Raw genomic sequence first — 288,358 nt, 5'->3', positions numbered from 1 at the left:
CTGACTTGTGTCCGAGTTGTGGGAGCTTCCTAAGCCAGAATAGTCTGAATCTTGGGTTGGAGGGACTATACTTGGCCTCTATCAACTAGGTGACCCAAGTAAACAACTTTTATCTGCCCTATATGGCACTTACTGGCCTTGTTAGTGAGGCCTGCTTTCTGCAGAGCCTCAATGACCTTCCCTAGGGGGATCAGGTGATCCTGCCAGGTGGAACTATAGACAGCTATGTCATTCACATAAGCTGCACTAAAGGTTTCCAATCCAGCAAGGACTTGGTGCACCAACCTCTGGAAGGTGACAGGTGCATAACAGTGACCTGATAATGCCCACTAGGGGTAGAAAATGCTGAACTCTCTTTTGCTCCTGGGGTCAGACTAATCTGCCAGTACCCACATGTTAAATAAAAAGTACTCAGATATTTGGCTGCCCCTGGTCTGTCTATGAGCTCATCAGTTCTTGGAATTGGGTGTGCGTCAGTTTTTGTCACCTAGTTGAGGCCCCTGTAGTCTACAAAGAACCTCATATTCTTTTTCTCTCCTTTGGAGTGAGGCTTGGGGACTAAGAATACAGGGCTACTCCAAGGACTCTCAGAGGGTTCAATGACACCCAAATCCAGCATATTTTTTACTTCAGCTTGAATACTCTTTTTGACATGGTCTGACTGTCTGTAAATCTTGTTCTTGACAGGCAAACTGTCACCAATGTCCATATCATGGGTACATCAGTTTGTCGTTCCAGGTGTCAGAGAGAACAACTCAGCATACTGGTTGAGGACTTGTCTACAATCTGCATGCTGTTATTCTGTGACAGTGTCTAATAAGACCAGTCCATCCACAGAACCATCTTGTGGGTTGCTGGAGAGGAGATCAGGGAGAGGTTCCCTCTCATCCTCCTGTCCGTCATTGGTAACCATAAGCATGGTCACATCAGCTCTACCATAGAAGGGTTTTAGGCGGTTGACATGGATGATTCTGTTAGGGTTTTTGCAACTGCCTAGGTCAATTAAATAAGCGGCCTTCTCTTTTCTTTCAAATATGGGATAGGGCCCAGCCCATTTGTCCTGGAGGGCTCTTGGAGCAACAGACTCCAACACTCAAACTTTCTGCCCTGTTTGGAACTCCAACATAGCAGATTTCTGGTCATACCAGAGCCTTTGCAGCTCCTGGCTGGCCTGAAGATTTTTGCTGGCTTTCTCTATGTACTCAGCCATTCTTGAACGTAGACTTAACATAGGGTCCACAATATCTTGCTTGGGCTCTTTGTGAGGCTTCTCCCAGCCTTCCCTAACAAGACTTAGTGGTCACCTAACAGGGTCCCCAAAACAAAGTTCAAATGGAGAAAATCCTACTCCCTTTTGTGACACTTCCCTGTAGGCAAACAGCGGGCAAGGAACAAGGACATCCCATCTCCTTTTGAGCTTTTCAGGGAGTCCTCCAATCATGCCTTTTAGGGTCTGGTGAAATCTTTCAACCAGCCCATTGGTTTGTGGATGGTATGGGGTGGTGAACTTATAGGTCACCCCACATTCCTGCCACATGTGTTTTAAGTATGCAGACATGAAGTCTGAACGTCTGCTTGATACTACCTCCTTAGAGAACCCTACCCTGGTGAAGATACCCAGGAGAGCTTTGGCAACTGCAGGTGCAGTAATGGTCCTAAGGGGTAAAGCCTCAGGATACCTAGTGGCATGATCCCCTACCACTAGCATGTATCTGTGTCCTGATGCTGTTTGAGGGTCTAGGGGGCCAACAATGTCGACCCCTACCCTTTCAAAGGGTACCCCAACCACTGGCAGTGGCTTTAAGGGGGGCCTTTAAGTGCCCACCTGCTTTGCCACTGGCCTGGCACGTGGGGCATGACTGACTAAAGTCCCTCACATTTTGGAACATTCCTGGCCAATAAAAGTGGTTAACTAACTGTTAAAAATGTGGTCTCTGGCTGGCAGTCAGTTTGCACTCTGTCCAAGCAGGGACCGTCACTCCAGTCAGGAGAATGGAAAAACACATTTAGATAACCCCTGCTTCCCCCTGGGTAGCTTGGCACAAGCAGTCAGGCTTATCTCAGAAGCAATGTGTAAAGTATTTGTACCAACACACGCAGTAATACAGTGAAAACACTACAAAATGGACACCACACTAGTTTAGAAAAATAGGAAATATTTATCTAAATCAGACAAAACTCCAACATACACAAGTTAAAATACAAATTTGCAAAAGAATAAGAGTCTTACTCCATAGAAAACAATGGAAATGTCGAGTTTACACAAAGTACCTGGTTTGCGTAAAAAATAAAGCGGCACGGGCAAGCGTGCGTCAGAAAAGTCAGCAATGCATCTATTCCTTACTTGCAAGTGAGGTCGACTCCTCCGTCCACTCTGGCACAGATAGCTCATCAGGATATGCAGGCTACACCCCAGCACCCTTTGTCTCACTTTCTAGAGGGGAGTCACAACAGCCTAACTGTCAAACTGACCCAGACAGGGAATCCACAAACAGGCAGAGTCACAGAAAGGTTAAAGCAAGAAAATGACCACTTTCTAAAAGTGGCACTTTCAAACTAACAATCTAAAAAACAACTTTACTAAAAGATGTATTTTTAAATTGGGAGTTCAGAGACACCAAACTCCATGTTTCTATCTGCTCTCAAAGGGAATCTGTACTTTAAAGTTATTTAAAGGCAGCCCCAGGTTAACCTATGAGAGAGAGATAGGCCTTGCAACAGTGAAAACTGAATTTAGGACATGTAAAACACATCACTACATGTCCCACCTTTAACATACACTGCACCCTGCCCATGGGGCTACCTAGGGCCTATCTTAGGGGTGCCTTACATGTATAAAAAGGGTAGGTTTAGGCCTGGCAAGTGGGTACACTTGCCAGGTGGAATTGGCAGGTTAAATCTGGACACACAGGGACTGCAGTGGCAGGTCTGAGCCATGTTTACAGGGCTACTAATGTGGGTGGCACAGCCAGTGCTCCAGGCCTACTAGTAGCATTTGATTTACTGGCCCTGTGAATAGTAAATCAAATATGCTAATCATGGAAAAACCAATTACACATAGAATTTACAAAGGAACACCTGCACCTTAGCACTGGTCAGCAGTGGTAAAGTGCCCAGAGTACCAAAAACAGCAAATACAGAGTCTAGCACACAGTCATAAACTGGCAGAGGCAAAAAAGACAGGGGAGACCACAACAAGGATGCCAGATCTAACACGTGTCCCTCTCAACGGAAAGTGAGGAGAACTACTCTACCACATGGGAGTTCTCACCACTAAGGCGGAAGATTCTGGACAGATCTTCAGCATTGGTGTTTTCTGTTCCAGGGTTGTGTTCCACCGTAAAGTCCATCCTCTGTAGGGAAATAGACCACCTCAACAATTTTGGATTCTCAAGCCTAATTTGCATCAACCATCTCAGTGGCCTGTGGTCGGTCTGAACCCGGAGGTAAGTCCAAAATAAGTAGGGTCTTAGCTTCTTCAGTGCCAAGACCACAGCAAAAGCCTCATGCTCAAATGCACTCCACCTACATTCCTGGGGAAGTAACCTCCAACTGATGAAGGCTACAGGCTGAACCTAGGCTCTCTTCGTTTAGCTGTGATAACACTGCTCCAACACCATGCTCTGAAGCATCAGTCTGCATGACAAACTCCTTGGAAAGGTCAGGTGCCTTCAGCACGGGTGCCGTGCAGATGGCTGCCCTCAGGGTATCAAAAGCCGTCTGGCAAGACTCAGTCCAGATCACCTTACTGTCAGGAATAAGGCTGTGAGCAGTCCAGGACCCGCCCCGACCTCTGCTTTGCTTCTTTGCGGTGCATCATGCGCGCCGCTTGTCATCCCCGCTTGCTCCAGAAGTGGTCATCAGCGTCGCCTGCCCTGTGGAAAAGCTCATGTAGCTGCAGGGTTAGGACATTGGTGGACAAAATGCACTTATCAATGACATTCTATGAATGGACTACAACTCCCAAGTTTTTAGAGGCAGGAGTCATCTTGGGGTGTGGCAGGCCTATGAAGCCCAGCCACACCCAAGCACACTGCTCACTATTTTGAAGACTTCTGTGCAGTCGGACCTTGTAAAGAGTTCCTCTGAGGAAAGCGGATTTCCTGCATGAGGAAAGCGCCCTTGGCACGACAATCAAAGCGCTTCAGGCCACACAAGTAAAGCACCCTTGGCACGACAATCAAAGAACTTCAGGTCACACGAGTAAAGCGCCCTTAGCACGACGATCAAATAGTTTCAGGCAAAATTAGTAAAGCGCCGTTCGACACAACGAGCAAAGCGCTTCAGGCAAAACAAGTAGAAGCGCCCCTGGCATAATTAGTAAAAGGCTTCATTCATGACAATCAAAGCGTTTCAAGTTCAATTAGTAAAACTTTTCAGGCCTCTGTTGCAAATGTGAAAGTGCTTGAGAAAAGCAAGCTGTAGTTTCATTGTTTTTTGGGAAATACAATATGTGAGATACATATTTAAATCTTTGTGCATTTCTAGGCTGAGATCAAACGTTTATGTTATGAAAGCATAATTGTTACATGGTTAATATTCAGAGTATGATCATAGTCCAAAGCTCTTGCCATCCTTAGGTACAGAGATTGCAGTTTGTTCTTGTTCCATGATTCAAAGAAAGGGCTACGCCCAGTTCACAAAGCGTCTCGATCCGATATCACGGAAGCGCCTTTGTTCCAAAGTCTATTGGTGAGTTTATACTGTTATGAAAGAGTATATGCATATTTGTCCTAACCGTTTTCTTTTCAGATATCTCTCCCTGCAGTTCCCTACCATAATTCTCTTCCCCCCCGCCTGGCTTTATCAATACTCTGCGCTCTGATAGCTTTCTCAGTTGGTGATGCCAGGAGGTGGGCCTTGTGGTCAGCAGCGTGCAGATCCCAAAGAAAGGGCACTGTGACACTTTCTGGGCTGCTTCTTGGAGGTTAACTCAGTCAAGGGAGCAACAATGGTGCCATACCCCTGGACAAACCTCCTCTGGTACCCTGTGAGACCTAAGAAGGCTCTCACCTCAGTCTGGGTCTTGGGAGGCTCCAAAGCCAGAATGGTGTCAATTGTTGGCTGTAGGGGAGCACCTGGCCACTCCCCACCTGGTGTCCCAAGTACATCACAGAACCCTGCCCTATTTGGCACTTGCTAGCCTTAATAGTGAGGCCTGCCTTCTGCAGGGCCTCCAACACTTTGCAGAGGTGCTGCAAGTGTTCCTCTCAAGTGGAGCTGAACACAGCAGTGTCATCCAGGTAGGCGACACTGAAATCATCCAGTCCAGCCAATACCTGGTTGACCAACCTCTGAAAGGTGGCAGGGGCATTCTTCAAACCAAAGGGCATCACCCTAAACTGGTAGTACCCATCTAGAGCGGAGAATGCAGACCTCTCCTTAGCCCCCTCAGTCAGGGCAATCTGCCAATATCCAGACGTTAAGTCAAACGTGCTGAGATATTTGGCAGCCCCTAACCGGTCAATGAGCTCATCAGCTCGAGGGATGGGGTGCGCATCAGTCTTAGTGACCGCATTGAGTCCACGGTATGGCACCAGGAGCAGCAGCTTTTGGGACCAGGACCACAGGGCTGGCCCAAGGGTTACTGGAGAAGTCAATAACCCCAAGAGCTAACATTTTGGATAATTCATCCTTAATGTTGGACCTGACCTTGTCAGTCACTCTGTAAACCTTATGTTTACCAGGAGGACTGTACCCAGTGTCCACATCATGGGTATACAAATGAGTGACCCCTGGAACCAAGGAAAATAGAGGGGCAAACTGTCCCAAAACACTTGGCGACAGTCCCTCTGTTGCTCTGTAGTCAGGGAGGGGAAGAGATTCACACCCTCCACTGAACCATCTTTCTCTTTGGCAGACAGGAGGTCAGGAAGAGACTCACTCTCTTCCTCCACCCCATCATCTGTTGCCAAAACTATTGTTACCTCTGTCCACTCACAATGAGGCTTGAGGCGATGGACATGTAGGACCCTCAAAGGGTTCCTGGGAGACCGCAAGTTCACCAGATAGGCAACATCACTCTTGCAGTGCACTATCTCAAATGGCCCAGTGCACTTATCCTGGAGAGCCCTAGGCTCCAATGGGGCCATCACCCAAACTTTTTGGCCAGGCTGGTACTCAGGCAGAGTGCCAGTGCTTCAAATCTTCCTGGCTTGCCTCCAGGTTCTCTTGGGCGAGCTTCCTGAAGCGAGTTGTCTGGTTCCTAAAAGCCAGCATGTAACTGAATACATCCTGGGGGGGCTTACTGGAGGCTTTCTCCATGCCTTCCCTAACCAGATTCAAAGGTCCCCTGATAGGGTGGCCATACAGTAACTCAAAGGGGCTAAATCTGAGACCCTGTTGAGGCACCTCCCTGTAGGCGAACCAAAGTCATGGCAAGATGACGTCCCACTTACATCTCAAGGGCTCTGACAGGCCCATGATCATGCCTTTCAAGGTGTGGTTAAATCTCTCAACCAGACTGTTACGTTGAGGGTGGTAAGGAGTGGTGAACTTATATGTCATCCCACACTCCTTCCACAGAGACTTCATATAGGTTGATATGAAGTGGGTACCCCTTCCTTGGGGAACCCCATGCGGGTAAAAAAAAACATCAACACATGTCCCACCACAGGGGAGGTGATTGACCTCAAAGGAATGGCTTCTGGGTACCGGGTGGCATGGTCCACCAAGACCAGGATGAACCTGTTGCCCATGGCTGTCTTGGGATCCAGAGGCCCCACAATGTCAATACCAACCCTTTCAAAGGGGGTGCTGATCACAGGAAAGGGTTGGAGGGGAGCTTTACATTTCCCCTGCTCTTGCCATTTGCCTGACAAGTTTGCCAATACATACAGTGTGCAACTGAGTGCCTGAGCATTTGGGGCCAGTAAAAGTGGGTGACAAGCTGCTCAAAGGTCCTGTCCTGCCCCAAATGACCAGCTAAAGGCACATCATGAGCCAGACCCTGTAGGGAGGCTGTGAAGCACTGGGTAACACCAGCACATGGGCTGACCCAGGATTGGCAACCTTAGGCACCTGTATAGGAGGCCATCCTCCCAGTTAATCAGGTGTGAACCAGACCCCTTGCCAGACGCCTGGTCTGCAGCCTACTGATACAAACCCTCCAGAGTAGGGCATATCTTCTATGCCTCACACAATGCCTCTCTGGTAGGTTCCCCTTCCTGCTGCCACTGCGTCAGCTCAGGCACCCCCCCCCCCAGTTCAGCCACTTATCTCCCTGTAGGCTCCTGGGCATCCCCCTCAGGTTCAGCCTCCTCCAGCACTGTGGGAACTTTTGGAGTGGGTTTCCTGCACCCCTTACCCTTCCTCCTTCTGGCAGACACCTTTACCACTATTCAGGCTCCAGGGTCTCCTGATCATCCTGACGGGCTGCTATCGACTGGGTGGACACACACACCCACCTAGGGAGACCCAACATCTCCAAGTGAGACCTGCGTTCCACCTCTTTTCAAGGAGGATCTTCCAGGTCATTGCCAAGCAGATAATATACAGGCATGTTGAACGCACAGCTACCCTCAAGGAACCCAAGACCCCCTCCTCCCCCATTCAAAGGGAACCTGCGCCACTCTGCACAGGTGCTCTGAGTTATCTGCTGCAACTACTTGGTGAAGTACATGGGGATCTATCTGCTCTTCAGATACCAGGTGACTTCTCACAGTAGTCACACTGGCTCCTATGTCTCTCAGAGCCTCCACCCTCTGTCCATTGATGGTCACCGACTGACAGTACATTTTAGTATTCTCAGGCACTAGGGTTCGCTGGATCATATCACTGTCCCCTAGTGAGACAAGGGTCATCTCAGCTGGCTCCCACCCACCTGGAACCAACTCCTTCCCAAGCGCTACACTGGCCAAACCCTGTGACTGAGCACCAGTGGGTGCCTGTGTCCCCGTGGGGCATTTGGGGTATCCCCTCACATGACCCATCTGGTCACATGCATAACATTTGCGGGAACCCCCCTCTGCAGGTTTCCCTTTGGAAAACCAAGGCTTCTTTTCAACTGGGGGCTGGAAATCCTTACCCTGGGAACGAGGTTGGGGCCCTTTAGAGAACTCCCCCTGTTTGCCCTTTCCCCCCTTATTCTTCTGCCCACCCTTGGCATGGTCTCCCCCGTACCTCTTCTGGACTCTGGTGCTCTTCCAACGGTCTGCTTCCTGTGCAAGCTTCCAAGGGTCAGTCAGCTTGCTGTCAATCAGGTACTGGCGCAGCTCTGGACAACACAGACTATACAAATGCTCTCAAGCAATCAAATTGTACAGCCCCTCAAATGTCGTTATCTTACTGCCCTTCATCCAACCATCCAGTGACCTGCAAAATTAGTCAACACATTCCAACTATGTTTGGGATTCCTTCTTTTTGTCAGACCTAAACTTGTCCTTATACTGCTCAGGGGTGAGACCAAACCTTGTGAGTAGGGTATCCTTCATGATAGAGTAAGTGAGACCCAGAGGATCCCCTAAGGATGTCAGTGTATCTCTCCCCTCTACCTCAAAGTGCTTCCACAGACCCACTCCTCCCCCATGTGCTTCAGGGGCCAGATTCATATGGAGAGCAGACTCATGCCCCTTAAACCACAGATATATGTGATCCTCCCTCTTGTAAACCTTCACTAGTTCTTTGGGATGTGTACCCTTCTGTCAGGATGCACTGATGTACTGCTGCTACCATCTCTACTAGACTGGCCCCTTTGATCTAGTTCCCTCAAACTAAGTTTGTGAGCCAGCAGTATCTTCTCCTCAATGGCCAGTCTCCTCTCTTTCATCTCTCTTTGCATCCTAACCTTCTTTAACTCCAACTGGTGAGCCCTCTCTGCCTGTCTGTCCTGCAACGCTTCAGGAGTCAGACCCTTGGATGACATACTGCTACCTGCCTTTGAGACCCTCCCCCAGGCATAACTGGTACATCCACTACACCACTGTGAATACTCTGCACCTCCCCATCCTCATCCTCCTCCTCTGTGTGCTCCCCAGCTTCCTTGGCTGTCACCCAGGCCCTCAGTGTCATTTGCATCCCCTCCTTCCTGGTGGAGCTCTTAATGGGACAAGCAAGATCCTTATAGAACTGTTTCAATTGGGCAACTGTGAAACTTTCCAGTTTCCCTAACTCAAAAACAGCTCCAGCTGGTGCTTCTCCAGATTGAGACATGATGGCAAGTCAAAAGTGCAAAGTTCCAAGGCAGAAAAAAGCTTCCCAATGAGTTCAAGAATAAACAAAGATCACCAAAAATATGGAAGCACGAAAAAAGTCCAAAAAGAGCAAAAGCAAAACAAGTAGTATGTGGTCACGTAATGGTCTGCACTGAAAACAGTAGTGTACACTTAAACACTGTGGTGGTCATTATGACACTGGTAGTGACTGTTAAAGTGGCGGTTATACCACCAACAGGCTGGCGGTAGTTACCGCCAAATTATGACCATGGCGGTGATAACACCCATAGACAGCCAATGTGCCACACCAACCGCCGGAGCATAAACACCACCGACCACGGAGGTAGCCATCAACAGCCAAGGGGAAGACAAGGTACTGCACACCAAATTATGACATAGCAAACCACCAGGATTTCCTGGGTGGTACCAACGCCATCAAAAGCCTGGCAGAAACACATTACAGAAAACGAAAGATTCACCAACAGAGACACAGAGAAGATCAAGGCCGCCATGGAACCGGAACTTCAAATCTTCCCGATGTTCTTCTACGCATGCTCCACCTGGAACACCAACGCCAACAAAGATGACGACAATGAGTACAGCAGCCTAGCACACAAGGGAGGAAGAGAGGAAAAGGAGCATGACACACACACGCACAACACACACCAGACACACACAAACCATACACACAACCAGCTGCAGAGCAAAACCGGTCTCACAGGACACATGCCATATTAACGCAAGGACTACTGTTATCCAGAACTAATAGTGTAATTTGATGCAAACAGCCAACATATTGTCCATGTGACAAAATATACCTGAGTCACTGTTTAGAAAGGGCCAATGGCCAATCTAAAGTACGAAAGGCCCACATGGCCACAGGACACATTCCAAGGCCCTACTCGTTCCCATGATGTAATCCGCACTACACTGTGCAGGGGCATCATGTTGGGAATGGCTAGGCACCTCAGGGGGAAGGGGAGTGGGAAGCACCTCAGCTGAAGTGGGGAACTTGCCCACCAGTGCTGGAGGGGGCTCCTTGCCCATTTCACTTTGCTGGGGAGTGCAAGATCACAGTCTCTGAGTTGGGGTACTTGCCCACTAGTTCTGGAGGGTGCTCCTTGTACAACAGTCCCTGGGGGGTGGCCTACATGCCCTCTGCTGGAGGTGAGGGCTGCTGTGTCCCAGCTGGAGGGGAGTGCTGCTGTGTCCCAGCTGGAGGTGACGGCTGCTGTGTCCCAGCTGGAGGTGACAGCTGCTGTGTCCCGCCGAGTTTACACAAAGTACCTGGTTGGCGTAAAAAAAAAAGCTGCACGGGCAAGCGTGCGTTGGAAAAGTCAGCAATGCATCTATTCCTTACTTGCAAGTGAGGTCGACTCCTCCGTCCACTCTAGCACAGATAGCTCATCAGGATATGCAGGCTACACCCCAGCACCAAGGCGAGGGCTGCGTCCCAGCTGGAGGCGAGGGCTGCTGTGTCCTAGCTGGAGGTGAGGGCTGCTGTGTCCAGGCTGGAGGTGAGGTATCCTTGCCCACTGCTGTTGGAGGGGGTATCCCTGCCAGCCTCTGCTGAAGGCGAAGGCTGCTGTGTCCCAGCTGGAGGTGAGGGCTCCTTGCCTACTCCTGTTGGAGGGGAAACCCTGCCAGCCTCTGCTGGAGGTGAGGGCTGCTGTGTCCCAGCTGGAGGTGAGGGCACCTTGACCACTGCTGTTGGGGGGTGGGAGGGGCTCTTGCCTCTCTTAGTTGGTGGAGCGGGAACCTTCCCTTTCCTGGGTGGTGGAGTGGGATCCTTCCCTCTCTTGGGTGGTGGAGTGGGATTCTTTACTTTCTTTCCTCCCAGACTAGGATGTGCCTCCACTGTCTCCGTGGACTGTTTGGCTGAGGTTCTGGGCTGGGTTGTTGTGATCCTGCTCTTACAGGCAGGGAGGGGGCAGAGGGAGAGGGAAGAAGTCAAGTTGACCAAGAAAAGCTTTTTAGGGACGGTGGGGTTGGATGAGGGAGGAGGGATGGGAGTGGAGGTTGAGGGAGTTGTTGTTTGAGGTGTCTGTCTGCTGGACTTGGGTGCAGGTGCATGGGCAGTGTGCTGATGTGAGATGGATGGCTGTTGGGTGTCTGTGTGCATGCGTTTGTGTCTCTTAGGAGGTGGGGGGCAGACATGGTGGGAAAGGACTCAGGGGACATGAGGATGGATGTTGTGGAGGTGTCTGAAAGTGAGGTGTGTGTGCTGCTTGGTGTGGTTATGGTGGTGGTGGCTGTTGATGCAGTGCATGCAGGTGTGAGTGCGGATGTGACAGCGAGGGAAGAGGAGGAGGAGCAGGGGGAGACAGTGGAGGCAGTGCATGTTGTTGTGTGTGCTACTGTCTGTTGTTTGTGTGAGTGCTTGTGGCCTGAAGTGTGCTACCTGTGTTTGTCTGTGCCACTCTTGTGTGATGGTTTGTGTGCATGCTTGACTGTATGTGTGAATGGGATGGGTTGGGGTTGATGAGACTGGAACTGGGACGTGGCAGTTGGAGGGGGCACGGTAGGAACAGGGACAATGGCTGCCATCAGAGAGGAGGCTAGAACCTGGAACGATCTCTGTTGGGCCGCCAATACACAGTGAATGCCCTCCAGGAATGCACTGCATTGCTGCATCTGGGATGCCAGCCCCTGGATGGCATTCACAATGGTTGACTGCCCTACAGAGATGGATCTCAGGAGGTCAATAGCCTCCTCACTGAGGGTAGGAGGGCTGACTGGAGCAGGGCCTGAGGAACCTGGGGCAAAGGAGATGCCCACCCTCCTGGATGAGCGGGCACGGGCAACTCAGTGAGGGGCTACTGGGAGGGCAGTGCTGGTTCAGGGGTGGCTGCTGCACCTGTAGCTGGGGTGGTCCCAAAGGTGTCTGCCACCACCAGGGAGCTTCCATCAGAGGAGGTAACAGAGTCAATGTTGTCACCTCCTATCTCCACCTTAGTGCTCCCCTCGCCCTCTGTCCCAGTGATCCCTTCGGTGTCGATGGACTCTGCCTCCTGGGTCATGTGGGATGCAGCTCCCTCTGTCGCTGGTGCCCCTGCTCCTCTGCCAGATGATGCTAATGCACGCATGGACAGGATGACAGTACAAAAAAAGGTGGAAAGAGAAAGGGAGCACTGTGTCAATTGCAGCACCAGCACCACAGATGGCATTCAGATTACCGTCACACACAGGGATCAGGATTGAGCACCATGCATCACACTGACATTATATTGGCTAGGTACCACAGCAAGATGTGGGCCAGCCCCCGCCAACTGCACCCCTCCTGGGAGTCACTAATCCCTGTCTGACATGGAATGCAACCTAGCGAGGTTACTAGATTTAGCAATACAACCATTACCCTTGAGCTGGATCACGTTGCGATCTCTGATCTGGCATTAGGCGGCACCCACTGACACCCACCACCGGGTTTCCATGTCACCTACCAATCATAGTTGCAATGCACACTGTACTCACCCCCTTGTGGCTGCTCTGATGCCCTCAAGCACCTATCCAGCTCTGGATAGGCCACTGCCAGTATGCGGGCCATCAGGGGGGTTCAGGTTCCGACAGGCACCTCGCTGTTGTTGGGAGGCCATCCCCAGCTGGGCCTCCACGGTCTTCCGGGCCCAACGTCTCAGGTCCTCCCACCTCTTCCTACAGTGGGTGCTCCACCTACTGTAGACCCCCAGGGTCCGTATGTCCTTTGCGATGGCACGCCACAATCCCTTCTTCTGATGGGCGCTGACCTGCAGAGGAATTACAGACAGGAGGACACCATTACACATACAATCTAGCCTGTCACACATATGGCCCACAAATCCCCTTCCATCCCCATTGGCACACACATTCCCCAGCGCCCACCATGTACACTACCCTCAGACATACGACCCCCCCAAATGACACGATGCTTGCACTCACATCTCCATGCAACCTTGTCACATGACTCGTGCCCAAGGTGTACTCACCTGTTGGTCTGGAGGAACATACAGCTGTCCATACAGCTGCCCATACCGGGTAGGACCCCATCCACCAGACGCTCCAACTCCTCCGACGTGAAGGGCCATGGCAGGATCCAGACACAGGTTACAGCAGCACACACAGTGTAGGTGTTGTCCTGTGGAAAGTCATTCATCAAGTAAGGTTATGGACAGAAAACGGCGGTCACGTCCATGGTGGTGTACACTGTCACCGCTGCTGGTGATCCCCATTGGCCACAGTACTCCAAACAGCCCCATGCTATCCAATGAGGAATTGCACGGCAGTGCAAGACCGCCTTCCGCCATGACACACTACACTGGCGGAGTTACCTCACTTCCACCTGTCCCTACATACAGGACAGGTGGTTGCCATTTTACGGTGGTGGAAAATATTCAGATAATTGAGAACTGCGTAATTTCCGTATTTTGCACATACATTGCCATTCCCAATGTCCCATCACGTTACTGCTCTATGGACACTGATGTGGTGGTTCCAATGTTCGAATTGTGACAGCCTACTCACTCTTGTGTCCCTTAGATACCTACCACTGAGGTGGAATAGGAGGAGGAGACAAGCCCCCATGTACAGACCCCTTGTGAACTTGGCTACACTGGAGGAGAGGCACAGAATACGCACCTATAGACTGGACAGGGCCACACTCACAGAGCTGTGTGCTCAATTGGAGCCTGATCTGATGTCAGCTATCCGTCATCTCACTGAGATCTCCCCTCTAGTGCAGGTTCTATCACTGCCCCATTTCCTGACAACTGGTTCTTTCCAAGTGACAGTGGGCTTGGCAGCAGGAATGTCACAGCCAATGTTCTCAATCGTGCTGGCAAGGGTTTTGTCTGCTCTGGTGAAACACATGTGCAGCTACATTGCTTTACCCCCATGTGGAAAATGTGGCCACTGTGAAGGCTGGATTCTATGCAATGGGAATTATACCCAACATTATTGGGGCGACTGACGGTACACATGTAGAGTTTGTCCGCCCACACGCCAGAATGAAAAGGTGTTCAGGAATCGGAAGAGTTTCCATTCACTCTATGTGCTAATGGTGTGCCTGGCTGACCAGTACATCTCCCATGTCACTGCCAAGTATCCTGGGTCGGTGTATGACGCCTTCGTCCTGAGGAATAGCAGCATCCCAAATGTGATAGCACAACTACAGAGGCACAGGGTGCCGCTAATTGGTAAGCTTGACTCCCAACCCAATGTATGTCAGTGTATGCCTTCTGGTGTTATCCCCATACCATTGTGTAGGGCTAATTAATGTTTGTCCCACAGTACTTGCAGGTGACTCTGGCTACCCAAATCTATTGTGGCTCCTGACCCCTGTGAGGAATGCCAGGACAGGGGCTGAGAATCGTTATAATGATGCACATGGGGGAACCAGGAGAATTATTGAAAGGACCTTCGGCCTTCTGAAGGGCAGGCTCAGATGCCTCCATCTAACCGGTGTATCCCTGTGCTATTCACACGGGAAAGTCTTCCAGATAGTAGTGGCATGCTGCATATTGCACAACCTGGCCCTCAGATGACATGTGCCTTATCTGCAGGAGGAGGAGACTGGAAATGCCCCTGTGGCAGCAGTGGACCCTGAAGACAGTGAGGATGAGGAGGCAAAGGATGAGGATGTGGACAACAGAATATCAGTTGTCTGTCAATACTTCCAATGACACACAGGTGAGACAGTAGAACTGACCATTCCTCTGATTATTGATGTTTTCTGTGTGGCTGTAGCAGGATGGCATTCACTTCATTTGGATCTCTACTTTCTGTCACCTATGGCTTCTCATTTTGCAGATGTTGGTGATATGACAACTGTGTACTGATGTGATGACTACAGACAGATACAGGTCATGAACTGTATGCTATCACAGTGTACAGATCATTTGCACATGATGTGACTGTTTCCATTAATGCCCATTTTCATCACATAAAACACTATCACTCAGGTTGTGTTCAAGGGTGTTTATTGTAGTGCAAATAATTGACGGAAAAGTGCAATGGAATGGGGTGATGGTTGAGGAAAGTCCAGGGTATTGTTCCAGTCTGTTTGTACAACTGGTCCTCTGTCCAAGGGGCCATAGGAAGCGGAGCAAAGGCAGTTCAAAGTGGACAAGGTGGGACTCAAGGGGGACATTCAGGAGAGTCTCATTTCCTGGCAGTGGTCTTGGTCTTGGCAAGTGTCTCTGCCTTCCGTCTGGGTCGCAGGGAATGTTTGTGGAGTGGTTCACCTTCTGCAGGAGGATGGGTGCTGGTGGCCTGTGGGTCCTGTGGCAGGGCCTCCTGCCCACTAGCTACAGCGGAGGTGGTGGGCTGGTCAAAAGACTGGCTAGTGGTAGGAGCCCACTGGTGTGCGCTAAGCGACATTTACCGCCAATGTCATAATGAGGGGCTGTATGTCAAGTACAAATACAAGTCCAATCCTCACCGCTAATCACCAATGTTAGAAATTAGGTCTCTGGTTGGCAGTCAGTTTGCACTCTGTCCAAGCAGGGACCCTCACTCTAGTCAAGGCAATGGAGAAACACACTTAGATAACCCCTGCCTAACCCCTTGTATGTGTGCCAACACACAGTAATACAGTGAAAACACAAAAAAATTGAACCACACAAGTTTAGAAACATAGTCAATATTTATCTAAATCAAACAAGACAAAAACGACAAAAATCCAACATGCACAAGTTAAAATATGAATTTTCAAAAGAATAAGAGCCTTACTCCATAGAAAACAATGGAAAAGTTGAGTTACACAAAGTACCTAGTTTACGTCAAAAATAACGCTGCACGGGCGAGCGTGCATCAGAAAAGTCAGTGATGCGTCGATTTCTTGCTTGCAAGTGAGGCCGTGTGTCATTTCTTCTCCGGTCGGGTCGGCGATGCGTCGTTATTCTCCATTGCAAAAGAGAGCGATGCATTGATTTCTTGATGGGGCACCTCGGATCCGTGTGGGTTCACGGCAATTTTCACGCCCAGGGACGATGTGTGGGAAATCCAGCTGCACGGTGTTAGAAAACCGCGCTGCATGGGGTTTTCGTCGTTATCAGTACCCCCAACCTAAAGTATGGGGTTTTGGCACCACTACTTATATCCCTTTCAGACTTTGAATTAGGTAAACTTCAAGGGAAAGTCTCTGTTCTTCGCAAGATCCTGCCTTGCACAAGCCAAGCCCCAGACACACACCAGGGGGTTGGAGACTGCATTGTGAGAGGGCAGGCACAGCCCATTCAGGTGTAAGTGACTACTCCTCCCTCCACTCTAGCTAAGGCAGCTCATCAGGATATGCAGGCTATACTCCAACACCCTTTGTCTCACTGTCTAGAGGGGATTCACAGCACAACTGTCAAACTGACCCAGACAGGGAATCCACAAACAGGCCGAGTCACAGGATGGTTAAAACAAGAAAATGCCCACTTTCTAAATTGCGAGTTCAGAGACACCAAACTCCACCTTTCTATCTGCTCCCAAAGGGAATCTGTACTTTAATGTTATTTAAAGGCAGCCCCCAGGTTAACCTATGTGAGAGAGAGATAGGCCTTGCAACAGTGAAAACTGAATTTAGGACATGTAAAACACATCAGTACATGTCCCACCTTTAACATACAGTGTACCCTGCCCATGGGGCTACCTAGGGCCTACCTTAGGGGTGCCTTACATGTATAAAAAGGGTAGGTTTAGGCCTGACAAGTGCGTAACCTTGCCAGGTGGAATTGGCAGGTTAAATCTGCACACACAGACACTGGAGTGGCAGGTCTGAGCCATGTTTATAGGGCTACTAATGTGGGTGACACTACCAGTGCTGCAGGCCCACTAGTAGCATTTGATTTACAGGCCCTGGGCACCTCTAGTGCACTTTACTAGGGAATTACTAGTAAATAAAATATGCCAATCATGGAAATGCCAATTACACATAAAATGTACACAGGAACACTTGCACTTTAGCACTGGTCAGCAGTGATAAAGTGCCCAGTATACCAAAAACAGAGCCCAGCACACAGTCAAAACATGGGAAGCAGAGGCAATAAAAGACAGGGGAGACCACGCCAGGGATGCCAGGTCTAACACTAACCTACTCCAAATTTTGTTTGTCCCAGATGCCCTGCTAGGGGGATGTCACGGGCTGGAGTGAGGAGAAATTCTCTGAACTTCTGAGGCACTACCACCCTCCTGGTTCCACCAGGCTTGAGGTCTCTGGCCTCAGTGTACAGGAGCCCATCCTCCCAATACACCCCGTGGGTACCACTGGCATCCCCTAACTCTTCCTGTGCAGCTTGCTGCCTCAGGCCTTCAAGAGTGGGGCAGGTCCTTTGCCCCTGGCTCAGATCTTCCCTGGAGGGTAACTCTGGGCCCAAAAGCTCTGGGTGGTAAGGCCCATGCTCTTCAGGCTCAGTTTCCTCCAAGACGGTTGACTCCTCCTCCTGAGAAGAGGGGTCCTGATTTGAGATCGATTTTGAAGCTAGTCCCCCAGTCTTCTTGTGTTTTCTCTTGGGAGGCAGGTCCACTAGTTCAGGCTCCAGCTCTCCTTTTACCTTCTGAAGTTTGCTTTGTGCCCTTGTCTTGACACATGGCCACTCAGGGATCCCCAGCATTGCTGCATGGGTCTTCAGTTCTACATCGGCCCAGGGGGAATGCTCCAGGTCATTTCCAAGCAGGCAATCTACTGGGATGGATGAAGATACAACCACTTCTTTTTGCCCTACTACTCCCCCCCAGTCAAAGGTTACCATAGCCATGGAATGGAACTTTGTCTCATTGTCAGCAATGGTGACAGGATAAGACTTCCCTTGAGAAGACTCTGTGTTGTTTTTGTTTTGACTTCCATCTTTACCTTGGGGGGCTTTTTGGCCTCTTTCTTTTGGTCTCCCCCACCAGTGGTAGTTTTGGTCACCCTTATTTTGACCCAATGGTCTGCCTTTCTCCCCAGTTCTTGAAGGGAAAGTGGACCCAGGTCTACCAGACATTGATGTAGCCTATCACTGAAACAATTACTTAGCAGATGCTCTTTCATGAACAGGTTATACAGCCCATCATAACTGTGTACCTTGTTTCCAGCTAACCAACCACCCAGCAGTTTTACTGAATAGTCCACAAAGTCTACCCAGGTCCAGCTCTGTTTTTTTCAGGCCTCCCTGAACTTTATTCTGTACATTTCAGTTGTAAATCAAAGTCCTCAATCAGTGTAGCCTTCATGAGGTCATAGGATTTAGACTCTGTCTCCTTCAGCGTCAGGAGCCTATCCCTGCACTCTCCTGAGAATAACCCCCACAACAGTGTGCCTCAATGTTTCTTCTCAATTTCCCACCCAATGCGGTCTCTTTCAAAGGCAAAAAAACATTTTACTATTTCAACCCATTCAGTGAAGGGAGGGACAACTCCTTTTGGGAGTTTGGTGTTGAAAGATTTCTCTCTCAACATTTGTATGCTGCAACCAGAGATGGGTCCTAAGCCCAACTCTATTCTCTGTTTTTCTATTTCCAAGAGCTGACTCTTTAAGGCCAGTCACTTTGTCAGCCTGGCAATGTCCAGGTCTGTTTCTATGGGTGCTCTAGAGCTTCTGGTGGAAGAGGAGCTACCCTCATCCCCATTTTCCACAGGATCTTCTTTACCCACCACAGATGCATCATCTTCTCCATCTTCTGGGTGGGTATCTTTTTCATACCGGGCCATCAGAAACTTAAATTTATCTGCTCTGGTTTTTTTTTCAATACGAATTTGGTACAGTCTGCAGAGTCTCCTTAATTGGTCATAAATATATGCCTCATAAGGTTCCAGGTAGAATTCCTGGGTCTTGGTCTCTGCATCTGTCATTTTCATCTTACTAACATTGGGACCTTTTTAGAAATTTAGGATCCCCTTTGTGGATAGGCCAGCTAACGTAAGGACTTTTAAAACGTTTTGTTAAAGTTGTAGGGACCTAATCAGGGCACTAACAATTATTTTAAAAAATTGCAAAAAATGTTTATTCAATTAAAAACCCAAAATAATTAATTTAAGGCAATTTGGAGAGTTATCCGTGTGCTCACAAAATTGCCAAAGTGGTATCAGCAAATGCAAAGTCTTTATCCCACTGCTGATCCACCAAATGTAGGAGACTGGCCATCTATATAGTGTGCAAAGCTAGGCACACTGTGCAGGGGGTCCAGGCAACCACACGTTGGTTTACAGAGGTAAAAACTAGATCACCCAATGCTCTTATTTTTATGGTAGCTTGGTCGAGCAGTTAGGCCAATCTTGGAGAAGTACAAAGCATTTATTGTACTCACAGTATTAATCATGCAATCCACACATTCAAAGGAATAACTCGAGACCAGTTTATAAAAATACTTCAGATTTTTATATACGTTTCAAGACCGAGATTATGAAAATTAGTTAAATACTTTTGGAGCTATGGATTTTTTACGTTTAAGAAAAATAGTCTTTTTGTGCGTAATTATGCACCATGAGAATCAATGGAAAGTCACCTTGAAAAAAAATATATATAAAATCACACAATTGCTTTACCAAGTTCTTGTTTTGCAGGTTGGTCAAGGTCAACGGTGGGCACACTGTGCCAGCTGGAAGTGTTTGGGTGTCTCCCGATTCTGGCAGGAGCAGCAGGGAAAGGTCTCTGGAGCTGGTACAGGGCCACTGTGGGGGACCACTTGGAAAAGGTCTGTGTAGAGGTGGTTCTTTGGGATCCCCTTGGAGTGTTGAGGGCACAAGAGGTGAGGGACCCTTAGGGCACAGCAGGTTCTTCGCTGCAGGCCACAGGGCAGCCAGGTGCAGTGCCAATCGGTGAGCCAGGAGCTGCGCGCAAAGATGCCCTTTGGATCTGGAGGTAAGTCACTTCAAGGGTCGCTTGCAGGACAATGGGGGCACTCTGGCGGGAGCTCCGGGGTGTTCCTGAAGTCCCTCAACTCGGGCTTCCTCCTGGTCCTTTTTCATCCTGGTGTCCGATATCAGCTGACCAGTACCCAGGGTATTTGTCGGGTTCGCTACTAGAGAGTGCAGTGCCACCAACCTTGGCACACTTGCAGGGTTTGTCCTTTTATGGTAGTTGGTGCGTTGACGTGTCTGGCTGTGACTTCTGGTTCTGGAGTTACCCTCACTGGGTTGCTGGTTTCTTCTTTGTTGCAGAGTGGTACCTCCACTCTGGAGGGAGTTCTTGAGTGATTGGTGAAGTCTGGAGGTCCTCTGGGGTTCTTGAGGTTAGTCCAGAGTTCAGCAGCTCTGCAGCGGCGACTGTCGGGTCCTGGGTGCAGCAGGCAGGGTTTGTCGCCTTTTCTTTGTGCAGCAGGTCCACAGTTCTCGTGCCTTGGATCTTCTTGGTGCTGGTCTTCTTTGTGTGTTTCAAATCTGATTATCTGGTGTAGGGTGTCCACTAAATACTGAATTTAGTGGGCGTTTTAGGGGGATCCTGGTAATGTCCAATGGGACACTTACCTTTGGGTGACTACACCCACTATAGTGACCACTTCGTGTGGGAAGGGTAACTTCCCTATCCCTGATTGGCTATTTTCCTTTCATCTAAGATGGAGGAAAATGAAATGGAGGGTGCACCTCGCAGGCAACATCATAAGGGTGGGGCATACCAGGTGGGGCCACTTCCCCTACTCTTTGTGTGGTTTCCCGCCTTTGCTCCCACCAAAAGAGGGGGTTTGCTAAGGGGTTGGCCATCTTGTCGAGTTTCCAAGGCAGTAAGCCCTTTGAAGCTCGCCATCAGGGCAGTGCACATTCCTGAGGGAGGGGGTGTTAGCCCCTCCACCCAGGAAAGGCATTGTTTTACAAACCATAGAGACAGGGCTCTCCCCCAAGGTTTGTAGACTCAGTGTCTGGAGGTGGCAGGATGGATAGAACCAGTCAGCAACCATGCCAAGGTAGTTAGCTTTTGCAGGGGACACCTCTAAGGTGACCCCTGGTTACATTTAGGAATAAATCCAATACTGGTACCAGTTTGGATTTATCATTCTGAGTTGTTTGATACCAAACAACCCAGGGTTCAGAGTGGCCATCATGTAACTTGGAAACTCTTGTTGACCACTGTCCAGCACATTTATTGAAATGGCTGCTCTGATCACTGACTATGTCCCAGGTTTTGGCAAGGACCTTCACATATAATATGGTGCACCCTGCCTGAGGGCTGTCTTACCCATAGAAAATGCATTGTGTGGCGGACAGGGCACACAGGCAGTGTGCCATGTCGAGTTTGTGTTTTAGATTTGCACCAGGACACTCAGCCTGCAATGGCAGTGCTGTGTGCTTCTGGAAGCATGCCCCTAGAGTGTTGCACAATCAGTGCTGCTGCCATCAGGGGCCTACCCATAGTACCCCATGCCCTGGGTACCCAAGTACCCTTTTACTAGGGACTTCTAGTGGTAGCTAAGGGTGGATCCAATTGTGCCAATGCATCACAACAGTTTTAGGGAAAGACCTCTGGCCCAGGGAACCTGGTTAGCAGGGGCCCTGGGCACTATAATTTCTAGGCTACATCATCCATCAGGCAAAAAGTGGGGGCTAACCATGTCAAAAAGAGGCCTTTTCTCACAGATACCACATCACATTATTTTAGTCAAAGTAGGCTGTGATTTATATTGCTAAGTGTGTCATACGCAGATATAACAGGATATCATCTGCATACAGCGAGATAATGTGCACACTTGGGCTTTGGGGCTTGCCCTGCTTCCAACATTTTGCAGCCTACAGGCCCCTCAGTCCACAAAGGCCATCACTGGAGAGTAATCAGAGATGCTTTTAGCCAACTATCTAACGTGGAAAAAGTGCCTTGTGTGAGGTCGGAATGCAGCCATAAGTCTTGTCTATATTGGAGGTTATGGACATGTGAAGAAGGTTGGGTGCACTATGTGGCAAGTGTCTCTTAGGCACCAGTCTAGTAACCACCACTCTGGTGTGACTGATGCTCTAGTTGTGTGAGGGCCCCGTTTGGCCACTGTTAAAATCCCCACCCCAGATCGGTGGCACATTTAAGAGTGCAGCTATTTGTGGTTTTAGAGTTTGCAGGAATTCCCACTACGATGCACTTGGTGCCTACAACATGACTATTGTGAGTGCGTTGTTATATAGCAGACCATCTACAAAAACAGTACTTGCCACTTGAGTGAAATGAGATTTTGGGGGTCATTACAAACCTGGCGGTCGGTGTTAAAGCGGCGGTAATACCGCAAACAGGCCGGCGGAGAAAAAAAGGGAATCATGACCCTGGCGGAAACCGCCAACAAAGACAGCCACTTTAACACACCGCACGCCACTTCGGTACAGACAAGCAGCGTGGCGGTCACCGCCAACAGACAGGCGGAAGACAATGTACCGCCCATAGTATCACAACCCGCCAATCCGCCACCTGTTCCGGGGCGGATTCACCGTGGATAAAAACATGGCGGAAACAGTTTCTGCAATGTGAAAACGCTCACCTGAACACATCCCACAAGGAAGGAGGACACCATGGAGCCGGAATTACAAATCCTACCGGCCCTTGCATTCCTACTGATCTACGAAGACCAACGCCGGCGCCGGCGAAGACAACGGTGAGTACTGCACCTACGACATAGGGGAGGGGGGAGGCAAAAGTCAGGGGGACACACACGCAACACCCCCACCCCCACCCTCGCATATTACAACACACACACCAATGCATGTAGAAACATCACAGTAACAACCTACAACCCCCCCGGAAGAATCCAAAGACAAAACGAAATCAGTTCAAACATTGTAATGTATCAATATACATGTCTCAAATATATACAGATATATTATAAACTCATTCAAAAGTATATACATTACGAGAAGTAGTGCAGATATGTACATATCAATGTCCGTGCACCACTAGTCCAAAAATGCATGGGCGAGGCCCACACAAGATACCTTTCCACAAACAGAGAGAACACTGCCGGGGCATCAGAGAGAAATACAACAGGCACCTCAGGGGGAAGGGAAGAGGGGGCACCTCAGCCGGATGAGTGCAAAGCCAGATCCACAACGGGGCTCCATGCCCATTGATATATCCTGGGGAGTGCAAAGCCACAGTCTCTCAAGTCTCTACAGTGGGTGGCTTGCCCACTGGACCATCCTGGGGAGTGCAAAGCCACAGTCTCTCAAGTCTCTACAGTGGGTGGTTTGCCCACTGGACCATCCTGGGGAGTGCAAAGCTACCGTCTCTCAAGTCTCTACAGTGGGTGGGTTGCCCACTGTGCCATCCTGGGGAGTGCAAAGCCACAGTCTCTCAAGTGGATGACAGTCTCCACTGGTACTGGAGGGGGACTAGTGCCCAGAGTGCTTCGTGCAGCCCTGCCCGACACAGATGCGGGCCTGCCCCTTCCGCCAATGGGCCAGCGGTTCTTGAGATGAAGGGCCCAGTTCAGCGGTGCATGAGACGGCGGTGCCCAGCGGAGCGGTGCTTGAGACGGCGGTGCCCAGCGGAGCGGTGCTTGAGATGAAGGGCCCAGTGGAGCAGTGCTTGAGATGAAGGGCCCAGTTCAGCGGTTCTTGAGACGGCGGTGCCCTGTTCAGCGGTGCTTGAGATGGCTGTGCCCTGTTCAGCGGTGCTTGAGATGAAGGCCCCTGTTCAGCGGTGATTGAGATGAAGGGCCCTGTTCAGCGGTGCTTGAGACGGCGGTGCCCTGTTCAGCGGTGCTTGAGACGGCGGTGCCCAGCGGAGCGGTGCTTGAGATGAAGGGCCCAGCGGAGTAGTGCTTGAGATGAAGGGCCCAGTTCAGCGGTTCTTGAGACGGCGGTGCCCTGTTCAGCGGTGCTTGAGACGGCGGTGCCCTGTTCAGCGGTGCTTGAGATGAAGGGCCCTGTTCAGCGGTTCTTGAGACGGCGGTGCTCTGTTCAGCGGTGCTTGAGACGGCGGTGCCCTGTTCAGCGGTGCTTGAGATGAAGGGCCCTTTTCAGCAGTGCTTGAGACGGCGGTGCCCTGTTCAGCGGTGCTTGAGACGGCGGTGCCCTGTTCAGCGGTGCTTGAGACGGCGGTGCCCTGTTCAGCGGTGCTTGAGATGAGTGTCCAGGTCAGTGGTGCTTGAGATGAGTGTCCAGGTCAGCGGATCCGGCCATGGCATGGATGTCACTCGCCACCTGACATGTGGCTGGCGGGGCCTTCCTGCCCATCTGTCTGGTGGCTTGCGGGCCCTCCTGGGCTGCAGTACCCGGCCTGTGGGTGTCCTCCTGCCCACCTGGGACGTGGCTTGCGGATCCCTCCTGGGCTGCAGTACCGGGCCTGTGGGTGTCCTCCTGCACACCTGGGATGGGGCTGGTGGGGCCCTCCTGGCCAGCTGGCCTGCTGCCGGACTTGTCGGGCGTGCTGCCCTTCCCACCCTTCCCTGTACGCCTGTGGCCCTTTCCCACCTTTGGCGGTGTGCCAGGTGGCACCCGACTTCCTGCCGGAGCCAATGTAGGGATTTTGAGCCCTGGTGTCTTTGGTCTCTCGCGCCGGGCACTGGCAATCTTCGGATGCTTTTCCGGGGGTGGGCTAGCCGTGCCTTGGCTCCTAACTGAACTGGATGCCCTTGAGGGTGGGGGACTCCACAGTCCATGGCAAACAGTCTTTACAGGTCCCAGTTTTGTGGTGGCTGAGGTGCTGATTGGAGTCTTATGAGATGGACGGGGTGGGGGAGTTGTTGGAAAGAGGTCAAGCTTGGAAAAGAAAAGCAATTTGGAAAGAGAGGGATGGGTAGGTGTAGTGGGTATGGGAGTGGAGGAAGAGGATGTGGTTGTAGGAGTGTGAAGTCTGGTGTCTTTGGGTGCAGGTGCTTGGGCTGGAGGCTGTTGTGAGGTGGATGGCTGTTGGGTGGGTGGCTGCCTGCGTTTGTGTATCTTGGAAGAGGGGGTTACAGACACACTGGGAGAGGACACAGGGGACATGTAAATGGTAGTGGGGGTGGTGACTGCACGTGTGCGGAGTGTTCTGGTGGGTGTGCTGGTGATGGACGTAGTGGCTGAAGATGTTGTGCATGCAAGTGTGAGTGGAGACATCACAGGGAGGGAGGAGGGGGAGACGAGGAGGAGGGGGACACAGTGGAGGCAGTGGGTGTTGGTATGTCTGCATGTGGATGTTGCTTGTGTGAATGCTTGTATGATGTGTGGTGCTTATGTCTAGATGAGCTTCCCTTGGGTGTTGAGGTGTGTGCAGGCTGGTCTGATGGTGTGTCTGGGATAGGCAGAGGTACAGGGGATTGGGTCTGGGTGGAGGAAGTTGGAGGGGGGAGGCTAGAGACAGGGACAATTGCTGCCGTCAGTGCTGAGGCCAGAGCGTTGAACGATCGCTGATGGGCAGCCTGACCCGAATGAATGCCCTCCAGTTATGCATTACTCTGGTGCACCTCCCTTTCTACACCCTGGATGGCATTCAAAAGGGTATACTGCCCAACAATGATGGTCCTCAGGAGGTCAATGACCTCCTCACTGAGGGCAGCAGGGGTGACAGGGGCAGGGCCTGAGGGGCCTGGGGCGAAGGAGATGCCCACCTTCCTGGGTGAGCGGGCACGGGGCAAACGCTGAGGGGCTGCTGGGAGGGCGGTGCTGGTGCGCTGGGTGGCGGCTGTACCTGTTGTTGCGGGGGGCACAGATGTTGCCGCCACCACAAGGGAGCTCCCTTCAGAGGACGAGTCACTGACATCAGCACGAGTCCCCGCTGTGGAGCTCCCCTCGCCCTCCGTCCCACTGGTGTATTCGGACTCCGTTGCATGGCCCTGAAGGGCCATGTGGGATGCAGCTCCCTCGTGCTCCGATGCCACTTCTCCTCCGCCTGATGATGCTAATGCACACATGAACAGGAAGACCACAAAAAAGGGGGGGGGAGAAATAAAGACATATTGAGTGCATGCATTGGCGACACCGTTGGTGGAGAGGACAGACACAGAAGCCCCCTGCACTACGCCGCGCACTTGGGGTCCACTACGCAATCCGTGGGACATGGCCTACAAGCCTATGGACGACAACTACACACATAGATGACACAGGGCCATGGATACCTGTACTTGACACCCTACAGAGGTGGGGGGCGGGGGCACAGGGCCATGCCTTACGGAGGGGCCTAGCCTACAGAAATCGCCCTGGCCTAGGGATACCCACAGCCCTCCTCCCCCACCCAGACACCTCCACTGCGCGCAATGTCAGCAGAATGTATTTGTACTCACCCCCTTGTGTCTGCTGTGATGTCCTTACGCGCCCATCCAAATCGGGGTAGGCCACCGTCAGGATCCGGGACATCAGGGGGGTCAAATGACGACTGGCACCCCTCCTACGTTGGGAGGCCATCCCCAGCTGAGCCTCCGCCATCTTCCTGCTCCAGCGTCGGATGTCCTCCCACCTCTTCCGGCAGTGGGTGCCCCGTCTGTTGTGGACCCCCAGGGTCCGGACGTCCTTGGCGATGGCACGCCAAATAGCGACTTTCTGGTGGGCGCTGACCTATGTGACATGTACAGGGAGAGAAAAATCGTCATCACCTTCTGCATGCTCGATGTGAGTGGCCCCCCATCCCCACCCTTGCCATGTGGCACATGCTCTCATCTGTCGTTTGATGCATGCCTCAATCGCTCCCCTCCCCACCATCTTTCATCCACCCCACTCAACCCAGGCATTGCCCACTAAGCATGGTCCCTGTGTACTTACCTGTTGGTCTGGAGGACCGTAGAGTAGCGCATACTGGGGGAGGACCCCATCCACAAGTTTCTCCAACTCCTCCGCAGTGAAGGCAGGGGCCCTTTCCCCAGTCGCATAAGCCATTGTCTCTTCCAGACCGAGGTCACAGCAGCACTTGCAGTGTAGGTCCTCTCCTGTGGAAGATCAGGTATCGAGTGATTAAGCAGATAGAAAATGGCGGTCACGCCCGCGGCGGTGCGTACCGCGACCGCCGGCGCACATCGTCATTGGCTCCTGAAACCCATAGGTTTCAATGTTAACCAATGCGGCTTTGCGCCGCGGTCTTCGACCGCCTACCGCCACGGTGTGCCACGCCAGCGCATTGACCTCACATCCCACTGTCGCACTTCATAGGTCAGGCAGCTGCCATTTCAAGGGCCCACATGGCTTAATTTCCACTGTGTCACACATACCTAGGCCTTTCATCAACACTCATACAAACCTTTCACTGCATTGGGAAATCGTGTTATGTGCAAGCTGTGGTTACGTACCTGTGGGTTGATTGACTCTGTGCTCGCTGTTGTCCTACATAGGCACCGTCCGCTGGGACATGCAAGGAGATGGAGGAATCTTCCAGTGTACAGACCGCTGGTGGACCTGTCGACAATGGAGGAACGACATGTCATTCTGACATACAGGCTTGACCGAGCCACTATACAGGAACTGTGTGCCCAGCTGGAGCCAGACCTGATGTCACCCATCCGCCAATCCATAGGGATCCCCCCTCTAGTGCAGGTGATGTCAGTACACCATTTCTTAGCAAGTGGGTCATTTCAAACAACAGTGGCCATATCATCAGGGATGTCCCAGCCCATGTTTTCCAAGGTGTTGTCCAGAGTGTTGTCTGTCCTGCTCAGACACATGCGGAGCTACATCATTTTCCCTGAGGTGGGGGATTTGGTTACAGTGAAAGGAGACTTCTATGCCCTTGGACATATTCCCAACATCATTGGTGCCATTGATGGGACACATGTTGCTTTGGTCCCCCCCAGCAGGAGTGAACAGGTGTACAGGAACCAGAAGAGTTATCATTCCATGAATGTACAGATGGTGTGTTTGGCTGACCAGTACATCTCCCATGTTAATGCCAAGTTCCCTGGCTCAGTGCATGACGCGTACATCCTGCGGAATAGCAGCAGCCTGTATGTGATGGGGCAACTCCAGAGGCACCGGGTGTGGCTATTAGGGGACTCTGGTTACCCCAACCTGTCATGGCTACTGACCCCAGTGAGGAATCCCAGGACAAGGGCAGAGGAACGGTACAATGAGGCCCATGGGCGGACTAGGAGGGTGATCGAGCGAACCTTTGGCCTCCTGAAGGCCAGGTTCAGGTGCCTCCATATGTCAGGTGGATCCCTAATGTACTCACCAAAGAAGGTGTTCCAGATCATCGTGGCCTGCTGTATGCTTCACAACCTGGCTTTGCGACGCCAGGTGCCTTTTCTGCAGGAGGATGGTCCAGATGGTGGTGTTGTAGCAGCTGTGGAGCCTGTGGAGAGTGAAGAGGAGGAAGACGAAGAGGACAACATAGAGAACAGGAACACAGTAATTCAGCAGTATTTTCAATGACACACAGGTAAGAGTACACACCAGTATATTACATTTACTTAAAGACTCCTACCTCTCTACTGTCTGACTTTTTCCCCCAGTTTATGGTAACTGTGTTGTGACTTTCCCTTCTGTTTTCAGAGATGTGGGCCCCACTGCGTGACATCTGCTTTGTTTCCCCATGGACTACAGCTGTGTGACAGCGGTTTGTTGGCATCACAATGTGAATGAACGTGTTGGCACGGTCATGTCTAATACATTTGTTCTAAATCACAGCCAGACTCCAGATTGTTTTGTGCAATAAGGGTTTTTATTCAAGTGCTCTAAATTGGATGGGTGGTTGCAAATCGGTGAGGGGTGATGGTGGAGGATTGTCCATGGCAGAGTCCAGACTATCAGTATAACAGGTGCATTGTCCAAATGCCTGTGGGAAGTGGAGCAGGGGCAGTTTAAGGTTGGACAGGGTGACAATGTGGGACAGTGGGATGACAATCAGGGCGGTATCCTTTGCTGGCGGGGGTCTTGACATCTTACTGTGTCTTCTTCCTGGATCTCAGGGCCCGCTTGCAGGGTGTGTAGGAAAGTACCATCTTGCCTGGCATGTTACCCCCATTTTTCACTGTATATATGTTGTTTTAGTTGTATGTGTCACTGGGACCCTGTCACCCAGGGCCCCAGTGCTCATAAGTGTGCCTGAATGTGTTACCTGTGTAGTGACTAACTGTCTCACTGAGGATCTGCTAATCAGAACCTCAGTGGTTATGCTCTCTCATTTCTTTCAAATTGTCACTAACAGGCTAGTGACCAATTTTACCAATTTACATTGGCTTAATGGAACACCCTTATAATTCCCTAGTATATGGTACTGAGGTACCCAGGGTATTGGGGTTCCAGGAGATCCCTATGGGCTGCAGCATTTCTTTTGCCACCCATAGGGAGCTCTGACAATTCTTACACAGGCCTGCCACTGCAGCCTGAGTGAAATAACATCCACGTTATTTCACAGCCATTTTACACTGCACTTAAGTAACTTATAAGTCACCTATATGTCTAACCTTTACCTGGTAAAGGTTAGGTGCAAAGTTACTTAGTGTGAGGGCACCCTGGCACTAGCCAAGGTGCCCCCACATTGTTCAGGGCCAATTCCCCGGACTTTGTGAGTGCGGGGACACCATTACACGCGTGCACTACATATAGGTCACTACCTATATGTAGCTTCACAATGGTAACTCCGAATATGGCCATGTAACATGTCTATGATCATGGAATTGCCCCCTCTATACCATCCTGGCATAGTTGGCACAATCCCATGATCCCAGTGGTCTGTAGCACAGACCCTGGTACTGCCAAACTGCGTTCCTGGGGTTTCACTGCAGCTGCTGCTGCTGCCAACCCCTCAAACAGGCATCTGCCCTCCTGGGGTCCAGCCAGGCCTGGCCCAGGATGGCAGAACAAAGGACTTCCTCTGAGAGAGGGTGTTACACCCTCTCCCTTTGGAAAATGGTGTAAAGGCAGGGGAGGAGTAGCCTCCCCCAGCCTCTGGAAATGCTTTCTTGGGCACAGATGTGCCCAATTCTGCATAAGCCAGTCTACACCGGTTCAGGGGACCCCTTAGCCCTGCTCTGGCGCGAAACTGGACAAAGGAAAGGGGAGTGACCACTCCCCTGACCTGCACCTCCCCTGGGAGGTGTCCAGAGCTCCTCCAGTGTGCTCCAGACCTCTGCCATCTTGGAAACAGAGGTGCTGCTGGCACACTGGACTGCTCTGAGTGGCCAGTGCCACCAGGTGACGTCAGAGACTCCTTCTGATAGGCTCCTTCAGGTGTTGCTAGCCTATCCTCTCTCCTAGGTAGCCAAACCCTCTTTTCTGGCTATTTAGGGTCTCTGTCTCTGGGGAAACTTTAGATAACGAATGCAAGAGCTCATCCGAGTTCCTCTGCATCTCTCTCTTCACCTTCTGCCAAGGAATCGACTGCTGACCGTGCTGGAAGCCTGCAAAACTGCAACATAGTAGCAAAGACGACTACTGCAACTCTGTAACGCTGATCCTGCCGCCTTCTCGACTGTTTTCGTGGTGGTGCATGCTGTGGGGGTAGTCTGCCTCCTCTCTGCACTAGAAGCTCCGAAGAAATCTCCCGTGGGTCGACGGAATCTTCCCCCTGCAACCGCGGGCACCAAAGAACTGCATCACCGGTCCCTTGGGTCTCCTCTCAGCACGACGAGCGAGGTCCCTCGAATCCAGCATCTGTGTCCAAGTGACCCCCACAGTCCAGTGACTCTTCAGTCCAAGTTTGGTGGAGGTAAGTCCTTGCCTCCCCATGCCAGACTGCATTGCTGGGAACCGCGACTTTTGCAGCTACTCCGGCCCCTGTGCACTTCCGGCGGAAATCCTTTGTGCACAGCCAAGCCTGGGTCCACGGCACTCTAACCTAAATTGCACGACTTTCTAAGTTGGTCCCCGGCGACGTGGGACTCCTTTGTGTAACTTCTGGTGAGCACCGTTTCACGCATCGTCGTAGTGCCTGTTTCTGGCACTTCTCCGGGTGCTACCTGCTTCTAAGAGGGCTTCTTGTCTTGCTCGACGTCCCCTCTACCTCCTGGTCCAATTTGCAACCTCCTGGTCCCTCCTGGGCCACAGCAGCATCCAAAAACGCTAACCGCACGATTTGCAGCTAGCAAGGCTTGTTGGCGTTCTGTCGGCGGGAAAACACTTCTGCACGACTCTCCACGGCGAGAGGGATCCGTCCACCAAAGGGGAAGTCTCTAGCCCTTTTCGTTCCTGCAGAAACCTCAGCTTCTTCTGTCCAGTAGAAGCTTCTTTGCACCCACAGCTGGCATTTCCTGGGCATCTGCCCATCTCCGACTTGCTTGTGACTTTTGGACTTGGTCCCCTTGTTCCACAGGTACCCTCGACTGGAAATCCCTTGTTGTTGCATTGTTGGTTTGTGTCTTTCCTGCATTATTCCTCTATCACGACTTCTTTGTCCTTAGGGGAACTTTAGTGCACTTTGCACTCACTTTTCAGGGTCTTGGGGTGGGCAATTTTTCTAACCCTCACTATTTTCTAATAGTCCCAGCGACCCTCTACAAGGTCACATAGGTTTGGGGTCCATTCGTGGTTCGCATTCCACTTTTGGAGTATATGGTTTGTGTTGCCCCTATCCCTTTGTGTCCCCATTGCATCCTATTGTAACTATACATTGTTTACACTGTTTTCTAAGACTATACTGCATATTTTTGGTATTGTGTACATATATCTTGTGTATACTTTCTATCCTCTCACTGAGGGTACACTCTAAGATACTTTGGCATATTGTCATAAAAATAAAGTACCTTTATTTTTAGTATAACTGTGTATTGTGTTTTCTTATGATATTGTGCATATGACACTAATTGGTACTGTAGGAGCTTCACTCGTCTCCTAGTTCAGCCTAAGCTGCTCTGCTAAGCTACCATTATCTATCAGCCTATGCTGCTAGACACCCTATACACTAAGGGATAACTGGGCCTGGTGCAAGGTGCAAGTACCCCTTGGTACTCACTACAAGCCAGTCCAGCCTCCTACATTGGTTGTGCAGCGGTGGGATAAGTGCTTTGAGACTACTTACCACTCTTGTCATTGTACTTTTCATAAGAGAAAAATATACAAAACAAGTTCAGTGTGTGTACACATAACTAAAAAGTTTTGCATTTCCTCTTTTCACTCTTTTCTAAAGTGCTGAAAAGTACTTCTAAACTTTCAAAAAGTTCTTTAAAAGTTTTAAAAGTTTTTTTTTTCTGTCTTTCTAAAAAGCTCTGACAAACTTTTTTTTCTCTTTTTCTATCACTTTAACTCTTTCTAAAAATGTCTGGCACAGGCCAAAATGTTGATCTGTCCAAACTTGCATATGACCACCTTAGCTGGAAAGGAGCAAGGAATCTCTGTGTAGAAAGAGGTTTGAGTGTAGGGAAGAATCCTTCCTTGGAATTGTTACTTAACATGCTTAGAGAACAAGATAAGGCTAAAAGTGCCCCATCTGTTGAAAAAGTAGCTAATGGTTCCCAATCTGATCCAGGGACTCCCCCAGGAAAAGATTCAGGAAAGAAACTTCCAAGCCTGCCCATTACTAGACAGTCTAGCATAGTTGGTACTGATGTTGAGTCACACCATACAGATAGTGTTGTCTCACATCATAGCAAGAGCATTCATTCTCATCACAGTAGAAATGATGTTTCTGTCAGCCAAGCTGTTAGGGTGTCCTCTGTAAGGGACAGGTCTCCTTCTGTCCATTCTCATCATACTTCTGTTTCAAGACATGTCCCTCCCACCCACCCTGATGACAGATTGTTAGAAAGGGAGCTCAATAGATTGAGAGTGGAACAAACCAGACTGAAGCTCAAGAAGCAACAGCTGGATTTGGATAGACAGACTTTAGAAGTAGAGAAGGAGAGACAGAAACTGGGTTTAGAAACCCATGGTGGCAGCAGCAGTATTCCCCATAGTCATCCTGCAAAAGAGCATGATTCCAGGAATCTGCATAAGATAGTTCCCCCTTATAAGGAGGGGGATGACATTAACAAGTGGTTTGCTGCACTTGAGAGGGCCTGTGCTGTATAGGATGTCCCTCAAAGGCAGTGGGCTGCTATCCTATGGCTATCATTTAGTGGAAAAGGTAGGGATAGGCTCCTTACTGTGAAAGAAAATGAAGCTAATGATTACAAAGTTCTTAAGAATGCACTCCTGGATGGTTATGGCTTAACCACTGAACAATACAGGATAAAGTTCAGAGAGACCAAAAAGGAGTCTTCACAAGACTGGGTTGATTTCATTGACCATTCAGTGAATGCCTTGGAGGGGTGGTTACATGGCAGTAAAGTTACTGATTATGACAGCCTGTATAACTTGATCCTGAGAGAGCATATTCTTAATAATTGTGTGTCTGATTTGTTGCACCAGTAGTTGGTGGACTCTGATCTGACCTCTCCCCAAGAATTGGGAAAGAAGGCAGACAAATGGGTCAGAACAAGGGTGAACAGAAAAGTTCATACAGGGGGTGACAAAGATGGCAACAAAAAGAAGGATGGTAAGTCTTCTGACAAGGGTGGGGACAAATCTAAAAATGAGTCTTCATCAGGCCCACAAAAACACTCTGGTGGGGGTGGTGGGCCCAAATCCTCCTTTAATCAAAACAAAGAAAAGAAACCATGGTGCTATTTATGTAAAGTAAAAGGCAATTGGACAACAGATCCCAGTTGTCCAAAGAAAAGCACCAAGCCTCCTACCACTACAACCCCTACTGCTACACCTAGTGTCCCTACTAATTGCAGTGGTGGTGGGAGCAAACCTACTAATAGCCAATCCAAGGGAGTAGCTGGGCTCACTATTGGTAACTTAGTTGGGGTTGGCCTTGTTAGGGAGGCCACAGAGGCTGTGTTAGTCTCTGAGGGGGCTATTGATTTAGCCACCTTAGTTGCTTGTCCCCTTAATATGGATAAGTACAAGCAGCTACCCCTAATAAATGGTGTTGCGGTTCAGGCCTACAGGGACACTGGTGCCAGTGTGTCTATGGTCATAGAGAAACTGGTCCACCCTGAACAACACCTCCTTGGTCACCAGTACCAAGTAACCGATGCTCACAACAACACACTTAGCCACCCCATGGCTGTTGTAAATCTCAACTGGGGGGGGGTTACTGGTCCAAAGAAAGTTGTGGTAGCCACAGATTTACCTGTAGACTGTCTACTAGGAAATGATTTGGAGACATCAGCTTGGTCAAATGTGGAGTTGGAGGCCCATGCAGCAATGCTGGGCATCCCAGGGCATATTTTTGCTTTAACCAGGGCTCAGGCCAAAAAGCAAAAAGGACAGGGAAGCTTGGATCCTGGAACAATGGACCAAGTGCTCCCTAAAGCTAGGGCTAGTAGAAGCAAATCACTTCCTACTATCCCTCCCTCTACAGTGGATTCTACTTCTGAGGAAGAAGAATTTCCACCCTGTGCAGAACCTACACCAGAGGAGCTGGAAGCAGACACTGCTGAGCTTTTGGGTGAAGGGGGGCCTGCCAGGGAGGAGCTGAGTGTGGCACAGCAAACCTGTCCCACACTAGAGGGTCTAAGACAGCAAGCTGTCAAACAGGCTAATGGGGATGTCAGTGACTCTCACAGAGTTTACTGGGAGGACAACCTCTTGTACACTGAAGCAAGGGATCCTAAACCTGGAACTGCCAGGAGGTTAGTGATTCCTCAGGAGTACAGAAAGTTCCTCCTAACTCTAGCCCACGACATTCCCCTAGCTGGACATCTGGGGCAAATTAAAACTTGGGACAGGCTTGTTCCCCTGTTTCATTGGCCTAGGATGTCTGAGGACACAAAGGAATTTTGTAAGTCCTGTGAAACCTGTCAAGCCAGTGGCAAGACAGGTGGCACCCCAAAGGCACCCCTTATTCCACTGCCTGTGGTTGGGGTTCCCTTTGAAAGGGTAGGGGTTGACATAGTTGGCCCCCTTGACCCTCCTACTGCTTCAGGCAATAGCTTTATCTTGGTAGTAGTGGACCATGCCACAAGATATGCTGAAGCTATTCCTTTAAGGACCACTACAGCACCTGCAGTGGCAAAGGCCCTCCTGGGAATATTTTCAAGGGTGGGCTTCCCAAAGGAAGTAGTATCAGACAGGGGAAGCAATTTCATGTCTGCATACTTAAAGGCCATGTGGAAGGAGTGTGGTGTAACTTACAAGTTCACAACACCCTATCATCCACAAACAAATGGACTGGTGGAGAGATTTAACAAAACTCTCAAAGGCATGATTATGGGTCTCCCTGAAAAACTCCGCAGGAGATGGGATATCCTGTTACCATGCCTCCTTTTTGCCTACAGGGAGGTACCCCAGAAAGGAGTGGGCTTCAGCCCCTTTGAACTCCTCTTTGGTCACCCTGTTAGGGGTCCACTAACACTTGTCAAGGAGGGTTGGGAACAACCTTTAAAAGCTCCAAAGCAAGATATTGTGGATTATGTACTTGGCCTCAGATCAAGGATGGCTGAGTATATGAAAAAGGCCAGTAAAAACCTTCAGGCCAGCCAAGAGCTCCAGAAGCAATGGCATGATCAGAAGGCTGTTCTGGTTCAGTACAAACCAGGGCAGAAAGTGTGGGTCTTGGAGCCTGTGGCCCCAAGAGCACTCCAAGATAAATGGAGTGGTCCCCACACAATTGTTGAGAAAAAGGGTGAAGTCACCTATTTAGTTGACTTAGGCACTGCCAGGAGTCCCCTTAGGGTACTCCATGTCAACCGCCTGAAACCCTACTATGACAGGGCTGATCTCACCCTGCTCATGGCAACTGATGAGGGACAGGAAGAAGACAGTGATCCTCTACCTGATCTCTTCTCTTCCACAGAACAAGATGCTCTTGTGGAAGGTGTAGTTTTGGCTGATTGTCTTACTGCTGAGCAGAAAGACCATTGCATAAATCTCCTGGGTCAGTTTTCTGAACTCTTCTCTACTGTGCCAGGTACCACTTCTTGGTGTGAGCACACTATAGATACTGGAGACTGTTTACCTGTCAAAAGTAAGATCTATAGGCAGCCTGACCATGTCAGGGACTGCATAAAGTAAGAGGTGCAGAAAATGCTAGAACTGGGAGTGGTTGAGCACTCTGAAAGTCCATGGGCTTCTCCTGTGGTACTTGTACCAAAACCCCATTCCAAAGATGGAAAGAAGGAAATGCGGATTTGTGTAGACTACAGAGGTCTCAACCAGGTAACCAAAACTGATGCTCACCCTATACCCAGGGCAGATGAGCTCATAGATACACTGGCATCTGCCAAGTATCTAAGCACTTTTGATTTGACTGCAGGGTATTGGCAGATCAAATTATCAGAAGATGCAAAACCTAAAACTGCATTTTCAACCATTGGAGGACATTACCAGTTCATTGTAATGCCTTTTGGATTGAAAAATGCACCTGCCACTTTTCAGAGGTTGGTGAACACAGTCCTGCAAGGGCTGGAAGCTTTCAGTGCAGCATATTTGGATGATATAGCTGTCTTTAGCTCCAGCTGGGATGATCACCTGGTCCACCTATGGAAAGTTTTGGAGGCCCTGCAAAAGGCAGGCCTCACTATCAAGGCTTCAAAGTGCCAGATAGGGCAGGGTAAGGTGGTTTATCTGGGACACCTTGTTGGTGGGGAACAGATTGCACCACTTCAGGGGAAAATCCAAACAATTATTGATTGGGTTCCCCCTACCACTCAGACTCAGGTGAGAGCCTTCCTAGGCCTCACTGGGTATTACAGGAGGTTCATTAAGAACTATGGCTCCATTGCAGCCCCTCTTAATGACCTCACATCCAAGAAAATGCCTAAAAAGGTATTATGGACAGCAAACTGTCAGAAAGCTTTTGAGGAGCTGAAGCAGGCCATGTGCTCTGCACCTGTCCTGAAAAGCCCTTGTTACTCTAAAAAATTCTATGTCCAAACTGATGCATCTGAATTAGGAGTAGGGGCAGTCCTATCACAACTTAATTCTGAGGGCCAGGATCAACCTGTTGCTTTTATTAGTAGGAGGTTGACCCCTAGAGAAAAGCGTTGGTCTGCCATAGAGAGGGAGGCCTTTGCTGTGGTCTGAGCTCTGAAGAAGTTGAGGCCATACCTGTTTGGCACTCACTTCATTGTTCAGACAGACCACAAACCTCTACTTTGGCTAAAACAAATGAAAGGTGAAAATCCTAAATTATTGAGGTGGTCCATATCTCTACAGGAAATGGACTATACAGTGGAACATAGACCTGGGAGTAGCCACTCCAATGCAGATAGACTCTCCAGATATTTCCACTTAGACAATGAAGACTCATCAGGTCATGGCTAGTCTTATTGTCCTTCGTTTGGGGGGGGTTGTGTAGGAAAGTACCATCTTGCCTGGCATGTTACCCCCATTTTTCACTGTATATATGTTGTTTTAGTTGTATGTGTCACTGGGACCCTGTCACCCAGGGCCCCAGTGCTCATAAGTGTGCCTGAGTATGTTACCTGTGTAGTGACTAACTGTCTCACTGAGGCTCTGCTAATCAGAACCTCCGTGGTTATGCTCTCTCATTTCTTTCAAATTGTCACTAACAGGCTAGTGACCAATTTTACCAATTTACATTGGCTTACTGGAACACCCTTATAATTCCCTAGTATATGGTACTGAGGTACCCAGGGTATTGGGGTTTTAGGAGATCCCTATGGGCTGCAGCATTTCTTTTGCCACCCATAGGGAGCTCTGACAATTCTTACACAGGCCTGCCACTGCAGCCTGAGTGAAATAACGTCCACGTTATTTCACAGCCATTTTACACTGCACCTAAGTAACTTATAAGTCACCTATATGTCTAACCTTTACCTGGTAAAGGTTAGGTGCAAAGTTACTTAGTGTGAGGGCACCCTGGCACTAGCCAAGGTGCCCCCACATTGTTCAGGGCCAATTCTCCGGACTTTGTGAGTGCGGGGACACCATTACACTCGTGCACTACATATAGGTCACTACCTATATGTAGCTTCACAATGGTAACTCCGAATATGGCCATGTAACATGTCTATGATCATGGAATTGCCCCCTCTATACCATCCTGGCATAGTTGGCACAATCCCATGATCCCAGTGGTCTGCAGCACAGACCCTGGTACTGCCAAACTGCCCTTCCTGGGGTTTCACTGCAGCTGCTGCTGCTGCCAACCCCTCAGACAGGCATCTGCCCTCCTGGGGTCCAGCCAGGCCTGGCCCAGGATGGCAGAACAAAGGACTTCCTCTGAGAGAGGGTGTTACACCCTCTCCCTTTGGAAAATGGTGTGAAGGCAGGGGAGGAGTAGCCTCCCCCAGCCTCTGGAAATGCTTTCTTGGGCACAGATGTGCCCAATTCTGCATAAGCCAGTCTACACCGGTTCAGGGGACCCCTTAGCCCTGCTCTGGCGCGAAACTGGACAAAGGAAAGGGGAGTGACCACTCCCCTGACCTGCACCTCCCCTGGGAGGTGTCCAGAGCTCCTCCAGTGTGCTCCAGACCTCTGCCATCTTGGAAACAGAGGTGCTGCTGGCACACTGGACTGCTCTGAGTGGCCAGTGCCACCAGGTGACGTCAGAGACTCCTTCTGATAGGCTCCTTCAGGTGTTGCTAGCCTATCCTCTCTCCTAGGTAGCCAAACCCTCTTTTCTGGCTATTTAGGGTCTCTGTCTCTGGGGAAACTTTAGATAACGAATGCAAGAGCTCATCCGAGTTCCTCTGCATCTCTCTCTTCACCTTCTGCCAAGGAATCGACTGCTGACCGCGCTGGAAGCCTGCAAAACTGCAACATAGTAGCAAAGACGACTACTGCAACTCTGTAACGCTGATCCAGTCGCCTTCTCGACTGTTTTCGTGGTGGTGCATGCTGTGGGGGTAGTCTGCCTCCTCTCTGCACTAGAAGCTCCGAAGAAATCTCCCGTGGGTCGATGGAATCTTCCCCCTGCAACCGCGGGCACCAAAGAACTGCATCACCAGTCCCTTGGGTCTCCTCTCAGCACGATGAGCGAGGTCCCTCGAATCCAGCAACTGTGTCCAAGTGACCCCCACAGTCCAGTGACTCTTCAGTCCAAGTTTGGTGGAGGTAAGTCCTTGCCTCCCCACGCCAGACTGCATTGCTGGGAACCGCGACTTTTGCAGCTACTCCGGCCCCTGTGCACTTCCGGCGGAAATCCTTTCTGCACAGCCAAGCCTGGGTCCACGGCACTCTAACCTGCATTGCACGACTTTCTAAGTTGGTCTCCGGCGACGTGGGACTCCTTTGTGTAACTTCAGGTGAGCACAGTTTCACGCATCCTCGTAGTGCCTGTTTCTGGCACTTCTCCGGGTGCTACCTGCTGCTAAGTGGGCTCCTTGTCTTGCTCGACGTCCCCTCTACCTCCTGGTCCAATTTGCGACCTCCTGGTCTCTCCTGGGCCACAGCAGCATCCAAAAACGCTAACCGCACGATTTGCAGCTAGCAAGGCTTGTTGACGTTCTTTCGGCGGGAAAACACTTCTGCACGACTCTCCACGGCGAGAGGGATCCGTCCACCAAAGGGGAAGTCTCTAGCCCTTTTCGTTCCTGCAGAAACCTCAGCTTCTTCTGTCCAGTAGAAGCTTCTTTGCACCCGCAGCTGGCATTTCCTGGGCATTTGCCCATCTCCGACTTGCTTGTGACTTTTGGACTTGGTCCCCTTGTTCCACAGGTACCCTCGACTGGAAATCCATTGTTGTTGCATTGTTGGTTTGTGTCTTTCCTGCATTATTCCTCTATCACAACTTCTTTGTCCTTAGGGGAACTTTAGTGCACTTTGCACTCACTTTTCAGGGTCTTGGGGTGGGCTATTTTTCTAACCCTCACTATTTTCTAATAGTCCCAGCGACCCTCTACAAGGTCACATAGGTTTGGGGTCCATTCGTGGTTCGCATTCCACTTTTGGAATATATGGTTTGTGTTGCCCCTATTCCTATGTGTCCCCATTGCATCCTATTGTAACTATACATTGTTTGCACTGTTTTCTAAGACTATACTGCATATTTTTGGTATTGTGTACATATATCTTGTGTATATTTTCTATCCTCTCACTGAGGGTACACTCTAAGATACTTTGGCATATTGTCATAAAAATAAAGTACCTTTATTTTTAGTATAACTGTGTATTGTGTTTTCTTATGATATTGTGCATATGACACTAATTGGTACTGTAGGAGCTTCACTCGTCTCCTAGTTCAGCCTAAGCTGCTCTGCTAAGCTACCATTATCTATCAGCCTATGCTGCTAGACACCCTATACACTAATAAGGGATAACTGGGCCTGGTGCAAGGTGCAAGTACCCCTTGGTACTCACTACAAGCCAGTCCAGCCTCCTACAGGGTGGTTCTCCTTCTGCAGGGGGTGGGGTTCTGGTGGCCTGTTGGTCTTGTGTCAGGGCCTCCTGTCCACTAGCGCCGGCGGAGGTGGTAGGCAGTTTTTGGTCCATGCTAGTGTCAGGGGCCCTTTGTGCTGCCACAGTGTCCCGCAATGTGGTGACTACCTCATTCAGGGCCACTACGATGGTACCCATGGCGGAACTGATGTTTCTTAGTTCCTCCCTGAACCCCATATACTGTTGCTCCTGCAGAAGCTGGATCTCCTGAAACCTGTCCAGGACCGTCGCCATCGTCTCCTGGGAGTGGTGGTATGCTCCCATGATGGAGGAGAGGGCCTCGTGGAGAGTGGGTTCCCTGGGCCTGTCCCACCCCCTGTCGCACAGCAGCCCTCCCAGTTCCCCTGTTTCCATGGGCCTCTGTCCCCTGGACCGTCTGCCCACTACCACTGCCCCCAGGTCCCTGTTTTTGTTGGGGTGGTGGGTTAGCCTGGGTTCCCTGTAGTGGTGGACACACCGCTGATTGACGTGTCCTGGGGACAGAGGTATGGGCCCGCTGGGTGGGTGCTGTGCTGGTGTTTCCAGAGGGGGGAAGGTCTGCTGTGGCCTGTGGCTGTGTGAGGGGAACCGACTGTCCCGAGGTCCCCGATGGACCGCGCTGGTCATCTAGATCCAGGGAGACAGAGCTGCTGTCCTCACTGTGGGCCTCTTCTGGGGGTGGAGTGGACATTTGTGGACCCTCCTGCGCGGTGACCTGGCGTTCGGGTCCTGCAGGGGTATAAAAGTATGGTTATTGCATCTGTGTGTGCCATAGCGTGCAATGGGTGGGTGCCCGTGTACCCCAGTGCTGGCATTCCTTTGAGGGGGCTGTTGTTACGGTGGTTTGGGGGGTTGGGGGGTTGTATGTGTATGTGCAGTGGGCATGCTTTGGTGATGGGTGTCCATGCTTTGTGGACGCATGCAGGGCTAGGTGTTGGGATGAGTGGGTTGTGATGGTGAGACATTTGCAAGGAGTAGGTGTGATGGGGGTGGGGGTGAGGGTGGGGGTATGAGTTGGCATGCAGGTGGGGGGGGGATGAAGTAGTGAAGATGAGACTTACCAGAGTCCATTCGTACAGCTACTCCTGCGAGGCCCTCAGGATGCAGGATGTTCAAGACCTGCTCCTCCCATGTTGTAAATTCTGGGGGAGGAGGTGGGGGTCTGCCGCCAGTCCGCTGCACCGCGATGTTGTGCCTGGATACCATGGAACGCACCTTCCCCCGTAGGTCGTTCCACCTCTTCTTGATGTCGTCCCTATTTCTTGGGTGCTGTCCCACAGCGTTGACCCTGTCCACTATTCTGCTCCATAGCTCCATCTTCCTGGCAATGGTGGTGTGCTGCACCTGTGTCCCGAACAGCTGTGGCTCTACTCATACAATTTCCTCCACCATGACCCTGAGTTCATCATCAGAGAACCTGGGGTGTCTTTGCGGTGCCATGGGGTGGTGTGGGTGATGTGTAGGGTAGATTGTGTGGTGCTAAGTGTGGTGATGTGTATTGTTGTGTTGTGTGAAGTGCGTGCAGTTATTGCTGGGTGACAGTGAATAGGGCGTCTGGGTGCTCGGATGTCTTTTCTCGGTGCGTGTTCATGAATCTCTAAGAGTGGAGGTTTGTGGGTGATGTGGGTGTGTATTTTATATTGTATTGGGTGTGTGGGAGTGTTGTTTGTTTGTATGTGTATCAGGTGTGTGTATTTTGAATTATCTAATGTGGTAGTGTTTTGTAAGAGTGTGTGTATTTTGAGCGCGGCGGTGTGTACCGCCAATGGAATACCGCAGTTGAAAGACCGCCGCGTGGATTCGTGTGTCGTGATAGTGTGGGCGTATTTCTGTTGGCGTGACGTGGAGGTTTGGTCATCGCCAGTTTCTCGCTGCCCTTTGGTGTGGCGGTCTTTTGTGGATGTCTGTATTTTTGCGGTTTGCCTGTTGTGGGTCAGAATGACCGTGGCGGTGTACCGCGGCCGCGGCGGTGTTATGGCAGTCTTCTGAACTGCGGTAAGCGACTTTTACAGCCGAGGTTGGAATGACCACCTATATGTTTTGTTCAGTTTAGCCGCCTATTGGCTTTGACATGGCATTAGCCATTACATTTTGTATTCAGCTCAGCTGCCTATTGGCTTTGACATGGCATTAGCCATTACATTCTGTATTCAGTTTAGTTGCCTATTGGCTTTGACATGACATTAGACATTACATTTGATATTTAGGTTAGCTGCCTATTGGCTTTGACATGGCATTAGCCATTACATTCTGTATTCAGTTTAGCTGCCTATTGGCTTTGACATGACATTTGACATTACATTTGATATTTAGGTTAGCTGCCTATTGGCTTTAACAATGCAGTTGAGACATTACAGATGTCTGTGTTTTTCCAAGCTGTGTTTTTCCACAAGATGGACCAAGCTGTTTTCTTCACACCAGACCTTAGCTGATAAGAGCACGTAGATTTTGTGTTTACCTTGCAATCCAGTCTGAGAACGAGGAGCTCAGGAGAACTGGCCGCTCTCCAAGGTTCTTTGGTTCTCACACTGAGTTTGCTTTTAAGGATGACTCTGGGCTACAGTGAGTTAGATTTGAATCTGCTTGACTTCAGACGGGAACTAGACGTCAGTTGCCCATCTCCCGTTTGGGTAGAGAATCTCTTTCTCGCAGGTGACCGGAGTCATCAACTTGCGGACCCCAGAAAGATGAAGCTGAATATAGGACCTACTTGCCCATACGGTGATGAATTTTGACTTTTATGCTGTGCTTTGCAGTTATGCTATAAATGTCTTCACCTATATTTGCTGTGTACATTGCAACTGAGAAGTACTTTGATATATTTTGCTTTCATTGCTGCGACTACTTTTGAATGTGTGCTTCCAATCTACTAATTTTGTCTCTCAGGAACTTGTGGGTGGGGGAGAATTAACAACAATAAATGTTTTCTTTAAACTCAGAAGTGCATTCCAGAGAGGTTCTGTAATCTCGGATATGAGATAAGAGGGAAAGCAGAACATTATGGCTTAGTCGTCAGTTTTGCGAGTCAAATTATAGATTTCTAAGTGCACAATTTAAAAGTGTAATTGTTTTTTGTCGTTTAGAGAATTACAGAAGCATGGCAGACCATGTTTGAAAATGCATGTGAAGTTAAACTGCCTGATGGTGCTGTGAGAAACATGTTTTGTTGCTGTGATAAAGCATATTTAGAAAATGTGCCTTTTGAAAGCAATGATGTTCCTTTTGTTTTTGACAGAAGGGTTTGGATACTTTTATCTGCTTACAGAAAAATGCAGGAGCGATGTAGGCAGTTAGAACATGAAAATAAGAATTTACGTGAGCAAATTAGCCAGAACACATTAATGCAAGATAATGCTGAAATCTATACGTATTCCGTGTGTACTGGGCATAAAACAAAATACCCCTCAGTTTTTGGCAGTTGAAGTGCATTCCTTAACTGATAACACGGAGAACAGAGCTCAGAATGTTATTGACAGACCGCTTCTGCAAAGAAAAATGAATTACATGGCAGAGGTACCGTCGCAAAATGTGCAGTTACTGGCACATGTAAAACGAAAGATTTTAGAGTTTCTTACTGTTTGCACTACACCGAGTTTCATTTGCTTGTTTGATTTTTGGAAACAGTATAGCCCTCATCTGAGTGAAATCCTAACACTTTGGTATAAAGTCACTAGGAAAAAATATAAGCAGCTGCGCGCTTGTGATTTGGCAAATGAAATAATTCAGACTTTAGGTTTCTGCGCAGTGCAAGAGGGAAACACTGATTTACATGTAAATCAGGAACAGGGGAAGAAAAGAGTGCCCCGGCAAGACAGGGCTAGAGTCACTGCAGCCCTACATGAACAGGTGTCACAAGCCCCTTTCCAGGATGTGGAGAGGGTGCAGAGAGTACCACAGGTAAAAGAGTCACCAGTGAAATTGAGTGCACCATTTGAATTCGTGTCCACTGAGGATAAAAAGCATGTTTGTTTGACTAATGATTCATTGACTGAAAAGTTGTTTTCTAGCACAGGAGAAGGAACAGTGTTGTACAATGTGTGTCAGACTTTAAAGCAAGAGCTGCTTGAGATGTGTCGTTTTTACACTGATTCTTGGTTCACTGCCAATGGTTTAGCCGTTTGGTTTTCCCCATGGCTTGTACATAACTGGTTCAATTCCCTTGCAGATGTTAAAGAGAACAATTCAGAGTCTGAAGTGTCCACCCAGAATTATGACTTAGTGGGGATGGCTAAGTGGGTTCACCGGAAATGTGGACACCTGGGAGAAAAAGCCACTTACAGGTGGGCAGAGATAAGAGAGATGCACATTCCCCTAGATTTGATCAAAACTGTGCAGCACGCACAAGAGAAATCTGTCCCACAAACAGTCAAAGATCAAATGGAGAGAGGAAAGTTACCAGGACAGATATGGCAAATTGATCAGGTTTTAGGGGGAGTGATTGCTGAAGATTACCAAGGAGAAATCAAAATTATGCTGATAACTGGAAAATAATCTGATTTATTAATACAAATTGGAGACAGAATGGCCCAACTTGTCAAAAGTGCAGTGAATGGAGGTTTGGTAAAGAAGGAGTCTGCCCCAGCACTTCTGACAGTGCAAGAAAAGGGAAGCTGTGGTGCAGCAGATAAAAACCTCAGTGCTGAGGTGTGGGTTGAATCCCCAAATGACCCTCCAGAACCTGCAGAAATTATAACAAAGGGCCCCAAAAACGTCCTGCTGATTATAAAACAGGGAAAGGAAGAGGAAGGGCACATTTCAGATGACAAATGTTATTTGCAAGAAAAGTCATACTTTTTTCTTTTGCAGATCCTACCACGTTTCGCCACTGACCATGAGTGTGCTGTGTGGTCTCCCTTCGGGTGTGTGCGTGTGGGGTCGGGGAAGGGACCGAACCCCCAACCTGAACCTGACTGAGTAAAGTACAAACACCATGGATCCATTTTGCGCAAATGGCGCCTTCAGTTCAAGTTCAACTTGTTTGATTACATTCTTCCACTGGAACTAAGCAACCTTAACAGTTAACTGTCTGTGTTTTTTCGTGTAGAACTCTGACTTTCGCCAGCCAACCTTTCAGGTGGACCGTGCACCTTTACATGAGTAGAACTCATGCTACATCAAATTGCTATTTTAGAGACACTGTTCTGTGTAGATGTATCTGATGTGAAAGGTTATGAGATCAATATGTTAATCTACTTCCATTGCTTTACAGTGATTGCTTTTATCATTCAAGTCTGATTTGCTTTTAATGTTTTTTGTGTTGATATTAGTGGTTTTTTGTTTTTGTTTGAAATAAGAGGTATGTGAAACAAAAATTCATTGGTCATAGGGTGGAATGTGATGCTATTAATTGTGTTTGCCCAATTACTTTGTGTTTCACCACTGCGCATATTAGTTGCTCAATGTTCACCAGTAGCACATTATGGTGGTCATTACAACCCTGGCGGACGGTGTTAAAGCGGCGGTAAGACCTCCAACAGGCCGGTGGTAAAAATTTTGGAATTACGACCGTGGCGGAAACCGCCAACAAAGACAGCCACTTTAACACTCCGACCGCCACGACGGTACAAACAAACAGCGCGGCGGTCACCGCCAACAGACGGGCGGGAGACAATGTACCGCCCACACTATTATGACAGGCCAATCCGCCACCTTTTCCGGGGCGGATTCACCGTGGATAAAAACACGGCGGAAACAGGCATTTCGAAGGAAAAATGCTCACCTCTACACACTCCACGAGGAAGGAGGTCACCATGGAGCCGGAACTTCATATTCTCCCTGCGCTAGTCTTCCTGCTCCTCTACCAGGAACACCAATGCCGGCTGCGAAGACCACGGTGAGTACTGCACCTACGACATAGGGGAGGGGGGAGGGAAAAAACAGGGACACACACACGTAACACCCCAACCCCCACCCTCACCCACTACAACACACACACCAATGCATATCTATACACATTACAGTAACACCCCCCACAACCCCCCGGAAGAATGCAAAGACAAAAGGAAATGAGTGTAACTATTGTAATATATCAAAAATCAGTAAGCAAAAAAAAAAAAAATATATATATATATATATATATATATATATATATATATATATATATATATATATATATATATATATATATATATACACTATTAACAAAATATACACCACGATTAGTAGTCCAGGTATTGCACCATTCATAGTCCGTGGACCACTGGGCCCAAAATGCATGGGCGAGGCCCACACAAGATACCTGAACATGACGGAGAGAACACTGCAGGGGCATCAGATAGAAATACAACAGGCACCTCAGGGGGAAGGGAAGGGGGGGCACCTCAGCCGGATGAGTGCACGACGCCAGATCCACGAGGGGGCTCCATGCCCATTGATGTATCCTGGGGAGTGTCAAGCCACAGTCTCTCAAGTCTCACAAGTGGGTGGCTTGCCCACTGTTCCATCCTGGAGAGTGCAAAGCCACAGTCTCTCAAGTCTCTACAGTGGGTGGCTTGCCCACTGTTACATTCCGGGGAGTGCAAAGCCACACAGTCTCTCAAGTCTCTACTGTGGGTGGCTTGCCCACTGTTACATCCCAGGGAGTGCAAAGCCACAGTCTCTCAAGTCTCTACAGTAGGTGGCTTGCCCACTGTTACATCCCGGGGAGTGCAAAGCCACAGTCTCTCAAGTCTCTACAGTGGGTGGCTTGCCCACTGTTACATCCCGGGGAGTGCAAAGCCACAGTCTCTGAAGTCCCTACAGTGGGTGGTTTGCCCACTGCTGCATCCTGGGGAGTGCAAAGCCACAGTCTCTCAAGTGGATGCATGTCTCCACTGGTTCTGGAGGGGGACTGGTGCCCAGAGTGCTTCATCCTGTGCAGGACAGAGGTAGTGGATGCTGTTCTCCACTGGTTCTGGAGGGGGACTGGTGCCCAGAGTGCTTCATCCTGCCAAGGACAGAGGTAGTGGATGCTGTTCTCCACTGGTTCTGGAGGGGGACTGGTGCCCAGAGTGCTTCATCCTGCCAAGGACTGAGGTAGTGGATGCTGTTCTCCACTGGTTCTGGAGGGTGACTGGTGCCCAGAGTGCATCACTCACCGCGTGACGGTCCCAGTTGTGTCACTGCCCCTGCCGCTCATGGGCTAGCGGTCCTTGAGTTGGCGGGCCTTGCCCTGTTCAGGGCTGCTTGCCTTGGCGGTCTCTGCCCTGTTCAGCGATAATTGCCCTGTTCAGCGGTGCTTGCCTTGGCGGTCTCTGCCCTGTTCAGCGGTGCTTGCCCTGTTCAGCGGTGCTTGCCTTGGCGGTCTTTGCCTGTTCAGCGGTCTTTGCCCTGCTCAGCGGTGCTTGCCTTGGCGGTCTCTGCCCTGTTCAGCGGTGCTTGCCCTGTTCAGCGGTGCTTGCCTTGGCGGTCTTTGCCCTGTTCAGCGGCCTTTGCCCTGTTCAGCGGTGCTTGCCTTGGCGGTCCCTGCCCTGTTCAGCGGTGCTTGCCCTGGCGGTCCGTCATTGCCCAGCTGGGCTGTGGCTGGCGGTCCTTCATTGGTCAGATGGGCTGTGGCTGGCGGGGCCCTCCTGGGCAGCTGGGCTGTGGCTGGCGGGGCCCTGCTGGGCAGCTGGGCTGTGGCTGGCGGTGGCCTCCTGGGCAGCGACGATGGGGCTGGCAGGGCCCTCCTAGGCAGCAACGATGGGGCTGGCGGTGGCCTCCTGGGCAGAGACAATGGGGCTGGCGGTGACCTCCTGGGCAGCGACGTTGGGGCTGGTGGGGCCCACCTGGCCAGCGACGATGGGGCTGGTGGGGCCCACCTGGCCAGCGGGGATGATGGCGGTCTTCTCCGCCGTGCTGCTCCTCCCAGACTTTGCAGGTTTCTTCTGCCCCTTCCCCACCTTGGGAGGAGTCACAGCTGAGTCCACACTCCCCCCGGGACCCCTGTGAGCTGCTTGGCTGGCTGGAGTCTTCCCCCTCTCCCGCCGGGCACTGGCCAACTTCTGGTGCTTCACAGGGGGCTGTGCTGTGGCTCTGTGACAGACTGGCTGGCCTGGTGGCCGGTGCACTCAACATACCTGTGACAACAGGCACCACTTGTCCAGGAGATTTTGTGGCTGAGGTGCTAGTACGGGACCTATGAGTTGGACGGGAGGTGGTGGGAAATAGGTTAAGGGTGGACATGAAAAGTTGTTTGGAGACACTGGGACGGGTAGCTGGAGGGGGTTTGGGAGTGGAGGAAGAGGTGGTGGTTGTAGGAGGTGTACGTTGTGTGGTTTTGGGTGCAGGTGCATGCGCTGGAGGCTGTTGTGAGGTGGATGTATGTTGGGTGGGTGTGTGCCTGCGTTTGTGTATCTTAGGAGGGGGCGTCACAGACACACTGGGAGAGGACACAGGGTACGTGTAAATGCTAGTGGGGGTGGTGACTGCACGTGAGCGGGGTGTGGTGGTGGGTGTGCTGGTGTGGGACGTAGTGGCTGTAGTGGTAGTGCATGCAGGTGTGAGTGGAGACGAGACTGGGAGGGAGGAGGGCGATGAGGAGGAGGGGGACACAGTGGAGGCAGTGGTTGTTGGTGTGTCTGTATGTGTGTGATGCTTGCGTGAGTGCCTGTGGGATGTGTGGTGCTTATGTTTGCCTGAGCTTCCCTTGTGTGGTGAGGTGTGTGCAGGCTGGTCTGATGGTGTGCTTGGGATAGGCCGAGGTACAGGGGATTGGGTCTGGGTGGAGGAAGATGGAGGGGGGAGGCTAGACACAGGGACAATGGCTGCCATCAGTGCTGAGGCCAGAGTTTGAAAGGTTCGATGAAGGGCAGCCTGACCAGAATGAATGCCCTCCAGGAATGCATTGGTTTGTTGCACCTCCCTTTCTACACCCTGGATGGCATTCAAAATGGTAGACTGCCCAACAGTGAGTGACCTGAGGAGGTCAATGGCCTCCTCACTGAGGGCAGCAGAGGTGACGGGCAGGGGCTGAGGTGCCTGGGGCGAAGGTGATGCCCACCCTCCTGGGTGAGCGGGCACGGGGCGAAGACTGAGGGGCGGCTGGGAGGGCGGTGCTGGTAGGGGGGGTGGCGGCTGTACCTGTAGAAGTGGGGGGCACAGATGTTGCCGCCACCACAAGGAAGCTCCCATCGGAGGACGAGTCCGTGTCGCTGGTTGCAGATCCTGTGACTGCCGTGGTGCTCCCTTCACCCTACGTCCCACTGGTGTATTCAGAGTCCGTAGTGTGGGCCTCCATGCCCATGTGGGATGTAGCTCCCTCGTGCTCCGGTGCCATTGCTCCTCCGCCTGATGATGCTAATGCATACAAGAACAGGGAGGCCGCAAAAAAAGGTGGGGGGGAACAGAAGAAAGACAGGTTGAGTGCATGGCTTACCGCTACCGTTGGCGGACAAGACAGAGACAGCAGCCTCCTGCACTACGTCGTGCTGTTGGGCTCTACAGTGCAATTCCTGGGAAATGGCCTACAAGCTATGGACGACATCTGCACACATAGATGACACAGGTGCATGAATAGCTGTACTTGGCACTCTACAGAGGTGGGGTGGGGGGCCACAGGGCCATGCCTTACGAAGGGGCCTAGCCTACGGAACTCGCCCTGGCCTAGGGAAACCCACAGCCCTCCTCCCCCACCAAGACCCCTCCATTGCGCGCAAAGTCAGCAGAATGAGAGTGTACTCACCCCCTTGTGTCTGCTGAGATGCCCTCAAGCGCCCATCCAACTCAGGGTAGGCCACCGCCAGGATCCGGAACATCAAGGGAGTCATGGTTCGACGGGCACCCCTCTCACGTTGGGAGGCCATCCCCAGCTGAGCCTCCGCTGTCTTCTTGCTCCAGCGGCGAATGTCCTCCCAGCTCTTCCGGCAGTGGGTGCTCCATCTGTGGTGGACCCCGAGGGTCTGGACGTCCTTGGCGATGGCACGCCAAATATCCTTCTTCTGGTGGGCGCTGACCTACATGAAATGTACAGGGGAAGAAGAGAAGTCATTACCAACTGCACTGTCAAAGTGAGTGGCCCCCATCCCTACCCTTGCCATGTGGCACATGCACCCACCGTCTTTCATGCACGCAGAACTCTGCCCCTTCCTTCTTACAACCAGCCCTCTCCACACAGGCATAGCCCATACAACATGCTCCCTGTGTACTTACCTGTTGGTCTGGAGGACCGTAGAGTAGCGTGTACTGGGGGAGGACCCCATCGACGAGCTTTTCCAACTCCTCCGATGTGAAGGCAGGGGCCCTTTCCCCAGACGCACGAGCCATTGTCTCTTCCAGACTGAGGTGACACACATGCAGTGTAGGTCCTCTCCTTTCGAAGATCAGGTATTGAGTGATTCAACGATTAGAAAATGGCGGTCACGTCCGCGGCGGTGAGTACCATCACCGCCGGCGTACATCGTCATTGGCTCCTGGGACCCAAAGGGTCCAATGTTAACCAATGCAGCATCGCGCCGCGGTCTTCGACCGCCTACCGCGACGGTGTACAACGGCAGCGCAGTTACCTCACATCCCATTGTCCCGCTTTAGAGGTCAGGCAGCCGCCATTTCAGGGGCCCACATGGCCTAATTACCAACTGCGTCATACATACCTAGGCCTACTCTCAACACATATACCAGCCAGATTTTGTGTATGAATTGTGTTGTGTGTAGACTGTGGGTACATACCTCTGAGTTGTTTGACTCTGTGCTTGCTGTTGTCCTTCATAGGCACCGTCCGCTGGGACATGTGAGGAGATGGCGGAATCCTCCAGTGTACTGACCGCTGGTGGACCTGTCGACAATGGAGGAAAGAAATTTGATCATCACCTACAGGTTTGACCGTGCCACAATCCAGGAACTGTGCACCCAGTTGGAGCCAGACCTGATGTCAGCAATCCGCCATCCCACAGGAATTCCCCCTCAAGTGCAGGTCTATCAGTGCTCCATTTCCTTGCAAGTGGGTCTTTTCAAACAACTGTGGCCATGGCATCAGGGATGTCCCAGCCTATGTTTTCCAACGTATTGTCCAGAGTGTTGTCTGCCCTGCTGAGACACATGGGGAGCTACATAGTTTTCCCTCAGGTGGAGGACTTGCCTACAGTGAAAGGTGACTTCTATTCCCTTGGACATATCCCCAACATCATAGGTGCCATTGATGGGACCCATGTGGCTTTGGTTCCACCCCCCACAGGAGTGAAAAGGTGTACAGGAACCGGAAGAGTTATCATTCGATGAATGTACAGATGGTATGTTTGTCAGACCAGTACATCTCCCATGTGAATGCCATGTTCCCTGGCTCAGTGCATGATGCCTACATCATGCGGAATAGCAGCATCCCTTATGTGATGGGTCAACTACAGAGGCACCGGTGTGGCTATTAGGTGACTCTGGTTACCCTAACCTGTCATGGCTACTGACCCCAGTGAGGAATCCCAGGACCAGAGCAGAGGAATGCTACAATGAGGCCCATGGGCGGACTAGGAGGGTGATCGAACGCACCTTCGGCCTCCTGAAGGCCAAGTTTAGGTGCCTCCATATGACAGGTGGATCCCTATTCTACTCACCAAAGAAGGTGGCCTGCTGTATGCTTCATAACTTGGCTTTGCGACGACAGGTGCCTTTTCTGCAGGAGGATGGTCCAGATGACGCGCCGGCAGAGGTGGTGGCAGTTCATCGTCCATGCTAGTGTCAGGGGCCCCTTGTAGTGCCACAGTGTCCCTCCTGGTGTTGAGTATTTCCTTCCGCACCCCTACGATGGTGCCCAGGGCGCAGCTGATGGTTCTGAGTTCCTCCCTGAACCCCAAATACTGTTCCTCCTGCATGCGCTGGGTCTCCTGAAACTTGGCCAGGACTGTTGCCATCGTCTCCTGGGAGTGGTGGTATGCTCCCATGATGGAGGAGAGGGCCTCGTGGAGAGTGGGTTCCCTTGGCCTGTCCGCCCCCCTGTCGCACAGAAGCCCTCCCAGTTCCCCTGTGTTCCTGGGCCTCCGTCCCCTGGACCGTGTGTCCACTACCACTGCCCCCAGGTCCCTGTTGTTGTTGGGGTGGTGGGTTATCCTGGGTTCCCCGTAGTGGTGGACACACAGCTGATTGACGTGTCCTGGGGACAGAGGTATGGGCCCGCTGGGTGGGTGCTGTGCTGGTGTTACCAGAGGGCGGATGGTCTGTGGTGGCCTGTGCCTGTGTGAGGGGAACCTACTGTCCCGAGGCCCACGATGGTCCGGGCTGGTCAGCTAGATCCAGTTGGACAGAGACACTGTCATCACTGTGGGCCTCTTCTGTGGGTGGAGTGGAGATGTCTGGACCCTCCTGTCTGGTGACGTTGGGTAGTGGTCCTGCAGGGGTGGAACAGCATGATTATTGCATCTGTGTGTGTCATGGTGTGCAATGGGTGGGTGACCGTGTACCCTAGTGCTGGCATTCCAGTGTGGGGGCTTGTATGATGATGGTTTAGGGGGGTGTATGGGTATGTGCAGTGGGCATGCTCTAGTGATGGGTGTCCATGCGTTGTTGTTGCATGCAGGGCTTGGTGTTGGGATGGGTGGTTTGTGATATTGGTACATTTGTGAGGAGTTGGAGTGATAGGGGTAGGGGCGAGGGTGGGGGCATGTGATAGCATGCAGGTAGTGTGGGGGATGTAATATTTAAGATTTGATTTACCAGAGTCCATTCCTCCACCGACTCCTGCGAGGCCCTCAGGATGCAGAATCGCCAAGACCTGCTCCTCCCATGTTGTTAGTTGTGGGTGAGGAGGTGGGGGTCCGCCGCCAGTCTGCTGAATCGCCTGGTGGTGTCTTGAGACCACGGAACGCACCTTCCCCCGTAGGTCGTTCCACCTCTTCCTGATGTCATCCCGATTTCTTGGGTGTTGTCCCACTGCGTTGACCCTGTCGACTATTCTTGGCCATAGCTCCATCTTCCTTGCAATTGAGGTGTGCTGCACCTGTGCTCCAAATAGCTGTGGCTCTACCCGGACGATTTCCTCCACCATGACCCTGAGCTCCTACTCCGAAAACCTGGGGTGTCTTTGCCGTGCCATGGGGTGGTGTAGTTGATGTGTGGGGTGGTGTGTGTGGTGATAAGTGTGGTGATATGTAGTGGTGTGTGGTGTTTTGTGCGTGGAAGTAGTATGGGTGATGGTGTTGTGTGCCTGTGGCTGCTAGTTTGTGGACGGTGGTGTCTCTCTCTGGCCTTCTCTCTGTAAATGTGGTCATAGGGGTTTGTGGGTGATGTGGGTGTGTGTTTTATATTGTATTGGGTGTGTGGGAGTGGTGTGTGTATGTGTATCAGGTGTGTGTATTTTGAATTGTCCAATGTGGCTGTGTTTTGTCAATGTGTGTGTATTTTGAGCGCAGTGGTGTGTACCGCCAATGGAATACCGTGGTTGAAAGACCGCCGCGTGGATTCGTGTGTCGTGATAGTGTGGGCGTATTTCTGTTGGCGTGATGGTGGAGGTTTTGTTTTCGCCAGTTTATCACTGACCTTTGGTGTGGCAGACTTGTGTGGGTGTCTGAGTTTTGGCAGATTCCGAGATGTGGGTCATAATAGCTGTGGCGGAATTCCGCGGCCGTGGCGGTGTGTTGGCGGTCTTCTGCACGGCGGTAAGCGGCTTTTACCGCCAATGTTGTAATGACCCCTATATGTTTTGTTCAGTTTAGCCCCCTATTGGCTTTGACATGGAATTAGCCATTATATTTTGTTTTCAGCTCATCTGCCTATTGGCTTTGACATGGCATTAGCCATTACATTCTGTATTCAGTTTAGTTGCCTATTGGCTTTGACATGACATTAGACATTACATTTGATATTTAGGTTAGCTGCCCATTGGCTTTGACATGGCATTAGCCATTACATTCTGTATTCAGTTTAGCTGCCTATTGGCTTTGACATGACATTAGACATTACATTTGATATTTAGGTTAGCTGCCTATTGGCTTTAACGTGGAGTTAGACATTGCAGTTGAGACATTACAGATGTCTGTGTTTTTCCAAGCTGTGTTTTTCCACAAGATGGACCAAGCTGTTTTCTTCACACCAGACCTTAGCTGATAAGAGCACGTAGATTTTGTGTTTACCTCGCAATCCAGTCTGAGAACGAGGAGCTCAGGAGAACTGGCCGCTCTCCAAGGTTCTTTTGCTCTCACACTGAGTTTGCTTTTAAGGATGACTCTGGGCTACAGTGAGTTAGATTTGAATCTGCTTGACTTCAGACAGGAACTAGATGTCAGTTGCCCGTCTCCTGTTTGGGTAGAGAATCTCTTTCTCGCAGTTGACCGGAGTCATCAACTTGCAGACCCCAGAAAGATGAAGCTGAATATAGGCCCTACTTGCCCATACGGTGATGAATTTTGACTTTTATGCTTTGCTTTGCAGTTATGCTATAAATGTCTTCACCTATATTTGCTGTGTACATTGCAACTGAGAAGTACTTTGATATATTTTGCTTTCATTGCTGCGACTACTTTTAAATGTGTGCTTCCAATCTACTAATTTCGTCTCTCAGGAACTTGTGGGTCGGGGAGAATTAACAACAATAAATGTCTTCTTTAAACTCTGAAGTGCATTCCAGAGAGGTTCTGTAAGCTCGGATATGAGATAAGAGGGAAAGCAGAACAGCATTCTAGCTCAGAATTAAAGTAACTCAGAAAGTTAAAGCATTTACTACATAAATTCCTACATATACCACAACTGACAAGTCAGAACCATTTTAAAATAGCTTGCTATGCACATTTTGCAAATTTGTTTTTAGCCTGCTATTGTTAGTCTATGGTTGAAGATGGTGTATGTTGGGGAGAATTTAACATTTCCTATTAAGTCCTAAAAACAATTGAATCCATCTGCTCGTACAGTAGTTTATTAAGTTGAACACGCAGTGTAAATACATATGGTAATTTGCAGATCACTGTTCAAATCCTGACAACTCAGACTTAGGCCCTCATTACAACCCTGGCGGTCGGTGATAAAGTGGCGGTAATACCGCCAACAGGCCGGCGGAAAAAAAAAATGGAATCACGACCATGGCGGAAACCGCCAACACAGACAGTCACTTTAACATTCCGACCGCCACCGCAGTAGCAACAAACACTGCAGCTGTAACTGCCAACAGACAGGCGGAAGATAATGTACCGCCCACACTATTACAAGGCACCAATCCGCCAGCTTTTCCGGGGTGGTGCCAACGCCATCAAAAGCACGGCGGAAACAGTACTTGGAACGGAAACCACTCACCTCTTGACACCCAACGATGAACCAGGACGCCATGGAGCCCGAGTTACAGGTGTTACCAATGTTGGTTTACCTCCTCTTCTACCAGGAACATCAAAGACGGCAGCGACGACCACAGTGAGTACTGCACCTAGCACACAGGGGGGGGGGAGAGAATAACACACACGCAACAACCCCAACCCCACCAACACACACATAAACACATGCAGCAACATTACATTTACTCCCCGTAACCCCCGTGGAAGAACGCAAGGACCAAGTGAAATGATTTTAATGCGTGCAATCATCGAAAATCCAGATAGGCCAACATAACTTTAAAAGGTCAGTATATACAAATATTTACAGCAAGTACACAAGTCCGGATACTGTTCCATTACATGTCCGTGGACCAGTGGTCCCAAAAAGCATGGGCGAAGCCCACACATGACACCTGCCTCAAAACGGAGAGATCACTGCAGGGGCATCAGGTCGAAAAAAAACAGGCACCTCAGGGGGAAGGGGAGGGGGGGCATCTCAGCCGGATGATGGGACGACGCCACTGCTCCACGAGGGGGCTCCATGCCCACTGCCTGGTCCTGGAGAGTGCAAAGCCACAGTCTCTCAAGTCTCTCAAGTGGGTGGTTTGCTCACTGATTGGTCCTGGGGAGTGTAAAGCCACAGTCTCTCAAGTAGGTGGTTTGCCCAAAGATTGGTCCTGGGGAATGCAAGGCCACAGTCTCTCAAGTGGATGCTGATCTCCCCTGGTTCTGGAGGGGGCTTTGTGCTCAGAGTGCCTCATCCTGCCAAGGACTGGGGTAGTGGATGCTGTTCTCCACTGGTTAAGGAGGGGGCATGGTGCCCAGAGTGCTTCATCCTGCCATGGACTGAGGTAGTGGATGCTGTTCTCCACTGGTTCTGGAGGTGGCATGGTGCCCAGAGTGCTGCACCTGGGGTGTGGCAGTTCCCATTCCCTCACCTGGGTGCCTGAGCCACAATATTTTCTGGGAACAGGTAGCATGATACTCTATGGCGGCAGAGACAGACTCCTCCCTGCGGCGACTTAGCCTGCCAACTGCTGGTACTGCCAGTGCTGGTTGTGGGGCCTCATGTAGTGTGTGCATGGTCCCGGACGTCTCCTACAGCCTCGGACGTCTGCACACTGGGGATGATGCTGATGTCGGCTGTGGTGGCACTGGCTGGGCACGTCGCGGGGCAGGTGGCGGTGGCTGCGGCGGTGTCTGTGGCGGAGATACTGCCGGTGGTGCTGGTGTCAGCACCTGTGGAGGGAGACAGCAGGACGTCTCCTGTAGACTTGGACAGCTGTACACTGGGGATGATGCAGGGGACTGTAGCAGAGGCAGCAGACATGAAGGGGGCAGTGCAGGTGACGGTGGCCACCGCCGTACAGGTGGCTGTTCTGTCTTGCAGGACGGGTGACACCACTCCCTCACCCGGAGGCTCCGTGCCCTGAGCTGACTTCCCTTTGGCCTTGTGTCCCTTCCCTACCTTGGAAGTCGCTGCTGGGACCTTGGCACTGTCCTCTTTTGTCTTGGAGGAGGCCTTGCTGGGTGGTTGGTGCGGCTTTTCCCTACGGCATGTGGGCCCCTTCTTCACCTTGGCAGGTGGCGGAATAGGGTGATCCTTGGCCTCACTAGGTGGCACACTGGCAGCCCTGATGGGTGCCGCCTGCGATGTTACTGGACTTGCAGGGACCACAGTGCTCAAGGATTTTGTGGCTGAGGTGCTGGGTTGGGATCTGGACATCCTGGCCCTAGGTGATGGACGGGGGGGGAAGGTGTAGGGAAGAGGTCAATGTTAGCCAGGAAAGGTTTCTTTGACACACTGGGATGGAAAAATGGAGGGGGTTTGGGAGTGGAGGAAGAGCTAGTGGTTGTAGGAGGTGTACCTCTGCTGAGTTTGGGTGAGGGTGCATGGGCTGGAGGCTGTTGTGAGGTGGATGGCTGTTGAGTGGGTGTGTGCCTGCATTTGTGTACTTTGGGAGGAGGGCTCACAGACACACTGGGAGAGGACACAGGGGACGTGTGCATGGTAGTGGGGGTGGTGATTGCACGTTAGTGGTGTGTGGTGATGGGCGTGCTGGTGATGTAGGTAGTGGCTGAGGATGTAGTGCATGCAGGTGTGAGTGGAGACGAGATTGGGAGGGAGGTGGAGGACGTGTAGGATGGGGACACAGTGGAGGCTGTGGATGTTGGTGTGTCTGCATTGGTATGGTGCTTGTGTGAGTGCCTTTGGGATGTGTGGTGCTTATGTCTGCTTGAGATACTTTTGTGTGTTGATGAGTGTGCATGCTGGTCTGATGGTGTGCTTGGGATAGGCTGAGGTAGAGGGGATTGGGTCTGGGGTAGTGGAAGTTGAAGGGGGAGGCTGGGCACAGTGTCAATGGCTGTCATCAGTGCTGAGGCCAGAGCCCGAAATGCTCTCTGTTGGGCTGCCACGCCAGAATGAATGCCCTCCAGGTATGCATTTGTTTGCTGCAAATGCCTCTCGACACCCTGGATGGCATTCAAAACGGTTGACTGCCCAACAGTGAGGGATCTCAGGAGGTCAATAGCCTCCTCACTGAGGGCAGCAGGGCTGACTGGGGCAGGGCCTGAGGTGCCTGGGGCGAAGGAGATGCCCATCCTCCTGGGTGAGCAGACACGGGAAACACGCTGAGGGGCTGCTGGGAGGGTGGTGCTGGTAGGGGGGGGTGGCAGCTGTACCTGTTGTTGTGGTGGGCTCAGAGATGCCTGCCATCGCAAGGGAGCTCCCAACAGAGGAGGAGTCGCTGGTGTCTCCTCCTGTCCCCGTAGTGGAGCGCCCCTCGCCCTCCATCCCACTGGTGCCTTCAGACTCCGTACAGTCACCCTCCTGGGCCATGTGGGTTGCAGCTCCCTCCTGCTCCGCTGCCAATGCTCCTCCGCCAGATGATGCTAATGCACACAAGGAAAGGGTGACAAAACAAAAAGGGAGGGGAAGACAGAGGAGACACATGGTCAATGCCCGCAACAACACCACCGTTGGCGGACACAACACACAGGGAGCAGCCCTATGCACTAAGCCATGCACTAACTGTACTTTGGAAAATCACATGCCCATGGGGGACTGTGCCTAAGCCCATTTGATGCACACCTGGAACCCACAGGAGCCTGACTAGGTGTAGATGGCCACTACCACTTTTGGGGTTGGAGTGCCACAGAGCCTGCCTAACAATGGATCTAACCTAGCAAGTTTGCCCTGGCCTAGGGGTACCTACAGCCCACTTCCCCCACCCAGACACCTCATACAGGGCGCAGTCAGCTGAATGTGACTGTACTCACCCCCTTGTGGCTGCTTGGATGCCCTCAAGTGCCCATCCAATTCAGGATATGCCACCGCCAGAATCCGGGACATCAGGGGTGTCATGGTGCGATGGGCACCCCTTCACGTTGGGAGGCCATCCCCAGCTGGGCCTCTGCCGTCTTCTTGCTCCAGCGGCGCAGGTCCTCCCATCTTTTGCGGCAGTGGGTGCTCCGTCTATGGTAGACCCCCAGGGTCCGCACTTCCTTGGCGATGGCACGCCAAATACACTTCTTCTGGTGGGCGCTGACCTAGAGGAAAAGTGAAGTAAGAATGGATTTTACTCCCCCGTCCAGTTCTTCTTACTCATTGGCCACTACTTCCCAACGTGGCCCAGAAACACATACACTGACCATCCTCACATGCTGGCCTCAGCCCACTCCCGTATATTCCATCCACCCAACTCCATACATTCATGTCCCATCCGTCATGAACACAGTGTACTCACCTGTTTGTCTGGAGGACCGTAGAGTAACGTGCACTGGGGAGGACCCCAGCGACCAGGTTGTCCAACTCCTCCGCGGTGAAGGCAGGGGCCTTTCCCCAGACACTGTAGCCATTGTTGCTTCCAGACACAGGTCACAGCAGCACTTGCAGTGTAGGTCCTCTCCTGTTGAAGGTCAGGTATCAATGAGTGACCAGATAGGAAATGGCGGTTACATCCGAGGCGGTGCTTACCATCACCGCCGGCGTACATCGTCAGTGGCTCCTGGAACCCATAGGGCCCAATGATAACCAATGCTGAATTGCGCTGCGGTCTTCGTCCACCTACCCCGACGCTGCACAACGCCAGCGCAGTTACCTCATTTCCCCTTGCCCCTCCTTACAGGTAAGGCAGCTGCCATTTCAGGGGGCCACATGGCAGGGCAACTAACTGCATCACAGCACTTTTGGTGCAGGAATACGGACATACAGCGCCACACACCGATTACATCACAATTGTTCAAAACACCCTTGTGCAAGCTATGTGGTGTTGGCCCTCTGCTCACCCTTCTCCTCCATAGGGCACATCCGCTGGGGCAGATGATGAGATGGCGTCATCCTCCGGTATACAGACCCCTGGTGGACCTGTCGACAATGGAAGACAGACACATCATTATCACCTACAGACTTGATCGTGCCACAATCCATGAACTGTGTGCCCAATTGGAGCCAGACCTGATGTCAGCTATCCTCCATCCCACAGGAATCCCCCCTCTAGTGCAGGTCCTGTCAGTACTCCATTTCCTGGCCAGTAGGTCATTTCAAACAACAGTGGCCATGGCATCAGGGATGTCACAGCCAATGTTCTCAAACGTGTTGTCCAGAGCGTTGTCTGCCCTGCTGAAACACATGCGCAGCTACATCGTTTTTCCTCAGGTGGAGGATTTGCCCACAGTGAAAGGTGACTTCTATGCCCTGGGACATATCCCCAACATCATTGGTGCAATTGATGGTACACATGTGGCATTTGTTGCACCCCGCAGGAATGAACAGGTGTACAGAAACTGCAAAAGCTACCATTCCATGAATGTGCAGTTTGTGTGTTTAGCAGACCAGTACATCTCCCATGTGAATGCCAAGTATCCTGGCTCAGTGGATGACGCTTACATTTTGAGGAATAGCAGCATCCCTTATGTGATGGAGCAACTCCAGAGGCACCGTGTGTGGCTAATAGGTGAGCCCAAGGTCCCAACACAGTTTGAATAGGTGTCTGGGTACGGGGTTGTCCCTAGGGGGTTGGTGTGGTCTAACAGTTGTCTCTCGATATTTTCAGGTGACTCTGGTTACCCCAACCTGTCATGGCTACTGACCCCAGTGAGGAATCCCAGGACAAGGGCTGAGGAACGCTACAATGAGGCACATGGGTGACTTAGGAGGATAAAAGAGTGGACTTTCGGCCTCCTGAAGGCCAGGTTCCGGTGCCTGCATCTGACAGGTGGCTCCCTATACTACTCACCGAAGAAGGTGTGCCAGATCATTGTGGCATGCTGTATGTTGCACAACCTGGCTTTGCAACGCCAGGTGCCTTTTCTGCAGGAGGATGGGCCTGATGTTGGTCTTGTGGCAGCTGTGGAGCCTGTGGACAGTGAGGAAGAAGAGGCAGAAGAAGAAGATATAGACAACCGAAACAACATCATCATGCAGTACTTCCAGTGAGACAGGTAAGAGACTGGCACTGCTCCTCTCCTATCATACTACTGTAGGACATTGCATGATTCTGCCTTTTTGCCTCTGTGTATGGACCCTGACAGTTCACTTTGGCTTTCCATTTCACAGATCTGGGTACCACTTTCTGCCTTCTGCTGTGTTTACTGCTGCCCAACAAATATTGAACATTGGTATGTGCAAATGACCTCTGGCATTGCTATTTGTCAGAGAGGTTGTGATAACACACTTGTGAAAGTACAGACTGGCTCCAGATCGTTTTGTGATTCAAAGGTGTTTATTTAAGTGCTATTCAGTGTAGGGGTATGTGCAATGGGCTGGGGGGATGGTGGAGGAATGTCCATGGTGGAGTCCAGTCTATTGGTATCACAGGTGCATTGTCCAAGGGGGCATAGGAGGTGAAGTAATGGCAGTTCAAGGTTGTCAGGGTGACAGAGTGGGACAGAAGGGTGACATTCAGGAGAGTCTTATTTCCTGGCGGGGGTCTTGGCAATGTTCTCTGTATTGAGCCTGGATCTCAGGGACCGTTTGCGGGGTGGTTCTCCTTCTGCAGGGGTGAGGTGCTGGTGGCCTGTTGGTCCTGTGGCGGGACCTCCTGTCCACTAGCGCCGGCGGAGGTGGATGGCTGTTCATCGTTCAGCCTAGTGTCACGGGCCCGTTGGTGTGCCACTGTCTCCCTCATGGTGTTGGCCATGTCTGCCAGCATCCCTGCAATGGTGACCAGGGTGGTGTTAATGAACTTCAAGGCCTCCCTGATCCCCATGTACTGTTCCTCCTGCAGCAGCTGGGTCTCCTGCAACTTGGCCAGTACCATGCACCTGGTCTCCTGGGAATCATGGTATGCTCCCATGATGTTGGAGAGTGCCTCGTGGAGAGTGGGTTCCCTGGGCCTGTCATCCCCCTGTTGCACAGCTGTCCTCCCAGCTTCCCTGTTATCCTGTGCCTCTGTCCCCTGAACCGTGTGCCCACTGCCACTGACCCCAGGTCCCTGATTGTCTTGGGTTGGTGGGGTTGCCTGGGGTCCCTGTAGTGGTGGACACACTGCTGACTGACGTGTCCTGGGGACAGTGGGATGGACCCGCTGGGTGGGTGCTGTGGTGGCGTTTACTGAGGGGAGAGGTTCAGTGGTGGTTTGGGACTGTGGCAGGGGAACCGACTGTCCAGAGGTCCCTGATGGGCCGGGCTGGTCATCTTGATCCAGTCATGCAGAGCTGCTGTCGTCACTGTGGGCCTCTTCTGTGGGGGGACTGGATATAGCTGGCACCTCCTGTCTGGTGACGTTGGGTAGGGGTCCTGTTGGGGTGTAAACGCATAGTTATTGTATCTGTGTGTGCCATCTTGTGCAATGGGTGAGTTATCCTCTACTCCTGTGCTTGCATTATTGGCTTGACCCTTGTGCGATTGGTGATTTTGTGGCCTGGGTGAGTCTCTCTACTGGACATGCTTTGGTGATGGGTGTCCATGCATTGGTGTTACATGTAGGGCTTGGTATTGGAATGTGTGGGTTGTAATAGTGGGGTATCTGTGGGCTGTTTGGGTGATGGGTGTGAGGGTAGGGGTAGGAGCTTGTGATGGCATGCAGGTAGGGTGGGGGGATAAAGTAGTAAAGATTTGACTTACCAGAGTCCAGTCCTCCTGCTACTCCTGCGAGGCCCTCAGGATGCATGATTGCCAAGACTTGCTCATCCCATGTTGTTAGTTGTGGGGGAGGAGGTGGGGGTCCACCGCCAGTCCTCTGTACAGCTACCTGGTGTCTGGATACTACGGAACGCACCTTCCCCCGTAGGTCGTTCCACCTCTTCCTGATGTCATCCCGTGTTCTTGGATGCTGTCCCACTGCGTTGACCCTGTTTAAAATTTTCCGCCATAGCTCCATCTTCCTTGCAATGGATGTCTGCTGCACCTGTGATCCGAATATCTGTGGCTCTACCCGGATGATTTCCTCCACCATGACCCTGAGCTTCTCCTCAGAAAACCTAGGGTGTCTCTGAGGTGCCATAATGTGGTGTGGGTGATGTGTGAGGTGATGTTTGTTGTGCTGTGTGATGTGTTGTGTTGGTGTGTGTTCTTTGAGGTACGTGGATGTTATATGAGTGATTGTGTTGTGTGCCTGTGGATGCTGGTGTTGTGTTTGCTATTCTCTCTCTCTGTGCTTCTTCCAAAAATGTCATTGTAAGGGGTTGTGGGTAATGTGGGTGTGTGTTTTATAGTGCTATGAGTGTGTGGGTGTGGTGTGTGAATGTGTATCAGGTGTATGTATTTTGATTTGTCTAATGTGGTTGTGTTTTGTAAATGTGTGTGTATTTTGAGAGCGGCGGTGTGTACCGCCAATGGTTTACCACGGTTGAATGACTGCCGCGTTAATTCGTGGGTCATGATAGTGTGGGCGTATTCTTGTTGGCGTGACGGTGTAGGTTTTGCTATTGTCAGTTTATCACTGACCTTAGGTGTGGCGGACTTGTGTGGGTGTCTGTATTGTGGTGGATTACGAGATGTGGGTTGTAATACCTGTAGCGGATTTCCACCGCGATCACGGTATCTTGACGGCTGTCAGCACGGCAGTAAGCGGGATTTACCGCCAGGGTTGTAATGAGGGCCTTAGTGTTCTATCATACAGAATAAGGTAAACTGAATACTGTTAAATTGGGTAATAATCAGGGTCACCGGAATTATTAATTGTGTGACTGCTGTAATTTTTGCATAATTATAGATTTGCCGCATTTGCAGCATAATTCAACATCCACAGCATAATCTGCAGATTGTAACAAAAAAATTGTTTCTAGCTCAAATGGTTAAAAAATTATGAAAACCGCAGTGACGTGTTGTCACGTATTGTAAGACCCTTTGCAAAACTGGACTGGTCACCTTTCTGGTGCCTATTCTTATATTGTGGTGGCAAACTGGTACTAATGATGTGCAAACACTGCCCAGGCAGTGTTACTAAGTTTAAAAACGATGAAACAGTAAAGTAATACTATCACAAAATGTGCCACATTATGCTGTCTAATTTGCCTTTTCTTGCCGCATAAACTCTTCAACACTGCTGCATAATTTCACCCTCTCCTGCAGCATAATTCCAGTGGTCCTGCTAATCATAAAACCTATTTACAGTATTGGAAAACTGCTTTCATGCAGTATGGCACACCTTTATTCTTTTGCGCTGCACACTTGTTTATTTTTTATGCAATTACACCCACAGAAAGGCATACCTGGCATCTCTACAGAACACCATACCTTACATACATAATCTCAATATCGCAGTGATCCCTTGTGAGTTTATGAAGTGACAAGCTATGGCTTTGGTTCTCTGGTGGCCTGCCTCTTCTGGATCCAGCACACACTGACGGTACAGGCACAACAGTCTCATTGCTACTCTCAATCTGCACACAGTTGAGAAAAGTATGCATGAAAGCACACACAACAACAAATTAGGGGGATGCATTGCTTATGATGATATTGACCTCCACACGCACCCGTTAGTATATTTAAGATAATCGACTGCACAGTCCCAAGACGTTGCCATCATATTAGCAATTTTCATTTTGTCCTCAACGTTCACCTTACTCATGCCTATCTGGGCATCATACGGAACCAGGGCTACCTCCTGCCCCAGCGCTAGGCACAGACCATAGCTGTTTAGCATTGGGCCTTATATATGTAAATCCAGTTACAGCAGGCCATCAGAGGTCATCGGTGCCACATCCCAGAGCCCCTCCATCTTGGGTTCACCTTCACTTGACTCCAGTGTGGAACCTGCTTCCAGATCTTCTGATTCAGAGGACCCACTGGGTTAGTTTGTGTTTCATGCTCCTCCGGTGAGTTATCTCTTCAGGTGTTCTCAGCTGTTTGATTCTGGCTTGTTTTAAATAAGGCCTGTGTCCAGTTGTCAGCTTATTCTTGCTGTAGTACCTTTTCATTGTCCATTGCTTGCGAGTCGCTTACAATTTATTCCTTCGTTCCATCGCTCTCTCTTCTGTCAGTGCCGTTGCATCCTTGGGCCCTGTAAAAAACTGCATAGCGCTATTCTGATTTCTCGTTGTTTTGCCGGAAACATCAACATATATCTGAGATTCAATATTCTTATATTAAGCGTGCCTTAAGGAACAAACTCCATTGCCGCTAAACAGTCACAGTGTAATCCAGGAAAAGAAAGAACCTGTTTACTTCCCCATTAAATGGGCCATCACTCCTCTCTGATTGCAGGATGTTCTCCTATCTCTGTAATTCAATAAACACGGCATTTCGGCACTTGGAGGTGTCCCTGGTCTCTACTGAAAAGATAGGCTCTTGGGTGCCACCTGTTATGAACTTCTGTTCCAGGAATACCTCAATGCTATTTTTTAAAGGAAGTCCCACGATCACAACATTGTTCCTCTTGGCGCAGCCATAGGAATACTCTGCCCTATGTTCTGAAACTCCATGCTGGACTTAGCATCCAATACTTGTTTCTGTAGCTGATGTACAGTGGGTTGAGTGCCTGCTTCAGCAGATTCCACCTCCCTCTCTCTGTCAGATATCATGCTTTGGTCTGCTCTGGTTAGACGTGGACCAATAGCCATTGTATCTATTTTTACTCTTAGGGTCCTACTATTCTCCGTTTATGTTGCAAGTATGGCATCAAATCCTTATGGAGACCCCGAGTCCTTTCTTGTAGATTCATCTGCAAGCTGTCCATTAGAAATGTTTGGGAGCATTTCTGCACTGTGGCAGGGTCCACCCATCCCAGGTCCGAAAATAATTGGTAGCACCTTTAGTTATCCCCATGTTCTACTTTGGCACGTGACCACCTATGTGGATTGCAGGTCTTGGTGTTTAAATTGATCTTTTCCTATGTTATACTAGGGGCTATGTACACCGTTGTCCCAAAAGTTTCTTCTCCTTCAAGTTACACTTTTTGCATGGTTGTGTGTACATCTCCCAGGTTCAGAACATACTCCACGTACCCCTTACTAGGAAAACCACAGGCCCTGTTCACCTGGTTAATTCCCCCCCCTTAAATAGCCAGGTGATGACCAAAACTACACAGTTCCCTTGCTCTCTGCCACGCTCCAATTCTTCCCAAATGTTTGCCTTCACAGCGCCCACCTCATTCATCAACAATCGCCTCTGAGTGTTCATATATGGTTGCACCGTCTTTGATTGTCCTCTGGGGCAGCGCATAGCATGCTGGGGTGCCAGCTCAGCCTCTAATGGTGCCAGTGTACACAGTGCCAACCTCCTGCTGCTGCCATTGTGTCCTGGTCCTCTGAGTGGTGGCCAGGGCCACCACTGCCTAACTGAAGTCTGTCTTAACTTTTTGTGTCAGTGGAGGGAGGGCAGAGGGTCCAGCAGTTTCATCCATGCTGCGGGCCTGCGTTCCTCCCCGGCTCTTCTATTCGGACCATTATGATTTCTTGAGAATTTCATCGAGGGAGATAACATGAGACTGTAACTGGTCTAACAGCACTGGAAGGGATGCTGCAAGATGATCTATAAAACACTTGTTGAGAGAGTCCTCCTTTTTTTCCATATGGAGCTTCTTATTGGGATTAGTCTTGTGCTCCCAAAGAACTATTCAATGGATTTTCTGTAGTTTCTTTATATTAGATTAAATAATATGAATTAGGTATGACCATTAGTGTGAATTCAAGCAAATGGTTAATGGGGTGAATAGCTATTGTTACATCACAGCGGCGTGGTTTCAAAGAAGGACAGGTTGTGATTTATGAGGTGACGTATGGGCAATTTCCAGACATATAATAATAAAGAATAAGGCAGACAGATGTGTGATGCAGAGTAGGTTATATTCAGAATGAGTAAGAGGTGTAGAGATATGAAGAGAGGGTCACTCGGATGGAAGGAAAGAGAGGAAATGATTGAATGTTGTGAGTCAAGGTCACTTTTTCATGCAGGGTTTTAGGAAAATAGTCGGAGAAGGCTTTTTTTTAGCTAGCATTGATCTGTAGGTGTAAAACGGTTTCATTATTTGCATGTGAGATGGCATATTGTGGGGTAATTTCTATACTAATACTCCCCTAAGTGAGGCACCGGAGACATATCCACCCAGATAGCATGCTACACTGAGATATGTAAAACGATGTCGACAAATGTCTGCCCTCAACAAAAACATAAATGTAAACTTGTACACAGCACTTAGACATGCAAAGGAAAGAATGAAGGTAAAATATTACTGAGTAAATAAAATGTAGAGTTCGATCTTGTCTGGTGAATATCATTAAGAAGAAGCACAATGAGAAGGTAAATGGCATGAATTTAAACATCATCACCAAATAATATGTTATCATGCACATCACAAAGATAAGGACTCAAAAGGATTAATCCATAAGCGCCCTTTACCAAGTAACAGTGATCTAAAAAAACAGAATACTGAGCAATACAGTAAAAGGAAACTTATCAATCAATTACCTATTATAAAACATGTTTAAGGCATTGAGTACATGGTTTATCAGATGAAAATACAATTTATACTGTCTAGTACAATGATTCTTAACCTGTGGTCAAGGGACCCCAATGGGTCTGCCATCCATAATCAGGGGGGGGCACAATTCTTTACAAAATTAACTAATATTAGCAGATTAATAAAGTACTTCTACATAAAATAAAAAAAATTGAACACTGAAAGTTTTAAAATGCTCTACACATGTGAATGAATTTGAAAGCTAATTTGGTATTCTTATCTTGATTCATGGGAGCACAGAAAGTACTGCAAACGGAACCTAGTATGGACGATTTGTGGTCCCCATTGAAGCAGCACTGTATGCTGAAATAAAATGAGAGCATGCCCTATAAAGAAATACAGCAAAATGATATGATGGCGTCAAGCATACTGCTTGTCTTTTAGAAATCACCCACATTTTTTAAAACATCTACCCTTACCTTAATTTAAAAGTTTTGAATTTTGTATATTTGTTATGAGTGAATTAAATGCAATATTTCATATTTTATGTACTTATTTAATGTATACTTGCTTTCGTATTTCAAAATATTATTTTGAGGTTCAAATCGTAGAAATTGCTTCGGCTGAGACCTGCTTATCCAGGGATCTCCGGTTCCAGTAACGTCGAGATCAATGGTTAGAGCGGCAGACCCTGAAGCAGAGATCTGGCTCAAGACCAGGGTTCAAGTCCCACTTCGGCAGGTCTTGGGCTCAATTCCCCTTGACCAGATAATTCTCGCCTCGTGCCTAATCTAATTCATGGGTCCCACTCTGCAACTCTGGGCAATAGCTTGCTTAATCTCCACAACGCCTCACAGGGAAAAGCCAGGAGGCGTTCCATAGCGGTATGAGTACAGCGCCTTGAGACCCTAACGGGTGAGTAGTGCGCTATACAAGTGCTAATTTACATACAAGGTTAAGAAACGTTGGCAGTGGCATAACGAAACTGGAGGGGACCCCATGCAAAGAACAACGAACTCAGTCCAGGTGCTCTGCTGAGGAGCCCCCTGGAGCTCGCCCCTCCACCTTCGGTGCCTTTGTTACATCACTGACCGCTGGTCTAATGCCATGTCATTTATTACACCTTCAAACAAGTCCGACGAATTTTTAGCCAAAATGCGTGCTATGTATTTTTAATCCCATACTTAACATATTAATGGCTGGAGTACAAATCTAAGAATGTGAAGTGCTGTTGGGTAAAAATGCCAGGAATGGCACAGACGACATTTTACCCACTCGGGATGCCTGTCCTGCGGGTGCGGCCTGCTCTGTGGAGGAAGGCAGCCTCCAGGTGTTGTTCTGCTGACGCCCGGCCCGGGGAGTTGCCAAGGGAGAGGAAGGCGGGACCGGCACTGGAGGGGGCAGGCTGGGGGCGGAGGGTGGGTTCCTGCTTCCCGAGCCTCAGCCTCTGACAGCGGAAAACAAGGAACAGAGGAGCCGCATCCGGGAGGAGGGGCGCCGTGGAGAGAGGGCCCCGCGACCGGCACCGGCTACAGGCAGCATCGGGTGGAGCTCGAGGCCCGGGCCTGCAACGCCGGTGAGGCTGCAGGTGCAGGAAGCGCATCGGAGCTCGCAGCACCTGCGGCGGCCCGCAGACCGGGGCCGGAGCCGCAGCACCTGCCATGGGGAACGCGGACTCCAAGCTCAACTTCAGGAAAGCTGTGATACAGCTCACCACCAAGACGCAGGTACAGATTGAGGCGCTATGCTGGTTGGTTGCAGCGGGAGCCCATTATACGTGTGGGAGCGGGCGTGGTTTAACTGGGGGACACAGCGGTGGTTGTTAGGGTACAGGATGGGAGCATGGTATGGTGCAGATGCAATCAGGGTTGACGTGGAGCGAAGGTACAGGTGGCCATGTTGTAGATGTTATCGTGGTACGGATGTGAGTAGTTGACGTGGGCATGTGGGAGCCGTAATGCAAAGGGTGTCACTCTGGACGGCCTCATGCAGGTTGCGTATCATACAGATGGAGGCAATGGTGTAACCTCGGAACGCTTTACAGGCATTGCCCCTGGTAATAACGAGGACCATGTTGCAGATGGGGCAGCATGACATTGGGAGACGGGCAGGTATATGGACCATGCTTTAGATTTTGAATTATCATTAAGGGGGAGGAGCTATAGTGCAGATGGATAATGGGCGCAGCTGACGTGCTTGGTATTGATAGTTGCCACGGTTCGGATGATACGTGTAAGCCTAGTAAGAGTCGTGCTGCAGATGGGGTAATATTGCATCATGAGGGCACACGTGTGGTGATGGTGTCCACCTTGGTGGGAGGGCTGCACTGCAAATGGTGGCCACGGTCCATGCCCACAAGCTTGATGCAGGTGTCTATTTTTCTTACTGATATAGGAGCAGTAATTGTGTCTGGGGCACACTACCGATGGGGAAGATTGTACCTAAGACATAGACTGCGGCTGCGCGGGCCTGGGTCAGGTGTTGGCCATGGTACATGCGTTTTAGCTTTGTATTGATAAACTGTATCCATGATACTGATAGGGCAGATTATGGGCATGGTACTTGAATCTGACACCTAGTATACAGGAGCCTGGGCGTGGCACACAATTTGAGTTTGTTACTTCCAAGAGCCACGGGACAGGTGTCGAAATAGTACCGAAGGCTTGGCAGGACTAGCCAGTCTGCCACTCTGGCATTCCCCCAGTTCCCTGCAGACTAGGAGACTACTTTGAGAGCGGGGTGCCAACCATGCCACCACGAGCCCATGCTATTCCTGTTCATGTGCAGTGCGGAACTGATCTGAATATGTTTGCTAGGTCTGACTTTAGTTTCCAGTCCGACCCTTTTGATGGGTGTCATTGTATATGGTACATGGGGAAAGGGGACTTAAAACATGTATTGATTTGCTATGTATTGCACAAATGCTTAATGTCCAGCGGCCAGCTTGGCAAAAGGGGGGCGCTGTAATACAGAAATCCGGTCACAGAGAAGGTCTCTCCTTCAGTGAGCTTGACTGTCATGGGAGGGGTGGTGTACGTGAATCTGGGTGTTTTAACCTCGCCTTAGCATCTACTAGATCAGTGAAGGGGGTGGGGATGGTGGCTAAGCTGGAGAAACTGGATTGAAAGATCTTCTAGAAGTGAGCAAGCCCGAGGACATCAGCATGTAGGATTTCAAGTTGCACGGTGAAGAGTGGCTTGAAATATTCTGAACAGGTGATTCACAAGCAGGAGCAAAACCAGACTGTTGAAAAATGGAGTAGATTGTGCTTTATGTGGGCGTGACACGCAATCCGAGGAGAAGTGAGTTTTATCAAGTAAATATTTATCACATGAGATAAGATGCTCTAGAGAAGTAATAGGCTTTATTATTGAAACGTGGATCAAATAACACTGAAACACGAGATCGAATGGAGCAGTCCGATTCAGTGATAGCTCATGCACTGAAAGACGAGTGGGACCCAAGCATGATTCGTCGGAGAGCTGAAAAGTTGACCTAGTGAACCATGTTAAAAACAGAAACTAGCATGGAACTCTTAAGAGCCTATGCACGTGTTGATTCGTGAAAATATTTGGTATTTAGATCGTGCAAGAAACATCGTGTAAAAAATATGAAAAAATCTGATCAAAATTCAAAAAGTGTATGTTTTTACCATACAACTGCGTATCACCTCAGCACAACAGATTTTATCACAATTTTGGGCAGAATTAATTAAAAGTGAGAGCTTTTAAACATGAACTGAGATTCCTGTCTCGGACGTTAGTGACACCTTATAGGTAGCCTAGATTCTTATCACAGACACAAACAAAAGCAAGGTGCTTGTATAGCGCACAACCTGAATCATGTAAAGTTGCTCTCATATATGATAATGAAGAAAAGGAAATTAGTATGTTAATTCATAGGGTGTTGAGGCCAGGTCTGAATTCGAGCCCGGTTTCCAATGTTCTAGGGCCAGTGGCTCTTACCACTAAGTCGAATCTCCTCCGCTGAAAGCCAGGCGCATTTTGGGCTCGAGGTTCCAAAAGGACTTCAAGATGAGTCAGGCATCAGACTCGAGCTTTCTGTGGCATGCCAGTTATATTTGCAGATGATGACACAATGGAGACCAGAGGGTACAGTATATCCCCGTGAAATAATGCAGAACAGCATATACTTGCTGTGGAATAAGTATTAATCTCCTGCGCCCTTTTTGAGGCCACAAAGCTGCATGCACAGGTTCTTACGGCGGGGGGGGGAGGGGTCCTCCATCAAAAGTATGCCAGACTGAGGAAATGGGGGCACCCCCTCTTCCTGCACACTCCCGATTCACTTGGCAGAGTGGAATACATGTGTAAAGCAGGGGTGTAGCTTGGACAGTAAGATTAGTCTTGGGGGGGGGGGGAGCTTCAGATTTTCCAACAATGACGCTTCCATGTAATGTTAAAACACATTGTATGACAAGCAGGATGCATGAGAGGGCCTTAAGGGGCAGTGGAAAGGGAGAGGAATGTAGGGGTGTTAAGTGAGAGAAAAGACTGCTTAGTAGCCTACAGTTTTGAAGCCGTTGAAAACAGAAAGAGGGAGTGTGTGTGTTATTTTGTTTGTGTTTATGTAAAGAGTCCTGGTGAAACCCAGCAGACACTGCACCATACCCCATTCAAAACACCTGTACCCAACTATTTACCAGAAAATACATTTATTAGGAGGGTGTAACACCACAAACAACCCTTCCACCTACCCCTCCACCCCTGGAAGCTGTGTCCCTGGTGGAAAGGGCTTGGGTCTTTCTCTTCCTGTTTTCGTTGTGAATAATTTGTTAAACCTTTTTTCTGGTTAGTTCTGCGCCCCACTTGGGAGATGCTACTGAATAATGTAGCAGGTGTGGTGTGGTCGTTGCCCTCTCTGTTGGTCCTCCACATCCCACAGATGTGCCCCCACCGCTGCACACTGTCCTTAGCTCGTGCGTCATATTCATAACCGGATTATCCCTTTCCCAGAAAGCCCTGCTGTGCCTGGCACCTCCGTCGGACTGTCCCAGCCCCCTGGCTGTAGGTAAACAAACAGTTAATGTGTGAACCACGACAGCTGCCGACACGGAAATACAGCAGCGCCGCGCCACTGCCGGGGTGCAACACGCACTCACATTCAGAAGAGGCGTAGGGGCACTATACTTGAAATGGAGAGAACCAGAGGCGGATCTATAGGGCATAAACCCACGTGCGCTGATAGAATATATGCCAGGGCATAGTTTATAGTGACTGTCACGCTGAAGACCGGGTGTTTTTATAAGAACTGGCAGACGAGCAGAGACCAGGGACTGTTCATGTACAGGGACAGTGGAATGCCAGCCTCGGTGCTGCTTACACCCCCTAATGAAATGGGGATCGGGGCAGGATGCAGGCACATATAAACTGCAAATCGGCGCTTTAAGTGGGGTGAAAAGGTGGAAGGGCCCGTAATCGAATGTGGCTTGAGCAGCCTTCACACGAGATATGCCACCCGTAATTAACACAAGCAAACATCATCATGTGTTGGACAAATTCATAAATGAGTCTCACTTGATAAAACATAATTAAAATCCGCAGGACATTTTATTTAACGGTTTATATATCACCTTTTTTTCCAGGCCAAAAGCAATGGAAAAACTGGACAAGTTAAGTGTAAAAGTAATTGGCACCGCATTTGTTATTCAGCTGAAATGAAACAATGCTATAAGCGAAGAACCCTTGCCAAGAACAGTCGCCTCGCGTCACTTAGTCGCCGTGTCACTGAGTGTTGCAGCACTAGCGTGCGACAGGCAGGAATGTAGAGCGTTTCTTTCCCTTCAGCTGGTAAATGGCTGAACTGGTGGGCCACATAGGACCCTGGCTCAGTGCCCTGGAAGGCTCTTGCCCACATACAGCGCTGCTCTCGACAAAATACCACTATTTATACCCCATCAGAATTATAATATTGCGAACACTCTTATACCAACTGAGAGAAGACTAGAGACAAAGTACACATTATGCCTGTTTGCTCAGGAGAGGGCATCAGGTCTCTTTATGCCACTGATACTATTAAGGCCAACTGACAGGAAAATAGAAACTAGGATACTGGCTGCATCCAGTGATGAGAGGATGGAGGCTAGGGCACTGGGGACCAAGCAGGGCCCATTGCACTGCTTGTTTGTAGCGGCAGAAGTCACTGGTGCCGCACCCCATGGCCACCGACACCAGATTTCAACATTTCTGTTAGGCCTAATGTCTTTTACACTTCTGGAGACCAGAGTTAAGAGTGATGAGGTCTCTAAGCTTTTCTCCACAATGATTTTGCCGTTTTCCCTTCCATAGTGTTCAACTCTGCAGGAAATACCAAGGCTGGTGTTTAAAGACAGGTGACTATATTGCGAGGAATGGAGGCCCGTGTCCTGCACCGTTGAATGCCAATGAGAGCCTGCTCACATTCACTGGCACACTCAGTGCAGATGGCCGAAAATGGGTCCCCCGTGCTTGACCCCGAGCGTGCGTTGTGTGTGGGTAGCATGGTTGGGTACTTGAGGGTATGGGGTACCCCTCCCTGTGGGAGCTAGGTGTCACAGAAGGTAATTATGAAACTTTCTGTCTTCCCCTTTAACCCTACGAGTGTTGCTACAAGCTGCCCTCCCTTCAAGGTGTCAGGTGGTGTCCCTCCCACTGTTGGGTAAACACGGTCCGCATTGAGCGGCGACGAAAAGGACCCCAGTTTTAGTGAGATCTAGCAAGTTAGCCTCTCGCTACATGTTGGCTACCATACATAAGCCTTCTAGAGGTGAACAGCAGTTTGCCTTGTGTCTAGTGAGGGTATAGACAGACACGATATATTTTACAAATTCACCCGTGTACAGTTGCACATTGTTCTTTTGTGGCTGTGTCAATTAAAAATAGAAGTGCAATGTATTGAAGTTTGTTGATAAAGTAATGTAACTTCTGTGGCAGTATGTGGTGAAATTCTAACTACTGCGCAGGAGAACCAATACCACCAGAATATGTGTCTGGAGAATGTATATGTACCATATCGAATAATGTTCCTCGGAGCATGCCAAGGAATGATGCCCGATAAATGTATCTGCCCCTCAAAATATATTTCAGACGATGATTCTTAACTAGGATAATTCCCAGCATGACAGATAAGGCCATCTTAATATATTTTAGAGAGTAATGCCTTTGAAACTATGTGCCCAAGTGTAATTTCATTCTGATTATCTGCCAAACAAATTGCCATTCAGCCTATATGCTGTAGGACAATCTGTGTCCGATTACCTGCCAGTGATCAATGTCTAACATAATATGTGTCATTGAATAAAATGTGTCATAGGCTCCTCTGGTAGGTTTGTCGCTCCCCAGTCACTATGAACAGTGAGTATGTATTGCGCAGATCCTGGCACAGCCCTGTGGATTCAAACCAAAATGTAACCTATCAGTTTCCTTCATGAGACACTTTGATTGTTGCTAAATGTGACCGCTGTGCCGACACGTGTTTCGCCCAATAACCTGAGGCTTCTATCAAGGCTGAAAATAACGTCATCTACATCTGAGTGTGTGTGATTTACTGCATGAAAATGGAGAGACCCAAAAGCACTTCCAGGATGCTGTCACTTGTCACTGCTTCACTTTGTCGAATCTGTTGGGCTCTTGGTTGTTATTTTTGCCGTTGAATTAGTTCTTGGCTTTTCGTTAACTGAAAGCAAAAAAAACAACTGAGGATGGAAACAGATCGTTTAAAGTTTGGTTCAGATCACCCAGTGAACACAGTGGAATACCATGGTCTGCACAATTATTGTTACTCACCAGTAAATATATGCCCACTGGCCCTTATTCAAAGGCACACATTTTGATGTTTCTGTGTATAGTTGTATAGAGTATGCATCCTAGAATAATGCTGGTTGGAATATTTGCCGGAGGTCCATGTCATCTGAATGTCTGGAAAATAATAATACCCAGAAGAATGCGTGGCAAATAAACATGCCCTTCAGAAAATGTGCCAAGAAAGAAATACAACTATTATGACAAGGTTGCAGCTGTCTGCCAAGTGCATCTGCTGTGATCAGTGCTATAGTGTGTGTTGGAGAGCTTTCTTTTTCGTCTTCCCTGAGCATGCAACAATTTACATTTGTGCCAGTGGCGGTATCTGGCATATCAGACACTTCCGGAGCTCACATTCTGAAAGATCCTAAAGAAATGATAATGTAAACTTTTGCAGTATCAAAAAAAATGCTAGATCCTAATTGTATTCTTGCTTATTCTTCCACTAGAATCATAAACTAGTTTTTTACATCTTTTAATAAAATTGTATTCGTTTTTTAAATCCACCAGGTAAAATACAAGTACAGCCACATTTCATTTTCACACTATAGCCAACCACTTGACAAATAACATCCCCAAACCATAGTAAGCCCACACGTCTATATCTTGTCGTGCTTCCATGGGCAGCATTGTGCCTTAGAACTGGATTTCAAGTTGGGTGCGCCAATCCACTCCCGCTTTCCATGCTGCCAGGGGTGAGGCGCTGGGGGAGTTCCATCTCTGAGCAATGTCCTGCTTAGCAGCTAATGTGGCAACACCCACAAGTGTAGTCAGCCTGGGAACCCCAACCTCGTCAACTATGCCCAGCAGGGCCACACTGGGGGTCAGGTCAAGTTCTTGCTTCAAGACCCCCAAAAGTTCCTTGCATCTTTGCTCCCAATACACGGAGATAACAGAGAAATCCCAGAGTACATGGTAGAAATTAGCTGGGGTCTAAGACAGTGGAAACAGATAGGATCAGGGATCCTGCCGGCATGATGTAAGCCTTTTGAGGTGAGATGTGTTATATGTAGGTAATTCAATTGAATCAGCTGGAGGCGTGTAGAGATAGCCAGCGAGTTTGGGGCCAACTTGGCCTCCTGTCAATCTGCCTAGTCTAGCTCATCTACCTAACCCTCCCAGCAGAGTCAGAGTTGTCAATATTGTGTGGGGCGTTCGCTAGGAGTGATCAATAGCTTTGGGAGATTACACCTTTACAATGTGACTGAACAGCTGTCTGGCTTCCAGGGCGCTAAACTCTGGTACCTCTGTTTCGAGTGGGATGATGACTAGAAGTTCATGGCATAGTTGCAAATATTTGTGGAATTGCGTCTGATCAGGTCATAGCCGTCCGGTAGGTCTCTAAAGGGCAAGGTGTGTTTCCCCGCCCAGACATTCCCAAAGATGGTGATGTCTGTTGTGGCAGATTTGTGGAAGCCCTCTAAGTCACCTGATTGGTGGAGCCAACAGCCCCTCCATAGGGAAATCACCCCCGTCAATTGACTGTTTCAGCCCAAGAATCTCAGCGTGGAACCTCCAGCAAAGAAACATTACCCGAGTGACGGCAGCAGGCTGTAAGGTATTGGAGCACCGTAGAGCATATCAGTGATGCGGTTGAATCGACAAAAGTTCTCCTTAATATGTTGGGTTGTCTCATCCACCACTAAACTAGTCATTAACAACAGTTAGTTGGGAGGCTAGATAATAGCATTGGAGATCTACCATCCCCAGCCACCATCATACGGAGATTGTCAACCGCTGGGAATTGCAATTCGGTTGTGGCCACCCTACCAAAGAAAGGCGCAGAGAGTGGAGTTGAGTGCGCAAAACCCGGACATGGGGAATTAGTAGTGTAAAGTGTTGAAATATGTATAAAAAAAAGTGAGGGGCATTATCATTTTGAAGAGGGCGATGCAGCCTCTCACGTACAGAGGAAGCTTCTGCCACTTCTAGATGTCTCTTTTCACTTTGGACACCAGCGGGGTCAAGTTAAGGTGTTTTGTTGAGGTCAGGGAGCAGGGAAATGTGAAACACCAGGTAGTTGGAGAAGCCCCTCACTGGGATATTGGACTGACAAAAATGGACACTTGCATTGTCTCTGATTGGGACCAGTAGAGTTTTGAATGTGTTCACCCAGAGGCTTCACCGAATAATGCGAGGATTTCGAGACATCGGGGTCCTGAGGTTTGACGGTTGGATAAAAACAGTAGGACATCATCTGCACGGAGAGCGAATGCAGAATTCCAGAACTTTGTAAGGTGAACTGTCTGACATACTGTTTAGAGTATAAAATAAAATGATATAGAGTGTCAGGTTTATCCTAACAAACAACATTTAAATTACTAAGACAACTGTGCAAACATTTAAAAATATATTTCAGTAGCTGTGAATGCCCATATTTTCCATTTCTGTGTGATTGGAAAAAATATTTTAATATGATGAAAACAAATCAGAAAATTTTACCTGTTGATGTGCAAAGGATATATTTTCTGAAACCCAATTTTCACAGATTGTTAAAATACTGTTTACTTTCATCAGTAAAGCTGCAAATTAGTGGAAAGGGTTTTGGAAATTTCTTGGAAATTTACTGTGTGTAGATGACAATATGCTACCACATCATGGTTTAGTAATATATTTATTAAAAGTGAGTGTTTTAAACATAAACCGAGCAGCACTCCTGCCCTGGTGACAATGTTGTTAATAAACTAAAAGCAAGTCATGGATCATGTGTCTCCTATATGCGGCTAGATTCAGGTGATATATGCAGCAAACTTTAGTTTACTTAATCAAACAAAAGAGTTTTTTTTGTTCTTCAGAAATGCTGAGCTCACATATTGGTGCAATCATATGCGAGAATGAAGAAAAAGGCGACTCTAAATTATTTGCCTAGGATCACACAGTTTGAGACCCGTTTACTGGACCTTTACAACACAGTTAGGTCGAGTAGATTATTTAAGATACTCGAACTGCAGGTCTAGTATAATTTCTATGATTTTTCGAGGCCTGAAACAAATCTGCTCAGAATGGGTGAAGTCAGCCAACCAGGAACACAGCCAGTCTGCCTCCTGCTCCTAGTCCCAGGAAAAGGTTTGTTTAATAAGTAAGACTGGTATCTTAAAGGGAGCTCCACATAAGGCCACAGTGTGTGCACTGTTCTGAATAAAAACAAGTAAGAAGAAATTACCTCTACCCACTCAAGATAAACAATTTCTCTGTGTGACCCATACATGTTTTCCTGAGTACCAAAGATCACTACCATGTTTGGCCCTATTAGGGCATAGAAGGGCTTTGGCCAGTCCCTCTGCCATGTAGCTTCTTATCCCTTACCACTCCTTATGTAAACTTCAGCCTTCGTTATATGTCCTACTTCAGCCTTGCACTTCCCACTGGCATGGGTAGCAGCAACTCAGTCCCGATTAAACCCAAAAATGTTTTCTATAGCCCTTAGCCACTCTCCTCCTCCTCCTAACACCCTTCCTCTTATCCTCATCCAACCGATATTAACTATTTCCTGAAGTAGCATTTCCCATGTCACCCTCATAGAACACCTTTAAAGAGGCAATCTCCAATGGTGTGCTCCTGTGTTGCGATGGGTAGACACTAGAAACCAGATTGAGTGGCTGGTTGGAAATGCCTACTCAGGTGAATGCTCCCTCACACTCCTGGGTGGCCTCCTCAGGACATAAACCATTGTTGGGTGTACATAGCCCATTCTTGTGGATTTCTCCTCTCTCCCTTCTGGGTGTACTCTTAAGACTACCTACCATGGCTGTTTTTATAAAACCCTTTCCTATGAGTTCCTTCTGTACAACAGCTAGACAGACTCTTCAAAGCATATAGTGTGGCAGGGAGTCTAAGTGCACTATATTTTAATATAACCGCATTGTTATAGGTTTTCCTACTCCTGGAAGGCGTTGATAGCATTGTACTCGGGAACCCCTTTTTAGTGGGTATTCCAATAGTTATTAGTTACTGTTGGATTTTGAGACTAGTCTTTGGTTCCCAAGAAGCCATTCCATGCATATCCTGTAGTTCTGCAAGGTATAATACGTTACTAGGACTTAGGTGAGAGCATTAGTGAGAGCAATGCAAATGAAAGTTTGGATGAGTATGATAGGATAGAGGGTGTTGAATATTGTTAGATTTCAAAGAATGGTTAAACACAAGGAGATGTTTTGATTTGTGAGGCAGTCAGCTTGCAGAAATATAGTAGAGAGTGGGTCATACCGACTGCTACAGCGTTGAGCATACTCGGAGTCAATACGGCGTGCAGAGGTTGGGTGCTATGGAGAGGATCAATTTGTTCTAAAGGAACAAGAGGAAATTGGTATAGTTCGAGGTCAGTTTACGTTCAGGGCTTTAAGAATATAGTGGGTTGAGGATTTTTGAGATAGCATACAATCTGAGGATGTGGAAAGAGTAGAGAAAGGGTGGATAGTTGTCACCTGTGCGCAGGTGATATTTGTTTTTTTGTATCTTTGGTTGTTACTTTTGGCTGTTGATGGTTATGAACATAGATATTTCTATTCTTTTGAACTTTTTACTTTTTAAATATGACTTCCTGTGCTATGTGGTATGTGCGATAGCTGGTTCTTTAGGTTTGTTAGGTGAGTTTTGGTGGCGTGGACCACTTGTGCAATTTGCATCTTTTGTAAAGGTATTGAGATGATTTGCTTATTCCCTGATCTTAGAGGGGCCTTTTGGGGCATCTATCAGTAGTCCTAGACACGTTTTGTGAATGAGAACTTGTAGATTCTCTGATGTTCCATGGTGGTAATATCAAGGTTTTAACTATTCTTTTGAACTTTAAATGCTCCATTAGGAACACTATAGTTTGGTGGCTTGAACTGAGAAAGTAATGCCACAAATTGTTTTCTTCCTGTAAGCAGGAATTATTAAATCAGTTGCCGGACTGGAGCACATGTTTTGGTTGGGAGTATTTGTGATTTTCAGTTGTAGAAGTTTTGTCACTTTGCCATTTATTGCTCTTTGGGTGACGCATACTAGCTTGATCTTGCAATGGGGAGCTGGTGTAGAGCCTTCATGACTGGACAGAGTCAGATTAAATATTTACATTTAAAAGTATTGTTGCTGCTGATTTCTGCATTATTTGCAGCCTTCTTATGGTTGAGAGTCGAATGCAATGGCATAGGGCCTGAAGTTAGAGTTCGGGGGAAGGGTAACTCAGTTCTCTCTTTTTTTTTTTTTTACATCATCCCAAATGGCGATTAGTGCAGATTTGGTGGCTCTTCCTGGCTGAAGTCCTGCTTACCCATCTGAGAGTAGTTAGATTTTGGCTATGAATTTTAAGATGTGGCTGTCTCCATAGGAGTTCCAAGAAAAAAGTCCATTGCCGATTGGTTGGTAGCTGTTAGGGTCTTGTGGGGCCACATTGTTCTTTTTCAGATATGGGTTTAGGTATACCTTCTTCAATACCTCTTAGTGGAAACAAATCCCATGCTTAAAATAATTATTGATAACATTTTTGGTTTGTTTAGCTGCAGATGTTGACAGAAAAATATTTTTGAAATTTGAGGAGGGAAGGAGTCTGATGGCAGCCAAGTGGGCTGCTGGCTTTACAGAGTTTTTACATTCTGGGGTTGTAAATTCTTAGGAGGATGAAAGAGATTATGTTTCTGCTGTGATTGTTTTTGGTTGTCAGGGGAGCAGTTGTTTTCTTTTGATTGTTTGGTAAGATTCCTGTGTGTCTACTTTGTGTCGCTAGTTCATTGCAGAACTCTTGTCGGGATAGGGAGGAGATCTGACAGCCTTCTGGATTGTAAAATTATAATAGAATTGTATGGAGTTCATGGCTGAACAGCTGGCACTGTCGATCCTGCTTGATTTGTTTGGCCTTCTTTATGTGAAATTTGTACATCCTATTGTGTCTGTGTAGAAATATGTAATTGTGAGGGTTTTTGGCTTTGAGCCATCTGTCGGGAAGTTTTTAGATGTATCCATTTTGTTTTTACATTTGTTACACTTTATTGAGAAACTGGTTCACCAGGAGCTAACAGGAAAATCGTCTGATTTCACCATGTCAAACATATTTATTTGTTGTATCAGCCCTGTAACAATTCACATTATTGCCTAGTGCCCAACTGATGATATCCTTTTATGTCTTTATACCTGCACTCACTTACATTGTATGGTTACTTTGCTTTACAGAGCACATTGGTTGTTCAATATAGATCCTTCCTGTCCAATGTCTGATTTTTATTTTTTATTTTTTTTACAATCTCTAAATATAAAGGCCTCCTGTACTGGATACAGCTCTTTGTTGCTATTTATCTGCGATTGTTCTAACCAACATTCAAATTACAAAGATATTCATGTTGCTAAATGAAACTAAGAGGGGTATTTGTTGCTCTATGTCCTTTGCCACGAGTTAAGCAGCACGAGTTAAGTGGTTGCACCTTACAGTGTAGTGATCAGTAGAAGTGAACATTTTATTTTTACCCTGTGTCACTGGAGTGAAGCCTGCAGGCTTACTCACCTTTTTTAAACATCCACTGCTGTGAGCTTAATCCACCCTTGGCCTATATCAGTTGGATGTGGAGTGCTGTGCAGCGCAGAAGTGGTGAGTCTGTGCTGGCTGTGTGCCTGAGAAGGGTACGGTACAGGGATAGAGCAGTCTGTGCAGGCATGCATGTACTGAGTGTGTATGTGTTTGTGAGGAACACATTACATGCAAGATTTAGTGCTGTGCAGTGCGTGTGCAATGAAAGCATTTGCTGGTTGGGTGTATTTGTGCTCGCACGAAGTACAGTACACGAGGGGTAAAGTGCTGTGCAGCGCTCATGGTGAGTGTGTGTGCTGGCAGTGTGTGTGTTTGCACACAATGACACAGTACAAAAAGTATACAGTATGGAACACTGCACACATACTGATTGTGCGTACTGGAAGTATGTGCTCCTGGGGTGACACAATCCATGGTGTTGATAGTTCTGGACTGCATGTGTGCTGTGTATTTACACTGATTGCAAGGGTGCTTGAGACATACATTTTTATGGAGGATCCTCGGTTCCATTTTGTGAAGACATAAAGAGTAGAAGAATCCCCACAGGCAGATTTGTGAATTGTTGTATTCCTGTGAGCTGGGTGGGACACACTGGAGAAGGGAGAGAGAGCCTACACCTGTACATCTTAAAGGGTAGTCTTTGATTCAGTAGTAGATCACACTGAACAGGCCTGGATACATTTCAAGAAGGAGATATGGCTGATAAGAGAATCATAAAGATTAAGGCTGGGAGTTCAGGATTAACCTTTTGATTCACATATTGCTGTTGCTGACATCCGGGTGTGAACTCCTAGTCACTGCGATGGCCTGTGTTGTGAGATTATTAGATTCTGAGTCGATCCTGTTGTGACAAACAGCTTTTCAAGAGGAAGAAGAGAGAGAGGGAGTGAAAAGTATGCACTTCAAAAGAAGCAGACCCCCAACTTAAAACTTCAGAAATCTAGACCATACATTGCATTTGGTGTCTGGAAATGGACTATAAGTAGGGGAGGTTGAGACCTCACAATTTGTCATCTGCTAAGTAGCCAGACTGGCTGTGTGAGAAGGGGAAGTTTTGCAAGACGTCTGCCTGTGACCAGATTTAACTAGACCGAAGTGGACAAAGAACAGGTGTTTTGTTCAGTCAAAAACTGAATTAACAATTAAGATGCCTTTAAATCTTATTCTTGTCACATTTGCTCTGTGTTTGGGAGACAGAGGTCAAAAGTCAGTTGTCTTCTTGCAATGCAAATACCTTTCCATGTATCTGCAGAGTTCAAGGATTTTGTAAGGTGAACTGTCTGACCTATGTGAAATGAAAGGCTTTTGGTACCAGTTTTTTCCTTACACACAACATTTATATAACTAACTCAACTTCACACACATTTCAAAATATATTTCAGTAATTGTGAAAGAACATTTTTTCTACTTCTGTGTGATGAAAAAAATATGTTAATAGAATAGAAAAAAAAGTCAGAACACTATACTTGGCGATGTGCAAATGATAAATGTTTTCTGAAACCCAATTTTCAGATTATTGTTAATACACTATAGTTTTATCAGTAAAGCTGCAAGTTAGTGGGAATGTTTTTGGACATTTCTTGGAAATTTACTGTCTGTAAATGACAGTGCGCCACCACATCATGCTTTAGTAATATACTTATTAAAAGTAAGTGCTTAAATATAAACTGAGAAACACTCCTGTCCTGATGGCAAAGCTATTATTAAACTAAGAGGCAAATCATGCATGGATCATGTGTACCCTATATGTGGGCTAGATTTGTTATATATGAAGCAAGTGTTTAGTGTATTTAAGCAAACAAAAGAGGATTTTTTTTTACAGCAGAAATTCTGAACTCACATATTTGAAGGTGCACTCATATATGAGAATGAAGAAAGAGCCGTCTGTAAAATAAAATATTTGCCTGGGATCGCAGAATTTGAGACTCATTTCAGGTTCAAGTACATTACAGTCAGGTCGAGTAGATTATTCAAGCTACTCGACCTGCAGGTCTAGTAATATTTTTATGATTTTGCAAGGCCTGCTCCTGTATGCCACGGGGGACGGGGGCTGATGGTGCTGAGTTTTTCCAAGTTCGGGCCGCTCCCTTTCAAAACTGAAGCTACGACCTGTGAGTCAAAATTGTGCATCAAGACCTGCCGCCTGTCCGACCCAGTGGACTCCAGAGGTTAGCGAGAGGACTTCACACTGTCATTGACCTCCGGTCGGGAGCACAAGGTTCTGACACTGTATTTTGGTTTTCTCCCTGTATGTTCCTGGGCAGACCATCCAATCATAAACTGTGGCTGGGTTTATGCACATTTTTCTGGCTTGTGTTCCACTGCTGTGCCGAGCTGAACCCTTCAAATCCCTTACCGTGGCTATTTACAGAATACCTTTTTCTGTGGGGTGTCCTCTGGTGCACTAGGGTAGACCATGTGATATGACTGTATTTTTAATGCCATTCCTATGGATTGCTCCCTGTTGTTCCTCTTTGTGCTCTTCAGGCATATACTATGGCTGATGGCACAAGGGCTGCTCCTGTGCAGCTCCCAAATGAATTCCTCACAGCATAAACTATGACGCGCTATACAAAACCCATTCCTATGGGCTGCTCTCTGCCCCTCTTGTATGAACTCCTCAGAGCGCATTCACTCTGTTGTATAATGCCAGCTTCAGTGGATTTTTCCTTTCAGATCCTGGTTGTACTCCCAAAGGACATAGATTGTGTTTAATATGGGCTCCTGTAGGTCGCTCACTCACACTCCTTGTAGTTTACTTCTCTTAGGATATGTTGTGGCAGGCTTTGTAATGCTCATTCCTGTGGGATGCTCCTCTGCCACTCTTTAAAGGGGTCCACAGAGTTTAAGCTTTATTTGATGGTAGATTACACCTCCTGAAGAGTTGCAAATTTGACGTGTTGGCAGTTCTTCTCTGTTCCATGTTTAATGTTTAAACTTTATAATACGGACCACTACAAGGATGGTATGGGACCCACTTGTGTCACTGCATTTACTCTGTAACTTTTCTCCTACATACATGTTTGTGGGAAGCTACACATTCCCTGTGATGCAGCATGACTAGTGTGTGGTGCTATGCAAGCACAATACCAAAACACTCTTAACTTAGACCACTGTGACTCACACACTTTTTTGTCCATCATTAAGCTAGCATGTAATGTTTATGCCTCCTAGCTGTCGTTTTCACTTCAGTACATGCCAAGGTGCAGCAACAGAAAACATAAGAGTTTAACTGTGGTACGCACACACATCATCAAAGCACTGCCCTTGCAGCCCACATAAGAGACAAACATTCTCTTGCATGGAACGCACTCCCACAGAGTACCGTGCTGTCCCTCTGGAAATGTGCTTCAGCGCCTTGTCAGAGGCATGAAGTGCTGTATTAAATGCAACTAAAAATAATACATTGCAATACAAATATGGTACAGCCAATTTGTTCCTCTCTTTCTGTAACTTGCAAGAGAATCTGTCACATTAGCAGTGATAAATACTTCAATTTGATACAGACTTATTCAGGAACATGCCCAAATGGTGCCTTTTTATGGAAATGAGGACAGTCGGTCCCCAACATAAACTGATCACTACATGGAAAGGTCTTACAACTGCTGCTCAATTCAAAGCTCAACCGTGCAGAGTCATTCATGCTCAGGCCTGACTCACAAACATGATGGTGGGAGAGCAACTCTATGGCAAGGCAACTCATGGGACAGCGATGATGAGGCCTGGCCGACCAAGCAGAATGAGCAAACATGAAACCCCACATTGTTCTAAAAAAAGAAGAAAAGAGTTGATTATCCTAAGATCACCACCCCACCGCAATGGGATGAGTCAGAAAGCAGTTCTTCCTGTAGGATGGGTGACCCCAACCTCATCAAACAATTAACCTTTCGAAGGTACAGGATTGAACTGGATGTAAAAAATTTAGAATCCCAGGCTATTCTCAGTCACAAGGAATAATTAGACTCATTGAGATTCCATATTGTCAATTTAGTTTTGATGAGTATGTTAAGCGCAAACCAGACTACACATGTTTTGCCCCCTATGGCATACAAGCCTAGGGCTTATTGAAGGCCTAAATGTAATCGAGATGGTTCAAAACCATTTCTTTTTTTAGATCAGCAAAGGCGCTGTATGGCTTGGTCACGTGACCTTTGGACTGCAGAGACGGGCACAGATTGAATGAAGAAGCGGAGAACTGACTCTCCTTCTAGCTCTCCTTCATTCGGACTGCAGGAATCTCACCGATGAGACAGAGCCACACAGTGCCTTAGCTGACCTAAAAAAAAAAAGTTTTTGAACTGTCTTTATGACATTTACGCCTTGAGAAAGCCCTAGGCTTGTATGCCATTGGGGGACGAAACACGTGTTGGCTGGTTTGCACTTAGAGTACTCATCAAAAATAAATGGACAATATGGAACCTCAATGAGTCACATTATTCCTTGTGATTAGGAATAACCTGGGATTCTATCATTTTTACATCCTGTACCTCCCAAAAATTAAAACCCACATGTCTGAGGCCAGATACAAAGCTTGAGATTCTATGTATTATCAGTATCCCTTAAATCACTGTCCTAGCGTCAAGTTACTTGTGCCCTGGACACACTCGGATTGGACTGCCTGTGCTGGAAATTTTGTGGTGCAACGCTCTAATGATGAAGTTATGAAGAGTGCCCTCTGTGATGTATGATTGCAATTGTATATAACTAGTCTTAAAAATAATGTTATGGAGTACGTCTGAGTGAGGGGGCGCTGCAGATAATATTTAGGAGTAGGACCTAAACTCCTAACTTTCTGGTGGCAGGGAATTCCTTGGACATTTGACCATCCTCTTTTGTAATCTCGCTTAATTAAAGCAAAAAAGGTGTTTAGGTAAAGATACCCATCAAGTGCCCTGCATCATTTCTTGTAGCTAGTGGGATGTCACTCTGCATGGGGGAGTGTAGGTTAGGATTTGAAGTAGGGGAGTCTTCGAGGAGGGTTTGTGTGTTCTTTCCACACTACATTCAATTTTCCCTTACTTGCGTCAGAATGTTTCCACCTAAAACACAAGGTCAAATTGCCACAAACCTGTATTTACCCAAAAACACAGTGGAACTTTCCTGTATGAAGGTTAACTGTGTAATCTTGGCATTGGTTGGTTCATTCAGAGATTGCCGATTCAGCATTCAGAGTTAGGCTTCAGAAACAGATGGCCGGAAGGATGTGACCTGGAGTCACAAAGAGAGATGGACTGTCAACAATAGGCTGAATGCACAACCGATGAAAAAGAATAATTAAAAGGTTGTATGTCTGTTTAGCAGTTAAGGGTGGCCAGCAGCTTAGTTTTATATCAGGCGCACAGGTGGCTGGCTGCCTTCTGTACTCATTTTTGTATATTATTTGGTAAGTGAATGCATTAGGAATGTAATGAATACTAGCAGTTGCTCCAGTATTCTAGAGGTTAGACAGTGTTACTAAAAGGCCTAGAGGGACCATAAGAGCCTTTCAAGAGACCAAGAAAGCATTACTATCTGTACTATAGTTCTGGAAACTAGAATCTAACCCTTGCCTGTATACCATTTCTCGATTTGCAATTCCAAGTGCATTTGTATATTTTTTGCTTCATGCCCCTTTCGATGCATTGAAGTGCATTATCAGGTGACCACCACAGTACCCCATAAGAGAGTACTTGATTGGAAAGATGTTGTATTTGCAGTGTGACGATGTGGGGAGGGTTTTAGCAATGGCACAAGTGGCTAGAATAGTACTTTTGTCCTGTCTTGGGTTGTGGTGGTTAAAGTGTGGTGGCAGAAAAAGAGTGAGAGAGAGGGCACCATCAGTTTACATTAATCTGGTGCTATTAGTTCCTCTTCATGCCCCCAATGAGTTTTTGTATATGACTGCTGAACCATCAAAAAAGAGAGAGAGAGAGAGAGAGAGAGAGAGAAAAAAAAAAAAAAAAAAAAAAAAGAGCTAGCTCTCTCCCCCCCCCCCCACCCCCCACCCCCCACCTGGACAGTCTGCATTAGAGGCCATGCCTGGTGCAAGCTGTTTTTGCATCACTTGAATTCACATGTTTTATAGAGTCCAGTGTTGAACATGGTGAGGGGAGAAGCAGATTGGGATGTGCAGTGATGGGCTATATTAAAATTACCCATGATCCCAGCCATTTCTGTTATAGTTATTGTGTATAATGTTTTGCCATACAAGTTGTAGTGATGGGTGGCAGATTTAGTTGTACATTGGCAGGATTGTCTCAGTATTGTGTGGTTTGTTTTAGACGGTTGACTAACGTTGCCTGCTACAATAACCATGTAATATGGCTTTCTGGATTACATGTTACTTTAGTATTGCTTTTCAGGGTTCATTCTGGGGGCAGGACCTAGCCATGACTGAAGAATTCTCCTACTTAGGCAGTACTATCAGACATGATAGAGAGGCAGGCATTGACACAAGCAGACTGAAAAGGCCATGAATGCTTTCAGGATGATGAACAATATCTAGAGGTCATCTCAGCAAAGCACTAATGCCAATCCGAGGCTTTACCAAAGCTGCGTTGGGTCCACATATTTGAATGGATCAGAATGTGGCAGATGACGAAAAGTGATATCACCGACTTGTCTTCTTTTCACACCAGTAATTTGATATGAATCTTGCTAATTTTCTCACCACAAGCCATCTCCACCCAGCAAATGCTCAGCAGATGCAAGCAAGAGAGCATGAGTACCATCATTATGAAAAAAGAGATGGATCAACACACCGTCGGAAGAGAACAAGACTCCATCACAAGAACACCTCTGAAGGCAAAAAGAAGAGAGGCAGAGCATAGAACACCTGGGAGCGAATTGTGGAAAAAGAAATGAAGACTGAACCACAGCTGGCATGCCATAGAGAAACTTGCCCAAGACAAATAGAAGTGGAGGCCCTTCGTTGCTTGCTGCCCTACATGCCAGGTGGCATAACGGGCAGCAAGTAGTAAGTAATATGGGATGGGGGTAAGATCTGATTTGCTGTGGTTACAGGCAGCTGGAATAGGTGTTATAATTTGAGGGTGTGTCGTTGAGGCAGGAGCTGCTGACTTCAGAACTGGGGAATCGTGTTTGAGCCTTGGTGTCGGCTCAACATCCTGTAATTCTGGGCAAATCACTTAATCTCCCCGTGCCTCAAAAAAAATGAATGTGAATTTGTGTAATGTAACTGGTCATGTAAAGTGCTCCAATACCTTTAGGTTGAGTTTGCGCTACATAAAACTGCAAATTTGTGTATATATATATATATATATATATATATATATATATATATATATATATATATAATAATAATATATATTTTAGGACCACCAATAAAAGTTTACATTTTGTCCAACGACAGAACTGATTAAAAGCGGCCATGATAATTCCCAATTATAGTAGTTTGTGAGGCTTTTCTGGGAACTGGACATGTTTTGATGATCTGTTGCAACTCCATAGTTGTTTGGTTTTGAAAGGGGTGATATGCTCTTGCCCTCTCTGTAGAATATAGCTTACAGGTACAGTGGGCCGTTCCTTTAGATAGCTCTTTGGGTGATGCACAGTGCCTTAATGGCAGACTCTAGCTATGGGTAGCCAGGGCAATGCATGAAGCCGTTGTTTTATGTATTTCTTTGCAAGGAGAGTAATAACAGTGTTGCTGCAGTGTTTTAGCTCCCTGGCAGTTTGTATAGTACATAGTAGAGACCTCCTTGGTACAGGTTAATTGTGCAGTCTACCTTAGACATTACGAACATGAGAAAGACGTGCAGTTTGTGTGGTTATGCCAAGTCAGGAAGGATGCGTTGCAATGTCCGCATAGTATAGAGATCCCTTGTTGTGTGACTTCATTTGAAGGTGGGATCTGCAATAGATTGCAGTCTGTGTTCATGCCGAGGTTTCTTATATCGCCTGAAGCCTCGGTGGGCCCTTTTGTTCTTTTGGTTAGGCAGTTGTAGATTGGAAATGATTTATGGCACGGAGACCCTCATCAAGTATGAATGTGCCTAGGTTCTTAGGCGTTTCCACTTTTAAGATGATCAGCATGTTATCTTTACAGCTGCAAAATGTTAAGTTGAATGAGCTGATAAGGCCTGATAATTGGGTGAGTTAGAGGTTGCGCAGAATTGCAGAAATAATTGAGCCTTGTAGAACTTGAAGGGATGGGTGAGGTGAACGATTGTATTATTGCAAGATTTGGTCTATTTTTTAGATGAAAGGACATCTAGGTTAGTATATTTCTTTTGTATGCCAAGCTTTTCAAGTTTCTTTAGTAGGGTCTGGTGGTGGACAGTGTCAAAGGCTGTAGATCGGTCCAAAAGCAGTAGTGCTGCACTGCTAGTTCTGGTCTTCCCAAGTAGATATCAAGGTTGACTTCTTACTTCTTCTTCGGCAGAATCCAAAATTTTGATCCAACCGTGGCTTGTTCTCCTCCACAAATGTTGGTGAGCTGGGAGAAGATGACCCTTTGAATCAGTTTTCCTAGGAAAGGGCCATTGGAAATCAGTCTGCCGTTGACTGTGTTGAACGGTTCAAGGTCCTTTTGTATTTGATAAGTGATGTCTAGAAGGTGGTTTGAGCTGGAGGGCAGGGATCGAGCCTCTAGCAAGCTGTTGAGTTTATTACTCATGTTAGACCAAGCACATGTTTAAGGAGATGCTTTTGCCGATTCGAAAAGGGGCAGAATCGCTGGTAACTCTCCAGTCTTAGTTTTCTTGATAATGTCACTGAATTAAAAAATAGAGGATTTTAAAAAAACGTAATAACTGTTGGTTGTTTACAACTTTTGTTCTATTCTTCAATTTCTTTGTCCGTTAAGCAATGGTTGTTTTATTTCTGAAGTAGCATTCTATTTTCTTTGTTTTTTGTTTAGTTTGTTAGCGATTGCTTCACAGCAGGTTTGTGGCTGTGGTGTTTAGGTGGTGGTGCATTCTGGTTTGTGGAAGGAGAGTATCCTGTTGAAATCTTTGGAGCAGGATCCTAAATTGGTAATCCATGCATAATAATGCAGCTTTTTAATTTTAATTTGCTGGTTTGTATGCTTTGTTATATCCTAATAGGATAGTTTCACTAGACTCCTCTGACTGTCTCCATTTGTGTTGTAATGCACCAGGATCTGTTCTTTTCTTTTGACAGACAGAAAGGACCCTTCTATTTCTTTTAGGGCAGGTGTGTATCATAGCTTGTATATTTTGTACAAGCCATCAGTGATCTACTTGTGGAACTATGCTGCTTCTGTTGTTTGTTTGCTGAGAGGTCTTTGTCAGATATGTGTCAAATTCTGAGAGTTTAACTTTCTTCAAGTGTCTGTGATTGCTAGTGTTCTGGGGCCTTCGGTTTAATGTTCTCCTATTTGAAATGTTGATATTGAAATAGATTCTGATGGTTGCTCCAGATTATGAGTGACTTTCTTGTTATTGCAGCATGTCCAGGTGTTGCAAAGATTATGCCCATGGAATGTCTGGCTGTGATTGTCGAGTGCATCAGTAGTTTTTGTATGAAATATTTTTTATTGCCTTTTAAACAGTAACACAATTGCACCGTCCTGCAGAATAATATCACCAGTACACTTGCCTCACATGAACCCCAGTACACTCCCGTCCCCCCAGTCCGTAGCAGCCTAGCGCTCGTTCCACTCCAACAGCATATGACAATATATTCATAGCCCTCAGAATTCGTCCTGCTATTTATGGTGGTCTGACATTATCCTTAGCCATCAATTTTTCAACATAAACATCCCACATTAGTCCCACCAGGGCACTTTGGCCCCGCAATCTGTGACTTCAATGTATCTGCCTCTGCTTCAGCCCATTTGATTAGGTCCCTGGTCCAGAGAACAATTGCCGAAGGCATCAACAGCTTCCTAGCCATGGTGGTCTGCCTCTTGAACAGTACCAGCACCAGATGCATGAATCTGCATTCCAGTCGGTTGGCCTTAGTGTGAGCAAGAGTCCCAGCAGGCAGAGCTCAGGTGTACACAGAACTGGGCAGCCCACTATCTCAAGAGACGGCAGACATCACCTGCGCCGGCATCGGCTGCAGTTCAGAGCAGTCCCACACCATGTGATAGAACCACACATTAGCCCTCCCACACCTTGGATGATCCCTAAGCTCACTGCCAAACATGTGTTGTGGAGTGAGGTATGTTTGATGTACATAAATAAATTGTGTGAAACTGAAGTGTGTGTTCCAGGACACCCCCTGCACTTGGGCCACTACATTGCTCCATTGCTTAGGCGTAAACCTTATAGCAAGATCTACCTCCCACTTCTTCCTGTGCCTGGGGATCGGATTCTATGACTGCGCCAGCAGAAGACCATACAAGGTCGTCACCACCCTCTTGCCCATTCCATTAGTTAGTATTCTCGTCAACAGTTAAGAGGCGTATGGCTGCAATGGATTTCCCCCCCTATCGCTCGCCGACAAGGTGCACATCGGCATTATATGTGAGGAAGGAACTGACCATGTGGAATCCCATACAGCTCAGCCAAGTCTTGCAACGCCCCAAATTTACCATCCAGGAACAAGTCCCCCCATCCCCCCCACACATGACACACCAGCCTTCCTCCATGCCTGGTTCTCGACCCAAATCCCAAGCCTCAGGTAATGCCGTGAGTCCATCTGGAGGCATGTAGGCAAGGCCCGCCACCAGCTTGGACATAACACCGCCAGCAGAAGTGAGCACTGCATTTCTAGTTGATGGAAACTGACTGACTATAAAGACATTTTGCTTTCGTTAATTATTATAAAAATGAGAGAATGAGTGTTGTTAAAGATTGAAGAATTTTGATCATGGAATGTTGTAAAGTATTACTGGCTATTTTACACATTTAAGAGGATTAAAAGAAATATATAGGTATACCATACAATATGGGGTAGGAAAGAGTTCTAACATTATACATGCATGTTTGCAACTCTTTTTCTTTCACAGATAGAGTTAGTGCCTGGCCCCGGGAGTGCATGGTTGTTCTAAACTTTGTGAACAATAATTCCACTGCTCATCAGCATACTGGGGGAATGATAAAGAATGTTTATTCGAGGGGAGTAATCACAAGAAATTCAGTGCGGTGGTGAATTCCCAGCACAGAAAGGTCTTGGAACACTGGATGGCATTCACATTGTCATCGTAATGTGACTGAAGCAAATATATCTGAAAGACAAAACCAGCCCTTGGAGGGGGTGTTGAAAGATTTGAGATCAAAGGCATAGTTTACAATGGCCGTAGACTACCAGGGTTCTTTTTCTGCTTTTCTGCAAGGACGCTCTTAAGGGGTATATTTCCTTCTTTATTTTACAAGCCCCCACAAAAAGAGGTCCCGCAAGGCTCCTATTTGAGTCTTTCTTTATTCATTGTAGTCGTTACCCCCTCGCTCACCTCATCTGCCCCATTTAGTTTGCTTTATACCCCTAGGTGGATGATATGCAGTTCGTAGGTAGCCTAGACACCAGCATCGCAGAAACTTAGCATCACTTTTAGTAATGTTTCAAAGCGTTTGTCACCTAGATAATAAAAAACATCATTAAAATTGAACACTTAAAGAGAGGAACTACAGCCTAATTTGTGGTGGATGAGTGGCTTTGTGCCAATTTAGCCATTCCCCCTTCTGGAATTTGGGTTTTTAAGGCATATTTACCCATAAAGGCTCAAGGGAACATGTTCACTTCCAGTAGTTATCTCTGATTGAAAATGCAGCACATGAATATTGTTGCCTTTGTTGCATAGGCTCTCAATATTCTAATGAGACTTCTGGATTTTGAGCAGCAGAATCACCTGCTGTGTGGGAGACGGAGTCTGACCCACTACAGGTGACACCTGTCACCCTAATCTGGGTTTTGCTCCAGCTAACTAGCAGTGCTTCATCTCTACCCAAGGGCAGGGATGATTGGACAGCCGAGCTCATGACATAATTGATTTCTCAGGGAAACCGTGATCACTCAGGTCTCATTAGTTTCTCTCAGTTACATTAGTCTCACATACACAATGACAAACCGAGGCAGTATATGTTTCAATAAGATTTTAATGAAGTGACTGCATCGTAGATAGCAAAGCATGTGCCGCAATAACCAGGACAATACAGCATGAGAAGATTAAAATTGTGACAAGGAGAGTAAAGCATAGAAATAACGCTACCATCTTGTCACTAGAGTCAATAGACTATTTCTTACCTAGGGCATAATAGAGCACAGAATGTTAAGCTCTAATTCTGCCCTTCAGGTTTCCCTGGGAAGACATCATCCCCCATACCTGAGCAAAGGCCTGAAGTCTGCATAAGCAGCTGTAGCAAAGCGTTCAGCAATCAGCATACAGTAGTGGTTCTCTGGCTCGAATCTCCCTCTAACGTGTAAGGGACAGGGAAGTGTTTTTATAATAAAACGGCTGATGTTCTAAGAAAATGTCCCCACGTAAGGATGTGTGTTTTTCTATGAATGTCAGAGACAAAACGTGTACCACGTTCCCGGGCAACATATCTTACTGCAGCCTTGAAAGAAGCACAGAGTGAGCAAGAATGTCTTGTTTGAGAAAGTAGTGCTGTCCTAGGCAAAAACAGCTAGATAGAGAGAAATAAAACAAGACCGCAAAAGTGGCTATTGTAAGAATTATAAAATGAAGCTGAATAAAATATATCTAGATTAAAGTGCACAGTGGCAGGCCTAGTATTCTAAAATAATCGTGCATGGAGCTATAACTAAAATGGCTACACATCACCCTCCCCTTGTTGGTTGAAAGTGGTTCAAAGCTTAAATATATATAAACGATTCTAAGACTCAACCTAAGATATATATGTAAAAAACTTCAATAATGACAAGTTAAAAGGACACATGAGCATATAAAAGGTCAATTTAAAATTTTAACATGTGGCGTAAAAAGGGCAGGATTTCAAGATTCAGAGTCATTTTTAAAATTGGCAATTGAATCCTGGACAATGGAAGACAGGAAATCTACCACTTCGGCAGGTGTTAAAGTGGGGAAGGCATCGCCGAGAAGGACCAAGGAGCAGTCGTGTTCCATAGCCTGAGCCTCAGCCAAGGCAGCAGCAATCTGTGGTGTACCCAATAAGACGTGAAGAGCTGCATACTCCAGGAAGAGCAACTCATAAGCAGCTTCCCGTAGCAAACGCACCCTCAATGCGCATGTCCGGTAATGAACCCTCAGCGAGAACATCAACAAATCAGCATCCAATGAAAGCAAGCGCTGCGTAGAAAGACAAACTTCCAGTGCATGTTCGAAAGAGCAGCAAAGGCACCGAAGCACGGGCTGCACACAATGCAAAACCAGTCTAAATGACAGAGACCAGTCACACTCCAATTCCTGCAGGAGTATTGCTCCAAAGTACTGCATCATGCATTCACGACACAGCTGCGCTGGTAGGAGCGCTTTCATTCCTCCTTGTTGCGGCGGGACAGCCATTGCACATGAAAAGTAGTAACAGCAAAATGCCAACTATTATAGCCAAAGTTATTGGAAATCCCCCGAAAACACTGGAGAATATTGAGTGGATGGCTGATTAAACCGAATACGGAGGAGAAGGTGTGAACGAAACCAGAACCAACAGCCTTAAAGAAATTTGCGATTCCAGTAGTACTGGACGTATTAAATATTCGTCGCACGAGTTCTCCAAAGTGTCTCGGAAAGTTGGTACTTAAAAGGGTGCCACCTGAAGTGTGTAGATCTTGTGTGCAGATGTGAGAGCCACATGTTTTTGAAACAATAAAGCCTTGAGTCTGCTCAACTTGTCAAAATTCACATTAGAAGTAGCAATATGGGGCCAAATGTCAGCTACCTCTTTTATTCTAGTGGGAGAAAAAAGTATGTTCCCGCAGCATGTAACAATCCTAGAGACCGGCTCGCATCCCACAACAGTCTACACCATTGAGGAAAACATAGCTGCCGTTTGAAAGCACCTGGAATATAGGTCTAATTAGGGGGACTGGAACTCCCTTCAAATAACAAGCCAAGTTTGCTGCAGACCCGTTACACGCCCCATGCAAGGACAGCTGTTTGCAAACCATCGAATGGCTGACTGAAGTCTTGCATTCACTACCGCTAAGAAAGACTTCTTTCATGCCACTGAGACATTTGTACGAGAAGGGTAGCTCCCACACCTCATGGATGTAACTATCTCCCAGCTTTTCATATCTGCCTACCAGAATGTGTTTTAAACATGAAGTGAATTGTAGTGTGGAAATAGGCAGATTAATGACCCCATGTATTAACCACTCAGCAGATGGTATTTTAGCCACAGTAAAAGGCAACTTTCCTAACTTTTTGATGTTTAGCATGACATAAGTCGCTTCTTTCTTAGCCATTAGTTTTTGTTGTCGCGTTAAATTAAAAGTAGAAAATATTTCCCTTGCGCTGACATGTTGCCAGGGAACGCGACCTGCTTTCAGTGTTTGAAGTGTCCAACCCAACTGCATAATGGACTGTAGTTGACTCTGTCCATGGTGTAAGGAAGACATATCTGTTTGTATGATGTCTATATCAGAAGAGTCTATGGGGGTCATTCCGACCCTGGCGGTCATAGACCGCCAGCGCCGGGGACGGAGGAAGCACCGCCAACAGGCTGGCGGTGCTTCAGGGGCAATTCTGACTGTGGCGGTAAAGCCGCGGTCAGAAAAGGGCAACCGGCGGTTTCCTGCCGGTTTACCCCTGCCCCACAGAATCCTCCATGGCGGCGCTGCTCGCAGCACCGCCATGGGGATTCCGACCCCCTTCCCGCCATCCTGGTCCTGGCGGTAAAAACCGCCAGGAACAGGATGGCGGGAACGGGTGTCGTGGGGCCCCTGGGGGCCCCTGCACTGCCCATGCCACAGGCATGGGCAGTGCAGGGGCCCCCTAACAGGGCCCCATAATGATTTTCAGTGTCTGCCTAGCAGACAACGAAAATCGCGACGGGTGCCACTGCACCGGTCGCACACCAGCAACTCCGCCGGCTCCATTCGGAGCGGGCTTCATCATTGTTGGGGCTTTCCCGCTGGGCGGGCGGCCTTTTGGCGGTTGCCCGCCCGCCCAGCTGGAAAGTCAAAATGACCGCCGCAGTCATTTGACCGCGGTACGGTCTTTTGGCTGTCTCTGCCCGGCGGGCAGTGCCCGCCGCCCGCCGGGGTCGGAATGACCCCCTATGTTATTTAAGGTGTATATCCGGCCGGACAGGGTATTAATCCCATTATCTACAACAGCTAATGCCTTCTATAAGTTTTCTTGGTCTATTTGCCTTAACTGGGCAGCAGCTTCTTGTTGGAAAGCTTCCAAATTTCATTATATACTTTATATAAGAAGCACTTTCTGCGTTGTTTTCTGTGGCCTAACAGAAAGTCCTGTAAGTCGGTATTATTAGACAGGCTGAGTTGTTCTCTAAGCGCATCCAGTGAGCAACTCTTTAACCATTGCTGGCATAGTTTCCCTACACTGTATGTTGTTACTGTACCCGCATGTTCAGATGATATACATCGAGGGTCCGGCCTACTAGTTCTAAAACACCCTGTGGAGTTTATAGAACGTTTATGACACCAATTGGTATCTATTGGCCACAATAACCACCCGCCAGGACCGTGACAGTGAAGCATTGAACGTGCCATTCTGGACCCATTCATCGAGCTGATTTTCTGTTGCATTTAAATATTTTTGTCATTTATGAAATTTTGCAGGGGCAGGAATACTGAGCGTGTTCAATTCCTTAATCTTTGCTAAGCCTAAACAACTTGTTTTTTGTACAGTTTCATTTGAAAAAATAATTTGAACAGGTATCAGGCATGGTCTGAACAAAGCTTTCTTCCCCCGTATTTGCCAATGTCTAGTTCCCCACACACTTTTTAAGTCAATCGACTTCAGACAATATTCATAGCCTTCTATAGTCAACCGGGAAACAAAGGAATCCGAATAAATACATTTCGGATTTGTCAATAATATGCGTACAATTTCTGTCGGTGGCAATTTAAAATAATATGACTCAGCATTTCTAACATCGTGCCCAGAGAAATATGTAATCTTTTCAGAGTATGTTTTTAGAACTCCCTTAAGGTGGAGTTGGACAATGTTCCCATGTGTGTAATTAAAAACAGTCTTTGGGGTACTTGCTCTGTGGATGAAATGGTGCTCATAATAATAATAGCAAAACATATCATCATAATTCTCTTTAAATTGATAAACATCTTCGTTTTCAAATACAGTGTAATACTGCAATTCAGTCATCATAGAATCAACTGTTTTCACATCCCAATCATCAGAAACAACTCCGGGTATTATTATATAGTTCATTGAAAGTTTAAACACATATGGTATTTGAATGACCTCTGTGGGCTGTATATATCAAATGTTACTTTATCCCAAACAATCCCATCAGGAATGTGTATGGCAGAAATGTTCACAAAAGACCAGTCTCTGTGGACCTTGTGAGAAGAAAAATTTGGTTTTAGGACCTCATCCACCAGTTCAACAGTTGATTTTTCAGGAAGAAAATAACCATGTATTAACAAAAAGCATGTTCTAACAAACCCAGTCCAAAGCAGGAAAGCCAGTACAGTCAAGGAAAGACACAGATAGTTCAATGGAAGAACAAAGTAAGTTGTTTTTAAGCCAATTTATCAGCTTACGTGCTTTTGACAGTTCAGGTGTCGAAGAGGCGAATGAGTCTGAAACGTTGTTGTTGATGTCGGCAAAGTATCCAAAAGCAGTTTGTGCAAAAACTGGAGCCGTGTTTGTAGGTGGAGTGGGTGTTTCCCGGGAATAAATGACACCATCCGTCTGTGTTGAAATTGTGTCAAATCGATCAGTTATTTCTGTATTGTTTGATGTCAGTGGGACCAATGCAAGATAATTTTCCACCCTCCCCAAGCTCCGAGAGGTATTCGTGTTGCTGCTTACAACTTGTAAAGGAACGTCTTGACCAGTAGTGAGAGGGATTTGGGAACTACTGGATGTCCCTTTTGGTCAGCTGTGCAGGATCGGCCACATCGTGTAACTTGACATTGTCGATAGATATAAAGCGGTTTTCTTTGGCACCTGCCAACGGTGGTAAAATGACAGTTCTGGTACCGTGTATTCCCAAAACTGGGACTGGTGCACGATAAGAAGGACCAAACTCCTTTTTCACAGCAACCTTTTCACATACTAGATCGCCAACTTTAGGAATTCTTCTCATAGGCATTACAGGTAAGTCCTTAATTCATGTGGAGGCAGCACTGGCAGAAGATTTGTCATCACGGAACTGTTGCAATTCCGGTAAGACAGTGACATGTTCATTTATGTCAAAAGGTGTTTCTGCCACCTCCACGCCAGGACCCTCAAGATCTAGAACATACATTTGAGTTCCAAAAAGGCACTCATATGAAGTACAACCCCCCAGGGACCTTCTAGGCAGATTAAGTGCTATCTGGACTCCATACAGGTGGTTCAGCCAATTATGACACGTACCTAAGACTGGCGTTTAAGGATTGCTTTAAATCACGGTTTTGCCGCTCCACAACACTATTTCTTTCGGGATGAAATGGAGACGAGTACTGGAGTTGGACCCCCAACGAAGCCGTTTCGTCCCTGAATGCCCTCGAGGCAAAAGCAGGGCCCTGGTCACACTGGCAAGCCGCAACTGCATATATACCGATAAAGGCTCGCAAATCTTTAATAACACTCTGAGCGTCAGCCGAGCATTGTGGACACACCAATAGAAATCTGGAGCAGGAGTCAACAGCGACTAAGATGTATTTGTATGCACTGTCTGGTGTTAGGGGACCACAACATTGTAAAGGTTTGTTGGAAATTAGATTAGGAGGGGGGTCTGCGTGGGCGTTTAGCAGCGGAAACTTTAATTTGTTGGCAGATGCCACAACAAAGGACATTCTGCTTGGCTTCTTTGTATAGGCCTGGCCACCAATAACGGGCTTGTAACAATGAAATTGTAGCTGCCACACCAGCATGGGTAGCTGCGACCCCCCTCATGCGCTGCTTTAAATAACTCTGGTCTTATATCTTTGTTGGGAATATCTCAAACCCCTACGCCTGGTATCTTAACCTCAGCGTTCAGGCAGCCTCCCGTTCGGTAGGAATATTTAGCAGGAAATGCTTTTGGATTGGGTGTACCTTCAGCCGTAGCCTTCACGGCAGCCCATATGTCTTCGTCCTGTTTCGCACCTAAGCGGGTTACTGTAGCAACAGTGGCCGTAGCTGCTGCTGACTTTGCAGCTTCATCAGCCAGTGTATTCCCAGCAACGTGTATGTACAACATGGACATTTAGTAGCGTTTCCTTTAGATCCGCTACTTTCCCCCACAGAAGTCTGTGTTTAATGGTGTTGCCTTTAGAATCTCTGAACCCATTCTGGCGCCAGTAATGCAGGTATTCATTGAAGGACTGGACACAGTAGTACGAATCACAAAAGATCAGTGTTAACTGTGCAGGATCCGTATGTTCCAGTGCCATCACCAGAGCCCTTAGCTCTGCTAATTGTGCTATCCCCTAGGGTTTGCGTGTATGTATGTTGGGGACAAAATTTAGTATCCTCCATGTAGCCCCTTAAGATTGCGCAAGCAGCGGAGTATTGATGCTTTGTGCCAATTGCAGGTTGCGCTGAGACATCGGTGTACATGACTCTTTGATACTGATCAATAGGCAGTGTGTTTGCAGGAACTGGGTATTCTAGTTCATATTGCAAAAATTCTTGAGTTTGTAGTTTTGGGTCAAAAATGTAGTCTACATCAGTGGCTGTCAAAGACGGCGCCCATTGTATCCAATGTGGATGTAATGCTTTTACATTTGGAACACTGGCTTTGGTGACAGCCTCAAGGACTGGAATTGGAGAGACAACAATAATGCATTTGTCCTGGGCTAGGGTCTTTCTTTAATGCCATCTGTACAGCAATGAAAATGTTCTCAGTGGGAGCAAAGCGCTGTTCTGCTGCTGGGTACAAATGTGATTTGTATGCAATTGGGACGGTCTCACCCTCATTAAAGTTTACATAGATGAAACCAATGGCACCAGCAATTACTCTGATGACCAAATGTGTGTTGTCCTTTGTGTGTAAATGTTATGCTGCAAGCATATCTGTTTGCAGGTCTCTGAGAATGTATGTGTGTTCGACTGTCCAAAATTTACTTGAAAAATCAGGACGTACTAAGTCATATAAAGGTTTTATGCGTGTTGCATAATCAGGAATGTAAGTTCTACCAACATTTAGAAAACCCAATAGAGATTGGAGTTTTTTAATGGTATTTGGAGGTTGTAATTGTGCGCATTTTTCTAAGAATTGTGGCGCTAGGCTCTTTAATTCACTTGATAGCTCGTATACCAGAAACAGGATGCTAAGGAAGGCTACTGGTTTTTAAAAAATTGAATTTGTAGCCAAATTCAGCAAATCCCACAACAATGCGGGCTTCCCGTCTTAAATGTTGTAGCAATTCATCATCTGTGAGATAGATATCATCTACATTGGACAATGCTTCAGGATCAATCTCATGCAACATTGAAGTCACGTGAGCCGCGAACAGTCCTGGACTGTTGTACCCCTGGGGTAAATGACAGAATTGTTTCTGGGAGCCTAGTGCCCTGAAACTTGTTAAGTCTCTACTGTCAGGTGCTATATTTTGGCAGAAAAAAACATTGGAAATGTCCAGTGTTGTTTTGTATTTTTTGCGCACTATTTTGTTCATCAGCGCTGTGCTATGTGAGTTTTGTGTAGCATATTTGCGAGTATAACTGCTTAAGTGTCTGTAGTCTAAGACTATTCTGTATGAATTGTCCTGTTTGGCTACTGGGAATAAATAATTATTCATTGGAAGATGCAGGGTTCAATTACGCCCTGGTACTCCAGTTGTGTGAGGATTTCCCTCACGGGTGCTTTAGCATCATGTTTTATTGGATGCTGGAGTTGAGGTTGGGGTTGATTTTTAATAAGAATTACATGGTAGGGGGAATCCTTGTCCCATCCTACGTGATTGCGATATAACGCGGGTGCCTGCGCCAATGCCCATTCGATGGCGTAGGATTCAGCGAGCTCTTCAGGAACAAGAGGCAAGAAAGAAGGTTTAATAACATCTTCCCCATATGGGCAGGTACGGACAAATTCAGGTGGTCAGTCTTGTTCGGCCAACAATACATCATATATATTTACTACGCAATCCAAAAAGATTGCATCTATTGTGTGTTCAATGTCTCCTTCTAACTGTAGCATTACTTTGTACACCCTATCAAGTGTGGAGACACGCATGTCCGCACTTTCTACTTGTAGAAAGTCATCAGTTGCTTTCACCTCCAGATGCTCTAGAAGATTCCGGCGAATTATTGTGACCTCTGCCGCGCTGTCTAATAGCGCTAGTGCCCACTTCTTGTTCTTCAAGAGAACCCTCTTCTTGAGTGGCATGTCGAACTGCAACTGCTAGCAATTTTTCTTTTTAAATTGGGGTTTTTGTTGGGGAGGTTTCTCTTCCTTTTTAACAGAAACCTCTGTTGAGCGTTGTGATTCCTGTCTCTGTTTCACGTACTCTGTTCTTCGCTCTGACCGCCCAGCTCTCTCACTGCATTATTCCGATGAGTCCTGAAAGGAACGAGATTGGCATGTATCAGTATATTGATATCTGTCAGGCGTTTTTATATTATCTCTATTTCTGAGATTATATCTATTCTGCGCGGTCTCCGTGCGCAAAGATTCTCCCCTTTCTTTTTTAGGAGTTTGTTGTTTTTTATCCCAGTGTTTCTTATTACCATCAGGAGCTTGCTTGGTAAAATCTTTATTAGATTTACCCTGAAGTTGTGGTTTTATTGGTCTGGCCCCCAGACTATCTCGACCAATACTAGAGTAGGTCTCCATGATAATCTATGGCAGCTCACGTTCTTGAGATTCCTACTTTGGAAGGGTGTTAATTTAAGGGAAAGAATGGCGCTCAAGGCTACGAGCTAAGTATGAGTCTTAGCATAAATTATCACACAGTGCACTCTTGGAGGACCACACCCCTGATCCCCAACTGCGTGGCAAGCCAAACAGACAATGATATATAGACAAATAAGAGGCACTCGTTAAATAAACAGTTGTATAACAGACAGTACTGAAGGTATCCGCTAAAGTCACTGCGAATGTCCTTTGAGAGAGAACACCATACTATGTATCTTTAGGATGGTATGAGATAAGGACAACATTTTTTTTGAAGAGGCGAAGCAGTTTCCAATGTAGTTCCTCTTGAAATTTAATAGCAATGTCCAAATTCAATTCAGTCAGTTATTCAGCAATACTGTCATGAGTCACAATCTTGATATCTGTTGTGTTCCATTCAGACTCCACAGCCAACACGTGTTTCGTCCATCGACTTCATCAGGGCTATGAGGCAAATCAGCCTAGAACCTCAAATCTGGAAATAATGTTAAAATAGATCATCCATTTATGAGCTATTGTAATACTCATCTCCAAACTCCATTCCGTAATTTGGCTTTCCCAATCTGACGATAGAATATCGAATGGACTATCGCTAAGACGACTTCTGTTGTGTTTGCAAGTATGCATTGTTTGTATTTAATGTTTGCGTTACAAATTGTACTAATCGTCTGTATATCGCCGTCAGCTCAGTATATAAGTGATGGAGTTCAGCTACCGCTAGGTTGCAGGGTGCGGTGTATAAGTGACCAATAAAGCCCAGGTTCGACCATCATTACTTAGAGGACCTAACATAACCTGATTGGTAAAATTGTGTGTGGTAGGGTGCCATCAAGCCAATTATTATGTTCTTGATAAGTTAAAGGTATTTCTAAATATGCATATGCTCTCTATTGTCCAGGTATGTTTGCAAGTGTATAGTGATGAAATGTGTTTGTGTTCCCATCAACTGCTGGAAATGCGACCCAACAATACAAGAGTCCTGTTCTATAAGCTGCATGTGCATCCACCACAAATGTGACGGGACCCCCCCTGGGCCGTTATTCCATTTGCCAATAAATGTGCAGTCAGGGGTTGTCTCATATTGACTGCAATTGCTAACTGTTCCGGATTCACCATATTAGATGGTACATTTGTTCAGAGATAAGCACACCAAATGGGTATTTTCCTTTTAGAGTTCAAGCTTGAACAACCTCCAGCATCAGATAGGGTGCCCTACTTAGTTGAGGAGGAAACCCTCAATACCACGGACGTCTCTGTATATAGTACTGAGATGTCCTTGTATACAGTGAGACAGAGATACTCAGGAGGACCCGAAAATTAGAGCCTGACCAAACGTTGGCAGCGCCTGTCGCGTAGGCTCTCATAGAGCTGGCCTAGGCAAAAACAGCTAGATAGAGAGAAATAAAAACAGACCGCAAAAGTGGCTATTGTACAAATAATAAAACGAAGCAGAATAAAATATAGCTAGGTTAAAGTGCACAGCGGCAGGCCTAGTATGCTAAAATAATCGTGCATGGAGCTATAACTAAAATGGCTACACAACACCATATCTTTCAATAAGTCACTAGTAAATAGTATTCCAGGCGGCGACTTCTTTCTGCCTGGACTACAGTAATTCCCTGTTTCTGTGGACACACAAGTGCATCATTTCAGAATTACAGCTTTTTCTGAATTTACACTAAGGCTGAGATATTTCTCTGTAATTGTCATCATTTGTCCAGATTCACTGTCTTCCAGTGTAGAAAAGACTAATTATCAAAAACCTCTGCTAGTGTTGATTGCTGTAGCATCATCTGAACCAATACTTTAGTCAGATTCCACTAAGTTGTTGGCTAGTTTGAGAATCTGCCGTTCCCATAGTGCTGCAAATGTGGGGAGGGACCATTAAACATGTGAGGTAAAGCCTCGAGTGTGTCATCATGTTCCTGCCATCGCTAAATATTTTCACCTGACTTCCCTACAAGTCCCTCCCGGTCATCAGGAGGTACATGGTGTCACCTCTTAGCTCTTTGGGCACTGGAAATGTACACATCAGCTGTGTCTAGTTACTGGGTGGCGTAAAGAGTAGGAACTATGGAGACACCATAGTAGTTCAGAGATTCCAAGGCTGAAAGAGCAAAAAGCTTGTAGGCGTCTAGCTGTCTGGAGAATGGCACTTAACCCTAGAGGAGTCATCTCTAAGCAGGGGTACTCAAGGGCCACCTACCGCTCCCCAGGTGTCGACATTCAGGCTTTCTTGCAGTACTCTTCAGGCCAGCACCCCTAGTCATCTGCTTTTCATCTACTTCAGCTCCTACAGTAGAAATGTATTAACCATTAAGCCACCAGCTTTTGTTTGCCAGTAAATCAGTTCTTGTTGGCACAATATACCAATCCACATTGGGCCTTTGGGCCAGCCTTTTTAGCTCTCCCTTATCACCAGACAGGCCAATTTAGACCTGCACAGTAGGATCTTCCACTGTAGTGTCTCAAGGTGGGCCATCTCTCAACATGAAAATAATATGTTGTCCCTTTATGAATGGACGAGCTTAGGTTCAGTCAGGAGGACATTCTGTCATATTTTGAAATCTCCCATAGGAGTATTTTAGTCCCACCATTTTTCTGTTGCTTTGTTTCCTTCCATCTCCTTTGTGTTTCGTGCGGGACTATTTTAGATTTCAGAAGTACCCTCAATCATCACATTGTCTTGTATATGCATATATGCATTGGTTACCAAAATACCTGCACAACAAAAATAGTCATCGTCCTTGCTTTTAAGTTGATGCAAAAAGTATTCTTCTATCTAAATCTTCTGTCATGATTGAGGGTGAGGCTTGTTTGTACTTATTAATAAGAGGAGTTGTAGTTGTCTGCTATTTTCAGCATGGATAAAGTAATACCGCCTTCATCTGTGGAATGGACGGGCTCTTGTGAACAAGCTCTGAGGACACAGGAGCTTTGATAAGCATGTTAGCCCTGTATACAGAGCCTTGGCCAATGTGCAAAGCTTACATTTTCAGTCATGCTCCTACACCTGTATTCTCACAAACAACAATTGACAGCTCCTTAGTGGAGACATACTTCCTTTTCTTCTGACTCTGGATAAATACCTAGGCCTTGTATGTTCTGAGAGGATGACATCCATGTGGATAATGGGTATAAGACCTGTTTAGTTATTGGGTAGATAGGTTTTCATCTGGTAACAACCCTGATAATACAAATAAATAATTGGTTACCAAAATGAGTGCTCGTGCTCACCACCTTTAAGCAAATGGACAAATTAGAATACCTGTACCACCTATCAACTGAGAAACCACATTCTCGGATCATGGCAAAACGCATGTTGATTGTTGCCTAAAGGTGTCTATCAAATGTGTCTGACTGTAAATTCTCCCTCAATACCAGCACTTGATCTTCAATCCTCCTTTCCCTCATTTACACACCTCCAATGCGCTACATAGAAACTCAGTATAATGTATTAACCATATCTAGCAAAATAAAAAAATGTAAAAATACTGAACATCCAACAAAAACAGCAGGAACAGGCCATAGATTGTGCTTTCATGTCCTTTCTTAATGCACTGTGAGACAATACCCAAACTCATCAAACATCATTACACAGAACATGCCACATGCATCCATTAACTGTACAATATGGGCATACCAATAGTACTAAACACTTGTGAGACTTACTCCTCTCCAACATAAAGGTGCCCTAGCACAGAACATTATTTGTTGATACTACAGATACAAAGAACACTTTAGACAGGTCACCTTACGTCCCATGCAGCTCACATGCCATATACACAGCAACACAGTGCTCATATTACGGCCAGCTGCCACGTAATGGGTATTTAATGACCCAAAGAATGTATAATTAAATAGTAAAAGTTTCACATCACACTTCTCTTGCATCAGAGGTCTACACATAGATCAATGAATAATCAGAAGACAATACCCAAAACCCAAAAGAAATTGCATAACACTATTGACAAGACTAAACCTTCTTAAGATTTTTCAGAAACCATGTCAACCACATTTCTCGAAGACATCAACTCCTCTGCAAGATCCTATTGGGTAACCTGATTACATTCTTCTTGTCTCCAGAAATCTCACTAAATGTCCTAAAAAATAGTCCAGGTTTCACCTTTAGTGAAAAATAATGTTGAAGTTTAAAATACTTTTCTAATGTTCCCTTATTGGCAGAGGTATTAGAGAGCTTCGTGGAGACCTAGACCACATTCTTAATTGTGGAAAACAAGTTAGATGAACTACTGTCAAGCTTTACTTCAGGCTGCAGCACAGAGACCATACTTTGATTGCACTCTTTATTCTAGATAAAGGTGACTCTTGTCTTCTCATCCTTCTTCAAACTATTAATAGCCCTTGACGCAGTAAATCACATCACTATGCTAAACATCCTCAGAGACATAATGGATCTTAACGGTGCAGTCTTCGTTTGGTTCTGGCCATGTTGAGAAAACTGGTGTCAAAAAACAAAATAGACTTTTTTCTCTCCAGTCATATGCCACTGGATTAAGGGTCCCCAGTGGATCTGTTCTCTATCCCACCAGCTTTAACCTATACACAAAACCTCCTCCCTCCACTCTCAGCTGCTACAACCTTGCATATCACTTTTATGCTGACGACACCGAGCTTTGACTAAAACACCATCCTCTAAGGATACGAAATTCATGAACCAAGGTCTGTATTTTCATCAAATATTGATGTCTCTCCACCTCCTGATCTCCTCACTTAAAAACAGCCTGGTCAAAACTTGGTAAGTCATCTTATGGTAGTAAAGTGCAACCTTTCCATTGCGGATTGCATAAAATATCTTTTCTTGAACAAAAAATCTTCAAGCACATATTAACACAATTGCTAAATGGGAATGGAATTCCAACTTGGACTTCTTAGTGGATTCAAAGCGAATCCTGATTTCAAACAAGTAGTCCAGTCATTTAGCCAGTTAAGACTGGACTACGGTGAAGCCAGTCTCAAATAGACTCTTGTTATTTCCGGTGGTCAACACCACCATAAACACCCTTCTTTTTTTAAACATCTGCCTTTATGAATTCTAAGTTCTGTTTCTTCTCTCGAAGTCCACACAGGGTGTGGAACTGCAATCCATTGACTATTAAACAACCCTGTCCCATGAAATGTGTAAAAAGTCATCTAAAGCCTGTTACTTCAGCATCAATTCCAGCGACCTGTGACCCTAGAATGGCAAAGTAGTATACCAGATCCCTCCTCTGCCTAGGCGTGCCGTCTTAGTAGCTCTGTAAAAAAGATTTTTGCTTTTAGTTTGTTGATATTGACCCATGCGTTGAATATGATGATACTTCAATAGATCATACCAAATGCTGTTCATCCTATGTAACTGGTGTATATGTATTTACTATTCCTTTAAAACTGTTCCTAGGCAACACACTCTGCCATCAATTGGGTCTTGCATTCGCCAACTGAGATTGCTGATAAAGACATTCACTGTATGATGTGTTGCATTAGAATTAGTGATTCTTTGTAGTTTAGCTACAAGGTTGTAGGAGTCCTAGGCAGGCATCAAGTCCAGCTTCCCAGTTTTTTCAAATTGTCTCCCAAAATGTATAATTGCTAAGAGGTGATTCAGTTGGCAGCATGTGCTATACATTTATACGTGTTAAATCACATTGCCAAATATGGAAATGTAATGACTCCCCTTATATGAGGGGTTTGTCTGCCTCACAATGGTCTTTTTACTCCTAGGTGTGTTATGGGGCAGTTGGCCTTGCAACATTGCACCGGGATAGGTCAATGGTTTTAATCTGTACTACATGTAAATGACCCCTTTCACTACTTTCATGCAGATTAAGGAGTATCAGATTATAATTTCATCCGATCATACGTGGTCATTATACACAGCAAATGTACTTTGCATCAGTATAAATGAGATACCATTGCGCTGTGCTACTTGTAACGGATAGAAGCACCCTCTTTGTGATACTGTCACCTCCGTGCTGCAATGCGTCCTTTGGGAAGATAGCACACATAGCTGTCTTCCGAAAGACATCATCTGCCAAACAGCATTGCACCCGAGAATGAATGGAGGCACATCTGACTCCCTCCCCAATGCATTAACACCAGGTAAGTGGCGTGATACTCTAACGGTGGCCAAATAAGCTTAACCAGTAGACGCATGCAGCATCCACACCTCAGGGCCAGGACTAATTTCAGAACACTCCTCAGTAAAGCTAGTCTACCCAACGTAGCACAACCATTCATTGGACGTTTTCATGTGGATGGAGCACTCATCACCTGATGCTGGGATCCTCTTTGATATTCCAAGAAACATGGGTGACGTCATCTTCTTTGTTTCTAAAGCTTCTAAAGCAAGATGACTTATTAATGCCTGATTACCTAGTAGAGAAACCAGTCCAAGATGGACATGACCTTACTACAAATGCAAAGATCTTGTTAAAGTTTCTGGCACCTATTTAAGGAGCTCTGGAATGCCCTTGGGGATATCCTGCTATACAGCTGTCAGGACAGATAATTCCATCACTCTTGTCTGCACGTTAAAATTGAACTTTGGTTACCTTTTCTGCATTTTTTTTTTGTGTCCTTGTTGACCGATTTCTCAGTACATGTCTGGGTAGACACTTTACCGGGTACTTTAGATTTCTTGGCAAACGATGTATAAATATGACTGGACACATAAAGTGTTGTTTCTTTGAACCCAGAGTTAATGGTCACCCTTTTAAAGCAAAAGTCTTGTTATTTTCAGTCTCTGGGATCACTGTTTTTTAATCCTTGAGCAAATATAATGTTATGCCTTTCATGTGGACAAAGGAAGGGCATCTAGTGGTCCAGTTTATTGAACGCCGCAGGCAGGTCTTCAAGGGAGGCTCCATATCTCCAATCTCCTGTATCTGTCCAAAGCAGGTGTTCCTTGATTCTCATGAGACCGCCCTTCGTTACTGCACCAGGGTCCAAGCATGACTGGCTCAGGAGCTTTGGAAGTGTCAAAGCCCTTCAGTAGTGCCACAGCTCTTTTACCATTATTGTTGGGGCTGAACATCACAAGCCTGTTAATGATAATTCTAGCTGAAAGAGTGCTCGTGCTAATTGCTAGGGTCTTGGGGCCAGATGTATCTATTATCTGGATAGCAATTACCTAATTGCGATTTTCTGCGAACCGCAATTAGGTAATCTTTATTTGAATGTATGAAACTCCAGGAGTTTCATTTAGCGATTCACAACGGTTCGCAAATCAACCTACCTCATTATTATTATTCATGAGGTAGGTCACAATTTGCGACCCATTGCGAATTACTACAATCACAGGGATTGTGGCCTGCTGTCTATGATTGTACCCATGTCTTCAAAAGAAAACGGGATGCGTTTAAAAAAAGAAAAATTAAAAGTTTTCTTTTCATTTTTTAAGAGCAGGCAGTGGTCCGTGGGACCACTGCCTGCTCTTAAAAAATATTTTTGCTACCATTAACAAAGGGGAAGGGGTCTCTTTGGGACCCCTTCCCATTTGCGAATGGGTTACCACCTACTTGAAGTAGGTGGTAAAATGCGAATGTTTTGCGACTGCATTTTGGTCACAAAACATTCCTACATATCTCTGCGATTCGGTTTTAGGAAGGGACGCCCTTGACACCCCCTTTCCTAATACCAAATCTATATGTAGTTGCAATTCCAATTCGTGATTCGGTAACAAGTTACCTAATCGCAGATTGGGATTCATACATACTAAAATGCATTTTTGCGATTGCAAACGGCCCGATTGCGCCGTTTGCGATCACAAAAATGCATGATACATCTGGCCGTTGGCTTGTTATTCCCAATGTGTTTTCTGTGTTTTTAACAGGTGTGACTGTTTGCAACACACAGCACCAGTAATCCTAGTAATGCGTTATGGTAGATGCGATCCTTTAGATCCTTAATACCCAATTTGAAACTCAAGTACTATTTTTATATTCAGTTACTGCTCAAACAGTTCAGAAATCTTCTTGCACTCGCTTCGTGGTCATTTCCACTTATCTAAGGAGAGTTTTCTTTCAAGGTAGGTGCACTATAAGTTGTGTAGCCATTTTCGCAGGAAAATACTTCCAGGGCGAGGTGCATGCCTGCTGAACTTGCAACTTGACTTGATCCTTACACAAATATATGAGGCATCTTCACTGCTCCACTTCAGGAAGGAACTGAAGAAGCTTCCTTTAGAACACGTAGTCCGGAGTACCTACCTTAATTGTGCAGGCCACGTAGTTGCAACAAAGCGAACCCACCTACTTGTATGCAAGACTTGCTTGCCTTTGATTTGTTTCCCCCCTTATACTACACTGAGCCTGTGACAGTACAGCTAGGTTCATGTTATATAAATACCCAAACATGGTTGCACTTCACAATCAGAATCAGGGGGATTCCAATTTTGTGGTTTCCCCTGCACGTCCCTCATGCTTCGACCCTGCACGTCCATCATGCTTCCACCTTCTCCGTTGTTTGGGTGGAGGAGTGAACTATTGGTCTGCGCGCAGTTTTGTCCTCACATGGACCCACTAGCAGGTGGGTGTGACTTTATACATCAAAAAGGATGCTGCAGTTTGTACCGATAATATAGAGGCTGACTGTATAGGAGTGTTACTATGGGGTCTTCTCTATTCCTCCAGCAGCAGTGTTGCATTGGGGTCTCTTCTGTGTGCCCCCTGTCAGGCTCCTGTGGCAGTTCAAGAAGCTTGTGGCAGTAAGGCCGTGTAAAGTTCTTCTTTAACTTGCTCTGTAGCTGCACATTGGGGTCGGTGGTCTGTGGCTGTACGACACAGCCCTTGGAGGCCTCCTCCTTTCAGTCGCTTCCCTGCTTGACCTTTTATGATTTCTCCTGTTCTAAGCCTGGGGTGTCCCCACCTCCTCATCCGTTCCACCTACCGGAGAGCACTTGGTTCCAGCTGACAAATCGAGTACACGGGCACACATAGGGATTGAGTGTGGTCCCAAAATAGAAGAGTGATTAATTTATTGACTGATTAAAGCTAGTCATTACACGAAAGGTGTGCAGAAGCTGTGCGCTGCCTCTGTACATATTTAGCTTTGAGATCTTTTATTTTAACCATTACCAAACAATCACATTGGAGCTCAAACCAGTTCTTACTATTAGTTCCTACGTGTGTGTGGGTGTTAATACAAATTTATTTTCTGAGTCAACTTGGGTTCGTTAGGTGGTATGTAACCCCCTAATAAGTAGGCCTACTATTTACATTAGTCAGAGTTCATATTATTCTGGCATCCATTTCACCCATGTTTTTCCCTTCCCCTGATAGTCATCCACGTAGGTCTCCAACAGTAAGTCTCTCCTACTCCATCTTCTTTCCCTGTGCTGTCATCTTTATTTCTTATGCTTCTCATTGAGTGCCTCAGTGGCATAACAAAGGCCCCCGCAGCCCCTGAGCTCCAGGGGGCCCCCTCAGCACCGTACACCATGTACAGGTGGCAGACCTCTGACTGGGTCCAGGGGCCGGTCCCCTCCCCCCCCCCCCCAGGCAGTTTGCAGCCCCCCCCCCCCAAGTTTCGATACGCCACAGGAGTGCCTCCTGCCTCATCAAAAGGGCCTACAGTGCAGCAGTTTACATAGCTGTAGGATTGTTGCTGCCCACTCTACACTTCCATCAATTGGACACCATTTCTTCACCGTTTCTTCTCACCCTGCTCTGCTGTTCCCCTCTTTCAGGTCTTTTGTCTGTGGCTTTGATTCCCTGTGATTGTAACTGGTGGATGCTATTCCTCATTTAGCAAGAACTGTACCCAGCATCGCAAACTTGTACCTAATTTTACCTTTTTTAGGTCTCTGGGTCCTTTCCCAACAAGCACTGCTTGATTGTGAAAGCATATTCCCTTGTAATGGGGTGCAATTTGCCCAGTATATCCTTTCAATATTTGCCTATATTCCAAATGACAAAAACATATGAATAAAGTCTGCCCCCTCAGTTTTGCATCTCGTGCTAGTAGAGGGCCTTCGCGGGTAGACCCTGCTCAATTTTAGTGGAGTCGGGTATACCCTGTTGCCGAAATTAAAATGTATTTACTTGAACCTGTCGCTGTTTGATATTCCTTAAACCTGCAAGCAAGGGGGTAAAGGTGTATTTGTTTCCTTCGGTATCCTGGTGTTTGACAGATTCCCACCTTTATCAGCTGTCAGGGCTTTATACACAGTTGAAACAAGTTATTCCCTAATGTCCATGTCATCATAGCTAGGGTTGCTGTCAGTCCCTTCATATTTCCCTAATAGTCTGTACCATCTTAGCATATTGTAAGAATTGACTTGGGCCTGTGCGAAAGCTTCTCTGCACCTCCTTCAAAGTAACAGATTTATCACCAGGGTAGAGGTCATCTATCATGTTGCGCACCACTTCTCCCCTTCCACTGCACCACCACCAAATTGTGACTAATGTGCCTGGCGAATACGAGGCATGGTTTAGGCGCTTCCTGACTGCTCTATCCCAGACTTTCCCTGTCTGGTGTGCTGCCTAGGGCAGGGCATTGAAGTGGGATATTACTTCCCATCATAAGAAGCTGCGTAATGATATCTGGCCACGTGTTGCTTCAAGCAGTTTTCTTTTCTAGTTATTACCATCCGCTATCCACTTACTGTGTGTTGGAGCAGCGATGCTTTTCAGTATATTTCAAGGTCTGGCAGACCCAAGCCACCCTCCTCACAGCTCCGCTTCAACAGTTCCAAACTGACTCTGCTGTACTTTCCACCCCACACAGGGGACAATAGTAGCTGGTCTAGTTCTCAGACCAGCTTTACTGCCAGGGGACAAACACAATATAGCGTCACATGCAAGCATGTTGGAAGGAGGACCATTTTGGCCCATGCCACCCTCCCCATAACAGATAATAATAGATCATTCCAGAAGTGCACTGAATTTTTCAGACCAGTGATTACTCTACCTATATTGTGTAAGTATTTAAAGTAGTCTCTCTCCTTTTGTATGTCAATAGTTGGGTATATCTCGGGTCCACCCAAGTCAGCATGCTCTGTCTGGTCTAGCTTTAATTACTCCACTTGATTTGCAAACCTGCTACTGCTACAAAAGTCTTAAAGTCCTTCGAGCCCCGGTATTTACCTGTTCGACTGGTGCATGTATATTAATGTCATCTGAGTACATAGATACTGTATGCATGGCAGCTCCTATTGCGACTCCTCATTTCCACAATGCAAGCCTTAATCTACATCACAGGGGCACAGCCACTAGTGTGCAAAGCAGGAACGAGAATAAGCATCCCTACCGGGTGCCTCTCTGTATATCCGGACTCTGTTTTGCTCCGTCTGGCTGTAACTCTCACTATTTAGCTGTGTATACTACAGTCATATCCATCCCTTAGCATTCAACCTAAATCTGAACTTCTCCAAATCCCAGAGCAAGTATTCTCGCCCTAATGTATTGAAGACTTTTTTGATGTCCAAAGCGTCAAGTGGGTAGTGCTGCTCCGCAGTCTCCATTGTGTGCCATAAAATCATGTGCCATCTTAGGTTGTTCTTTTCGGTAGGTACAGAGACACCTTGGTCACTATGCATCAGGTTCTCCTCTACCTTCATCAATCTCCATCAAACTTTAAGGTGATTCTCTGAGATCCTTTGATACAAGTCAGAAGGGAAACCATTGCTGTTGTGGTGCATCGCTCGTCTGCATATTGTTAATTTTCCCAGTCAGTTCTGGCTGCATTGTTTGTATAACACCTATAGATGTGTATGTATGTTGTCATTGATCCACCGCTGCACTTATTAAATTAGCCCTCTATCATATGAAGTTTTTGAAGACATGTAATTTCCCTACTATATTTCGCCTTTGGAATAATTATGATGGCGTTACTTCATTTATGTTAGCTGTTTCTTTCTGCTCTGAGTTTTACATAGGTTTGTTTCCTTGTAAAAGCCAGGCATAATTCTGCCTGGTAGATTGGTAGCTTGCCTTTTGGTCAGAATTGACCTAAAATGCTCCCTGTAAGCCAAATGATTGAAATAAAATGTCATGGCCTAATATAACCCTTGCACTATCTTCAGCTGATAATGAAGGCTAATCATATCATCCTTCCACTGCCCCAAGAACAATTAAAGTGTAACTGTGCAGTTTTTTCAGGCATAGGAGCATGATGGTGCTGAGGACTATAATGTTTAAGATTTGTCCAGATGTGATACTTCAAAAAACTGTAGGAATGTGCCAAAAAGTACAGAGGCTTGCCGGATTTTGGTCCTCAAGTATGCTGACAATAGACATGGTGACATTCCTGCCTGATTTTAAACTTGTGGGTAACACTCTCCAAATTATCAATGATTCACCTATCAAGCTTACGTTTAACTCTACGAAGATGGAAATTTGATATTTTTCCTCTTCCCTATTCTGATGTTACTCGAGCCCCGTTCTCCGGTTTCACTAAAGGGTATTTCTCCTTCTTTCAATTTAGCAGCCAAATGGGTCAGCTTCATGTTAATCCCCCAAATCACTCCTAGGTATTTGATATTTTTAAATATATCCAACTGGCATACAAACAAATCTAGCTTCTTCATGCGTTAAACATCGATTCTCACTGTGCATATTGCCTGTTCAGTCATTAGTGGTCCCTCACATTAAATAGGCAAAGCACTACGGATTGGGTTTCCACAAACATCCCTGCGACTCCTCAGGACAAATTGTAATTCAATTACTCCCCCTTTAAGCTTGTATCGTTTTTAAGATTTATTATTTGGTGTTTAAGTTGTGTGGCAATGTACACTGTCAAACAACATTACCAAGAACAAACTGGAAGTCAAGTGCCCGAGAACGTCTAATCACTGAAGACTGTCTAATGAGGGAATTGTTGTATCTTGCCTTCTTGTATGTTCTTGTTACACAGTTCAGTGGAGCTATGAAATATACTTGAATGTTGTTTGTCAGTGTTGAGACTGGCAGTTTAGGTACTGAGGTGCGTAGTCTGAATGGTAACGTAATATGGCTCCTCGTGGCGCATTGTTTTCCCAGTCTAGCGTGTGTCGCCATTTAAGGAGAACCATTTTATGCCCACTGGAGCCTTGCCTGATTCTTTTGCTTCACAGTAGTGATGAGTAGAAGAAATTACTAGTGCTCCAGTCTTAAAAAACATGAGGAGGCTTCATGAGAGGGAACCTGGAAGCCCCAACACAGTTTTTTATTTCGATGGTCTCGGTGTCCTCCCAAAATGCCTAAAAGATGCCTGAGTTGCATTTGAAGCCTACTCTGAGAAGAAGCTTCTAGTGGGTGGTTGGTGAAAGAAGGGAGATTGATAGTGTATTCTCAGTTGCAGGAGAGCCCACAAGTGTTTGAGGTGCTCCAGAAGGAGGTCATCCGTGGGAGAGGAGAAAGTTGTTTGCTGTAGACAAGAGCAAAATCTGTCTTGCTGTGTAGTTAAGTTGCCAGTAGAAGCGAATAACCCAGCGATGTGGAAGAAACACATCACCATAAATTTGTTGCTGCCTAAAATTTCCTTGGAGGACATTTGAAAGTTATTCAGATAGTTTATTGGGACGAGTGCCTTTGTCTGGAGACGGTTGGTGCTGCAAGAGGCACAAATTTATTTGCCACATTCCCTGCCGCAGGTGTATTTGCGTCCCTGGTACTAGAGCTCCATTATACATGGTCTGCAACAATTTTCCATGTGCACATCTCAGACTGTTGGGACTGAATGCTTGAATGCAGATCGGTCTGTGCACTTCTCCAGAGCTGTCTTTGGTTACCTTGGTGACTGGGCCTTGTGGAATTCAGCAGCGGTGTTGTTCCAGGTTGGCTGCCCTTGCTTTGCTCACATGGGCCTGCCATTCCCATCGAGTGCGACTTATGTATATTGAGTTTTGTTTCTGAACTGTGGTTGAAGTATGTTTGAGGGGTGTGCACTTGTTCATGTAGAACGTTTTGATAGAGAGATGTGTATTATAGGAAACTGGTCAGTGCTCTCTCAAGTGCTGCACCATTGTTTCCGAGGGAAGTCATTATTAGTGGTTTGGACTCATGAAGTGATGGTCATCTAAATATTGCATTCGTTCATGTGAACTGTAACCTATATTGTCTGTAGTCAGTGGTGTTTTGTATAGAACTCAGAAGATGTCGATGTTTTAAAGCCTGTGATTCTTTATTGGCACTATTGTCTAAGCAGCATCTTTGTAACCTCTGCTTCTGTCGGGCAAACAATGTGGCTTCTGGTATGGATTGACCTTTCTGTAGAAGGGAAAGGGCCCCCTTTGAATCCTGTCCTTGATGCCAGTTGCTTTGTGTTTCAGTTTACTGTGAGCTTGTTGCTCAGCAATTACTTTGAAGTCATTACATTGGCTGTAAAACAAATGTGAACTTCATGATTATGGTTAATAGTTCAAAACGCCTAATGTAAAATGTACAAGGGGTAGCGATGTTGTTAGTTTATTAATGTTTAACCAGTAGCATGTAATGTTTAAAGATTGTTTAAGCTAAACCAAAATGTACAGATTTAGGATAAATAAACGCTGTTGGAAATTATATGAAATCAAATTGAGTATGACTAAAATACCTTTGCAACTAAAGGTAATTGGTATTGCCTCGACATAAAGGAGTGCACATTGAAGAGGGAACACATCTTTGTGATCTGTGATTGATGTCTGCCTCTGGTATCCTGTCACACCCTATACAGATCCCAATTTGGCCAAACCTGCTACAGCAGGACCTTTGGCAAGATTCCACCACCTATTTTCAAAGGTTCAAATCAAACCTTTTTCAACAGATAAAAAACAGTCATAAAAGCACATAAAACATCGATAAATATGAGCATAAAACACAAACAAATGAGGCATATGATAAAAACAGACCCGCCTTCTCCTAGTATTTATACTAAGTAAACAATATTTTTTTCTAACAAGTATCCCCCCTTATGAAAAGTGCCACAATAAAACATACAAAAGGATCTTCAAGTTTGATCAAATAACTCAATGCAGATTTATGATCTGTAATATTCTGTGGAAGAAGAATGAGTTTTAAGATCACGTCTCTTTAAGTTCTTATAAAAATCACAGAATAGGATAAAGTGCTGAGTGCTTTCTCTTGAATGATTACCACAAGGGTATAGTTTTGTGTCCGGTGTGCGTATCTTCATTTCAGGAAAGGCAACTAGATGATGTACAATATCCACATGCAATCTAGTTAGAACGACACAGTGTTAGATATTATTTACACATGACAAACAGTATTGGCAGCTGTCTGGCAGGGCAGACGACATGTATAACACAATTGTCGGCATCACTAATACCTCACACATTTTACATTCCTGCCTAAATTGAAAGAAGGATGCCTTGATAAGTGTTCTATCAAGGGATAAAGATCTAAGCGGGTCTTGCACTACGGAAATATTGAACAACGTACTGTACAAATCATTTGTATATGATAGCCAAGGAATATTACAGACATGGTCCAGAGCCAGGCAGTCTAAAATAACTGATTTGGTAAAGGGTTAAGTTTTAGACTAGATAGAATACCAAAGTAAAAGGGGTTTTAATGAAAATAGATCTTTCAAAAAATTGTAGCTGACCTCCTTGTGAATAATCATGGATGAGGCTGAGACTGGCAAAAATAACAACTGCTCTATAAAGGTGTTCTCCTCAACCCATGAGGGAGTTACTAGGGGTGAAACTCGACAGACCCCCTCCGAATGTAGCAGCAGACAACCCCCTTGCTGATGGATGTTAACCATTTCCCTAACCGACCGGCTGCCCAGCTTTTGGGAGAACCTGAAAATGCCCTGACAATTTTTAATCATCTTTGATCTAACATTTAGAACCTGCTGAAACTATATACCATTGCCCGAAAATATGATCCCTAAATATGAAAAGGAATTTACCCTTGATATCGGTGAGTCTCCCATAAAAAAGGATCTGCACTTCCGCCTCTTCTTGCCACACACCTTTGTATACTTTTTTGATTTATTAATCGCCATTTCCCTGCATCCCATAAAGGCCCCAATTGCGTTCATCAGTTTGTGCAGTCTGATCAGAGTCCTGGATAGTAAAACGGTGTTGGCAAACACGGGCACAGAGTGTCTGGTGACACTAGGCACATTGGCCTGCAGAGCCTGAAACAAATCATCAAACTCCATTAATAACAAGCGAAAACAAGAAAAGTACCACTACGCAGTCCTGTCTTATTCCTCTCTTTACACTAAAAGGGGGAGAGCATTCCACATTGGGACCATACTGGACTTTAGATGGAAAGTTCCTGCACAGGCTTGCAAGGAAAGAAATAATCTCCTCCGGGGCACCAAGTGAGATCAAAGTTGACCAGATAATTGAATGATCGACCTAATCCAAAGCGTTGCTTAAATCAGCAAAACAAAGATAATGAGATCCTGTCTTCGCCTTGGTAGCCACCACCTATTCAATGGATTATCATCTTTTACATAATAACTTATCAGGAAAGGTGTTTTGGTCCTGCAGTAGCATTTGCCTCCAAGCGCTCTAAAAGTAAAAATGATGAGGCAAGCGGTGCTCCAAGTACTTGATCTGCAGCAGAAAGCTGTCACGGCAAACATTCTTCACCCTCTGGGTACAGGTGTCAAGGAGTAAAGGGAGGTGGTGCAGGGTGGATCTGTTTCACAGACAACACAATTATCCAGTTCTTTGACAGCACAATACCTTATTAATTATCCTTATTAATATCTTAAACTTATATAGAGATGTTTACATTATAAACACTAACAACTTCACCCATTCCAAAGGAGATGCCGGCACTCTGGGAGTTGTGCTTATCCAATCTTTTATTGCAGTCTCAGTACAAGCACGTTAGGATTATGAACATTAGGTTTCAAAGGTATACATTTCAGAAAGTACAGTACACAACACAGTAATTACTGAATGGAGGGTTGAAATAATATTGTAATTAGATTATGGCCCCTAGCTACGTACTCTATATAATGTTTGCTAAGCCTGAATGTGTGCTAAGTTCGGATGCTTGCAAAGCTCGGGCACATGAGTATTGCAATGAGATACGGAATGATGTATGGTAACACAATCTTTGTAAATGCTAATTAAAAACACCGTGGCTGATTCACGCAGTATACCTTAACACAATCTGCCTGTCAAAATGGTCACTTTGTTGCAGATTGGTAACATTAAGTGTTGTGACCATAGAGGTTTGTGGATGTCTAAGACAGCTTGGAAACAAAGCAAAGACGATGGTGACTCTTTAACAATGTCTGTAGTTCAAGCAAAGGAAGGGGATAGTATCTTGGAGCCTGTGTGCGTATTCATAAAAACCATCCTGATTTACTTTTTTTAGTAAAAAAAAGGGGTGCAAGCATGCATACATAGAGGTTGCTTAACAGACCGGGGAGGGGGATCTCACTTGGTCTGCGCTGGATGTCCAACCAGCTGGGTAGCCGGGTGTGGCATTATAGCAACTGCAGGGGCAAACAGCCGGTTCAGATGGTACTTAGAGCCGTTTGCTTGCCAGGCAGAGACACCACTCCGTTTTGCCTGCTCTTGTAGGTGATCTGTTAGCAGCCCTTCCTCTCTCTCAGATGACTGATTCAAGGGTTTCAGTGGATGTTCATGTACATCTGTAAAAGTCAAGGTTGCTTCTTGGCTAGTTCGCCTCTGGTCGCTAGTGAGCAGTACAGTCAGCTTCAAAGTGCTCGGCTAGCATCTCTGGTCACCTCGGGTTGGAAGTGGGCTTTCACTTCGGCAAGATCCTCAGTAGCAGTAGGGCAGGCCAGGATAGCTCAAGCAGGGCCTTCAGACTTAACTCTACCCAGGTGGTTGTGAGCAGCTGGTAGCCCACATTTCCAATGCATTCACAGCATAGGGTCCACGCTGGTCCAAGGCCAGAAGATGTTCACTGAGCAGAAGGGCAGTCCCAAATTTTATTCTATGTGTTGGACAGATGCCCATTAACAACCAGCCTGCATTGCATCTGGTTGAAAATCCAGCCATCCAGTCTGGGGCACAGTTTCATTTTTCAAAGAGCAATGAGAGAAAATTATCATTCCAGAACGCAATGCACAAGCCTCTCCCTATGTATGTTTGCCCAGGCACCACTTCCGGGTATCTGCCTTCTTGTAAAACTATGTAGAATCCCTCAAGACAGGCCCTCAAACAAAGCACAGTAGGGAAAGCAGTGGTTTCAAATGTTCTTTCTGTACGCAGTAACCTACCTCCATCTTGCAGACACCATTCTTGCACTAAAGCAAACTTTCTTTATCAGCTAACCCCTTATGCTTTTATTCTAATACACTGAGGATGCCTACCAGGTTGAGACAATATAAAGATAAAATTTGGAATACTTTTCAAGTAGCTTTTGTACATGGGGATGGTAGTCATTCAGTATGCAAGGAAGAATGATGGCTCAGTATGACAAAGACGAGGTGTTCATACTAGTTAAGAAATTTATGAAAACTGTTCTGACAAATGTAAATTGCAGGAGGAGGTTAAGCCATTTTGGGAAGTTAGGTCGTAGTTATCTTGTGGATCGTGGTACAGTTGTGAGGGGCGAAAGAATTGTTCCTTCAAAGAGTTTAAGGAAAACCATTGTGTAGTTGTGCCACAAAGGCCATTTTTGCCTTGTGAGAACAAACAACGTAGTAAGGTTCTTATTCTGGTGGGCAAATGTGGATGCTGAGGTCGAGAGATTTGTGAGGGAATGTCCTAGTTTTTCTGGGGCTGATAAACATTATAAACCTTGAGGCCACCAATGTGTGAAAATGTCCTTCCGAAACAACCGTCGGAATTAGTAGCTATATATGTTGTAGGCCTACAAGGTGAAAAACAAAAGTATATCATTGTTTTGATAGATTTGTTTTCCAGGTGACCTGTTCTAGAGATTGTGGAAATGGTTGACACACAGTGCGTATTGGAGTTTTTGGACAAGGTATTAGTGTCTGAAGGGTTACCTAAAGCTGTGTTAAGTGGCAATGGAGTTCAATTCTTGTCCAGTGCATCTAAAGACTACTGTAAAAGGATTGGTGTGCAATATAAGACCACATCCCTTTACAATCCAAGTTGCAGCGTTATGGTTGAAAGATTCAACTGGGTGGTAAAGGGAGTTATTCAGTCAGCTATGGCTAATGACACAAATTGGGAGGTACAAGAGTAATGAGAAACAATGTCACAGGGCTGTCACCATTTGTAATAATGAGGGGATGTAATCCCAGGTCCAAGTATAATCCTAGTTGGTTACATCAGCCTAGTGTGGAACAGTGGTCTCTCGAATTAGTTCAGAACAGGATGGAGGAAAAACATTCAGACATGAAAAAAACGTTATGATGAGCTACACAGGGTAAAACCAGTCAACATTGTTGTGGGAATTTGGATTCGAATTAAAAAACCTGTCAACGTAATAAAAAGACAGTCAGTTTTATGAACCAGAGGAAGTGATAGAAGTGTTGAATAATGCTGTCAGAGTAAGCAATGGAAAGTGTGGAATCATAAGTGAGTGGCCAAAGTGTGTAAGGAACTAAGGGAAAATGACCGAGGTTTTTCAAACAAGGACTTCCAGTGATTGGAGTTTGAGGTTGAACATACTGCAAATAACCAGGGGTATCTTAGTGTATGTAAATGATGAGAGTAGAACAAGCTCAGGTAATTCAATATATGACGGTGCGGTGGTGAGTGATGGTTAAGAGAGTGCGAATGTGTGAGCTGGGTACGGGTGTAGCAGTGAGGTTGAGTGAGAGCAAGGAAACCTCACACGTGGCTTAAAGCCTTTTATGTGGAGAACAGGTTTTTCTTGGTAAAGAGTGATTGTACATGTGCATGGTTGTGAGCATATTCGTTTCTAGTAAGGTATAGTGGAAATATAAATATAGTTGTCTTTCACAGGTCCATAAAGTATTTGTAAGTATAGCTTTGTATAAGTGGCACAGTTATTTTTGTTTATATGCATTTTTATTGTATTTTGTTATATTTAAAGGAAGGGGGTGCGTTATGTTTTCAGTTAGGTGTGTTCTGCTGTTGCTATGTGAGCTGTATGTTCTATGTGGAGACAACGGCTGTAGCTGGACAGGAGTGGACGTGCATGTAGAGAAGGCTCCGGACAATAAAGTTGTGTTCTTCCACAAATCGTGTATGATTATTAACACAATAAAGAGGAGCTGTCCCCTTGAGACTGCTGTGCGAGGAGATCAGACAAGGGGCTCCCCTCTCAGAGCACACCGGTGCCACACAAACGACTGCCCAAATGGAAAAATAAAAACAAACGGTAACTCTCGGAGGCGATAGAGAAAAATGGCACAGCATGTCAGGGACTTTTGTCCTCACACTTTTCCTTGAAATAGCTCTTTTTTTTTTGCCTCTGACTGTGACATCGCAACGCTGTAACTATCTACTGTTGCTGTTTTTAACCCAGGGGTGCACCTTGACTCCACTGAGGGGGAGGTTTAGCGAACACATGAGGTGAAGACCTTGGGCTTTCGGTTTACAAAAAAAACAATCACATTAAAATGAGGGAATTGTAGAACTCCCTGTGAACTGATGAGAGTTTGTGTTCCAATATCCGAAGTAAAAATACCACGAAAAAGAGAATTACTACATCTTAATGTGGTTTTTATCACCTGTTTTTCTTACAGGAGTTGGAGAGTGTGTGTGCGCGCGCACACACACACACACACACACACACACACACTCACACTCACACTCACACTCACACACACACACCCCCCCCCCCTCTCTCTGATCTCTCTCTCTCTCTGATCTCTTTACTGAATTGTGCTTCGTTCCATTGTTCTTTACACACAACCACGTGAAGCACATCCCATGGTTGATGCCCTCGAACTGTGGACCCTCTGCCCTTGGCTTGCTTTGGCGGGATGTGCTGTGTTTTGCTGCTAAGACAATTATGGGTTTTAGTGGAACTCGGTATTGTGGGGATGATCGGGTCAGTAAGTGGGATCATCTGTAATCTTTACAGGGATGATGTCCTAAGCTTTCTTTACATCTACCAGTATGGCTGCCCTCAGCTAGTCCACCTGCAAGGAGCATGGAGTTGTAGGTCTGTCTCCCTCATGCAAAAAAAGTTTTAAATCCCACATATGCCACTGAGTAGCGATTTATTATGTGAGGAAATTCCCCAAGCTTTGCATGTACTCCTGCAAATAATGTATGCTCTGTGGTCGTAAATGCACGTACGTGTATAGAGGAGGGCCTTCAGTTGAAGTGTGAAGAGTTGTTCGGGAAGCATGTCCCTGTGAGGTGGTTCTCAAAGCCGTAAGCTTGTGAGCATTCAGACATTTGTAATGCACTCTACTACTTATTTGCTCATTTAAAATGAAACCTGAATGATCCAATCAATTAGTGTTTCAGACATATTCAGTCTTCATATACCAGTTATGAGATGTTTCACGATCTACAAAAACCAAACGGTTCGTTATTTGTTTGATCATCTGTGATGCCACGTGTGAGGTAATGTGCAGCACATTTGGAGTCTGTGTCTTATAGTTATGTAGCTCACACAAAAAAAATAATTTGAGTGGTTTAGGTTTTTTTTTTGAAGCCTATAATGTTGAATATCTGCTGATTTTAAAAAGACACCATATCTTCCCTAAATAAACATATTTCTTGGTAAAAATCTGTGTGTTTGTGTGTGTATAAATAGTGGGAGAGGAATTTTATGTTGGTATATACACTGTTGGGGCCACAGAAAGAGTTAGTACATGGGGCTTGGGGAACAATGTAAGAAATGATGTATTACCTGGTATATATTTACTAATAGATGAATTGACAATCTTCACATTGTCAATGTATAGTTTTGAAAATATCTGTCTGACTGTTTAGAGGCATATCGTTTTCACCTGTTGCCCTTTTTCAGTACTGTAATGGGGCATCTTCTCGACCCCACCTCTGTAAGCAGCACATCATGGGGGCCCGTAAGGGTGGCTGCTGATCTCTGTACTAGCTGTGCCTGGGGTGGGGGTAAAGGTACCCTGTAAAAGGCCAGTCATTATGGTGCAGAATGGGATCGTCTATATCCTGTTTTCCATGCATGGTAGGTGTGGGGAAAGGATTTTGTTTCTTCCTCTCTGACAGGATTGCCATGGAGATGTTCTCTGTCCAATTCCAGATCCAACCAGGCGAGATGAAGAGGTCTTAGGAAAAATAAAGTGATCTTATTTGTCTCTTCTTGCAGGATCATGGTTAAAATGTTTTTTTCAGTTCCTGTGCCCTAGCAGCACGCCCATGGTGGACTTTGTTGCCCCCTTTCTTTGGAGAAGCACAGCAGTGGGAGAAAACTGTTTACATTTTCTCTGTGGTTGTGAGCTAGCAAAGAGCTAGCCACAGACCACATTTCATGCAGTAATGACAATTTGACCCACCATCACTCTCTGAATGGTTGTGTTCTGCTGAGTTCTTGTCTCCACTTGGGACCATCCTTGCTTGTGAAACCCTGAACAGAAGTTTGACCCCAAAACCTTCTTCTCCAGCGAAGGAACCATATCGCTCTACCTCTTAATAATTAAAGATTTAATGTACTTGGAGTCCATGCTTTCTATCACTTTCACTTACCTTATGCAGCTGAAACCCTCTCATTTGTTGTTTTGTTCTGTCTGTTTGCAGCCGGTGGAGGCCACTGACGATGCCTTTTGGGACCAGTTCTGGGCAGACACGGCTACTTCTGTTCAGGATGTCTTTGCATTGGTTCCAGCAGCAGAAATACGGGCGGTGAGGGAAGAATCCCCTTCTAACCTGGCCACACTCTGCTACAAGGTATCTACAGTTCACTCTCTGTCTCCTTTTTGTTACATCGAGGTTTAAGTCATACCCCCTTTTCTGCTTCCTACTGACTATGCTTTGCTCAAAGGTACCCTACTCTCTCTTAGGATCACACTATGCTCTCCTACACAGCACGGTGCACCTTGAACAGCCACTCTCTGCTACAGCAAAGCCCACAGCTTATCACTAAATACAGTGCAATGCAATGCCTTTACGTGCTGCTTTATTAGCATGTCTAGATGCACAAGTATTACCAAGGATTAGAAATGATTTATGAATGAATGAATGATACTTCTATAGCGCACAGCTACTCAAAAGCATGTCCAGGTGCTTTAGACACCTGGAGACGGGAAAGAAACACGAACCGCCGGGATCACACAATCACTAAAATTTTTATAAAAATGTTTTCAGTCCTTTCTTAAATTTTATTTCCTCCATAGTGGATCTCAAATGCCCAGGCAACTAATTGCACATACTGCCTGCTCTAACTATAAAAGAGTAGCCTCTTCTGCGTTGTTTTTTAAATTGGGGAACCATGATTACACCAATGCTACTGGAATGCAGGGACCTTCCTGATCTATTTTCCATAATCCTCTCATTCAAGTACCTGAGGCCTTTGTTATGAAGGGCTTGATGTGTCAATGTCAGTGCCTTGTACATTATGCATTACTGACGGGCAGCCAGTGCAGTCTCTTCCGGAACTGAGATACTGATGTGTGTTTAGGCAATTTATGAGGTAGGCAGACTGCCAAGTTCTGAATTACTTGAAGACAGTGGACAAGATATTGAGGGAGACCCAAGTACAGAACATTGGCATAGTCTAGCCTAGATAATATCAATACTGTGACCACAACGACTCTTGCGTCATACAGAAGTAAGTTAAGAATCTTCCTCAGCTTGCAACAGATCCACACCTGTGCACTGAACGATAGTTGGGAGTCAAACATAACACTGAGATTTCTCGCCACCGCTGTTTGAGGGTGCAGTGCTCCAACCCATCATGGGAGGGGATTCAGCCCAAACAATACGAGCTCAGTTTTGTCTGGTGTGTACTGCAGTTTATTAGCTCTCAGCCATTCAAGTAGCGCTTTCATGCAACATACAATTGCAACTTTTGCACTTGCAGACTCCCCATCATAAGTGAGTTGGAGCTGCGTATCATCTACCTATGATATGACCTTGATGTTAAATGATTCAACCAAATATTTCAATGGTATCATATAGATTTTGAAGAGTGTAGGACTTAGGGAGGATCACTGCGGCACCCCACACTACAACATTTCTGCCCTAGAGGCCTCTCAAGGAAAGAGTTCAGCCAGCTTAAGGCAGAGCCTGTCACCCCTAGTTGTTTTAACCTGCACAGCAGTATATTATGGTCTACTGTATCAAATGCAGCTGACAGGTCCAAAAGCACCAGAACAATTAAGTCAGAATACAACCTGAACTTAATGGATTCGGAGTCTTCCAATAACGTCATCTCGGTGCTGTAGCGGGCTCTAAAACCTGATTGGGATGGGTGTGACAAATTGTTCTCAGCCAGAATAGTAGTACACTGTTTGTTCATCACTTTTTCCAAGATTTTCGAGGCTGCAGAGAGACTGGTCTAAAATTTGCCAATGTTTCAGAGTCATGTATTTTTTTCATGCATCTTATTATTACATATAGATCAAAAAGAATCATGGTGACATTAAGAAGCAAAAATCCTAATGAGAAAAACATCAGTACACAGTGACTTATTCCCATCTTTACTCTCTAACACCGGAAACAACTTGCCATCCTACCTCCCCCATCCTCCCCCCCCAACAGTTCACGGGATAGCATCAAAGTTCTGGCATCTTTGACCCCATTTATCTTGATTGGTATTCGTAATAGGAGCACACATTTCTCCCGATATACATTCTGTTTTCCTTATATTGTTGATTTTTGCCCACTTGCTTGGACAACCCATGTTTTCGTAGACCACCCTCTCTGCCTGCATGCACCCGTCCATATCATCCAATTGCTGAGGTGTGGTGTTGATTCAGCTCCCCACAACCGCGCCATGTTGCGTTTAGCCACTATCAAGCCCAGTGTGACCCAGAAGAAAGTCCATGCGAGTGAGAACAGTTTTGTCCCCAGTGTTTAGGAGGCACCATTTTCCTGTTGGTACCATATCACACCCACACACACTGATGAGACAGTCATTCACATCTATCCACAGGGATGTGGAATTCCTATCGCCCGGGACATCTTGTTTGGGGTCAAGGGCAACAAGTTTTTATGTTTACTTTGTCCTTGGGACAAGTAGGCTCAACCCTCTGCAGCACAAACCCTTTGGCTGCCTGTTTACAGAGAGTAATGTGTAGGTAATGTGTTTCCAAAAGATAATGCTGTTTGGACTTGTATTTATGGTTCATTATTTGAAAGCCTTCATTATTAGGGTGAGTGCTGTAAATAAATGTTTTAAGGTCACACTTCACTACTGACGTTGGCTCCAGTACAAAAAAAAACAAAGCGTGTATACACATGTTTGAAAAGTTTAGGCTATGAGGCTAAGTATAATGCTCCCAGAATGCTCTCTGATTAGATGCAAATGAAGTGTCATTTAGTAAAATGTTTTGATGCATGCTAGTATTTCCCAAAAATATTTCTAATGGAAAATCAGTGTAACCATTTTCAACACGATTATGGGAAGCATGAAAATAAACAAAAACTGACAAAGCCAATTGATCTGACATATTTTTATAAGCCTTTTAGTTTCATCAATGCGTGTCTTGTTTTGTCATGGCTTTTGTAACACTTTATTGTTGTGGGAGCTGCCAGGCCCTCAACATTGTAACAGACACTGGCAAAAAAAAAATAATACTTTTTTGAACTCTAAAAGCACACGTTGCCACCAGTGGCATAACAAAGCCCCGCAGCCGCCCTCCAGGGGGCCCCTTCAGCACAGCACCTGCCCTGAGTGAGTCTGGAGAGGGGGCTCCTCCATGTTCTTTGCAAAGGGGCACCCTCCAGTTTCGTTACGTCACTAATTGCCACTGTAGTTTCTGACACTGAACAAAACTACTTTGTGTGCCAATATGCTCCTTGTGGAAGAGCAGAATGCGATCACTCACAGTAAAGCCAGCCGAAAGAGAGAGAAATAGAAGTTTAATAAAAACAAAATGTCTTTGTTAACACCAGACCTAATTAGGGACCAAGACCCACATGAGGTAGCTTTTTGCATGTCGCAAACAGCGACTTTCGCTGTTTGCAACGTGCAAAAAGCACATTGCGATGCACAAACCCAGTTTTGCGTTTCGGTAACCTGGTTACCAAATCGCAAAACGGGTTCGCGACTCGCAATTAGGAAGGGGTGTTCCCTTCCTAATTGCGACTCGCAGTGCAATGTAGGATTGTTTTGGGAACGCAGGCGCAAACCAATCGCATATTTGCACCCATTTCAAATGGGTGCTAACACTTTCACAAAAGGGAGGGGGTCCCACTGGGACCCCTTCCCCATTGTGAATGTCACTGTAAACATTTTTTCAGAGCAGGCAGTGGTCCTGCGGACCACTGCCTGCTCTAAAAAACTGAAACGAAAACGTTTAATTTTTCGTTTTTGTAATGCATCTCGTTTTCCTTTAAGGAAAACGGGCTGCATTACAAAAAAAAACTGCTTTATTGAAAAGCAGTCACAGACATGGTCTGCTGTCTCCAGCAGGCCACCATCCCTGTGAGGCTGCCATTCGCAAGGGAGTCGCAAATTGCGACCCACCTCATGATTATTCATGAGGTGTGTGTTTGCGAAGCCCTTGTGAATCACAGATGGTGTCAGGGACATATCGATAAGTCTCAGTGGAGACCATTTGGTATTCTGTTTGTAAATGTGTATCTGGAAGCACCGCACCCTGTTTCCATAAGTCACCCACCATAGAAAGGCCAAAAAGATCCCATCTGTCAAAGCCCCCTTGTAAGGCCAGAGTGCCTAACCGCATGGTGTCTCATAAGGGAGAGGCTTGTGTGATCTTACCCCGCCAGCCCATAGCATTCAGTGCTGTGTGCCAAAGAGCAAGTGTAACCTCAGTAGGACTGGGAAGGGGTGTAGTGCATGTTCTCCCACAGATGGCTTTCAGACAACCCTGGGCTGCATGTTTCTCCTATCCACTCTAGAGGCAGGTTCATCCTTTGGGAGATGAACCCAGTGATTGACAACAAATAGTTGTGGTGCCCTATAATATTTTTTGAGATCAGGGAGAGCAATCCCTCTGTCGTACAAGCCCCTTGTTAGTTTCTGGAGAGTTATCTGAGGAGGACCCCCATCCCAGAGGAGTGTACGGGTTGATCTGTCTATTGCTTGGATAGGGTGCTGTGAGAAAGTAGCTTCTTTCTAGCCTTGTTACCTCCACTTTTGGCCTGTTTGTGAGTGTATGTCAGGGTGTTTTCACTGTCTCACTGGGATCCTGCTAGCCAGGGCCCAGTGCTCATAGTGAAAACCCTATGTTTTCTGTATGTTTGTTATGTGTCACTGGGACCCTGCTAGCCAGGACACCAGTACTCATAAGTTTGTGACCTGTAAGTATGTATTCCCTGTGTGATGCCTAACTGTCTCACTGAGGCTCTGCTAACCAGAACCTCAGTGGTTATGCTCTCTCATTTCTTTCCAAATTGTCACTAACAGGCTAGTGACCAATTTCACCAATTTACATTGGCATACTGGAACACCCTTATAATTCCCTAGTATATGGTACTGAGGTACCCAGGGTATTGGGGTTCCAGGAGATCCCTATGGGCTGCAGCATTTCTTGTGCCACCCATAGGGAGATCTGACAATTCTTGCACAGGCCTGCACTTGCAGCCTGAGTGAAATAACGTCCACGTTATTTCACAGCCATTTACCACTGCACTTAAGTAACTTACAAGTCACCTATATGTCTAACCTTTACCTGGTAAAGGTTGGGTGCTAGGTTACTTAGTGTGTGGGCACCCTGGCACTAGCCAAGGTGCCCCCACATTGTTCAGGGCAAATTCCCCGGACTTTGTGAGTGCGGGGACACCATTACACGCGTGCACTATACATATGTCACAACATATGTATAGCGTCACAATGGTAACTCCGAACATGGCCATGTAACATGCCTAAGATCATGGAGTTGTCACCCCAATGCCATTCTGGCATTGGGGAGACAATTCCATGATCCCCTGAGTCTCTAGCACAGACCCGGGTGCTGCCAAACTGCCTTTCCCGGGGTTTCACTGCAGCTGCTGCTGCTGCCAACCCCTCAGACAGGTTTCTGCCCTCCTGGGGTCCAGCCAGGCTTGGCCCAGGAAGGCAGAACAAAGGACTTCCTCAGAGAGAGGGTGTTACACCCTCTCCCTTTGGAAAAAGGTGTCAGGGCTGGGGAGGAGTAGCCTCCCCCAGCCTCTGGAAATGCTTTGATGGGCACAGATGGTGCCCATCTCTGCATAAGCCAGTCTGCACTGGTTCAGGGATCCCTCAGCCTTGCTCTGGCGCGAAACTGGACAAAGGAAAGGGGAGTGGCCACTCCCCTGCACCTCCCCTGGGAGATGCCCAGAGCTCTTCCAGTGTGCTCCAGACCTCTGCCATCTTGGAAACAGAGGTGCTGCTGGCACACTGGACTGCCCTGAGTGGCCAGTGCCAGCAGGTGACGTCAGAGACTCCTTCTGATAGGCTCCTTCAGGTGTTGCTAGCCTATCCTCTCTCCTAAGTAGCCAAACCTCCTTTTCTGGCTATTTAGGGTCTCTGCTTTGGGGAATTCCTTAGATAACGAATGCAAGAGCTCATCAGAGTTCCTCTGCATCTCTCTCTTCACCTTCTGCCAAGGAATCGACTGCTGACCGCGCTGGAAGCCTGCACAACTGCAACATAGTAGCAAAGACGACTACTGCGACCTTGTAACGCTGATCCTGCCGCCTTCTCGACTGTTTTCCTGGTGGTGCATGCTGTGGGGGTAGTCTGCCTCCTCTCTGCACTAGAAGCTCCGAAGAAATCTCCCGTGTGTCGACGGAATCTTCCCCCTGCAACCACAGGCACCAAAGAACTGCATCACCGGTCCTCTGGGTCTCCTCTCAGCACCACGAGCGAGGTCCCTTGAACTCAGCAACTCTGTCCAAGTGACTCCCACAGTCCAGTGACTCTTCAGTCCAAGTTTGGTGGAGGTAAGTCCTTGCCTCCCCACGCTAGACTGCATTGCTGGGAACCGTGTGTTTTGCAGCTACTCCGGCTCCTGTGCACTCTCCCAGGATTTCCTTTGTGCACAGCCAAGCCTGGGTGCCCGGCACTCTAACCTGCATTGCACGACCTCCTGAGTTGTCCTCCGGCTTCGTGGGACCCTCTTGTGCAACTTCGGGTGAGCTCCGGTTCACTCCACTTCGTAGTGCCTGTTCCGGCACTTCTGCGGGTGCTGCTTGCTTCTGAGTGGGCTCTTTGTCTTGATGGACGCCCCCTCTGTCTCCTCACGTAATTGGCGACATCCTGGTCCCTCCTGGGCCACAGCAGCATCCAAAAACCCTAACCGCAACCCTTGCAGGTAGCAAAGCTTGTTAGCGGTCTTTCTGCACGGAAACACCTCTGCACGACTCTTCACGACGTGGGACATCCATCCTCCAAAGGGGAAGTTTCTAGCCCTTGTCGTTCTTGCAGAATCCACAGCTTCTACCATCCGGTGGCAGCTTCTTTACACCCACAGCTGGCATTTCCTGGGCATCTGCCCACTCCCGACTTGATCGTGACTCTTGGACTTGGTCCCCTTGTTCCACAGGTACTCTCGTCAGGAAATCCATTGTTGTTGCATTGCTGGTGTTGGTCTTCCTTGCAGAATTCCCCTATCACGACTTCTGTGCTCTTTGGGGATCTTAATGCACTTTGCACCCACTTTTCAGGGTCTTGGGGTGGGCTATTTTTCTAACCCTCACTGTTTCCTTACAGTCCCAGCGACCCTCTACGAGGTCACTTAGGTTTGGGGTCCATTCGTGGTTCGCATTCCACTTCTAGAGTATATGGTTTGTGTTGCCCCTATCCCTATGTGCCCCCATTGCATTCTATTGTGACTATACATTGTTTGCACTGTTTTCTATTGCTATTACTGCATATTTTGGTATTGTGTACATATATCTTGTGTATATTTGCTATCCTCATACTGAGGGTACTCACTGAGATACTTTTGGCATATTGTCATATAAATGAAGTACCTTTATTTTTAGTATATCTGTGTATTGTGTTTTCTTATGATATTGTGCATATGACACTAGTGGTACTGTAGGAGCTTCACTTGTCTCCTAGTTCAGCCTAAGCTGCTCTGCTAAGCTACCTTTTCTATCAGCCTAAGCTGCTAGACACCGCTCTACACTAATAAGGGATACCTGGGCCTGGTGCAAGGTGTAAGTACCCCTTGGTACCCACTACAAGTCAGTCCAGCCTCCTACAGGTGCGTTTTGAACTACATATAGAAAGCGGGGGAGGGCCATCATTTTAAATAAGGCAAGGTCCTCCAGATTTGAAAATCCCCTTGTAAGCGTGTATGCGGTGGTTTGAGGTGGTGCACGTAGAATGCGTCAGGGTCTCTTGTGACAAAGATCCCCAAGTAGCGAAACCCTGTGACCACCTGAGCTACGTAGTCATCAGGTGTGTGCAGTGCAGGTCTATAGAGGACATAGAGCAAAGACTTGATCCAGTTAATGGCGTAGCCTTAGTGGCGAGGGTAAAGTGTGAATATGTCAATAATGCTTTTGAGACTCGGATCAGCTATATAGAGGAGGATGTCATCTGCGTAGAGGGAGATTTCTGTATTCTCAGTCTGCAGTCCATTGTAGCCTTCTAATCAAGGGATCACACTGAATCCAGGCCATGAGGAGTTTCAGGACCAAAGCAAAAATTAGGTGAGAGAGAGTACAGTCCTGCCTTGTGCCTCGTCCGAGGTGAAATAGTGCAGACGTGCCGCCATTTATTGTTATTTCAGTGAGGGGATCAGAATATGGGAGACATATCCAGGAGACATATCCAGGAGACATAGCTCGGGATGACACCTAATTTCTCCAGTATAACGCACATAAAGGTCCACTCCACTGTGTTAAAGGCCATCTGTGTGTTGAGAAACAACACAAGAGCTGCTTCTTGGATTCTCGTTGCACGGCCCAGGACACTATGTAGACGTTGCAGATTTAGTGCTTCTCCCTTGCATGAATCCGGATTGAAGCCGGAGTGATCCGTGTGGACCAGCGATCAAATCGCCTTAACCAATTGTGTAGCTAAACACTTTGCCAGAATTTTCACTTCTGCATTAAGGAATGAAATAGGCCTGTAGGAGGCACTCATTTCTGGCGGTTTACCCCTCCTTATATGTATGGCAACTATGTTATCTACTATGGTCTTTGGGCAGTACTCTGTCATCTTGGCACTCCAAAAACATCTCCAATAGATGAAGGGCAATTTTTGTTGCTATAAGTTTATAGAGTTCTATAGGTAGGCCTTTTGGACCCACAGCTTTACCTAATGCCAAACTGTGGATCACCTGCGTCACTTCGCTTTCCGTCAGTTCCTGCTCTAGAAACTCTGTCTGTCTGCGAAATACCCAGCATCTGAATACCAGGTTGCAACTCACGAGATTCTTCAGTCATAGCCGCAGGTGTCGGGGATGCAAGCGGGCATAGTAGTCTGCAAAGAAATCAGCCACGCCTTGCCTATCTTCTACACTTTCGACCCTATTATTTAAGACCTCAAGAAGCCACAGAGATTCTACCTCTCTTTTATCCAGCCAAGCCAGAAGCCTCCCAGCCATATCGCTCACCTCATATAGGCAATGCTGAGTTGCACAGTGATGAGCCCTTGTGGCCTTTGTCGCAACATCTCTGTATTCCTCTTGCTTCAAGGATAGATCATGTTGTTAGTTCCCCTTTTTATCCGCAGTGAGCTGGGATTCCAACTTCTGGAATTCCCCCTCAAGTTTTTCCAACCAGGCTCTCTTTTTCTTTTTGTGCTCTGCTATCAGTGCCATGCCCTGACCCGTAATGGGGGTTTTATATGCTTCCCACATCGAAATATTGCTCTGTGGTCTCATGGAGGTTCACGTGCATGTGAGGTATCTTGAGGTACCAGGGAGTGAGCACTATTCTTGGTCTGTTCCTACGTCCGCCAGTCCGTAGGTTGCAGAAACTGGGGAGTGATTGGTGATGCCTCTGAGAAGGTGGTGGACCTCTCCAATATGGGGAAGTTGCTGAGCCAAGGTAAGTATATAGTCGATGAGCATGAGGCTCCCATGTGCTCTCGAGTGATATGTATACTGTTGTGCTCTAGGGTTGAAGGTACACCACACGCCCACAAGGCCAATCGCCAATATGAAGTCAGCCAGTGGACGATGGGCTGACCGTGACCAGTGAGGAGGCCAGTGGTCATTGACATCACAGAGGGCAGCGTTAAAGCCCTCCCCCCCCCAAACAACATGCCGCCCTCAGGGAGCTTGAGGAGAAGCACACTGAGGTCTGAAAATGCTGCATTGTGGATTCTTGGGTATATATTGAGCAAGATGATGTTGGTGTTTTTGCCCTCTCAATGTCCTAGGAGCGCCACATATCTACCATGTGAGTCAGGCCAGATAGTTTGTATCATAAATGAGAGGGATCTACTCCTACGGATGCCCCCCCCCATGGGCAGCCATTCTGAAACCCCATCTATCTAGGGTGTGGTAGGTGTTTCCCTGGAAGAGTGACTTCTGTAATAGAACTAGATCAGGTGAGGGTCTTTTAAGGTATTGCAATACCATCCCTCTTTTAATTCTATCTCCCAACCCGTTGCCATTCTAGGAGAAGATCTTGAAACTAGGAGCGCCTAGGGTGGAAGCCATAAATAGTTGATAGCAAGAGATATGGAGGCAGCCAATGGGTGAAGGCCCCTGCCATGCTCTGGGGCTGTTCAACAATTAATAGGGGGAACGGTACCACCATTTTAGAGGTCATGGAGAATTGCATGTGTGGGACGGAGCTGGGTCCCCTGAGGGGTGTGGTCAGTCAGTAGCTGGAATGTTGGAATGCCCATTTTGTGCTGCTACTGTGTAAATGTGAGAATGTCACCATAACACTGAAATGGCAAAAAAATAAACAAACTGTTCAACCCAAACCCCAATAACATACCCCCACCCTGCCTCCCTGCATGATGGACCTGAAACTGCCTGTCCCCCCGCACCCCCAACTTTGCTGAGTGCCTGTCACCCTAAAAGATAATACAAACTAAAGGAGTCTGTAGATCCCACCAGATTGCAACCTAACCGCCCTCCCCACGTACAAAAAGACGTAATGTTACCACGGATATTGTCAATATTTGAAGAGTTTCAGTCCTAAAGTTTGAAGTATGGCGTCTAGTTGAGCATAGGGTTAGCGCCCCCACTGTCTCAGCGTTTGCTCAGGACAATCTAGTGGAACAAGGAGCAGGTCCCGAGCTGTCTCGTCTGCTCAATGTCAGGCAGTGTTCCTCGGGAAAAGCCCAGGAGAGATCCTTGTTCCTGGCCAGGCCATTTCATTGTCTCTAGTTTGCTGCGCCTAGTGGCCCATCTGTAGTTCCAGCATCAGTATGTCATCTTTCCAGACGGAAACAGGTTCTCTAACCTTCCAGCCAGTCCCAGACTTCCTCTGGGCGAGGTGAAGTACCAGGTTTTACCATCTGCTACGGCTCACAACTTCGTCGGGAATATCATGTGAAATCTGAGAATGTGACATAAGCATTTTCGCATGTGATCGGTGGTGCACTGCGAGCGGCTTGTAAAATTATACCTTGACCACAGTAGTTAAAGATGCATGCTATTATAGGGCGCGGTGGCGCTCCCGGTCTTGGTGGAGTACCTGGAGTTCTGTGGGCCCATTCTACAGAGAAGTATTTCGAGAGGCCACGAGGTTGCAACTGTTTGAGTATAAGGTCTTCAATGAATAAATTAACTGCCGGCCCCTCAGAATGCTCAGGGACTCCTATTGTGCGGACATTGTTTCTCCTTGACTGCCCCCCAAACTATTCCAGCTTGGCTTGTAAGGCATTGGTAGTAGCACGCAACTCCTTGGCCTGAGCCTTCTAGGCTTTGGCATCTTCCTGCAGGGTGGTGATTGATTCCTCTGTCTCCTTGAAGCGGGCACCCGTGTTGCGTGACCTCAGTGGAGACTGTGCCTATTTTGCATTCAAGGGCTGTACAGACTCTGTGTATCGCTGCCACTATATCCGTGAGGGTGGGTGTCTTCGCTGTCAGAGGGGCTTGGGCATAAGGAGTCCTCTGATCCTCCACCATTGAGGTTGCTGTGGGCTCTTTCGGCTGGGTATGTTTGTCCAACTTGGTTTGGTGGATAGTGCAGTTTCCCTTGCCACTAGTAATTTCTAATGGATTGCCCTGCACACCTCCACGTTGTGTCTGTCCGTGTTGAAATATAGGAGGGGGTACTTCCGTACTCGCCGCTGCCTGCCAGGGAGCAGAAGCAGAGTCCTCCTGCGGCCTGTCGAGTCTCCCATCACCTCCCCCTGGCTTTCCTGGGAGCATTTTCTATACAAAGGGCTCAGCTGGTGTAGCGCACTTCACCTCCAACAGTGGGGAAAAATGGCAAGTCTCTCATCCTTCTGAAATGCTCACCAGGAGGCACGGCCACCAGTCCAGTGAAGGGGAAATTGAGGGGGTATTCCCTTCAATAGCACCCGATTAGGAGGCAGTCAAAGTCTTGTGGCAGGACACACACCAAGGATTCCTCCAGGGCTACAGATTAGTAGTCACTGGGCACCAGTAGTCTCTTCCCTCAAGCTGTGCTGCCTTTAACGCCATGCCACTATAAGCAGATGAGGCCTGTCTCTCCTGGACTGTCCAAAGGGACACCCTGCATTGTGTCCCACTCAAGTGTATTCGGTTGTCGCATGAGAATAGAGGCTTAAAGTGAGAAAGCAACAGCTTATTCTGGTTAGCCCCCTCTTAGGATACTTGCCGCTCTGTGAGATTCACCCCGCCCCTCTGTGTCACATTACGGCATCGATCTTGGCAGTCAGCCGCTCAGTATAGAAAGGCCTGATGTATAATTTACATGTTCCGCTGCTGCTACTAGCGCCATGTATGGGGGTCGGCAAAGGGAGAGTCCTGGCACTGCCGCAGGGCACCACGAGCACCACAGCAAGGCAGGTGGCGTGAGCCCAAGGAGTCAAAAGCGTTGAGCAGGGGAGTCAATAATGGTAGGGGACATGGGTGCTCTTACCTCTGGTGTGCCGCTTGCTGATCACTCGTCCCACAGTCAAGGCCCAAGGCCCTGCTGGACCTTATCCCGGTCATCTTGCCTGTGAGGACACAGGTTCTTGCACCGCCTTTGGTGTCAGTCCGAAGTCTTTGTAGTGGACCAGCAGTAAGCCCTGGGCAGTTGGGTCAGTCTAGCCCCTTCAGCAGTCCTTTGCCACGAGCACTTACAGTTGCTGTGGCGCTGACGTACGTGAGGCTGTGGTTTCACCCTGCAGCACAGGTGCCACTGTTTCTCTTGCACCGGCAACTACTTTGATATTTGCTGCGTTGCTATTAGGATATACACATTAGTTTTTTTTCGTCGTGGCAGACAGATATTTGCTCGGATGGTAGGGGATTTGTGCGGCGAGTGACGGGAGCCTCTTCAGAAAACGGTCATCTTCCATAGTGGTTGGCCACATCCCCAGGGTTAGCTTTCCTTTGAGCAAAGGAATCACATTAGCTCTTTTCCAGTCATATGGTATGACCCCTGAGTGGAGGGAGATGGCAAATAGCTCTCAGTAGGTTGGTGCAATAATATCAGAGATGGTCTTCAGGACACAAGATGGCATAGGGTCATTTGGAAATACTGCCCTACAGTTCGCAAATAAAGCCATCACTTCCTCCAGAGACGGGGCATTAAAGGATGACAATTTGGACTCTGCTGTAGAACCTGCTAAGTCCTCAAACCCTGATCCCAAATGATTCAACCCCACTGAGTTGGACTGAATTAAAAATATTTTATCCTCAAATAAATCACTGTGTCATGAACATAGCATCTGGCTAGGCTCTAATGAGGGGGACATATTTTTAGGGTCTGTGAAGCTGGCGACAATTATGAAGGTTTCCTTCCCATCATTGTTAGCTTCCTTACATTGGGAGTAAAAGGCACTTCAAGCCCCCCTAAGATTCTGGTGGTAGGCTTTAAGGGCTAGTTTATAGCTCGCTTTGTCTGTTCCCAGATGATGGCGACTCAAAGCTCTTTCTACATTTTTGCACGCAGCTCTTTCCTGAACTAATTCCTGAGACAACCATTGTGCCGAGCGGGCTGTTGTTACTTTCCTCATGGTTGTGGTAGGAGCCACCAAATGGGTGTCTTTCGTGAGCCAGGACATAATTTCTATGTTGCAGTCAATGACAGAATCTTTGATTTCTTCCTTCGATTCAATTAGGCTCTTCCTCTTCCTGAGGTCTGCTGTAGACACCTTACTCTAACATCTAATCTGTGGGAGGAGAGGTCTAGTTTCCTTCACACTGTCAAAGTGCCAGGAAAATGGGAGTAAAAAGTGATCTGACCAGGAGTCTTCCTCCATATTTGTGCATTAGGAAAATTGCTGTCAATGGCGTGTCCAGCTCTGTGTGACGGGCCTGTATCAGATCGAACTAAATTAAAAGAGGCCTCATTTTCCACCAAACAGGTGGACAGCGGGTCATCTGTCTTGTCCAAATAAATATCAAAATCATCAAGAATAGTGAAATTAGCATAAGCAATACAATTGGGGGCTAATGCATGATTAAAGGATACTATAAAGTCACCTGCATATCCTGGGGGAGATAGACCAATGCACCTGAGAGGGAGTTCTGTGCTCCAGCAGAGATGCTAAAACAAAGGGCTTCTGCTCCTATCATCTCCTCTAGTTTAAATATTTTACAGTTATAAATTCTTTTATATATGATGGCAACTCCTCCACCTCTTTTTCCCACCCTGACTAAGTGAACACACCCATAGTTCTCAGAGGACAGCAGTCCTTGTTCATCCACGTTTCCGTCATAAAAAGCGCACCCAACCTCTTCTGTAACAAACTAAAAGAGTCCAGAGCATGTTTATGTAGGGAACTGTTGTTAAACAGGGCCGCCTTAAATTCCTTCTGATTTTTACTTGGGCCTGACATACTACTAAGCTTCTGGTTCATTGGAGGTAGACTGTATTTACATTTGCCAGAAGAAATAGGGCCAACACAGTCTAAAAGAAATGAACTACACATATTTGGTGCCCTTTCCTTCAAACCTTTAAGTTGAGAAGCAGTGAACGTCCGTTTTAACTAAACACCCCTCTTACATCGTCATGGTGGCTGTCGCTGGCTGATGTGGGGACCCGGATGGGCGTAGCTAGGTTTGCCTTAAGCACACCTTTGTGCACCTGCGACGTGCCCACTGCACACGTCGCTGCGCGTCCGCTCTGCGGGAAGACTCCTCCGGCAGATTGTGTTGGAGCACTAGAGCGCACCCATCTCAGAATGGCGCCGTTCTGTGTCATGCTAGTGTTCCTCCTTCCAGAAGCACTGTCCTGAATATGAAGTGTTCCCCACCCACTACACATCAAAATAGCAATGCTTCTATAGCATAAGAGCAACAGAGCACCACTCAGAGGCCCTATTTTCATATTTATGCATATACCACAAGTGGTGCAACGCAGTAAGAATCACTGAATCACCCAAACATTCGAATGCCTGGGAGAGTTAACAGAAATGCCAATGTTTTACAGCTTTTTAAAGTGTTGGAATAGAGTGTTTGTGTTGAAATGCTTACATAGGCTTATGCTATATTACGGAACATAACACAGAGAATCTTCTGTCTCCTCTAAATTTACACTATGCCCTCGGGTGCACGAGAAGTTCTTCATTTGATGATCTGAGGAATCTGGCATGGTGGGGCCATGCAAGTATTTTCTAAGACAAACCTCCCCCATGCCATGCAGGATTTAAGGACTATCGTCAAATATTGATGTTTAGTTGTGCACTAACTAGAAGCTAGTGAATTGTTCTTCATAGAGCAAAGATGTGGTCTATTTTTCTGAGACCAGAAGTGATGCATATCACTGAAGCGTTGCTGCAATTGTTATAACTGACAAGCTGGTAAATCTCTATAGAGTGCATGTCCTTGGTCCATTTTGGCATGGGCTACAGCCACACCACATGGCCCTGGGGAGGGGGAGGAAGGATCAGTTTTGGATGCATTCAGCTTCAGTCCACTGTCCCCAAATCAACTTGCCTCTCGTTTAAGTTGGTGGCAAATTATCAACATCGATAGAATGGTGCAATCACAAAGTTACATTGTGTAACAGAATTACATTTGAGCCAAGCTAGGTCAAGAAGAGTCTTGATATACATGCTGAATAGTGCTGCCGATAAGGAAGGTAATTGTGGTACTCCCACAATTAAGGGAAGCGGCATTGAAAGATACATTAATTACTGAAAGAAAGTAGGTAAAAGGTGAGGGCACTCAGTTCCCTGCTATGTGTTATGTAAAGGATTTGAGGACCAGACAGTGTCAACACTTTTGTCACTAGTTTTTGGGTGCTATAGCTTTTCCTATGCCTTTATAACTCCCCCAGCTATTGGCTGCTTCAGTGTTTGGTAGCACATCCTTGACCCTCTTATTTTTTTTCTTTTAATCTCTTAAAGAGACCATAATGACTACAAGGATGGTTTTCTTCTACAGAGTACTGCATTCCTTACACAGACACTTTGTTAGAGTGTAACTACTATCAGAGTGCTGCTTTCCTTACACAGATGCTTACTGTTAAAGTGTATCTGCAAACTTATGGATTTCTCTTGATAGGCGAGATGGAGGTCTGGGACGCATTTTTGACCAGTATAAAAGGTAAATTGAGTTCAGGCGTGTGCATATCCGTGCCACTACCGAGTCCATTCTCTCAACACAGTTGGGAACCTAGTTGTTTTTGGAAGCTCCATGTACTAAATTAGCAGTTCAAATGCTCTGCTTCGTAGCACATTCATGGAGGCCAAAAGCTCTTCTGCTGACTTCCTCGCACAGCCACCAGTTCTCCACAAGATGCAGACATCTGGCTTCAGGTAATGCAGTATCTTCAGTTCATTGTTCTCACCTCAACGCCCCGCCCCTTGCAGGATGTGCTTGGACAGCATATGCCTTCAGTATTCTATTCCTAAATATACCCTCTCTGGATCTCCTTCAGCCTATAAGTAGTATGTTATTTGATGGTTGGACAGATTAGGTTGTTAGTTGCTTCGAAAGTTACTGTACACCATCCGGAACAAGAAATGGCGAGTAATTTAAACTAAAGCCATTAATTCACAAGCCCTTAAACCAAAGTTGTTGTGCTGGTTGGCTACCACTGGAAGTTCGTGCAGTTCCCCTGCTTGTGGTGCTGTAGTTACTATCCGCTCATGTCCTAATCACTGGCCCACACCATATAATCTTACCAGAGCTTGAACCAAGGTGCCTTCCAGGGACTGTATTACAAATGTGGCGCATATTCCTTGTTTGCGCCGAGCACACCTTTCAAAAGCCACTCCATATTTCACTTGAGTGCGCTGTCCCCACAGCAGCAGGAGTTTCCGGCTGCCCTAGGGGCCTTGCATTCATTCTAATACAGCGCACTCCTTTTTGTGGTGCACTGTCAGTGTGCCATCTGATGGCCTTTGCACCCATGTCTATAATACGGGGCAGGGGCAAAGAGATTCCCTCATTTGCATGGGTCCACACCCCTATGCAAATAAAGTTATGCCCTCTGATGATAGCGCTGGCTTTATATGTGTGTCAGCTGTATCTTTCTTACAGCAGGGCCACACAAGCGTCTGTGGCCCCTTCTGTAATACCAAAGTGCCCTGGGGGGTGCGCAAAGCAGGCACAAATGGCGGTGCGCCCCAGGGCACTTTCTGCAGTATGGCCCCTGGACTGTAATCACAAAAAAGGAGCACGCATGGATTCTGTACTGCCTAACAATGGACGTCCTCTTGAGTTGACTTTGAGACCTAAGTCTCCTGGAGTTCACTCCAGCTGTCTTTTGAACCTAATGCCTTATGTTCTTTGTGATGCAGTTTCTGTATAAAGGCACCAGTGCACTCTACAATGTGTTTCTAAATAAGCGGGTTCCCAAAGTGCATATACGGCTTGAGAATAGTTCCAGTTAGAAACAATACATTCAGTTATTTAGTTCCGTTAGTGGCTCAGTCTCTGCAGTATGTTAGAAGAGGAAATTTGCATTTACCAAAGTCTCTGGTACTGACTTTCTGTACAGTTTCACTGATTAGGGCCTGCTTGATCCACAGTCCTTAGTTTGTTTAAAAAAACAAAAAAATAGTGCCGGTGCCCGAAGCTCTGCTTAAAACCAGTGGCAGGTGCAATTTTTAATCGACTACCAAGCACTCCCTACCCCCTTTGTCTAACTCTTGCACGTTCGTGCATTTTTGTGATTTTTTTTTTCTGTCTTTCACTTGCTCTGTCTTTCGGATTTGTGTGTTTTTCTTCTGTTGAGTAATAATAAGTGCTTGTTCCCAAAAATAAGTGTTGGTGGCTACTACCGGCCCAAATTAAGCACTGCTGGCCTTAACATAGGCCAATCACTGACTTGGATTTAAATTAAAAGATGACTGGCTTTGACCCTTCTGCCATAGCAAGGCGTCTTCAGTCATATGGGTACAAGGCTGGCTCCAAGGGGTTTCCAGACACTGTTTATGATATATCTGTGGTTGACATGATGTTTACTTACAGGAAATTCTGGAATTCTCAAAACCACATAGTCCCTATGTTTTCAGTACTGCACTTCCGGCAAGGTTGATCAATCAGCAGTTTTCCTCGGCTCACTGGATGGCTTGTCTGTTTCTCGTCCAAAGGCCTTAACCCCCTCTTTTGGAGACAGTTTGTCTACAACCCCTAAAAGTTGTTTAAAACATGGAATGTTCTCATTATCTTTAATTTTAGTTTGCATTTGAGTTGGGATCATTCTTGCTCGCCTCCGCAGTATCAATAGCAAGCCATTGCTCCCTACACAGCCATGAAGCAGCTCTTACGCTCCCTGCAAAGACATCATCATACAGCCAGGCACTTCTTGGGGGTGCTCTTTCAACTGCAAGATTTATATATAAAAAAAGGTACTTTTAAACAGGAAACAAGTCAAATGCTGTCATGCTGCTTACTCATACCTAGTAAAATCAGAACAACGCTGGTTCAACTGCACCAACTCTATCCCTGTCTGTTGGTCTGTTGTTATAATATGCAAACCTTTAGGCCATAAACATTTTAAGAATTACAAAAATAACCTCTCATCCCCGCTCTGTTTCTTTTTCTCTTTTCACCAAAGTTCCCGGCTTTCTTTGATCTCTTATGTCCAGCACCAGGATATCCCTCCGAGGATGAGAGTGCGCTCTAGGAATCCCAATTAACATAACCTCACATCATGCACTGTTGTTTCTGTCCTAGAAGAACATTCAGTGTAACCATAGAAGGCATCATCCTTGGTGTCAAATCACTGGCTGCTCCACCGTATTTTACTGCTGCTATCCATTTATTCCACTGCCACTTCCTCAGGGGAGTGAACCTTTTTTATATTTTTATTGACGATTTTTCAGTAGTACTTTACCAGTCGAATCAAAACAACTAGCAGCACTTGCAGCTCCCCTCAGCATTCAAATCACGTGCATTTCTCTTATTCCATTGTACCGCCACACCACATTGACAAAGGGTTCCAGATATCAGACTTTTCCATTTAGCACACTTATCAAGAATAGTAACATCATGAGCAATTTCCAGTTATCAAACCACTGCTTTAGAAATTGGTAAGGGTTCTAAATAGAAATATCGGCTCTTGGTCAGCCATATACTTAGATATCACCTTGCACATTTGTAGTAGAGCGATACGTTTCAGGTTATGCATCTGTTATATTCCCCAGGAAACACATCATCACTCAGCAATCTTGTTAATTCTCCAGCTCGAAGTCATATGTGAGCTAAATGGGCTCCAAATGTTTTTGGGTCTAGACTTGGTTGGTATTAAAATCCATATTTCCTTTATCCGTTCTGACAGTATGAAACATCTTTTCAGGAGGGGCTGACTGCCATCCCCAGTGCATTGCCACTCATTATTTAGCCAGAAATATCATCATTGTTGTTAACTTGGATACACTTGTCATGACGTCCATGACAAATCCTAACATAGCCACCAATGGCTGTTCGGGTACAGTGTCCCACAGATCTCACAGGTGCACTCTTATACAGCTGTCCGAAACCAGGTCATTTTCGGGCACTGCCATGCCTGATGTAGGAAGTCCACAGCTGAGGAGTGAACATTAAGCTAATTTCTTTTTAACACTTTTGGGTACTTTTCTGGTGTCTCCTTTTCAACCTATTGTAATAATTTGTATCAAAGCATCAAAATGAAATTTGTTTGATTCTGGATTATTGATTTCAAATTGTTGTAGCTTTCATCCAATAGAAAGTTAAAGATGGGACCCTTGGATTTCCTTAACAAATGATAAGCCTAAAATTCACTTGTTTTGTGTAGTCTGCAAAGACTCTCAGGAACTAGTTACTGTATATTCTTCTGCAATACTTAGATCAATCGTTGTTGTTGATCATTCACAGTATAGACACATTTGATTTTTGAAGTGCAGTACTTTATTTTTTTGGATGAGGTGAGGGGCGAAAAGTGAAATTTGTATTGGCATTGGTACGATGTGGTCAAAGGGAGCAGGGGACATTTTACAGTATATATTGGTAACATAGCTAATTTGAGGTTAGACTGCTGAAATTAGTTGGCTTTATATGGGACGAACTGAATCACCTACTCACGTCTTTTCTTCCATCTCCCACGCAGGCTGTGGAGAAACTGGTGCAGGGGGCAGAAAGTGGTTGCCACTCTGAGAAGGAGAAGCAGATCGTTCTGAACTGCACACGGCTGCTCACCCGCATCCTACCCTACATCTTTGAAGATCCTGATTGGAGGGGCTTCTTTTGGTCAACTGTCCCTGGGGCAGGCCGTGGAGCAGTATGTGTTTACTTTGTTTATCGGCACTCCTTTAGTGTGTCAACATATTTTGAAAGCGCCAAGTTATTTTGGGTGCTGGTGAGGTAGTGGTGGAACGAGGAGTAGTATTTACTTATCAAGCTCTAGGAGAATGTGGGGAAAGTCTGTGCTGGCTGTTCTGCTTAGTGCCTGGCATAAGGAGAAGGAAGAATTTGTTGTTGGGATGTTGGGTGCACGTGGTAGTAGTTATGTCCTTGATGGGTTCTGGAAGAGTGCACTGTAAATGATTTTTTATGGTGTTCTTGCTTCAGCCTAGTTTCTGTATATTCTTATCTCTCGGTTTAACTTTACAGAGTGATGAAGATGAGGACAATTCTCGGCCGCTGGCGGAGTCCTTGCTGCTGGCTGTAGCCGACTTGCTTTTCTGCCCTGACTTCACAGTCCAGAGCCACAGGAAAAGCAATGTGGTAAGTTCCCATGGTGGCACAGAGAACAGGGGCAATAAGGGTTACTCTGTAGGGTTCAGGTGGGTGGTGGTTACTGAGAGCAGTGTGTTGATCCAGATTGCTCTAGTTCTGGTAACATGTATTTTCTGGGTTTTCTCTTGCCTCTCCACTCCAAGACCCTGATAACAGAGAGGATCTTGTGCCTTCTTCCCCCTATCCTGCTCCTCTGGTTCTGATAATGTGATTGCCTAATGTGCTACTTAATTCTGCTGTTGACCCTCGGGTTCTGATACGCAGTGTGTGGATCTTTCCCTACCTTTTGTTCCATATTTTCAAGTTGCCTGGCTTCCTGCAAACCACCAGTCCCTTCACCATCCAATCTCCCTTTTCTTCCCAACCCCATCAAGCCTCTCTGATCTTCCAAGTTAGCCCAACGTCTCTGATTCAGGTTGTGTTTCTCACTAAGTTTTCCACGTGTGTAGGCTGTTTTTGTTCCATCTCAGAAATTGCTTGATGGTTCCTATCAATATCTCTGCAGGGGTGTATCCATGGGGGAAAGCAGATTTAGTGAACCCCACTATCCCCTGATAATTATTGTTAGCTGGGGAACAAGTGCCAGGTGACGGACTGGGCAGCTCGTCGGGAACATGTCCCAGGTGACTGACCGGTCAGCTCGTCATACATGAAGCCCACAGTGGGAAGGTGATTGCCTTTGTGACTGTGGAGTATGACTTAATTACAGACCCCAGGGTAAAGCTCAGTTGTGATCTGGTATCAGAGCTGTAAACGTGAGTGTGTGCATGTGAATATACATAAATGTATGTGGGTAACCATATGAATGTGTGTAAATGAGTGAATGTGTGTGCACAAGTGTGACTGTGTGTACAGGTGTGCACATGAATGTCTGTGCACATGCACAAGTTTGTGTGTGAATGTAAGTCACAATGCCTAGGTCAGCACCCTGTGGTTCATGATTAAATGTGTTGTTAAAACTGATTTTGGCAATCTTGAATAGTTAAAGAAATTACTTCTCCAGAAAGGGAATTAGCTGTGTTGGTACCTGTATGTCACTCAGCACCATTAGGGGATGCTGCACCTCATTGGAGTGTGGGCAGACCTTCATGTTAGTCATGGAGGCATGGCTAGCCAGGATAGCGTTCAGGTGTGTGTGCTTAGGTGCATGTTTGTGTGTATGTCTGTGTGCGTGGCTAGACTAGTAGATGTCACTTTGTCAGTTGATTCTTTACTGAGCTGCTCGTTAGTCACTGAGGTATGGTTAGCAGGGCTAGCATTCAGGTGTGTCTGTGTGTATATTATAGAAAAATAGTGGGTCACTACACATTAGGAGATTGTCCGCAGAGCTCCTTTTGAGTCACTGAAGCAATGCTAGAAGGAATAGCAATTGTGTGTGTATGTGTCTGACAATCCGGGCTAGAATTGTAGGCGATTACAGACATCAGGACAGGAGACTCTCGGCAAAGCTCCATGTGAGTTACTGAGACGTGGGTAGCAGGGGTGCCAATCAAATGTGTGCACTTAGAATAGTAGGGAGTACTACATGTCAGGAGACTGTGGGCAAGCCTACTTCTGAGCCCTTAAGACATGGCTAGCAGGTTTAGCATTCTGGTTTGTCTGTATATTGTCCAGGTGTCAAGGTGCTAGTTGTTTGCATCTGAGAGTATGAATAGAATAGAAATGTTCACTGCACGCCAGACCAGAAGACTGTTGGCAAAGCTCCTTATGAGTCACTGAACAGTGCTTAGCAGGGGTAGCATTCAAGTGTGTGTAATTGTGCGGTTCCTTGTGTGTATATGTTTGTATGACTAGATATTAACAGCTTCTGCGTGTCAGAAGACTGTTGGCAAAGCACCTTTGATTCCCTGCGGCGTGTCTTAGATGTAGCAATCAAGTATATGTGTAGGTATGTGTGAGAGACAAAGAGCTAAGGCTGTTGCAGGCCAGTACCAGGTACATTGGCAAGGTTGTGTATTCGACTGGGGAATAGAAAATATGCAACACTGTAGGCTGCTAGTCTGGACAAAAATGCATTGGCAGTGCTGTGCTGTGTATAGCCCAGTTGGATAGCAGGGGGTGTTTGAAAGTCAAGCCTGCGTTACATTGTGATTGTTGGTGGAGAGTGGTCAGAACAGTGACACCACAAGGGTTCTTGATGTCACGAATGACAGTACATGGAAGGGTGTGTTGAGGCTGTGTCCTGCCTATATACTTGAACCACAATACCTTGTCAGTTGCACTGTGACCCTTTTATTTTGCCTCCAATTTATTGAAGTCACGTCCAGTAAGTCCCAAAAGTTGCAACTTTTTTCCAGAAAAAAGAACTGACAGGTGTCTCTCACCTCACCCCCTCTGAGTTAAACTGTGGTAGGCGGAACTATTAAGAGGCAGACAAACGTGTCGGAGAATCCATCATCTGGAGGAGGTATATATAGAGCCTCGCCTCATACACCAAAATGAGTATAAATGCTTTAGTATAATAAAATACATATTCAAAATAATTGATATTTCACATTATAGGATCATTCGTTATACACCATTCCTGTACATGTCATGTGTAATTTAATGATTGAAAGTATTATACACAGCTCATCAATAATTACACAAATTAGGGCAAAGGTGAAATGAGACCCAGTCATATTTCATCACACATCCATATCCTATAGGTTTAGTCCAGTGGTTCCCAGCCTGTGGTCCTGGGACCCCTCTGGGTCCACGAAGCCTCCTCAGGGGTCCGCAACTGCTTAGAAAATTAAATAATATTAACAGATTAGTTCCCCAGCTTTCAGTAATGACTCAGTGGGGTATCCCTGGATTCCAAGAAAGATTCAGTGGGGGCCCCCGGGCTACAGTAATGATAAAGTGGGGGTCCACAGAAGTCAAAAGCCTGGTAACCACTGGTTTAGTCTATTTAAGTTACGACCATCTGTCTGACAGCATGGATAGGTAAGTTCTACATAATAAGCCAAGTCATAGGCTACAAAGAGTACCTTATTGTGACTTCAGGCCTGAAGTTGGAACTTTGTATTTCAACACCCCCTCCAGCAATCGGTCTGTGTGCTTAACTCCACCTCTGCCCTGTACCTTATATAACCTTCTTAAACATGTCCTGTGGAGCAAAACTGGACCAGTTTATGCTCATCACCTGTATTATTACACTAGATATTCAAACAGTGATTCCTGTTCAGAATGCATGCGCTACCGTGTATCTCCTTCCTGTGGAGTGGAACACACAAGGACATCTTACCTTGCAGCTCTCTTTGAGCCGCTGTTTTTACAAACAGTGCAAGCACCAATGAATGGAAATTGTTCTTTTCAATCCTAGTAGTGTGATTCCAGAAACAATATGGCAATCCAGACGCATATTTATTGGTTTCACGAAGTACATGTTAGCCTGCCTTCTATGCCCGCTGCCCTTGCACCTCTCACTCCAACGTTTTAAAAGACACAAAGAGTGGAAATATTACCATAACATCACACTTGTATTGTGTGTAACATCGAAATGCTATACAGAAGCTATTCTGCACGTCAGCCTATTTAATGTATATATGTTTTATGTGGTGTTTGTGTTGCACAGAGTTAGCCAGAGCAGTGTATAGAGTTGAATGAAAAATTACATCCATTGACTGATTGAAAAGGAAGCTAGCTTCTGAAAGTGTAGGTGCACTGTTATCTCCTCTAAATATGGTGTTATTGAAAGATGGTTGTCTTCAGTTATTTCCGTAACTGGAAGAGGGGTAGGGCAGTCATCATGGATACAGAGATGTCATCCTAGATCCTGGTTGTAAAGATGAAAAAGGGCTGCTGTCTTGTATTTTCTTTTTGTACTTCACCTCTAGTCTGATGGTGTCCTCGCTGCCATTGTGCTGACAGCTACCAGAAGTGGTGAGTTTATATGCCAGGTAGCCAACGTTAAGGCATTACAGATAAGGGTCTAATTTTACTTGTTGCCCTTTTTTTAATTTTCCTAAATAGACACCTGTTTTCCATAGATGGCCTGCACAGGTGTTTGGGCAGTGGACTTGCTTTGGCTATTTTTTAAACTAGGCCCTGCTTTACAGAAACCAGTTTGCAAAATGCACAATTTAATGAGCCAAGCACACAGCATCATCATGTTTCTACATCATGTGAATGCTACACAAGATTTTCAAGTGGATCCCACTTAAGACCAGATGAACAGTCACCCAGGCACTTGTAACAAGCAGACTTGACTATGGAAACACCTTCTACTTCGGACCCCCTGCCCTTGTTCTTCGCTGACTCCAAACCATCCAGAACGCAGCCGCCAGACTCCTTCTGAACATCCCATGAAATAACCACATCTCTCTGCACCTCATCAATCTCTACTGGCTCGCAGTCCAGGAAAGATGTAAGTTCAGACTACTCACCCCCTCCTATAAAGCTCTCCATAACACCGGTCCAGCGTACCTCAGCCCCTGCCTCAACTTCTACCAACCCACCAGACACCTTCGATCTGCGTTCCAGACGAGAGAACACCTCCTTTGCTTCAAGAAGGCCAGAAGCGGAGGACGTTCCTCATGCTTCGCAGCCAAGACCTGGAAGTACCTCCCGCAACACCTCAGAACCTCACGGGTGATTGGCCGCGATCTACAAATCCACATAACATAACATGGCTAAATCACCTCCATGTGGCAGCCTATCTGACATAGTACATTGATTTTCACGCTGAAGAGAGTGAATATCTGACTACCAACCACATTAAAGTGCATGTTCGCGTCTTTTGGCAGACAGTGGGGGCAACCTGCTAACTCATAAATAGAGTGACTGGTTTAGAAAGGAAAGGCTTTCATTGATATAAGAATGAGGCAACATACAGTTGCTGGGTGGAATTGCTTGGACTGACCACTGACAAGTTTTCGGGCGCATTCAATGCCATTCCTTTTTGCCTTGTGTATTGATATTGAGCCTAGGACAACAGTCATGGTAAAAGCAGATTACTAGAAAAGAGAGCAGCAGGGAAAAGAGTTAGAAACACAGCAGCAGGGAGTTGGATTCAGGAACAGAATGTGTAGTAGACATCTCAACAGTCACCTTCCTGAAGATAAACATAGGCTGTAGGAACTAGGCATCTTCTCAGTTGGACCGCTGGTACCCTGAAGGTAGAGTAAACGGTCTGCCTCAGACACGGTCCAGTGCAAAAAAACAAGAAAAATGACACTAATTGTTTCTACATTGGCCCTCCTTAGTAAAACCAAGAACATTTATAGATAGCAAAATGCAGCAGCTGAACAGTAACGGAAGCCCCTCGAAGGAATCCTTTACTCCAGTCTTTACAGTCTGTGCGTGGCTGCCTGTAGCGAAGGCTGTTTGATTCTCAGTTGTCCTACCTGTCTGCAAGGCTTGCCATCATGCTTGACCTGAGTTCTTTGCAGAGACCCTCATTCAGTACTGTCTGTTCACAGTCTTCACTCACAGAGAATCTCGACCTACTGGTACCCACATATAGAGGAGTCTGAATGTGAGAAAGAACAGCAATGCTTCTGCTGGATCAAAGGTAAACGGAAGACCACTGCTGGTTACGGATCAAACACTGTAATTCAGCCTGCCAGACCAGCCTATCCAAATATTTTACTGAATACAGATCACACATAGCACCAACAAGACACCTATGACAACGGCAGCTGTACCGCTGTAAAAACAATCCACTGAAGAAAAAAGTAAAGCAAGTACACTCTGGTGGCCTTGTTGTCCTACTGAAGGCAGACTGTCCTAGTTGTCGATTTAAAAATCTACCAAACAGTCAGATGGTGCACCACAGAATTTCAGATAGCAGTAAGCTGACTCCTGACAACAAGAACTTGCGTAACAAACCCAGACTATATTATGGAGGCCTGTGGTTGTATGAGTACACTAACCTTGAGGCTCAAACACAGATCTAGTGAGTGTGAGTTGATTTAAATGTTCTTTCATGCAAGTCAGTGAGCAAGTACATGCAGTACTACGACTATGATGAAAGTCCTCAAAATTGTTCATTGAATTTGTCTTCCGTGCCACCTATGGAGATCCTAGTGTCATGAGTTTGAATCCCAGAAAAGCCAGCTCAGCCTTCATGTTTCTGAATACCATGAAATTGGGTGACATCATTACAGCATAAGGAAGCTGCAGAAATTAGATATTAAGTATTCCCTTTGGAGTGAGTGTGACTACAAGGGAAAACCCCACCCCCGGCTCTACCCAGACCAGAGGCCATTCACCCCTAATTCCGGGACCTACCATACCATGAACCACCTGTTCAGGTAGGCTTTTTAGAATTCACTTTTGAGCACTTCACTTAGTATTAGTGCTCCGGGATCCTAGACCCTGACGAATGCCCCTGACCTACCAGCACTTCGAGAGGGCAGAAACATGTTGGTCATACGTATTCCTTTTTTAAGACTCTAAGAGACATGATCCTCTAGTGAGCCTCCTTCCCCGTTCTTAACCTTACCAACATGCGCCCCCATCAAAGTTTAACTAATAGAGATTGGTGACATGTATGGTAATTTTATGTTCGATGGCATCTGTCGCTGTAGATACGCATGTTCTGCAATAGCTCGCCATCTGGTGTTGGGCCGGAGTGTTACAAGTTGTTTTTCTTCGAAGAAGTCTTTCGAGTCACGGGACCGAGTGACTCCTCCTTTTGTCTCCATTGCGCATGGGCGTCGACTCTATCCTCGATTGTTTTTTTTCCGCCATCGGGTTCGGACGTGTTCCTGTCGCTCCGAGTTTCGGAACGGAAAATTAGCTAATTTCGGAAGATTTTCGTCGGTATTGTTGCGTTCGGGATCGGCGTACTTACATTCAACACCGCATCGAAGATCGAAGAGCTCCGGTGCCCTTCGGGGTAGTTTTTTCGATCCTCCGTCGGGGCCTGGTCGGCCCGACCGCGTGCTGAAGAACGCCGATGGAACGGACCCCGTTTCGTTTCTGCCCCAAATGCCACAATAAATACCCCTACACAGACCAACACTTGGTCTGCAACCTGTGCCTGTCACCTGAGCACAGCGAAGACACCTGCGAGGCCTGTCGTGCGTTCCGGTCCCGAAAAACACTCCGAGACCGTCGAGCCAGAAGACTTCAGATGGCGTCCGCACCGACAGCCCAACGGCAGTTCGAGGAACAGGAAAAGGAAGGTACCTTCTCGATCCAAGACTCCGACTCCGAAGGATTCGACGATACACAAACCGTGAGTAAGACGTCGAAAACCACACAGAGAAACATTTACAAGGCCCAGGGGACGCCACTGCCACCAGGCCATGGCTCGACCCATAAATTCGGTGACCGACCATCGGCACCGAAAAAGGCCCAAACAGTGCCGAGATCGTCCGACTCCGGTCGAGACACCGGCACGCAGCCTTCTCGGGACCGAGAAAGTGCTGGAGACAAGCCTCGACACCGTGATGCCGGTGTGGACACGGCTCGACGCCGAGACAGCGGCACAGAAACAGATCGACGCCGAGAGGTTTCGGCCCCGAAAAGGAAAAAAGTCACCTCGGAGCCGAAAAAACACGCAGACAAAGTTTCGATGCCGAAACAAACTGCAAGCGACCCAGCTTCAGGCTCTTATACAGAAGAGCACTCGCTAACCTCCCAAATGCAGAAGCATAGGTTTGAGGAAGAGCTACAAGCAACTGATGTGGACCATACGCAAAAGCGTATCTTCATTCAGCAGGGGACAGGAAAAATAAGCACCCTTCCCCCCATTAGGAGAAAGAGGAGGTTGGAGTTCCAGACGGAACAAACACCACAACCAAAAGTGGTGAAAAGAGTTACACCACCACCCTCACCTCCGCCCGTGATTGACGTTTCACCAGCACAAACTCCATCACACTCCCCAGCTCACACCACCATGAGCCAGGGTGACCAAGATCAGGACGCATGGGACCTATACGACGCCCCAGTGTCAGATAACAGTCCGGAGGCATACCCTGCGAAGCCATCTCCACCAGAAGACAGCACCGCGTACTCTCAAGTGGTGGCTAGAGCAGCACAATTTCACCACGTAAGCCTCCACTCAGAACAGGTCGAGGATGATTTCTTATTCAACACACTCTCCTCCACCCACAGCTCATACCAAAGCCTGCCTATGCTCCCTGGTATGCTCCGCCACGCAAAAGACATCTTTAAGGAGCCGGTTAAAAGTAGGGCAATCACACCAAGGGTAGAAAAAAAGTATAAGCCGCCTCCTACGGACCCGGTTTTCATCACTACACAGCTGCCACCAGACTCTGTCGTTGTAGGAGCAGCTAGGAAAAGGGCCAACTCTCACACATCTGGAGATGCACCACCCCCAGATAAAGAAAGCCGCAAGTTTGATGCAGCTGGTAAAAGAGTCGCAGCACAAGCTGCAAACCAGTGGCGCATCGCGAACTCCCAGGCACTACTTGCGCGCTATGACAGAGCCCACTGGGACGAGATGCAACATCTCATTGAACATCTGCCCAAGGACTTACAAAATAGGGCAAAACAAGTGGTTGAGGAGGGACAGGCCATCTCCAACAACCAGATCCGCTCCTCCATGGACGCTGCAGATACAGCTGCACGGACAATTAATACATCTGTAACTATCAGAAGGCATGCATGGCTCCGAACGTCTGGATTTAAACCAGAGATTCAACAAGCAGTTCTCAATATGCCTTTTAATGAAAAAGAACTGTTCGGTCCAGAAGTGGACACAGCGATTGAGAAACTCAAAAAAGATACGGACACTGCCAAAGCCATGGGCGCACTCTACTCCCCGCAGAGCAGAGGGAATTACAGCTCATTCCGTAAAACGCCCTTTCGAGGGGGGTTTCGGGGTCAAAGCACACAAGCCAGCACCTCACAAGCCACACCGTCCAGTTACCAAGGACAGTATAGAGGAGGTTTTCGGGGACAATATAGAGGAGGGCAATTCCCTAGAAATAGAGGAAGATTCCAAAGCCCCAAAACCCCTACTACTAAACAGTGACTCACATGTCACTCACCCCCTCCACACAACACCAGTGGGGGGACGAATAGGTCATTATTACAGAGCATGGGAGAAAATCACTACAGACACTTGGGTTCTAGCAATTATCCAACATGGTTATTGCATAGAATTTCTACAGTTCCCTCCAAACATACCACCAAAAGCACAAAATTTAACAACACACCATTCCAATCTCCTGGAGATAGAAGTGCAGGCACTATTGCAAAAGAATGCAATCGAATTAGTGCCAAACACACAAATAAACACAGGAGTTTACTCACTGTACTTTCTGATACCAAAGAAGGACAAAACACTGAGACCAATCCTAGACCTCAGAGTAGTGAACACTTTCATCAAATCAGACCACTTCCACATGGTCACACTACAAGAAGTATTGCCATTGCTAAAGCTGCACGACTACATGGCAACTTTAGACCTCAAGGATGCTTATTTCCATATACCAATACACCCATCGCACAGGAAATACCTAAGGTTTGTATTCAAAGGAATACATTACCAATTCAAGGTACTGCCTTTCGGATTAACAACCGCACCAAGAGTCTTTACCAAATGTCTAGCGGTAGTCGCAGCACACATAAGAAGGCAGCAGATACATGTGTTCCCATATCTAGACGACTGGCTAATCAAGGCCCATTCGTTAATAGAGTGCTCAAATCACACAAATCATATCATACAAACCCTCTTCAAACTAGGGTTCACCGTCAATTTCACAAAATCCAAAATTCTGCCACGCAAGGTACAACAATACCTGGGAGCCATAATAGACACATCAAAAGGAGTAGCCACTCCAAGTCCACAAAGAATTCAAAATTTCAACACCATCATACAACGCATGTATCCAACACAAAAGATACAAGCAAAGATGGTATTACAACTCCTAGGCATGATGTCATCATGCATAGCCATTGTCCCAAACGCAAGACTGCACATGAGGCCCTTACAACAATGCCTAGCATCACAGTGGTCTCAAGCACAGGGTCACCTTCTAGATCTGGTGTTAATAGACCGCCAAACTTACCTCTCGCTTCTGTGGTGGAACAACATAAATTTAAACAAGGGGCGGCCTTTCCAAGACCCAGTGCCACAATACGTAATAACAACAGATGCTTCCATGACAGGGTGGGGAGCACACCTCGATCAACACAGCATACAAGGACAATGGAACGTACATCAAACAAAACTGCATATCAATCACCTAGAACTTCTAGCAGTTTTTCAAGCACTAAAAGTTTTCCAACCAATAATAGTTCACAAATACATTCTCGTCAAAACAGACAACATGACAACAATGTATTATCTAAACAAGCAGGGGGGGACGCACTCCACGCAGTTAAGCCTGCTAGCACAAAAAATTTGGCATTGGGCAATTCACAACCAAATTCGCCTAATTGCACAGTTTATACCAGGGATACAAAATCAACTCGCAGACAATCTCTCTCGAGATCACCAACAGGTCCACGAATGGGAAATTCACCCCCAAATTCTGAACACTTATTTCAAACTCTGGGGAACACCTCAGATAGACTTGTTTGCGACAAGGGAGAACGCAAAATGCCAAAACTTCGCATCCAGATACCCACACAAACAATCCCAAGGCAATGCCCTATGGATGAACTGGTCAGGGATATTTGCTTACGCTTTTCCTCCTCTCCCTCTCCTTCCTTACCTGGTAAACAAACTCAGTCAAAGCAAACTCAAACTCATATTGATAGCACCAACTTGGGCAAGGCAACCCTGGTACACAACGCTGCTAGACCTATCAGTGGTACCCTGCATCAAATTGCCCAACAGGCCAGATCTGTTGACACAGCACAACCAAAAGATCAAACACCCAGATCCAGCATCGCTGAATCTAGCAATCTGGCTCCTGAAATCCTAGAATTCGGGCACTTACAACTTACCCAAGAATGTATGGAAGTCATAAAACAAGCCAGAAGGCCATCCACCAGGCACTGCTATGCAAGTAAATGGAAGAGGTTTGTTTGCTACTGCCATATTAATCAAATACAACCATTACACACAACTCCAGAACAGGTAGTGGGTTACTTGCTTCACTTACAAAAATCTAACCTAGCTTTCTCTTCCATTAAGATTCACCTTGCAGCAATATCTGCATACCTGCAAACTACCTATTCAACTTCCCTATATAGGATACCAGTCATTAAAGCATTCATGGAGGGCCTTAGGAGAATTATACCACCAAGAACACCACCTGTTCCTTCATGGAACCTAAATGTTGTCCTAACTAGACTTATGGGTCCACCTTTTGAACCCATGCACTCCTGCGACATACAGTTCCTAACCTGGAAGGTGGCATTTCTCATCGCCATTACTTCCCTAAGAAGAGTAAGCGAGATTCAGGCGTTTACTATACAGGAACCTTTTATACAACTACACAAAAATAAAGTCGTCCTAAGAACCAATCCTAAATTTTTGCCAAAGGTTATTTCACCGTTCCATCTAAATCAAACAGTGGAACTTCCAGTGTTCTTTCCACAGCCAGATACCGTAGCTGAAAGGGCACTACATACATTAGATGTCAAAAGAGCATTAATGTATTACATTGACAGAACAAAAAACATCAGAAAGACTAAACAACTCTTTATTGCATTTCAAAAACCTCACGCAGGAAACCCAATTTCAAAACAAGGTATAGCCAGATGGATAGTTAAATGCATCCAAATCTGCTACCTTAAAGCTAAACGACAGCTGCCCATTACACCAAGGGCACACTCAACCAGAAAGAAAGGTGCTACCATGGCCTTTCTAGGAAACATCCCAATGCAAGAAATATGTAAGGCAGCCACATGGTCTACGCCTCACACATTCACCAAGCACTACTGTGTAGACGTGTTATCCGCACAACAAGCCACCGTAGGTCAAGCCGTATTAAGGACATTATTTCAGACTACTTCCACTCCTACAGGCTGATCCACCGCTGTTGGGGAAATAACTGCTTACTAGTCTATGCAGAACATGCGTATCTACAGCGACAGATGCCATCGAACTGAAAATGTCACTTACCCAGTGTACATCTGTTCGTGGCATCAGTCGCAGTAGATTCGCATGTGCCCACCCGCCTCCCCGGGAGCCTGTAGCAGTTTGGAAGTTACCTTCAATTATTTATATATGTATCATCTCAACCTTAAATAGGTGCATACTTAGTCACTCCATTGCATGGGCACTATTACTACAATTCAACTCCTACCTCACCCTCTGCGGGGAAAAACAATCGAGGATAGAGTCGACGCCCATGCGCAATGGAGACAAAAGGAGGAGTCACTCGGTCCCGTGACTCGAAAGACTTCTTCGAAGAAAAACAACTTGTAACACTCCGGCCCAACACCAGATGGCGAGCTATTGCAGAACATGCGAATCTACTGCGACTGATGCCACGAACAGATGTACACTGGGTAAGTGACATTTTCATTCCACCTTATCTGGATCCCTGTAATTTATCCAGCCAGTTTAATTTCAGCACTCCCTCTTGTTCTTTTAACTAAGAGGTTGAGTCCGCCCAAGTAGTACCATCTTACTTGGGTGGGGCTAGGTGGTCAAATGATGAGGCAAGACACTATTATGTGTGTGAGACCACCTAGTCCGTAAGGGAACTTCCCCCTCCCCTCTTATCTCAACACAGCCTTTCGCTCCTGAGACACTCTCTACACTTGCTTTCCCCCTCTCTGACAATAACGCGACCTAATCGGTATCGCCAATTGAGGGAACACTGGTCCAACTCCACCCTCAACCCCAACTACCCCACACCCTTTGTGGCTATATAGATTTCTCTTGGGAGGTGGTGTGGGATAGCAACACTCCCAGTACTCTCTTTTTGTGTTTTATAGTTTTTCTTAACATCACATCCGTCTCGGACTGGCGTGGAGACAGCTTTAGTGTAGATGTCAGCCTCATGTTTTCCAAAAAAATGAATAATAAAAATATGCACATGCATATAGGGGCTTCTGGTTAGCCCTTTTTATCTCTGGATATTTTCAGCTGTCACTCACATTTTGCCTTTGCACACTCCACATGCATCATGTGGCAATGGGTCAGCCCACTTACCATCTTGCACTTTGAATGACCGCATTTTGATCTATTACATGCACTGCCGAGCTTCCTGGAAAGGAGTGCAGTTCCATGTCGGCGCTAGTTTGCCTGGGCTGTGGGGCCACTCATTTATTTTTTAATTTTTTTGCCCCATTTGTGCATATTGCAGAATTTTGCAAAACAAAAAATACATTTTGAAAGTTGTACATGTGCCAAAGCTAGACCTATTGGCTTTGCCAATACATGTTAAAATATTTTCATTTTCCACCAGCAAATGACATACACATACATCCCATTACTATGTGTGAAATGGGTCCAGACCTTGAGGTGATAACCATCCATAGGGAATAGTAGACTCCACAATACAATGCATTACCAGATTTTACCCAGTTTGACAATTCTGAATTCTGTGTATTATTTAAATGGTTTACTTTTCCCTGTATTTGTTGATATAATCTTGCTTTGTTGCTCCTGGTGATTTCACCCCAGGAAGACCAGAGGAACTCCCTTCTGTCACCTTTTTGTTCCTGTTGAAGAAATTTGTGACACGGCTATTGTTTTCGGGCTGCGATCTATTGTAATGTGTCTAATGGGTCAGTGGAAATCACCCGTTGCCAAGGAAAAACAAGCACTCTTGCTCTGTGCATGGCGATGTTACCTCCCTGAATCTGCCATAAAATTGCATACTGTTTGCATTTGTCTGTTGCTTCAGGTGCATGTCCTCTGTATGCCCTCCTTCCCCCAATTTTGTTTACTGTGTGTAGTATGTGTAGCTGCCACCCCAAAATTACAACCTTGTAATTGCAACACCACACCACAAACTATAGTACAACAACCACCTATAACAGTATGACTTAAGTCCAATACTACAGTTAAAGTTCTACATTGCTCCTAAAGCGTGTAACGACCTGCTGCTACACATAAGAGCCTCCTCCTCACTTCTCAAATTCCTCAAGAAGCTGAAGACCTGGCTTTTTGAGTAGTCCCACTAGGCCTTAGGTGTGACTAGGCTCACACCTGCTCAGAGATACCCTATGGGTGATAGTGCACTGTGCAAATCTGTATAATATAACATAACGTACTTCCACGTGGGGATTTTAGTACCACAACAACACTACCCCTAAAATTACAACATTACCATAAAGCCACTCCTCCACCTCACCACTTTGAATTGGAAGTATAGCAGTACGTCATAGTTGGAGTACCTCAACTACAGCACTACTTGAAAACAACTATCTCAACATCTTATTATCACAACTACAGCAACACTACCACTACCAAACTATGACTAAACTGCTACTGTGATACCACTTCAGATAAAACACTGCTGCATGGGAACATGAACCTCCATATTGCGACAATGATTGCATTATTGGTGTCCAGTCTTTTTCCCAAAGCAGCTGCAAGTACACCACAATGAAGCATTACCCTATTACAAAGTCACACATACTCATTTTCTAATGCTTTCAGAATTAAGTTTGTCTGTGTTTGTTTGTATTATTCAACTCTACCTGGCTGTTTGAGATTGGAACTCATGGCTCAGAGAGGAGGTGGGAGAGGAAAGTGCAGGTATTTACTGCATTTTCATGGTGGCATGCAATTCATTTTTACTCCTGCCGGTCCCTCCTTTGCTTCCTTTTGCTGTGTGGTCCAAGTAAAAACTCTGTCTTCTGCTCTCTCCTTAACAAAATAACTGTGGTGATTTTGACCATCAAAGAAAGCTTCGTCAACAGCTAAAGTTCGGACTCCTTAGATCGTAGTCTCAGCTGTTTCTCTTCAGGGAAGCATACATTTATGGGAGCACTGACGTTCAATTAGTTCTCCTCATTTTGGAGTCCTTCATTTTTAAAGTCTAGTTCTACCTCCCAGTAACCATTCTCCTTCCTCAGTCAAGATGCATCTTGATGTTGACCTAGGAGTCGAAGTTGTGACCATTCTCAACACTGATCCCGAGAGTCGAACATCTGGCATGAAAAGGGCAAGGTGAACTTCAGTTCTCAGTCCCTATGCTTTCTTTTTCAGCCACTTAGAAAACGTGGAATCTAGGAAACCAAGTCATATTGAGGGAAGATATGTTGTGCATAAAAAGCTATAGGACGATTGTGATGAGGATTTAGATGATGGCCAATGGAGTGATGATCATTAGGAATGTATGTGGGGCTATTTTCCAGCTTATTAACCAGAAGGAGAGAGAAAATCCAGGCTTCCTTAAATTTAACCTTGTTTAAGGTAGACCCTACATTCCTTTGGCAATGACAAAGCTTTAGTGGCTGGTGCTTATGGTCTTGAAAAATAAAGGAAGCAAAATACTTGATGAACCAGGTAAAAGCAGTGTGCTCTTATACTGAAATTTAATTAGAATTTTGCTTAAGCTAGACCAAATGTCCACGTGTTCTTGAATCAAGATTCTAGCCAGTTATATAAGTATCTGATCATTACTTGGGTGAATATAGACAACTTTGCATCAAGTGAGGTTGGTTTTAATGAGAATGGCTGTAGGCGGGCGTCGCTCGCCTCGCCTAACAGAGCGCAACAATGGCGGATGCCGAACGCCTCCTCGGGCTCCCGCTCGCGTCGTCAAGGAGACGCGTGGGGGGCGGAGACGACAATCGGCACCGGACTTCCGGGTTGCCGAGTGTCGTCAAAAGGAAGATGCCGCGATCGAGGACGGCGGGGAAAAGAAGAAGGAGCAGGAGAGACGCCACGGAACCCCAGCGCCAGAGGAGAAGCCGAGGAAAGATCCTGACCGGGAGGAGACGACCGTGACCGGACCGACAAGCCGTGTTGCACCGGTGTCCCGTTCAGACTCTGACAAGCCGGAACGACCGAGGGAAGACGAGACAGCCTGCCACGGCCCAGGAGGGTCGTGGCTGCACAAGGTACGTGCCCTCTTCAGGGGCAACCACCATAAAGAGGGAAAAGGGGAGGCGGAGGGGGGAGGAGCAGAAGGGGGAGGACAGGGGAGGTTAAGAAGGGCTATCCAGGGGACAGGGTTTGGGGAGCTATCAGGCACCTTCCCACCAGATCCTCTAGCCTCACAGAGCCCAGAACCGCCTACTCCCATAAGTTCCTAACTCCTCACTAAAACACCCCTTGTATAATTTTTTTCCTTGTGCACTTCGTATCCCTTCACACCTCCCCTGTACTAACTAATAAACTGAGAAACCAGAAAAAAACATCCCACTTACCTGGTGTGTCCTTTTTGTTCTTCCGAGAGAAATCGCGATACCCAGAGGAGGACACCAAAAGCTCACCACCTAAGAAGGAGAAAAAGAAAACCGTTAAAAGACCCCTAGAAACCCAGCGCTCACGCGAAGAGAAAATAAAGGAAGAAAAGAAGACCTACCATTATATTGTTTTTTTGCTCCATCTCTCCTATAACTCAAATAAATCACGTATAAACCCTGTCAAGGGTTTTTTTTAACTCTGCATCCGTGTCCTCTGTAGCCCTGATCCAAACCCCACAGTGGTGTCAGAAGTGGGATGTTCGATTTCATACGGGGCATACAGAGGTAATACAACTATGGAGGACAAACCCAGCCTCGAGGACATGATCAAACAACTTGCGGAGGGTCAGCGCCACCTCCAATTAGTGTGGGAGGCGCAACAAAGGGAGGCCAAGGAGGACAGAGAGGCTCTGCAATCCGCCCTAAAGAGTCAGGCCACTATAATGGCCAATAATCAACTGGTCCATGAGACTGCCCTCCAAAAACTGACCGACACAATCGCTGCCAGCAAGGTACATCCAAACGTGCCAAGTTCGGTATTACAAAAGTACCAGGAGGGAGAAGATCCCGATTCTTTTTTCACGAACTTTGAAAGAGTAGCTTCCTCAGCTCAATGGCTGAAAATAGGTGGGGCCAATACATCGCTCCCCTCTTGACAGGCACGCTTCAATCCGCTTACCAGGCTGCCAATCCGGGTGGCACCACCCCATATTCTGAGATAAAGAAAAGTATTCTAGAGCGTGTGGGACATGATACTGAGTATTATAGGGCCACATTTCGCAAGGTCAAATGGGGACCCACCGAAGACCCACGTACCTATTATTACCGGGTGAAGGACCTGGGACTAAAATGGCTGGGACCCATAGGGACTGACCGTGAGGACGTTATCAAAGTCATTATCTTAGAACAGTACCTTGATTCCCTACCTCTCAGCACCCGAAACTGGATAAGGCAGCACCCTAAAATAGATACCGAGACAGCTGTTGACCTGGCATGTGCTTACCACAGGTCTGTAGATGTGAAACATCAACAACTCAGACCCCTGGGTAAAATGCCTATAGCTCCTCCCCATTTTTCACCTAGACGAACCGCTGAAGAACCAGGACCCTCCAGGGGTACCGAGAGAAGTCCCATGCAACAACCTCAATGTTTCAGTTGCGGGGAGTGGGGCCATATCACCCATGGATGTCCCAAAAAACATGAGGGTGTAGAGCCGATGGAAATAGGAGTTACTCGAGGGAGAGTCCTGTGCCTGGGGAAAAGTGATGTGTCCTTCAAACAACCCCTTCGGGTAAATGGACTTCCGGTCATGGCCTTGATTGACTCCGGATGTAGTCAGTCGGTAATCCGTCGTAGCATAATCAATCCTGTCAAACCTAGTGACGATAATTGGGTAACGATATGTTGCATTCATGGGGACCATGCTCAGTACCCCCTTTCGGTGGTGGAAGTAGAATGGAACACTCACCTTGACCTCCTCTCCATGGGGCTCATGGACAACTTAATAGAGGATTGTGTCATTGGGACTGATTACCAGAGGTTTAACGAGATCCTGGATCAAACACGGAAGCATAATCCTGTAGATGATTGGTGGGCCACTGCTCCTTTCTGGGATGACTCCATTGATAGCTCACCCGAAAGGAAAAAGTTAACGCGAAAAGAAAAGAGAGCAGAGAAACAGAGATTTTCAACTAAACAAGGTCGGAAGGAAGATGAGAAATTAGTGGCCAATATAGACAGCGCCCCCATATCTTTTAGAATGAGTCAACGCGAAGATCCTACCCTAGGGAATGCCTGGAAGAATGCCAAAAACGCCTCTACCGGAGAGGTAGGTCCCTACTTCTTAATACACAAGGACTTGCTATATAGAGTAACCACAACCGTAAATGGTGAGAAGAGACAGCTCGTAGTTCCTGAACCGTACAGAACCCAGGTACTCTTCCTAGCCCATAACCAACCGGGGGGAGGTCATTGTGGCCGGGAGAAAACCGAGGAATACTTACTGAGACGGTTTTACTGGCCCGGAGTATATGCGCATATCCGACGATATTGTGCCTACTGCCCAAAATGTCAACTTGTAGAACCGGGAGCCACTAGAAGAGCCCCGTTACGGCCATTACCTATTATCGATACCCCATTCAAACGAGTTGGTATGGATCTAGTTGGGCCTCTTCTACCATCCAGTAAAGGACACACCCATATTCTCGTCCTAGTCGATTATGCGAGTAGGTATCCCGAGGCGATTCCACTTACCAGTACCACCACTAAAACGGTTGCACAAGCCATGATCACATTTTTTTCCTGAGTTGGTTTCCCTGAAGAAATCCTTACTGACCAGGGGACACCGTTCGTATCTGGACTTATGAAACAGATATGTAAGTCCCTAGGCATCCTCCAGATAAAGACGTCAGTATATCACCCACAAACGAATGGTTTAGTGGAGCAATATAATCGCACTATCAAAACCCTCTTGAGGAAAATAGTGAGCGAGACGGGAAAAGACTGGGATCAGAAACTTCCCCTAGTATTGTATGCAATACGGACACATGAACAATCCTCTACCGGGCATAGCCCGTTTGAACTGGTATTTGGGCGACAACCCCGCAATTTACTAGATATGGCGGCGGAATTGTGGGAGGAGGAGAACAATGAGGAGAGACCCATCCTAGACTATATTCACAAATTAAAAACCCATCTCCAGACGGTATGGGAAGATGTAAGACATCATTTAGAGAAAGCCCAGGAAGACCAAAAAGGCTATTATGATCAAGGTACCAAACTGCGGGTACTACAACCCAACGATAAGGTAGTGATCCTACGACCCACCTCTGAACATAAGTTAATAGCCAAATGGCAAGGACCGTATCGGGTAGTAAAAGCAGTCACCCCGGTTACGTATTTGATTGAACTAAATAACCACCCGAGACGGACCCAAATTTATCACATCAATCTATTAAAGAAATGGGAAGACCCGGGAAATGACAACGACACACTTGCGAGGGGTTACCTGATCATACCGACAAACTCACTAGGGTTAGAACTGTACCCCACGTCCCAACCAGACCCCCAAAAACTCCCCAGTATCAATGAGTCCCTTTCTGAGATAGAGAAACGGCAGTTAATAAGGCTAATCCAAAGCTATGCCAGCTTCTTCTCTGAAATTCCGGGAAGAACTTCTTTGGTTCAACATCATATTCGAACACCTAAGGACCAAATTGTGCGCCTACGTCCCTATCGAATCCCCGAAGCTAGAAAGATCCTTATAGAGGGAGAGTTAACAAAGATGTTATCACTGGGAGTCATTGAAACATCCACAAGTCCATGGTGTTCTCCTGTAGTCTTAGTGCCGAAACCGGACGGTTCGGTCCACTTCTGTATCGATTTCCGAAAACTCAATGAGGTGTCACTCTTCGATACTTACCCCATTCCCCGGGTAGATGAAGTTTTAGAAAAAATCGGGCAGGCCCGTTTTATGTCCACTATTGACCTGACAAAGGGATATTGGCAGATTCCCTTAGCCCCATCAGACAAAGAGAAGACAGCATTCGTTACCCCTTAGGGGTTATATCAATTTACCGTCCTCCCATTTGGCCTTCATGGTGCCCCGGCGACATTCCAACGCTTGATGGATCGACTCATGAGGCCCTTCCATTACTTTACGGCCGCCTATCTCGACGACATTGTCATTTTTAGCCCTACCTGGCCAGAACACCTCCTCCATCTAGAGAAAGTGTTCTCAGCACTGGCAGCCGCAGGCCTTACTGCCAATCCAAAAAAATGTGTCCTAGGACAGACCCAGATTGCTTATCTTGGTTATGTCATCGGTAAGGGAGTGTTAAGTGCACAAAAAGATAAGGTAGACACCATTAGACAGATACCCCTCCCCAAAACTAAGAAGGAACTCCGTTCCTTTCTGGGGTTGGTAGGATACTACCGACGGTTCATACCACAGTATTCGACCATTACGGCCCCCCTTACTGACCTGTTAAAGAAGCAATACTCAAACACCCTTCCTCCTTTTTCTCCCTCGCAACTCCAAGGGTTTCACTGTCTCAAAGAAGCCCTTTCTACAGAACCTGTGTTAAGATGTCCTGATTTTTCCAGACCTTTTCATCTTTTTGCCGATGCCTCCAATGTCGGGTTAGGGGCCGTCTTAGCCCAGCCAGATGATCAGGGACATGATCACCCCATTGTATATATCAGTAGGAAGTTGTTACCTAGGGAAACGAACTATCCTACTATCGAGAAGGAATGCCTTGCCATAAAGTGGGCGATAGAATGTTTACAATACTATCTCCTGGGTCGTCCTTTCATCCTCTACACCGATCATGCACCCTTGACCTGGCTGGCATCCCATAAGGAAACCAATTCCCGAGTGTTGCGATGGTTCCTTGAATTGCAACCCTTTACCTTTCCGGTCCGTTACATTCCCGGGTCACGACAATGTCCCGTGACTTTCTCTCCCGCTGCCCAGACTCCACGGTCCTCTACCAGTCCTGTTCATGGGAAGGGGTATGTAGGCGGGCGTCACTCGCCTCGCCTAACAGAGTGCAACAATGGTGGATGGCGAACGCCTCCTCCGGCTCCCGCTCGTGTCGTCAAGGAGACGCGTGGGGGCGGAGACGACAATCAGCACCGGACTTCCGGGTTGCCGAGTGTCGTCAAAAGGAAGACGCCGCGATCGAGGACGGCGGGGAAAAGAAGGAGCAGGAGAGACGCCACGGAACCCCAGCGCCAGAGGAGAAGCCGAGGAAAGATCCTGACCGGGAGGAGACGACCGTACGCGGACCGACAAGCCGTGTTGCACCGGCGTCCCGTCCAGACTCTGACAAGCCGGAACGACCGAGGGAAGACAAGACAGCCTGCCACGGCCCAGGAGGGTCGTGGCTGCACAAGGTACGTGCCCTCTTCAGGGGCAACCACCATAAAGAGGGAAAAGGGGAGGCGGAGGGGGGAGGAGCAGAAGGGGGAGGAAATGGGAGGTTAAGAAGGGCTATCCAGGGGACAGGGATTGGGGAGCTATCAGGCACCTTCCCACCAGATCCTCTAGCCTCACAGAGCCCAGAACCGCCTACTCCCATAAGTTCCTAACTCCTCACTAAAACACCCCTTGTATAAATGTTTTCCTTGTGCACTTCGTATCCCCTCACACCTCCCCTGTACTAACTAATAAACTGAGAAACCAGAAAAAACCATCCCACTTACCTGGTGTGTCCTTTTTGTTCTTCCGAGAGAAATCGCGATACCCAGAGGAGGACACCAAAAGCTCACCACCTAAGAAGGAGAAAAAGAAAACCGTTAAAAGACCCCTAGAAACCCAGCGCTCACGCGAAGAGAAAATAAAGGAAGAAAAGAAGACCTACCATTATATTGTTTTTTTGCTCCATCTCTCCTATAACTCAAATAAATCACGTATAAACCCTGTCAAGGTTTTTTTTTAACTCTGCGTCCGTGTCCTCTGTAGCCCTGATCCAAACCCCACAGTGGTGTCAGAAGTGGGATGTTCGATTTCATACGGGGCATACAGAGGTAATACAACTATGGAGGACAAACCCAGCCTCGAGGACATGATCAAACAACTTGCGGAGGGTCAGCGCTGATCCAAACCCCACACTGGCCTAATTCAAACTCTAGGGTTTCAGGTTCAAAGCTCAACATTAATTAGTGATATTTTCACAGGAAGAATAATTTTTAGATCCTATCCAAATAATGGAATGCATAAAAATAATGATAAAAGTAAGATAGTCGATGCAGGATACCTTAATGAAAAAGTTGTTCTTCAGTGGTCATTGTGGAGGAGCTTATGTTGTAGAGGCATCAGGTTCAACCATATTCAGTAGATGGAGGAAAACAATCAATCTTCAGTGCTGCAGTAGGTTGGCCAACAGAAACAGAAATTATTCCATCTCACGTCTCTGGTTGACAGCACTCTATTAAGGAGCAGTGTTGCAGTTCTTTAACTTCTGACAAGTGGGCCATGGTACCCATCAGAACTGTTTAGTTAAAGTGCTGGAGGTGTTCTACACAGTCCTAATGAAAATCTAAATAACAGGTATAAGTTTAGGAAACTGCTGAAGATCATTGTGAAACAGTAATTCTAGAGATTGTAGATATACACACAGTTTCAGTCTTACACACTTACAAAAGGAGTATGCCAGACAATGTCTGTAGTTGGTAAAGGCCAGATAACATCACGGATATTTGCAGGGTATTAGGAGTTGGAATCGTGCAGAAAATACCAGCATAACATTATATAGCATTGTTGACAAAATACTTGTGACACTACATTTTAAATCAGCGCAATTATTGTGTTATGTAGTGCAATTAGATGATTAAACGTATAAACAACTTTGCTAACTAATCTGCTAAAACATACAACAGTTCTGATACATTTAGTGTCTGACTTTAGGTGTGTCTGCAGCAGAAGCTTTCATTAAGGTTGAATGTGTATGACCGTTTAATATCACTTATGACCCTATGGGAAATGTCATAGAGACTAAAACATATCGTTTTTTCATTTAAAGAAGGGAAGTGAGTTGTAGAGGGTATGTTTGATTGAACAACATATAAAATACTTTTCACATCTCAGGTGGGTGGGAAATAGATCTGGAATAGCTTTGTATGTATGGTTTAAAGGGCGTCTGCATCTGCAATATAGGGTGATGGAAATATGAAAAGACATTTTAGTGACTGCACATACTGCAAAAAATAGAAAGTGTAATGAAAATGGTGGTTCGTTCCACTTATGCACACACAACATCTCAATATTTCTACTGGGCTAAAAAGTAGTAGCAGAGAGGATAGTAAAACACACAAACTACACAGTTTGTTCATGGTGTAAGTATCAAACATCTGGTCACAAGTAGATTGCAGTACAATTATTTGAAACAGAAATCAAGTCACAACATACAGGACATGATCAAGAATGAAACATGGAAACTGTAGGGTAGATAGAAAGAAAGGGGTTATGTAGACCACATTGAGCACCTACGCTGAGCTATAGGGTGGATGAAAGATACAAGGAAATGCCTAATCACTGGAGGTATATTGTTGACCAGTTTGAATAAGCGCTTACAGGAAATGACAAGCCGTAGGGCTTGTTTGTGTATGTCAAAAGGAAGAAATACTGTGAATACAGTGAGACATATCCATGGGAAGTATGAGAGTCATGCTGTAAGAGTCAAACCGATTGTGGCTCATTTGTGATGCAGAATTAAATTTAAATACTGTAAGTCCGAGCATGTAGAAATAATTGGTACAGAGGTCAATGTTCTCAGAAAAAATGTTGTAGTAGGAGTTATGAAACATCATACCATTGAATGCCTATGATTCTGGTATTCCATTTACATGTTACCATTGCATGAGCATTTAATAGCATACATGCCATCACAGGTATTACATGTTACAAAATTACAGAGTGACGCAAATTCAAGGTGAGCTTGTGGTTTTGGGCTTAACTCAAATTCTGAAGGTTTTCCAAACACTGTTGCTGACTTTTCCAAAACATAAGAATACCATTAATATAAGAGTGCCAAGGACTAATGTTATTATTCTACTGGTGAATCTCTACATGTCATTATGAAAAAGCCATTTTCAAAATAACACCTTTACTCGAATAACATCTTTCTTAAGCAGTGTTACTTTAAATTACTGATGCACTTGTACCTTTGTTATGCACCTTCAGTGATATAGCTCACAGTCTCCTCATGTGTAGTGAAAACAAAAGGCATCTGTGCCATACCGCTTTCTCTTAGTTTCAGGTACATGTAATGTCTGCTCCTCCTGTCAGGGGCTGTCTGCAGTATTAAGAAACTGTTTCCTTCAGCATTCACTTTCTCCCGCCGCGTCTCAAAATAGATGTTGACTGGTCAGGCAACAACTAGGGTAACGCATCTGCTCAGTAGCTTTCCGGCAGAACTCTGCTGGACTGAGCCCATGCCCTGGAACGAAGCCATAATCACCACCGTATCACCCTCTTTATGATTTCTATTGGCTTTTAGATATGGCCATTAAAGAAAGCACAATGCAGTGCCTGCTGTGAGCCCCACTCGCAACACTCTAGCTGAGACTGCCGGGGAAGCTCCTTGGGAGCAACAAGATGCGTGAGTGAAAGATCCCTAGTCCCCCTCTGCCTGCTACATCCCTTTTAGGTTCTCCAAGAAGATACAGTCTCAGACCAAAGTGTTATACATGTCTTTCACCTTATAGTGTTTTGACCTCTTAGAAAGTATCTGGTTAAACGAAAGGTAATTTCCAATGTTTTCCATACCACCGAGGAGCCCACAGGAAGAGAGATAATACTGTGTTGCCCCTATTCTCTGCTCTCCCAAAAAAGAGCATATTCTTTGGTCTCTCTTGCAAGATCATGTGCCTTTTGGATGTTGTGATCCTTATGGGATGAGTTTGCACTAGCTGGGAAATTCTTGACAAGACGTCTGCAGTACAAGATATAATGTGCTCCTTAAATGTGTTGGAGATGAGGCTAGTCCGATACTGATTGTGTATTTTGTACTTCTATTTGAAAAACACCACCGGCACACTTTATCTGCAGAAAAACGAAGACGTCTTGTAGTCTTGTGTAGGGAATTCAAGGAGTGTGTACATGCACCATGCAGGAAGTGATTTCTCATTGGACAGATTATGTGTGAGGTGTTCATAACCATTCGGTAGACAGGAAAAACATACGAATAAAAAACCTGCGAGTGAGAGTTTTGTTGTTAAATTGTGTAGCCTGTTTAGTTTGCCACACCCGAGATAGAATTGTTTGAAATGTCTGGACTGTTAGGGTGTTCAGAAAAGTGTACAGTCTCAGCACCTACTTGATATTATTCTCCATACAGCTGTGCTCTCATTGGCTTAATCAGCACTTGAATTTGGTTTCATAGCTCCTAGGCACTCTGATATTGCTATCCTCAGCATGGATTGGGCATCTGTAAATGTTAAAAATGTCTGTATTGGGTTCCTTGGTTACCCTGTTGACAAATGGTTAACTCCACCTTTAAGGTCCTGTATTACGAACCTGCAACGTTGTTTAGGTCGAAATGGACATTTTGAAGCAGTCTAGAAGGGGTTCCAACTATATGGTTAAACTTCAGCAAAAGTAAAAGATTCTCCTTTTGGTAACTTAGCTGTGTCATGAAGATTGTAATTGTATTCATATAGCGCTTACTACCCCTGAAGAGGCTTCAAAGCACTTTTTGGCAAGTAGCACACTACTGTGGAACCCAAAAGGATTAGTGGTGGATTAGTGTAGGGAAATATAAGTATACTATTAGTTTTAGTTGTAAGGAAAATACGAGTCTGTTAGAAATGGGGTTTTTGGTTGGCTGTCAGGTTGCCCTCTGTCCAAGCAAGAACCCTCACTCTAGTCAGGGTAAGTCACACACAATCCAAAATCAGCCTGTGCTCACCCTCCGGTAGCTTGGCACGAGCAGTCAGGCTTAACTTAGAAGGCAATGTGTAAAGCATTTGTGCAATAAATCATACAACACCATAGCATAACACCACAAAAATACACCACACAGTGTTTAGAAAAATATATAATTTTTATCTGGGTATCTTCAGGTCAAAACGATCAAAGTTGCAATACGAATTTGTAAAGATATCACTGAAAAGTGATAGAAAGTGTCTTAAGTCTTTAGAAAGTAAACAAAGTCTCTTTCAAACACAAAGTACCTGGTTTCTGGTGGAAAATCTCCTCAGAGGGCCACAGGAGAAGAGGTGCGTGGAAAACTGGTGTGTGCGTCGATTTCTCCTCCGCACACACGGACTTGCGTCGTTATTTTCCACGCGGGGAGTCGTGCGTCGTTTTCCGGCGCGCGGACAGTTTCTTTATGTGGTTTGCGGGGAGTACCAGATGTCCCGGGTCTGTGCGTGGATTTTCCTGCTTGTTTTCCGGCTGCGCGTCGTTCTGCGGGGCTGCACGTCGAAGTTTTGATCTCACGGCAGGCGTCGCGTCGATTTCTCCTGCGGAGTCGGGTGGCGTTGTCCTTGCGAGGCCGTGCGTCAAAGTTTTGATCTCACGGCAGGCGTTGCGTCGATTTCTCCCGGGAAGTCGGGCGGCGTTGTCCTTGCGAGGCCGTGCGTCAAAGTTTCGGTCGTCCCGAAGACGTCGCGTCGATCAGCGTCGGTGTGCGGCGTTTTTCTTGCCGCGGAACAAGCTGTGCGTCGAAAAGTTCGGCGCACGGAGCGTCCAAGAGGAAGAGAGAAGTCTTTTTGGTCCTGAGACTTCAGGGAACAGGAGGCAAGCTCTATCCAAGCCCTTGGAGAGCACTTTTACAGCCAGACAAGAGTTCAGCAAGGCAGCAGGCCAACAGCAAGGCAGCAGTCCTTTGTAGAAAAGCAGACAGGTGAGTCCTTTGAGCAGCCAGGCAGTTCTTCTTGGCAGGATGTAGCTTCTGGTTCAGGTTTCTTCTCCAGCAAGTGTCTGATGAGGTAGGGCAGAGGCCCTGTTTTATACTAAGTTGTGCCTTTGAAGTGGGAGTGACTTCAAAGAGTGTCTAAGAAATGCACCAAGCCCCCTTTCAGTTCAATCCTGTCTGCCAGAGTACCAGTAGGGGGTGTGGCAGTCCTTTGTGTGAGGGCAGGCCCTCCACCCTCCCAGCCCAGGAAGACCCATTCAAAATGCAGATGTATGCAAGTGAGGCTGAGTACCCTGTGTTTGGGGTGTGTCTGAGTGAATGCACAAGGAGTTGTCAACTAAACCTAGCCAGACCTGGATTGAAGGGCACAACAAGATTTTAGTGCAAAGAAATGCTCACTTTCTAAAAGTTGCATTTCTAGGATAGTAATATTAAATCCGACTTCACCAGTCAGCAGGACCTTTTATTACCATTCTGGCCATACTAAATATCACCTTCCTGCTCCTTTCAGATCAGCAGCTGCCACTTCAACAATGTATGAGAGCAGCCCCAATGTTAGCCTATGAAGGGAGCAGGCCTCACAGTAGTGTAAAAACGAATTTAGGAGTTTTACACTACCAGGACATATAACCACACAAGTACATGTCCTGCCTTTTACCCACACCGCACCCTGCTCTACGGGTTACCTAGGGCACACATTAGGGGTGACTTATGTATAGAAAAAGGGGAGTTCTAGGCTTGGCAAGTACCTTTAAATGCCAAGTCGAAGTGGCAGTGAAACTGCACACACAGGCCTTGCAATGGCAGGCCTGAGACAAGGTTAAGGGGCTACTGAGGTGGGTGGCACAACCAGTGCTGCAGGCCCACTAGTAGCATTTAATCTACCTGCCCTAGGCACATGTAGTGCACTCTACCAGGGACTTACAAGTAAATTAAATAGTCAATCATGGATAAACCAATCAGTAGTACAATTTACACAGAGAGCATATGCACTTTAGCACTGGTTAGCAGTGGTAAAGTGCCCAGAGGTCAAAAGCCAACAACAACAGGTCAGAATAAATAGGAGGAAGGAGGCAAAAAGTTTGGGGATGTCCCCGTCAAAAAGCCAGGTCCAACAGAGTCCATTTGAGCAGTGGTCATGTGACTCTGTTAGCTGGATTGAATAGAATAATGGAGGGATAAAGAAGGGAAGAATCCAGAAGTGTTAATTGGGAGATTATATTAGTAAGGTTAGGTTTGGGATTAGTAATGGAGAGATGGAGGAGGGAAGAGACTGTAGAAAGGGATTAGGAAGATCATAGTAGTAAAATGAGGTCTGGTATGAGTCAAATGAGGGATTCATGAACATTTAGTAGGGTTTTTGAGAGATCATAGTAGTAAACTAAGGTTTGGGTTGAGCCCAGAAGGATAGAGGGTGGAAGAGTCTAGGAAGGGTTATGTTGAAGATCATAGTAGTAGAATGAGGTTTGGGATGAGCCAGAGAGTGCAGATAGAGGATAGATTGAGAGAGGTTTAGGGTGAGACAGAGTAGTGCATTGGTAAGTGATGTCTGGTACATTCTTTTTTTCTTGCATACTGAAACTGTTGCCCGTAATGTATAACTCGTTAGGATTTCATCTGGCAGCAGTGGTATTATACTGAGAAATCATTTCAAATAATATGTTTTTAGTGTTCCCATTATATTTGATTACTTATCAGGTTTCAAAAGAAAACTAGTTCCTGTTGGAAAATATTCAATTTAGGAGTTTAAAGTTGACCTGTTCAGACTGACAAAATGGCTCTTTCATCAGCTGATTTGACATGTAGTATATGTGCAGAAAAGACTTCCTTATGGCAGAGAGTATATATCTTTATCTAATTAACTAAATTGAAGTTCTCTATCAGTGAAGCATCTTACAAAACATGCCCAGTTTTTTATTTCCAAGGTTGCTTTACAGTCCCCCACCAATTAATTAATTCATCTAACTTTTAAAAATATTTTTCATGTCTCTTTTCAGTGGAAGGTCTACTGCTCATTTAGAAGGATGAAAGGCCACCACAGTAGCCATAGCGTAAAACATAAAACTGACAGGGAAGTGCAGGGCAGCTAGTGGAAGTCTTTACAAATGTTGTGTAGGGATTGATTGTATTCCTGTCACCCGTCATGGTCTCTTTGTTAGACTGTTGTGTTGGTGAGAGAGCAGAGAATTGATGAAAAGGCATATTTATTCTTTAGTTCTCAATTATCTGCTTTACAGCACAGAAGCCTCCTCTCCCTCACCCTCAGTGAGTGGGCACTGGACCCCTGTTATGGCAGTCTTACTGTGAAACAGAATGTGGAGCGATTTTTCCTTTCTAGTCGTGGGGCCCAGGTCACCATTGTTGCACACGAAACAGGGCCCAAGCAACAGAGAAGGGGGTTAGGGGCTAAATGTGATTTTTTTATTGTTATTTTTTATACAAAGTGGCAGAAAGTCTGGCCTAGAAGTAATGGCTCTGTTGAGTGGGCCAAGTAGACAGCCTGCTTTGCAGAGCTGTAGACATCATTGGTGTTGTAGCTGCATTAGAGGCCCAGGGCATACTTCCTTTGTGAGTGTTTCTTTGAATCATGGAGCAATGGCCCAAGGGAGGAAAAAGGAAGCAGAGGAGACAACTTGATTGGGAATCTGGGAGATGAGAGGGATGTCATGTGAGATGGGAGCCCATGTTGTTAACAAAGGTCAGAGGGGACAGCAACGCAGTAGCTATCATTAGTGAAACAAGTGTAGTAGTAAGCTTCTGGCTAGGGGCCCACTGCATCACAGTTATCAAGTTTTTGCTATAAGAAATGTGCATGGGGGCTTATTTTTCCTGCTAGCACTAGGGCAGATGGCTCCCTGGGAGCACAAAAAGTGGGGCAGCATTCAGTAGCTCATTGTAGGAACCGCCATGAAAAAGCTGGCGGAAAGGGGAGTTGCAGGCCCCTTGGGGCCCCTGCACTGCCCATGCCTTAGGGATGGGCAGTGCAGTGGCACCCTGGCACAGCCCCATGAAGCTTTTCACTGTCTGCATAGCAGACAGTGAAATGCGCGACGGGTGCAACTGCACCCGTCTCACCGCCGGAACACCGCCGGCTCCATTTGGAGCCGGCTCCCATGTTGCAGCCGTCATCCCCTCTGGGCCGGCGGGATGTCGAAATGGCCACTGCAGGAGTGCGGCCGCGCGGCGGTTACAACTTGGTGGGCGGCGGTTGCTGCCCACCAAAGTTGTAATGTGGGGTTATATCCTTATGAACCTGTAATAAGGCAGGTGGAATATCCACCACATTTGTGACTGAGTGCTCATCTCCGCAATATCTAAATCAGATGCTATATGTTTTTCATAGCATTGCCTTGTGCAATAGAAAAGACAACACACAGAAATATCAGCCTCAGTCCCTGTAATAAATATGGCGATGAATAAAGTAAAAATAGGAGACAGACAGTCCTGTCTCAGGTCCAGAGAAGGAGGGTTGGGGTCACAGACATTTGATGATCTTACTAAGCTGCCCAATTAAGGTTCTTAACAGAAAGGGCATGAAGGGAAACCAACAAAGCCTGGTGCTTGATAGACCACACCATTCCTCATATACCACTATTGTAGATGCACTAGTTGCATAGGAAATGTCAGGCTACTAACCTCTACTTTTCCCCAATTAATAGGCAGAGATGTAGGCTAGGGACCAGTCTGTAGTCAGAAAGGAAAGGGCTTACGTAATTTCCATTTCTCTTTATGGCACTCGAGGATAATTTCAAATTGTCCTTGGATATGGAAAGTTCAAACTTAAGGACATGGAGACAGGAAGGATGCTGAATTAACTGGGGCTTGTTCCTCAAAGGCATAGTTCAAGCATTACTACAGATAAATGAAGACTTTAGGCTTCACAAACTGGAATGTTTCCATATCAATGAAGGGAGGCACTGCAGAAGGAATCCACTTTTGAAGACTTGGTCAACAAGGTGACTGATCCCTTCGAGAGATGCCTTCTGCAAGGGAACACCTCAAAATAAACTATTTCCACAGGCTCATTACAAGGCTGGAAGTGGGAAGGAAAATTAAATTTCAGGAATCCTGGAAAAAGGAATTGGGGATTCAGCTAGATCTAGATCAGTAGGCAGACATCATGATGAGGGCTAACAACTTTGAAACACACACAATTAGCCTTTAGAAAGTTGACAGAATACAATGTATACCAGATAAATTACACACGTCAGACCATGCCAGGCAGTCGTTGGAGGGAGTATTTTAACATGGGCACCCTATTACTTATTTTATGATCGTGCCCCAAGAGTAAGCATTTCTTGGAGAAAATCTAGAGAGTTGCAGAGGAAACAACAGAATCAACAATAAAGACATGTGTGGAGGTGATCCTGTTGGGATTTTGGCAAGTCATTTTATCCACTAAATAATAGGAATGGCGAGATCATATCTCAGTTCTCTAGGCAGCAAACTAAAAACTAATAGCAGACTGGGACACACAGTTTATACCCATGGAAGTTATTTGGCTTCAAAAGGTATGGGAGTTCTGGCTATGGGGAAACTCTTGCGGATGACAAAGGTAAAAGAAAAGATGCTATGGAAACAGTAGCAGCCAATGATCCCTTGTATGACAAGAGACATCAGAGAAATAAAAAGCCCCAGAGACTCCAAGAAATAAACATATGAGAAGAAGCACTTGCAGACCAAGAGTTTAACATACTGGGGAATGGAAATGACAGGTTAGGCACGAGAACTGATCGGAAAGGTGAAGAAAGAAGTGATATCCTACCCAAAAATGTAAATATAGGGGAAAGCGAAACATTGTTTTTGGCTGTTTCAAGGGGGCTGGAATAGAACGGGTACATGTCACTGGATGCCGAAAAGCAACAAGGTTATACATATTCTCTCTGGAAATTCAGATCTGACCCATTCAGCCTCCAGTGTTAAGGACATGTAATGCATCAAAAGAGAAAAATAACTGAGATATCAATTTTTCTACTTCTTTCTAGGGCCCCTCTGTTGAAGCAATACTAAGCTGTTCCCTTCAAAAGAGGAGGCACAATTAGACAGTGATCAGAGGATAAAAAGAAAAAGAACGCACCAATTTCTTTGTTGTTGTTAAAGGGCGGACAGGTGGGGGTGGTGCAAAAGTAACACAGGCATCTGGAAGGGACACAAAGGGAGCAGGGGGAGAGGAGGCAACAAAGAGGACATGGGGGCGGGAGAAAAGTAAATGGACATTAGAACAACATGTTGCGGGCAGGAAAGGAAACTGGCGAGAGTGAGCAACATGGTTGTGGGGAAGCAACATTGGGGTGAGCACATGAGGGCAAGTGCACCAGGAAGGGGGCAAGGGGAGGACCACATGAGCGAGAGAGAAAAGTGCAGAGAGAGGACAAGAAGCACACAAGGGAGACAACTGGAAAACACATGCACTCTTATGGAGTGCTTTAGACAAAAGAAAAAAGTAGGTCCCTAAAAGTGAGCAGAAGAACTGCAGAAGCCAGCCAATCAAAAAGATAGCAAAGAGCTGGCGTCCATGGGAGGAACAGGCCCAAGATGGACAGGGCAAGCCATTGAATAAGAAGCAGGCAAATGAGTGACGGTAAAGACAACAAATGGTAAGCAGTGGGGCAAGCCACTCTATTTTTAGTAAGCCCACAATATGTATTTTGCGACCTGGCAGTTTGAGTTGTTTTATGGGTTCAACCGTAAAAGTGTGCCCGAATCATCCTCGTTTTGTTGGAAGAAACCTCAGGCATGTAAGTGTGTAGATGATACCATTACTTGAGAACCAGTGTTCTTGGTAAGGTATTTGTTCTTCTTTACATAACCATGGTAATGGCTTCTGCCCTCTGTATCAAGGAAGCTTCCTTCTGTCTTTTTAATATGTCTAACTGCATCACTCCAGAAGACTGCAGATTTTCCCCTCAAAATTCTGGGTAAGCTATTGATTACACTCATCTATCAGCCTTATATGAACCCCCTAGGCTTTCTCCCAGTTTCACCAATAGTGCCGGGTGCTTTCTCTCCCATTAACCAGGAAGTCTTTTTGGAAGTTACAGCTGCTTTTGGATCCACACCGCCCAGTGATGGATCTAAAGTTGAAGCAAGCAAACTCACAACCTGACACCCGATGTTTGAGTAGTTTGAACACAATTAGGTATTTACTGTAAAAGGCCTTGTTAGTGTATGAATACTTTCATGCTCTTTATGCTATGTCTAACATATGACCCTCCCCACAGGACACAGCAGAAGATATCCACTCCATTGATAGCTGCGAATACATCTGGCAGGCCGGCGTTGGATTTGCACATTCCCCTCAGCCCAACTATGCCCATGACCTCAATAGGTAAGAACGAGGTCCATACTCATACTGAGCCTCCTGCTTTGAGGGATAGTTAGGTGTATGTTTGTGTTTGTGTTTGTGTGTGGATGTGTGTGTATGTGTGTTTAGGCTATAAGGGTGTTTCCCTCTGTATTTCTAAGTGTGTGAATTTCTGTATGCATGCGGTGTCATCATAGGTGTTTGTATGTGATGGGAGGGTCAGGTGTGTGTATGTGACAGGAGGTCAAGCGTTTGAGTGTGGGATATAGGGTGAAGTGTAAGAGAAGAATTCTTGGTGATAATATCATAAATCCAGCTTAGTGTATTTATTTTAGTAGTAACAATACTTGCTAATCTGAAGGTCCGCCTATTGATGTGTGCTATATACGTATAAGCACCTCATTCTCTTAATGTTTCAGCTGACACCACAATACAGGTAAGGAAAAGGCTTATTTCAGGGATCCCTTCCCTTTCCACTATGCAGAATCCTGAAGCAACATTCTTTGCAAAATGTTGAGTTGTAGTAATTCTCATAGGAACCTATTTTCTTCTTCTACAGACGCAAAGTGATAACAGTGTCAAATGTAAATCATCATCACATGTCTCCACGCTTCAGCAATCTCAGTTACACCAGTAGTTGACTGTTGTATCTGGAACCTTGTGTCCCCTGCAAAACTTTTATCTCTGCAATGGTTTGCAGCACACACTGTTACTCATGAGTAAAGTCCTACGTGTTGCTGCCCAGACCACAGGGAAACCTTGTTGGGGTTTAACTTGTTAATTTAAATTGGCCAAACATATTGAAGAAACTTGCAGTCCGTCTGTGAATGCCAGTGAAGCTCCATGAGGATGGGGACAATGTTATCATATTTGCTTCAAGACCTGGATGAGAAGTGCTCCTGAGTGTGGGTTGCTCCTAGAGGATGCCAGTGTGGAGTCTGGCAGGCCATGAAGTGGGTCAGTACATCCATCCAGGTGCAAGAGTCTGAGGGTTTAAACAGCAGTTCTGAAGTGGTTTTATGAACGCAACAGTTTTGTTTCCTTTGCAAGAGAGAGCTGGCACAGGCTGCCTTCATTTTTGACAGTGTATTTGGTGAGGTGGGCTTGGTGTTCTGGCTGAATCCAAGTATAAGTTGGTGTTTAATGCCATAATTGCTCATGTCATTGACCTAGGTTTGTACTGTTTCTTGTTTGTTGTTCTTAGCAAATAAAATTAATTCTGTCTCGGTTGGATTGAGCTTCAGGTAGGCACTGAACATTCAGGTCTGGGTGACGTGCAAGCAGTTTTTGAGTTGCTGAATATCTGAAGCAGAGGAGACTCTTGGGTGAAGTTGTGTATCATCAGGTTATTGGTGCACTGTGATGCTCACTGTGAGAAGAGCACCAGGCAGCTCCATGCAGAGGTTGAAGATTACAGGGGACAGTATGTAACCCTGGGGCTTGTAGGGGTTATAGGGATCTTTTGAGACCTTGATGTGCCCATGTGAACAAACTTGTAAAGGTAGAACCAGTAAAGGTTATTGCTGGTGAATCGCATTCAAGACTTCAGAGTGTGTTTGAAGGTGGTGTAATCAACTGTGTCGAAGGCAGCTGAGAGCCCAACAATATCAGGAGGCAGGGGGACATTTTCATCTTCTGTCATACTTGAATACCCAACCTCCATACCAACTTCCCATGACCTCCTTGTTTACAGTGTATCACCTTCATGTAGTCTGGTGTTTTAATTCACACCTGTCTATACTTGAGTTGTTGTTCCCTGACTGTCCTGCAGGGTTTCCTTGGTCACCCAACACAGTTGTTTTGTCATCACTGTTGACCTCTGCCCAGCACTCACCACACTCTCAGGTCAGGGAGATGAGCAGGACTGAAGCGACAGGCCCCACACTGATGTACCAATATTAAAGTTTCCAGCAGGACACGAGATGGAGAAGAAAACCCATAGTCCTTGAAAACAAACTGCTCTCATTTTGTGAGAAGCAGAATGACGAACGTCAACTGCTAAGCACTGTGCCAAGATCTGCCATGTGCGGTGTATCAAAAGCCCACCAGAATACAGTCCAAGCAACTCACCACCTTAAAAGTGCAGTGATTGTGCACAGATTTCTCTTCTGGATACTATGTCCATTGCATCGACTAAGGCAGGAGCAGGACTAAGACAGGCCAAGAGCAGAAACAACACCCAATCTATGAGCTGCTAAGCCTTGGCTATAAATACCTGTTGCAGTGCACCAATGTGAAGTCCGTTGTTGACCAAAACTTCCCTGAGGTGTTTAAGTGCATTGAGCCTTCAAGTATTCCTAGCACTTGGGGATGTGTCCACTCTATGTTGCACTTTCTATATTGGCGAAACCACTAACCTCCAGTTTTAACCCAGTGTGCATTTGTTCAGACGTAGGTCTACTTGCCCACTACATAAACCTAAAATGTACAGCTCAGCTTATAAAACCAGCTATTAGAGTGACGTTATAGTTTTACTATATTGAATAAAGTTACTTCTAATGTATGTTGTAAGAATATTGCAATTCAACAAGGAAGTCTTTAACTGTTATCGTATATGACGTCACCGAGTAGTTAGGTTTATGAGAAAGTGTGTCTTTAGGCTTACATCAGATGTAAACATTTGTATTGGACGTTCAAGGAAACATGCAATCTCACTTTGTTCTATGAGAACAATTCTGTTTTTGCCTAATTTTATTTCGCCTAAATCTTCCCTGTAAATGTGTGGGTGTTATTTAGGAAGCAGATAAGTGCGTCTGAGGTGTGTTTTTGTAAATGGCTGTAGTTTGTGAGTGTATCTACGCATTTAGACTTTGGGTAGGAGGTTATGGAGAAAACGAAACAGCACCGTGTGTTGGAGCGTGAGACAGAAAAGGCAGTGTGGTAATTTCTTGCTCGAGAGGTCTCTGTCAGGCACTTTGCCTGCTTATTTGTATTCCGTGATTAGTTGGCATTCTGCAACATAACTGCTACCGGAATTATTCTAACCTCTTCTTTCTTTGAATAAACAAAAACTTCTGCCTTTGATATTTGTAAAGCCACTAGTCCCAGGTATTTTTTCTAGCCATGTTTTCCTTCAGGGGCCCTTTAATCCAACTACCATGTGTGTATTCGTTGACTCCCTTCCTTGGGTATTCCTTGGGCTGTGAGTAGTTTGTATTTCAACTGAGGTGCCACTCGACCTCATGTCCTTGCACTGTCTCACAGATGATTCTTCCTCTCTCCCCAGGACAGAGTTGCTGAAGCTTTTGCTGACCTGTTTTTCAGAGGCCATGTACCTGGCTCCGTCCCCAGAGAGTGGCAGTGGATCCAATCCCTGGGTGCAGTTTTTCTGCTCCACGGAAAACAGGTGAGCAGGAAGGAAAAGGGTGAATAATCAGACTGTCTTGGGTCGAAAGACAGTGGAAACAGGTCTGCCCTCCAGCGTTCTCAAAGGCAATTTATGTTTTCTAGGGTCTTTTGGTCAAAGTAGCTTTCCAAGACTCCTGACAGCGGTGAAAGGAGAGAAAGCTGCAAGTCACGTTGGATCCTGGGTGCAGCTGTTGTAGCTTCTGGTGGAGATTCTGCTGTATGGAGCTAATGGAGATCAGGTTTGTTAGTTTTTGTATGCTATGCATAGTCTACATCGTGAGATTTACACACACACACATATATATGAATATATACGTATATGTGTGTAAATCTCAACGATGTAGACTATGCCTAGCACACAAGCACTAACAAGCTTGATGTCTCTAATATATATATATATGTGTGTGTGTGTTCAGTGGCATGTGTAGCTGCGGATACACATGCTGTTCATATCTCGCATTCTAGTATCTAGTGTTGGGCTCGGAGTGTTACAAGTTGTTTTTCTTCTAAGAAGCCTTTTTTTCAGGTCTTGGGATCGAGTGACACCTCCTCTAGGTGATAGTGCGCATGGGCATCGACTCCTTTGGTAGAATTGTTTTTTTTCTGCTGTCGGGTTCGGATGGTTCCCTCTCGCTCTGGGACTTTCGATTTGGAAACTCTGTATTCTCTCAAACCTTTCTCATGCTGTTGGTGTTGTTTCGAACGTGGTTTCTTCTGCACTCGATCCTATAGTACCGTCGGGATCGCAGAAACGCCCTTTTGGGCGCTCTCACCCACCTTGGGCCTGTTCAGGCCTACTACTTCATAGCCTGATGGATCAGACTTCATTCCGATTCTGTCCTCGGTGCCACGCAAAATATCCTTATACCGACCAGCACTTGGTCTGTAATCTGTCTTTCTCCAGAACGTTGAGAAAAAAGCTGTGAGGCATGTCAGTCATTTTGATCAAAGAAAATGTTATGCGATTGAAGGGCATGAAGACTGGAGATGGTGTCTGAGCACACAAAGTCCATCACCGACACCCCCGAAGAGGAGCAGGCACAAAAGGCATTTTCGATCCCATACTCCGAATCCGAGCAGGGTTCAGATGAGGGCAGCCAGCCAATAGCAGCGGCGCAGTACGTGAGTACACCTGCCCCAACACCAGCTTTTGAAGAATCAGGCAAGGCCTTGGGTGCATCACTGCTGACAAGCCATGGTTCCACCCGGAAAAAAATAATCGTTGACCGACCCTTGGGTTTGGTTCCGAAAAATGCCAAAACACTCCATCAACGGGTTACCACACCTGTTTTGGTGTCAGGGTTGAGATGAAAATTACAAGCCTCAACCTCCGAACCGAGCAGACACCCAACATCACGGATCCGAAAATGGGTACGCTTTGCGTACATCTTCTGGGGATACCCCACCCCCTGACAAAGAAAGCAGAAAATTTTATGCTGTGGGGAAAAGGGTGGCAACACAAGCAGCCAACCAATGGCGTATTGCCAATTCCCAGGCCCTGTTAGCAAGATATGACAGTACACATTGGGATGAGATGCAAGAATTCTTGCAGTACTTACCCAAGGAACACCAAAAGCGGGCGCAGCAAATTGTGGAAGAGGGTCAGGCCATAACAAATAATCAGATTAGATCTGTTCTAGATGCAGCTGACACTGCAGCTAGAGGAATTAATACCATCATCACAATTAGACGACATGCATGGTTGAGGTCCTCAGGTTTTAAACAGGCGGTCCTTAATATGCCGTTTAACAAACAGCAATTCTTCGGACCAGAGGTGGACACAACCATAGAGAAACTTAAAAAAGACTCCGAGACAGCAAAAGCCATGGGAGCAATTTATACCACATCATTTTGGGGTTCCTTTCGGAAACCTCAATTTAGGGAGAGTTTTAAAACCAGACTGCAGAGGCCTCTACCTCCCATCCAAAGCAAGGACAGCAGTACTGCCCAAGGGGGTCATTTAGAGACTCTTACAGAGGACAAAATTTCAGGGCCAGAGGAAAATTTGCAGCCTCAAAGGGTACTTCTATACCCACTAAACAATGACTTCCCAAACATCCCACAATCCCATATGTCTCCTGTGGGAGGAAGACTGCAACAATTCCATTCTCACTGACAAAAACATCACCACAGATCAATGGGTACTCTCAATTATTCGCAGTGGTTATTGCCTAAAACTCAACTCCTCCCCACCAAATATTCCACCTCGTTCTCACAGACTCTCTCCAGAACAATCTATTCTACTAAAACAAGAGGTAGAATCTCTATTACTCAAGGAGGCAATAGGAATAGTTCCCATCTCACAGCAAGGAACAGGAGTATACTCCTTATACTTCCTTATACCAAAGAAGGATGGTACTCTCAGACCCATTCTCGATCTCAGGCCCCTAAATCTATATATCCTGTCAGAACATTTTCACACATGGTCACTCTACAGGATGTCATTCCCCTACTACAAAAACAAGATTACATGACAGCGCTAGAGCTAAAAGACGCTTACTTCCACATTCCCATACATCCAGCTCACCGCAAGTATTTAAGGTTCGTAATTACGGACAAGCACTACCAATTCAAGGTACTACCCTTTGGAGTAACAACAGCACCAAGAGTGTTCACAATGTCTAGCTGTAGTAGCGGCATACCTCAGAAGACAGCACATACATGTGTTCTGTTATCTAGACGATTGGTTAATAAAATCCACGATAGATACCATACACACATTAGGGTTCACACTCAATTACCAGAAATCTCATCTTCGGCCAGCACAATTTCAACCTTATCTGTTCGCAATTCTGAATACTCAGTCAGCATTAGCCTACCCAAATCCACAACAGATACAAGCCTTTCACTACCTCATATCACAAATGCAGGTCAATCAAACTTACACAGTAAGATTTGTCATGAAACTATTGGGAATGATGGCATCATGCATAGCTATAGTACCAAATGCACAGCTAAACATGACACCACTGCAACAATGTCTCTCGCAACAATGGTCTCAGACACAGGATCGGCTACAGGATCTAGTGTTGTTAGACTGCCAAACTTACAAGTTTCTGCTATGGTGGAATCACAACAACTTAACAAAGGGGCGGCCTTTTCAAGACCCTGTGCCACACATCATAATCGCAACAAATGCATGAATGACAGGTTGGGGAGCCCATCTCAACAATCTAACGATACAAGGGGAATGGGACTCAATACCAAAAACATATCACATAAACCACTTGGAATTATTAGCGGTGTTCTTAGCCGTCAAGGCATTTCAACCACAGATCATACACAATATAGTCTTAATAAGAACAGACAACATGACAACAATGTATTATCTGAAAAAACAGGAGAGGGGGACACACTCATCCCAATTGTTCCTTCTAACTCAAACAAAATGGAAATGGGCAATTCACAGTCGCATTCACCTGCTAACGGAATACATCCCAAGGATACACAACCAGCTAGCTGACCTTCTAAGCAGGACGCAGCAACAAATACACGAATGGGAGATTCACACACAAGTAAGTCAATATTACTTTCAAATGTGGGGAACACCAAACGTAGACCTTTTCGCAACAAACGAAAACTCAAAATGCCAAAACTTTGCATCCAGATACCCACACCCTCAGTCCAAGGGCAATGCTGTATGAATCAACTGGTCAGGGATGTTTGCTTAAGCTTTTCCTCCTCTCCCGTTAATTCTGTTTCTGGTCAACAAAATACGTCACACTTCCCTCACCATGATACTCATAGCTCCCATGTGGGCACGCTGACACTGGTACACAACACTGCTAGATCTGTCAGTAGTACCACATCACAAGCTTCCAAACAGACCAGACCTGTTAATTCAGAACAGCGGACAAATCAGGCGTCCCAATCCCAGTGTGCTCAACTTGGCGATTTGGCTCCTGAGGCTATAGAATGTGGATATCTACAGCTTCAATTAGAATGTATGGATGTTCTAAAACAAGCATGTAAACCAACAACCAGACAATGCTATGCAAATACATGGAAACGGTTTGTATACTACTGTCAACCTAAAAATATAGATCCACTTAAAGCATTGGTACAGGATATTCTGTGCTATTTGCTTTATTTACCGAAAGCAAATCTTGCCCATTCCTTTATTAAAATTCATCTTACAGCCATATCAGCCTATCTACAAAACAAACAACATACCTCTCGGTTTAGAGTTCCTGTCATAAAAGCATTTATGGAAGGGCTCAAACACATTATTCCACCTAGAGTTCCACCAGCTCCTGCATGGAATCTTAATATCTTACTCAGAAGACTTATGGGTCCCCCATTCAAACCCATACACTCTTGCACTATTCAGTTTCTAACATGGAAGGTTGCTTTCTTGGGAGTAATTACTTCCTTGAGAAGAGTAAGTGAAATTCAGTCATTTACTCTTGAAGAACATTTCTTCCAAGTACCCAAACACAAAGTAGTACATAGGGCAAATCCAACATTTTTGCCTAAAGTGGTTTCACCTTTTCACTTTAATCAGTCAGTGGAATTGCCTGTCTTCTTTCCACAGCCACACTCTACTGCTGAAAGAGCCCTCCACACTTTTGATCTCAAAAGAGCTCTACTGTATTATGTAGACAGAACAAAGGACCTTAGTAAAACTAAACAACTTTTTGTTGCTTTCCAACAACCTCATAAAGGTAATCCCATTTCAAAACAAGGATTAGCTAGATGGATTGTAAAATGTATTCAAACATGCTTCCTCCAAGCAAAAGGCAGCTATCAATAACTCCAAAAGCCCATTCCACTAGGAAAAAAGGTGCCTCCATGGCATTCTTAGGAAATATACCAATGGCAGATATATGCAAAGCAGCCGCATGGTCCACACCACATACATTCACCAAGCATTACTGTGTGGATGTGTTATCTAGACAACAAGCCAATGTTGGACAAGCGGTGCTAAAAACACTATTTCAAACTACTTCAACTCCTACGGGCTAACCGCCGCTTACATGGGAAGAGAACTGCTTTTTAGTCTATGCACAGATGTGAATCTGCAGCACTACATGCCACAAACAGATGTACACTGGTTAAGTGGCATTTTCCGTTCAATGGCATGTGTAGCTGCAGTTACACATGCGCCCTCCCTCCTCCCCGGGAGCCTGTAGTCATTTTAGTACTTATTTGTACATATGTATATACATTTGCATGGACATCTTATTTACTTTTTATATATCTATAGTTGTACATACACAATTCTTCACTTTTTACTTCACCCTCCAGCGGGAAAACAATCTAACAAAGGGGTTGCTGCCCATGTGCACTATCACCGAGAGGAGGAGTCACTCAATCCTGTGACTCGAAAAAAAGACTTCTTTGAAGGAAAAACAACTTGTAACACTCCGAGCCCAACACTAGATGGCGAGATATGCACAGCATGTGAATCTGCGGCACTACATGTCACGAACAGATGTACACTGGGTAGGTGACATTATTATTATATATCTATATATATACTGTATATATATATATATATGTCATCCCCATGATTCAGGCCAATGGGGTTATCTTGGAATGCCCTAAGGATATACTTTCTCACACTGCTCGTCCTAAACACTGTCAATCATTTCGAAATCCTGCACTAGGTGGGAGACTTATCCATCCATAGTCTCTGAGACTGGACAAAAAGTGTTAGATTGCTCCTTCCTACACTTGCTCCTGGATGGTACTATTTGTAAAATAAATAAAGGCTTCCTCCTGCATCCACCACTGGCACCTCTCACTTCCACCAGTGGCTCCTCTCACTTACAGCACCAGTACTAACACAACCCTCCAGGAAGTAAGTGGTTTCCATCCCCCGAGAAACGTTGGAAATAATGAGCTGAGAGATTTAATTTGTAGCACAGGGTTTACTTAATTTTGGTCAAACAAAAAAGTAACGGACTCTGCTAGAGCGCTTGTGAAGATGTCATTATAATCCTGGTACAATCTGGGTAAAGAGCAAGGGCAGGGGTGTTTGAAGAGGTCATCTATGTTATAATTTTAAATTTCCAGTCTCTAGAGGTGTGGCATTTTTTAAAACAAATAAACATTTGCATATCCCATGCGATCAACTAAAGAGCAGCATAATTCAACAAACTAGACACACTGGATGCACTCCTGAGTAGTGCACATTGCTCAAAATTCTATGAAACAATGTGGTGAAGCTCCTGAGGTTTCTTGCTCTGTCGTTTCCCAGTTTCCACCTTTGTTTTGTTATCCCTGGCTGTGAGCACGGAGCTGCTAACAGTTACCAGATGTTTTATAGTTTTCACTATTAGGTGGTTATCTTTGCTTATAGCTAGCTATTTGGTGTGGTGAATGCTTGTCTCAATATTTACAGAGTATACATCTCATTGAGCATACACCTGTTTGGTGACTACGCGTCTTCCTCTCATGTCGTCAGGCTCTGCCTATTGTAATGTAATCCCTGATCCTGTGATAGTTTGAGGGCATTGTAGCTGCTATTGTGTTCTGTGTCACTTGTGTTGCTGAGACATACTGTAGAATAGTCGGGGGTGTGCAGGGCAGAGAGCTGCAAGCAGTCTAGCTTAGCTAGGGCAGATTTTGATCCAGAAGGTTTTCTTCCTGGATGGAGCTTTCTGTGATGCGAGCGAAAGGGATCAGCTCTCATAATGAGTTTATTAGAGGGTTACGGGTTCCAAGTTATGAGAGTGAATGGTGTATCACTGAAAGATTTGAAATTAACATCCAGATTCGAAGGGAGAAAAAGAATGACAAGGGGTGGAGCTAGATCAAGTGGAGAGGGCTCGAGGAGCAGAGAAAGTGGTATTAAATCCTCAGTAAGGTAATGTGAGGGTGGAATCAGGAGCAGGAGATGGGTAGATTAAAGATGGGAAATAAAAAATGAACAGAGTACAAGACCAGAGCTAGAAAGAGAAGACATTTCTTGTGATGGGCAGTGGAACGGAAGATTAACTCCAGATATGGACTATGTTAATTAAGCTCTCTTTCTCCTTTGAATTTGTATGGTTTTTGTTCTTTTTGTCTTTGAAATAGGCTAGATTAGCCTTAAACTGGAAGCTCTGCCAACACTAAGATAGACTTTGATATAGTTGAAATTAGACATAACTTTCCAACTAAATCTGCGTCAGTATTACTTAAGGATTCCAGACTGAGAGCTGTACCCTGTGGAGGCATTTCTCATCTCCTCAGAATAGACTAGTTTTAGCAAGATGTCATCCATCATTCTGCTAGCACTCGTTAAACAACTTTATCAGAATTCAGGATCACTTGTGAAAGTGAAAAGTTGCAGAAGTGCAATTTAATTTTGCTTCCTCTGACATTAGCATCAAAAGTATGTAGCAAAAAAAGAAAGCTGTTAGTCAGTCTCTGATGCACTCTTTCGAGAACTGCACCTCCTTCTGTGGGCCAACTGAAGTACATTGCCAAGATAATCTATTAACATGGCACTAGGCATATGAGCCTATACGTGGACTCACATTGTCACTAAGAACATTGATAAAGGTGACTTTAAAATAAAGGCTTGCTAAATATACCTAGGGAGCCAGGACTCAAAATGTGGAAGTTGCCTGCATCCTCCATTCAGGGTTGTGTTGTCCTTGTTTAAAGCAGAAAGCAGCACAGGAAGTAAATATATCTAGTAATATTTACAAGGATAAATTAATATCTCAAACTTGCAGCATGCTTACTTAATTCCATACATTCATATACATATACACACACCGTTGCCTCCTGGCTGGACTTTACATGACAAGCACTCCTGCAAATCTTATTTTTTGTTTCAGGCATGCCTTACCACTATTCACGTCTCTTCTCAACATTGTGTGCGCCTACGACCCGGTGGGCTACGGGATACCCTACAACCACCTACTCTTCTCTGATTACCGGGAACCTCTGGTGGAAGTGGCGGCCCAGGTGCTGATTACCACACTGGACCACGATTCAGCAGTCAGCAGCAGCCCCACCGTGGACGGCACCACCACCAGCACTGTCATGGACGATGCAGATGTAAGTGCCACCCACTCATATCAGTTGTGATGCTAATAATAACATATTTTTTATAAAGCACTACAGGCCGCACATCTGTTTTACCTACACACTATCAATAACAGATGTTACTCTTACCCAGGTTAATGATACTCAGTTTACTTAACTCGCAAGGGGTGGAAGGCGGACTTATCCTTTTCAGGACTCAAACGTGTGACCTTCAGATCAACCCGTGTCAGCGGCAACTGTTTGACTGAGCCACCCTCCTGGCGGACTGATCACTGAGCTCATAAACACTGAGTGGCAGAGACTTTGAGTGACATGCATCTGCTGTTACACAGAGTAAAATACACTTGAGCACAAGAGGCCATAAACGTTGATTTGAAAAACAGTGATAGGAATCATAAACAATATGTTAATTAAAATATTAATTGTTGGTTGCTATAAACAAGTTCTTCATAACGTGTTGCTACCACTCAGTTTGTACAATGAAAAATATAAATATAATGTAGCTTTCAGTCACCAACATCCACAATTTCAAAAAATACTATTTTATTGCTCAGTACTTTAAGCCGGCACATTCTTGAGCTTCATCTGCACCTCCCTACAACATGAAGGACTAGCTAAACCTCCCAGTACTTTTCAGAATCTTTCTCCTCCTGCCCACGTCTTTGTAGAGGTGCCAGGTGTGCACCAGATAGTTTTTTTCTGTAAGTGGTCTGATGCCAGAGATCCCTTGAGATCCATGGACCATGACCTCACTGCACAACGCATGGCCAGTCAGCACCCAGTGAACATTCATGTCATCCAACACCCACTGCTAGAGGAACAGCCCTTCTCCTCACTCAAGCCACTTAGGTAGGACTTTATGGCTTGTGGCCAGAGGGGAGAGCACGGACGAGAGGGACTCTATCCTAATCCACTTTTCTGCCCTGTCACACAGATAGTTATTTTGCTTGTTTGAGCTTCTGTTGCAGATACCTGTGTAAGACCCTGTGCTCACATATCCAACCTGGGGCTAGTCAGACTTAGCCCATCACCCTTTTCCTGTATGTACTTGGAAATATTCTGCCCCTGCTCTTCTCTTTTTGCGTACTGCCTTTTCGCCTTCTCCAAGTAGTGCTTGGAAGTGGCCTAACAGCAGTGCTAAGTTCTTCAGCGGTAACCTACATGACCAAATGTCATATCCACTCTGTCACATGCCTTCCTTCTCGCATCCATGGCCCTCACCTCTCTTGAACTTCCCCTCCTCTCCTTGTATCTGTTTGTAACCTTGACTTCTGCCTCCTTTCGTTTTCAGCCGGTCCCTCTTAACTTTCTCCCTAGCTGTCAGCTAGGCAGATGAGGTAAACTACCCACAGTGTACTGTTTCTCAAGCTATATAACAACAAGGCTGGTGGGAATAACCATGCATTTCACAAGGTTTTCCCTCTTTCCCCTTATACTCCCCTCCTTTCTTTTCCCTCACTTCTATCTCTTCTGTCCCTGTCAGTGCTGTGAGGCATCCGCATAGTGGCTTAAGGTTCTTTACAAACAATCACCACTCATTACTCTTTTCTTGACCTTCAAGTTATGACTGAATACCACCCTCTAGGTGCTTGTCACACAGATTTTGTATATCAGTTGGTGCTCTGTAGGCTTTTTAATTCCTCTAGATTAGTTGGACCAAGAAAGATTCTGGCAACAGCAGATCACAGTACTTGAGCAATGCCAATTTTAGAATTTCCATAACTTACTAGAACAGTTTATTATAGATACAGAAACGACAAAAAAATCATCAATAATCTGCGTAGTAAACTTGGGTGCATACTATTTTTGGGGTACTTCTGTTCAGGTAACACATCATTTAAAAACAGAAAAACATTTTTGTATGATTTTATTCGGGGAGTGCGGGGTGGGAGTGTAGTCTTTGATAGCCGCAAATGATGAGCAATGTAGAAGGGCATATTATTTGTGCATAATGTTTATTGCAGGATGCTTTTCTTTTTTCAATACTTTTTAAATACATTTTATTGGCATTATGCAATCATACAATCGTTACACACAGTGGAAAGTGTCATAATAGGCAAACCTCAAACAACTGCACTTGACATATAGGCCCATATTTATACTTTTGTAGCGCCACATTTGCGCCATTTCTGGATGCAAAAGCGGCGCAATCTTACAAAACATAATTGTATTTAAAAAATGACACAAATGAGGCACTAAAAAAGTATAAAAATGGGCCATAGTTCAAAAGCATACCAGCCAATTTAGCTGTTTCTGTTTTTTTACCCCCCCTTTCCATTCCACCCTCCCAACTTTCATTCGAAACTCACGGTACCCATCCCTTTATAAAATGAATGACATTTTAGGATATAACAGAATACCACCTCTCTTACTTTAGAACCAAGGCAGGGAAATCAGCAGAAAACCTTCCTACATTGAGATTTACTTAATGGTGGAAAAATATAGAAAGACAAATTAACTGTATTCTATGAACCAGTGCAAGAATTTCAACTTGGTAGGAGGGGGGAGGGAGGATACTCTACAGAGGACTAGCATTACCTTTGACAAGGGCCTTAAGTTCTTCCACAAATAAATCCCAAACTCATGCCACTTAGTGCTTCCTTAAACCAGCTCGCCCCTCCCTGTGTGTTCTTTCGGATAACAAACAGGGAAGTAAAACATTACTCCATGTCTCCATCATTGGGGAGGCTGAGCTCTTCCAATTTATTGTAATATTCATTGGGGCCACTAACACTGACTTGTAGGTCTTTTCAATATAAAAAAATCTCTCTGGGACCGAAGAGCGCATCAGAGATGGCATCGAAGACATCGGAAGACACTCCCGACATCTTCGGAGAGGAGCATGCACAAGAGGAAATCGGACATCAGGCAGCCCTCTCTTTTTAGAGACTGCGAGTCAAATGTTGAATCGGACATCTAGAGCCTGTCGATTCCGGCAGCACAATACCCGAGTACACCAGCCCCATCTTCACACCTAAAGACTTTAAAAAAGACTTCTAAGCTGGTTATCGGCCCACCACTGCCTTCGGGCCATGATCGAAACCTGACAATTAAAATTCGATGCCCCGCACTGCGACTCAGCGCCAAAAATTACCAAGATGTCTTCGGCACCGACCAAGGACTCAACAGCATCCAACCCAATCTTAGGATCAAGCTGAGATTTTGAATCGAGCACTTCGGCTCTGAGAAAGAAGCCTTCAACATCAGCTCCGGAGCTGACACCTTTGGTTCGACAAAAGGCTGCAATTCTGAAAACTTCGGACCTGAAGATAGTGGCTTCTAAAGACTGCACTATTTCATCTGAAGGGAGCTAAACAGTGGAGCCAATTTTAGAAGCAATGGACGCTCGTCAGCACCAGATTCATATACAAAAGTGAACGGGGAAAATAATTGCTTCTCCCCCGTTCCAATTAAAAGGAGACTTACATTTCAAGAAACATTGGACACTGCTCCTTCTACCAAAAAAGTCTCCAAGGATAAAGACAAGGCTCCAGATCAAGCTCAACCTTCTCCACCTCATTCTGGTCACTCTTCTGTACTTCCTCATACTCCTCCACCACCACAATCTCCTACATCTTTAATGCAGCCACCATTTTCAGGGTCAACATCACCTCATGTAGATGATTTAGGTGATATTCCACAGAATGTAAATCCATGGGATTGATATGATGCAGATCCTATGCTCTCTAATGACCCAGATTTATATCTAGCAAGGCCTTCACCCTCTGAGGATGCAACAGCATACAATCAGGTTATTGCAAGGGCAGCAGCATACCATAATGTACATATGCACACCGACCCTATAGAAGGGGATTTCCTCTTTGATACATTAACCAACACTCATGAAGAGAGTCAGTTCCTACCCATGCTGCCAGGTATGTTTAGACATGCCCCAGAGATATTCAAATAACCTGTTAGGGCAAGGGCTGTTACCCCAAGGGTCAACACAAAGTGCAAAGCAGCCTACTCAGATCCAATATTTATTAAATCACAACTACCTCCTGATTCTTTAGTAGTGAGTGCAGCACAAAATCGTTCTAATGGTCAGTTCACAGGAGATGATTCTCCTCCTGATAAGTAGAGCAAAAAACTGGATGCAGCAGGCAAAAATGTAGCTGCGCAAGCTGCTAATTATTGGAGAATTGCAAATTCTCCGGCACTCCTAGCAAGGTCTGATAGAGCCCACTGGGACGAGATGGAGGAACTGTTCCAGTACCTTCCACAGGAACATCAAAAAAGGGGTCAGGAGATAGTCTCAGAAGGGCAGGCCATCACAAACAGTTCAATCAGATGTGCCATTGATGTAGCAGATACAGCAGCACGTGGTGTAAACACCAGTGTTATTATAAGAAGGCATACCTGGCTGAGGTGCTCAGGCTTCAAGCCAGAAATGCAACAGGCAGTTCTCAACATGCCTTTCGATAAAGAACACTAGTTTGCCGCAGAGGTTGATACCACTATTGACAAGCTGAAAAAAGATTCAGAAAGAGCTAAAGCTATGGGAGCCTTACTAACTACACCAAGTAGGGGTAATTTTCGTAGCCCAGAATTTAGGGGAGGTTTCAATACATTAACTACTGAGCCTTCCACCTCCCAAACCAAACAAGGAACATATTTTCACAATAGATGTCCCTTCAGAAGCTCTTACAAGGGTGCAAATGATAAAGGCAGAGGTAAGGCGTCCACCTCTAGCGGTTCTGCCTCAAATACAAGACTGTGACTGCTTACAAATTCTTCCAGCACACACCACTCCAGTTGCAAATTTCTATCCCCAGTGGCCCAATATCACCACAGATCAATGCGTTCTTGCAATTATCCAACATGGCTATTGTCTAGAACTCATTTCCACTCCACCAAATATTCCCCTTTGTGTTCACAAACCTTCACGCGATTATCTCATTCCCTTGAAAGAAGAGGTACAATCCCTTCTTCTCAAAAGGGTTATAGAACCAATTCCCCCGCATCAACAATGGTTAGGAGTATATTCCCTTAACTTCATTACACCAGAGAAAGACGGGTCATTAAGACCAATTCTGGATCTCAGACTTCTCAACCAATACATCCTTTCAGAGCATTTTCAAAAGGTCATGCTGCAAGATGTTATTTCCCTATTACAGCAAGGAATTTACATGGCAACATTAGATCTCAAAGATGCTTATTTCCACATTCCCGCACATTGCAAATACCTCAGATTTGTTATTGCGGGAAAACATTATCAATTCAGGGTTCTACCATTCGGGGAAACAACCGCTCCCAGGGTATTCACAAAATGTTTAGTGGTTGTGGCATTGGCTCGTCAAAGCCTATACCATCCAACAATGTTAGAAGTATACTCAGTACACAGTAAACCATCTACCCACTCTGGGATGTACAATCAATTTTCTCAAATCTCATCTCCATCCCTCACAAATACAACCTTATCTAGGAGCAATTCTCGATACTCATTTAGGGTTAGCATATCCAAATCCAGCTCCTATTCAAGCCTTTCAAACTCTTCTGTCTCAGTTACAGGAGATCCACTCTTTCACAATGAGACTAGAAATGCAGTTATTAGGGAGGATGGCTTCATGCACTGCCATCGTTTCTCATGCTGGACTACACATGCGTCCCTTACAGCAGTGTCTGTCTCGTCAGTGGTCTCAGTCACAGGGTCATCTACAGGATCTAGTGTTGGTGGACCGCCAGACTCACCACTCTCAGCAATTGTGGAATCCTATCAACCTATCCAAGAAGAAGCCCTTTCAAGACCATGTGCCTCAGATCACTGTCACTACAGATGCTTCACAGATAGGTTGGGGAGCGCACCTCAATAACCGTAGAATACAACAAACTCATCACATCAACTACTTGGAATTACTAACAGTCTTTCTAGTGCTCAGAGGATTTTTGTCGCAACTGTCTCGCAAAGTGGTTCTAGTCTGTACAGACAGCATGACAACCATGTATTATATGCAGAAACAGGGAGAACACACTTGCCTCAATTGTGCTTTCTTGCTCAGACAATTTGGAAATGGGTAATTCACAATCACATTCAACTACTGGTAGAATATCTCCCGGGAATGCACAATCAGTTTGTAGACCTCTTCTGCAGGATGAAGCAACAAGTCCACGAATGGGAACTTCACCCAGAAGTACTTCACCAATACCTTCACCTGTGAGGAACACCAGAAATAGACCTCTTTGCCACAGCAGAAAATACAAAAATGCCAAAACTTCGCGTCCAGATACCCACACCCTCAGTCCAAGGGCAATGCTCTATGGATGAATTGGTTAGGTATATTTGCTTCTGCTTTTCCGCCTCTGCCACTCATTCTGTCTCTAGTTCGCAAATTGAAACAAACCTCACTCACCATAATCCTTGTAGCTCCCATAGGGCTCGCCAAGCCTGGTTCACCACACTTCTGGATCTATAAGTAGTTCCGCACTAGAAGCTCCCCAGCAGGTCAGACCTTGTCACTCAAAATCAAGGACAGATCAGGCATCTAGACTCCAATATGCTCAGCATTGCGATATGGCTCCTGAAGTCATAGAGTTTGGTTATTTAAATCTACCGCCAGAATGCATGGATATTTTAAAAGAAGCACGTAAACCTACAACCAGACAATGTTATGCTGCAAAATGGAAATGTTTGTATGCTACGAACGAGCAAAACACATTGACCCACTGAAAGCCTCAGTCCAAGACATTGTCTGTTATTTGCTGCATTTATAACAAGCAAACTTAGAATACTAATCTATTCGTCGTCAGTTAGCAGAAATAGTTGCTTACCTCCAAAACAGACAAGACATCACTTTTTTCAGAATTCCAGTTATCAAAGCTTTCATGGAAGGTCTCAAAAGAGTCATTCCACCCAGGGTGCCTCCAGCAACATCCTGGAACTTTAATGTTGCCCTTACTAGGCTCATGGGTCAACCTTTTGAGCCAATGCATGCCAGCTATTTACAATTCCTTTAATGGAAAGTGGCTTTTTTATTAGCTATCACTTCCCTAAGGCATGGAAATGATCTCCATGCGGCTTTAACCTCAGAAGAACCATTCTTCCAAATACACAGAGATAACGTAGTGCCCTGAACAAACCCTAACTTCCTTCCTAAAGTAGTTTCACATTCCACATCAACCAATCAATTGAATTACCAGTCTTTTTCCCACAACCAGACTCGGTTGCAGAGAGAGCTCTTCACACACAGGATGTTGAAAGTGTTCTCATGTATTATATATACACAGAACCAAACAGTTTAGGAAATCTAAACAACTTTTTGTAGCATTTTCAATGCCTCATAAAGGCAATTCAGTATTGAAAAACGATATAGCCAGATGTATAGTCAAATGTATTCAAACTTGTTATTCTAAAGCTAAACGGCAGTTACCTGTTATCCCTAAAGCACACTCCACTAGGAAGAAGGGTGCTTCTATGGCTTTTCTAGTTAACACCCTAATAGCAGACATAGCCACCGCTTATTTGGAGAGACTGCTTTACAGTCTATGCAAAGCATGTGTATTCACAGCTACACATGCCATTGAACGAAAATGTTACTTACCCAGTAGACATCTGTTCTTGGCATGTAGTGCTGTAGATTCACATGTGCCCTCCCGCCTTCCCGGTCCCCGGACGTCAGTTGCTATTGTAGATGCATTGTCTTATAAATATTGTACATATGTAGATACACTGTATGGTCATCTCTTCCTCTTTACTGGCTATACACTCCTTACCTCATTCTTCTGCAGGAAAACAATCTAACAAAGGACTTGATGCCCATGCACAGTATCACCAAGAGGAGTAGTCACTCGGTCTCGTGACTCAAAAGGATTCTTTGAGCAAAAAAAATTGTAACACACCGGACCCAACACTAGATGGCGGACTAATGCAAAGCATGTGAATTTACAGCACTACATGCCACGAACAGATGTCTACTGGGTAAGTAACATTTTCCTTCCCTGCCTATTAGCACTTAAATAAAGTGGTAATAGATAGGGACCTATTATTTACCTGTAGCCAAGGCCCTAACACTGAACACAGCCAAATTGTAGTAAAAACAATATGGCTGTTTTTTCATTCTCTAAATCCAACCACTGCGCAATTATATACTGACTTGTTATCTCCAAGTGCTATGGCATGCTGCAAAGTTATTATGGTATATATACCATGGCCCAAAATGTAATTAAGGCCTAGCTGTATTATTGAATTGGGTTACCCTAACGTCACTCACATGTGCAAAGCAATACTTAAATCTGATTTAAAAAGGAACGCAAGGCCACCATGGGTGGCCATGCTTTGGTTGGTAAATCTGGAGAAACGCAAGGCAGTTAAACTTGCTGTTTTGCGTCACTCTGCACACCATAATCTGCATTGCTTCTAAATTTCAAGTACATCCGTATGCCACGCCACTGTACCTACACAACCATGCTCTATTCCACTCTGTGCCATTCCACTTTATGAATCTCCACTGTACGGGACTCCATCTCCACTGTATGCCACTCCACTCTTTTCGCTATTACACTGCCCGCAACGCCACTGTACACCACTTCAGTCTATCATTCCACTGTACGCCACTCTACTGGACGCTACTCCATTATACGCTATTCCACTCTGCACCATTCTACTGTTCGCCATTCTAGTCCACGCTACTCCACTCTACGCTGTTCCACTTTATGCCACTCCACTGTACCCTGCTCCACTGTACGCTACTCCAGTGTGCTCTCTTCCACTCTATATAACTGCACTCTACAAACCTGTGCTACACTCTATGCCGGTTCACTAGCCTTTACTCCACTCTATCTCCATACACTCCACTGTCCAAATCTGCACTTGACTCTTTGCCCATATACTGTATTGTAGCACAATCTGCTCCACTCTGACAGTTTCCAAAACTGTACAACACAGCACTCCAGTCTACTGTATGCCAGTTCCTTGACCGTGAATTCACTGTCCAGGGCCACAGCATTACCTACCACTTTGCTGCAGTTAATGCACCCAACCCTAGAGAGGTGCTGGGGCCATACAGAAGCTTTTCACCCACTACCAATAATGGGCTCAGAAAGACCATGACTGTAGTTAGTCTGGCATGATTAGGTTTTACATTTACCATAGCCAACATAAGCGAGGTCCTTTCTGCCTCAGTCTTTGTCTGAGGAACTTCAAATGGAGGTGGAGAGATTCCTTATTTTGGAAGCCTTAGAGCAAGCCCCTCCTCCCTAACAAGGAACATGGGGGAACTTAATGGTGGCACTATTTCCTAGTACGTTAGAAAATAGGGGTGACTGTACCCAATACACAGTTTGTACGACTTACGCCAAATCCTACCACTCTAGAAATTCAAGACGCCGATCCTATTTCAGGTCATGGCAGCACATCAGCATAGTAACTGATTATGTTTTTGGCTAAGTAGGACACGTCTTTACATGCGACAGTCTCCAAAGACCACCGAAATCCCCTTTGGTTCACATACCTGTGGAAAAGAATTCACAGTGCAGGATGTTGTCCTTTAGCATTAAAGCAGCACTGCAAGGCTTTGGAAACGTACTAACTCACCCTTGGCTTTGCTGCACTCACAGAAGGTCCATTCTTACCTTCCCCCAGAGTAATGTCCTGATGAGCATCCTCTAGGGAGCTCACAATCCATTTCATCCCTAGTGTTTGCACTCTTTGGTTCATTGGCCTTCGCTAAAGAATCTCTGATACCATATATAAGCACGTAGTTCCTAAAGGACATTTTACAAATGGGTCTGATGAGAGCCTCCATAGAAAGGTAGTCATTCACCAAGGAGAAGGAGAATACCACTCTCTTTCTAGAAAATAAGCCTGCTTGGTTGTTGCAGAAGCTGCTGTAACTGCAAGCATTCTCCAGATCAAGTATTCCATCCTTTAACCCTACCCTGCCTCATCTCAGGTCCATGCTGCATATGCAGTCCCATGAGCTTCAGTTATTCCAGTTGCTGGAAAGATAGCTCTGTTGTGCCCCCAACCACACATTTCTGATGCCATCTCTGAGGTGGCAGGCAGTTCTCCACAACTACTGTTAGCTTTACACCTACCATGTCTGCAGCTATTTGTCTCAGTAGATTGTAGAAAGTGGCCTATGACCACTTTATGGACAGACTTCATATATTTGTTTATATAATTTAATAAATAACCCCAGGATCTTCCTCTAGAATGATGCAAGAAGCCACTTACCTATACTTTGCTGGCTGGAAGCACAGCTGTATTAACTACCATTTTAGGCATGCTCAACCTGGTCTCCACAAGTCGAGTACTCTTTCTAAGACAGGCTGCAGAGCTGGCTTCTGTGTTTATTCCATGGGTTAGTGCTCAATCATGTAGTCTTCAACTCCATATTGGGGGCCTGAGGCTAAGAAGACCCAGTTACATTTGTGACACATCTAAACAAAGGCAACACCTTCGCCTTCTGAATAGCCAGGTCTCCTAGGTCCCTTGAATAGATGGTCAAGTTGGACTGGTTAGTTCTGATATACCTTTTTCTCCTCTTCGCTGTTCAGTGGGTCATTCCGAAAATCATGAGCCCCCTTAGCTTCCCTGTCATCCTACTGATCACATTCTCTTCCCACTTGATCTGTTTCTTTACTTCTCCTCATTTAAAGGTTGGCCACACGGTTGTCCTTCAGTTATCTTTTACCCAGAGATGGGGTGAGGATCATCCCTTCTTACAACATTTGTGCAGCTCCAGTGTCCCGTTCTTAAGGAGCTAACTTTTGATAAATTGGATGTTCTGGTAGCCGCCAGGAACATTTTCAGTGTGTTTCAATGCAAAAGAAAGTGACTACGTTTTTGCGACCGCCCTGCCTAAGAGTATCGGTTCCTTGGCCTGCTCTATGGATAACGTTATGTTGTTCCTCAGATATCCGAGAGAGGCAGGCATGTAAGCAGACCTTCGACACATCCACTAAGCAGCATTTAAAATCAGCAGAAACCGGTCAGTGGAACCTTTTGTCTCCTCCAGTGATGCCAATAAAGGACCTTCGACTGACTGACTGCACTTGCTTCCTCCAAAGACAAGACATGCCTCAGGTGGGACTGCTGCTTTACCCTTTCACACTTGATTCACGTGACCTTTGAACTGATGGCGTTCTTCCAAGCTCAGCTCGACTCCTTTCCTGACACTCTTACCGGTGAAACCCCGGATTCTAATAAGGCGCACGAGTGCTGAACTCTCACAAAATGTGTCCATTCTGGGTGCCAAGCTGCTGGGTAAAACAACCTTTCCTATGTAGAAGGCTGACTTTGTAGCTGAAGTGTGTCTCCTTTGCTGCTGCTAGTTGCAGAGGTAGGGAAGTCCAAAACATTTTTAATGCTTTATTACGTTCATCATAAACCTTTAAGATGTACTCTGTAAATATTGGTTTCAGCAGCTTTAGTCGTATTTTCATAAACCTGTTACATTGTTTTTCAGGTTTCCACTGGTTTTGCTTGCATGTGAACAGACTGTAGTTAGATTAGATTCATTATATATCGCCTTTTCCTTACGTTGGTTTGTATGTTTTACACATTTCAAAACACTACAGAGGTGATCTACAGCACTGGACACTACTCCAGATGTGACCTCAAAAGTGGACACGGCACTCCTGATGAGGTCGCCGAACTGTCAATACTGTGCTAGGCGTGCCCCATAGAACTTGGCACATTGTGCCTGATATGTCTTTCGGAACTGGATACTACACCAAAGGACTGACATCCAGTATATCAGATATTGCTTCTTTTTTTTTAAAAAAAGTATTTTTTTGAAGTTTTTAAGAAACAAACGCAGTGTACAGCATTCTTGTTGCCAGCAAAGATACAAAATGCACTCTATCTGCCTGTAGTCTAGAGCAGGTAAGACAAAAAGTGCAGACTACCAGAATCACTCATGAGGAGTCGAGTACAAAACAAAGAAAACCAGCCTGTAATGAAGAAGATACATTGTACCCTTGATCTATCACACTATCTTTGTGATTTCAAACTGCGGTCTCTTCAAGGCAGCCACAAAACACATTCACAATGAAAGCGTCTAGGTTTTCATGCAGGACATGTTGTCTATGAGGAGTCATTTCAGAGTTAGTGTACTTCTTTTAACAGTATTTCCATTCTCCTCAATTTATTTCTGGTTCGTTTTTTCATGTCCTTTAGTCAAATGTATGTTTAGGGAGCAGGTGGCTTCTTTTACTGGGACATCAAAACACTGCATCTTGGAGCCAGGGACCACAAGCCCCACACTGCCACTGGGCGGAGGAGGAGGTCCGCAGGCTCTACTTTAACAGCTCTGCATAGCGCTCTGGAGACTCCTGCAGCGCAAGACACACCGGGCCAAGGGCAAGGCCCATCCTGTGCTCGTCCGCACCAGAAAGAGTCAGGGCATGGCGACCCCCCCTTGGCTTTGGCCCTTGATACTGTTCAGTCTTATTTGTTCCTCTTTTTGTCTGGCAAGCCCTGGCCTTGTTGGATGTCTCCTATACGTGTTAGGAGTTTTTTTAGCAGAACATTGTACGTTTGTTTGACTGTTCGTTCTTCCCTCTCCTTACTAACCCTATTCACCCTTTTTACTACAATGGGTAAGCACAAAGCCCCATATAATCCTCAGGGTGCAGGGATGGGGCCTAAATCTGCAAGGCATCACGTTGCTGAAAATTGTGCCCTCCAGGTAATCTACAATCTCATTGTTGAAGTCAAGGACATGATTAGTATTGGGCGTTCGATCCCTGTGGCATCCGCCTCCAGAAGTGCAAAAACCAAGCTTACCCAGTTTTAGGAGAAGAAGGTCGTCGACAAGGAGTGTGGCTCCCGTGACATTGTTCCATCTAGTCTCAAACCGATTTCACTGACAGAGCCAGGACACATGAGTAGGCTTAATACTTCTGTTTCCTCTCCTACTATTCCTTCATTGAGTACCTTGCCAGCTGGGGCCTTGCCTGTTCAATCTTTCCAGATCAACCCTTCCTCTCCTTGCTCCCACGTCCCCAAATGCATCATTTCACCCAGTTTTACCAGCCAGCAGGGAGTTGATTGTTCATCCTGCTTATTTACTTGGACTAAACAAATATTGTTATACGGCTTAGCACTGAATTAAAGCTTATAAAGGACGTTGTGCTCTTATTGAATACTATGGTTTTGGACCTTGTTAACATAAAAAAGAACTCTTGGCTAAGTTTAAAGATAGGGAGTCTCTTATTGTCCCCTCTTCTATAAATCTCCACCCTCCTCACCTAATTGTCTCTTCCTCCCCTGGGGACATCCCTACAAGGGGGACCCTTTCACCAGCCCCCGTGGGTGTGGCCCTCATAGCCCCCACAGATGCTACTGGTCCGTCTCTTGCTCCTGGGCCAGTAAGACAAGAGGCTTCTCAATTGTGTAGGCCTCCCAGTCATGTTAACATACAAAGGGGCCCTCTAAATGCCCCTTTTGAAGCCCTTTCCATCGCGAAGGATCCTCAGGCCAGGCTACACACTGAGGTCCGTTCAGCTGTCCCAGGGCCCCTGCCCATAGGTGTGATCTCATCGATCTTCTGCCTGACTGCACCTGCTACGTAGTGGTTCTAGTGAATGTGCCCCAAATTGCACCTGACATCATGGAAGGGTTTCATCAGCTTAGGAACAAAGTGTTTCACTCTGGGAAAGTAGAGGTGGATGGTGGCATTTAAATATGGTCCACAGAGTGTATTGGGTGGGCCGAAGTCCAAAACTGTGTAAAGGAGGCTGTATTTTGGTTAATTTCAATAACAGAAGGGCTGGTGCTAGAATTCTGGCCTTTTCGCAGGGCCCAGTGGACTTAGGCATTGGTTTGTGCCCTTTGTTTTGTTTTTTTTTGTTTGTTTTTTATAAACCAGGGAAGGATTGATGATGAGTGGTTCCCCTGTCCCTCTTACCCCTCAGCCGTTCCAAGCAGCACCTGGTAGGCGTAATCAAGAGCCTTTTGTTCGCCCTGTTCTCACTGGTTTAGAGCCACATAGTTTGCTTCAAACCAGACCCCCCCCCCCACCCCCTATGGTCCATCTGCGTCCTCTTGTGGGTCTGCCAGGAGCTTTTTGCCCCTTTTACTATTTTCAACAGACTTGAGCCTTTGGGTTCCCTGGAGGGTGTGGATTACCTACCTAGCCCTGATCAGGGGACCAAGAAGTCTTTAGAAGTACACGTGGAAGGGAGTGTCCCTTTAGAAACTTATCATATGCACCAGCTGAGGTTCCTTTCTTGGAACGTAGTTGGGCTTGAGGACCCCATCTGCCTGTACTTCATTAAATCCTTCCATGTTTTAGCCCTTCAGGAAACCGGGTCCCTTACAACCACTCCCTTTTTAGGTAACTTAGTTCATTTTTTCAGGCCTACTTTACCCTCTTCATCTTGGCACACCAAGGCCGGGTTCTGTACCCTGATTTCCCTGACACTTTATTTTGTAGTGACTGAAATGGAGACATTTTGTTCTTATGTGGGGGCGGTCTCTCTAACCTTTCCTGACGACTCCCTGATTTTAATAGTGAATGCCTATTACCCTTATGGCAACCTCTCTCATTCTGATGTCATCTCTAAGGTAGATGCGGGTATAGAGGAATTTAAGAATCCTACAACTTCTCGGAGATTAAATTTAGCTACAAAAGCATAGGTAGTGGTTTTGGGTGACTTTAGCATCTACCCTTGCACTGGACTCTGTTTTAGACTTCAGGATCCCTTGGCGTTAGGCATGTCCCCAATTACCCACTTCAAACACTCCTTTCAAGGAGAGCGGTTTAATTTACTCGCAGAACTTGGTTATCCCCAGCATCCAGGTAGGCCCCCACTTATGTTGGGAGAGGGGCTCCATCCATTGGGTATCACATTTTAATCTCGATTATCTCTTCTTCCTACTTTGGTGGATTATTGCATCAAATGGTCCAGTTGGAGCAATCATAAAGAGCTTGCATTCGTTTTAACACATCAGAGTCAGTACATCCCCTCTTCAGCTCTTGTTCCTGAACGTCTGACCTCTTCGGACCAGGGAAGGCAAATCAGGTGGGCAAAAATCGTCTCTGACGATTTCTGTGGGCCCCTCTTTGATCAATTCAGTAACGAGGTAGAGTGTGGTCTTAACCCCGATCTTTATCTCAAAGACGTCCTTACAGCCTTCTCGGCCCTTTGTGCTGGGGTTCAGCTCGCCCTTACTGCGCCAGGCCCAGGTTTTCCTGCAACTAATAACCCCCGTGGTTTAATCAGAAATGCTCTAGGGCATTCCTGATTAATTGAGAAATAGGGAGGTGCGAGGGAATCTAAGATTTCAAAATACGAGGGTGTTGAAGGAGAGAAAGGGGTCCCTTAAGGTCGACACCTAGGATAAGCTAGTTTGTGCCAGTGACACCAATGACTGTGTAACATTCTGGAGGGTCCTAAAGCACCCCTTCTTGACCAAGGATCCTATGTCAGGTTTGGTTGCGGTGAAACCGGAAGCCCGGTGGTTTGATCACTTTTCCTCAACCCATTCTTTGGATGATAGTAGGGTCTTATCAACTGCTAACACTAGCCTCCAGGTTGCTAATCTGCCCTGTCTTTCTTTTACCATCCCGGAAGTCAGTGGTGCTATCAGATGCCTGTCTTGTCATAAGGCGCCCACCCTAGATGCTGTGCCAGCTGATCATTTTAACGGTGGCATAGCCATTTGGGCTCCCCGCTGACACACATCCTAAATGCTGCAGCCTCTTCTGGCTCCTTATACTCCCGGTTACAATCTATTATAGTTCCAGTTTTTAAGAAAGGGGACTGGGGGGACCCAAAATGTTACAGGCCAGGTTCGCTCATTGACACCACAGTTAAGGTCCTGGGCCAGTTTACCTTAAAAAGGCTGCTGGATTGGGCTGATGAGAAGGGAATTATTACCAATGCCCAGTACTGGCTCAGGCCTAAGTTTAGCACCATTGATCAATGCTTGAATCTGCATCTTTTGATCCAAAAGTACACAGTGGCCAAAAAGGGGACCCTTTTTCTAGGTTGTATATACCTTTCATCAGCTTTTGATCATAGGAACTGATCAAAGCTGTGGTCTTTGTTACTATTGTTGGGGTTTTGGCAAGTCTTGAGTTCCTTCTTGGCGGATCTTCACATGGGTATGTCTGCCTCTGTTAGATTCAGGAATTATGGTTCCTGCACTAAGAGTTTTCCCATTACCAGAGGTATGAGACAGAGGTGCACCTTGACTCACTTTTTATTCCCTATCTATATCAATGGGTTGGATGCTGCACTGGGGGCAGCACAAGGTGATTAGCCCCCCCCCCCCCCAACCCCTACCCCAGGTGGGCTCTCGAGCATTACCAGTCCTTCGGTATGCAGGCAGTGCCATACTTATATCAGGGACGGCATTAGGCCTTCAACGGCTTTTGGATTCTATGTCAGTTTTATGGAGGGTTTGGATTTGTCCATGAATAATTCGAAATCCTTGACGATGGGGTTGGGAGTTAAGCCCTCCAAACAAAGGAGCCCTTACTGACTCAAAGTCAGGATTACCGAAGTCTGTTCTTTTAACTACCGGGGCATCCTGTTGGATGACTGATCCCCAGGGGTCCTTCCATGCTATCTAAGAATCTTGCATTAACCATTCTGTGTGGAGGAGTTTTGCGTTTTAGCTTACGGGTGGGTAGGAAACCTGTCAAAGAATTGACCCATGTGTATGTATAAAGCTAGGTTGTTTCTGCCACTGGTTATGGCAGCGACCTTCTGGGATATCAGGACTGTGGTTTAATACAGTTGGAGGAAAACAAGTTTCTTAGATGGTTTCTGGGTGTCCTTCTGTGTTCGCCTACATTTGCAGTGCATGAGAAGCTTGGTATTTGCTATATCTCAGACCTCATAAAACTCAGACCTTTATTACGCTGGATCTTAATCTGGCTTAAGAGCGAACCAAAAATGAATAGATTGATAATTAAGGGCTGCCTCTTCTTGGACAATCATAAAGCTATTCCTCGGCTGTTATATTGAGTCTTCTTTCACATTATTGGGTTGCCCTAGTCTTTTTTTGCAGCCCGCAGACATTGTTAAAGATGATTATCAGTGGGTTAAACATACCCTTATGTTTGTCCTTTCGGCCACCATAGGGCACTGAACTCTGGAAACCATTTGTTCAGGCCTACTGTTTGATTAGAACAGTTCGCTCTATAGAACTATACCTGACCGGGGTGAACAAATCTTACCATGGTCAGCTTTTAGCCTCGTTCACACTGAACTCTTTCCTCCCACTTGAAAGCTTTCCTAAAGGTTGGGCCACAGACTGCCATTTAGGTCCTTGTGAGTGTGGCAAAACCTCAGCGCAGCCTATCTTGCATGTTGTCATGGTCTGTAGCCTCTACACCTTGCAAAGGAAGACATTCTTGGTTCCCATTTTGAGAAAGACACAGTTTGTCCAAGTTGGACCGGCTATGCTCGTTCTTGCCATGTTGGGTGATATCTGTATTTGTGTAAACATGGGCCATTTTTTCAGGAATGTTGTCAACATACATGGGGCTTTGCCCTAATCTATTTGTTTTATAATGCCTGCATACTCTGAATCCATTTTTAGGTACGTCTTGTTACTTGCAAGGATTGGGCACCTTTTATATTATGTGTGTAGCTGCACTTTTATTGTGTTTTTATCTTGTTTTATATATTTCATGGTTATTTATTTAACCAAATACAGAGTTTAACTACTACTAAGCCACGTCTATTCTCCATGTTGAAAAAGTGAGGTCTTATGCATGCAACGTATGTAACGCTCTGGCATGAGGTCTAGAAGGCACAGTTTCATTAACTTGTTTAGCCACCAGCCTCTTTTCGATACTTCACTACAGCCCCACAAAATGTGCTAGACATCTGTCCCAGCAGATCACCATTTAGGGCAGAAGAGCGGGATATGTTCTCCGAGGGACAGTGGGGGTTACATACGCTCTCATCAAGCAGAGTTACTGGATTGCTTTAGATGTGTTGTGACGCGAGACTGGTTTAGAGTGCCCACTCATCGTTCAACACAATTCTTCAGACCGTCGCTCACAGATGTTGTCTGTGGTAGATATTACCTCTGATAGCTGTAGCTATACTAGAGGTGAGGCATGAGAAACTGGACATTGCTGCATTTTGAGTTTCACACACTGGACACAAACTCCAAGCCCTCAGATCTAAAAACAAAATTCCAGATACATAGACCAAATAGAGATCATCACTTCAGACGAGGTCTTTAAAACTGGACACATTATGCTGTAATTTTTGTTTCTTTACCCCAATATTCTGCTTGTTTTCCCTGCATCTTCATCCTCTTGCTTACCCAGTTTGAGGTTATCTGAAATAGTAACTCCCAAGTTTCTGAGGGATAAGAGTTGTTTGGACTACTGCTGCTGCTCCTGTAGAACCTGTTCTATGTGTTGCACTGAGGTTTGAGGAAACCTATGGCTAGACAAAAGCCAAAAGAATTTACTTTGCCAATACTTCTTCACAGAACGATTCTGGCGAGGGTTCGTATGTATGCACTGATGGAGAGAAAGGGAGCCTTCTACACTTACACATGTATTCACCCTAAGAGGCATCATGTTTTCTTACAGCTTTTTAATGCAGTGTTCGGTCATGCCACGAGATGTCAGAATACCCGCAGATTGGTAGTAGGAGAGAGCTAGCGAGCCTACAGATTAGGAGCATCAGAAGAACTTTAATGGTAAATGTGTTGTTCTTTGCTCCCTAGCCTCCAGGACCGGACAACCTGTTTGTGAATTACCTGTCCAGGATCCATCGTGAAGAGGTAAGAGACGGCCCCTCCCTTAGATTCAGAGTTGAATGTGCATGTAATTACTATCGGTCTTTGGGCAACTAGTCTTTTAAATGTATTTTTTTCGGTCAGTCTGCTTGTCCTGCCCCTATAATTTTTAGCAGCAATAGTACATTTTTGCCTGTACACATCGGGCATTAGACACTTTCAGAAACGTGAGGTAAAGTCTGATTTGTGTGAGTTCTGGGATCATTACTACAGATTGTACATACCACCCAAGATAAACTAGGAACAATTAGAAAGGGAACAGCCCAGGCGCTGCACCTAATTGTAGAAAAACAGTCAGACCGGAGAAAACAAGAAAGATGAATGCGTGGCCGAGGGAAATCTGCAGCAAGCTGCACAGGAAGAGGATGCAGGCTCTCCCCGGAACAAGACAGGAACTGGACATGAAAACAGACAAGAAGGCGTCTGTACATAGAGGTTCAAACTTCAGTGCACAAACCAGAGACTCGAGCAGTGGCAACAGAGACTATTCACAGTTGTGTACAATTCCAATCTCTCACAGGTCCTGGAGGAAAGTATCCAGTCCTGAGGGACTGCAGTACTACTACCATTAACAGCAATGCACAGTGGAAAGAGCTTTCTGTGATCAGTAGTCCATAAAAGCAAATATAGGGCTTCCAATATGCCCAGTACTGAAATAGGAAGTAGGCAGATGTCATACAAAGACTGCAGTTGGTCCATGTACAGCATCCCCCGAAAGCAGAACGATTGATTCATAACAGATACTGTATTTATTTCTCAGCCCAGCCTGCAGAACTAGAATGATATCCCATCCTAGGGAAGAAGTATTTATTGTGTACAGCAGTTGTCCTCCATTTTAATGCGGAACTCTGAATGTCAGTCAAGTCTGTTAGCTAAAGTTGCAGTAGCATGTGTGCTCATACTCTCTGTAAATCTACCTGTCTCTGCATGCCAGTTTTCAGCAGCATCTGTGCTTCTATTCCATTCATGTTGGCAAGAATTCTGCACCATCTGTGCTTGTACTCACTGAATGTCTGTCCACATCTGCGTGCAGGACTAATGCACCATCTGTGCTTGTACTGACTGTGCCTTCAAAACTACTCCTACTCAGCAAGCCAAGCTTCTGCTACACTCACAATGTCTGTCCTCCTCTGTGTGCCAGACGTCTGCAGCAACCGTGTCTGTTCTAACTGCCTCTCTGCATGTGCTTTTCAGGCTTATGTGGCATCTGTGCGTATACTCATGCAATACCTCGCCAGCTCTGCATGCCGGGCATTTGCTGCATCTTTGCTTGTACTCGCCATAAGTATGTCCGCCTTGGCATGCCAGGCCTCTGCTGCATCTGTTCTTGCACTCAGCATATGTCTGTTCACCTCTTTTTGCCAGGGTCCTGTGGCATATGACTTGTACTTATCATGTGGCTGTTCACATCTGCAAGCCAGGCATCGGTGGCATATGCGCTTGTGCTCGCTGTAGCTTTGTTCATCTCTGCATACATGTCTGTCCACCTTTGCATGCCAATACTCCGTTGCATCTCTCCTTGTACTCACCATAAGGATTTCCGGCTCTGCATGGCCGGCATCTGCGCATCTGTTCTTGTACTCACCATGTCTGCCCACATCTGCATGTCAGGCCTCCGCAATACATGTGGCTGGGCTCATGAAAGTATGTTACTATTGCTGCCCTGGTGCTTAATCTTACTATTGAACTGAAAGATGAGCACCCGTACACCCCCTTAGCACTTAACTCTCGAGGCAACGAACTCTGACGTCTCAGTGAATGGCAGGCGCTTAGCTCAATGCCTGTGCTCTGTGGTTTTCCTGCATGCTAGTGCATATATTCCTGTGCAGCGGGATCATGGTTGATGTAGATTGCTTTCTCAAGACTCCTTTGCAACAACTTGTCTTTGGCAGAAGCTTCTGGGCACTTCTGGTTCATGCATCAGAGTGGCTCCTTGTGCGAGGCTGCAGATGCACACTGCCCAGATTCATCTTACACACCCCATTCCATCTATCTCTCCGTCCATCTTAGGAGCAGTGACCCATGCTTCTAGGTTGTTGATAAGCTGCCTGTTATGTCCTCTGACATCTCAGATGTGTGCTCAATTTGGTTTTAGTTACCCAGTGTGGCAATCTCTCCTTAATCACTTTATAAGACACTTTGCTAGTGAATCGGATCTAAAGTGTCACCTTTCCAGCAGAGAACATTGTGGTGTGTGATTCCTTCTCATATGATGGCTGTTGATGAAGGTGTGTGCAGGGATAGTTCTTCAGACACATCCTATGCCTCACATACAAGGGCTAGTCAACCAGAGGTCACAAAGTGAGCAGACAGCTATGCAGACTCCTTTAGTGGTATCTAAGCCAGGGCATCTTTCATTTCATCTGCAGGTCCTGGGTTCACCCGGAGATGGACCTTTTTGCTCAGCTAAGCCTAACCTCCTGAATGGCCTAATGATTGACTGGTCTGCAAAGCTTCTTTGTGCCTTTCTTCCAAATCCTCTTTCTTCACAGATACCGTGAGGTGCTTTGTCATGACTAGTTCGGTCAGATGTGGTTATTGGAGCTCCTGATCTTCCACCAAGGGAAGACCACCCCACTCTAATTGAGGTAAAACTTACCAAGATGAAAGGAGAGAGTGCCTCCCAATTAATGCTTTGGCTTAACCCAGTATTCGGAAGAAGTTGACCTTCACTCCTGAAACATTCCCCTTGCCCGAATTTGGATGTCCAGATGCTGAAAAAGTCTACAGCCAACCGCCAATGCAACGTTAAGCAACCTACATACAGCTACTGGGCATTAAACCCACTACCTTTTCTGTGTACAACTTCATATTCTAATGGAATCAGGTGTTTAGGTCGATATAAGTAAAACCTATCTGTCACCCATAAGTGTATAAAGGAAGAGACCATTGCCCACATATTCTTCCAGTGAAGCCATGTTTCCTCCCTCTCAGAAAGCTGACAGTCATATGGGATAAGAGCTTCCTGCTGTCCTGCATCTGCATGAGGCGTTTGAATTTCTTGTGTCCTGGAAAGGCTCTTCTGGAAGACACATTTTCTGGATACCATTTCCACTCAATGACATCAGTAAGATGCAGGCCCCTTTTCTCTGCGCCAGATTGGTTTTTAAAAACCACGCATCCTCAGCCCTGTATTGCATCTCAATGAATAGACCTTGTTCCTACACGCTTGAGTATGTCTCTTTGGTTCAGTACTTACTTAATGACAACAAAGTTGGATTCTCTCTGCACTGCACTTCAACAGTCCCAGGGAACGTACTCTCTCCGAGCAGTTCTTTGTCAGCCCTCAATAGATGTTAACAAGGTCACCTCCACTGCTACATTGCCCAGTGGATCACCCTGTATATTCAACCTGTTTCAAGAGTCCTCACCTCTTCGTGCAGACATTCATCCTTATTGTACCAGAGCCGCGGTGACTACGGCAGAGTGTTCTATCTGTGGTTCCATGAAGAGAGCTGTGTGGCCTACTCCGCAGGTGCTACGCATGTTCAGTTGCCAGGACGCTGGAAGCTCGATGTTGCCGTTTCTCCCCGCTTTCTTCTGCTGCTCATCTTGATTGGGAGTCGGCTCAAGTGGCTGCGAGTACGACAGAGCCATGACAGATGAGTAGTGTAAAGCTACTTTCGTGGTGACTCCGTTGCATCCAATCCAGTGTTCGTAAATATTCCTGACACCCTACTTCCACCCATTGGCTCTTTTTGTCGGGGAACTGATGGAGGAATGCGACAACAGGACAGAAAGGGGCCTGGCTGTGTGTGTATGTATGTGTGCATGGAGCCCACTGCGCATGTCTGTGGAGAGCTGCTATTGCACGTGTTCCAGTGGTGTTCTCTCACCACCCTTGATTCTTGGGCCCTGATAAAGCAAGGGAACATCTCCATCTTATGCGGTGTTATTGGCGCTTGCTCAAGGCTAACAAATCGAGGCACTCAGAGAAACTTAAGCTACACCCACACTCGTGGAATTCAAGTTTCAGTGTTTGTAGTACAAGGAGACAAACACCAGAACCAATTAGGAAACAGCACTTTTTCAACATAAAAGTAAAATTATCTAAAGAGCATTTGAATGCTTCTAAAACACTCAATTCTGACAGCAATGAACGTTGTTGGTGCAAAGTTCTTGCACTGGTAAAAATTGTGATGACTGATGATGTGCTGTGCATGAAAATGCGCTAAGCCAGCCTAAAAAAGGGAGACTGACTAAAAGCAACAATGAAGGTATGAGTACGAGCTAGACTGTATTTAAAACCATTTTGGAGGTTCGCCCGATGATGCAGGATTATTCCAACAGACATGTATAGAATAAAGTCGCATGTGAACCATTGTCACTGATGCTAACCATGTTTCTTTTACTTAAATTGTCGCCCTAGCCCTGTGCACTAGGCCTTGCAGTATCTCTTTGTATTTACTTCCTGTTTCGCTTTCCACCCTTAGGATTTCCAGTTTATCCTAAAGGGAGTTGCTCGCCTATTGTCGAACCCCTTAACCCAGACCTACCTGCCAAACTCTGCTAAGAAGATCCAGTTTCACCAGGAACTTTTGGTCCTTTTCTGGAAGCTCTGTGACTTCAACAAGGTACGTGGGCGGTAAAGAGAAATGGGTAAAAGTGTCTGTGAATATTGAGCAATTGGGTAGTAGGAGGTAGATCTGAAGGCTAACTCTGGCCTGTCTTAGTATGACACAATAAAGGATATGAGGCATACCATAGCAAAATAGCTTTGAATGTTCTTTGTATTTTGCTTGTGATGGTTGGCTTTTGGCTCTGCCATTATAAACAGTGAAGGGGGAAGGTCTTGGCTGCTAATTGAGCAGCGGAAAGTCTGGTGGGAGATTGAGGAACCACTTTGCAGTCTCAATCTGTCACTGAGCTCAGCCTCTGTTTCACTGTTGTCTTTCTCGCTCTTTTGCAGAAGTTCCTGTTCTTTGTGCTGAAGAGCAGTGATGTTCTGGATGTCCTTGTCCCAATTCTTTTCTTTCTAAATGATGCCCGTGCGGATCAGTGTAAGTTCCACATGCCATGGGCCCATCCGGGGATGACGCCTACATGAGTGCATCTACTGGTGCTGGAGTGGAGAGAATGGCCCAAAACTCATCCCTTCTTAGAATGAAATCTGAATTTCACACTGAGCAGCTTTTTCCAGGGATCGCCACCATCATTGCTGCCACAGGGCACTCTGAAGAAAATGGCGTGCTTCCTTACCCATCAGTCCTAAAGTCATCGATGTTTATTAGATGCTGCTTGCAGTGTAAGCAGTTAGATAGCAAATTTGGTTTGGTGCATTGAAAAATCATGCCCTGTTCTGGATGGTTTTCTAATAATTACTAGTGTTCGCTGTGTGCTAGTTTTTTTTACTATAACTTTGTTATATGGGTTCAAGGTGTGTTTGATTCTGATTTTCTGTGGTTGCAGCGTGTGGCCAGTATAATGTAGCTGCAAGGCTTGCTTAGCTTTGACGAATTCCAAGGTCATAAGGTGTGTCAAGCCTTAGCCTGTTTGTCTGTGGTTGTTGTCGGTGTCGAATCTTGGCTAGTTTTTATATTGTTCCACGTTTGGTTTTCACCTGTTTAATGCTTTCTGGGTGTGTAGGGGTTTAGCTAGGAGTTACGCTCCACTTCAGGTGGTGGGCACAGGTATACCTTTGCAGTATGGTGACTTTAGAAAGTGTGTGTGCCATATAGAGGGTCAGGGCTCTCTGTATTCATGTTTTAGGTAATGTGCCTTTTTGAGTGATGTTGTGGATTGTTTCCTGCCACTTATCGTGCTCTGCCCACCACGTATCTTGTACAAAGGCGATGTATGTTTCATGTTGTTGTATGTTGATACGTTGTGCAAGGTTGTTGGTTTTACATTCATTGCATGATCTATTGGGTTGGCCTTTTGGGGGATAGGGTGAATGCCAAAGACGTATGGTTCATTCATACTTTTTCTCCTTAAGTTGTTTATTATCATTGTGTTGCTTCTTTAAAAAACAGATGATTTATGTATTTTGTCTGGTGTTTATGCTTTTGTACTGTACTGTGCTATCTCTGCTGACTTTTGGTGGATTTGTGACTGGATATAGTGCTTGTTAACGAGAGCTTTTCCAAGATCCATTTGGATGGATCAGAAGGACGTGTGCTGGGCTGGGGAGTAAAAGATCAGCTCCTGGTGAGATGTGTCACTATGAACCTACATACAAATAAATTGTATGTTTCACGTTGTTGAATAAACCTGCAAAAATGTAATTTATCCTCTATAGATATATTTAAAACACATTTCGGGATGGGTGATTTTTGTTTATAAGAAGTTCCTAATCCTTTCACATTTTCTGCAGCTCGTGTTGGTTTAATGCACATTGGGGTTTTCATCCTACTGCTGCTGAGTGGGGAGCGCAACTTTGGGGTTCGGCTGAACAAGCCATACTCCGTGCGTGTGCCGATGGATATCCCTGTCTTCACCGGCACTCATGCTGACCTGCTGATTGTGGTGAGTATCGTGCCAGCACCGTGGGGGCCTTTAGCCATGCCCTGTCTGTGGGGCCACAGCTGTATCCTATGAAAGGCTGTGCAGAGGTAGTGTGTCTATGCCACTTGTATGAAGGATCAGGATCAAATATACTCCATGGAATCAAATGTGCTTTTTGGTTCTTTTGAGCAAGTATCCCTATTCTGTTTTGTAATGGGTCTTTCTGAAGAGCATCAGAACATGCTCCAATGAGGCGCATGGCATTAAGGGGGTCATGGTGTACTTAAGTGAGATTAATAAAATTGTGGGATGTCTGCAACTGCTTTGGGACTGTGTGTAATGGGTGAATGGCATTTAGAAGGTCATTTTCTGTTATTCCAGTTGCGCTTTTTCAGGATTAGTGCCATGCAAGGCGTGGGGTTTAGTTTCCTCTCTCCCTTGTGTTTCCCGGATTTCTTTAATTTTGATAATTTTGTCTGAACTCAGATCCCAGTTATAATGGAAATGCTGCTTTAATTGTACATTTTAGAAAAAAATATATTTTCTGTCCTTTGCCACAATAGCAAAATACTAGGTTAATAATCACGTTCGCTGTTCATGAAATTGTAATGATCTTTTTTAAAGACACGTGCTTCGTCATTGGATTTGGTAGCCCCATGACTTGAAAAAGTGTGATCATAGACTCCCTTAAATTCAGATATTTACATCCATGAGAGAAAAAGCCACCAGGCTACAGCCACAAAAAAAACATAATGTAGGGACTGCAGCAAAAATTGATGTTAAAATACAAATACATTATGGAAATCTTTCTGTACTGAAATTTCCAACCTGTCCCAATGTAGCCGAGTTGTAAATCACATAGAATGTCCATAGATTGAACTTTAGTGCTCTAGAATGTGTCTGCGTGTGAACCCGACATTAATGTCCATTCAGTATCAAGGTCGACATGAATTGAACTTCTGGGTACAAACTGCAGTTAATTTAAAAAATAATACAGTATATGTATCTATAATGTCAGTGTCAGAGTTAGTCCTGGCTTAGTAAATGGTAAATATTTTCAATCATAGAATAAAGAAAGCGTGGTAAAGAATATGTCGATGTAGTTAAAAGTACAATAAATTAGCTTAATGACAAGAAATGAGTAAAGCGCTATCACTCTTAACCGTCACACAATTACCAGTTATTAACAAAAAATCCTAAATCTTATCCTGTATGAAAACCAAAAATCAAGTCAGTGATAACCACGAAAACATGTTGTGCATCAAAATGTAATGCACTAGCAAAAGCTGTATTGTGATAGGTGAGAGTGCCTGTAAGAATATAGGTAGTTCTCATCTCCTGACGTTGTGGGGCAATCTGAAAGGCTCAGGCCAGCCACCTAGTAGCAGGGCCCTATAGTCAAGCTCACTCTGATTGGCGGCGCTGGTCGGCAGCACAGCCAATCACCGGCCAGTTCTTGTCTCTAGGCGCATGGGTGTGTGCTAGTGACCACCATGTTATCAGTGTGGGCGTCCTGAAGTGGAAGCCAGACCTGAGGTATGCAGAGCAGGCCACGGCTAGGGCGCGTGCAGAGAAGTGACATAAGCCTAAAAAGGCTGCATTGTTTGTAATTTAGATTTTGAAAGCCGTATTTCACAAGGAATGGTGAAATATTTTCAATATTTCAGTTTCTTGTGAAGTTTCCATATTTCTGTTCTGTGTGACATATGGATGTTTATATCACTGCATTTTGTGCGATAGCAGCGTCCTAATGTATACATACGTATAGACATACATATGTGATATTGTAACAATACTTGTTTTCACATTTTAATTTTGGGATTGTAATGTTCTAGTAATCTGGCGGGTTCGGTACCTTTTCTTGGACCCCGGGTTGCACCTAGCGCTGCTTTAACGCGTTTTTTCACTTTTCCTCAGGTGTTTCACAAGATCATCACGAGTGGCCACCAGCGGCTGCAGCCTCTCTTTGACTGCCTCCTAACCATCGTGGTGAACGGTAGGTACGGTCCTCCACCCCACCCTCATGCGGAGGGCCTGGAGCGGGGCTGTGTGAAAGGGATGAGCCACGTGAGTGGTGTCTGTCTATGTGTGCGGTCACGAAGGAGCCACTGCGTGCCGAGGGCGGGAGCGGCCTGTGCCTGTGAGCCCGGGAAGGCTCTCAGAGACGGGTGCTGTGCTCGTCCTGTGTGTAACACACTCTTGCACACTACACCTTGTGATAAAATCATTGTGAGCCTCCTCCATCCACCGGTTGACTGGCCTTTCCCTCTCCGTGCAGCCGTCTCTGGACTCGTTGCTTCATCCGATCCAGTCACCCAGACTCGGATTCCTTAATTCTTCCTGACGTTTCCCACCGATGTACTCCGTAATTCTCTCTCTCACACCCTCCCTGTAACATCTCACGACGCACCAGAGCTAGCACCGAGCAGGCGTCGTTGCTGGGGGAGCACTGGCACCCGGCAGTATCCACTGAGTGCTTGTCAGGGGCGTAGCTATCCGAAAGTCAGGCTAGCATATAATGTTTAAATACAATATAACACAAGCAGAGTGCATGAGAGGGGCCTATGGGGCAGTGGAAAGGGAGGGGAATACAGTTTGGTAGGAGCAATGAGTGTAAAATAACCAACATTTTTGAGGACTTTCAGATAGTGGGCGTGCGTGTGATTTTATGTCTGTGTGTATGCACAAATTCCTGCTGAAATCCGACGGACATCTCACAGTGCCCGACTGAAAGCACTTGAATTCAGCTGTTTATCATAAAATATATTTATAAGGGGGGTGAAACACCCGAACATCCCCGAAGCTACGCCCTGGCCTCTTGTTGGTACAGCAGCTGGCAGGAGGGCTGATGTAGACTTCTCTTCCAAATATATTGGAGCTCGGTGCCAGAGGGAATATTCTTCCTGGGGAACACTATTATAAGGATGGGAATGCAGGGCTTTCTCATGCAGGTGCTATTGTTTCTGCGCAGGGTAGTGAATCCCAGGCTCCTTCAGCATGTGGGGGTATAGCCACATACAGAAAAGGCTAGACGGGCTACTGAGGGGCCCATCGCTAGTAACACGACCTCCATACCAAACGTAAACGTCATGGCTTCTCCAGAAAGTTGCGATTTATGGGTAAGGTTGCACAGAATAGCAAAACTCATTTTTTTTTTTTTTTTTTAAAGAGTGCTGTCTAAACACACATGAACATAAATCACAAAACCTAAGCAGTTCGGTCGGGTAGGTGCACTAGCCAGCGGCTTCCTGCCTCCCCTAGGACGCCATAGTTTTTATGTAAAACTCATGGCGAATTCCCAGGCAGTTCCAGCAGATGGCACTCTCCACACACGGTAGTAAATCAACGTTTTTTGCAGCAAATGGCACTGCTTATGTACAGGTAGTGAGTCCCAGGCTCCTCCAGTAGGCGGCAATGCCTGCTCACAAAATTAGGAATTCTCATCGAGCATGTTGATCGAATTGGTGATTTGTGTGGGCTTAACTCAGATTTTATCTGAACAGATGAATTTTACTTTTCTTCTACCTAATTTACGTGTTATATACCTTGTTGCTGTTTGTTTCTTTCAATTCACCATTCTGTTCTTAATTCTATGACAGTACCGTAGGCTTCGATTCGGCTTCTCAATCTTTACTATTAAAAAACAGCAGCCAATAAAAAAACAGTAAAAAAAAAAAAAAACAGTAAACACACTATACGTACCATGAGGCTTTGAACCACACCTCTATAAACCCACCAATAGTCTCTTGGTATCGTATTCAAAATAGCAGGGTACAATCTTTCCTGCCTCTTTCTTTGCTGTTCCACAGCTGAGATAAGTACCTTTGTATTTTGCTTCATTTTGGGGCCTATTATATGTGTAACATTGTTTATGGTGTGTTGCGAGCGCTCTCAGTGCCCTTTTCTGCTGGTTCCTTCCTATTTTTTCCTTTAGCAGGGTGCTTGCTGGTAGCGCTACACGCACGATTCGATCGTGCGACCGCTGTGCGTCCGGCGAGCCGTTTCTCTGCCTCGGCACGTGTTGCGCCTTTTGTCTTTTATTGTGATTCCTTCCTAATGCCACTTTGCGCAGCCGCAGTGTGCAGCAACTTCTCTCCGGAGCGAGTTTGCGTGTAGAGCCCTATTGGGCTATGAGCACCGGCGTCTTGGAAAGCTGCCGGCATGTCTCTCTTCGCCCGCCAGCTTCCCTTGGTAGACACTGGTGCCGCCTCTCCCTGGGCTGCAAGAATTGGGTATTTCTGTGCATTTTGACTTTGTGACTCTATTTGGCTAAACAGTAAAACTTTTCTGGGTTTTGCCATCTTTAAAAGTCCTTGCTTGTGCACAATCCTATTTTGACGCCAGCTAGTACTCCCATTTGACATGCTGATCCCTGAGCTGGGCAGGGCTGTAATCATTACATTCAGGGTCTGTCCTGCCCCCCTCCTTTTAAATGTATTTCTGTAAGACCCTTGTTTCCTTCTGGGGACTCTGAGTGTGAGGTGTCTTTTCCCTCCTATGACCATGTCTGAATACAAGACATTTGATCAAGGCCTTGAGAGCTACGACCCTTATGAGGGCGGAGATTATCATTATGGTGACGGAATGGAAGCAGTGATTGACAGATCCATCTAAAAATCCACCGACAAAGCCCTCCACTCAGCCCTCCATCCCATTTCTAAGTGCTCAGATGAGCTCGCAGGACATTCCTCCCATTCTCCTCCCTCATCTGGGGGTCCCTACCTTCGCCCTTCCTCTTCCCCCTCAGCTCCTTCTTGGCCGCACTCAGAGGTCATTTGTAAAGCGACCCAATGAGCAGATACTATTCATGCCTACAGTGCAGGGACCACATCCTGTCCTCCCCCCGCACCTTCCCAGGCAACTGACTCAGATTCTGATTCCTCATCTTCTCAGACGTCACACGCTTTCAAGCGTTCCAAGAAACTCAAACGCTCCCCCTTCCCTTCCCACTCCCTTCACTTTTGGCCCTTCTGCAATTGTGCATCCTGATCCTCCGATTGGACCCCTGCTCCTGTGGTGGTCAATTACATACACCTGAATTTACGCAAGGGTTTTGACAAAGAAGTCAGATCCAGACTTGAGTCGGAATGTCCTCGGCCAGATCTACCTTATAAAACTGCTCTCACTCCTGACATTGATGCCTTGATGTTGACCTTCCTCAAAAAATTCAACAAAGACCCCAAACAGGGCATAGATAGAGCCCTCCGGGCTTGCCAGGATAAGCTCCTTGATATCTCTGGCCCTTTGGTAAAAATTCTTGAATTGGCCCTACAAGCTCAGTAAACAGGTGCCCACATTCACCCTGAGGTGCTGGCTGGTTGGACCCAACTAGCGATCTGCCTCTTGGTCAACAAGAATTGCGCTTTAGCCACGGAACGCCGCAAGTCGGTGCTGCTGCAATCGGTTGAACTGGCAACTGCTGTACCGGGCCCCCTGGCGGAGAGACAGTTGTTTGAAAACCGGTTTGTTAAAGACATTGCCAAATTTGTTAATAGTTTCACCTCTCTTGACAATTCACGGTCTTCTTTGAAACGTGTGTTCTACATTCTTTTTGACCGGGCCAGCGGTAGCAGAGGACGTTCGGCCACTTCAGCCAAGGTCCTCCAAGACGTTCTAACCCCAAGCACAGGTTGATTGATTTTATTGGGCCACCCTTGTGATTCTCTAGGTGCTGGGATGGGATTCATTTTACTTTTCTTTTTAGACTCTGAATCCAAACAAGAATGAAATGCCTGTGGTAGGCTGTTACCTTGAACTGTGTTTATGTTTCCAGTTGCTGTTTTCGTATTTTCTTCAGTCGTGGTTGTGTCATGCTGAACTTTGGTAACTCTCTGTTGAGAGTCGTTTTAACTGTTTTGCATTCCTTTTATGGACATGGTTCTTATTCCTTGGACTGCGTGTTTTCGCAAAGAAGGAGGCAGGAAAGATGGTGCCTTGCTATTTTGAATACGATACCAAAGACTATTGATGGGTTTATAGAGGCGTGGTTCAAAGCCTCAGGGGACATGTATTGTGTTCACTGTTTATTCACTGGCTGCTGTTTTTGAGTAGTAAAGATTGAGAAGCATAATCGGAGCATCTGTGTCCTTAACAGAATCTAAAATTCTTGTTGCAGATACAAAAAAAAAAAATCTATTCTGCTGTCACTTTCTCTACTTTACCTCTATCCCACCTTCTCACTGCTCTCTCCTCTTATCACTTTGGTCTTTACCTGCAAATCACTCTCCCTCCCACATACTCCGCCTCATTACAATTTGCTCCCTTGTCTTTCGACCCTTCCCGCCTGTTTCTCTCTCCTCCTCATCCTCTACTCGCACTCTTTGCCGCAGTGTCCCCGTACCTGAAGTCCCTCTCCATGGTGGCTGCCAATAAGCTGCTGCACCTTCTTGAGGCCTTCTCCACCAGCTGGTTCCTCTTCTCCGCAGTGCAGAACCACCATCTGGTCTTCTTCCTGCTGGAGGTCTTCAACAACATCATCCAGTATCAGTTTGATGGTACGTAGGCCCTCTGTTCTTTTACATGTTCTGACTCTATTCAGTTCACTCAGCCCTGACTGGCCATTACTTGGACTTAGCTTTCTGATCTAACAAATATCGTTCATGTTTGTTCCTTGCTTGTGTCTTTGGCGCTGAAGGCAATTCCAGCCTGGTTTACGCCATTATCCGGAAGAGAAACGTCTTTCACCAGCTGGCCAACTTGCCAACAGACCCGCCTTCCATCCAGAAAGCCCTTCAGCGGAAGAAGAAGACCCCTGAGCCCATCTCCCGCACCAACTCCCAGGAAGGGGCCTCGATGGAGGGCTCCAGGCCCGCTGCTCCAGCTGAGCCTGGCACGCTGAAGACCAGCCTCATCGCCACCCCGGGTAAGTCAGCCGCCAGCCGCATCTCCCTGCACGTGCCATATCTGGTAAAATCATTAAAAAAAACGCTACTGGCACCACCTCTATTGAGGCTCGGATTTCTTAGCAGCACTAACCACGGTAGGGCAGATTTTGCTTTGCAAATTTGCTGTAGATGGCTGGTATTCAAACTGCAAAAATTAAGGGGTCACGCTGCGTTTGAGAGCTGGACTGTAACCACCTGTTTAAAGCAATGCTCGGCAAAAGAAAGAAAACGTACGTGCGTGCCTTACTGGTTTTGTACCTTGGGATTCGCGAATATTCATGTTGCGATTTTTTAACAATTTCTAAAGGTATGCAAGGTTATTACAGGGATGAATCTCAAGCGAAAGTTACCACTGGAAAGATAATTCCGCTTTTAACCACTAGATGGGAACATTGTGCCGAACAGATTTTAAGCTATCACATCATTAGAAGCAAGTGAATTTTATACCACCCATCAGGCACTCCCTGAAAAGGCAAATCCATCACCGTCTCCAACCTGGTTTGGGCTGTGCCACCCCCCGACACCATTCTCATACAAAGTACCCTACTCCCTGTTACCACTCCTGTTATGGCTAGGATCACTGTTGGCAAGGCAGAAAAACACCTGTCTGAAACCACCCCTTAGAATAGCAGAATTCTGTCCTTTCTTCCGCCATCCCTCATCACCCGCCCCCTTCAAGGCAGATCTCGCCTCCCCTCAGTCAGCACTTGTAAAGTACATAACAGAAGCCCTGACAGGACAGTTCTTCCTTCCTGGTGTCACCCGCCCTGCAGTAACACGAGTGGCAGGACTGCGCCTTATCCCTGGTAGGACAGAACCCACACTTTACCTCATAAGGGCTATTCCAGAGCTACCTGGTGCCTCCTCTTCTAACGTTTCACGACCTCCAGAGCAACGGTATGCTAGCGTGGGGCAGCCGGGCAGTGCCCGATGGCCTGGTCTCACAGGTCGGTGTGTAGGCCGGTTTTTTGGCTGTTTGTGTGTCCGTTTTGGGTCTTTTGGTTTTTACTTTATTTGCCTTATATTAATACAAACATTACTTGCAACAAGCGCAAATACCCGTAGGGCTCATACATTGCAAACACTTATACAGTGTGTCTTTACATGTTAAAATCTGCTTCAATTTGAAAACATTGGCCACTTTTTTTTTTTTTTAGCTTTTTTTTAAAGCTTTATAATTTAATAATGGAGGCCACTTCAATTTTGGTGCCTGGCTGGGTATACTTTCTGTCCCAGTTCGGCCGTGACAACATCTAGGACCTTGCCACTTATTCAATCTATGGTAGCTAAGAAGTGAGCACTCCTTCATCAATGTTGTAAAGACCACAGAAAATCCTCAGTTACTCAGACAAGTCCTGCCGGAGCTATTCTGCACCTCAGCCCGGGATAAGACTGTGCCTTGCACTGTCCTCACCCACAGCGTGTGTACACACAGGCAGCGGCACTGCACCAGGCCTTCCTGCCTCGCACCCCCAACTATCAGCTCGGAAGGGCGCTTTCTTCTCCAGTATCACTGCATTGGATGATTAGATAAACCCTCACTGCACTGCATACCAAGCCACCGCCCTCCCTCTACAGCAGGAGCACCCCTCAGTCACACTGCACCCCCTTCGCAGTTCAGCGCCCCATCATCTACAGTTAATCCAGTCAATAAAACTATTCACCTCCCTCATCTCATCCATTCATCCTGGGCTATCAGAGACCTTGCTCTCTTCTCGCACTTCCCTTCTCCAAAATTCTCACTTCCGTTGCCTTGGCCTGTATTTTTTTGGCTAACAACTCGATCCCTTGTCATCAGAACACAACGCACAATACCCAATAGAAACTGTCTCAGGCGCACCAGCTTCATCACATCAGAAATGTGTTAGTTGTAAAAGGGAGCAGCCACCATCACTGAATTCACCCCAGCTCATCACAGGCACTTCTCATCTGCACTCACCCACCTCGATCCATCTGCCGCACTTATTATGCGCCTTTCCTCGTAAGAGCGGCCATGGCAGTACATAGTACCCCCACCCCAAAACGCCAGTACACCAGAGCCACTTACCTGATGCCTCGGCTTTATTTTTCTTTTTTATAAATTTCTAGTTGGTTTTCATTAAAACATAACACCAGTAATGGCTTTCCCACCAGGCAGGTGGTCCAAATAATTGAATATATTGGTCATTAAGCATACCAGGATATTCAGCAGATACATAATAATTGTAAGCATTTAAATCTAAATATACTTTATATCGCTTAGTTTTTATACTGTGAGTCTCTCAAGGAGGGTGAGAATCGGTGGGTGTAGCTGGTCTCTTGTTTCCAACCCCAAAGACCACCTAGCAGTTTTGCGTTCGCTCTATACATTGCCTTTCGTATCTCAGCAGCTTTTGACCATTCTGCAACATCTCTAATGCACACCTTGAGTTGGTGCTCTGTTAGACAGCCCGTGTGTGGCCAGTTCGTGTCTCGCCTGCAGTGAAGTGCATTGTGTAGCTTTGTTCTTGACTAGACTGTTAGGCCGCAGTAGCACCATTTCCACCAGACAAGCTCTAGGTTCAGATTTCATTGACGTGCTCCCACATCCCCGTCACCTGACTGCTGTTGCGCTCCAGAAGGAGGTCCTTATATAGTACGCTCAAGTCAAGTGAAGAGATGTGACACCGTCTGTGGCACATGTAAGGCGTCTAGAATCTCTGTCGGTGTTTAGTGTACAGTGTAAGAGAGCAACACATCCTGGCAACAACCATTGTAGGGTACAGTCTCCTCCCACCCCATCTCTGGAAAAAGGGGGGACTACCTCCCAAGCAGCACTGCTGGTATAGCAGAGCTCCAGCCTTTACATCACTGCTGGTGGTGCCACTTCTGAACCTGCGCGTGGAGTCAAGAATGCTCCTCAAACCATCTCTTATGCCAGAGCCGCCTTACCAGGGTGTGTCAAGAGCCATCACGGCTGATGAAGTAGAGATGCCTCCCCAGCACCCTCCTGGATATGACTGAGCCTGCTCCCCCATACCACTCCAGTGTATGGGAGAGCCAATTCTCAGCACCACACTTGGTAAACCAGAGCCCCCTCGCCAGCACCACTGTTGGTACAGCTGATCCCTCTTCTAGTGCCAGCCCCAGTAAGGCTCTTTCTTCCTGTCATATTCCAGGTCCAGCAAAGGCCCCTCCATGCTCTGCTCTTTCCTATGAGAAAGCTCAAAGTACTCATACCTCTCTTGTTAAGGAGGCGCCTGCCACCCCGCAGCTTTTGTGGTAAGGCAACCACCGCAGGCATGGCAGAGTCACATCCCTGACGCCATTGCTGGTAATCAGTCTTTTACTTGTTCCCAAAACGGACTCATCAGAGACACCCTCTCTCATCATGTCCCGTAAGGGATAGCCACCATTCGTGCACTGCTAGTCATAAGGCTGAGCCACCCCTTCATCTGTTGTTGGTTAGGCACCACCGCAGGTGAGGCAGAGTCTCCCCCCTTGCAGCCACCTGGGCTGGTATCTGCATCACCCTGGCACTAAAAGGGTATTCGAGCCACTCCCAACCCACCACTGTGACAGCACAGCCTGCTCCTGGGTACCACTATAGATGAGATAAGGGCCCAGCCCTGTCAGGACACTGGTAATGTAGACATTTGTTGCTGGGACCACTGCTAGTGCGTAGGTTGATGCTTGGCATCAACCGGTAAGGCATTGCAATCTCCCTCGCAACATCTGTCTGCTTTCTGCCCCAAGCCGACCCTGGGCAAAACCTAGGATCTTGTGATTTATTCAGTATAAAACAGCCATGCTTCCTGACACCTCCAGTGGAAAGGCTAAGCCCACCTCTCGGAAACCAATCATAGTAGGCAAAAGTTTGTTAATAACTTATTGTCTCTTCAGAATTAAAACATGAAAAAAGCAGGGCCTTTGTGCTTCATTTTGTATAATCTTCCATATGTGACGTCGCTCATAATACACAGTTCTTAAGGGAACAAAGGTTAATATGTCATTTCCTCCTTGACCACCTGCTGTAAATATTTGTAACAGTGCACACCTGCAACAGATACTAAACAAGTCTCCTTATCTGCGATCAGACTCTGTAATTGTATCAGTTATAGTAAATCATTGTCAGTCCTGGGGATTGTGCTGCTGGCAAATAAACGAAGGTGTGGTTTGCTGTTAGTTCCTGGTCATTTTTAAACTCCTAAAATCCCTAAAATGAATGCGTTGCCCAAATATTCACCTAGGAGATGAAAGCCTGCCCCCATTTAGGAGCATCTGTAGTGCAGGCTTATGCCAAGCACTGTCTGTTGTCATTATTTTTTTGGGTGGGGGAGGTCTCCTAAAGGCTGAGGTGGTCTGGCAGAAAGGATGATATCCAGGAGCTTGGCAGCAGGATAACACCTCAGTCAGGCATGTGACGGTGACACTCCCATGCATGCCTGACATGTGCCCGAATCTACCTCGGTCCTGCAGGCTCCTCCAGAGGTCACTTGTCATCATGTAGTCTCCAGGTTTCCTACAGGCCAGTGTGCCTCAACTCAGAGGGTCATGTCTTCTTTCTTGCATTCATGGTGGATGATTGATCAAATCCGCCTGCTGTACATTGTGATGCTTTAACTTAAAAGGCTGCTCCCTTTCCTCAACTGTTGTTCGATCTGGAGGTTTCTGCTTGAAGTAAAGTCAATGAATCAAATGAAAAAGCATTTATAAAGTGCACTTTATGCCTGAGTGGCTCTAGGTGCTGCAGTAATCCATATGTGAGGCTGGGCGTGGAAGAAATTCAGAGAACAGCGAATGCTTGATGGTAGCTTTGAATCTGTTGGGCGATGATCCAGTCTGTGACTCTGCAGAAAGAGTAATCTTAACCCCCATAGCCTTCAAAGTCTCCTGCCCGTTCCAGAACCTGCGGTCTTTTTCAAAACATTGTGAAACCCTAGGAATTAAATACCCTACAAATTGAGCTCCTACATTGGTGCTAGATGGCGCATGATTTTAGGTCATGTTCTCACTGTTGCTTTAACCGAGCAGCAGTGATTATAATTCCAGTACAGGAAGCCCTGCCCTTGGAGTGAAAGCAGTGATTAAGTATCCTGTTGGTGCTCAACATGAATGTTTAATGGTAGAAAATTGCTAGTTAAGAACTAAGAATTATTACTAAACCTGTTCATGTTTGCTAGAGGAGAAACTCTACAGGAAAAAACATTTTGGTCTGCTGTCTGTAGTTGTAACGCCTCACCCCTGTAATACAGTTTTATAAGTTGACAATGGCAGGAAGTAATTGTAAAGGTATAATGTGTGACACCTGTGTAATGGTAGTCCTCTCCTTTCGTTGTGTGCTACTGCCTGTTGCATCCTTTCCCTTCCCTCGCCCCCTCCAGGATGGGTGGTGTAACACCGACTCTGCTCTGTCATGGTGCAAACTCATCCCATGGTGCGAAATATACATATTTGAATAAATTTCTATGGAAAGCTGAAAACTCTGTTTTTGCCACTCTCCGCCCTGTGTGGATGGTGTTACGTACCCACCCTATTTTGTAACCTCTTTTTCTTGTTTTAAATCAGGTATCGACAAGCTGACTGAGAAAGCGCAGGTCTCAGAGGATGGAACACTGAGAACGGTTGAGGCCACGTCCTCCCCACAGTCCCCGGTGGAAGGCAACCCATCGACACGCCTCAGTGACACGGAGTCCTTCAACGGGGTATGAATAGAAGTGACTTGACCTGGGGCGAGCGAGTCTGGATCTTAGGTAGTCTGTGAGTGAAAGAACAATAAGGGACGTGAGGACTGCTGGCTTGGACAGAGCAAGGAGAACTGGGAGATAGCAGACCTGAAAAAATATGGTGGATGTGAGCAGATGTCGGGGGAAGAAATGGTGACTGACTGCAGGGGACTGACCAGGGTGAGCGACATAATATGGGCTAGAGCTGACATCCAGAAGAGTGGTCACATGAGGCAGAGCTGACCACGAGGAGATACACTAGTTAACTGTGTTACTAATTCTCCATCATGGTTATCATCTTTGAATCTATTGGGAGCCCCTAACATGTTTTACATAAAGACATTTCTCATTTTATAATGTAATTTCACAAGAGAACATAACATATCTTTCTAAATGCTACATTTTCTTTTTTATTTAATGAAATCTAGTTGAATTTAACATTTGATGTCAGAAACCCCCTTCGCCCCAGAGCACTTTTTAATTCTCTTTCAAAAACACAATGCAGGAAATGACTCAAATAGGTGGCATCTTCACCAGAAGTAAATTTCAACATGGTCACCTTAAGGATGCATGGTGGTCATTGTCCCAGAATGCAAAGCAACATTAGTTATGGCAATCAATCAAGGTTCTTGCATAGCGCGACTAATCACTCGTCCTCAAGGTGCTGGGGGGGTGGGTAGTGTTCTGCAGCTTAGTAGAAGCACTAGTTGGCCGGTTCAGTCGAAGAGCCAGGTCTTGAGGTCCTTCCTGAACTGAGGCAGAGAGGGAGATTGCTTGAGATGAAGAGGAAGAGAGTTCCCGGTCTTTGCGGCAAGGTAGGAGAAGGATCTTCCTCCGGCTGTGGTCCTGCAGATCCGTGGGATGGCTGCCAGGGCCAGGTGAGGGGATTGGAGTTGTCTGGTGAGCGTGTGGAAGGCGAGGCAGTGGTTGAGGTATGCAGGTCCTATGTTGTGGAGGGCTTTGTAGGTGTGCATGAGGAGCTTGAAGGTGATTCTTTTGTTGATTGGGAGCCAGTGTAGGTCTCTCAGGTGCCCAGAGATGTGGCTGTGACAAGGGATGCCCAGGATAAGTCTAGCAGTGGCTTTCTGGATTGTTTGCATTTACTTTTGGAGCTTCTGGGTGGTATCTGCATAGAGTGCATTGCCTTAGTCGAGCTTGCTGCTGACGAGTGCCTGGGTGACTGTTCTGCTGGATTTGCAGGGGATCCACTTGAAGTTCTTTCAGAGCAGGTGGCGCATGTGGAAGCAGGAGGACGAGTCGGCGTTGACTTGGTGGTTCATAGAGTGCAAGGAGTCGAGGATGTTGCAGAGGTTACATGCGTGGTTGGTCGGTTTGGGGGGACTTTGAGTGCTGTGGGCCACCAGTAGCCCAAAGTGAGAACTTCTTTCTTGTCTGAGATGAGTTTGAGGCAGCTGTCTTTCATCCAGGCGGCAACTGCCTTCATCTTGTTGTGGAAGTTGGTCTTTGCGACTGTAGGTCCATCGGTGAGGGAGAGGATCAGCTGATTGTCAGCGTAGGAGATGATGTTGAGTCTGTGGTTCCTGATGATGTCTGCTAGTGGGGCCATGAAGGTTTTGAAGAGGGTGGGGCTCAGGGAGGAGACTTGGGGGGGGCGCCGCAGTTGATGTCTGTAGGTTTGGATGTGAACGCTGGGAGCCTGACTCGGTTCGGCCGGTGAGGAAGGAGAGGATCCATTTCAGAGCTTTGCCACGAATGCCGGTGTCATGGACTCTTGCGCAGAGGGTGGGAGACGGTGTTCAAGGTGACTGAGAGGTCCAGGAGGATGAGGGCTGCGGTTTGACCTTGGTCCAGGAGATTGCAAATGTCCTCTGTTGCGGCAAGGAGGGCAGTCTCCGTGCTGTGGTTAATTTTGAAGCCGGATTAGGAGGGGTCTATTATGTGGTTGGTCTCAATGAATTCGGAGAGTTGGGAGTTGATGTTTTTTTCGATTACTTTGGCCGGGAAGGCGAGCAGAGAGATGGGTCTGTAGTTCTTGAGGACCTTTGGGTCTGCGGATGGTTTCTTCAGCAGGGGGTTGATCTCTGTGTGTTTCCAATCTTCAGGGAAGTTGGCGGTCTCAATGGAGCAGTTGATGGTGAGACAGAGCTCAGGGGCGATGGTGTCACTGGCTCGGTTGAAGATATGGTGGTGCAGGGGCCCGAGGGGGCTCTGGACTGGACGGTCTTCATGATCCGTAGGGTGTTGTTGGTGATAAAGGTGGTCCAGTTAGTCAGGGTCGGCTGGGATCCAGAACCTTTGGGTGAGGTGGTTGTGGATGAGGCTGGTTGATCCTGAGTTGTGAAGCTGTCGCAAATGTTGGCGATCTTGCAGTGGAAGAAGTTGGTAAGGTTGTCGCAGCGGTCTTGTGAATGGGGATGTCCGTGGTGTTGGTGCTGGGTTTAGTGAATTCTTTGATCACAATAAAGAGTTCTTTGCTATTGTTTGCATTGACGTCAATTCATTCTTGTATGGCGGTTTTATTTGTGGCTCTGATGAGGCGGTGATGTGATGTGACAGCGGTTTTGAGGGCTGCAAGGTCAGCCAGGATCTTGCTGCTCCTCCACCTTCTCTCGAGTCATCTACAGGTGCATTAGGTAGCAGGTAATTTTGTCAGGAAATTCAGAATAAATATATGAATTACTAATTTCCATCTTAAGAGTTAGGGGTCCGGTGAGAGGTCTATTTATGAATTCAAAGATGATGGAGAACTATGACTGCAAATGTGTGACTTTTCCTTCCCCATCATGGGATCATCTTCAATATTCATAAGCATTAGAAATGAACAGATAGGGTGAATCTGCGAGGTGGAGAAGAAGAACTTGTAAGAATTAAGTTAAGCAAGCCAGTTGCACATAGGCACTAGGATAGTCAAAGTTTTTGTTCTGGAACTGAAACGTTAACAGCAAGGCTGAATAAAGAAGCAATGGCTGATATTCCTCCTGTGAAGGGAGCCTTAGACTGACCAGGAATTATCTGCTGTGGTGTATATAGTACTTTGTGGTGCAGGTCACGGTCGGCAGATGTACAGACTTCTTGAAGAAGCTAAAGCAGTGAAGACAGCACAGTTGCAACAAGTAACTGCTTTGGCTGGCTTTGTTTGTGATTTGCATCAGAGCTGTGCACAAGTCCCCTTCCTACATCTAGCCTATAAAGTGGCCTCAACTGGAGAGCATGGCCTTTTAACTAAAGTGAATGGCAGAAAGTCTAATTTATTTAGAAATATAAAATCACATTAGTAAGGAAAGGACGATGAATTCTCAGTGACAACTAAATATAATTGAATACAGTGTACGCTTCATGTGAGCACAAGTCTGGGATCCCCCTCCTGTCTGATGACATGTGTCTCACTTCTGCTGTTCCAGCAGAGGTGCTGAATGCTGGATTAATGTGCAGTCCTGCCAGACCAAATAAGCCCAACATGTGAACCTCTATTTAGGGAAGGAGGTGCTATTGTGGCATCATAGTAGCAGGTCCCTGGAGAAAACCAGTTAAGGCCATCTTAAAAAAATCTCTAATCCCTGACAGTGAAGATTTCTGTAGCTCATCTTGCTGTTCATATTTTTTCTGATTCTCTGTTGTCTTTTGGAAGTATTGAAGCACTTTCTGATAAGTCAGCCTTGAACTACCAGTCATCTTGACAAATCTCTTCTGTCACTTGAGAAGCGCTCGCTCCCACCACTGCTAAACACTTGGCAAATGCATGTGAAACAGATTTAACACCCAATGAAAAGACGCTGCACTAGTAGTGCTGATTGAACATTTTGGACTGTAGAAACCTCCAGTGTTTTGCACAGTGTATTGAAAGCACGTGTCTTGTAAGTCTTTAACACACATTTCCTTCACGCATCCATTTTCTGCAAGTCTCTTAAATTCTCGTGTAAGCCCAGTGCTCTGAATTTCTCTTTCTATGTCTATTGGTTTGCAATTCGAAGTGTAGAAGTGTAAAACCATGCTCTAGGCCATTGCTGTGAACAGAAAGGAGCACCAGTGTTTGCCAACATACACCCAATAGCTTGGAATATTTCAGTAATTTGTTTTTACGTGTGTACTGGCAGGTGGGCCGCATGAAGAGGCTTTGTGCTCTTGGGTGTTAAGAAGTGAACTCTGCAAACTTTGCTCATATCATTCTAGCTCCCATTTGTTTTCGGGTCTGTGCCCCTCTGCGAGATCGTAGTGGAAAAAATAGCACAGCACTGAAAACAGAGGAATTTAGTTTATTGCGTTCATCTGCCAGGGGTGAGAGCCTTCCCAATGCACTTTGAAGGCTGCTGCCCTTCTCTTTTCATCTTCTACTCCCCTATCCTTTGTTTGAAGAGTCTTTACTGTTGTCTTCTCCAACAAGGCAAATTAACACAGTGTCAGGTAAAAGTTTACCACATAGGACCTTTATTGCATTTTACAGAATCCTTTCTTTTTCAGATTCTATTTCATTAGAGGCTCAGGTCTCACCATCTTTTATCATTATCTGTATTCCTCGTTAGCCTAGGATCCAAAGAGTGAGTTGCCTTTGAAAGGCATTGGGATTGCGGTATTTAAGGTAGTAGTTCCCATGTGCAACAAGACCCCCTCTTTACCTTGACTGAACTTTCGATCTGATGATAGGTCATTATGCAAGACTGTATTTTCTAAAAACGTTTCATTGTTTTGGTACTGGCAGAAGGTCTGTATCACTCGCTGCCATCATTCATGGAGTTTTTTTGGCTGGCATTTCCCCACCGCAGTTCATTAGACCTGTACTCACTATTAGCAGGTGGTGAAGAGGGAGAAGAGCTCAACCTTTTGCACACTGCTGAGACGACCACCAAATATACAGAGGAATTTATTTTAAGAACCCCAGATATTGCTCAGGCACCAGGAATTTCGTGCCTTGACTCTTCTTAGTGGGTCTGACATAGGCAAGTGTGGAACACCTTTGTGGTAGAGGTAAAATACTGCGGTAAAATACTTTAGGCTAAAAGGCCAACTAAGTTGGAGTTTTAGGCTCTAGATGCTCAATAACTAACCGTATTGTGCATGGAACAGTCATTTGTTTTAGTTTCCTCGCTTGCCTGTTCGAAAACTTGTGGAGCATGAGAACATTGTTCACTGGAGAAATTCTTGAATGGACTGACTAAAAGGAGTGGCAAGTGTTCCCCGATCCTGAGATGGTAGACAACATCTGTTCTCTGGAGCCTGAAGTTGGCAATCTTTAGAACTGGGGCACACTCGGTATACATGGTGATGTACGGAATCATCTCTTTGCAGTGAGATGTGTCCCTGTGTCAGCAAATGTCTTTAGGTAAAAGCCCTTAGGATACAGCACCCCGAGAATACTTATGTGGTTCAGTGGGAGTGTGCTCCCTATCTGGAGGAAGCCCTGGTCAGCCTTCTGGACTGAGCTCCAGATTTCCTTGTGCCGTCCTGCTGGTTCTGATTCCTAGTCTTCACCATCTGACAGTGAAATATGGCGTCTATACCTGAAATGGCCCCTCAGTTGTCTCGGAAGACTTTGATGGAGAACGTTAACTCAGCGTTGATCCCTTGGTGCAGTGGAGAAGTTAGCGATGAGTGGGGCCCGAGCATTAAGCATTATGCTAGTGAAGCTCTTCATATTGAGGCTTTTGGAAACTAAATGGAAAGATGGCAACGCTAATGGTGTTTCAATTCCAAAGCACCCCTAAAGGTGTCAGACTGGGCACCAGCACAGATGTTTCTCCTCTTTTACCTGCCTCAAAAGGCTGTACTTTCTCTCTTAATCTGTCTGCCTCATAAAACTCAAGTGTAAGTGACATACGTTACTCTCATCGATTGTGTAAGTCTTCAGCATTTCCTCCTGTTTTTGTCACCAGAAGCAGGACACTCATCAACATTGTATAGCAACAAGAAAAGATAAGGACTTGCAAGGGATCTAGTCATTAAGGAAAACTCAACAAGCTTGCTTTAAAAGTATTTTCGGAGAGGTTAAAAAAAATACCAAGAATCAGCCTGTGTTTAGGTGCACTACTTAGTGCACTTACCTGCACTAAGGTTTGCTGCTACTTTAAGTTTAGTGTCAAAATTCCACTTTTTGGGGCCTAAACGTTACTGTGCTATTTCCTATATTGTTGTTTTATTTTTCAGTGAGCTTTTAATGACCTTTTCAGCCACTGTGAAGAAGTTCATTTATACTTGCCACACCCTCGTGCGCATAGAATGGCATTGTGGCCAAAAGTGCCTTGAAACATAACATCTTCCAAAGGCTGAGCAATGGCCAACAGTACTCCCCAGAAAAACAAAACCAGTGGCCGTGCCCTTCGGCACTCGTAGTTCTCTGCAGAGATCCTAAATAGGAACTATCTGGCCACTACCTAATATAACCTTCCACAAGATAATAGTCTAATCTCCCCGGCCACTATCCCATGTGACTCACCTGTGAACGATGCGAAACAGTGCCCCAACAGTAGATTTGACTTCGGTCAGTGAATACCTCATAACTGTAAGGGGCATCCAGATGTGTGAAAAACTACTGGAGTATAGAAATGTTAGAGCACACAACATAATCAAACATGCCATAGAACAAGATGATAGAAAATCTAGCACTATCAAAGATAATTTCATAATGTGAACATCTTGGTGATAGCTTGTGTGTGAGAGACGACCTGGCCTGGGTCGGAGCGATACTTGGATATGTTTTGACAATAGGATTGGGGTAGAAATGAGGATGACTCGGAGAGAGCTCACCTGTAAGTAAGAGAACAACTGACTGACCTGGAGAGTTTCTCTTCATTACTTCAAATCTTCAGCTCAGCAAAGGATACATTGTTTCTGTTCCAAATCAAACATAATACGTAGGGAATCCCAAGTCCAAACAGCATTTATGCAAAATAGTAGGCAGCTAAGCAAAAATATAAGAGGCAGTTGTCATGTCAACCTCCCGAGCTCACACTGGAAAAAGGCCAGGTCGCGCAGTGTGCTACAACATGCAGATTTTACAGTTTTGTCTAAACTCAAGTCAGTGTGAGAAGATCATGAGACCGCAATTAATTGGTTTCAGAAAAAACATATGTAACGTACGTCACTGGAACTTTTCCTTCAAGGAAACACAGAGCTGCCTTGAATCCAAGATAGCATTCATATCCGCAAATGCAATCTCTACTCTTCCTACAAACCCCGCATCCTTTGCCAAATTTAAAAACTAAGTTATGCTTGCCAAAAAGTGCAAAGTACAACATGACTCATCGTGGTTTCCGGGCCTACCATGACATGGTAAATCTGTCAGCAAACACAATGCACTGAAGGTTTAAATCCGAATGCAACAGTTTTCAACACAGTGAATACATGCGCAACAGAGTGTTTTATAGTTGCACACATTTCTCTTCATACATATATTGAGCATAACAAAATACGCTTTTACATTGCCTCAGATGTTTGTTTTCCCACCCTGCTGCCATTGCCCAATCACGAGGTGGCTACGCCATGTCTTAGGTTTAGATGATGGTGACCTGGGCAAGGGAGATGGATAAGATCTGAGCTAGAGACAAAGTAAAACAGTTGGAGAGAAAGTGTGTGATGGAGCATGATTGGGTGATTGCTGACCTTAGGGGAGAGAAGAGCTCTGATGGGTACATTTTTAAGGTATAAAGAGAGTCTTTTGTGAGAGCTGAAAGGAGGGGAGAGAGTATGACAAGGGCCTAAAAATACCGTGTGAGAGCAGACCTTGGAAGAAAGTGATGGTCCAATGAGAGAGGAGTAGGTGCCTGATTAACAGGAGACCGAGTGTTTGGAGAGAGCAGAAAGCAAGGAGATAACATTGCTAAGATAAAGAAGACACCTAGGTGAGAGTTGACCTAAAACAGGAAAAAGAAAACTGTGATGATCTGTTTCTATGGAGGAAAGGTAAAGACTTCGCCTATTTGAGAAAGGACATACTGAAAGATGACATATGGATAAGAACTGACGGTAAGTGAAGATGCTGAACAGTAGGACAGAAGGTGACTTGCAGTGAAAAGACACGTGGGTGAGTGGTGAGGAGAAATCAAAACAATGAAATAATTACTTCAAGAGAGCAGGCTTCAGAGTGAGAATTGGTTGGGGGAGAGCTGGCTTGGGTATAGAAGACAAATGGGTGAGAGCTTACCTTATTCAAGGACGTCAAGGAAGAGCCTAAAGAGAGTGTAGATAACGACTTGAAATGGAGAAAGGTTGGGTAGGAGATGACCTGCAGGATGGCCTGAAAATGAAATATCTGTCAGTGACCGTTCTTACAAGTGAACTATATTCTCTTGCCTCACTCACCCCAAAGCACTCTAGGCCCTTCTGTACCCCACACTCTCCCTACATGGAATTCCCCCACTTCTCTTCCTGCTAACCCACTTTACTGTTCAGACCCTTCTGTACCTCCTCAAGCTTTCCATATGGAATTGTCTCTACCACATCCCCCCTGCAAGCAGCCCACTCATCTCTTAGTGAAGTCTGGAATGTTATAGTATCCATAAATCCTCTATATCACTGCAGCCTTGAGCAGCACTTCTGCTTTTCACTTTCAGGTCTCTCCATAATTTACTATCCAGACTTTAAACCTGTTGTTACTGAGACACTGAAGGAAACCCACGCACACAGGGTCATTTTGGGTCATGGGCACTCATCATGTGATTGGTGCTATCTTTAGAACAGAAGGGACCCATAAAAAAGCTTTGAAATATGGTGAGAAGTTGCTCTTCACTGCCTAAGGTCTCAAGCTAATGTTTTCCATGGCTATTGTTTTTGCACAAGAAGCAGAGAGGGCACATACTTCTTTTGCATCTCATGATTGAGCTGGTCTTCTACAAAAGGTTGGGGGATAAGAAGTGATTCAAAATCCTGACCATCCAGGTTATCACTAAATAGGGGCAAGACATTGTGTGGAGCAATGCTAGAGAAGCTTGAGCTATAAAATGTTGAAAGAAGTTTGGGCCATGGGACAGTTAGAAATAAAGGAATCCGAGCTTGGGTCTGAGATGGAGCGGAAGTACAGAGCAAGGGATAGTGAAACATGACATGTGAATAGGTTCAGTGCTTGGAATTGTGAGATGAGAATAAGATTTAGGTTCTGTGAGGGTAAGGCGGGAAAGAGGTTCATATTTTGAGACCACGAAATGAAGAAATGGTTTTGAACTTGGGATGATGTGGTATGTAGGAGGATTAGAATGAGAGATGAATTGGAGCCATTGTCTTTAGATTGGTGACATATGGAAGGAGGGGCGATGAATGTGCGTATTGAGTTGTGTTTCGCTTTCTGGTTGTAATTAGAGATTTATTTTTTCACTGGGCACTACATCCAAGATGGTAGGTAGATGGAAAATGGAAGGGGGCGTCTGGATGAAAAAACAAACAAACTGGCAGGCCTTTGGTTTCCATTTTTTTAAACAGGGTGTTTTTTTTTTTTACTGTTTTCGGACGGTGGGCTGATCGTTTGAGTCTGTTTTGATGTTGGTAAGTGAACTATTTCAGAGATGTGGAGCAGCACAGACACTTTCTTCCACCAGTCTTGATTTCATGGTGGTGGAAATGACCAGAACAATGGCTTAGCAACATGTGAGGGTTGGGCATTACCAAGCCATCTGGAGATATTGTGGGTGTTGCAGCGTATCTCATGTTTTATGAATGTAGATCTAGGCTGTCATTGGAGGTGCTTCAGGACAGGTGCTTGTGTTTTCATATTGAAGATTTGTCCTGTGTGCATATTTGTGGCAGTCAGTACTTTTGTGAAGTAACCCAGGATCAGCCTGCCCAAAAGGGTATTGCCATCTCATCACAGTGGTATAGAATGCCGACCTTGAAAAAGGAAGGTCAGTGTTTCGTTGAGGGATAATTTGTGACCTGAGTTTTGTGAGCCTTTGCTGCTGTAAGTGATCTTCTCATTAAAGATTGTACCAAGATCTGGGGCCATAACATGTAACAGGAAGAGAGCTCTATGGTTTAATTGTATGTTGTAGAATTTCTCCTTGTCCAACCTTTTTATTTTATTTTATAGGAAGGTTCTCAGTCCAGGCGGGATCGTCGACGGCTCTCCAGTGTGTCCTCCAGTACACAGTGGAATCCCACACCTGACTGGGTGAGTGTTGGATGCAGACAGGGCTTAAAGGGACTGACAGCACTGGAGAGAAGAGAGAGAGAAAGAGAGAGAGAGTGTGTGTGTGTGTGTGTGTGTCTGTGTGTGTTGGTGTGCATGCACATGCTGACTTTTAGGATTCCAGGCTAGAGGCATTTAAGTGTGGCATGGGTAAAGCTGAGGCCACTAGGTTTATTTGAATCTGACTAATATGTAAACTAATGTAAGGGATTCTTAATCTGGTTAGCCTTGTTTGCAAACCCTGTGCCTTAGCCTTAACTGTGTTTCTCCCCTCTTGTGCAAAGCTTGACTTTTCCAAGTTGTGATTCTTACCTCATACATTGAGCTTTTACTTTTCTGCCTTGTGGTGATCTGTGATGCCTCTGCCTCGTGTTGACTTGTGATGCCTGTCGCAGGGCACAAAGCTGCATTTTCCTGGATCTAGGATCTTGTGTGTAGGGATGCAGGATCTGTTAGCCTCATGTGGATGAAATCTATAACTCTGGAGAAAAAAGAAGGAATTGATTTGATGACCTTTGCCCTGCAGGTGATGTCTTGGAAGGCAAAGCTTCCCCTGCAAACAATCATGAGGCTGTTACAAGTGCTGGTGCCACAAGTTGAGAAGATCTGCATAGACAAGTAAGTGTGTGTCTTCATAGGCGGTAGAAGGCATGGGAAGAATTTTCAATACATCTTTCAAAGTCAAGATGCACCTCACCTGTTTTGAAAGACTAAGACATTGGGGAGCAAAGATTGATGCAGTGCTCAATCATCTAGACGTCACCAGTTGGACCTTTTACCCTTGTATTGCCTTGTACGTTTACAGTTCTGCTTTGCTCTATTATGTAGAAATGATCCCACACCAGCACCTGCCCTAGACAGCTGTGGCACACAGTTTTCCATAAAGTATATTGCAGGGGCCAAATATATTTTCTGATATTTTAGGCACCTTTGCCACTGGTAAAGCATGTAGGGCAACCAAAAATAAAATTGCCTGCACCCAGCCTGGCAATTTCGAGAGGTTAAATAAAGAAACAAAAGCCCAGTGGATTAATAATTATTTTTCATTTACTAGAGCAAATGCAGGGTTGAACATACTTAGCGACATTCATTTTCATATCAAGCTCAGAATCTAGAGTAAACCCCAGTGAGCGAACAGCAGCATCTGTCATTCTGGAGGAAAGAGTAGCGAGCCAAGACTGGATAGGCAATCCCATTGGGAAGGATGTAAGCAAAGGAATTTCCATTTTGGATGGATTTAACTTTATGTAGTGGAGAAACAAATGGTAGGGTACATGAATGACACGGATATATAATTGGGTGTCTTTGTTGTTCCCCCAGCTGCTCTACACTCAAGTTAATACTGGAGGTAGGAAATCCCTAAGGGACTCAAAAGAGCACAACATGCTCTGCCTGAACTACCTTGATTCTACCTTACTGAAAAAGGATAAACACTTTGGAACAGCCCTGCAAAACGAGTTCAAAAGCAATGCAGCACTTTGGCCATTAGCAAAACTTGTGGATCAATTGAAGGCTTTATATCCAAATAAATGGCTGATCATAGTCATCTCAATAGGAGACTGAACAAAAGTCTTGGGTAGAAGGAGGAGACTTAATCACCAGTTCTTGAGGATGGGTTCAAAACTCTCAGGTCTTACATGATAATTCAACATCTTTGATGCTTGGCATTCTTATGTCGCTTGCTTAGGCTGTCTGCATGGTCACTGGGCTCTGTTGACATCTACGGCTTTGCAGGCGAAGCATCTGAGTTCCTATGTGGTGAAGGAGGAAAATAGAGCAGGAGCCTTACAGTGGGCTCAATACTTTATCAGGTAGAGGCATGAACAGAGAAACATGGATGCTGTTGTGATACCAGCCCAATATTGCACTGAATCAGTGAGCATAGCTAGTAAGCCCAGCCTTCTTGAGGGGGCTTTGAAGGGTTATCCCCAAGAGAGTATTGAAAACATCAAGAGCAAATGGTGCACCCTACAGCAGAATGTAATAGATATATTGGTTCCAAAGCTATAGATCTTACAAGCAGTTTTGAAGAGAAATCTATTAAATATTCCTATTCCCAATTAGTTAAACTGCTACAGGCAAGCCAGTTTCCACAAGCTAAAGCATGTAGATGACTATAGGCCGCTGTTTTAAAATGTAGCAGTATGGAAAGCACCGGATATAAGCCAGTATAATCTTAGCATGTAAACCACAATCTCTTCTTAGGTTTGATAATGTCCCTGTATGAAAAGCACCACAGTGTGGTCTTTTTCACAGTGCCCCAGTATGTGACATGTAGCACATCCAGGCCAGTATTTCTCCAGTGTGGCCAGCACTATATCTAGCCAGAAATAATAATTTCTAAAACACCATTCTTAAGGTCATTGGCAATAATGACCCTTTATTTAACCCCCTACCAATTCACTGGGCTGAAATCCACAGTTGACCGGTATTTAAAGTACCATTCACAAGGCATTATCCTCAAAGCCCGAGTATGTAAACAAATATCCTTGTCTGCGGTGCTACAGTATATTAAGCAATGTCTGCAGACCAGTGCCTGGAGCAATACAATACCCAAAAAGGTGTCTGCAATGCCACAGCGCGATAACACTATCCCCAGACCAGTATCTGCATTGTCACAGTATGTTGAGCACTATCCCCAGACCAGTATCTGCATTGTCACAGAATGTTGAGCACTATCCCCAGACTAGTATCTGCATTGTCACAGAATGTTGAGCACTATCCCCAGACTAGTATCTGCATTGTCACAGTATGTTGAGCACTATTCCCAGACGAGTATCTGCATTGTCACAGTATGTTGAGCACTATTCCCAGACGAGTATCTGCATTGTCACAGTATGTTGAGCACTGTCCCCAGAACAGTATCTGCATTGTCACAGTATATTGAGCACTATGCATAGACCAGTATCTGCATTGTCACAGTATGTTGAGCACTATGCACAGACCAGTATCTGCATTGTCACAGTATGTTGAGCACTATGCACAGACCAGTATCTGCATTGTCACAGTATGTTGAGCACTAGCCACAGACCAGTATCTGCATTTTCACAGTATGTTGAGCACTATCCACAGACCAGTATCACTATTGTCACAGTATGTTGAGCACTATTCCCAGACTAGTATCTGCAATGTCCCAGTATGTTGAGCACTATCCCCGGACCAGTGTCTGCATTGTCACAGTATGTTGAGCACAATTCCCGGACTAGTATCTGCATTGTCACAGTATGTTGAGCACTATCTCCAGACCAAAATCCGCATTGTCACAGTATGTTGAGCAATATTCCCAGACTAGTATCTGCATTGTCACAGTATGTTGAGCACTATCCCCAGACCAGTATCTGCATTGTCACAGTATGTTGAGCATTAGCCACAGACCAGTATCTGCATTTTCACAGTATGTTGAGCACTACGCACAGACCAGTATCTGCATTGTCACAGTATGTTGAGCACTATGCACAGACCAGTATCTGCATTGTCACAGTATGTTGAGCACTATGCACAGACCAGTATCTGCATTGTCACAGTATGTTGAGCACTAGCCACAGACCAGTATCTGCATTTTCACAGTATGTTGAGCACTATCCACAGACCAGTATCTGCATTTTCACAGTATGTTGAGAACTATCCACAGACCAGTATCTGCATTGTCACAGTATGTTGAGCACTATGCACAGACCAGTATCTGCATTCACAGTATGTTGAGCACTATGCACAGACCAGTATCTGCATTGTCACAGTATGTTGAGTGCTGTCCTCACGTATTTGTCTGCCACACTATGATGAGCACTCTCTCCATACTGGTGTCTTCAATACCACAGAAAGTCAAGCACTCAGAGGACAGTGTCTGCAGTACCACAGTATGCTGAACACTACCCACAGACCTGTGTCTTCAATTCCACAGTATGTTAAGCACAGTCACAGACTGGTCTTCACAGTGCCATAGTATGCTGAGCACTGTCCGCACATTTGTGTCTGCAATGCCATAATATGTTAAGCGCTGTCACTGACCGGTACCTGCAGCGGCACAATCTGTCAAGATGGTACGCACTATCAGAGACCGGTATCTGCAGTGCCACAGTATGTTGAGCACTGTCTGCACCACTGTGTATGCAGTTCCACGTGTTGTGAAAGCACGATCACAGACTAAATCGCAGTATTTTAAGCCCTTTCCCAAGACCAATATATACAGTGCCACAGTATGTTGAGCACGATCTCCAGGCTGGTGTATGTAATGCCACAGTATGTTAAGCACTTACAGACAGGTTTGTGCAGTGCCTCAGTATGTTAAGATGATAAACACTATCACATGCCAGTATCTGCAGTCCACAGTATGTAGAGCACTGTCACCGGTATCTGGGCCCCTGCAGTATGTTAAGGATTATCCCCAGACAATATCTGCAGTGCCTCAGTTTGCTAAGCATTATCCCCCGACTAGAATGTGCAGTGCTACAGTATGTTGAGCAATATCCCTAAACCTGTGTCTGCAGTTCCACAGTTTAAGCACTATCTACAGACCTATAACTGCAGTGCTACAGTATGTTAGCACTAACCTGCTACCAGCAAATGCAGTGCCACAGTATGTTAAGCACCAGCTCCAGAATGGTGTCTGCAATACCACAGTATGTCAAGCTCTCATATACTGGTATCTGCAGTGCCACAGTATGTTTTTCACTGTCCGTATACTGGTGTCTGCAGAGCCACAATATGTTAAGCACCATCTCCAGACTGGTGTCTGCAATACCACAGTATGTCAAGCTCTCACATACTGGTATCTGCTGTGCCACAGTATGCTCAGAACAGTCTGCATACCTGTGCCTGCAGAAGCACAGTATGTTGAGAACTGTCACCGGCATGTGTGGAGCCACAGTACGTTAAGGATTATTCCCAGACAATATCTACAGTGCGACAGTATGTTAAGCACTATCCTGGGGCAGTACCACAAACACCACTTTGCTCACTGCCCTCTGGTCCTGTCCCTACCTCTCTTGAAAGGACTTCATCTGCTTCCTGTGCGCGGTGTGCGCAGCCTGCCTTATTGTAAGAGTACTTACATCTCATTTACTGATTGCCTCTTGTCTTGTCTCCCTCTTCGTCCTTTCTTCCCCTCTGTTGCTTATCTTTCTCCCTTTTCTTTTCTACTAATTACTTCTAATTCCCTTTCTATCTGTATCTGACTTTTTTTCTTATGCTTTGCCTTCTTTCTCTGCATTTCCCTTTTCTCTTACAATTGTTTCTGATCTATTCACTCCTCCCCTCAGTTACTCTTTGTATGCTGTCTAGGCCCCCTCCCGCCCCCTTCCTCTATCTTCGTCTTATAACTGTTTTTCTGCAACTTTTTTCTTCAGTATCTTTCCATTACTCTTACATAAGCCCTTTATTCCCCTTCTTTGTCTCGGTCTCTATTTTCCTTTTGCCTCTGCTTCTCCCTTTATATTTTCACAGGAAGATAACATAATTTAATTTTGAGGTTAGAATATTTGGGAATTTCCTGCTTAATCTGAGTGTTGGCATAAATGAGACCACAACGTGAAATCTCATGAGCCAAGCTGCTGCAGAAGGTTGAGAGATGGGGAGTGTGGAACCAGGACTGGTTTTAGTGTGGTGGTGCCCGATGCAACAACGGTTTTGGCACCCCATGTCCTCCTACTCCATGAATACCCTCACTACCACCCTCTAACATAGCCCCTCATCTCTCCGTAGCCCCTCTCGAACATGCATTTAATTTGTTTTATAGCGCTACTCATAGCAGTGTATGGAGTCAGACCACTACATCACGCACATACTACACTGAGACAATAAATCATGCATGTGTAAATCAATCTATAGGAAATGTTACATAAGACAATGAGAATTACAAGGTGTGGGAGACACAGGTCATCCATACTAGTAAGCAGAATATTTTAACAGTGTTTGGTCTGGAGAAGCACAAACTCGGGATTTAAAATGTACCACAGTGGTTGGGGTTGCCTTTTCCAATAAGAATTTATTTCTGTGCATACAAACCCTTTTTAGAAACTTTACGATAATTCAAGACTGGAGAAAAACATAACGTTCTAACCTATGCCATGCAGATTCCATGCAGCTCTTTGATGACAGTTCATAGGTCAAATGCAATATGAGGATTGTAACTTATTAACTGCAAGTAACAAAAGAACCTATGTGACAAAAGCAGTAACCCCTTGAGCTAGCCACATAAAACAGTTCTGCGATCTGTATGGTACAAATTCTTTGCAGCAGCCATATTAACCTTCTGCACTACTTTATGATGAGGCAAAACTGTCACTAGACAAAACTCTGATCTCTCTCCAGCAGGAAAATCACCAGAGTTATATTGACCTTATTTTTCTTGTTGCCTCAAAACTGCTGGACACACAAGGAACTGTGCAGCAGATGCTTATAAACCCATTAGTTATTTCTAAACAAAGCACCTTCCAAGCTCAGCTTCAGGTGCGGCTGCACTGGTTGCACTGCCGTAAAGCCGGCCCTGTATAGAAGTGATCGTGTCTCAACATTTACAATGCAAGCTGCAGTGCGGCACAGGCTAGCAAAGAATCTGCAGTGTTTTCTTAAGAGTTGAATAGGCCGTTGCTCCAGTTCTGCACCTATGTCCCATCCCACAGCCTGCTGGTAATTCCCCCAGTATGCCAGTGGCCCATCTCCCTGCCGATTATAAGACCTAATGCAGTGTTTCCCAGCGTTTTGGCTTCTGTGGACCCCTACTTCATCGTTTCTGGAACCCAGGGACCCCCACTGAATCATTATTGGATTCTGGGGACACTGAGCCATTACTGGATGCCAGGGACCCAGGCCTAAACATTGTTGATGATTTGAACCACAAAACAATATACAAAAAATACAGAAACAAGCATTCCATCAAGCACATACACGAATGATAACACATTTTATTTAACTTACAAGCAAGTAAAATAAAACAGCAAACATTTTAATGTTAATAGGAAGGCTGGACTTTTTGGCACCTGTAGGTGAGGGCATTCCAAAATATGGCTGTTACTTTCAGATCTGATATGCAGTTTTGTATCCTTTTCTCATCACTGGGTGTTCCTGGGACCCCTAGTGTGACTACATGTTTTTAATATATCTAAAATAGGATACCTTTTTCCTTCTTGTCCCATGTTACAGGTCTTTGGATCATTCATTAGTCCCTGGCTATGCTGTATTATGCTGATCAAGATTTGCTTAATGCTATATTGCCATTAGATTGGTCTCTACCTAGCTCTGCCACCCTTTAAATACCTATATATATTTGTTCTCATACATTAATATATCTGATGGCTTTCTATTATCTTGGAAGTGCTTCCCTAGGTGTACTTATTTCAGCAGGCACGGACAGTAAATCCCTTGGAGTCTCCGTCAGTGGTTACTATGTGAGCTAAGTTCATCAGGATTGTGCTGCGAGTCCCTTCCTGATTGAACCAGCAGATCCACGTTGGGCTTACTTCATTGGCTTGCGCCATAAATCCCTTACAGAATGAACCTTCTGCACGGTGTGCTTACTCCATCAGGCTTTGCCTCTGAGTCCCTTACTCCTCGAACCAGTGGCTTCACAGTGTACTTACTTCATCAGGCTTGCGCTGTGAAGCCCTTACTGCCGAACCAGTGGGTTCATGGTGTGCCTACTTTATCAGTAAGGGACACTGAGTCCCTCACTGCTAGAGCCAGGGGCTTCCATGCATGCTTATGTCTGAGTCTCTCTGAATCCTTTACAAACTTTAAAAAAATAAAAAAAAATGTTTTTTTATTGTTTTATGAGAAACAAGGAACAGTCATAAACATTATCATGTCACAACTACACAGCACCTACTCAGAGCAAGTTCAGTCACCCACACCTCCCCCCAGCGAATGTTGAAACAGCTGCATTCATACTGGTAATGCCGTGTACGGTCACTGGGTATGCAGGTTATAGCTTCCTTAACTTCCTCCCCACCCCCATATACCAAGTAATGCAAGCTTGGGTTGCAATGTTATTTGTTTCCCAATCGCTTCCTACAGTGATTTGGTGACTGCCTCCCAAAAGAGGCGTACAGTCGGGCAAAGCCACAGCATGTGCGTGAGTGTGCTGTCCATCCCACATCTCCGAAGGCACTGTGTATCCCCCACCTTCCCCATTTTATGTAGCAGTGTCCTCATGTAATACGTTCTATGAAGGATCTTCAATTGGACAAGGGCAAAATGCGCCTTGATCGCCGCTTCTGCAGTGCTGTTTGCCAGTCTTCCTCATCCATTTTACCCATTCATTTCATCTTGTTCTCAGCAACCCTGCTCATCATTGGTCCCCGCGTATTCCTCATTAACGTCCCGTATGTCAACGAGATAGACTTTCTGCAAATATGCCCACTGCAGGAGGCTGGCCTGGGTTGTAGTGGGTACCTTATACCAGGTCCAGTTATCCCTTATTAGTGAAATCTAGGCCGTGTCTAGAAGCCAGGCTGTCTAGAGGTAGCTGTAGGCAGAGCAGCCAAGACTGAACTAGGAGACATGCAAAGTTCTTGCAGTACCGCTGTAGTCACACAGTGCTTACACACAAGAAAAGACAATACTCAGTGTTACCAAAAATAAAGGTACTTTATTTTAGTGACACAAGGCCAAATATATCTTAGAGGCTATACTCCCTTAGGAGGTAAGAGTTATACACAACATATACACTAGTAACCAAAGTCAGGTAAGTAAACTGTCATAGTGCAAATCGTGAAAATCACCATAGATCACATCGAGCCTAGGGGGGACACAAACCATATAATAAAATAGTGGAATGCGAATGTTGGTTTCCCATCTAGGCAAGAGTAGTGTGTAGAGGGGCTCTGGGAGTGTAAGAAAACACCAAAGGTAAGTGAAGTACCCCACCCCAGAGCCCAGGAAAACAGGAGTAAAGTACAGCAAGTTTCCTAGGTGTCATGATAAAGAATTATGCAAAAACCAAGTAAGACTGCAAGACACCAATGATGGATTCCTGGATCTGAAGACCTGCAGAGAGAGGAGACCAAGTCCAAGAACAGCTGAAGAGTTCAGGAAGAACAGGAGCCCCTGCTAACCCGGATGAAGGTGCAAAAGTGGATTCTCCGGTTAGAGGAAAAAGTCAGAGATGCACCAAAGAAGACAGTTGCGGGTGTCCCACTTTGAGTAGAAGAATGCAGGCTGGTTTTCGTTGTTGGATGCTACCAACAAGCCTTGGCTCACACAAAAGACGCGTTTGGCGGGAAAAGGCGCTACCTGGACCCAGGAGGGACCTGGGGTCTCAACTCGGACTGAGGAGACAGAGGGAGCTCTCAGTACTTTGGAGAGCCGTCAGAAGACCAGGCCAGCACCCACAGGAGTCCCAGTACACAGGGACAAAGGAGTTGCAAATCGCGGTCAACGCAGCACTGCACAAAGGGATCCCATGCCGCCGTAGAACAACCCGGGGAGCTGAGCGTAGCAGGATAGAGTGCTGGGGACCTGGGCTATGCTGTGCACAAAGGATTCCTTGGAGAAGCGCACAGAAGCCCTAGGAGCTGCAAAACACGCAGTGCACAGGGGTACAGTCTGGCTCGGGGAGGCAAGCTCTTACCAACACCAAATTTGGACATTTGGACCCTTGGACAGTCTGCGTCACTTCGGTCCACCACCTGTGTTCCAGGATCCATGCTCGTCATCAGGAGAGGGGACCCAGAGTACTGGTCGTCGCTGCAGAGAGGTGCCTGCTTCAGCAGACAAGTGACTCTGTCACTCCACGAGAGATTCCTTCGGTCCTTCTGGTGCAGGATGAAGACAGGCAGTCCTCTGAGTGTGCACGACCTGGAAACTGTTGCAGTTGCTGGCAGGAGCTGAAGTTACAGAGTTGCAGTAGCCGTCTTGGATACTTTGTTGCAGTTGTAGAGTTCCTGGAGCAGTTCTGCGGTTGATCCAATGGTAGAAGGGGAAGCAGAGGTTGCAGAGGATTCCTGCTGTAGTCTTGCAAAACCGAATTTGAGGAAACACCCAGGGGAGAGACCCTAAATAGCCCTAAGAGGGGGATTGGTCACCTAACCAGGTAAGCACGTATCAGGAGGGGTCTCTGACATGATGGCAGAACCCAGGGACACTCTGGAGGAGCTCTGGGCACCACCCATGGGGTGGTGATGGACAGGGAATTGGTCACTCCCCTTTCCTTTGTCCAGTTTCACGCCCGAGCAGGGACTGGGGGTCGCTGAACCAGTGTAGTTTGGCTTATGCAAGGAGGGCACCATCTGTGCACTTCAAAGCATTTCCAGAGGGTCTGGGAGGATACCCCTCCTATGCCTGTAACACCTATTTCCAAAGGGAGAGGGTGTAATGCCCCTCTCCTAAAGGAAATGCATTGTTCTACCTTCCTGGGATTGAGCTGCTCAAGCCCCAGGAGGGCAGAAGCCTGTCTGTGAGGTGACAGCAGCTGGGGCTTCAGTGGAAACCTCAGAGAGCTGGTTTGGCAGTACTGGGGGTCATGGTGGAGCCCCCAGGGTGCATGGAATTGGCCCCCCAATACCAGAATCAGATTGGGGGTACAATTTCTCAATCTTAAACACCTCATATAGCCAAAATTCGGGGTTACCATTGTGAAGCTACATAAATGTTTTGACATATATGTAGTGCACGCTTATAATGGTATCCCCGCACTCACGAAGTCCAGGAAATTGGGCCTGGATGATGTGGGGGCACCTCTGCTAGTGCAGGGGTGCCCTCACACACAGGTACTGTGCACCTAACCTTCAGGGTCTGAAGGGTAGATATATAGGTGACTTATAAGTGACCTGGTGCAGTGAAAATGGCTGTGAAATAGTGCTGCAATGGCAGTCCTGAAGAAGTGTTTGTGTGAGCTCCTTAAGGGTGGCAAAAGAAGTGCTGCAGCCCGTAAGGATCTCCTGGAACCCCAATGCCCTGGTTACCTAGGTACCATATACTAGGGACTTATAAGGGGGATCCAGTTTGCCTATCTGGAGGGAAATATGTAGTCACTAGACTATAGTGACAGATTTGGAAACAGAGAGAGCATAAGCACTGGAGTTCTGATTAGCAGGACTCCAGTGACAGACAAGCATACTGACAAAACAGTAAAACATACTGACATGTAGGCCACAAACCATAAGCACTGGGGTCCTGGCTAGCAGGGTCCCAGTGACACAGTAAAAAACACACTGACAGGCAGAAATTGGGGGTAACATGCCAAGAAAGATGGTACTTTCCTACACCCATTCAGTAGCGAATCCTTTAAAAGCTTAAGACTAAAGCTTTCATGCCTCTGCTTGCTTCATCAGGCTTGTGTGGCGAATCCTTTAGAGTTTGCTCGCTTGGCTGGTTCCTTAGGATTTGCAATATTTGTGCCCCTGAGGTTTTAGGGCTTCCACAGCAAGAATATTCACTCCTTCAACGGCTCCGGTCTGCATCCTTAACGGCCTGTTCAAAAGGTTCCCCTGTACTTGTGCACCTGGCTAAGGACGGGAATCCGACCCACAAACTGCATATTAATTATGGCATAGGACCAAATTGTGCTGCAAGGGTTGCTGAATTATGGAGCTTAAAAAAGGCGAACGAACTATGCTGCTTATTATACAACTAAATTCAGTCTGTGAAATGTTCTATCACTTTTATCCCAGCTTCTGCGACATTTTTATAGACATAAGTAACATAAAACAGATCCCAGTGCTGATAGTTATAAAGTAATGAGAGGTTTTGAAAGAAAAAAACACGCAGATGGCATAGAACGTTTAATTTACCAGCAGTTACAGCCCTCTTGCAATAAAACAGTCATATTTATTTTAAATATTATAGCTATGTTTCAAAAAGTACTGTTTATTTTGTATTATTGTTGAGGGTGGCTGAAAGTGCAGATGTTGAAAGAAAAAGCCCCGCTGGCTAGCATTATGTAGATGTTTTTTTTATCTGAGTACCTCCTTACGCTCTTTAAAAACATGTAAAATATTTGAGATTTCGCTGTATGTTGACTTTTCCCTTGGGAATCAAGATACTGAATTTACAATATTGTGATGCACACGCCTTCTTTGTTAAACACTTTAAAGTGGTACTTAATACTCAGTATAAGCAAATAACTATGATATAGCCCAATATGAAATATTTATAAGGGCAACACCGTTTATATATGTGAGTCAGTTTTGCAGTGTTTATGAGATCAGCATTGCCATGCGAACTTGATTGTATAAAGTGCTTTATCAAAATATGGATCATTTCCTCTGTCCCCTTTAAATATCTATAAAACATTGCATTTTGTTTCTTGTTTGGTTAAGCAACACGTCTTCATATCCAGCAGAAGGCACGTGGTGGGGGTGGCATTAACACCACTTGGAGGGATACTTTTATCTCTTCAAAGTCTAGATTTAGCGGTCAACCTATGACAGGTGGGTAGGGGACTGTCCACCCATTGGTAGAAGCTGCACTGTATGCCACGTGACATTTCTTTGTAACATTGTGCCTGTCTTTGCTACAAATATTTTTGCCTTGCTGAAATCAGCAGCAGTTAGAGGAGTTGAGGAAATTTGTAGCAAGTGTATCATAAACCCTAGTAATAAAGATTTGGAGATGCTGAAAATTTTAAGTGAGCATTATTATGATCTCTTCATTGTATGCTGTGTCTGCAGGGGCCTGACGGATGAGTCGGAGATACTCAAGTTCCTGCAGCATGGGACGCTAGTCGGGTTACTGCCAGTACCACACCCCATCTTGATTCGCAAGTACCAGGCTAACTCTGGCACCGCCATGTGGTTCCGCACCTACATGTGGGGCGTCATTTATCTAAGGTAAGATCTTGTATTCCCGGTTCTGGCAGGGATGCATTTGTTTGGACACAGAATCAAAATGTGAGCTCTAATGCAGTGGGCCAGGTGTACTAAGCAATTTTGAGTTTTGATTCTCAAAATCACATAGTTTGTGAACGCAAAATGGCTATTTCAAATGTGCAAGTTGAAAACTTTTTTCCGACTAGTAAAATGGGGTTTGTAACCCAAACCAAATTGCAGTTTGAAAGGGGTGCAAAAGAAACGTTCCTTCCAAAATGCAGTATATCTATAGTTTGTGACCACAGTTGCATTCCATTCGACAGCTATGACACATCAAAGGAGCTGGTAACTGATTTGCAAAGGGGAATCATATTGGCAGCCTTGAAAAAGCAGGCTGTGTTTCTAATGGACCACTGCCTGCGCTCCCTGAATTTGTTTTTCCAAACAGAAAACTTGTATTTTTGTAAAGCAACACTGGTTCCTTTAAGGAGCATGGGCTGCAGTAAAAAAAAAGTTTTCAGTTTGAAAATGCAAACATGCGGATGGTGGACTGCTGTTCCTTACAGAGTGCCATTTCTGTGTTTTTATCTAGTCAAAAGGGTCTCAAATTGTGACCTGCCTGCTTAGTATTCAGTAAGAAATTCATTCTGTGATACCCCGCAAATAGTGATTTTGCTAATCAACCTAATAGTAAATAGATTGGTCTGCAAAACTAGATATGAGTCGCAAAAAGTTAATGTGCAATTTGCAACCTATATCTTATTGCATCTTTCTCAAAGTGTTTTCCTTTAGGGGCACACTTTGTGCTGTAGGACTACACATCATTTAAGAGGACGTAGAGGTGGGGTAACCGCTTAAAGTGTCTGTCTTTCAGCTTAACCCTGCAAACAGCAGCACCCTATTTATAGAGACAGGGACTCATACAAGTGTCTCAAGGAAAGCAGTCTCCTTTTATATATTTTGTCTGTCTCCTACTTCTTGCTGGAGTAGCACAATGGATAGCAGTTGTGACCACTGAGAAACACAGATTGTTTGGCTGGGGAGTGCACCAAAATTGTACTACTACCCATAGTGGAAGGTGTCTCCTGCCTCAGGCTTTCATGGATTGAATATTGAGGCAGCTGATTGGAATACTGGGGCATATGCCTTTTTACCCACACACCTGAACCTCTGGGTAAAATGTGTTCATTCCCTGGTAACTGTGTAATGTGATTGTATTATGTATTGAATAAACGCACCACAAGATTGATTCTCTTAGAGAAAGTAACACAGATAGCTCAAGAGAAAACCTACACAACATTAGAGTTAGAACTATTCCAGCTTCCCTGTCCATGGAGCAACCCTTTGAGCTCCCATTGTGATTTGTTGGATTGGATTGGCTGCCTAAGCACAGCAAGGCATTGTTCATCAGAGCAACAGTTTGGGGAAGCTTGGAGTGTTGGGCCTGTGAGTTCCCCAGGCACTTCCAGTGATCATTTGCTACTACCCCACGAATAAACATTTGCTTCTTGTTGGGGCTGGTGGTGAAGCTTGAATTCAAATATGGGCCCAGGCTTCCAAAGTGTCCCTGTTTCCTTCCAGGAATGGAAGTTTGTAGCATGTACTAGTTACCTTTGTGAACTTAGGAAGGGAGATTTGAAGTATTAGGATCAAGAGACAGCATGATAGGACGACGACATCCCTTTGTTGCTCCAGTAGAGTCTGGGCCTAAAACTGAGACCGTACGGAAAAGCTGGCACTGATGAAGGCCTTCACTATCTATTGTGAAGAGCGGGTGCCCTGATTGAGAGAGACAGATCCTAGGGCCAGCTCTATGATACCCTTGTCAAGTACAGCTCAATGAGAGAACTTTCCCAGTAGCCATAAGGATCCTTAACTGGAACGAATCTGAAGCATATCTGCATCATGTGCAAAATTGTTGAAGAAATGCCAGACAAGCTGCTGCTGATCCTGCTCACACACTATATACCCTATGTCAATCAGCACCTAGGTTGATAGTGTAAGCCTGTGCCCTGCAGCATGGTGATGTGTGACTGGTACTGTGACTTAGTGTCAAAGAGGAAGTGTGACTCCATTTCTGGCAGGTATTACAACCCATTTAACTTCCTGGAGTGCCCATACCTCCCAAAGCAACACAGTTTTCCTCTTCTGCAAGGTTCCCTGAAGGTCTCTTGAAAGGCTAGCATGGTTGCTGTAACCTCTGAAGACTCATGGTTCCAGAGATGTTGTGATAACAGTTTGTGTCACTCCAATTAGGATGCTTCTGTTCCCAGTACTCACCCCCCACCTCAGTGACTGCCCCTGTCTGGTGGCTGTCCTTTGACACCAAACATCTAAGTCAATGTAGGTTCCTATAGTTTCAGAATTTCCTTGAATACCAAAACCAAAGTGCCATCTTGGGACTGCACTGGGATCTACATTGAGCCCCAACTGTTGACTTTTCCTGGTACCCCTGTTATAAACAGCAGAATACTGTAGCATGTTGACTTAAGTTGTTTCCCACTTATTCCAAGACCAACCAAGTTGAAGTTTCAAGTTTATTTTTATTTATGTTACGGAACTCTGAAAGAGATCCACATAAAACAAATACTCAAAATACATATGTACTTCTGACATGAAATTACACATGTTCATTACGTTCTTCAAAATATTTAAAAGCCGCCACATGGTTAAAAAAAAACACTGTTATAAACAGAAAATACAATGAAATTAGGGAAAAAAATTAAAAACACTTTAAAAAGTTAGAAACTCTGTAACAAAACAACCAAGACCAACCAGTTACCACCCTTTTCAGTGGTTAGGATTCATTTAACCTTTTGGATGGTAGGATAGTTGGGTTTGGCCAAGATATTTCAATGTTGGCTTAGATTGACTATGCTTGAAAGTTAGAGGTAGGTTCTGCCCATTGGTTCCCATGGCACTGCCCTTGCTACCGCTGGTCTTGGGGATCATAAAGACAGGAGCAGGAAATACACAGAGAGCTGTGTACTTTCTTAAATTTCACCTTTTGTCCATTTCTTACACATCTAACAGATAGGAAGCTGATGCAGGAAAAAAGGTCAACGTGGTAATGCCATCAGGGCTAAAAGGGTGTGTGATGTCCCTTTTGCTAACCCTGCCTTTGTGGTATATGGATCTGTATGCCACAAGCTCCCATGGGCCCTGGATCGTGGGGTGCTAGAACAAAGCACCAATTTACCATAGACCAGGGGAATACATTGCTCTCACCTTGTCTCACATCTCGACGCCCAGATGTCTATAGAGTGTCCTATTTTGACTGTTTCAGCATGTACTGTATTACTGACATGAAAATAAGGGTATTCTCTATGAGCAATGTGTCCTAACGAGACTGAGTTGAAATCTCCCTAACACCTCCTGGGGTCCGGCTTCACTGCTTAAGCAGCAGTAGGAGAGCCAAGAGTAATGAAGTACGTGGACAAACTCGTTGGAGGTTAGCGCTGCTCAGGGCCACGACACCACAGTGGAAAATAACAGTTCTCACCACAGATATTGTTAAGTAACCACTCACAGCCCGATTACCCCAAGAAAAGGTTGAAGTGTGCCACGTGAGGATGCTGTGGGTGTATGAGGACAAACCTCAGTGTATGTATGTGTCCGTGCATGCCAAGTGTGCTTTCGTTTTATGAGCCTACACCATGGTGGAGGGAAAAGTTATTAGACGTGTGGGGATACCAGCGGAGGCTGTGGGTGTGTTTTTTATAAGAGATAGCCATTGAGAGCTGGTGTATGATGCCAGGCTGTGCTGGAAGTATATGCACCAGTTATGCGATGTTTGGAGGTAGGCTAGGGGTGTAGATGTGTGACATGAGTGGTGTATGAGTGAAGACCATTGGGCAGTGCGTGTTTGTTATATGTGCTGACAGTTTATGACCACTAATGTTCATATATCTCCATGATGTGTAAAGGTTGGAGACCCGGCCCACGGAGTTCCTTATTGATGGATATCTCACCCTCTCATTTTGTATCTTTTAGGAATATGGATCCCCCTATCTGGTACGACACAGATGTGAAACTGTTTGAGATTCAGCGAGTTTGAGCACTGGCCGGAGCTCTGGACGGGGAGATGGACTGTAATGGCCTGTGTGTGGCTGCCGACACTACTGTCTGTTTCCCCCATCCAACTCTGGGGTCGCGGAGCCCTGGCCATCCCTCAAGCGGGCTTGGTGTGGTGGTCACTACTTTGCACATGCCTACAGCTGCTACTACTGACCATCACCAGTCTCGCTGCTCCCTCAGCCTGGACTCTTCCACTGGTGTGCGTCTCCCCAACCCTGGCCTCCTCTGCGTCCGCCAGACTACACTCACTGCCCCACCCTGGCTGCTCACATCAACTGTGATTGAGTTGACTTGTTTATTGGTGTTGATTTTAAAACTGGACTTGGTCCTACCCCTCATGCCAAGCTACGTTTGTGGTCCTCTGGCTCGGCAGAGGGGTATTTTATTACACTGGATTGAAATGATGGATTCTTCTATATTTAGCTTTCTTGTGGGCGGCCTGGAAGAAACCGCCTGCCTCTTCGGATACCTGCAAAGATGCGCCTTCCTGATGGGATCCATGATGCAATGCGGGGTAGTCAGAGTATCCGCTAACACAGGGGCCGGGGGGGGGGGAGTTTTTGTTCCTTTCTGCACGGGTGAGGTATACCCATTAGAAACTTGCTTGTTACTCCCCGTATTCGGTTGTGCTGAGTGAAGGTCACACACTGTGTAACACTATGTACGAGTGGACCCTGAAGGCCAAGCCCTAGGTGCCACTCCCATGTTTGTTGTTTTCTGGAGGAATGCTGGGAACTATACTGTGGGTCAATGTGGGGTTTTTGCACTCCTCGGCTTGCAGTTCTCTGGGGTCTAAACTGTGCGTCAGTGTGGGCTGGTTGCACTCTTGTGCTTGCAGTGCTCTGGGGTCTAAACTGTGGGTCAGTGTGGGGTGGTCGCACTCCTCGGCTTGCAGTGCTCTGGGGTCTAAACTGTGGGTCAGTGTGGGGTGGTCGCACTCCTCGGCTTGCAGTGCTCTGGGGTCTAAACTGTGGGTCAGTGTGGGGTGGTCGCACTCCTCGGCTTGCAGTGCTCTGGGTTCCAAACCGTGGGTCACTGCCACCACGAAACTTGGCTTGGACGCTCCCACTGGCTGCTGTTACTGGTTTTATGTAGGTGTTTCCTGAAGAATCTGTCCTGTGGTAATCAGATGTAAACTATTTAATTCTATAAAGATTTATGTAGCTTTTGTTGTGTGTCGTGCCTTTTCTTGGGATGCAGGTTGTATTTACAAGCTTGTTTAGTTCTTTCCCAGACGAGTGATTGATGGATTAACGGACTTGCTGGTTTCTTCCCCATGCAGGGTGATGTGTTTACTGCTTGTGTGCCCTGTACCGGATAGGCTGTGATGGGTTTATGAAACCCTATGCTGGTAAAAACTTAATTAGCACTTGGCGCAGCACACCTGTCTTATCTGTTCTTGTTTGTCTGACAAGGGGAGCCTGACTCCAACCCGCTGCCATGTACCATAATCCATATCTCTCAGAGTGCACTGTGCCCTCCATCACAGGCCCACAGGTGTCCTGAGCACTCATATACCTGTCTATAGCTCATATTCTCCTCTGGTGTCATCAAGGCCAGTAAGCACTAACAGTGCCACTGCAGGGGGGTTTCTTGTAGTGACAATCGAGTATTGTGAGCTGTGGGTAAAAAGATCACGCACTTGTGTTTGTTTGGTGGTAAAGTGGAGTGTGGTATTTGCTAAAGGGTGTGCGCAGTGGGAATCGCAGAATAAAAGTCTGTCCAGGCAGTTGACTGGTTTTGTTTTCTTTTATGAGGGTGCCCAGTAAATTGTAATTTCGTGCACGTTTATTTAAAGGACCAGTGTTTGTTGTGCTGTTTTTTTAAGGTAAGTGTGCTTTGCTCATTTTCTTGTAAGGTTTTGCGACATGAATCGTTTTAGTGTTTCTTTTACAAACTGTTTATAGTTCTACATATACTCTTACACATGGATTATTCAAAAAGTTTATGAATGAGAGTATATAAACAATCTTGCAGTCAGTATAAAAGCGGGACAATCACAACTAATGAGGCCCAGGGCTCCATTGAAGCTGACCGAACGCTCGGCGTAGTACCGAATACTGTCTTTGTAAAAGGCTAACAGTATGTAAATATGTGCCTCGTGCAGGGGTTTCCACACATCTCGTCCGGTCGTCGAGCCATTGAAAATGTTCCCAAACATGCGGGAGGAGGTTATGAACGAGGGTGAAGGTTTGGCCTCTCAGCTGCAGATGACCGAGGAGGCAGGGCACGTGCCAGGCAGCTTATATGCTTCAACCTGGGTGGGATTGAAGCGCAGGGCCCCCCGACATGTGAATGGCACTGGCTGCCTTCTCTCACCCGTGCCACTCCAGCTGGTGAAGCAGCCATGCCTGTCCGACTGTAATGCAGGTATTTCTGTGATGCCGTCAAAAATAGTGTCAAAATGAAGAAACAAATCATTTAAGATCCAGCTCTCACACAACACCAAAACACACCTGTGCAGAGCACATACGTTTCTGCTCCTGTGAAGGCTTTTTAACGCTCAGAAAACTGTTAATTCGCAGACCAGCGTCAGAGTCGGAGTATGTGCCAAGCACCAGGCCCCAAGTAAGCACAATTTAGAAACACTTTCCTAAATGGGGGTAGCTAAACAATCGAACATGAGCACGAGAATTGCGATTTGTGAGCCTCATTGCTTCATGGAAGCCAATTGAATGATGTGGGTTTGCTTTTAAGTGAATATTATGTTATATTTAAAAAAAATCAGTGTGCTCTTACCTGTACAGGTGTTCTAGCACTAAAGGGAGAGTAAACCTACATAAAAAAGGCGATGAACCAGAAACTTTTGCGAAGAAAGCAAGGTTTTTACCTCCTTACAAAACCATAAAAGATACTGAGTTTCACACGAAGTAGCTAGTAGTGAACGCCACAGCTAGGCGCTGTGACGGGCAAAGGAAGACCTACCTTCAAGGCATTCTCACTCAAAACGTAGGAACCGCCGGTAGGGAGGATTCTGTGGATCTGCAATAGGTAGGCAGGCCCCGTAGTGTAGATAGCTCTGTGCACAGATCACAACGATTTAAAACGAATCCTGTTACACAGGCGTTGCTTTTAAAAGAGCATTACAAGTACGCCGAGTGTCGAGATACTCCGTGCTTTAAATGCAGTAACTCACTTCTTAAAGTACCTGTTTGCTCCTGAGAAGTGATGGAAGGCTCCTGAGAAGTGCAGATACTCACTTTTCAAATGAAAGAAGTGCAGGTACTCAGTACCTGACAGTACCTGTCCATTTAAAGCCCTGAAGATACTAGATTCCATGATCTCGTTCGTTGAAGATGAGTGAAAGGGCTGGGAGGAGTTAAAGTAATGGGCACAATTCAGGAGTTCAGTAGTGCGATGGACAGTGCCTAATTTGTAAAACAAAAAGTGCAGGGGCCCAAAGTTGTACCCAGACGTCCCTGCTGGTGTTGCTGAATGTAGGAGATGTCAGATACCAAGGCTACCTAGACTTGAATCCACCACATGCTTCTTTCATTCACCACAACACACTCCCACACATCTCTCTCTTTCAGGGTCATTGTTAACACCAACTTCTCCCTATGTCACTCTTCCTCCTTTTTTCCCTTTATCTTTCGCTTTCTCTCCTCTTCTGGGTCAGAGTCTGATGGTGAAAAATAAGCCTGGATCCCTATTAATGAGTGTCAGCGGACCCTTCGTGCAACCATTGGCTCAAATTAAGCACTGGCTAGGCATCTTGGAGTCACAAGTATAAGTAAAATATTGTAGGAAGAGTCAGTGTGTAGCACTTAACGGACCTGCTGGAGTCTGAGCTGCATGGGTAGCTCACTCTGTGGTCTAGGTCCCTAAGCAGCGGTCCTTCTCTGTACTACAGTACTGCTCATTCTCCCTCCAGAAAACCTCCTCATGGTCCACAAGTTCATGTCCCGCTTGTTCTTAAATGCTTCTGACTGGTAGCACTTGAGTCTGATGGGGTATCAGAGATCCCACTTATGTCCCAGACTCAGGACCTGATTTAGATCTCGGCATAGGAGCACTCCGTTACAATGGTGACGGATATCCCGTCCGCTGACATCTGAATCCTGTGAGATTTAGATTTCGGCAGAAGGGATATCCGTCACCATTGTGATGGGATAACCCCTCCTCCGTAAATGTAAATCAGGCCCTTACTTGGAGGAAAATACAAATACTGCTGCTTTCAGAAAGAAATTCTAGAGCCACAAATTACGTTCGCTGCTCTATTTAACATGAAAATATGTATATTATGGCCCTGAAACCTTAGATCTCCACCTCATTGTACTTCTTGACCTTGGGCGAATGGTTGCTTATGGCAGTCCAGGCCTGTGGTAAAGGACGGATATGTAGTCACATGGGTGAACTGTCGCTGTTGAAGACATAAGCTACAATCCCAGCCTCTCTTTGCACCACACTGTAGGATCTTTAACAAATAACTTTTTTCTCTGTGATTTCCCTCTCCTTCCAAAATTTGGAGCACCACGAATCAGCCTGCAGACTAGGAACCATATCAAAAAGTATACATCTACATTGGTCAGATAAGGGCATGTATGTGCATGTTAGTGGGAACCGATGGTCTTCTTATCACCCTGGCATGGTTTCTTATGTTGCTTCATGGAAAGGTGCAGGCAACACTTGTGTCGTGCTATAGCTGAACAAGCAGGGGCCACAAACTCCACCACCTTTCCGACGTGCCCTCCCTCCGGGCTTGAAATAGGCATTATTCCTGCGCTGCTTTCTGTTCTTCAGTCTCACAAGCCGTGCCCACTATTCATGATTGTGTCGGTCTTCCCTGCACAGTGTCTCGGTACCCAGTACAGCACATTTCATCAGAACTGCTGTACCCACTCCCAAGAAGTGGGCCTCATCTTCCATCTGCAGCTGCTGTGGTCAGTGTCCTCCGTTCACCACACCATTGCACAGTACTCGGAAGGTGGCACAACAAATCCCTTCACACCTGTGGAAACCACCTTCCCTCCATACTTCCACTGCCCACCTTTAAGGTTGTTACTACCAGACTACCTCTCCACCTGCAGTGCCTAGTAATTGGGGTCGTCCCTTCCTTATCATCTCACTTCCATTGTCCAGTGTATGTGTGTGGGTGTACGCTGGTATCCATTGGAACGTGAGGAATGGGCGAGGACACCAGCACACAAGAAACATCTTCATGTGTCGCTGGCCCACCTAGCAGATTCTTAATGCTAACTTGGTGCTTTTGGGGCACTGTGCGCATCTCTAATCTCTCTCGACACTTCTCTTGATACAAGATGTAATATAGCTAATTAGGGACCGAAATCCACAGTGCGCAGCCATGGCTGTGCCATCAAGCCACAAGTGGAGATATGTGATCTCTGCGGTTTGAGTCTTGAAGTCACTTGCCATAGAAGGAGCAGACTTCTGAACAGTGGATCCCCCTACAGGGGTGTCCTCATCATTGCGGGCTCAGTGCTTACGAGGGCGAATGATTTCCCTTGACTCATACCTGGAACCCTTCGTCAGAGGCGTAGAATCGAAGCTGTGGCCGTTTCTGACTTCGGTGCCTTTGCTTTTGATTTGTCCTTGTGTGTAAAGCTGGAAGAGTGTGTGTGTTATGCTAGAGAGGCCAATTCGGCATCACAACCATAATTCACAGCATTAACAGTTTCTGTTCGCAAAATTCATGATATCTTCACAATGGCTGCAAATATAACACTTCCAAGAGCCTTACACGCCTCCTCTGGCAGTCGACCAGTCGGAGCTGTGTGCTTGCAGTTCACTATTCTCCGGTGCTACGAACTGTTACGCTCTTTAATGGAGAAGATGGAGTAGCATGAAAGTGGCTTTGGGAGGACACGGATTGTATGTGGTGGGCCAAGCTAACCTGCCAAAGAGCCTCTGCATGGAATTCTTTAGAACCCTTATGCTCTGTTCTGCTTCTCCTCTGTTTTTGAGATGGGGGGGAGTTGGGAAGGGAAGTAAATATTTGAGAGGGAGAGATAAAACATTAATTGTGCAAGCACTGATGAACCAAGAACTGCATTGAAAATAAAAAAAATATCAAAGTGCATACCCGCACGCCGCATTACCAGAGGTCTGTAAAACTGTATATAATAAAACACTGCTGTATCTCTAGTGAAGAATCTGAACAGCTGAGCAATGCCAGTGGACATTGTGCATAAGCACATAGCGCCACCATAAAGAAACACAACATTGCGTACACAAACAGACATGGCTTCTAACAGTATACCTGAATCCACAATGGTAAGAAGTCCAACCCATTTGTTAATAGTTTATATGGTAACTTTCAACCGAGGATGATACCAACCTTATTTAACCCATTCTCAATAGAAAAGAAGCACTAGCAAACAGCCCAGTTCTGAGTATTAATTCACCTACCCTTGTAAAGTTAAAGTAATAACATTAGAAAGGTAAGTGTTAGGGGCACAAGTTCTGGTCACCTAATCTACAATGACGTTTGTGGCTGGGCTGTAACCGCAATGTCTGCACTCCTTCCTTCTCATCCTCGCTACTCTTTGCAGCACCATTATTTCCTCTTTAATTATGGGCTTTGAAGTGACTAGTCAGTGATATTTGAACACTTCAGGACAACTTCATAAATAAATATAGGAGTCTGAAAAGTGCCATAGCGTACGTCTGCAATCCCTGTCATGTCGACTTGTAATCTGGGGAGAGGAGGAGGACCGTCTTGCCTGCTAAGGAGTTGGACTTTGTCTGCTTGAAGGAGAGACCAAATCCTTGGGAAAAGCTGCAAAAGCCCCAGCTGGCTAGAAGACCTTTGTGAGGGCAGATTGAAGAACAATGCCTGCCCAAGAGCAACGTGGTCACCCCACACCGCCAGGAGAAGATCATCGAGGTCATGGAGCTGTTGCATTGCTGTCATTGATGTCAGTTTGAGCATGTACCTTCACAAACCCATCACATGCACTGAAGGGCACCTTTATCGACCCTTCATCCACCTCAAAAGGAACAGGGCGGAGTTAGAGTTCATACCCCTAACGAGCTGGGTCTGTGAGTCTTAGCCATCTTTCTGCCCCTGAGGGTTCTGGAAATATTGCAGGTTGAGGTCACAGTCAAAGCTGATCATAAGACAGACCAGTTCCTGTTTGGGATTGTTGTCACCAGAAACTTTTGTGAGTGATCCTAGTTACATGATCACTCTTTCCCGAGAAAATGTTGGCAGTCAGTGGCACATCTCAAGAGGTAGCCATCCCCCCAACAGCCCCCCACCCCAACCCCTTTTCCCCCAGAAATCGACTTCTGGATCAATAGAGCCAACCCACTATTTCCATCATTCCCCTTCGAAAACATATTATTGGTTCCTTAACATGTCTCTGCACTCCAATTGATTGAGGTCTGTCTCTTGAAAGGCACTGGTGAGAGGACACTGGTGAATATCATTGACAGCTATTAAATCACGAGATAAGTGGGGATCCTATCTGTTTGGGGGATGGGTTTCTAGCTTCGCATTTCTTAGGGGCACAGCTTTAATTCTCCCCTTGTCCTGCTTTTAGGGCTACCGCATCTTATTTCACCCTGTGGTATCTCGAGGTATCCATGGACTTGAGTTTTGTCAAGCATCACTGCATTTACATTTGTTGCCAAAAGGTAGACCCACTTTTTCAACAGTTTTGCTCCTACTAAGAACTAGGGAAACAAATGCTTATGAAACACCCCGAGTCAGTCCAAAACAAACCCCCATATGACAACATTTGCCTCAAGGCGAATGTTTACTGAAATCTAGTGTCTGGTGCTAAGAAGCTATAATAATGTTTGGGGTCAGATGTCGGCCAGAAGAGGTTTTGGATTTGTCTGTGTGCTTTATTTTAATCGAACTATGTACTTACCTGTTACATATAGTTATTCTTTCTTCTAAAACGCTGCCTGGATATTGATTTTATTGAGTTTTATTTACTGGCCATACTGAATCTGAATTTCTACCCCCATCCACCTCCTGGAGTAAGTCATCACTGTTCATCCTTGTTACTTCAGGAGAGTCAAGTACCTCAAGTAAGTAACTTTGATATTTGTTTGGATGGCACCAGTATTGTGGCCATTGGGAACCAAAGATACACTTGCCCACAAGGATGCTGCCAAGAAATCACAGACTTGTGCAAGATCCTGTGCCAGTCCACTGCCTTTCCCAAGTGATTATGTGAGATGTAAAACAAGATACGACTCCTCAGTGTAAAAGTGGACTTGGGGACACAGGCACATGCTGCAAATACTCTATTCGGTCTCTGGCTGCTGTTTACTCAATGTGCCATCCGCACCCGTAAAACCTGCTACTTCACAATTACACATACAGTATCCTGCCCCTTCCATGAACTTCTTCACCTCTCATTTCATCAGCAGGAGAGCTCAGTGAGCTGAAAGCTTGCGGCTGTAAGACGTGGATCCAAAACAGGGCCATCTCCAGGTCACTAGTTTGAATCCTGCCAAAGCTGCCTCCCATCCTTTGGTAAACTATGTATTATTGCAGCAAAAATAACACCAGCTGTTTACAACGTTTCGAAACGGCAGCAGTGCGGAATGAAGCACTAAACACAAAGGAAGTCATTGCCATTAGCATTATTATCACAGGCGGTGTCTCTGCCATGCTTGCTTTTGCTTTTTCTTCATCTGCTGCATTAGGGAGCTTTCCTGCCTGCTCGAATACAGCACTGGGCAGTGTGAACAAGCACAGAGCATTTACCTGTGACTTGGATCAGGGTACATTCAATGTGTGCCTTGCTACAGTTTCAGTTTCAGCCACTTCACATATTTCTATGTGTAATCAGTTGAAATATACATTTACAAAAGAACTTCCGACTATTGTCAATGCTAAGCATCCGTTTGTTTAGCTCAAACTTCATGCACAGCCAGGGCACCCTCTGTACACCAGCAGCACCACGCATAATGGCTTGTCTTGTTATAGCACGTTGTACCACACTTCTAAGAACCATTATCTAATATAAGGGTATTCAATTTACTGACATAAGATGATGAAAGACTGAGGTGGCTTTATTCCGATTTGATCTTGTGATTAGAAATCATGGAGATTATCCGCTGCAAGCATTTTGCTTGTTGATAGACGACGATGGTACACTGAGTTAAATGCTGGTTGCTAACACACGCTGTCGTCTGAAGGTCATGAGTTTCGTCACAAATCATGATCCGTGTAGGAAAGTTGATTAAAGTAATGCAAATTAGAGCTACTCTACAACAACATTCCAGGACAAAACTGGACAGAATGCACACATCCTTGCATCATGGTGCAAAGGTGTGTGCATTGGTCCATTGCAGCCTAAAGTGTGCCAGTTGTGGGTTAGAGGAAAACAGCGCTATATCTTTGTAGATATGGTGTTGGTTGCTTTCTCCCTTTGACGCAACACATTGCAGCAGCTTTTGTTGCTACGCTGTATGAAAGCTAAGTAAATCTGTTCCTAAGTGTTAGAGAAAAAAGCTATTGTGATACTCTGTGAGATGAAAGGAGAGGGAATAAAAGAAGTAGAGAGAAGATGGGAAAAAAGCAGGACAATGAGTGAGAAAGGCCTCATGGATAAGGGGGAAAAAGTAATAAAAAACTGAGGGAGATGACATAGAAAATAGAGCAAAACAGGAGAGTTATGAGAGGGAGAAAGAACAGAAAAGGGTAAAAGGTGAACAAGTATGCAGGCGTATCGGCGCCATTTTATATTTGTTTCATAACAAGTACACCAGCACATAATCATTGCATGGGCTGGGCACAGAGCAGATTCACTGCATGGGCTCTCTTTGGGACAGAGTTACTAACACATTGCACCAGGTTTGCATCACAAAAGTGACACAGACTGGTGTAAAGTGTTATTTTTGGATTGACAACATAGCTCTTTGTGCTACTGTGTGTTACTTTGCCTCAAGGTGGGGGGGTCCATATGTGGTACATGGGCGTTCTCATGCATCCACCCATGGATTCTGACGCAAAGCTCCACAAAAAAAAAGATATTTTTGTGCCAAAAATTAACACCTCTTTGATGCAGGCATGAATTTTGAGAAATGTTTTGTGTGTGCTTTAAAGCTAGGCAGTTAATCAATTACTGTTGTCCCTCAGTGAAGAAAGTGTGTTCCAGTGGAAAATATTACCCCGATCGCGCTCTGACAGGATTGCACTTACCTGTTAAGGACAAAATTCACTTTATTTCACCATGCCAAGAAACTCGATCTCTTGGTAACACCAATGAATGAAGGCAGGTGGCCGCAGTGAGTAGAGGTCACGTGTTCAGTCAGGAGAGGCCCTGCAACTCCACAACCAGCTTTCTCAACCTAGGCCTTGATCTCTGTGTGCTGCACCTTCTCACATGTAAAATCTTAAAACTCTGCTGATGGGTTGGAAGGTGCAGCACAAGGTAAGCTTGATGTCCCATTAGACTGAAAAGCGCTCAGTTCCTGAGGTGCAATCGGTAAACTTTAACAATGTGAGGGCAAATGAGTTAATAGAGAGCTTTGTAACCAGGGGTAAGTGTATGTTTTTTTTTGGAGATCTACAGGACAGAGAACTTGTGTTCTAACCTTCTCCTTCCAAGAAGCCATATGGGTGCTCAGGGTGGACAGGGTCTGGCTGCGACTGTGGTTTATCCCAATTGATTGCTTTCCCTTCAGCCTGCTAGTTTGTTGCTCATGTGGCCTCTTAACCAGCCTGTGAATGAAGTCCTGTAACTCTAGCCAGCATGCTCCTATTGATCTGCAAGAGACTCTTATCAAATGTTACTGAAATAAGAGGGGGCATCATCTCTCTCCTAGGGGGCAGGGGCGAAGGCTGTCCATCCTGAGTGAAATCCCAGCTTCAAACTACTGTGCTGAATGGCAGCCATTCAAACTTCCCATTGTATTTGTCAATCTAAGTAGCCCTCTCGTCAGCAAGACATTGCGTAGTTGCCGGCATGCTTAAACTGCTAACCTCCACCCTCCATCCTTCATTGTGCATATTCACTCTAGGTTGTGGCCTCAGTAGCTGTACCATCCCTCAGCCACTGAGCACCCAATACCTACTCACCTGTTGTGTTCTAGTTGTAAAATAGCAACACCACAAAACGTGTATCATACTTGTGCAAGTGAGTATCAGTTGGGAATCAAGGGCTGTTCGAAAATGATGTTTAGGTTCTACTGGTGCGAAGTTTGTGTTGTACACCTGGGGTCGCTCATGGGACCGTGCTTGTGCACTGTGCTTGTTGTATGAGTTTTCCTACTTGGGTTTCATGTGTTTCAGCCAGTGCCTTGGTGGGAGTATTCGCCTTTGTGTATCTCTGTTGCACCTGAGGTGTTGTTTGGTCTTTGGGGGTTGAGACCTGAGAGCGCATGGGTGTTACTGGTGATAATTTCAGTGGTGATCAGAGCTGGTTATATAGTGCTTAGGCTCCAGCAGCTGAATGCATGACCTTGCCTGTGCTTTGCTGTTTAGTCAGCAGCACACTACTTAGGGAATACTAGCCACAGCAACCCTCACACTAATTCTGAGGGGGCATTATTTGGCTCTGTGGAGTACACCGGCCCAACATGTGTCTAGACTCAACGCACAAAAGAGTGAGTGGTAGAATGTGACAGAAAAGGCTAAAAAGAAGGGAGCACATATAATGTGCTATGGCGAATATATTCAGAATGGGCTGTGATCATATTACAGCGTTGTGGTGCCTAGATGAGCAAGCAGGATTTGTGTGAGCGTGTGAATGACGTGCTTGAAGAGTCTTTAGGAGTCTGGTCCTCTAATATGCTGAGGTCGATCTCTGCGCCGCTTTGTTGTAGGTATCACACTGTACATGATTAATCTTTTTAGGTGGACGCCTGCTAAACAGCACAGCTGTCTGCTTGCAAAGACACATTGGGGAGATGCTGAAAGTCAACCTAGTAATGCATTCTGCCCTTTGCTTACCATTGACTTTGTGCTTTGTCATTCTCATTTGCTTGCCTCCTCTTCACTGGCCTTATTTCTCTTAGCTCATCCTGCATTACTTTGCCACTCCCGTGGAGCACAGCCTGTTTACCACCTCTCTGATTGGTTCCTTCTATTCTTCCACGTGTGCTTTCTTTTCGGCAAGTTTTTTTTTCTTTGTGAAGCACTCCATGAGACTGTTTTTCAGCTGCTTCCCTGTATGGTATCCCCATTAGCCCCCTGCAAGCTCTGTTCGTGCTGCTCTCAAGCACTGTGTGCTGCTGTGGATCCCCCTCAAAACCTGGAATGTTAGGTCTGATCTTATCAGGGCCACAAGGCGGACATGGTAGCACACGCTGCCCATTACAGTGCCTGCTTAAGACCCACGTGAAGAAACAATTTTAAGAGTCAACAGAGTACGCCCCACGCCCCCGCCCTGCGCTCCGTGTGAGAGTGCCCAGTCTGCTGTGACTGTTCTGTTCCGGCAAGATGACCTCTCAAAGTTATAGTTCAAGCAGCCTCTGTTACTGTCCTACTTAATTAGCCTTGCATGCAACGAATTGCACTTTCTTTCTGGGTGCCAGAGCGGCCTCAGAAATAACGCACGCCATTGTTTTCGCTCATGTTTATTATTCCAGTCAGCCAGCTGCGTGATGTTGTCACACCCTCCTCTATCTTGGGTACACTTTCCCTCATTCAGATTTCTCTTTGCTTTGAATTGGCCACTGATGCAAATACAAAGCCTGTCAACGCCTAGCAGTGGGCATTAAGCAGTAAAGGGAATTGAGCTTTATAGAAACACAATTACATTACAAAATGTCCAGGCTGCTATTCCTCAGCGCTTCTCTTGAGGCAGATGAGGTAATGTTCAGTCTACAGTTTACTCAAACCCCCCTTGGTGTTTAATCATGCGCCCAGCATGTCAGCTACAGCCCGGGCAGTACAGCATGCCTTCTTCTGTCAGCATTTCCTTAGCACTACAGAATGTTTCACGTCAGTAGTCTTGTAGCAAATGGCCATTTACGAGTAAATTCCATTCACTTGTCAGGTTTGTGAATGCTGCATCTTCAGCCCTCCTTTGAACAACCAGCCAACATTTGGACTGTCACCCATGCAGAGAAGCACTTTAGAAACAATCGCCCACCCTTCCTGCATTCCCTCTTGCCTGGTTGGTGTTTTACAGCACCCTCCCCCCCACTCGGGGACTTAAGTAAACTGAAGTTGTTCTGGGTTTGCGTTCTGTTTTTTAGGTCTAAGCCTACTGGAGAGCTAAGCTGTCTTGTTTGCTAAAGATGTCTCTGAGGACATCCTGATAGCTTCCCTGGGAATGCATTCCTTTCATTGCTTACTATTGGTTTTGTGGTTTGTAACTCACATTTGCTTGCTTTTCTATTTGCTGGCTTTATTTGTTTTAGGCTGACCAGCTTGAGTTCATTCCTCCCGTGGAGTATAGCTTATTTAATGTATCCTTCCACCAGTGCTCATTTCTGTAAACAGGCCTCTAAATCTTTTTCTTATCTTGTCACATTTACTGTGCATTTAATGAGAGGCCAAATGTCAGGCTTTGTCTTCCAGGGATTTTGGTGTTCACTTTTTTTTCTGACTTCGAAATGAGAGGATTTATGTGACAATCATGATGGCTACTGGGGGTGTTTAGGAGGAAGGATCTATGATGCTAATTTTTCTAGCACACAACAAAATGTAAACATCTGTAAGTGAAAGATACTTTGTGCAGATACTTTGGAATATATCAGAATTAGAAAAGCACGCATAAAGCAAATTTTTTGGTAATCCTTAAATGTGGTGGAAACAAATATTTTAATACAATCAAAACAAATGAATGCACTAGGTAAGCGGTTCTTAACATTATTACTTCTGTGGACCCCCACAGAATCGCTAGTGGAAGCCCAGAGCCACTGCCTAAACCATTTCTAGAATCTGAACCTCACAAAAAAATGCACAAAAATACAGAAACAAGTATACATCAAACAAATACACAAATGATGAAATATTTTCTTTCACAAACTAATATCGAAATTATAATTTTAATGAGAAGGTTGAAGATTATCAGAATTTGGGTTTATTTCTAAAAGACAAATCTGTATGCTATGCTTCACCTTATCTCTTTGTCTTGTTGTCTTGTTTACCTATGGTGCAACAAACCTAGTGCTTCAATTGAGACCACTTACCATCCATACTACTTTTTGATGTACTGGTGTTGTTCCCTCGAATCAAACTAAGGAAGCAACTTAATTTTTAGCCTCCGGTTCCAAATTCCTTTGAATTTACAGAATATTTAAACAATTTTGATTTTACTTTGTTACTTGTATATGCTTTATCAATCCAGGGCTGGCTTTAGCGCTGATGGAGCCCGGTGCAGCAATCTTCATTGACACCAACACAATGACCCTCTTTTCCATGGATTTCCACAGTACCACCCATCAACGGTGTCCCTCATCTCTTCACAACCACTCTCTCATATTTATTGAATTTTTTTTATAGCGCTACTCCTGCCAGTATAGAGTGTCTGAGCATCTTACGTTTCACACACACACATTGTATAACGACATTGATTGATGCAAGTGTGTAAATCAGTGTATAGGAAATGAGGGCTACAGTATATCATCATATTAGTATGCATTGAATGTTAAGACTGCATGGCATGGAGTAACACAGAGTCAGGGTTTAAAATGTAATGCAATAGTTGTGGTGTCCTGCCCCAATTAAAAAAATATTACACAGAGGCATCCTTTTTCGCAATCTCAGAATAAAAAAGATTGAGGGATTAAAAAAAAGTTTCTAAACCAATACCTTGGCGTTTGCGTTCAGCTGGTTGATGCTGGTTACTTTGCTATATGAGAGGAATTATAACTTATGCAAATAATAAAATGATCTTTCTGACTATCGTTAACAAACCTGTGATCTTCATGTTAAACATTGTGCTTTGCAGCCGGTGCATATGCCCCCTTTGTTTGTGATGTGTCAAAACTTCCGCTAGATAAAACTCAGACCTCTCCAGCAAGTTTATGAATTACCACAGTTAACTTGACATTTTTATTTTCATCTGAAAATTGCAGGTCACATGAAGAAATCTACAGTAGGCGCCTTCAACCCCATGTAATATTTTAACACTAAGTGCCCCTGAGCTTGGGACCCAGTGCAGCAGCACTAGTTGCACAACTCTAAAGCTGGCAGTAGATCAGTCTATTGATATTAATATATATATATTTTTTTAACTAGACAGTCGCTGAACCCCCCCTTGAGTAGGAGCCCTGGATCCCCAGGGGTCCGCAGACCACATGTTAAGAATCACTGAACTAGGTGATACCATTTCCACATATTGTTTGTGAGCTGTATACTTTAATACATAAAACCTTTTGTCTGTGAAAATGTAGTGACCATTTCAATTGAAAATATGTTGTCTGTAATGGCAGTGCGCTATCACACCATGCATACTCCACACTACACCACTCCACTCTACATCACTCCACAAAACTCTACTCCACTCTATGCAACTCTGTGCCCCTTGACTCTACACCACTCCTCTCCACCCTCTGACATGTTACTCCCCTCCACTTCATACCACTCCAACTTATGCCACTCCACTCTACGTCACTCAGCTCCACTCTGTGCCACTCCCACCTCCTCCACAACACGCCCCTCCACTCTAAGACACGCCACTCCATTCTGACACAGCACTCCACTGTACTCTGACACTACTCCACTGTATGCCACTCCACTCTATACCCTCGGCGCCTTCCCACTCTACGCCCTTCCAATCTACGCCTTTCCACTCTGCCACGCCACTCTATGCCGCTCCACTCTATGCCGCTCCATTCTACACCACTCTACTCCACTCAACTGCCCCCCACTTTGCTACTCCACGCCTCTCTTTGGGACTCCACACTATGCCACTCCACTCTACAGCATTCTGCTCCTCTCTATGGAATTCTACTTCACTCTGACGGTCTACACAACTTTTCTTACACCACTCAGACACTATATTCCATTCTATTATACAAAACACTACTCCATATATTTTCCCGCCGCATTTTTTTCTAAAAGCAATGTTGCATATACCACAGCATTTTTCAGACAATGTCTATAAGTGTCCCATAGCCAAAAACCCTGCAATTTATACACCCAAACAAAGAAAACCCCTAAAAAACAACATATATATATATATATATATGTTCTATGGCACGTGTAGCTGCAGATATACATGCTGTGCACTGTTCCTGCCATCTAGTGTTGGTCTCGGAGTGTTAAAAGTTGTTTGTCTTCGAAGAAGTCTTTTCGAGTCACGGGACCGAGTGACTTCTCCCTTTTGGCTCCATTGCGCATGGGCGTCAACTCCATCTTAGATTGTTTTCTTTCGGCCATCGAGTTCGGCCGTGTTCCTCTTCGCTCCGTATTTCGAATCAGGAAAGTTAGCTAAAGTATCGAAAATTTGACGGTATTGTTATCGCTCGGTACCGGTTTAGTGTTAGTGTATCGGCACCGACATCAAGACCGCTTCGGCAGCCCTTCGGGGCTTCCACTCTTCACCGAGGCCTGGTCGGCCCGACCACACCCGTCGTCCCAGACTAATGGACCGGACCCCCTTCCGTTTCTGTCCTAAGTGTCACGCAAAGTATCCTTGTACAGACCAGCACCGGGTCTGTAATTTGTGTTTGTCACCCGAACACAGAGAGGATACTTGTGAAGCTTGCCGAGCACTTCGATCAAAGAAGACCTTGAGAGATCAACGCGCAAGAAGACGGCAAATGGCGTCGAAACCGAAAGAGCAGCTCGACGTCGAGGAGGAGGAAAGAATCTCCATCCAAGAGACGGACTCGGATGAATCCGACAGTGAACGACCCTCGACGGTGCAACAAACCGTGAGTAAACCTGCCCCGTCCCAAACTCAGGGTCACACCAAAAAACTGAAGGCCATGGGGACGCCACCGCCAGCAGGCCATGGCTCAACCCACCGAAAGGAAGGTGACCTAACATCGGCACCGAAAAAGGCCAAAGAGTTGCCGAAGACTTCTGACTCTGGTTGAGATTCCGGCACCGAACGATTTAGACACTGAGTGATCGAATTGAACAAACCCCGTAAAAGCTCATCGGAACCGAAAAAGACTATACCATCAGAAACTTCGGTACCGAAAAAAGCGGCCTCGGAGCCGAAAAGAAGCTCATACACAGAGGAGCAAGGGCTTTCCAAACAACTCAAGGAAAGACATAGATTTGAGCAAGAGTTGGATGTAGAGGAACCTGATCAAAGACAAAAGAGGTTACATATCCAGAAGGATACTGGCAAGATTCAGACTTTACCTCCACTCAAATCTATAAGAAAACTTGCATTTCAAGAAACAGAAATGCAACCAAAGGCCAAAGTGGTTAGAGACAAGTCACCAACACCACAGGTCTCACCACAACCATCCCCACTGCACTCACCACAATTGTCACCAGTGGGAACACCAATAATGCAGTCACCCACACATACTGGGATGACCCAAGATGATGCTGATGCATGGGATTTATATGATCCACCAATATCGGATAACAGCCCAGAGTGTTATCCAACCAAGCCGTCACCACCAGAAGACAGTACTGCATATACGCAGGTACTAGCCAGGGCAGCTACGTTCCACAACTTAGTGATGCACACTGAGCCAGTGGAGGATGACTTCCTTTTTAACACACTGGCATCCACCCACACATCCTATCAAAGCCTGCCAATGCTACCAGGCATGCTCAAGCACGCACAACAGGTCTTCCAAGAGCCTGTAAAGGGAAAAGCTATCACGCCTAGGGTCGAAAAGAAATACAAACCACCTCCAACAGACCCAGTGTTTATAACGCAACAGCTCACACCGGACTCAGTGGTTGTAGGGGCAGCAAGGAAAAGAGCAAACTCTCAATCGTCAGGGGATGCTCCACCACCTGACAAAGAAAGTTGGAAATTCGACGCAGCAGGCAAGCGAGTGGCATCACAAGTAGCCAATCAATGGCGAATTGCAAATTCGCAAGCCCTACTTGCAAGCTACGACAGGGCATACTGGGACGAGATGCAAGACATCATACAGCACTTGCTAAAGGAACATCAAAAACGTGCCCAGCAAGTAGTTGAAGAGGGACAGGCCATATCGAACAATCAGATAAGGTCCGCATTAGACTCGGCAGATACAGCAGCACGGACTGTCAACACAGCTGTAACCATTCGCAGGCATGCATGGCTGCGGAGTTCTGGATTCAAACCAGAAATTCAACAAGTGGTATTAAATATGCCGTTTAACCAACAACAGTTGTTTGGGCCGGAAGTCGATACTGCCATCGAAAAAATGAAAAAAGACACGGACACGGCCAAAGCCATGGGCGCGCTCTATTCCCCACAATTCAGAGGCACTTTTTCAGGAAACCACAATTTAGAGGGGGGTTTCGGCAACAAACATCTGAACCTTCCACCTCCCAAACAAAACTCACCTATCAATCACAATACCAGAGGGGGGGGGGGGGGGGGGGTCGTGGTTCCTATAGAGGACAATTCCCAAGAGGAAGGGGAAAATTCCAGCCCGCCAAACCAAGCCCTAGCAAGCAGTGACTTCAATGTCACAACACCCCAACACTTGTAACCAGTGGGGGAGAGGCTAACCAAATACTACCACAATTGGACACAGATTACCACAGACACATGGGTCTTATCAATTATCCAACATGGTTATTGCATAGAATTCACAACATTCCCTCCAGATGTGCCACCAAAAACGCACAAACTGTCTCAACAACACTTAGACCTATTACATATAGAGGTCCAAGCACTATTACAAAAACAAGCAATAGAACTCGTACCAAATCACCAAAAAGGAACAGGTGTTTACTCACTATATATCCTCATTCCAAAAAAGGACAAAACATTAAGGCCTATCTTAGATCTCAGAACACTGAGGGGGTCATTCTGACCTCGGCGGTAAAATGCCCTTACCGCCGGTCAGAAGACCGCCATAACACCGCCGCGGCCGCGGTCAACCGCCACGGTCATTCTGACCCACAACGGCCAAACCTCCAAAAATCCGTCCTCCACTGCAGCCCGCCACATCGGCGGGCAGCGATAAACTGGAGATGACCAAACCTCCACCGTCACGCCAACAGAAATACACCCATGCCATTACGACCCACGAATCCACACGGCGGTCATTCAAACGCGGTATTCCATTGGCGCTACACAAATCAGACCATTTCCACATGGTAATACTTCAAGACATACTTCCCTTACTAAAAAAGGGGGGATACATGACAACCCTGGATCTCAAGGATGCGTATTTCCACATACCCATCCATCCTTCTCACAGAAAATACCTAAGGTTTGTAATCCAAGGCAAACATTATCAATTCAAAGTGCTACCGTTCGGAATAACAACAGCCCCCAGAGTATTCACAAAATGCCTAGCAGTAGTAGCAGCTCACATAAGAAGACAGCACATGCTAATGGCTAATAAAAGCCAACACTCAACAACAATGTCAATTTCACACGCAGTACGTCATAGAAACTCTAAACAAACTAGGGTTCTCTACAAATTACCAAAAATCACATCTGCAACCATCCCAAATACAACAATACTTGGGAGCAACACTCAACACACAAAGAGCAATTGCCACTCCAACTCCACAAAGAGTCCAATCGTTCCAAAATGTAAAATCAAGCATACAACTAAACCAACAATACACAGTAAGGTTTGTAATGAAACTACTAGGCATGATGTCTTCATGCATAGCCATTGTCCCAAACGCAAGACTACACATGCGGCCCTTACAACAGTGCACAGCAAAACAATGGACGCAAGCACAGGGTCAACTACAAGATCTAGTGTTGATAGACCGCCAAACACTTTCTTCGCTCCAATGGTGGAACCCTATAAATTTAAACAAAGGGCGGCCATTCCAAGACCCAGTGCCTCACGCTATTATCACAACAGATGCTTCCATGGTTGGGTGGGGAGCACACCTCAACAATCACAGCATACAAGGTCAATGGGACAATCAACAAAAACTACTTCACATAAATCACTTGGAACTGCTAGCGGTATTTCTAGCATTAAAAGCGTTTCAACCACTTATAGCCCACAAACACATTCTTGTCAAGACAGACAATATGACGACAATGTATTATCTCAACAAACACGGGGGACACACTCATCAGAACTGTGTCTCTTATCACAAAGGATTTGGCATTGGGTAATTCACAAAAACATTCACCTAATAGCACAATACATTCCAGGCATTCAGAATCAGTTGGCCGACAATCTCAGTCGAGATCAACAGCAAACTCACGAATGGGAAACACATCCCCAGATCCTACAGGATCACTTCCACCGCTGGGGAACACCAAACATAGACCTATTTGCAACAAAAGAAAATGCAAAATGTCAAAACTTCGCGTCCAGGTACCCACACCCTCAGTCCAAGGGCAATGCTCTATGGATCAGCTAGTCAGGGATATTTGCTTACGCTTTTCCCCCTCTCCCGCTCATTCCTTATCTAGTCAACAAACTGAGTCAAAACAAACTCAAACTAATACTCATAGCACCAACCTGGGCTCGCCAACCGTGGTGCACAACACTGTTGGACTTATCAGTAGTACCACACATCAAACTACCAAACAGACCAGATCTGTTAACACAACACAAACAACAAATCAGACACCCGAATCCAGCATCGCTCAATCTAGCAATCTGGCTCCTGAAGTCTTAGAATTCTGACATTTAAACCTTTCACAAGAGTGTATGGAGGTCATTAAACAAGCGAGAAAACCTACAACAAGACATTGTTACGCAAAAAAATGGAAAAGATTTGTTTGCTACTGTCACACTAATCAGATTATGCCACTAAATGCCTCCACACAAGACATTGTAAGTTATTTATTACACTTACAAAAGTCCAATCTAGCTTTCTCTTCCATTAAAATCCATCTCACTGCAATATCTGCCTATCTGCAGATTACACATACAACATCACTTTTTAGAATCCCAGTTATTAAAGCATTTATGGAAGGACTAAAAAGAATCATACCCCCAAGGACACCACCAGTACCTTCGTGGAACCATAATATTGTATTAACACGACTCATGGGCCCACCATTCGAACCCATGCATTCTTGTCAAATCCAATTTCTGACTTGGAAAGTAGCCTTTCTAACAGCCATCACATCACTTAGAAGAGTGAGTGAAATACAAGCATTTACTATTCAAGAACCCTTTATACAAATACATAAACATAAAGTGGTTCTCCGTACAAATCCAAAATTCTTACCAAAGGTCATATCACCATTCCATCTAAACCAGACTGTGGAACTCCAAGTCTTCTTTCCAAAACCAGACTCAGTAGCTGAAAGGGCCTTGCATACATTAGACATAAAAAGAGCACTAATGTATTACATTGACAGAACGAAACAATTTCGTAAAACAAAACAATTGTTCGTAGCTTTCCAGAAACCTCACGCAGGTAACCCTATATCCAAACAAGGCATTGCCAGATGGATAGTTAAATGCATTCAAACCTGTTACCTTAAAGCAAAAAGAGATTTACCCATTACACCAAGGGCACATTCCACTAGAAAGAAAGGCCCCAGAATGGATTTTCTTGGAAATATACCAATGACAGAAATTTGTAAGGCAGCCACCTGGTCTACGCCTCATACATTACTGTGTAGACGTGTTAGCAACACAACAAGCCACAGTAGGACAGGCTGTATTAAGAACATTATTTCAGACAACTTCAACTCCTACAGGCTAACCACCGCTTTTGGGGAGATTACTGCTTTGTAGTCTATGCACAGCATGTGTATCTGCAGCTACACATGCCTTCGAACGGAAAATGTCGCTTACCCAGTGTACATCTGTTTGTGGCATGAGACGCTGCAGATTCACATGCACCCTCCCACCTCCCCGGGAGCCTGTAGCCATTTTTAGTTGCATGAAAATTGTAAATATGTAAATAAATATATTTTTAATACACACTATGTACATACATTACTACTCCATTGCATGGGCACCTCTAGTATACTCACAACTCCTACCTCACCCTTTGCGAGGAAAACAATCTAAGATGGAGTCGACGCCCATGTGCAATGGAGCCGAAAGAGAGGAGTCACTCGGTCCCATGACTCGAAAATACTTCTTCAAAGAAAAACAACTTGTAACACTCCGAGCCCAACACTAGATGGCAGGAACAGTGCACAGCATGTGAATCTGCAGCGTCTCATGCCACGAACAGATGTACACTGGGTAAGTGACATTTTCCATATATATATATATATATATATATATATATATATATATATATACACACACATATATATAAATATATATATATATGTTCGGTGGCATGTGTAGCTGCAGATACACATGCTGTGCATTATACGTCTGCCATCTAGTGTTGGGCTCGGAGTGTTCCAAGTTGTTTTTCTTCGAAGAAGTGTTTTCGAGTCACAAGATCGAGTGACTCCTCCTCTTCAGTTCCATTGCGCATGGGCATTGACTCCATGTTAGATTGTTTTCTTTCTGCCATCGGTTTGGGACGTGTTTCCTCTCGCTCCCAGATTTCGTTTCGGAAAACTTTGAAAACGCTTTCTTTTCGTCGTTATTGTATTCATCGGGTTTACATCTTCCATGGACACATCGGTACCGTCGGAGAAAACAACTCTACTTGCCCTTCGGGGAACGCGCGCCCGACTCACGCCGACCGTGTGGAAGCCTCATGGATCAGACTCCATTCTGGTTCTGTCCTCAGTGCCACGCGAAATATCCTTATACAGACCAAAATTTCATCTGTATTCTTTACCGTTCCCCAGATCATCGGGAAGAAAATTGTGAGGCCTTTCAATCCTTCCATTCCAAAAAGACTCTTCGAGACAGGAGGGCACGAAGACTCGAGATGGCATCCAGAAGCACCGAACATCTCGACGTGGAGGAGGAAGAAATCATGCAGAGAGCAGTCTCCGTTCGAGGTTCCGACTCCGAATAGGAATCCGAGGAGGACAGCCCGGTCACGGTGGGACAACATGTGAGTATGCCTGCCCCTGTACCCTCACAAAAACAAAAACATAAGTCCTTGGGTACGCCACTGCCAAAGGCCATGGCTCAGCCCGAAAAAAGACTACCGGTGACCAAACTACCAGTTCGGCACCGAAAAAGGCCACTCCTCCCAAAACATCTAAGGCAGTAAAAGGCTCCGTGTCTGACTCGAGAAAACACAATTTTTCGGAGTCGAAGATTTGGAAATTCCTTTCAGAGCCGAGATCATCCACCGCATCATCTTTTTCGATCCCGAAAAAGCCTGCTTCGGAGCCAAAAATGCCAGCATATACAGAGGAGCATGGACTTTCAAAGAGACTAAAAGAAAGCCACAAAACCTCTGAAGGGGAGTATCAAGGACAGCCAATACTTGAAGTTATGGATGAAGGGCAAGCCAGGATTCATATCCATGAAGAAACAGGCAGGATCCTAACAGTACCTCCTCTAAAATCAAAGAGAAAGCTAGCCTTTCAGGAGGAATTGGACACTATGCAGCCTCCAGCTAAAGTGCCAAAGCTGAAGGAGAAACCACCACCTCCTCAATTTTCTCCTCCTCATTTTCCTCCTCACTCTCCACACCTGCCTACCTCTCCTCCTACTAGTCCTACACCAGTGCAGTCACCCACACACTCTTTTGACTCACAACAGGACAATGTAGATCCATGGGATCTTTATGATCCAGATCCCATTCCTAGCAATGACCCAGACAGCTATCCCTCTAAGCCTTCACCACCTGAGGATAGCACTGTGTACAATCAGGTTTTAGCTAGGGCTGCAGCATACCATTGGGTCACCGTGCATACTGAACCACTGGAAGAGGATTTTTTGTTTAATACCCCATCCTCAACGCATTCAAAATACCAGTGCCTCCCCATGCTCCCAGGCATGTTAAAACTTGCAGATCAAATATTTAGTGAGCCGATTAAGGCACGTATAATTGCGCCCAGGATAGAGAAAAAGTACAAACCTCCTCCCTCTGATCCTGATTACATAACACACCAAGTACCTCCAGATTCCGTAGTGGTCAGCGCTGCCAGAAAAAGGGCAAACTCCCAGTCATCAGGAGATGGTCATCCACCCGACAAAGAAAGCCGAAGGTTTGATGCGGCTGGGAAGAGAGTTGCATCCCAGGCAGCAAATCCGTTGAGGATAGCTAGGGCCCATTGGGATGAGATGCAAGACATAATTCAGCATCTCCCCAAAGAACACCAGAAGAGGGCACAACAAGTAGTGGAAGAAGGGCAAGCCATTACAAATAATCAAATTTGATGTGCCCTAGATGCAGCAGACACTGCTGCTAGAAGTGTCAATACTGCAGTGACAATATGTAGGCATGCATGGCTCAGGTCTTTGGGTTTTAAACCCGAAATACAGCAAGCCATGTTAAATATGCCATTCAATAAGAAACAACTTTTGGCCCAGAGGTTGACATAGCAATTGAAAAAGTGTGCAAAGATTCAGACATCTAAAAAGCAATGGGTGCACTATACTCCACACCATACAGGGGATCCTTTTGGAAACCGCAGTTTCGAGGTGGATTTAGACAACAGACAACAGAAGCATCCACATCACAGGCAAAACCAACCTACCAACCACAAAACCAACGAGGTGGTTTTAGGGGCACATATAGGGGGTGGTATCCCAGAAATAGAGGGAAATTTCAGACCTCTAAGCAACCTCCACAGCACCCTAAGCAGTGACTTGTCTCATCCCCTTCCACTCCACACCTCTCCTGTGGGGGGAAGACTACAACAGTTCCACGCAAATTGGCAAAACATTACCACAGACGATTGGGTACTATCAATTATCCGCAATAGCTATTGCCTAGATACAAACTCCCCCAATCATTCCACCAAGGTCAAACAAACTATCCACAGAACATATCAAACTGTTACAGGAAGAAGTCCAATCTCTATTACTCAAACAAGCAATAGAATCCGTACCACAAGCTCAAATAGGGACATGAGTTTATTCGCTATATTTCCTCATCCCCAAAAAAGATGGCACCCTCAGACCAATATTAGATCTCAGGATCCTCAATCTTTACATCCTGTCAGAACATTTTCACATGGTAACTCTGCAAGATGTTATCCCACTACTCCAAAAACATGATTTCATGGCAACATTAGACCTCAAGGATGCGTATTTTCATATACCCATCCACCTTGCGCACAGAAAATATCTCAGGTTTGTCATTCAAGGAAAGCACTATCAGTTCAAAGTGTTACCCTTTGGAATAACAGCAGCTCCAAGGGTATTCACAAAGTGCCTAGCGGTAGTCGCAGCCTACCTAAGAAGACAACATATACATGTCTTTCCATATCTAGACGATTGGCTAATAAAATCAAATAGTCATACGCAGTGTCAAAACCATACGGATTACGTAATACAAACCTTGCACATGCTAGGGTTCTCAATAAATTACCAAAAGTCGCATCTACAACCGGCACAAATTCATCAGTATTTGGGCACAATACTAAATACTCAAAAGGCGATAGCATGTCCAAATACGCAAAGAATACAAGCATTCCAAAATATAGTCGCACAGATACAAACAAATCAACGGCACACTGTCAGATTTGTCATGAAGATTTTAGGGATGATGGCATCATGTATTGCAATTGTTCCACACGCAAGACTAAACATGCGGCCCTTACAACAGTGCCTTGCACAACAATGGTCACAGGCACACAGTCAACTTCAAGATCTAGTGTTGATAGACCGCCAAACATGCACGTCCCTTCAGTGGTGGAATTCCACAAATCTAAACAAAGGGCGGCCATTTCAAGACCCTGTGCCTCAGACAATAATTACAACAGATGCATCAATGATTGGTTGGGGAGCTCACCTCAACAATCAAAACATTCAAGGACAATGGGATGCCAAACACAAACAGCTACACATAAATCACATAGAGTTGTTAGCTGTCTTCCTAGCACTCAAAGCTTTTCAGCCTCTTCTCACACAGAAGAATGTCCTTATCAAAACAGACAACATGACAACCAAAACAGGGAGGGGCACATTCATCCCAACTCTCGCTTCTAGCCCAAAAAATTAGGATATGGGCAATCCACAACCAAATTCACCTCGTAGCACAATACATTCCAGGGATACACAACCAATTGGCAGATATTCTCAGCAGAAATCACCAGCAAACACACGAATGGGAGATTTAACCTCTAGTACTTCAAAAATACTTTCAACAATGGGGAACACCAAACATAGATCTGTTCGCCACAAGCGAAAACGCAAAATGCCAAAACTTCGCATCCAGACACCCACATCCCTTATCCAAGGGCAATGCTCTATGGATCAATTGGTCAGGGATATTTGCTTACGCTTTTCTCCCCCTCCCACTCATTCCATTTCTAGTCAACAAGTTGCATCCAAACTCACTCAATATGATACTCATAGCACCACCGTGGGCCCGCCAACTGTGGTACATAACATTTTTAGATCTGTCATTAGTACCACACTCCAAACTCCCAGACCGACCAGATCAGTTGACACAAAACAAAGGACACATCAGGCACCCAAATCCAAAACACTCAATCTAGCGATTTGGCTCCTGAGGTCATAGAATTTGGACATTTACAACTCCCATCAGAATGTATTGAGGTTATTAAGCAAGCGAGAAAACCCACTGCTAGACAGTGCTATGCTAACAAATGGAAAAGGTTTGTACATTACTGTCAATCTAAACAGATTGCCCCTCTGACCGCATCAATACAAGAAATTGTATGCTATTTACTTCATTTACAAAAATCTAATTTAGCATTCACGTCCATAAAAATACATCTTACTGCAATTTCAGCATATTTACAAAATATACAGCACAGCTCCTTATTTAGAGTTCCTGTTATTAAAGCTTTCATGGAAGGTTTAAAACGCATCATTCCACCCAGTGTACCTCCAGTTCCCTCTTGGAATTTAAACATAGTGCTTACAAGACTTATGGGCCCACCATTTGAACCCATGCACTCATGTCAAATGCAATTCTTAACATGGAAGGTTTCCTTCCTAGTCGCAATTACGTCTTTACGAAGAGTAAGTGAAATACAAGCCTTCACTATTGAAGAACCGTTCTTACAGGTACACAAGCATAAAGTTGTATTAAGAACAAACCCCAAATTTTTGCCAAAAGTCGTCTCGCCTTTTCATATAAATCAAACAGTGGAACTACCAGTCTTCTTCCTACAGTCTGATTCTGTGGCAGAAAGAGCTCTACATACATTAGACATTAAAAGAGCTCTAATGTACTATATAGACAGAACAAAACCATTCAGAAAGACTAAACAACTGTTTGTAGCGTTCCAAAAACCTCATACAGGTAACCCCCTATCAAAACAAGGGTTGGCAAGATGGATTGTAAGATGCATCCAAACATGCTACGTTAAAGCCAAAAGACAACTCTTAGTTGCTCCTAAAGCACATTCTACAAGGAAAAAAGGTGCTACAATGGCTTTTTTTTTAGGAAATATACCAGTTGCTGAAATATGCAAAGCAGCTACTTGGTCAACACCACATACATTCACTAAACACTACTGTGTAGATGTTTTAGCAAGACAACAAGCCACAGTAGGTCAAGCTGTACTCAGAACATTATTTCAAACAACTTAAACTCCTACAGGCTGACCACCAATATTTTTTTATGGGAGGACAAACTGCTTTGTAGTCTATGCACAGCATGTGAATATGCAGCTACACATGCCACTGAACGGAAAATGTCACTTATGAACATCTGTTTGTGGCATGTTCCGCTGCAGATTCACATGCACCCTCTAACCTCCCCGGGAGCCTGTAGTTGTTTAAGTTAAAAACATTTGTATATATGTATATATTATATATATATATATATATATATTTGCATTAGCATGGACATCTCTTTTCTTTTCACCTATATACTCTATCACTCCTACCTTACCCTCTGCAGGAAAACAATCTGACATGGAGTCGATGCCCATGCGCAATGGAACCGAAGAGTAGGAGTCACTCGCTCTCGTGACACAAAAACACTTCTTCGAAGAAAAACATCTTGTAACACTCAGAGCCCAACACTAGATGGCAGAAGTATAATGCACAGCATGTGAATCTGCAGCGGAACATGCCACGAACAGATGTACACTGGGTAAGTGACATTTTCCATATATATATATTAATTTATTTAAAAAAAAAACCTTTGGCAAAGCCAGTATGTCTTCACCTATGCAAGAGCTATTGGCTTTGACAATATCTTTTAGACATGTTGTGTGTAGCATGGCAACAAATAACCTTTAGCTTTGCTTTACAAAACATGGCTAACAGGGCTAAAAAACATTGTCAAGGCTTAACGCTCTTGAATAGGCGAGCTATTGTGTTAGTCAATGCTTGTTATCAGTATGGGGTTTGTCAAATTCAGTATGTCTTGATCCCGCCTGCATATGTTATCATGATTGATATGTAAAATCAGTAGATCAAAAGTCTCTTAGGCGAGTCAAATATTGTCTTAAGAGAGTTTTAAAATATCTAGAACATCTGAGCTGAGGGGAAGTTGCCAAGGCTAAATCATTTTAATGCCAGTGGTGAAGAATTGAGAACAAACAAAGACCTTTGCACTGCCAGTAATACTTCACAAGTCATTTAGTAGTTACTCTTCCTCAGATCTGCGCTTATGTCACAATCTACATTACTGGTGCTCAAGTCTACAATTCGTGCTCCTAGTCTCATCTGCACTACTGTCCCTTGAGCTGCTTGGTACTCTCTCCATGTGCACCTGCTGCCAGGTCTAATCCAGGGCTGATTCTTCTAATTTTGGTAAATGTGATGTCACTTGCAGGTAGCTATCGCACATAAAAGGTGGCATGTACCATTATATTCCTCCTCCCAGCATTCCACACTGGCATGCTGTTACAACACGACAGTTGCCCTTATTTAGACATGGACGATGTCCAATCACTTGTGGCTTCTCGAGGCTCATCTTCTTCCAACCAGGTCTGCCTGGAAGTTCCACTTCTGTAGGCTCCAGTCCTGCATAAATGTAGTAACTCCATCTGGACTGCCACAGTCCAGCTACAACTACTGGCTCTGCAGACATCTTTAGTGATCTAGAGGGTTTTCTAGATCCATGCCAATTTAATTCTGGTGCTGTTGGCGCTACTTTCCAGAGGACATCTTCTGGTCACTCATGTTGCTACAAGGACCGAGATTTTGGATTATAGAAGGGACCACCCATACTTTAAAACAACTTGGAAAGGCATCTGCCGGTATATCCAGCCATTTACCGATATCCCCAGACAATGTCTTGGCCAAACTATACGTAGTAAGTGAATCTGTGATTTATTATTCTCTAAATCATTTAAATTACATCGTAGTATTACATTGTCTTGGTGAGCTGAGGATTACATAATGTTATAGAATCACACATAATCGGAAATAATGTTTTTGCTTTGGTGCTCTAATATTAATTAGATGTTACTTACTAGCAGGTGATTTAAAGGGAACTACCGATGTATAGTTGGATTACCTAGGTTCCCTTAAAGCAGTGGGTTTCCCATGTATTCTGTAAACAACCTTATTGAACAAACACTGCTGGTGGCCCCATCCATGATCATGTTAGAGGTAGGGCCACTAAGGAAATGTTGAATTGAGAGGTTGTCAAGATAGTCAAATGAGGGAGATCGCGCGCCGGAGCAGCTAAGATGGCCAATTGATAACGACGCTCCCGAGCTGCTGAGGACGTTTTTCTATCGGAGGGAGGCATTTTTGACAGCTGGCTATTTCTTTTCCCAGAATTTTATGTTGGAACAAGCAGGGAGCAGTATGGTGAGTTTTTTCTTTTTTTTAAACTCTGGTATTTTACAGAGTTTAATATTTTCAACCAACTGCTCCCTTTCTGACAGGAATGCGGCCGCCATTTTGAGAGGATATGTTTTTTTTTTTTTTTTAATTCCTAAAAAATATTTTCTTTTTTGTCTTTTGGCTACTTTAATTAATGTGGAGAACTTAATACTTTTTTGACACTCTTGGATGCCACCCATGAAGCTGTTATAGTCATCTTATTCTGGATTTTCTACTATAATTTTCAATATTTGTCCTCTGAGGTGACTTCATCGACATTGGAGGAACATTAACTAAACTATTGTATTAAATATATACTGTGTGGCTGAAATGGAAGCCCCTCACACTTCCAAAATATTTGTATCCTCTGTCTCTAACTCTAATGTTCGTAAAGACTCCGGGGGCCACAAAAGAGTTAAAAAAGACCCATCCTCTCCAACTAAGTCTCCATTGCCCCTCACATTGGATGACATTATGGATGAGCTTAAGCAAATAAAGCCTTTTGTTACTGAGACAAATATTGCGTTACAGCAAATTGATGAGAAATGGTCACGTCTGAATTCTAGACTTTCTGAGGTGGAACAGAGGATCAGTGACATACAAGATACTACTACTAAACTTGACTAAGGAAATCGCACTACTTAAATTCTTAAATTATTTCTTTCTTCTTTACAGATATTGAAACCATTGAAATCTCAGGTTGAGAAAATCCCCTTTCCCGTTGTGTCTATATTCCTGTATATCTTGACATCATAGTGTTCTTTCCCTTGTTGGTAAGTCACGTTGTCAGTTGTTCATATTGTAATGTATTTATACTGTTTCCTCGTCTCTCCGCTCTCTTGTTATCCAATCATTGTAGTTCCTCAGGGGTACTGTTGCTGATTGGCCTCTTTTTCTTTTCTTGCTCCTCCCTTTCTCCCATGCAAAGTATTTTTCTTTTCAATTATGACTGAAGCTTCTTGGCTTTTTGTCATCTTTTCTTTCTTTTATCAATGGGGTGCTTTTGCTACCCCTTTCTTTTTCTCTCTTTGGTTTCTTCTCTTTCTACTTTTCTTTCTTCCTTTATTATTTTTTATGTCCTACAATGCAAGATTGGCATCAACACGTAACCTCACTTAGATATATGTTCATAAGTTTCCCTTCCACCTTCTTCTATGATTCACATGTTTGTCTCTTAGGTTTCGATAAGGTTCTGTTGTCTAAATGTCTTCTACTAGTTAAATGACCAGTCTTCGTATTATCTCATGGAATGTTAAGGGTTTACGTTATCCAGTTAAGAAACAAAGAGTGCTCCAACATCTCTCTAAATTGAATTGTCAAGTTGCTCTTGTACAAGAAACCCATCTTAAAGAGCAGGATTTTAAAAGTTTGAATACAAATTGGGTTGGTCATGTTTTTGGTTCCTCTGCAGCTAATAATAAGAATGGGGTAATAATATTGTTTCATAGATCTTTACAAATACAAGTTGTGGAGGAGATTAAGGATGATATAGGAAGATGGATTTTACTGACAGTTAAGATTAATGGTATGCTGTTTTCCATTTGCAATGTTTATAGTCCAACTGGAGTAGAGCCTCAATTTTAGGTTAACTTTTCTTCTTTATTATTATCTTGCAACTCTGAAAATCTTGTAGTAGGAGGTGACTACAATCAACTTATGGATCCTTTTATAGATCGTCGCTCTCAAACTCGTTATATCCCTAATAAAATTCAAAAAACATTTTATCAAGCAATCTCCTCCAGAGGTTTACGAGATATATGGAGAATTGCTCACCCAGATGTATTAGAATTCACGTTTTATTCTCCAGTACATCACTCATATTCTAGAATAGATTATATATTTGCTACACAAAGTGTTATACAAACAATTTCACATGATGATATTGGGTCTATTCTTTTATCAGATCACGCCCCAGTAATAATTGATATGAACCTTCCAGGAAATTCCTCCTTTTCTAATCGCTGGAGGTTTAATAACACTTTATTGCAAGATCATTTATTTATTGAACAATTTACAATGTTTTCTAAAGAATGTTTTATGCACAATTTACCTTCTGATACTCAGATGAACTTTCTATGGGATGCATTTAAAGCTACTGCTCGAGGCTTTATTATAGATTATGTTGCCATTAAAAAGAAAGACAAATCTAAAGTTTCCTCCCAACTGCTCACACAAATAAAATGTCTTGAGCATGAATATTTCTCATCTAACAAGCCAGACACCTTATCCAGGTTGATTGATGCTAAATTACAATACAATAAGCATTCCTTGGAAAGTGCATATGGAACTCTACTCAAAATAAATTCCAAATTTTATGGGGGGAAAAATAAAGCGGGTAAACTATTGGCAAATTATTTGAAGATCAAAAAACAAAAGTCTAAAATTACTGTTATCACAGACACATTTGGAAATAGACACACTAAAGATTCAAAAATCCTGGAATGCTTTACCGACTATTATACCACATTATATACTCCCAAAAATACTTCTAATATGACTGAAGTAGATACCTTCTTCCACTCTATTCCTTTGAAACAAAAAGTAGATTTGTCACCATTAGACTCTGACCTATCTGAAACAGAAATTAAAAATGCCATTACCAAGCTTCCTAAAGATAAGGCTCCTGGCCCAGATGGCTTTTCAATAGAATTTTATTCAACTTTTGCATCTATTTTAGTTCCAAAGCTATTAACACCTATACAATATTTCATATCAAAAGATCAAGCAAAAGGCACTTTTTCTGAAGCTATGTTGTGTTTGATTCCTAAAAAGGATAAGGATTTATCCAAATGCGGTAATTACAGACCTATATCCCTTATTAATGTTGACTGTAAAATCTTTGCAAAAGTCCTAGCCTTACGGATTAATCATTTTATCCCAGACTTAATAGACATTCATCAGTCGGGTTTTGTTAAGGGGCGATACATATCGGATAATTCTAAAACTTTTCTCAATAGTATCCATCTTGCCTCTGAGTACAGGGATCCTATAGCTGCCATAACCCTAGATGCTGAAAAAGCCTTTGGTCGAGTTTGTTGTGATTTTATGTTTGGAGCATTAAAATGGCATGGTTTTAGTCCTCCTATTATTAAGCCTATTAGACTTTTATACTCTTCACCCTCTACATCAATTTTAGTCAATGGTAAACAATCCCATTACTTCCCCCTGTACAGAGGTACTAGACAAGGTTGTCCTCTATCACCTCTGTTATTTATATTAGCCCTTGAGCCCCTTCTAGGGAAAATACGTAGGTCATCTGATTTTTATGGTTTTAAGCATAAAGACACTGAGATTAAATTCACAGTTTATGCTGATGATATTTTACTTTTTATCTCTAATCCTCACAAGACTACTCCGGATTTTTTTAAATTATTACAAGAATACTCAAGTGTAGATAAATCAGAGGTTTTGCCATTAAATGCTTACTGTCTACCAGACATGTTTAAAGATACTGGGTTTAGGTGGAACTCTAAGCATATCAAATGCCTACACTATTCGTACTAATCTCAAAGAGGTAGAATCAAGGATTGTGAAATTACTTGACAGATGGTATCCTCTTTATTTAACTTGGTGGGGAAGACTGGCCACAATTAAAATGATGTTGTTGCCCATTTTAAATTTTTATTTATCTATGCTTCCAGTTAAACTTCCTTCCAGTTTTTTTAAAACAATAAATGCATTATTTATTAAATTTTTATGGAACAAATGTAAATCTCGTATATCTCTAGTTAAACTGCAGGAATCTAGAGATAATGGAGGTGTACATTTTCCATGCCTTAGAAGATATAACTCTGCATTTGTTTTAAAACAAGTATGGTTGTCCCTCTCTCCCACTTTTCATAAAGGGACCTCTCTATGGAGTCAATTGGAACACTCACAAATTACACCATTTACATTTAGAGATGCAGTTCGGCTTTCAAAACCTCCTAAGTCTCTTTTCTCTCCGATAATAACTCATTCTATTTCTATTGCCAGGCCATTACTTCTTGCCTCTCACTCCTCATATGAGGACCTTACGCAAACTCCTATATGGTACAATAATGATATTAAATTTCATAATAGAATTTTAGTATGGAAAGAGTGGATGCACAAAGGCATTATAACTTTAGATCATTTAATTCTAGATAATGCTGTACTTGAATTTCAAGATATTCAACGGACATTTCATATCTCCACTTATTACGCTGTGCAATATCAAACTTTCTTTGCTATCCTCTATAACTTATTGTCTCAATCTTTGGAGGCTCCCTCTTCTACACAGCCTAATTCCCAACCTTATAATTTTTC

The 288,358-nt window shown here is 45.7% G+C and overlaps 1 protein-coding gene across 1 annotated transcript; it reads left to right on the top strand.

Annotated features, from left to right (window-relative positions):
- The first annotated feature begins 68,466 nt into the window (after positions 1–68,466).
- HID1 (HID1 domain containing) lies at positions 68,467–255,488 on the top strand. Its single transcript, XM_069200104.1, has 19 exons — positions 68,467–68,963; positions 124,915–125,064; positions 144,850–145,020; positions 145,353–145,466; positions 178,288–178,394; positions 181,597–181,716; positions 189,491–189,713; positions 208,348–208,404; positions 212,853–212,993; positions 213,329–213,419; positions 214,733–214,884; positions 216,781–216,859; positions 221,193–221,357; positions 221,498–221,725; positions 227,274–227,410; positions 237,402–237,482; positions 238,027–238,118; positions 250,106–250,264; positions 254,237–255,488. Exons 1-19 carry the CDS (start codon positions 68,898–68,900, stop codon positions 254,298–254,300), a joined length of 2,397 nt encoding a protein of 798 aa, XP_069056205.1. The 5' UTR covers positions 68,467–68,897; the 3' UTR covers positions 254,301–255,488.
- Positions 255,489–288,358: the final 32,870 nt, after the last annotated feature.

Source organism: Pleurodeles waltl, chromosome 7, assembly GCF_031143425.1.
Source record: "Pleurodeles waltl isolate 20211129_DDA chromosome 7, aPleWal1.hap1.20221129, whole genome shotgun sequence".
Classification (NCBI taxonomy): domain Eukaryota; kingdom Metazoa; phylum Chordata; class Amphibia; order Caudata; family Salamandridae; genus Pleurodeles; species Pleurodeles waltl.
The sequence above is the reverse complement of the archived record's forward strand: the minus strand, read 5'-3'. Positions and strand labels throughout refer to the sequence as shown.

What these genes read in the sequence shown, in the direction of transcription:
- HID1 (XM_069200104.1), top strand. Translation starts at nt 68,898, where the DNA reads ATGGGGAACGCGGACTCCAAGCTCAACTTCAGGAAAGCTGTGATACAG. An exon ending in AGCTCACCACCAAGACGCAG is followed by an intron (nt 68,964 to 124,914) that starts GTACAGATTGAG and finishes GTCTGTTTGCAG; the next exon opens with CCGGTGGAGGCCACTGACGA. An exon ending in CAGCCTCATCGCCACCCCGG is followed by an intron (nt 221,726 to 227,273) that starts GTAAGTCAGCCG and finishes GTTTTAAATCAG; the next exon opens with GTATCGACAAGCTGACTGAG.